The sequence below is a fragment of the Neolamprologus brichardi genome, chromosome 3 (assembly GCF_056152115.1).
Source record: "Neolamprologus brichardi isolate AB-2024 chromosome 3, ASM5615211v1, whole genome shotgun sequence".
Classification (NCBI taxonomy): Eukaryota; Metazoa; Chordata; class Actinopteri; order Cichliformes; family Cichlidae; genus Neolamprologus; species Neolamprologus brichardi.
The window spans coordinates 37572501-37785261 of NC_142106.1; the positions used below are offsets into that span (position 1 = coordinate 37572501).

The 212761-nt window shown below is 40.9% G+C and overlaps 1 protein-coding gene and 1 pseudogene across 1 annotated transcript; one reads left to right on the forward strand and one right to left on the reverse strand.

Annotated features, from left to right (window-relative positions):
- Positions 1–31487: 31487 nt before the first annotated feature.
- On the reverse strand, positions 31488–211512 carry LOC102789175 (phospholipid-transporting ATPase ABCA1). Its single transcript, XM_087838332.1, has 49 exons — positions 211447–211512; positions 202242–202335; positions 201948–202089; positions 201393–201520; positions 199253–199371; positions 198376–198573; positions 194659–194745; positions 194370–194565; positions 175926–176065; positions 175082–175198; positions 170398–170595; positions 167519–167724; positions 164681–164857; positions 151894–152116; positions 151023–151244; positions 147818–148022; positions 147444–147560; positions 146736–146907; positions 144034–144165; positions 143271–143410; positions 142527–142664; positions 135069–135289; positions 134018–134093; positions 129972–130177; positions 127095–127143; positions 124923–125030; positions 124748–124771; positions 124068–124207; positions 119427–119554; positions 114272–114370; positions 113483–113672; positions 101575–101669; positions 98148–98253; positions 93456–93530; positions 90298–90467; positions 84835–85012; positions 83590–83705; positions 80609–80753; positions 75027–75150; positions 71751–71880; positions 71232–71352; positions 60628–60690; positions 59155–59261; positions 55407–55548; positions 54341–54475; positions 52672–52775; positions 50761–50853; positions 39568–39811; positions 31488–33889 (listed from the first exon to the last, which is right to left on the reverse strand). Exons 1-49 carry the CDS (start codon positions 211510–211512, stop codon positions 33761–33763), a joined length of 6735 nt encoding a protein of 2244 aa, XP_087694458.1. The 3' UTR covers positions 31488–33760.
- Positions 183423–184435, forward strand: LOC148104288 (uncharacterized; annotated as a pseudogene).
- Positions 211513–212761: the final 1249 nt, after the last annotated feature.

Below are 212761 nucleotides of genomic sequence, written 5' to 3' on the forward strand. Positions count from 1 at the left end.
TATGTTATGAATTGATGCTATATAAATAAAACTAAATTAAAATCAGGGCAATAGGGGCTGTTTAATTGATTTGCACCTCCAAAGAATACTAGACGCCACTTCTCTGCAGAAACTTTAGGTCATTTATATATTTTTATGCGCTTCTATCATACCTTTGTGGTCAGGAAATTTCTGACAGTGCCTCATAAAGTCATTACCACTAAACAACAGCCCGATTCTTTCTGCATCATTCTTGGTTCATTTGACTCCGCAAATGAGTCTTACTTCAGCTCACATTGTGGAAGATAACTACTGGTGCTTTTCCCAAGCATTAAAATGCTGGATGATGAATTAACAATTACAAAAAATTAGGTTTGCTTTAAGAAAAAAACTCACTCCGCTTGATAGAATTTGGCAGCCTCCCAAGTTACTTTTAGCTTGGAATTACAAATCAATGTATATTTCACAGTCTCGTTATGTTTTTCAGTGTCATCCAAATGTGAAGCAAATTGATCAACGCCAATATGTTTCAACAAAATGTATATTTATGGTTTCCTGAGACAGTATTTCCATGCCGAACTCTAAGGAAAACAATACATTCTGAATAAAAATGGCTGCAAAATCAACCTGATCTTAATTTTTTTTTATATATTTAAGGTTACTTTGGTGTGTATTTACAAGGGTTGTGAATTTTTCCATCTCGTACAACAGGAAGAGGCCATATTACACACAGAGCCATACATTTTTAATAGGGGTGGCCAGACTGACTTATTTTGTAGAGTTTGGGGAGTCTCATTATATCCTTATTATCTAAATTCAACTTTTTTTCGTGGGGGGGGGAGTCACTTATTCTCATTTGGTTATAGATTATTGCTGTGTGGAATAACATCACGAGAACTCATACATAAGCACGACTTTGAAAATCTGTTTATAATTGTTTCATAAAGCACATACGATTTCTTACAGTTGAAGCGTGCGGTTGTGTCTGCAATAAAAACTAAAGAAAAATGGCTCTGCAAAAACAAGTTATGGTAGAAAAATTATTTAAAGTTACAGTATGTAAAAAAAAAAACATGGTAGATATCAGTAGATTGCAGATGGCAGTCAACTGAGGTCTGTTTTTCATACCTATCCCAATTCACATGCATAACCCTGTATTTACTCTGAAACAAGCAGTAAAACTTGCAGTCTGAAAAGCACTGGTTAGTCAGTGAAGCCCACTTCTGTCTGCTGGCAGCTGTACTGAGGTGAATTGTTAAGGATATCTTGAACTTTTCTGTTGCTAAGCGATGCTGTTTTCCTTCTGCTAGCAAGTGTTAGCTGCTGTTAGCCGGCGTTAGCAAAAACTTTTTTACTACCAGACCTTGATTTCTGACTGTTTAAGTGAAATCAAGGTCTGGTTTTCTCACAACTTTCTTAAACTTAATGGAAATAAAACAGAATTAATTTTAATAGGCACCAGATCAAAACTGACTACAGTTCCAACCAGTCTTTCGTTATCCATTGATAACTCTGTAGTCACACCCTCCCCTCAGGTTAAGAGTCTTGGTGTCATCCTCAATAGCACTCTGTCCTTCACAGCACATATAAATAATATCACTCGGTCTTCCTACTTTCATCTCCGTAATATTAACCGTCTTCGTCCCTCACTCACACCACACAGTACCGCCATACTTGTCAATGCTCTTGTCACATCTCGTCTGGATTACTGTAATTCTCTTCTCTATGGTTTACCCCATAAACTGCAGTTGGTTCAAAATACAGCTGCTCGTATTATTTCCAGAACTAGATCCACTGAACATATAACACCTGTTCTTAAACAGCTCCATTGGCTCCCAATTCACCTCCGTGTCAATTTCAAGATCCTGCTTCTCACTTTCAAAGCGCTTCATAACCTTGCTCCTCCATATCTATCCGATCTTCTCCATACATACTCACCCCTTCGTACACTCCGCTCTTCTTCAGCTCCCCTTCTGTCAGTTCCACCTGCTCGCCTGACTACCATTGGACTCAGAGCCTTTAGTTGTTCTGCCCCAAGACTTTGGATGCACTTCCACTTGCTCTACGGACCACACACTGTCTCACCACTTTTAAATCACTACTTAAAACCCATCTGTTTAGAATTGCATACACCTGATCTCTCTTAGGCCATTTTTACCTTGCTCAGTTTTTATATTTGCTTTTATACTTTTATGACTGTTTATGTCTAAATTTTATCTACTATGTTTGCTATATATACATTTTTCTTATGTTTTTTATTTTATGTTTATGTGTTACTGTAAGGTGACCTTGAGATCTGAAAGGCGCCTATAAATAAAATGTATTATTATTATTATTATTATTACTGATGTTTACACTGATGCGAAATAACTCACACAATGTGAGAACGTTTATCAGAGGGAAAGTGTGTTTTTTAGGAAAATTGAACTGGTTCTTATATAGCGCTTTTCTACTCTAGCTGACCAAGCTAGAGTGACAAAACTAACCACATAAAACACTCTCAGCCACTGTATTCAAGATGGCGGGGCAACACAAACTGCATATATTTAGCGCTAAATCACAAGAACAGTCACCTCAAGGCCCCTTTATAAGTAGAATTTTTTTTTATATCAAATAAACTAAAAAACAAATAAACAACTGTTTGTGCTTTTAATGTGATGTATGAATGTATGAATAATGTAAGAGTATACCCTCTTGCTTTATTATCGGTGGTGTGGAGTGGCCAGATTGTAGATGCTAGTGTCAGTGGCCAACCCTTGTGAGGTTTGTTTTAAACTCTGTAACTTTCACCCTTTAAAGTTTGTGAGAGCTTTTGAGTCTAATAGCAAAACATGTTATGTAAATGACACAATTTTTTGTGTGTTTTACCAGCTGTGAATTTTTGCAGGTACATACAGTTGATAAAGAATGAATCACCTTGGCAATAAAAATGGCAGCTTGTGTCTGACAGTTTTTAATTCAGGTCACAAGAAAGCCAATATAAGTCGTTAACTACTGTACCCTATATTACCGCCAGCTATGCAGCTGGGCGTGGCATCACCCCGTTGACACGACGGGCCGCGGCTTTGATGGAGCAACCTGACCTATAGCCCCGTGTCCTACACCGCTTGGCACGACCCGCTCATTAGCAGGTTCAAGGGTCCAAACCTGCCATCTGTCCCCGAGCTAAGGTTCAGAGAGGCCCCCACTGTGCCCCATTGCACTCTCGTAGCCCTCCCAGCAGAGATGCCAACTAACAGAAGGTGACATTCCAACTTTCTGACTCTCTCTCTCGCTCGACTTCAGGTAAGGTTTATTCTAAGAAAGCTTGGATCCAAGTGAGGCGTCACTCTGCCGACAATAACTACAGAAAGAGGTGGGGAGAGTATTGTGCGTTTGTTTACAATGTGAAAACGCAGCAGGGGGAGAGTGTGTCTGTGTGAGAGTCTGAATTTGGCTGCATCTGGCTTTGAACACCTCACCGTGCGCTTGTGTGCATGCTCACACTCCCTGCAAACATTTGCTTATACCCACTGGCAGTCTGACGAGAACGGGCAGAAATAAACAGACTTTTTTTCCTCCCCTCTTTTTTTTTGAGAATACTTTTTTTAAGGGGGGGAAGGAGGGGTACTGATACTTGATAGAGATATGCAATGACAATGTTCACTCCTCTCCTCTAAAAGTCACACCGGTACGAAGAAGGGGAGCGGGATGGGAGGAGGAGGATCAAGACTGGTGGGAGGAAAGAGTGAGGGATGGCAGACAGTGCTGCATCTCTCATGTCAGAGCCTGAAGTCTGACTAGTGCCGACACTCACTGTCACCCAGACTGAAATTAGGATGGGCTTTGACAGCCATAAATCAGGGCCGAAGCAACTGCAACCGATTATAAATGAATTCCACCATTTAATCACTTTTAATCTCTGTTCTCTACAGGTACATTTTTTATCATCCGGTCTTAAACTGAAATGAGATCTAATGAAGGATGTCGGTGTATTTATGAGGACGCTCGTATTAAACAGAGTAGAAAAATCGAGGTCAGGGTATGTAATTCAAAATGCTCTAAAAGATCCATTTTAGACATTTTTTTTTATTCTAGGCTTTTTCTTGATGTCACTATGAGCACAGCTGCCCCGCCCACCTTTTGGCTACGAGGAGCAGCCAATCACCAGACAGTTGGTGTAAATGAAAGGCTGGGAGAGCTAAAACAGTTTATGATAAATAAATTTTACAGTGTTTATTTATCGGATAAAATACGTTAAATGTCACCGTTATTATTGGCTGGCCCGGAAACAGCGGGGGTGTCCAAATTCAGAGGCTGCTTAGGACCGGGCTTTCGCGGTCTAAAGAAAGCCGGGTAGTACGTCACGAGCTCCCTCGGTGGAGTGAAACTCTGCTGTCTGCTCCTTGCTATCTAAAATATAACCGGGCGCTGACTTAAACTCTCGACCGTCTCACACTTCTGTTTAATAATTTTCTGTTTGAAGTTTATTCAGCTGTGTGAAAACCCCGGAGGAACCCTCCCGAGGGATTAATAAAGTTAAATTTAATTTAATCTAATCTAATAACTTTAATCTCAGCCAAACCGATTTACTCACGAACAAATAAAACACTGAAAAAGCCAAACAATAACATTTTTAAGTTATCAAAGTGACTTATATATCATGTTTAACCCGAGTAGCGAAAGACCGCGGAGGTTTGAAGACGATGTATCGATCGGCTCAGATATTTGAAGTTTACACAGCTACATTCTCACCTGAAAATATGTTAAAAGTTTTTTTGCGACCCGGAAAGAGAAATAAGAGTAATATTAAAACGAAGTATCTGGAAACTGGAATTGGCTGCGCCCTATAAATTCTGCGATATGGTTTTTCAATTTTGTTGTCCAAGTGGAAAATCGGGAGAAATTCGGGAGAATGGTGGCTCCAGGAGATTTTCTGGAGGGGCACTGAAATTCGGGATTTTTCCGGAAAAATCGGGAGGGTTGGCATGTATGGTTGTGGCAACATCACTAACCTTGTCAAACACCTCAGAGTAAATCATATCACAGAATATGACGAGTATGTTGAGGTGAACTGAAGAGGAGGACAGGGACAGGTGCTGCTAGGGCGAGACAGACGTCTCTCACGGAGTCCTTTAGTGCTGCAGGCAGGCAACGTGTTCAAATAGGCACAACTTCAGTTTTTTTATTTCTATATGATGAACTCTGCATTATTAAGTGATAAGAACAAGTAATCTGATGTCCTGTAATCATTATGATGCTATAATTTGAGATACAATAAATAAAATAAAGTATCGGTATCGGATCAGTATCGTCGATACCACCCTGAATATTACTTGGTATCTGATCGGAAAGGAAATCAGTGGTATCGCACATCACTACTGTGAATCTTGGAAAGATAATAGATTCCAAAATTAAATATAAATATATAAAATAGAAATATACAGCTGGTCCCCAGGTAAATAGGTGTAAGGTAAATAGCAGCACAATTTTGATTATACTGAATTTACCACCCTGATATTTGCTTTTCATGACTGCAAAGTCATAGATGCATATATTTAACAATACATAGCATAAAAATACAGCTTTTTGTTGTTGTTGTTCTCATTTTTATCTTTTACTAAATTCAGCTGTAAGAATTTTAACTTTTACAGAGAAAGGATAACACCTGTCTTGATCTGACTTTATCGTACAGGTTTTCAGGGAAAAAAAATTAAAGTGATATTTTTGGTGTCTTTAATGCACCTGCATGTGGAGATATCACTCTACATAAACATAATATGTGTCAATAGTAGATTATTATTTATCAGCAGTTTGTCCTATATAAGACCTCTGATTCTGATTGGATATTACAATCACTGGAATCATTGGTCGTGGTCATGTGACCCGTCACAAGTGATTTAAGGTGTCACCCTGCTGTCAGATCAAAATGTATTAATAAGGAAATTCTCCAGTTTACAGACCTGTAATTCTTTTCTATGTTAATTTTATTCTGCCCTGCACCTGCCCCCACATGTTGGTAAGGATGGATTTTTTTCTTGTTTTTAAAGTCCAGGCAATACGAGAAATTACTGATTTGACACATTCTGCCTCAAAGTCAGGCCGTCTGTTCGACGCTTCCTCTCAGTCTCCTCGTTTTGTCTTGAAACCAAACATGTCTGGTTATTCTCTGTCACAGGCTAATGAACAACCAGCACAACCATTTGACTATTTTCAATCAGTTTGGGAAACGAACATGTTTTCCTCTGGTTTTAGTTTTGTCTTGTGCGTCTTTAACTTGTCTCTATACTGTACTGTACTCCACAAACGTGACTCAAGTCATTGTGTTGCTGCAGTCTTACTTCTGACCTGAACCACTAGGGGCCAGTAACAGAACATCTGATCAAGATGTGTGCAGCATTTCGACAATACAATGTCAGTATGTACCTTGACACTTCTCACAGTTGGACAGTTCAACAGAAACATGCTATTTCCATAGTGATTTACTGAAATACACAAAGGCGCCCTGACAGCAAAGAGTGTTTTGTTCACAGGTAATAGGTATAATTCATTGTCAAATCCAGTTCATAATCTCATAATAAAAAATCATAGTGTCTACCTTAATATTTATGATAGACTGTGCTGCAGGGTGAAAACAGCCCTCCTCTCCAGTTTCTGCAGCTAGGCCTGATGATGTGAAGGGATTATTGCGGCGAGGAAGGAAGAGAAGAAATAAACCACGGCATTAATGTTGTGTTGCAAATGACTTCACCTTTGATGCCTCTCCTGTGAGCATTCAACACAGCCACCTCTCTCTCTCTCTCTCCTGCTTTTTCTCTGGTGACAAACTCCAGCCTATATGTGAAGTTTCTATAGCAACCCTGTTGCCAGCATGATTTCATCAGTTAATTTCCCCATAGGCTGTCTGACAAAGTGAGAAAAACAAAAAAGACTTTGGGCATCAGGTTGACTTTGCGGGGGTGAGGTCTGCTTCTCAAGTTCCACTTCTACTCAGTGTTTAATTTGCTAAATGACTGTCACTGCTGAACTGTAACCATTGGGAACCAATCGGAGTGTGAGATAACTGTTTTCGATCAACTTAATGACCAATTCAGAGCGCCGAGGCACGCTGTCACCAGGTGGCACTCTTTTTGTTTTTTTACTTTTCAATATCACAGCAGTGAAAGCAGTCGCAGCAATGGCAGCAAGGCTGGAAAATGTGTGTTAGGACTCCTGAAGGCAGCGATGCCCCGTCCATCACCTCTTCCCAGGAAGCTCACAGACAGAATGTCTTGAACAGTCAACAGGAAAAGCCAGGTGTTTGAGTGAAGAGGACAGAGCACAACCTGCCTTGTTAATGTCTCCCTGACAGTGGGAGATGCCTAATGTGGGTGGAACACACACAGCCTCGGCTTTGATGGGCATTCGAGGGGGCCGCTCACACGGCTGGAAATCCGGCAGCTTTTAGGGTCTCACTGTGGCCCTAGAGGTCTTTGGAAATGTCAATCATGTGCCCTTGGGCCCACATGCTGGGACCGGGGCTTTGCTTTTCACCCGTCCCTGCAATTCTCTTGCAATCAAAAGACCTCAGTGGCCCAGTTCATCGCGTTGGTAATACGAGCTGCCTGGAAAGCCTTCTTCAAGTAATCATAATTTAGAGAATCTTGATGGCTGGTCGCCTTGATGAAGTCTCCTTCCCAGTAAAATTATAGTTAAAAAGAAACATTAACTTTCAGGACTACTACATGCCAATCCTTGTACTTGTAAAAGTTCTGTCTGTGGGGAAATATGCGAATTGCCTTCATGCAGAGCGTGAAATAAGCAGATATCTTTCTGTTAATAAGATAATGCAGTCCTATGATAAACAGCTTGCCATAAAGACTGTAAACAGGTGAAAACTTTGAATAGGCCTCTTAAAAATGAAATACATCTGCCAGCATTCTATGTTATATCATCTTTCTTTTATGCATACAAAGGCCCCACATGCTATAGTTTTATGGGTGGCGATAGGCTGGACTTGAGTATTAAGTTGAGATTTCTTCACCTTTGTAAAAGATCCAAGAAATTCTATTCAATTTTATTTATTTATATAGCGCCAAATCACAACAACAATCGCCTCAAGGTGCTTTATATTGTAAGGTAGACCCTACAATAATACATACAGAGAAAAGCCCAACGATCACATGACCACCTATGAGCAAGCACTTTGGCCACAGTGGGAAGGAAAAACTCAGTTTTAACAGGAAGAAACCTCCGACAGAACTGGGCTCAGGGTTGTGCTACGACACAGTTGGGGTGAGAAAACAAAAGCAAGTGCCCCCATAGAGGTGTCCCTTATTTCTAGTGTTCATGCTAAGCTAAGCTAAATGGATATTTCACACTTAAAATAATTTTTTACACATATAAGCTGATTGATACAGCTGTCTTACCTTTCAATGAGAAGATACAGCAACGTGACCGTCAGCTTACACTGGAAATAGGAGGAAACACTGATTTCTGCCAGCACTCTCTCGGTATCATTCATTTTATATTAGTTTTGTTTCATTCTTAAAAGCTAGAAATTGTTCATTTATGGGGCCTGTATGCTGGACTACTTCTGGACCACGAACAGAAACTTTCTGACTGTTATTATTCATGACTTTATGACTCTAGATAAATAAAACCCAGTAGTGAGAAGTAAACTGTGATTTCCAGTTGTCATCTTGCATCATTACACTATTAGGCTACTAGCCTTCATGCTAACATAAGCCAACTCTTTTCTTTATGCTACTATAAGCTAGCTCTTTACTCTTTAGGTGACTAAAGGAAATCACTGATTAAATATTGCATCTACATAGTTTTAGGCCTGTTGAAAGAAATATCTTTGGGATGTTATATTTTTTGAGATGATGATTACTTATCTTTTCAGAGGAGAATTGTCAGACTGGTTTGGGCTGATAGCAAGGCAAGGGAAACGCAAATAACTACTTGTTACAACCAAAGTATGCAAAACAGAATCTCAGAATGCACAACGCTTTGAAGCAGATGGCCTCCAGCAGCAGAAGACCACACTGCATGCCACTCCTATCGGCAAATAAGAGAAAACTGACGCTACAATTCAAACAGACACGCTAAAACTGGATAGTAGAAGATTGTAAAAATGTTGGCTGGTCAGATGAGTCTGAATTTCTGCTGCAACAACTGGAAAACGACATAATTTAGAAAGTATATATCATCGTGAACATGAAATCATGGATCTATCCTGCCTTGTATCAGCACTTCAGGCTGCTGCTGGCTGGTGGTTTTGCTTGGCACACTCCCGATCTCAATCAAACCCAGCGCCTTTGGGATATGGTGCAACAGAAGATTCACATCATGGATGTGCAGCTGACAAATCTGCAGCAACTGTGTGATGCTATCACATCAATATGGACCAAAATGTCTGAGGATTGTTTCCAGCACCTTGTCTGAGCAACAAAGGATTAAGGCTGCTCTAAAGGAAAAAGGTACTAGAGGCGTGTACGTTATAAAGTGTCTGGCGAGTGCATGCAATAAAATGATCACAGAGATTGTCCACATGCAGCAGAGGAATTAGAAATCCAACAAGCTGATTATAGTGGAGTCCTGACATTGAAACAAATGGTTAATGTTAAGCAACACACAGAAATCCTGCCTTAAATGGCATCTGTGTCCTTGCATATGCAACCATCCTCAGGTTGAAATGTGCCTCACCGATAATAGCATATTGCATTTGAAACCACCTTGGAAATTATTACAGGAGTATTAAGGTACTGGTAAAAAAAAAAAAAAAAAAAGAAACCTCATACACCCACATGCATTTTAAAAGAAAATGCTTTTAAAGCCTCTGTCATAAACTAAACTTACAAACATTGTGATACTTGAGAAAAGTGGCTGCCAGGTTGAAATGCACCAGTAATCCAAATCCAAATGCAGACCAATATTTGTTGCGTTATTGATTTTGCCCTGCTCTTTATTTTTTTTATGAGCTTTCCAATTTTCCTATAAGTTGACAAGAAGAAACATTTATTTGGTTGTGTATAATCACCGAAGCGGCTATTTGTTTCCCCACATATAACCCAAAGTAATCTGATTTATTACAGCTCAATCATTTTATCTACGGCTGGAAACATCAGTCTGGCTCTTGTCACAGCAGATACGACCTAATAAGTTCAGGTAAGAGCAGCCAGACGCTCAGGTAGATATTGATTTGCAGTTCTAATAAAAAGCTAAATGTTTGCCTAAAAGTTACTGCTTGGCACGCTGAAAGCTGGAAATACAAGTATCCAATATTAGAAATGAAATGTTTTAAAAGAATTGAATGTTTAACCAGGGGCATGTTCTGTAAGTAATAAAAAATGTTTTTCAGGTCCTGCCTGAGGAATCTGGACGAGCCAGCTTGCGCAAATGAAACGTGAACTTTTAGCTGGCATTAACAAAGTTTGTTTTTCAGAAGTTTGTTTCATTAGAGACTTTCTTTTCCTTTCTCTAAGCACGATCAATTATACTGAGAGCCACATTTTTAGAGCAGCTAACTTTTTAACAAAAGAAAAGTGAGGAGGAAACTTTAGCAGTCATGCTGTCCATCTGCTGTTTTTTTACCTTTATTTGGGCAAAGATAATTTTTGCCTGTGAGCTGCTGCTGCTGTTTTGTCCTTGAGAATCAGCTGCCAAATTACTTCCTGATGAAAAGTTAGTGATGTTGATTCCTCCTTTTATACACTAACGTCATTTTATCTTTAAAAAAGGATCAAATGTGAAAGAGACTGTGAAGTAAAACTATGCTGCTTTTGAAAGATCTAGCACTGAGGTAGCAGGTTGATATATTTATGCTGTGTATGTCCAGCTGTTTATTAATGTAAGAACGGCCCTTTATAATGCACTAGCTGCTGTCAGAAGCACCAATTAGTAAGAGCTGTACCTCAGAAAGAGGTTAAGCTTGCCATTCATCTTCTGGACTGTTCTCAGTAGGAGCTGTTTCTAGAGTCCAATAAAAGTCTGCTGTATTTCGAGGTATCTGCCTCCCCTGACTGCTTTGCTTGCGAAAGGGCCTAAATATAATCATATCGAGCTGTGACAGCACTCCAAACCGAGCAGAACAGACTGGACTAAAATGGCATCAATAATATTTCAGACAAAAAAAGAGGTGGTGGGGTAGGAAGCAGAAAAGCTCCTTAAACTTTTTAACATAAAAATCCACCACAATTCAATCGTCTTATCCAGATGGGTCGGTCACAGCAGGTGAAAGCTCTGACATTGTCAGCGGCTCATCAGAAGAGAACCTGCGCCCGCGTGCTTTCACCCGTGCGGCCTTGACTCGCTGTCATCTCCGTCTTTTCGAATGCGGATGGACCTGCCACTCAGCGCGCCCCGCCGCGCGTCAATCACTCATTTCAGCCACACATTAATGACCCTCATTATGGAGCGCGACCATATGGCACGGCGCTCTTTGTGTCTGTGGGAGCGCATTTGCCTAACGCAGCCACGCGTCTGCTCCGCCGTTCCTGAAAGCAGATTGCGCCGGGGGATGAGGCCAAGCTCTTGGTCACCTCCCTTAGAATCTCATTGCTGTGTTTACGCTGACAGAGGAAATGTGGCCGTGGAATGGTGGGGGCAACCGTAATGGAGTCTTTGCATCTGCTCCAGAATGTCATCCAAGATGTCCCCTTCTGTCCAGCAACAGCAGGAGAGCGAGGAGTGTGTGTGCATGTGTGAGAGGCTGAAGAAGACCCGCTAGAAGCTTCTGAACAATACCGAGGGTGCAAGTCCATGTGAAGTTGTCACCCGTTGAATATTAAAAGTGTCCGTCTTCATGAATGTCATCTAGGTCTGATGATATTCATGAAGAAGTTGGTTCTGTCGGGAGATAACAGATCAAATTTACACTGCACAGATAGTGATTTGGAGACGGGTCAACACAGAGACCTGTGTATCTTTTGGGTATAGCCACAGTTACCAAGTCTAGCTCGCTAGCGGCAGCTCGCTGTCAATTTCCACTCTAAGAGATCATGGAACATAAAAATAAAGCTTTTGCTGGGAAATAACACAAATAAGTGGTTGTACAAAAACTGCCAGATATCTCCATGGCAGCCCTAATTAAGGGATTGGACAAATGGCTCCAAAAACATGGCTCTTTGCGTTCTTGCAGGAGAGTGCAACGAGCAGATCAATACCACTCTCATGACTGTGCGATTAATATGAAGCAGGTTATAGCAAAAGTTTAAAAGAAAAATGTGTCTGCACGTACCTGTGAGGCTCAGTAATTAACAGGATGTGTGTCCTTTGTGGTTTTCAGGGTGTCACATAGTTTGCAGAGTCTCGACTGGTTGCTTACGAACCAAATGTGACAAAGGTTGAGGAAGTCACTGCAGCCGACAGCCTTTAAGCCAAGCTCCACTAATTGTCTCCAGTGGGCTCCAGTTCAGCACCTACTACAGAAACACCGCGTGGCATCAGTCTACTCGTCTGATTCAAGAAACCAATTCAACATAAAATATCAAACCGTTCCCTCAAAGCCTAAAAAGACTTTGGATTTTGACCATCACAGCAGGATTAGCATTGCAATTCAGACAGTAAAGGCTAAATGATGGCAGGCTTATTCTGAATTTAACCGGTCGTGGCAGATCGCTGACTCTCCCTGAGCCTGGTTCTTTTTAAACGGGAGGTTTTCCTTCCCGCTGTTGCCAAGTGGGTTCATTTAATTGCTTTAGTTGTATTGTTGTAGGGTCTTCAGCACTTAAATTAAAAAAAAAAGTGAAAATAAAAAATGAGCTAAACTTGAACGGCTATTTTTTATGGATTGATATCTTATGTCAGTCTGTTGCGAATAAAGATGGAGCACCCACCATGTTTTTGCTACCACTGAATCTAAAAGCCATGATAACTTCTGAGCACTGTAATTCAAAAGGTCAGAGAGGGAACGAGGCCCTGGCAGCTCCTCGGGGCTTTGGGAAATCTAGCCTATGAAGAGATGCTTTTTAGATCTTTTCAACTGAAAAGCGAAGAAGTCTTTTAAAGTAGTAAGAAGTACTGATCTACTGGGTTAATGGTAGTAGCTTTCAAAAGTGGGGAGAAAGTGAGGTTCAGATACTTTGCAAAACTAAAATACAGCCTTGGCTTGTCAATAATGAAGCACACGCAGGAGAAAGAGTGGCCGGGACCTTGAGTATACCTCAGTCTGTGCGTGTGTGTGTGCGTGTGTGTCTGTGTGTGTGTGTGTACAGACAGTTTCAGAAAGAGAAAATCCACAGCTCACACACTGCAAGGCTCCACTTTTACCTATTTATTGCACCAGGAGAAATGTGATGTTTGGAGCACACCTGCTCTTCCTGAGAGGAAACCGTTTTCCCTGAGGTTGTGAGGGCCTCCCGGAGGCGTGTCTACTTACGGCTCCAGCTGGTTCTCCGGATGGCACACCTGCTTCTCGTCACCAACCGCTCACCTGCAGTATATAAGTAGCGGCTCATCTGCCTACTTTCTCATTTCAAGGTTGGCCTTCCTTCCTTTGCATTTAGTTGCTGGTACTTACCTCCAGCTCTGTTTTTCTTCTGAGCCACCAGTCAGTCATAAGTCAGCTTCACCTCTGGAAACTCACTGGCCGTTCTTTTCACACCACTTTAACGTTGGCCTGCTCTTCTCAGATCGGTCGATGCCTTCGAGTCCATTCTTTGAGTTGATTAAAATTCCTGAACAGAGAATTGGCTGTATGCATTCTGCACTTTCAGGTCTGCCAGTTCTTACTGAAACCCTGACCTTTGGTTTCATATTCTGCTTTTTCTTTTCATCTCCTGAGTTCTGTCTAATGCAGCTTTAAGCGACACGGCATTGAAAGCACCATACAGAGTATCTGATCTGTATTTCTGTACAATGAGAGCGATTATGGAGAACACCATTTCTTGGTTTTGATAATAAATGCAGGCAGGGGAGAAAAAAATGATTTCCTGGTAATGTTTTGCTTTTTTGGTGAATTTCTGCTTCCTTGAACAATCTTGATGTAAAATGGAAAGATGTCTAACGAAGCAGGATTCAGGCCCATTGTGGCCTCACATAATGACTCATTGGTAAGGCCGCTCGCTCTCAAGGAGCTTTTGCTTTGCCATACCTATTTTTCATCTCTGTCTCGTAATGACCCCTATTTGTCTCCTCTTATCCATCTAATGCTGCTTTCTCATGGTGATTTGTGCAAACTGTTGCTCGTTTTTCACTCAAATGTTTAAAAAAGCAAAACAAAAGTACTTCCTTCGACTGTGCGCTCCGATGGTGGTTATTTTAAATTGTTATTTTTCTGAGAAAGACCAGTTGGACAGTTCCAATTCCCTGTCTATTTATAATGAGGCTCTTATTCACCCGTCTTCAAAGACATTTTTAAAATAAAGGAAATATGAGAAATTAACATCCCCACCACCACCACCCCGGTCACATCAGACAGAGCTTATCTGAACCACCTAATGAGAAGTTGGGTTACGATTACTGTTGACTTGCACCTCGCGATGCCACCGGGGTGTTTATTTATAGACACACAGAGCGAATGTTACACATTTCTCTCCTCTCTGTCTCTCTTCACTTGGCCCTATCCTCAGAGACAACTTCGTGCAGAGGAGCATCGCTTCCTCTTCTCCGCTGTCAATGTATTCCAGTGATGTGGGATGCCAAGTGGGCTGGAGCACAGCAATCAAAGCTGGTAGAAACACAAACAGCCAGCTGCAAAGCCGGGACCAAACAAACGCACCCCGCTTTTGCAAACCTCTCTTTCCCTCTGAGCCGAGAGCCATTGTGCACGGTTTCAGGTGATCCGTTTGACAAGCAAAGTGGTTTGATTAACTGTCTAACTAGAGAGGTTAAGATAAGAACATGCACAGGTTGCAGCAGTCGGCGAATGGCTCTAAAAATGTGGTCTGGGTTGATAACGAATAACAGGACTCCAAAAAGCAATTATTGGGGATAATTTGAGAAAAAGCAGTTAGTTGCTGTTGCTGCTTTGCTTCATTTTTTTCCTGCACCGAGTAGAAAAAAGTCTTATGGTTGCAAATAATCATCACAGCAGAATAAGAGATTTGAGATTTGAGATCTTCTTCAGAGGCTTCAGTTGAACTTTTTACTGTCCCATAAGGCGGTGAGGGGATTTTCTCTCTTTCTCTCTCGCTCTCTGCTGCAATCCACCGTACACAAAAACATGAAACATAAACACGATGACGAGACGCAAAGAAAATTGAAGATGTTGTTTTGACAATGCTTTATTTTACCCCAAGAAAGCATGAAAGGCGATACCATCAAAATCCATCACAATCAGGTGGCAGAGCGAGCGTTTACTGCTTCACACTGCTGATGCTGTCGGATCGAAGACATTTTCTTTACTCCTGCTCCTCGAAAGCTGAAAAAGAAACTGAAAACACACATCAGTTAATTTCCTTTTTTACCTACAGGCATATACGAAACCTCTATAAATAAATCAGTCACTCAAGCGTGAGGCGTCAAGAACAAAAACATTAAGCTTGTCACTCCGGTTGATGCTGGGATTTGAGGGCAACGGAGCTGAAGTCAGTCACTTGAGCGTCTTTTTCTTGGGCCTCTTGTTTCTTTGCATCCTTCAGGTGCTTTGAGACAACTCGGAGCGACGAAGAGAGAAGTCATGCTGAATCCCAAAAAGTACACGCTTGCCCAGAGTTGCTGACTTGTGGGCTCTGCAGAAGGGTTAGAGCAGGCTTTTGCCAAAATTCATCTAGTCTGCAGAGTCTCTCAAGCGAATATTTGGTGTGGTGTCTGTGTGGACTTCCACTGAGTCTGCTAGTCTGTACTAGTGAGATTTCTCACAGTTCACTGCTCTGCTGATATGATCATAAAAGACACCAGGTGATAAAGACTTGCTCTTGTCTTTGAAATAAGGTCTGGAACAAGGTCTTCAATCCTTCCTGACAATGGCAGGGAGCTCATCTGGTCGTGAACTCTCTAGATGACAATCAAAATGTCTGGAAGTTGCTGCTAATTCATTTTGACAGCTCTGTATTACAATTTCATTCAAATTTGCTTTCTCTTGAAAGCAAAAGCCCAGACAAGAGAGAAATCCTTTGAGTCATGTATAACCTCTTGAAGATTTGATTATGACCAGAGAGATTATGAGAGAGAAACAGCAGTGAATCCTGAATAGGAATTTATGGAGAACTCTGTACCGCCAAACATGATTTGTCCATGCCTTCAACAGCCAGTCAGCAGCTCAAATGGATAACAATTTTGTTTTTGCACTGATGCTGCTGATAATCACTGTTTTAATTATTCGATGGCAGGAATATCGTATCCTAAACTGAAAGCTAACACACAAAAACATGCATAAACATGCTAATTTATTCCTGATATTATCACAGTTAAACAGCAGATTCAACATGGGACCCTCCTGTCACTGGACAGTTGACTAAACAACAACAGCTGGTTACACGTTCGCTAATGTTAGGCTTAAGTGTCCCAATAATCACACTTTCCCTCTGCTCAACAGTTTGATTCCAATCTCACATCCCATGAGAGGTTATTCGCTAAGCATCCGAGTCCAACAAAAGTACATCCACTTTAAAGACAGTTTCACAGCGGCTAACAGCGACTAACAGATACTAACCGTAGCTAACAGCGGCTAACAGTGGCTAACATAGACTAACAGCAGCTAACAGACGCTAATAAAGAGCTAAGAGTAGCACTTACCAACATTTCAGTGTATCGTCAACAACTCAACTCAGCTAAACATCTTAAGCTAAACAATTTGCATCTGGTCCAAACAGTGGTAGAAACATGCTAGCCAGCCACACTTGTTATGGGGTACACTATAAATTTAATCATTTTGATCTCTGTTGCTGGACTAAAACCTGTTTGTGAACTGGAATGGGGAGGGGTAATAAAGACAGCCGACTACACTCTGCAATCTACTGAAATCTAATGGTGAAACACTGTAACTTTAAACTGCTGGTTTAAAAGAATGAATAAACTTAGGGGCCTCGTATAAACTACATGAGTTTTATTTTGAACTGTGAGTCATGGAAAGTGACTCATCCAAGAACAAAATTATGCAACTGGAAATTAGCATAAGAGGTCTGCTCTTTATAAAATCAAACTAACGGCCCTCTTCGCAGTCATTTAGTAGTGATGTGCGGATCGATCCTGAAATATTGATTCCTCTGATACCAATCATTTATGTTCTAGAATCGATTCTCACATTAAAATATCGATATTTTAGTAATTTAGAGTAAATTTGTAGTTTATCATTAACAGGAACAGAGTGGAAAGAAACTATAACATTCGGATTGTCTACATTCAAAAGGAATTACTTCCTCTTCCGCCTTTCATAGTCATGTGCGAAATACGGCTGTATAAATGTCTCGCAGCCCCTTGGCATGCGCACTCACAACAATGGCTGAGTGTAATTGTGCGGACGTATTTTACCTCCACAAACAGCTGAGACGTGGTTTGTGATACATGTGGCAAAAAAGGGAGATGTTGTGGCTGTACTTGCCAACCTTGAGACCTCAGAATTAGGGAGACATTCAAAAGGGCTGTGTGGGGGGGATAAATACATTTTACAGTGTTTATTTATCGGATAAAATACGTTAAATGTCACCGTTATTATTGGCCGGCCCGGAAACAGCAGGGGAGTCCAAATTCAGAGGCTGCTTCCACCTGAGGACCCGGCCTTCGCAGTCTAAAGAAAGCCGGGTAGTACGTCACGAGCTCCCTCGGTTTTTGGGATTTTCGGGAGGGGCACTGAAATTCGGGATTCTCCCGGAAAAATCGGGAGGGTTGGCATGTATGGTTGTGGCAACATCACTAACCTTGTCAAACACCTCAGAGTAAATCATATCACAGAATATGACGAGCTTATGTTGAGGCGAACTGAAGAGGAGGACAGGGACAGACGTCTCTCACGGAGTCCTTTAGTGCTGCAGGCAGGCAAGGAGTTCAAATAGCGCACAACTTCAGTTTTTTTATTTCTATATGATGAACTCTGCATTATTAAGTGATAAGAACAAGTAATCTGATGTCCTGTAATCATTATGATGCTATAATTTGAGATACAATAAATAAAATACATTTTTGTACAAAGTATCGGTATCGGATCAGTATCGTCGATACCACCCTGAATATTACTTGGTATCAGATCGGAAAGGAAATCAGTGGTATCGCACATCACTATCATTTAGGGCCTGGGTTGTGTTATCCTGAAATAGCTGCTCAGAGGAGTTACAGAGATAGCGGCCAGATGATAAGGCTTCTTTCTAGAACGATTTGTAATGGGTCTGTTTACCCACCTCAACTAAGCAGCCCTGCAAATTTCAGACTTTGTAAGATCATAGTCTACTGGGCTCAGCCAGCATGTCTGAAGTTTGGACTTTACAATTCAGTGATAGAATAACCACGGCACAGAAATCCCGAAGAGCACATAGCAGCAAGTCGAAACGTGCTCTCTGAGTCAAGCTGTTAAGCTCCCGCTGATCGATCGGCCTTTCCTTTTACTGGCGCTGTACACACTCAGACCTACAGATACAGACCTACATGCAAGCACGCACATAATAAAATGATGCAGCAAAATATGGAAGTTTACTAAGACCATACCATCAGGATATTTCCACCGTATTTACTTTCTTCCTCTCTGCATCCTGCGTGCATCACATAATTTATTCCCTGTTTACAGGACAAGAAATGAGTTAGCTATAAGGGCATGGAGTTACTGTTTCAAAAAAAAAAGGAGTGAAAAATGCAGATGAAAGTACAGAGCGATAATTTCAGTTCAGCAAACTACACTTGAATGTTTTGATCTTTTTCTATTAAGATATTAGAGCTGCCTTCTTTCAGATGTTGCCTTTAGTGATCTCAATAAGAAAGCTGGGATTATTTGTACTGCTGCCGCAGCATTTTGAAGGTCAGCCATTTTGCACGTCCTTACTGTTTTTTTCCTGATGCAGCAAAGTATAGTGATGGTAAACATATGTATCTCTTTCCTTTTTAGCCGACTGCGCTTATCAGTGGGAGTGCAGCGTGCTGATACTGTTAGTTTCCAAGCTGTGGCACCCACATTCAGATCTGCCTTTAAACAGTTGGCCCTCTGTCTTGCATACTTTGTATTCCAATGACGGTAAGGTCAAACCTCATTTGATGTAAGAGGGGTGAGAAAATGTGTTGGAGGAAAAGAAACCTTTTGCTGTGGAAACATTTCGGAATTTGTGCTGCCACAAGCCTCGGCAACAGGCCGTCTCTGGAAACAGGCTCGAGACCAAAGGGACGGCTGGGTGGCTCTTCAAGTGCGCCCCTGAATTGCCCCATCAAAATAAAGACCTGGGTGAGTCATCCTGTGCTCAGTCAAGCTTTGCTGATCAGTATGCACCCACAGGCAGATGTGTGTGGTGCATTAATAGGTTCTTTCCCTGCTTTCTTCATAACTAACCCTGCTCTGAATAGCAATCCAGTTTAAATTTGTATTTTATTGTAAGGTCTCAAATGCTACCTGTGGTGTCAGCACCAACAAGAACTGCTCTGTGCTAAAATAAACACAGACCACAACCCCCGACTAACTAGTTTCTTCCTTGCTGTTTACTTACTACAGATATTCATGCTTCCATAGCCATCTACAGTTCGATAACAGTGCCGTAGCTACAGAATCAAGCATCTGCTCGTGCTCCCAGAGCAAGCCCGGGTGTAGCTGCTGGGTCATAAAACCCTGTCAAAGTGAATAATGAGGCGGTCTCCCGGGCTGAGTCTGTGCCAGACCAGGTAGGTGACGTGCTGAGGGCAAAGCATGCTGGGAGCCGCGTGGTTCTGCCGACAGCCCGGGCAGCACTTTGTCATCTGCTGAAGTTGGTTTGTGTGCACACTGAAGGGTTCGGGCTGTCAGCGAATCGGGGGAAGCCGAAACCCTTCGTGATGTCGGATAAACACTGGGAGTGGCGGGGTAGCATGCCCGGCTGCAAAACAGATTGGAAAGCGCTAGGAGGCATTAGGAGGAGAGGGGGGAGGGGGGACAGAAGGGCACGAGAGAGTCTGGGCCGTGAACTCTCCTTCGGTTTTGCTTCCCCCTCTGTTTTTTTACTCCCCCTTCCTTTCCTCCAGCAACCTTGTTGGAAAAAAAAAAACGAGTGTCTTCACCAGCCCATTAGACAGTGAGGTTTTGAAGTGGCGAGAGGCAGTGAGAGCCTGCTCGTTATTTCGCCTCTATTGTCAACGAGAGCACTGCTGCCTTTTCAAGCAAGTGTATCGCTTTTCAGACAAGGTTACAAACAAAGTCACGACCGCTGTTGAGACTTCAAGGCAGTCCTTAATGGACAAGACAACACAATAAAACAAACCGAACACGATGACAGGGGAGGAATCTGGGAGCGAGAACAGAGAGAAATATGTCAAAAAAAATATTCATTCTCAAAATAGTACTCGCATCTACAAGCATGCCTTATTGAAAGGACACGAGTGATCTGTACTACGGCCTGACAAAAACATGATTTAGTTATTTTATCATGTGTTCTGGCCTGCACCTCAGTAACAATTTGCTGTGGGCGCAGCATACAAAAAGTCCAGCATGCATTACTGATGTCACAGGGTTCTGCAATCAGATTTGTTTTGGCTCATCCAACTGCCAAACCCTCCACCCTTTCTGGACCCCGCAGGCTACAGAAACTCCACACAGCAAATTAATCAATCATGAGTTTTGTTGCTGAGTCCTGGTTCAGTTCAACAAACAACAATCACCCCCCATATCTCACATTACCCCCTGATTGTAAAAAGTAAAATAAATGAAGACAATCTAACCTGGACGGATATAAAATATGCTTACATTGTTTACAACAAAGCTATTTTGACAGACAAAGTGAACATGTGAAAAAAATGACACAGGAAAAGTACAGCCTTACTGTTTCCATAGGAATTACTAGGGAATGCAGCAGGTAGGTGCTTATAATCAAATGTCCTTGATTAACTGATCATCAGCGAGCGTGAGCACCTTTATAAAAACAGAGGGTTTGTCAGTTTCATGGTCTGGAGCATTCACCTGTGCACTGCAAAAACTCCCAGGAGGTACAGCTCAGACTCAGACCTCAGTTAGCATGTTGAATGTTAACGTTCATGATGTACAATTAGAAAGATGAAAGTATGGCTTGTTTGGAAGAGCTGCCAGGAGAAAGCCTCTTCTTTCTAAAATGAACATGGTTGGGACCAAAGTGGAGTTTTGGTATAATGAGCAGCACCATGTTTGGTGAAAACCAAAACATATCACCAAAAACACCTTGTGCCAGCTATCGAGCACGGTGGTGGAGAGGTGATGATTTGGTCTTGTTTTCCAGCCACAGGACCTGCACACCTCGAAGTCAAACTCCTCCATATACCAAAGTATTCTGAAGTCAGATGTGAGGACATCTTTCTGACACCTAAACCTTTGCTGAAATTAAATCATGCAACAGGACAATAATCTCATGCACAGCAACAGAATGACTGAAAAAGGGAAAGAAAAATCAAAGTGTTGCAATGATCCAGTCAAAGTCCAGACTCCACCTGAAACTGAAAACACTGTGGCAGAGCTACACATGAACAGATGCCCAAAAACCTCAATAAACTGTAGCAATGTTCATCGACAACAAAGAGACTGACAAAGTCACATAGAAAACTCAAAGGAGGTTCTACAAGCTACCGAATCATGGGTTGTATAAAGTCCTGTGAAAATGTTCTTTTTCACACTATGAATATATATTGTACAATAATCAGCCACAGGATTAAAATCTGTGGTGAGTATTGATCATGTCCTAACAATGCAATGGTCTCCTGAGAAACCTGGCATTCATCTGGATGTTAGTTAGACCTGCATCACCCACAAAAACATTGTTACAGACCAAGCACTCACTCCGGCAACAATAGCCCCCAACAGTAGGACACTGCACCCTGCCACACTCCTAAAGCTATTCACGATTGGCTCAAGGGCACAACAGCAAAAGTGTCACAGGGTGACCAGGACAAATGGATTCCTCGGAGGCCAGTAAAAATCCACTGCCAACACCCACAGGATACTATTATCATGCCCTGTGTCTGTGCCATAACAGGTTAGAGATGCTTTGGCACAAACGCAGGCTGTACAACGAAACAAAGATGGTTTTGATGTTGTGGCTGATCGTTTCATGTATGCCTGAATTATGTGAACATCCCGCTAATAATCTGACAAATCTCAGTATGTCTGTCCACCTGTTCTTCACCTACCCCAACAACTGTTCATCTGATCCACTTCAGACTTGCCAAGTGTTCTGCTGGAGACCCGAGTTTCAGGTGGTTTGGATATATTTCTTGTCATCGGGCTTACAGTTGTTTTCACGGCTTCCGACTGCAATGGACGCTGCCTGAATTTTTTCTAATTCAAGTGTTTAAGAGTTAGTTAATCTCATGAAGTACAGTATCCAGTTGTTAAGTGATGACGTGACGAATCCTACTTCCGGGCCTAAAGTAGTCTGCGTTTAATATGGCTTTTGTGTTGTTAACATGTTTAATGTTTTGTATTTTCTTCTATTTAATCTCAAAAAGCTCCTAAAACAGTCAGTGATCACTGTTGACCTTCCTCGGCTTTTATTACCGCTAATCATTTATTTAAGCTCAGTTTTTAAAACCTTAGGATGTAACTACAGCCCAGCCCATGCAGCAGTATATGAATGACTAACCTCGTATTGTGGATGGATTATCTCAGTTGTTCTCCTGGCTGAAGTTTGGTCCTTTTACAGCATCCTGCCATGCGATTACATTTGTTCCTGACCACCGAGAACACTCACGTTAACTTTTATCGAGTGGAAAAAAAGTTAGCTTGTTTATATTATGCTAACATAGCTGTGTCGCTAGCAGTCACGTAGCACATCATTATATACCAGCTAGCCAAACTTCAGTAACCCTACAAACATCACTGCTGTTTAGTTTTCTGTCTTCATTTATGTTGGAAGTGATAACAGAGCTGTACGTTTTAATTTGTTTCCAAAACCCCGCAGTCAGGACATGCTATATTGTATTTAGATAGAAGCTAGCAAGCTAACTTCCTGCTAATTTCTAACTCCGTTAAATGTCATAAATTCCGTTTTCATGGATGCCTGGATGTTAAACTCAATTGTTACACCTGGTAGAGCAGAACGCTGATCATTTTATTAAAGATGAAAGACTTTAGACAGTTTTTCAACTCTCAGTAATGCCATAGTGATCGTTTGATATATGGACCTGCAGCGGAGTTTAGGCCCAGACACGGCTAGTGACGTCAGACTTAACGACCGGATAGCTCTTGAACAGATGGTTAGATGACGCTTTGAGGTCCGTTATAATTTCATTCAAAAAATGCCGCCTCAAAGCATATTTGTTGTCACAAATTAGCAGCAAATACGCATCATTTTTGTCAGCAGGCAGGTGTTTTTTTGTTGTTTTTTAAATTTGGAACCAACTGGAAAATGCAGAAAACTGACTCACGATAAGTCACGTAACATCCTTGGGTTTAATGAGTAACAGAAAAAAGCTTTAACCATCAGCTGAATGGAATATGTGAGGGCAACAAGTTTTTCCTTGTATAAGTAAAACAGCCTTGGCATTCAGTCACACTTACACTGTAAGAGTGGTGCATTTTCTGTGGGCCTGCAGTGAAACCTGTAGGTTAAAAGCCATAAAATCAACTGTGGAAACATATTTGCTGGGTGTTGCAAAAGAAAAAGAGGGAGATAAAAAAAACGTGCACAAGACAAATGAATTTATGTATCGCATCTGATTGTTTGTCCCTAAAGTGTCTGTGGATGATTAATATTTCATTGATATAATTGTGGAAGTGTACAATCCAATCAACCTCCCCCTTCCTTGGAAAACATAATTTGTATAAACTAAGCAAGTCCAAGGGAGACATGATGTAATGAATTGTGAAGGAAAAGACTTCTTCGCTGATTGCAAAGGTGACTTAAAGAAAGCTAAATTATTAAAATGGCCACAATCAGTCAGCGCAGCCGACAGTTCATTTGAACTCCACCCACCAGTCAGTAAACACGTGCAGCGGTATGGGTGCGGTGGCCGGACAGGGGGGGGAAGGAATAGCTGGAGGGAGGTGAGAAATGTCTCTGACTTTGCGGCCGTGTAGCAGCATTCATCTCTGCAGGAGATCCTAAATGAACACCAATCAAAAAAGAATAGAGGCCTGTAGAGCAAGCTCCAACCCTCATCATCCCCCAGCGTGAAGCCCCAGAGAGGTGTGTGGCTGCTAAAAAAAAGAAGAAGAATAAAAGCATATGGTGTAGCTTGAATAGCCCTTAGACTAAAAGTGCCACAATTTCTGCTGCATTCCTGCCTTGTTAAAGATTCGATTAAACTGAATTCAGCGACAGAGTGCATCATTACAGCATCCCACCCACTGAACCTCAGCACCAGCTGCCACAAGGGTCACACATCGAAGAGACACAACAAAGCTATGCACTTGCTTAGAACAGTCAAAAGCAATGGTCTTTGCAAAAAATCAGTGAGTGCTGCACTTCATGGGGGGCTTGGGGGATTAACGACATAACCCTAACTCAGAAAATCCAGAAATATCCATGACTAACACTCTACTGCAACAACTACTATAAAGACAAATCAGGAAGAAATAATTGAGAAGCTACACCGTATCTTTTTAAAAAAATAAGTTTTTCCACAGTGGATCCCAAGAAAAGTTTGATACTCTGCACCAGCTGCAGACAGGAACAACCTGTGATGGGGTTTACTGTACGGAGAACAAACAGCAGCTAGTCTGGACAGAGAAACACAACGTCCACTGCAGAGGCTTGAGCCAAAGAAATGCCTGCTTCTACTTTTCTTTCAGTGGGATTCTGAAATTTACTTCCACGGCCTTCACAAACCCAGAGCCTTGGATGTGGTGCATGTGAGACTTTTATTCATCTCTTTTGCTGTCAAGTTCAAGTGGTACTTAAAACATTAACAATGTCACAGATGTATTCAGCAGCCATGACAGTGTGGCAGTGCTTCAGGAGAAACAGGGCAAAGACCCTGAAGCAGATTAATCAAATTCAGGTATCATTAAGTGTGTTAAAAGCACTAAATGCTTTTCCTACACGTCCAAATGTCTTCTCTGCAAAAAATGTAAAAGAAATAGTTACCTTCACCATGCTGTAGCTCAGCTTATCAGTCTTGGTCCTTCTTATCAAGCCTTTTCATTCACGGTGGAGAGAAAATGATGGCAGAACGATTGTTTGACTCAATTGTCGGCTGAATTTGCAACACCGCTGGCAGGCAACAGAAAGATTTTTTTTTCAGTCTTTCTGCAAATGTCATGTTTGAAAAACAGACTCCAGTCTACCACGGTGGTACAGAAGATGAGCGGGCCGGTTACACCCTTGCTTAAAAGCTATTTACTTTGACATCGTGGATCCACAAAGTTCTGAATCCGGGGACATTTTTTGAATGTCTAAGTGCAGCTTGGTGGTGTTTGAGCTGATTACTATCAATCTGATTTATGTTTGAAAGGCTGCTTTTTTGTGTTATCACCAAAGAGTGTTGTAGTCAGGACTGCTGTGGTCAAAAGAAGATTGCTGTTTCCATCTGTGGTATTTCTGTTTGCTGGGATGGTTATGCACCGAACAAAGCAGGCATCACTGATGACAGATATGAGTTCGATTTAGTGAAAAAAACACAGAAAGGTGGAAAAGGAGGAGCTGTGGTGGGGGTGGGTTGCAAAGCCACTTGCAGTTGTGCAGCAGCAGGCAGGTAGATGAACTTAAATAGATGCATGTAATGGGCTAATAAGGGACTAATAAAATACTAGAATTTCACTCACAAAAACCTCTCCGATATCCAAGAAATCCAATAAAAATGCTCCAACAGGCTTGAAGAGGTCTCAAGGTTCTGGACTATCAATACCATCAGATGGTGGTCAAGACAAGCAACCATGGCTCTAACTGTATTGAGTGAATGAGGTTGAAAAATACATTTAAAAATCACCCTAATTACATTTATTATGACAACATGGGAGTCTATGGGGAGAGACTCAGTTTTGAACTCCAGTAGCACCTACCGCCCCTTCACTGGTGAGGCCTGCATTTGAGTAGTACTGGGCGCAAAAAATCATTTCTGCTTTTAGGCTGCCATGGCTGTGGGCAATAGCCTCATTCAGTTAATTTCTACCTACAAAATTCAAGCAGAATAATGAAAAACCTTTAAAATCAAATTGATTATGATTTTTAATTTCACCCTGATTCCCATGAAAAAAACCCCACAAAAAACAGAAAAAGAAAGTTTTAAAAAGAAAAAAATTGAGAATTTTTGGACACTGTTAGAGCGCTGACCATTAAATCCATTATTAGCATACCTCCTCTCTGCATGTGGAAGTCTAGACATACTTTCCAACAAAGTTCTTAAAAAATGAATGCATGACTAAAATAATAAAACATCAAACAAACACTTGGAATAAGTTCAAAGTGAAAAGAAATATCAACTCAGAATAATTAGCTTTTAAAATAGTCTTCTGATCACAATAAAGGCTTAAAAGGGCAACTAGTGGTAGCAATTCCCAAATGTCAGCTTTTTGCTTTGATGTACACTGCTTCAGGCAATACATTGTTCTTGCCACAGGCCGTGTATTTTTAATTTGTTAAAATCCAGTTAAAGAAAAATAATAATTTGCGTACTGAAGCCTTCAAAGGTCATTCATCTGAATCCTGCTTTAAAAAACCTGGTGAGCTGCCCAGTGTATTTATCAAAAAATCAGCAAGGTTAATATTAAAATCCACATGTCAGTTGTAAAAACCTCAATTGGCTACAGCGTGAGGCCTGTTTAAACATTATCATCCCACTACTGGCACTCTGGAGTCATTTCAATTATTGAATTTAAGAGATGTTATATCATCTTTTAAATGACTGCACATGCAGCTGACTCAAGGTGTGAGAGTTGTTTTTTCAGAATTTACACTACCTCAAGAGAAACAGTAGCAAAAAATATCACTGCCTAATACTTTTGAGTGAATCTTAAAATACTTACATTGTTGATTTCCAAAAGCACGTTGTGTTACGTAACTGAAAAATAAAAACTTTTTCTTTCCCCTGAAAATCTTCCCATTCCTGGAAATGACGGCTGTTTCATGCAGGAACTTGCACAAAACACAACATGCATTATTTTTCACAGAACAGTGCAAAGTAACAGGAGAAGAACTGAGCATGAACACAAATACAGATTCTGTAGTTCGAGGAAGAAAAAAAACACCTCATAGGTCTTAAACCTGTAGCATCATTAAAGTTTAACCACAAAATATCGCTTTTCTCCCAGAAAAAATGCAGTTCCTGGCTCTAAAAGTAGGTTAGGCCACTGTATTGAAGCTTCCACTGGACGTATCACACTGCCATCAAACTGTCCATTGCGTGTATATTGTAGTTTTAGTATCTGTTTTTATTTGGCTAAGTGACATGCTAGTATTTTATTAGTCCGTTAATTAGCACAAATTAGCAGGTATCTGTGTCTGTGCATTGCAGCTGTAGCACTTGGTAAAGTGTAAAGCTAAAATATGTCTGAAACATAATGCATAAATCTGTTGGTATTTGGGCTATTCAGCTATATGTTTGGGTTTTTGGCTGCTACATGTTTTCCACCAGTAGAGGGCAGTCACGGCAAAAAGAAAAGAAAAAAATGTTCTGTAAAAAAAAAGAGAAGAGAGTATTCTTGGGTTCTGTATGTGAAAGCCACGGTTCTGGAGTACCCAAATAAACTCGGTTTGATGTTTACACCAAGTTGTCCTGGAGTGGTGTAACACAGTGCCGTTTATGGTTGAAGCATGCTAACCAAGCCTGCTAGCATTAGCTGATAATCCAGCTAATTTCATCCATAAGGGGTCTCGTCCATAAAAACCTGCATGCTAGCAACATAAAAGCTAGTACATTCAAAAAAGTGGCGTCAGGATGCCAGTTTATATACTTTATATAGTCTTTCTATACAACAACTCCTGGATGTTTGTCTTTTAGGAAGGATAGAATAAGAGATGTTTTTGTAAATCTTTATCTTTTCCTTTTGTTGTCCAGATTCAAATGTAGTCCACAACTTTTAAAGGTATTGTTGCGTTAGTCTGAAGGAGCAGGCAGGAAAAAACATTCTCATCATGACTGGTGAAACATGATATTGTGCAGTAAGAAGAAAAAAAGAACAACTCCTACCCCGTGATCAAGATTTGACTGTATAAAACCTCCTAATGTCTATAATGTTTTACGTTTGGGTTTTAGCTGCTGTGAGAAACCAAGAAAAAAATGGCAAAAAGTGAGAAGCACAAAAATAGCTCATATTTTTTTAAGTATTCTAGATAGAAAAAAAGTTCTCAGAAGTAGTTTCACTGGAAAAAAAGAAAGAGAATGAACAAAGATATTGTACCAATTTCTAGCTACTCTATGCCGCCTATAAAAGGTACCCTGAAGCAAGAACAGCAAACTCAGAGCACAGAGAATGATTACAGCCTGAAAGAATGGCAGAGGCTTTTATAAAGCTCGCCTGTCGAGCAGATCATTGAATCTCCTCTAACTCCTGTAATCTTCCCGTTCCGACTGACAATGCTTTTTATTGTAATCTTGTACTTGACACAAAGATTGGCCAAATGCTCAGTGATGGCAGAGAATATTTTGTGTACATCGTGACTGATAAAGACCAGCTATGAGGATAATATATGCTTGTTTACAAACTCGTCTTTTAAAGTTAACCGGTTTTACAAAAATTATTTGTTGAGAAAGGAAATACTGGAAGAAGAAACAACGACAAACCCGACGCCTAAAACTTTAAATTAGGAGTGGAGTCTTTGAAATGGAAATTGCTTGTAATGCTTGGGTGTTTTTGCATTCATCATTTCATACCAAATAATAACCTACAAACTACCACAGAGTGGATGTTTTCTTTTAAAATGTGCGGTCACATCAGAGAAGAGATCAAATGTAGCTCTAAATGAAATCTTTGCTTTTTATATTCTTTGCATTAACACATTGACACAACTGCATTTCTGGTCCTTGGCAAACATGTCAGCCAATTTAGGACTGGTACTTATATGATACTTTTCTACTCTAGTTGAGTAGAAACCACTTCTATTTATTCTTTTTTTTTTTACTTCAAACTTCATTTAGTCATTCTTACAAGCCACTAAACACTTTTCCACACATTCACACGGATGCATCAGAGGCAACTCGAGGTTCAGTATCTTGTCCAAGGATACTTTGACTAGAGGAGCTGGGGATCAAACCATCTACCTTCCTATTAGTACGCAATCCGCTCTACTTCCTGAGGCACAATAAGTAGCCTTCGTTAATCGGCCTCAATTGTCTCTTTGCATAGCTACCTTTTGTTGGATTTGGTGTCATTGTTATTAACTTTGGTTTCTTCAGACTGTATGTAAGAGACAGATGTAACTTTAGGGAACCTCAAACTTATGTTCTTTGTTACAGCCAGCAGGGAGTTTCGACTCTTGTTGTAAACCTTTGAGGAAAGTTACCCTACTTGGTGCTCAGTTCATCAATTCTGTAGCTCGTCTCTTCGTTTAAGGTCTTAATTTCTAGTTTCAAGTCTTGACTACAATATGATGTTCATGTTTTAAAGTATAGTCCCCATTAGGACAATAAGGTATGACACACTTTCAGAGAAGCCAGTTATTTCTCATGTCCCGTGGTGTCTCCATCAACCTGGTGACAGTCAGCTCGAGACGTCGAGATGCAACTTCACTAACCCTGTTGAAGTCATGACAGTGCTGTCACAGTACTGTGTACAACCCACCGACCAGGTGTCGTCAGGATGCTTTTCATGCTCCGATCAGAGGTTTTCTTGTTAAAGTCGTCTTTGTATTCTAAGTCAATACAATTCAGTTTTATTTATATAGCAAAAGATCACAACGTAACATCAAAACCCTACAATGACAGAGAAGACTAATACAACCAGATGAGAGAAAGCACTTGGCGACAGTGGGAAGGAAAAACTCTCCTTTAACAGGAAGAAGCCTTTGATAATACCTGGTTGAGGTAGGGGCAGCGTGACTGGTTTGGGTTGATGGGTGGGAGACAAACTGTAGTCCATCTAATGTGTTTGTATCAGACGGTATGTAAAATTAAATATCTTTTACCTAAAGATAATGCTTTTAACACATTTAAGGTATTCTTTCTGTTTAGCCCCAGACAATCAGCTCTCCTGGTCAGTTACTTAATTAACCCCTGCTTAAGAGCATACATATTAAGGTCCCTGTAAAACCAGTGCTGACCTTTATTCTATTCATAACTTTCAGGGAATTATCTACTATCTTTAGGGCTTCTTCATGAGTGATGGAGGGAGCAGGAGACAGACTGGTGTGAAAGTAAAGCTGTCAATTTACCGGTCAATCTACATTCCCACCCCCTGCCTTGTGGGCTGTGACCGAAAGAAGGGGGCGTCCGGGCTCTCCTTTACAGATAGGGTGATGAACTCAGATGAGGAACAGAGGAAGTTGTTCTGACTACATTGGCTCTTGGACACCTCCTATTTGAAGTGATCTGGGTGTGACTGGAAGGAGATCCAAGACCTTCTTAAGGGATATTATCCCTCAGCTGGCTTGGGAACACCTCAGTGTTGGATGGATAGACGGACGGATGGTGACAAGGTGAAACGTGAGAAGTAATCTTACTAAGTAACGATGTGCAGAAGTGTGTCTAAGAACATATCCTAAGAAGAAAAGTACTTGCAAATATGAACACAACATACTCAAGTTAAAAAAAAGTGTTTGTGTGGCCAAAAATGCAAACTTTTAAAGGAATTACTTAACTAAACTGAATTAATGTCTAAACAGAATGATATATTCTATTTAAGTTAGAAACATACTGTATTTTTTATGCAGTGAAATCTGGAGCAGACACTTTCTAAGCCTCTCCACAAACAAAAACAAATACATTAGCACCTGAGCTAGAAAACAGAAAAATGCCTCAATTATCTTCATAAATTGGACAGAAAATTACAGACGATAGTTAAGGAGACAAGTCGAGGGTTTGTCTTGAGAGGGGTGTGGGAAATGTTTTACTAGACACAAATGAGACGTCTTAATCTTGGTAGACACTGTGTCTCAAAAGAAAAACTACATATGCTGTGATTTTTGCGAGAGTGAAATGAAACTGGGAGAAGAATTGGTTTAACTTCAGGTATACTAGCTTTAAATTGATTTGAAAAGAAAAAAAGTACAATAAATAAATTGAAAGCCACGCGCTAAAAGAGTCTGTGTGATAGTCTGACAGCAAAATAAATTCATTCGCAGGCATCTGGCAGACAAAATGTCTGTTCGCCCTTGAGAAGGAGCCACTCTGCTAAATGTGAAATAAAAAGCCTTACCCAGTGTGGTGCGGTTTGAATTCTGGCATCCCATGGACTCGGTTGATGTTACGAATGTATGAGAGACAAAACAAAATATGAGCTTGCAGCTGGCACCTTCGCTCAGAGTGAAAGACGCGAAATAGTGAAAGGAAGGACACAACAATAAGACAGCATGCAGGAAGTTTAACTAGAGAGACTTTCAAACTGTAACTCGGTGATTCGTTGGACAAATACGGCAGTGAACAAACATCGAGTCAAAGTCGCATTACAGTTTGTGCAAATGTTTAATCACTTGTCTTGGCATAGAGCAATATTCAGTGCAAACAGGATTCATTATTTTTGCAACGGGCATGATAGTAATGTGAGGACTTAGCAAAGCATACAAATTATGTCAGGCTCTGAAAGCAAACAAGAAAGCCTGTGAGGAGTGAAGTGTGGACTTATTTACATCTTGAACACAAAAGCGCAACGTAATGCGAGCGCAAGCTGCGCGAGACAGTGACATAACCTCTTGATGTCGCACAGTACATACAGTAAAAGACACAGAACTAAATGTCACTCTCTGTATAAGCATGTAAGTATTGCACATAAAACCTTCCTGAGTTAACTTTTAGTTGAGAAATGGAGTGTAAGGTGTACAGTTTGCCCAAAGTTTACATATGTCGGTACAATTTAATTGTATGTTGTAATAACTTTAAAAAAATACATTAAAAAATATATTTCTGTAGTTTTTACGCATTCTTGATAACATAGGTGGTTGAAAATTTAAGTAACGCAATCAGCTATTTCCCAGACCAAACAAAGGCTTTACATGCTAAAGGAATGAGCAATAACATAGACTGTATTTAGAAGATGGATGTTGCAAATCTCTTCCAGTGACCAGCAGGGGGTGACTCCTCGAGTTGCAAAAAAGGAACAAGTGTACAGAAGTCTAGAAAAGGACAAACGTGATCCTGTTTCTCACTTGAACTCTGTGAAGTCCTGAGTTTATGCTAGTTTTTATGCAAATTTTGGTCCTATATAAAAATAAAAAATCTATCTCAGTTTCCTTTGTGCTTATGCCGTGTCCTACAATAGATGTCTTAGATTCACCCATGTGTCATCACATCTGGTATTTAACTATGGCTAAAACTCTAGCAAGTATGGCAAGTTAGCTTTGAGTAACAAAGCATTGCGTCCGTGGCTAAGAAGGAAGCTAACAAGCTTAGCTAGCTAGGTACCCGTATCTGATCAATGCAACTTAAAGTATAAAAAGAAAACAGGATTATGTGTGATTAAGATTATGACCACATCTTCAGAGGCATAACTACTTATGTAGAAGGTGTACTATGCCAAAGCCAGCATGTCATGTGACAAATTATTACAAGAAAAATAGAGCAGAAGGATCTTAAAATGTAAGGCCTTATAAGCTAACAAAATATAAATACAAATGTGTTTTTGCTCATACATTCATTACTAAATCTCATGAAACATTTGACGTGCGCTCGATTACATTCCTGATGCCTACATATAATAGAGATAAAGCCCTGCAAGCTTTGGCCGGTGCAAACATTTAACACCTTTCTTGCAGGCGCAACATGTTTGACAGCCACTGCTGCAAACTCAGTGCTTGTTATTGAACACCATCTACAGCTAATTGTAGGCTCCTCCAAATACAAAGCCAATACATGTGGCAGAGTAGTTATTTATCACTGGAGTGCCTATCAGCAGCTGGGATGGCAGCCTGAAACAAACTGCTGCTTTAGACTTTTTGAGTTGATTTATCTTTGTTCAATCAGCAGCAAACGTAAACAAATGATAGGAGTCTAAAGCATCAGTCAATCTGAAGGTCAAGGCTGAGGTAGTGCTGTGCAATTTGTGATGCTAGGGGAAGCACAGAGGGAGATGTGGTGGAATGATCTACAATAAATGTGCAAACAAAACCAAAGTGGTGTTATTTCAGTTGTTTAACCTTTGTGAAATACAGCATTTCCTGCACTCGCACCTACAATCTTATTAAGTCATTTTTGTCAGGCTTTGCTCTTAAAGTTGGTTTTTGTCAAATGGAAATCAGCCTGTGTGGTAAAAAAGAAAAAGAATTATTTTATTTTAAATGTAAATTGATTGACTCTGCATGTTGAAGAATTAGGATAATCGAGTTGAATACGTCACGATTTTAGTGCAGTAACCCGCCCTTCTTGTGTCAAACCAGGGAGTTCTAGAAAACTCCACAAACTTTGCAGTAGCATTCACTGTAACCAACTATTTACGGTGTCAGAATGAAAGGAAGGCTACAAAATCAGGCATTTGTAAATGAGTTAAAAAACTGGCTTGGCGAGGGACAGTTATGGAAAACATCATGAATAATTGCAAACTTTGCAAGCCTGCTGATAAACCCTGAAAGCAGGGGCATGCTATATTTAGTAATAATAATTATTTAGTAATTAAAGCTAAATTAGGTTAGGAACTCATTCATTTGCCAGTGCAAATACTGCAGATTCCCTTATTTTAAAGGCATATCGCTGGACGACTGTAGATGCGGTTCTTTTCTCGTGCGCTTTACACCTTTTCTGCTCCTTGGGAGGTCCTCAGATTCCCCAATGGCAGCTCGTCTGAAACGTCCACCGGGTTGCTATAGGCCTCAGAGTCCTCTTCATCGTGCTGCTGCCTCGCAAAATTCACAAAGACCTGGAATACAAATGAGGAGAAGAAAGTACTTAAAAGCAAAGGCAAGATAATAAACTTCTGCTGAAGGGCCCGTGGACACTTCTCGTTTGCGCTCTCTCCCCACCCTCTGCCTTTAAAACAAACAGAAATAGCGGCACGGACGACGGGGTGCATGAGAATGAGATGCCAGTCGAGGGCTACGGAGCATCAAGCAAGCGTCTCGGCTCACACAGTGAATGTCAGTTTGACATCTTTGACCAGCAGAGAAAGAGAATAAAACAATCATTCTTCTCTCTGTGATGCCCATTTAATGTCAGACGAAATCAATCCTATGGCGTTCATAAAAAGCTGTGTGTATTTCATTGTGCTGTAAACATCACAGGCGAGCGGGCGTTTTAGTCTCTTAGCATCGGCGGTAAAGCTACACAAAGACTCTCTGCAGACGGAGAGGGGAAGGGAAAAAAGGCAACAAAGCGGATCATATAAAATGATAAGAGCATTGCTTTTTCATTTAACCATTTTCATTGGCTGTGTGAATATAACAGGACACGCGAATTACTAGATTGCACTTAAAATCTAAATGGAAAATAAATAAAATTGTCCTCCAAGCCAATCCCATCAGCAGCTACTCAGAGGCCCTATCAATTAAACCTTTCTTCACAGATACACACTTGCTAAATCAAATGGCAAATAAGCACATGTAAAAGGCCATGGATGAAGAGAAATAAACATTAGTAGCCTATTCTTCTGGGCTTAAAAACAATCCTCTTTTGTTTTATTGAAGCTCAGACGGGTAATAGAGATCTATCCAGTCAGCCTTTGAGGCTTCTGTTTTTAATTAACCAGTGAATATAATCTGAAACCTTATAATTTAACGGTAATGAAGTCTTTATTAGCATTAGCAACTTCCATCTTTTGAACAAAGGACGTACATTTGCCAATTACTCTGATATATTTACTTTGTCATTACTGACAACATGTCTTCACTAGTGAAAATACGGATGGGAGGCTTTTCTATCGCTAAAGTAATGACCTCATTTTATGTGCTGTTTACATCTAGAGTCTGAGGTTTGAGAAATACAGCAGTTTGCTTTCTTCTCGAGAGTTAGATGAGAATATTGATACCATTAGTTATTCCGTGTTCAGCCTTGAATTGAAGCTAGCAGGTGATCAGTCTATTTTAGCAACAAAGAGGAGCCCAAAAACACCTGCCGGCATTTTTAAAACGTGCCGAGCACACAGACAAAAAAATTAACTACATAACAACTTCTGCTGAAAGCAAAAGCTTCTATCTATCTATGGTTTCACAGTCCATACAGATCAAGAATGACTTGATGTATAATCCACACAAACTCCATGTGTGAGCACAAAGTATGTTTCACTTCCAAAACATATATTTAAATGATTTTGCCTGTTTTGTTTCCATGTTTTAGGTCAAACAAGACACGATGTTGTGTGACAGCAGGTGCTTTTCTCTCCTGCTCGCGGGAACATTAATTAGCCTATCTAGACATTTAAGTAGATCTGTCTTTCATGCAGACATTTATTATGAGAGAATTCTTGGCTCAGTTCAGGACATGAATATGCACAATGTGTTTTTCTGGTTCCTCTGCGATCTAACGTCATGCGCCTAAACAGAATCACGCTGATATCTATTGGCCACAGAGCATGTGAGCAGCTGAAGAGGTGACGTGCGCCACTTTCACCACACAGGGTTAAACTAAAAAGCCATGTTACTCTGATTCAAACAAAGATACTTCCTGTCATAAAGTTTGGAGTTAAAATAATCTGATCTGATCTTCAGGTTTTTGCTATTTATCCTTTCTCTGTCCTCTGGGAGTTTTTTTCTTTCCTGCCATCACAAAGTGCTTTATACCTTAAAGAATAAAATGCATTGAGGAGACTGTTGTGATTTGGCCCTATATAAATAAGCCTGAACTGAATGGAATTACTGTATTTAGAAAACTTTAATAATAACAGTAAAACCACATGAACAGTCATTTTTTACTGAATAGTGTAACTACGTGGATAAAACTTCCTTATAGAGAAGCTGCTAAGTGTAAGGTCATTGAGCTAGTTATGTCATAACATCAGCAGCGTGTATCAAGGTCACTGTTGTCAAGGCATCTTCTCAGCAGAGAATAAATACGAGGATAAGAATGACAACAAATGCACCCTCCGCCCTCCTCTGCTGGCCTCTGACTCACTGGCTTGATGTGCTGAGGCATGCACAGCATTTCATATTCATAGTCAAGGCTGCGTAGTTTGTGCAGCAGAATTGCAAAGTGCTGTTTGTCTTGAACTTTCTGCAAAACTGAGCGTGGGAGCTTTAATGATGCAGCCATTTTTTTGACTGAGACAAGCATGGTTAAATTCCTCCGGTGCGCTGCGGTGTGATTATTTCGTAATGTTCACTTTCTGCATTTAGCCAACCATCCATTCATGACCTGAACGTCATGCACCAGCGCTGCTGAGTGGCATTTTCTTAATAACAGATGGATACAGGCATTAATTACATTATAGGGGTGCGCTGGGGTGTTTATTTGGTACCCACTGAGGCAGAACCCAGGAGGGGAAGGACGCGAATCAGCCAATTAACCTCAGCTATACATCAAAGAAGTCCTTGCAGAATTTAAACTGGCTGTTTTTACATTCGTTACATGTCATTAAAATATTCCTGCTCATCTCAAGATCCCAAACAGAATCTCACAGAATGTCTAAAAGTGGAAGATTTTAATTGTGTGAACAAACCAGTATTTAACGCTTCTGAACAATCATCATAAGTCGCAGCAGTATCAGGGTTATCAGGTGAGTGATGGGTCAGTCACACTAGATTATAAATACTACAGCAGTAGGAAAAAAATCACTGGTTATCCAGCGACTGCGCTGAATCTTTACACTTTTGGCCGCGTGCAGGTACACATTTTCGATGCGCTTCTTTGCAACATGGGACTCGGCTCAATTGGTTACCAGTTATGATGATTATTATTATTAGGGTGTCTAATGCCTTTGCCATTTTGCAAATATATTGTCATCCTGCAGGAACTACATCATGATTTGTGGAGGAATATCTGAATTGGTATTTTTTATTCTTACGCTTTGTTTTTAGTACATGCTAACGCTGCGGCTAAATGCTTCCCTGTTTTCAAATTCCAACTTTGTCTCTCAGATTATTTGACTAAAGCTGGGAGGTCAAAAAATGTTTGATGCTTGAAAAAAAAGTGGACGCTAACTCAAACAACAATGTTGCTTAAAAACATCAAAATATGGAAGGAATATTGTCTGTTTCATTTGTTCACAAGTATCGGTTCACAGGCGCGTTGTGAAATAAAAGAGCATTAAAAAAAAAACTGAAAGAGGGGACCTAAGTAAAGAAACTTTATAATCAACACATGTATACATATCGGATGATATATAGATCGAAAAGGTCGGCTGCTCCATTAGTGCTTCGGTGACGGTGCCAGAAAAAGCCGCAAACGTTTCTTGTTTCCGCAGAAGCCGCTTCTACGAGACCATTGTGAAAGTCACATTTTCCTTTTAAATCCCTGCCCTGCACTGTCCTGGCCATCAGCATTAACGCCTGAGCTCAAGGCCGTGCGGATCAATATTAATTGTAGTGCAAGTTGGGTGTTATACTGTAGGTCAAGGCTCCTCTCTATAAATCACCAGCTGAAAGGTGACTGTCTGGGTCTCCACAGGTTCTCCAGCCCTCCCCTCTTCTGTGTGTTAATACTGTGACCTGCTGGTCCAAGAATGATTTATTTACTGCCTCTGATCTGGTAAATATTGACCAGAGCAGAAAGTGGGGCAAGAAGACATAAATGTTAAAACATATATTATGCAAGGTTCACCGCTGATCTGTGAAGTCCTGTTAAAACGCTTTATGGAAAAAGAAAAAAACCTTGCAGGCTAAATTGAAGCATTGAGCTTTTCATTAAATTTGACACTCCTAAAGGGCAGATTTTACTTAAAAATTCTGCAGAAGATTGATTTATTTTGAATTATGGGTAATCTACAAGTTGATCATCTGTGCAGTGTCCTTTATAAGACGTAATTCGATTTAAATCCAGTCGTTACATTGCACAACTGAACGAACAGACAATTCAACACATCTGTGTCAATTTTGTTGTTTCTCTTTTTTAAGGCTTTTTTTTCACCCGTGGCGGAGTGGAAAGATGACCTTTCTGGACCCCTCAGAGGTTACTCTCACCTCCCACATGGTCATCTGCTGCTGAGCTAATGGTGGGTTTGGAAGACCAGACACACACGTACTTGCCACTCACTGCCTGATTGCATTAGGTCCCTGGGGCTGCTTGGAAAACACAAGGTGAATCCAGTCCGCAACACGCAGCGCTCGGTTTATCTCGCCAATCAGTAAGCTGAGCTAGTGCACTCTGGCTGGAATAAAAAGAAATAAAAGATACTGGCTGCACGAGTTTTATATAATCAGTCCAGATTTGGGATCAATACTGGTAGCTGGCGGCTGAACAATCTTGGCCGTCCAAACTCCGTGCACTCCTCATTGGTCTGTCTGACAGCCTAAATGGCAGAAAACAATGTGTAGACAATGATAGATCTTTAAATCTTATCCGCTACTGGGCAGACCTGCATTAAACAGGAGCACCTAAAATGGTCAATGCATTGATTGATGAGCTAGTGAGCCATTAAAAGGGAGCAGCTACTCCGCAGAATTACAGTAGGCCTGTAGAATTACACTAAATTTAGTTGGTGCATCGCTTTTGAATGCATCGGCCTGCACCACCTAGTGGAAGGCTCAAGCTGTTCTTATATACAGAACATGGGCAGAGTGTTTCCAGCTCAACACAGCAACAACAGTCAGTTTCATCATAATCACATTTCACAGATTTGAGCTGTGACACTTTTCAAAGCTGCCTCTGGATGTTACTTTTGTTTTGACTTTTATGCTTGATCCTTGCCTTCAATTTTCATGTGCTGCTTGAAGGTATCAAAACACTTAAAAATGCATCATTTAACAGTAAACCAAGTTTACGCTCTTACTTATTTCCAAGCAGAGATCTCACATCTCTCATATTACTTATTTTCTTTATTACGGATTAAAGGGGATAATGACTGCCTACTACACAAGAGGAAACCTCCAGAGCTGCAAACACAGAAGAGGTAAAAAGTGCAGTTCATCAAGGTGATACTTAGAGGCTGGCCCCAAAAGGGAGTCCGTATAGGGTAAGATTTTTTTTTCTCCACAGTTTAGAAAAACTCCTCCACAACAGCTAATCAAGTCAAGAACACTCTCGTGGACGTAGGCATATCATTGTCAAAGTCTACAATCAAGAGATGCCTTCATGAATGGACTTACAGAGGGTTTCCAACAAGGTGCAAAGCACTGGTTACACTCAAGGACGGATGAGACTTTGGCAGAAAGAATAATAACCCAAAGTATTCTGCAAAAGTAACTCAGGAGTTTCTTGCTAGAAAATAAACGGCCGAGTCAGTCATCTGATCTCAGAGTTCTAGACTTCAAACAGTCATCGACTGCAAGTGATTTTCATCCAAGTATGAAAAGCAATCCTATGCGTTTGTCCAACTATTGAAATCCATGATGCAGAATTATAATAATGAATTGTGATCGTTTCACTTGATTGAAAATCAAGCCAAAACAACAAAATTGTGTTAGTGCCTAACTGTATATGTTTTCGTTTTTTTCCTTTTTTCCACCTCACCTGATCCAAAGTTGTCTGGGACACCGAGTAGTCCTCCACACGCAGCCTCCGCTGATGCCTGGTGAACTGGCTGAAGATATTGGCCAAAGCTCCCTGTGCGTGTGGGAACTGATACTGCAATGTGTTGTGATGCTTCTCTTTGAGAACGCTGCCCGGAAAGGTCTTCTGGACGAAGTCCTCAACTGGCTTCAGTGCGGGCGGAGAGCCACCGACCCTCACAATCACAGTGTAGCCATCACCAAATCTAAAAAAAGAGAGGTCAGTATGACACATTTAGTGCCAGACAAAAAAGAGAAGAGCTGCAAACAAGCATGTTAGTGCCAAATAATGATCTCTCCTCTCCTGTGGTCATGCCATAGTGCGACAGAGAACAGGGATGTGTACTAGAACAAACAGACGTGCCAGGAAGGAGAAGGAATATAAATGAAGTATTCAAAAAGGTAATTGCGCTCATGTTTCCCCAGACATTTATAGCTTCCTGGATTAAGTAAGCAGGAGGAGCAGGTGAGTCAGACACAGCGAACCGCAAAGCCAGCTCAACTTTAACAAGTATGTTGGTAGCGGATAGAAAAAAATGTATTTTCCAAATTATGTGTGTAACTAATATAAAAGAAAGCATTAATTTGGTTGACAAAGTGCTGCCATGCCATGCTGCCCCCCATAGACTCTTTTAGCATCTTTCTGCTAAATGATTTGATTTCACTGCCTGCCACGTCACTATTTTGGTTCAGTTTCACTGCTCTCAGCAACCTTGCACCAAATGAGAATCTGTTTTCAGCCAGGAAGCTGTGACACATTACCAACCCAGCATCAAGTAGAGAGGGTAAGCCACTAACTGGAGGACAGACTTGAGCATTGAGCGGCTAAAGAGACAGCGATTTCCCTCAGGAAGTTGCTGCAGAACAAAACGGAGGTAAAGGAGATTCATTATGACACTTCTGATGACTCACACGTGTCTTCTGGGCGCTTAAATATCCAGTGAACTGTTTGTATTGTTTGGTAACAATTCTGGATATGGTCTTAATGAGCTTGTTTGTTTTGCTAACTGTAAAATGGCAGTGCGTGAAAATAAATAATTAAATGCTTCTTTAATAATCGGAACATACAAGCTTTGTCTAAAGCATGCTGAGAAAAACAGCAAAATAAGTCATCATACATGAGAGGGTACATTAAAAAAAGTATGCTCCACTGAGCAGTCAGCATGCCATTTTTGAAAATGTGTCAGAATGCAACACCGCTACGAACAATATCCTGGACATAAAGTGTTGGCACAAATGAAAATGGGTCATAGCTAAGCTCTAAAGTTAATTAGCATTCTACATCTTTCCGAATGTGTGCTGTGTCTGGTGAGCACCAAATAAAACTCTGTGCCTTGTTATTCTGTCGTTAGCACTCTGATGACCCATTGTTTTCTGCCTAATTAATTCCCTAATGTTGGATTTACTCATGGAAACGTCCATGGCGGCTAGCGGGAAGCTACATGCAATTAAAGTCAGGGGCTCCCTTAGTGACAATTAGAGATATGGTGAATAAACTACAGGCCTACATGCTCCCAGAGAGACAGGAAGCAAAGTTCTGTGCTAGTTCTGAGAAATGCATCGCACACCCAGGATGGGTTGCAGCACACCTTCAGTTAAATCATTCTCAGTTGAGGAGCCACAGTCCAGGCCTGATGCAACTTTGTATAAATTATTGATGGCAACTCTTATTTAATACTCATTTTCATTAAGAATGCATAAGAGTTTCTAATGCTCCTTTCAAAAGTGGGTCTTATCACAGCAAGGACTCAGTTAAGCCACATACTGCAATGCTATGGCGCATGCTAGCATGTTGTCCGTCCACAATAACAACAACAACAGCCTCCATCCAACCGACCGACCAACAGGGAGGATCTGAGAACTGTGCCTGTGCTGTGATCTCCTCAGGGGCTGCACACCACGGGTGATCAAAAGCATCCCCATGTATCTCTAAAACATATTATGTAGTGCACTGCATGTGGATAGTACAGTGGGTGGCTTACAAGTATCAGCGTGTTACTGCTTGGGCAACCCTTTGACCATTCAAGATGTTACTCCACACTGGATTAATCCCTGCTCTCAGCCCTGCTATGAAATACTTTGCTTTTTCCTTTCATACAAAACTGGCTGTTTCACAGATTAATAGTTTTTAATAGTCAGTCGTGTGAAAACCCAAGTGTACTTATCTTGGCCAAGTGCTGAGCCCAAAGACTAACTGTGAATCTGCTCGCCAAGAGATCCGGTTAAAAATGTGTATGTTTTCATCCCACATTGGCTTTCTGTAAGCTACAGAGGACTCGCGTGCTGTAGTGTGAGTCCTCTGGGTGCTTAGATTATTTGCAGCTTCTAATGTGAAACAAATGTTTTCCTCACAATCCCTGCGTAAGAATAACATAATGTCACCACGCTCTGCTCCTCTAGAGTGTGCACGATCAAGCTGGACAGCATTACAATCCTGTTATTATGGGATTAGTTAATAACCCCACCACCCCACTCCTCCCTCTAAAACCCTCAGTGCTGTTGAAGATTGTAAAGACTAGAATTTACAGTTAAATTTAATTATGGGCTATGTTATTCTGTAAATACAATAGAATAAAATACCATAGTTCTTATGCATATAACTGTCTGTCCTGTCTCCCTCCTCTCACCCTCAAACAGTCAGGATAGATGACCCTGCTCCTCCCTGAGCCTGGTTCTGCCAGAGGTTGCTTCCTGTTAAAAGGGAGTTTTTCCTTCCCACTGTCACCAAGCACTTTTTGGGGGGTTTCTCTGTATTATTGTAGCGTCTTTACCTTATAACATAAAGCACCTTGAATTAAACTATTCTTCAGCATGGTTACTGGTGTCCCCAAGAGAGAAACTAGTATAGCACAACTTGGCTCATTTTTAGAAAAAGTCTGCACATGCATATATAGTATTTCCAAGGATTCTTGGTAACTGAAGTTGCTTTGGTGTCCATTTGTAGTCCAAGTACCATGAGCCTATAACGTTTGACCAGGCTTTCAGGCTCAGCTCATATTGTCAAGTCTGTGACCACAATCTCTGCGTGTTTATTGTATCGAGCAGCCAAGATGCAAAAACATTTTTTTTGCAAAGATCCAACAGGCCAAGAAAGCATTTAGGTGAATAGTTTACAGTAATGACAGAGATAAAAAGCCTTATGAATTATCTCCCCCCCCCCATTCTCACTCTCTTTGTCTTTCCTTCGTTGCAGGAGCAACACAGAAGCTACGGGCAGTACTTTGTATAAAAACCCCACAAAGACCAAACCAGCATTTCTCTGTTTCTGTATTCACATCAAAACAAGCTATTTAATCTCTGATACAATGTCTGTCTCAGCTCTCCTCAATTAAACTCTGGCTGCGTTGGGGGAAAGGTAAGCTCAGCTATCAACAAACAGAGCTTGCACTGCTTGGCGTGGTCATAACAATGGCGCTGCATGTGTGAAACAATAATTAACTTTAAACTGGCGACATAAAGACTAAAAGCGAGATCTGTGCTACTTGGGGTTGAATATAGCTCGCGAGAAAATAATGAAGGGATTATATTTACAGTCATGACTGCACCACTTTGTCACAGCTAATCCTTTCATAATATTTTACATTAGAGATACGATACAGCGGCGCAACACAGCATGGCAGAGCCGCTGTAATGTCTGCGGCGCAGTTCTCGCTTCTTCATTTTCATTATTCTGCCTCGATCCTCTCCTTCGCCCTGGTCCGCTGGAAAGTCGTTCTTCCGTGTAATTTAAAACAAACAACAGCCAGACACAGATAAGGGCATGACAGGCAGGAAATAATTTGGCTGCCTTACTTCATCTGAGGGAGTCTGGAAAGGTCACCCTCACCACTGCCAAACCTTGTATTTGTGTCCGCGGGGTGGGGGTGGGGGGAATGGAGGGCATGAGGTCACGTTATGGCTCGGGTGGTCTGATGCTTTGATCAGGCAGGAAGTCATCCAAAAAAGTTTCTTAGCTCCTGGAGGAGAAGCTAATAGAGCTCGAGGCAGAGGCTCCATTAACAGTGTAAGGACAGAGGGATGCATGGGCAATCTCTGTCCAGTTAAACTGCAGTTTAGGGAGGCATAAAAAAATAGAAGTGACAAAAAATATCGAACCTACTGTAAATTTGAGTCCCCCTTAGTAATTTTCTTTGCCGAAAACAAAACAAACAAAAGTCAAAAGAATAAATCAGCATAATGTGAATATATTACCTTTCTCATAAAATACATTTCAAAGCCTGTATCAAACATGCACTGTTTATATCCGTGTTTGCTTGCTAATATTCTTTTTCAATTTGCAAAGTGTATTTTCCTGTCTGTAGATGTGTATCGTTGCTTGTGTGCTAACAGAGCACATGATGACACTGCAGTATCCTCATGTTTAAAATTAAGACCTGAACGGGAGCTTCTGTTGGCTGTGTGCATGCATGCAGACAAGGAAACTGGGATTTTTAAGTTACTGCTGTAGATGGAATAGTGCGCTGTGGATCTCTTATACGATACTTATATATATACCGAGTATATACACCGATCAGGCTTTAACATTATGGCCTTTTTTAGTGACGTTAATAACACTGATTATGTCTTCATTGTGGCACCTGGATATATTAGAATATTTTGTCCTGAAAGTTGCTGCTATAAGCTGGGAAAATGGCAATCATGAGGATTTAGGCGAGTTGTGATGGCTCAACGACTGAGTCAGAGTATCTCCAAACTGAAGCTCTTGTGAGATTTTCTTCATCTGCTCTGATGAATCATTTTTACTTTTACATCATGTGGATGCATCTCTCACCTGGGGAACACCTGACACCAGGATGCACTATGGGAAGAATGCAAGTAGGTGGAGGCAGTGTGATGCGTTGGGCAATGTGCTACCGGGAAACCTTGGGTCCTGCCATCCATGTGGTTGTTACTTTGACACCACCTACCTAAGCATTGTTGGAGACCATGATCATACACACACCTAAAGAGCCCACTTGTTCAGGAATGGTTTGAGGAGACTACGACGGCTTTGAGGTGTTGACTTGGCCTCCAAATTCCCCAGACCCTAATCGAGCATTTGTGTGATGTACTAGACAAACAGGTCTAGGTCCATGGAGGCTCCACCTCACAACTTACAGGACTTAAAGCAGTGGTGTCCAAACCTAGGCCTCGAGGGCTGGTGTCCTGCAGGTTTTAGATGTGTTCTTGATCCAACACAGCTGATTAACATGGCTAAATTACCTCCACAACATGTCTTGAAGTTCTCCAGAGGCCTGGTAATGAACTAGTCCTTTGATTCAGGTGTGTAGACCCAGGGTGAGATCTAAAACCTGCAGGACACCGGCTCTCGAGGCCTGGAGTTGGCCAAGCCTGACTTAAAGGACCTGTTGCAAACACTTAGTGCAGATACCACAGCACACCTTCAGGGGACTGGTGGAGTCCATGCCTCAGTGGGTCACGGCTGTTTTGGTAGCCAAATGCCAACAAAATACTAGACAGATGGTCATAATGTTATGCCTCATCAGTGTATATTGACTTAAATCAGCTTTAAATAAAACTCAAAGTATGAACGAGTTCAAACTATCACATAGAGTCTTATTAAAAACATCCTCTATCAGTGCTAAGGTGTTATGTATAGGTATATAATAAAAAACTGATCTTAAAATTAAGTAAGGCTGCGCTCAGTGTTTCGCTCTACTTCTGCATTTTGGCTTTGTTTGGTTAAGTAAATAATGACATGACGTAATTGCCCCGTGTTGTTGTTTATCTGAGATTGCATTGACCTGCTGAGCACCAGATTATATGTAAAACCTTAGAATTTAAAGAGAGACTATGTTACTGTTAGACGTGCGCTCATATGAAACTGTTACAAAGTTTCAATTAATGATGTCATGTGTGCCCAAATGTTCTCTATGACAGCGGTCCCCAACCCCCGGGCCTCAGACCGGTACCGGTCCTTGAGTCGTTTGGTACCGGGCCGCAAGAGTTGAGGCTCAGGTGTGAAATGTGTAGTTTTCAGGGTTTTTATCGGTTTTCAGCGTTATTTTGTTATCGTTTTTATCGTTTACTCGGTTTTCCTGGGTCTTTTCACGTGTGTTATGAATAAATGTTCTTTTTTTCGGTACCGGTACTAGTTTTATTTTGTTGTATTTATCCGCGACACCTTAAAGGCCGGTCCATGAAAATATTGTCGGGCATAAACCGGTCCGTGGCGCAAAAAAGCTTGGGGACCGCTGCTCTATGACCTAAAAGACTGGCTTTAGGCTACCAAGAAAAAAAAAAAGATTAATTTTTGTGACGTCACAAGGAACAGTCCTCGACAGCAAAACTGCAGCTTAAAGCAGTTTGTGAGGGGCAGCCAATCGGAGGAAAGTTGCCTCAAAAGGAAGGCCCGAGATAAGATAACTATTGAGTTGTGAATCACTTAAAGTTACTGTAGCCGAGTCTTAGAGTAAATTATGGAACTGTAAATGAACACACAAGGTCACCTTTGGTGTTACTTTAATTTACCTGTGTGATTGCATGGCATAATATATATAAGATGTATTTACAAGGCACTGGCATGGGCTCATATGAAGGCCATCCTGTGGCTTGTAAAAGTTATGACTACTGCATTTTCAATAAGCATGAGCTTCATAAACCGAAATTAATAATATTGATAAAAGCGTCACCTGTGCAATTCACACTTTTGGTTATTTGCTATCAATCCACAATCAAATGTTGCTAATCTTGAACAAATACATATGGATGGGACGTATACTGCACCTCATCTGTGACCGCCAATGTTCTGGCAGGCTAAATTACACCTGCACTGGCGACGCACTGTACACCGTAAAGAGAATTATTTTGTCATTCATCTCTGCGGGTGACATGCACTTAAAAGCCGTAAACTATTTAGTTAATGGCACACCTGCAGAGCTGACACAGAGTGAGTGGGAGGCGAGTTTATTGGACTTCTCTTAACGTCAACTTCGGGTGGAGGGATGGATCCAAACTTTTCTACACGGCTCTTGTAAAAAACTCCTCAACGCTCGAAGCACATTACCTTAATGCATTTAAGTCACTTTGCATCCTACTTTTATTTCATGATGTGCTTTAAGCAAGGAGAAAATCAGACTGGAGGCTGTGGGGTGTGCTTACCGCAGCTACTCGGTGAAGTGGGGATATGAATGATATCAATCAGTGGAAAATCCTGCAAAGGCTAGTGGGTGTCCTTCCTCACTGACAAGATTATAGGGGAGCTTTGAAGCTGCTTTTATTGGTTCCTCCACTTCATTTGGGTTTACTTAACACCTGGGAACCTTCAGACTAGCATGCTGCTAGACTGAAGCCCTATTTACAGCCCCTTGTGCATTTTATACTTGTTTATTTCTCCCCATGCCCATCAGCCTTTCATAAATTTCTAGAAGTGTGATTGATTTGAGCGGCTCAATGCCAGGGCAGGTTAAAAAAAAAAAAACAGGGTGTTTTTAACACCCATGGTGGAAGATAATAGAGAGGCTACTCGAGATGGCTGCCCTATTTCTCTGAAACGCACCACCCTACCGAATCTTCAGCTCCTCTCGCACACTGACTACGTCTCTAGTGGTCTAAAATGGGCCATTTTCGCTCATTTGAGGGTTGACTAATATGCCAAAGGCAGGAGTGGGTGCAGGAAGGGTGGGGGGGTGTTGCTGTTGAAGCAGCAGAAGGGCATCTGTGTGATAAATACACGCGTGCTGTCGAACTAAAGGGGGCAGTGCTAACAAGGACTTGGATGACTGGCCTGAAAGCCTCGCCACCTTTGTAGAGAGTCGGGAATAAATAAGAGTAATAGGGTGAGAGGCTTCTGAAGGAGAAGAGTCAGTCAGGGGAGGTGACGGGTGGGAGCAAGAGTTGAGAATGTGGTAGGGGTGAGCATGTATTACATGAGAGCAACAGGGGGTCAAAATGTGAGTGCTGCCCCCGTGGAGAGAGATCTGCACTCCTCTCGAGGGTTTGTGATGAAAAAGAGATGGGAAAATGGGACAGGGAAGAAGGAGCTCCCTCCACCCCCCAGATTTGCAGGTCATCCGCTCGCGCCGTGTGACAACTGCGTGCACCACCATTATAATGTCCCCACCCCACCCCGTACTTCAACCCCCGCTGGTCTGACTGGCAGCTGCTTGTGCACTTGTGAAAAACAGCCCCTTCATTTCCCCATTAGAGCCAGAATGTGGAGGCATATACAAAATGATGGCTATTCAAGGGTGAGTTGTGTGTGTGTGTGTGTGTGTGTCTCACAACATGACAGCACAAACATGTGGCAGGATAGTGACGAGAAAAGAAAACAGAGAAGACATTCCTTAATTGCCTTTTCAGTCATTAACGGGGTCCCACACCTCATGAAACATTAATTACAGCAAGCGCAGCGGAGATAGGGATGCTTAATTAGAAATTATTCACTGCGTGGCGAGAACTGAGCGATAGCATTTCAGCGGCATGTAAATTGTCCATGTGAGATCTAAAATAAAAGTGCCCCCCCACACCCAATAAAAAAGGCAGACGTCACGCTTATCTGACTTTCCTCTCGTTCGCTTGTCTTGTGAAGTGAGTCCCTTTTACCTGATATCACGTGGAGTTAAGTAGGACACGTGTTAGTCCTCTGTCCTCATCCCTCGTCCATCCCCTCTCCAGACTCCACCCATGCTCTGGAGGCTCTTACCCATCCTATACTTCCTGTGCAGTTCATGCATTATTTACCCCACCCTGCCCGTGCCCCTACCGACAGGATGCAACTGACACGCAGGATCAACGAACATCTGGGCGGGCCTGATTGCTCTCCCTCTCCGGTCCTCTGCCTCTTAGCTCCTATCACCCCCAATTCTCACTCTTTTTTTTAATCACCATGTATAATCTACCTATTCCCTCCCTGATCTAAAAGCCCAGATGTTTTGTATGACATTAACATACTTGATAGGAAATACCCTTGACACCGGTGACCCCTCCTTGCTCCTGCAGGCGTTTCTGCTAATCCCCCGGACAACTTGAAAAATGGTCTGCTCCACCCCTCATCCCAGGTGTATTGATCTTTCCCTGCACCCAGAGATTGCCACGACATATTCCTGTCATGAATGCAGTGCTTGTGTGTGTGTGTTTGTAATGTTCTTCCAGTTACCAGCTTGCACAAAGGAGTGGTAATAATAATGTCACAACACTGTAGCTAAGGTAATGGATTGGCCTCACTGTTACATGCAGGGCTCGGGGCGTACGTGCTGGACTTGGAAAATGTCAGATGAATATCAGAGAGCAGACCTGAGCGCTAAGAGTTAACAGCAGGGGATATCTATGATGGAGAGATGTAAGAAACCCATTAAAAGCCCTGACGAATATCAATTCACGCTGTGAATAAGGACAGAACGACGGAAACAGAATTCATGTGTGAGAAGAGAAACAAACATGAATTTGAGGTAATGGCGAAAGATCTGGAACGGAAATGCCAGCCCTGCATACGTGACTGCGTCTGTTCAGGTGAAATCAATACAGTGCAGCCAATATGGAAAATAAACGTCTGAATATATGAGGTTACAGCTTTCACAGTTACTATGGGTAAATATCATCATAATCATGATCACAGATGTGTATATACTCAGCCATGTTTTCTACACCTATACCTTGTCAGTACCACTTTGGACCCCCTTTGCCTTCATATTAGCCTCAATTCTTCACAGCATGATTTTGGTCCATACTGACATGACAGCATCACACAGGTGCTGCACATCCACGATGTGAATCTCCTCTTCCACTACATGCCAAAGTGCGCTATTGGATGACTGTGAGTACAGTGAACCATTTTGAGATGATCTTAGCTTTGTAACACTGTGCACAGTTATCATGCTGGAAGCAGCCATCAGAAGATGGTACAACATACCATTACGCCAATAACTTTCATGTTTTTTATGCCAAATTCACGGCAGCAGAAATTGAGAATCATCACATCAGGAAACGTTTCTGTAACCTTCTGTTGTCCAATTTTGGTGACATTTGGAGAGGTTAAAATAAGTGTTTATTTGAGAAATTACTTGCTTGATCTCAGCAGTCTGTCCATATTCTTCTGCCGTCTGATATCAAGCGGCAGAACTTCTACTCAGTGAATATGTTCTCATTTTCAGACTCTGTAAACCCTAGAGATGGCTGTGTGGAAATATCCCACGAGATCAGCAGTTTATGAAACACTCAGGACCAACAACTCTCTTCAATCACCATTCTCCTCCATTCTCACGCTCAGGATTAACTTCAGCATCCCGTCTTAACCATGGCTGCATGCCTAAATGCATTAAGTTGCGAGCATGTGGTTGGCTAATTGGATATTTGCACAAGCAACTGAAAGGGTATACCTAAAGAAGTGGCTGATGAGTGCTTATATGGAGAAAATTTAAAAGAGAAAGACTACATCAAGGTATGAAATGAAGGCGATGAGAAGAGAAGGACGTCACCACATGCTGGAACTCTACGGCTATGGGTCGTTTACGGCATTAACATGTGTTTATTTTTACCACAACATTTACCTGCTAATTCAAACATGATTAACTAAGCAAATAAAACATATTACAAATGAGTCATTTCACATTTATGATGGAATGAAAAACAATCACAGTAACAGTATTTCTGTCATATCTATAATCTGTCAGTCAAATCATCCATGACTTGGTGTATTGCGTTTCGTCTTTTTTGGCAAAATTATGATGCATGAAGACAGTGACAGAGTTTGTAGCCTTAACTATACAAACTGCAATCACACACTAATTTTTCAGATTATCATACATTAGATGCATTACAGCTATCAACACTGAAGTTTTAGTATCATCAGTACGGTCAGCCCTGTTAACTAGCAGCACCCTCACGAACATGCTGCCTAACATTTGTAGCATCGCAGCACGAGAGCGAATGTTCATGTTTGTGGCTCTCCTCTTAAGCGCCTTCTTAATGAAACAATCCAAGTATTATAAGCAAGGTTTCTCATTCTTCCTTAAAAACTTAAATCTACTCCTATATTCTTTTTATTATCAATACACACAGTTTTGTGTTATTTATATACACAGTATAAATAACAGAGCGCCTCAGTGGGAGACAGGGATTTCTTTCATCTCAACTCAAGTTACTTCAAAGATTTTTGCGGTTTATTTCTTTCTCCTCTTCTTTGTTTTAGTGGCAAAGAAACACAAAACATCCTTACCTGCTCTTCAGATGCTGGATGCTCCCGAGGCACTTGAAGCGACCATTTACCATGATGGCCATGCGTGTGCACAACGCTTCACACTCCTCCATGCTATTGAAAGAAAGAGAGGAGACTCGTGAAGTAGCAAAAACAAATAATTGTAAAAAATCCAGATGCCTTTGTCTGTCTTTAACTTCTGAAACTCAGGTCAAGATCACACCAAATGTGAAAATCGATGAAAACTTTAGATTAGCCACGATTTTTTTAAGGATCATCTTTAAATTACACAACAATATACGAGGCATTCAGGGTAACGAGCACCAAGTTTGGCTAAACATTTGATCATGACCATCATTGTTAGCACCCAAGTTTAAAAAAAAAATATTGAGAAACCATATTGAGTAATATATCATATGAAAGGGCATGGAGAGAGCTGTACAACATCACAGTGATGTCAGAGATTTTTAAAAAATTACTCACTTCATGAATCAGCCTTAAAATCTCAGGTTTTTACAGCTTATAGAAGCAAAAGATTTCAGCCAACTCTGCTCCAACCATATGGGTGAAGATAAGAAAATAATGATTCAAGGGCACAGGTCAAAGGTCAGGATCACACAAATTAATTAAAAGCTTTAGTTTCTATTTGATCATCTCTAAACTTTAAAGCAATATAATAGTGATTGAAGGACATGAGCACTTTCTTTGTTTGAACTCTTTAAAATGCTATTTTTTAATGCAACATTATACGACTTCACAAAAAGTTTAATATACTACACTAGGTTTCCATTAACAATCCTGACATCAGCACAAATGATTCATGAAAACGATGCAGTTGTCATTATTGGGGATCTCCATATAACCAATGCTGACATCAGCTTAAAACATCAAAGTTTAAGTACAGCCCCTTCCTTTCAGAGGGGGCGGCGCTCTCTGAGTGCTCTTGTTTTGGACCACGTGGACTCACACCTTCACTCACCCACTCATGTTGACTCACAGTTCAAATTTGAGCATCTAAAGCGTACAGCAAATTCAGTAATTAGAGGGAGACGAAGGGCCCATCTGTAGTTCTCACCCTCTAATTTTTTATCTCGCTCGGCGTCGCGAGTGAGCACGAGTCATTTGTATCCGGGGCAGAACCTGCGATGCCTTTCTGAGGAATGACGCAATTAGGATTATGACTTTGTAAAAACCTGGCGAGCGCGCCACTTAACAAAACAAAACCACCTGGTCATGACATGGACGATTGGATGCAGCTCAGCCGGCGTGCCCGGGACGACAAACGCCAAACGCTCCATGAAAGCAGCACGTGTAATAAGAATCATTCATTCCACAGGCGCTGCCTGCCAGCCTCACATACGACTCGGGTTTGGTAAACGGTCAAACAAACAGGCAGCAAATTGTTAAATGTTCCATATCGACTCGGGCCGTCAACGTTGTGGGTTTCCCGGAGAAATATGGCTTTTAATTTTTCAACTTTGCTAAAAGAAAAGACAGGAAAAAACTCCGCCATATCTTAAATTGGTGGACAGCGCTACAGAAGAAATACTTAGTAAACTTAACTTTGCTCCGGGAAGCCTTGGACAATGAAAAGACTCCAGCACTGATATTGACAGTTTCTCTTTTCACAGAGGCGAAAAAAGAAGAAAAAAAAGCGGCAGTCAGTCAATATGCCCTCACGCTTCATGACTGCTTTATAGCAGCCAGTGTGTTTCTGGCAGCCAATATTAACTGCCACACAGGAAACAATACCTTTCAACTAAAGTGTGGCTCCAATCAATTATAATTACAATATTTATAGCTCGCTTTCATTGGTGGACTGTTTGGGTGCTGTGCTTTCCCTGGTGAAGAGTCAAAATATTTTGACTCCATCTTGGTGTGAATGCATCAAATAAATAAAGGAATAAGAATCGATAGATGACGATGTTGCACCTGTGTGATGTGAGAACGACTGAGCGTCCCTCTCTGATGACGCTCAGGATGCAGTCCCACAGGAAGCGTCGGGCTTTGGGGTCCATCCCGGTGGTCGGCTCATCCTGCAATGAACGAAAAGCTTTCAGTCAGTTCCACCCAGGCGCTTCTTTTAAGAATGAGCTGTCAGGCAGTGTATGCAAGCAGGTAAGCTGTGGATCGGTGTGATTTCAGAGAAGTGATGAAATGAAAAGGGGGAGAAAAAAAATCACATGGATTTTTAGGCTCTAGTATCACAAAGCTCTTTCCGATCATCATCATCAAAACATCGCGAGAGGGAATATTTTTGGAGCTGTGGTCAAATCTGTGCCGAAGGCCGCTGAATCTGCTCAGCGCAACCGAGAGCTATATAAGCTCTGCACTACAAAGGCGAATTCTGACCAGACCCATGTTCACATGATGGGAACATAAACATGAAGCACACACCAGCGCAGCACGGCGCACGCTCACACATCTCAGTCACTCGCTGGTTTTTTTTCCTCGGGGCTTGTCTGTCCATGCCTGATTAGACATCGACAGTACTCGGTCCACAGGCTGGCTTCGTTCCGCGCCTGGTTCTATCCTCGCTAGCAGAATCCCACAAATCCCACGGGCATTTCCGTCGCCATGCCCAATGTGTCCCCGTGCAAACTGTATGTGGCGCTGCCTCAAGGCTGCCTGGGCTCATTGGGCTCGCGCGCAGTGGCGAAATTGACACGGGGAGCTGACAACACAGCGTCCCCCGCTGACTTGGAACGGAGGCTAGCCTGGCTCAAGGTTTAGCACAGTGCAGCTTGATAGCTTACAAATTGAGGCAGAAACGTCTGGAAAGATTACTCCTTTACATCTTTAATTTAACATGGATGGAGTCATTACTTAAATAAAATTATTATTAGCACCGTAATCCAATGAACTGCTGCAAATGAAACAAAGTAATGTGTTAATTACAGCTGACGGGCAGCAAATGAAACAGGAATAATGTTGAATAGTTGGAGACATTTTTGGGAGGAAGGAGGGCGAAAACAGGCATTAAAGTGTAGATTTTTACATTTTATTTTGCCATCAAAGCTCAGGAAATCACATCAGACCATGTGATACGCTGACTGAGTTGCAGAAGCTTTGCAAAAATCATAATGAAAGGTTTTTAATTAAGCAAGCCCGTGTGAAGCTCCAAGTGCTTAAGGCCGCTGAAGTTTGTCCCTCATAATGCCACGGCACGACTTCCTAATACACATAAATTGAAAACACGCGGCGCAGCACATTCTGGGTCACTCCTCCATTATTTTTCCATGGGTGAGAAAATGTGTTGGCTCTCGGTTTTAAGATCTGATGAAGAAGGACTTAATATGTGCAAACACAATTCTGTCTGCTCCACATTTTTCCAAAAGGACCGGTGCTTTTTCCCGGAAAATGAAATTGAATTAAAACACGACCACTGAGTGACCTCGGAGATGCACACACTGCTCATCCACAATTAATGTACTTAAAAAATCCTTCAGTAATGGTTTGCAAGTCTGATCAGTATCTTATTCTTTCTTCTTTTACTAGACGTTCTAACCTGTCGTATTCACGCTGCTGCATGTGTGTATTTAAAGAGAAAACAGCTTATGCTGTACACCACATACACAATATCAATAAAGCTGAATCTCACCAGAAAAATCACTGGAGGACAGCCGATCAGGGCTATCGCTGTAGAAAGTTTGCGCTTGTTCCCGCCGCTGTAGGTTCCTGCTGATTTGTTGGAATATTTGGCTAACCCCAACTTCTGGACCCCCCACTCAGCCACCTATGGAGGAGAGAAAACAGAGCAGCCATTGTGGTGTTGAGAGGAGAGTTCACCTGAGCCCCATCACTGGACTCATGATAGCGTGATGGATGATATTTTGACTATTATATGTGAGCTGTGTGGTTTTTCAAGGACAGGGCGTGACAGCTGGTGTCACCATGAGACGTTAATGGCAGGTCTGTGGAGGTACTTTACTGTTTTCAACAACATCTCATCAAACACAAGAAAGCAGGAGCCTGGCCAGAGCTGTGGATGTGCATGCTGCACTAAATGAAGGCTGCAGGACCCAATGAATTCCTTTCATGAACGTGGATGCATTTGTTTATTGATTATGCAAATAAGGCACGGGGACTCTGTTTGGATGAAGACTTGCCATTGCAAAAAATAAAAATAAAAAAAATAAGAATTTGCAGTGAGGAAATTTTTGCAGCGAAGTTAAGAGCTTTGTTAGCCGCACAGAACTGTGCACTGAAGCTAAGGCATCAAAGCCCTGGCACCAGGTCTGAGGCCTATGGTCACCAGCAGCCTTTTCCTCTTTTGATCTGAGTGCTGGAGAAGCGGGCAGTGTGAGGAGTGCGGGGAGGCCGCCTAGGGCGGGCCACACCACTGGGCATTGTGAATAATGCAGAGCCATAACCCACAAACTGCTCCTTTTCTTCTACTGGCCATTTTTCATTATGTATGGCTTCTCTCATAGAGGTTATCTATCACTTTGACATGTACTTCACTTTGCCCTACATGCATTTTAGATGCACTCTGCTCGATGCAGCAAACAAACAAACAAACAAACAAACAAACAAACAAAATAAATATAGTGATGCTGTTTCAATAGCTTTCTATCTAGTCTACACTTGGTACCAGCCAAGGTGCAGATGTGGTGATGCACACCATTAGCCAGGAGTGAAACAAAGGCTTCAATTAAGAAGATTACCATGGCAACCTCGCTTGCCGGTACCCCTCGTAGCCGGGCGTAAAATTCCAGATGCTCTCGTCCAGTCAGCAGCTCATCGAGAGCATCAAACTGGGGGCAATAGCCCATGTTCTGGTGAACGGACCTCATCTCAGTTCGGATGCTGCGGAAGAAACACAAACGCTGGGTGACCTTCATGTTTCTAATAAAATATCTGAAGACTGTATTACATGCAGTCTTCATGAAACACAAAGACATGAAACACAAAGAGACAAAAGCTGTACAGCAAACAGCAACATAACTGAAGTAGACGTCTAGCTGGGTTTTAGAGGAGAAGATTCAAACTGGCGTAGAAAGTAAAGTTGTCAGATATTCACAATAACTTAAAAGAATTAGAGGAACAGAGGTGACCCAGTCAAGGCCTCAGTGAAATTCCTCCAGACTATTATAAAGCAGCAGACGGGTTCATTTCACATCCTGTATTTGCAGTCTTAAGTAAATAACACACATTCTCTGTTTTATCAAATACAAACACAAATACACAGAAAACATTTTCTTATATTAATACTTTCACCATCATCAGCAGCAACAAATGTTTTTCGCAGCATTTTTTTCTCTTATTTTCTTAGTAACATTCAACAAATTTTCACTTGAAATCTCTTTCACCTGCTGCCTGGAGTCTGCTACAGCTCAACAAGGTCGTGTTGTGAACCGAAAACTCCACTAATCTAATTATATGTTGAGTTCTAGCTCTGAATAAAAGTTCACAATAACAGTGAGTAATAGTCCTTTGATAATTAAAACTACAGTGCTACTATTTAAGTCCGTTAACGCTTCAGCGTTTTTTCATGTCAGTCTTAGCCTTTCATATGAACATTAAAGCTTGCAGACCTCCAATCAGAAGCATCCATGAAACAGGCTTAAAACGTACCATCACACCGCATGAGTTAAAGTTTCTTTTTTTTGCAATAACATTTTTAAGAGTGACTGATTCGCTATGAGCTAAACAGCTGCTCCGAGCTAACCACTGTTAGGCTCTGTCGGTGTCAGATTTATCGGATTGAAGCTGTATTTCATTTGTAAAAAGGATCTCTTGGCCCCAAGTTTAAAGACTCTTAAGGCCCTGGTTTCCACTGTATTTCTTTTTTTCAATAGAGAAAATCATATTCACAAAAGTAATAACTAATTAATGATTTCACTTTTGCTTTTCTGTTTCATCTATCATGGATTTGGGACTAAATTTGAACATTATTTTCCATCACGAATAAGGCTGGGAATTTATGTGCAGCATCTGGCCACAAGAGGGGAAGTGTCATAAGCCAGAAAATGCTTTGGAAATACAAATACAATTCCTGATAAAGTTGGAAAAACTGTCAAATGTAAATAAAAACTGAAAACAATTGTTTACAAATCTCATTAATCCATATCTTGTTTACAATAGAGCCAGAGCATGCCCATTCCCGTTACTATGAGACACGTCTCATAGTAACGGGAAAAGTACCTTTCCATGTCGTTATGAAGCGCTACGGGTTCTCAATTAAAATTAATAGAACGCACTCGCGGTGATAATCGACGCTTTGAACTGAGGCTCCAGTCCTCCATTGGAGCCCTAACCATAACCTTAACCCGATCACAGTGTAATCTAAAGCGATTCATGATGAGAAAGTAAAGATTCATTCCATCTGGCTCTCATGCCTCCGAACACATAACATACCGACAATTTGTCACACGTGTCAGTATGATACGTGTTGCCATGAGAACGTGCTGCAGAAAGCATATCAAATGTTATATTTTAAGAAAGATATTTGCTTATTTTAAAGTTAATGGCACCAACACATTTCTAAAACAGTTGCGGCTGTAAGACACATTGTAACACATTGACTACATCACCATGTACAGTACATACTTTTTTTTAAATATCCTAAGAATTTGGAGAAATCTCTGTACGTAAGTGACAGGGTCAAAAATCTCCACTGGCTGCAAATGATCTTTGGACCTGCGGGCACTGCATTAAAAACAGGTATGATTCTGTTACGGAAATCACTGCACGTACTCAAAAGCGCTTCCAGAAATCACTGTGTGCTATCTCAGTTCACCGTGCTATCCACAAATGCAGGTTAAGGCTCTATAATGACATTACAGCTAAAGCTCACTGAATTGGTTGGAGACAAAGTTGAAAACTGTTCTCTCTGGAAAACATGGATGCTGTGTCTGCCAGACTAAAGAGGAGAGGCCCCATCCAGTCTGGCTTGCACATCTGGAAAAACACAGTCAGCGCTGTGTTTTATAAACAGGTCTTAGAGCAACGTGTGCTCCCCTCCAGACAGCATCTTTTTCAAGTAAGGCCTTGCATATTATAGCAGAACAACCTTAAACCACATACTGCAACAACATGACTTTGGAGTAGAAGAGTCCAAGTGCAGAACTGGCCTCCAGTCAGGAGCTTTCACTTTATTTTCTCAGTTTAAACATTTGATATGTTTTCTATTTTGAATAGAATTTTGGCTTATGGGATTTCCAAATCATTGTATTCTGTTGTTATTTACATATTATGCATCATCTCAACAATTTTGGCACTGGGTTTGCACAGACTACACTGCTGTTAGCTTAGTGTAGAGACTAAAACGTCTAAACTCTGGATGATCTTTGAAGACTGAGGATTCCAACAAGAGGGGTTAATTAGCCCAAATATGTACTTATAAATGTGATGATGTGCATTAGCGTCTCTGTGGTAACTGAGGTAATCCACTTCCTTCTTGGCTTTCATCAAATAATGGCAGCTAATGAGCCACCTGCTGCGGTTAGCATGCTAGCTTTTCGTGAACAGTAAAAGCATGCTAAATGTAGGCATTGCTATTTTCTGTGAGCCCACAAATGCAGACAAGAGGGACGACTGCCATGAGAGCATAAACTTCCATTTAAGAGAAGCTGCCTTTTCTCTTCCACTAATCGTTCTTGCCAATGCACAGAAAGCATAATGAGCTGAAAACAGAAGAGTGGGTGTAATCACATCTGTTTTTTCTTTTCTTTTTAGTTTTCGTTCCCCCTAAAGGTCTCGGATTTTTCTCTGATCTCCTTTGTACCTACATTAATCAACATAAACACTGCTGAGCAAAGCGATGCTCTGTTCGCCGCTTGTTTTTCGTTGAACACAAAGTCAATTGCAAGACGTGCGAATGAACAGCCGCGGCTCAACCGCACTCTGCCGTGCCGCCTTAAGAGATGCGCGCCAAGGCAACGGAACACGGTTGTTTGTTCCTAAAAATAAGGAAGAGCAAACTTTCTTTCTCTCAAGTGCTCGAGTGTCAGGGTATTTTTTATTTTTTTGGTTTTTGGCATGTACAAAGATTTCTTATGACTGATATTGCAAGGCTGAGACAAAAAAAAAAACAGAGCAGGGTGCAGGGTGAGGATATGAAAAGGAATGAAATATGTGTAAGCTGTACAAGAGGTAAGGAGGGGAAAAAAGGCGAGAGCCGAGTCTTCAGCATTTCTGAGAATCTCAGAGTAAGGAGAGAAAACCAAAGCTGAAGGAGAGACGAGACAGCCAAATGTATAACAGATAGTGGAACTGCATAGCTGGGAAAAACAAAGACAGTGAGAGTGCTGGAGATGGAAAAATAGAAAGCGGTATTACAGAGAATGAATGTAGCTGTGGAACAGGATGTGAGCTATAAAAAAACTACAGCTCGATCCCCATCTGAGCAGCCTTCCTGGGTGGCTAATTATGATGAGGTACTTGGTGCACTAGTGGGAGTTAGGGCCTCACCTGTATCCATTTAGGAAGGCCTCTCCACTGGAGACTGGGATGTCTCCTGTCAGCATCTTGAACGTGGTGGTTTTTCCAGCTCCGTTGATTCCCAGCAAGCCGAAACACTGGCGGGGACAATGAGCGGAGGCGTCCGTTAGGGAAAACAGTATTTTACGGTGTCATTGAAAAACAGGCAGGGGAAACCGGCCTGGGATGACATTTCCAGTTTTCAGCACGCAGGTTTTTATAATAAATACCACTCATTAACACGTTTAATGAAGTTTACCTATAGACTGTGCAAATACTCGTCTGCTGCGTGTAACTGGGACTGCAGTTTATATTGCATGCTCGACTGCTTCGATGTTTAGCAAAATAACAAATTGATATATTCTGTGTGCAAACAAAACAACAAGACTGTGAATCAACACGGCAGGCGCACAGGAACAAATACTAAAAAAACTAAACAAAAAAACATTCCCAAAAGCATTTCTTCCTCACTCGGTAAATTGCTACAACAAACACCACCCTCTCTCTCTCTGTTTTTTTTTCCCCTGATGCTGCTGATTTTACTTCCCTCTAGAGGGCATGTGGCAGGAAGTTGTCCCCGCAGAGCCCCGCGGTCATGTGACCCGCCTTAGGTGCTCTGGCTCGGACATAAATATTTGATTTCTGTCATTCATTGATCCCTGCTTGTTTGTGACCTGTGCTTGCAAATGCACAGAGAGCTAAGCTTGATGTAAATAATGCATGGAAATGCAGTGTGTGATCAGCAGAGCCCCGTGAATCACAATATTCCACTGGCATTTACATTGGGCTTTGAGTCAACATTGGAAGGGAGGATAGGATACTAACGGAAAGCCCGCCGAGCACGAAAGCCTGTCAGCATTTGAGATTATGTTTAAATCAAGCTTCTAGCGCTACGCTGCGTGTGACAGTGAGTGTGTGTGTGTGATATCCCACATGATATAATGAGTTTTACACAGATAAGTTGTCCAGTTCCCTCCGTGGCGTTGGCCTGTTTGGTTTCCTTCTGCCAAGTGCACAGAACTCAACAATCACTGAGTCCACATGCTGCTGCTACACAACGCCCATTTCTTTCCTGCTTGTATCTTTAGTAGAGACATGCTTAGCGGTAGTATGACTACATAAACAAGCCTGATAAGGAGATCACTGTTCCTACTAATGTCTTCTTTGAGAAGTGTGGAAGATATTTTGATTTGACTCTGAGAAAACACTGAGCCAAACACTCTCAAACTGTCAAGAAATACACTCGCACTGTCAGTGCAATCGCCCAACTCAATGCCCTCGTGCTCTCGTGAGTCAGTACCGTCGGGCAATTCATATCATTCATATTTTATTTTCTGCAGAAACTGATTTTTGCGAAGTAATCAAAAGTACGATTGTTAAAAAAAAAGCCCCACGACACAGAGAAGTGCAAACAGACAATCTACTTGAGAAGGTGCTTGTGTGATACAGCAGCATCTGGCTCACCTCTGCGGCAGGAACGCCCACACATAGCCTGTCCACAGCAGGGGTGCTCTTCCGAGGGTATACCTGCAGGGAGCAGACAATAAAATGAATCAAGCAACCAGCAAGAGGAAGGGAGAGAAAGAAGGCGAGAAGGCGGGAGGCAATGGGAGTGTGGGAAGCAGACAGTGAGAAAGATAGCAAAGAGGATGGCATGAGAAAATATGGAGCGATAGGCCAGAGCAGCAGGGAGGAAGTGAGATGGAAGAAGCAGGTGGAAAAAAGAGAGAGAGAGAGCGTGAGAGAATGCAAAGGAAACAAATTTTAACAAGAAGGGATCATTTGCAACATTTAGAGTGAGCCAGATGGGAAAAGCTATTAAAAAAAAAGTTAGACACTTGCGCAGAGGAGAGAGGGAGAGGACATAAAAATGAGTATTTGTGGCTGCAGTGACAGCATTCATGAGCAAATCTGTCTTGAGTACCACTTTAGCAACCTCAATAACCATCAACACACTGTCACTAGATGACCAGCATTTTATGCACGGACAGCGCATTCGGCCACATTCACTGGCCTCGAAATACAGTGTGACGACCTTGGTGAAAAAGCACGCCATCTTTTCTGTTAAAGAAGTCTTAAACCCAGTTTAATAAGACCGCTCAACACAAATTGTCAATTAAATGTAAGATTAAACGACCTCATCATTTTTGGAGAATGGCTGCTTGCATCAAGGAGTTCTTGGGTTGAATCTTAATTGTGAAATTACATTTAGCTCATACAACACAACATCCTCGATTGAAAAACAAAACTGATGTCAAGGTGTAAAAACCTGCAGTTCTTCAAATGGCCACTTGAGGCTTATTCCCCAAAAATGAAAACTTGAGAGCAAACTAATGATACAGCTTTACAGCAGCTTTACAAAAGAAATACAGATAATTTGCTGGTTAGTAAAAACTGTAGTTGTTCTCAAACTTTCAAAATCTGAAAAAATTCCCAAACCGCAAAATATATTTGAACCAATAATTCACATTAAAAAAAAATACAAATTAAATTTTTGCTAGATAAAGTCAGCAAATTAGCCTTCAGCAAACCCTTTTTGGTTGCTTTCTGTACCTAAAAACAATTTTGCTTAATTTGGTTTCTTTCTCTTTTTTTCAAACAAATTGAGAACATATGGTTGTATTATAACCAGAGGTCTATGAGTAAAGGTAAGGAATAATTAAGAGTGTGAAGAAATAGTGAAACGCTGAATAAGTAGTGACCGCTGATATATTTTTACTGTTTAAATTAATTATTAAGACCTAAAAGTATATTTTCCTTTGGGGGTGGTTAGCTGAGTTACCAGTTAGAGTTACAGGCGGAGACCTTTTTTTCAGGTTCACTAGTTGTAGACAATAAGGAACCTGTTGTTCAGTTTCTAAAGTGAGTATCAGTGTTGCCAACTCCTCAGTAAGGAAAATCGCTATTGGCTGTCCTAAAAGTTGCAAGAAGTCGCTAATTTGCATAATTGGTCATGCTAATATAATTGTAACCTACGTTGTTGGAGAGAGAAATAACATCGTGGAAGAGACATAAAGTGAGTAAAAAACGTCCTAAATGCATTTAGAATTTATTTAGAGCTACAAATTTAATTTATTTTAGCAATTATTGTTTTTTTTATGTCACAATTCCAACCCTGCTCCTTTATCCGGGCTTGGACCGGTAAAAGTGACCCAAAATAGGCACTCTGGTGGAGTTACTTTGTGTCTGTGTGTTTATAAGTAGTTTTAAACCTCGTGATCCACAAAACAGCATAACAGTAAAAGAAGAACTGACTGCGGTACAGTCAGTGCGGGAGCAGCGGCTTCGCTCATGTGCGATTCATTTGCAGTTCGGACGCACAGGTGTGAACATCTTCTGCCCTGATAGCAGCTGGGGGAGGACTATCCTCCGCCCGTGAGCACTTTGGAACAGGCGAGGTGTCCACGGCAGCACCCGTCATAAAGTCGTCATAAATAAGTCTCCAACACCAGAAAAGGTCGCTAGATTTGTCGCTAGTCGCTTTTTTAGAAAAAAAGTCGCTAAGGGGGTCTGAAAACTCGCTAAATATAGCGACAAAGTCGCTAAGTTGGCAACACTGGTGAGTATGTCTTTTAAGCCTGTTTGTGCTAGCCAAATTAGCTTCTCCTTTAGCAAACACTGAAATGCTAACCAAGCTAGCCAGCGGCATCATTAGCTGAAAACTCTCTTCTTGTCTAAATTTGGTCCAGTCAAAAAAACAAACAAACAAACAACCAAACAAATAAGAGCAGAAAACATATTATATTAGAAATTGGCTTCAATGAGTGAAGAGATTATCTCTATACTTCTGTAGTTAAGAAATATTTAAGACAGTGTGTCGAGAGACAGTGGATAGAGAACTGCTAAGTAACTGATTAATATTGATACATTTTTAATATTTAAATTATTAAGACCTAAAAGTATGGCTTGTTTTCAGCCACAGGTGGGAAGCATGTTTTTCAGGGTTTACTGGATCTAGACAAAAAGGAACTTGTCCTTCAATTTTTCAAGTGAGTATATTTCTAAGCCTGTTTATGCTAGCCAAAATTAGTGTCCCACTTAGTATAATACTGAATGGCTAACCAAGCTAGCCAGCAGAATCGTTAGCTTATGATAGCAACAGAAAAGTGTCAAATGTAGACATCAAGATAAACCAGTGGGTAAAGCGATAGATATGAACATCTTAGATAGGCTGTGATCTTACTTTAGTATTATTTTTTGGTGGCATACTTGCTGAAACTAACATATGGTTTAGATATGAACTCTGGCTAGTTAAACCTCCTTTATGCTATGCTGAGGACTCCACCAATACCTAAAGGTAATATATAGTGTTTTAGATATGCATTGTTCTATTATATTTGACATATAATTGCTTTGTTTGTCTGTTAGCTTCACTAAACTAACATATTTTAGCTTTAATTGTAGGTGGAATATTTGATTATAATTGAGTAGGCAGAGGAGACTTTTTTGGCGATATCCTGCTTTAAGATATTGTTGTTGCTGTATGGGGAGGAAAAAAATAACCAGTATATTCAATATATATTTAATATTTAACATCTCATTGCAATCAATGCCTGTCCAAACCAAGGCAGACGAATTGATTGACCACACAAGTTCCAATCAGAACTAGAATCATATCTTCAACAATGCAGAACAAAAAAATTTCTTGTAATTGGATTGTGAGTAAGAATCATGTCAAGGCTGTGCGGTTACACTTTCAATAAAAAGGTGGCTTCCCACAGATTTACTTTCATCTTTTTCCTGACAAACGCAAAATATAGAAACTTCTACTTCAAATGAAAATGTTTTGTTAAATTCGAAACAAAAATCATGAACATCCAACAAAATTAAGCATTTCTTTTGGTGCCCTTCTACTTTGAAGGCTACATATGGGTTGTGTATGCTTTCAGTGTAACTTGGAATCAGTGTTGCTTTGCTCTCATGTGGAAAGACAAGACAAGGCCTTTGTTCTTACTGGAGAGTGTGACAGTTTAAGATATTTAGCATTCAAAATCAAGGACAGCACTGTGCCCTTTTGAGTTAAAATAAGAGTGTCTGTTTTGGTTTCATAAAAGCTGAAAAAAGACTTCTCTGTGAGTGTTGTGCATGGTTATGTTCTCGTATTGGAGAGCTGCACTGGAACAAAAACGTGTTGCTAAATTTTTGTTAGTATGAATCTTACATTTCTTGGTATTTTAAAACTTTGTATCCGAAGTAAATGCAAATTTCAGTCTGCCATTTAAGTCTGACAAACAATGACATTACATTTATTACACAGTTGGCACATCAAAAGCATCTGATAAAAGCAGGAGTAGCACAGATCCATCATTTTTCCAGCACCATCTGGCAGCTGCACTCAGTATTTATCAATCTGGATTACATATACTACCTTTCAGTGATAGTTTTAGGTGCTAAAGCTACATCAAAGCGAGAGATATATGTATGGAGGAAGGCAATTAAAGGATAATTCCCCTCTGGCTCGAGTACCGCTGCAGCTGTCATGATAAGCAGACCGACATCTAATCAGATGAGACGGCTTTGAAAATAGGATGTCGGCACCTAAAAAGCTAAAATACAGATTTAGGTTTTAACATCTCAAGTCTTGAGTTTCAAATGCTGCATTTCTGGCTAAACCATGTACACTTACGGTCCTTTTTCTTTTTTAAACAGTACTGCAGATCATGACTCACAGTGCAAAGGTTCACATTTTTTGACACCTTTTACCTTCACAGCCCTGTTAAAAGAACGTGTACCCTTCGATCTCACCACTCTTCACGTCTTGAACAAGTACAAACTTCTGGAAATGACGTACAGTGAACTCATTATTAAGTTCAAGAAGCCAGTTTGAGATGATTTGAACTTTGGTAAATGGTTTTTATCCTGCTGGAAGCAGCCATCACAAGATGGTACACGCTTGTAAAGGGATGGACATGGTCAGTAGCGGTTTTTGATACGGGCGACACGGGCAGTTGCCCGGGGCGGCAACGTGGTGGGGGGGCGGCATTACGGGCATCGAAAAAAATAAAAAATAAAAAAATTGCTCCTACTCATGCTGCCTTGACGTCGTGCCAGCGCATATTGGGAATGGCATAGGCACCAATCGGTTTTCTATCGCCCGTTTTCTGGGAGTAAGGGCGCCCTCCGTTTGCGAGGTGCGCCTGCTGCTTGCGGCACAGGGAGGAGAGGGCGGGGCGGCGGGGGATTCTCTGGCTGGCTGGAGCAGCATCTAATAACCAACTCTCAAAATAAAACAAAATAAAATCAAACCAAATCAGACCACCAGACATTATGATACAGACTCATAATTTGCACCAATGTTTTTTCGAAATTCTATAAAGTGAGCGCGAGAGCCCTCGGTGCGCCTGCTTGCTGCTGAAGTCAAAGTAAACTTTATTGTCATCTCTGCTACATACAGTCCAGTATGTAGAGAGACGAGACGACGAGGCTCCAGTTACAGCAGTGAAAGTAAACAAACAATAAATATAAGAAGAGTAAGAAAATAAATATACACTTTAGGAGTAGAGGTAAAGGGATCAATAACAATTTAAAATTTACAGTTTGATGATTTAAAGTCTCACACACAACCCGTCGAAAGGGGAGGGCTGCTTCCAAATAGAGCACATTTCATTCATAATGATGTAAATCCAAGCCCATTATGTATTCATGATTTGAATCCTGGGTTGTGTGAAATCCCAGAAATGCACCCTAGACAAAGTCAATCTGTGAACTAAGGTGTAGGTGTGTTAGGTTATGTTGTGGTGATCCTCGTGTTGGGGGATGGGTGTACTGGAGTGCAAAATTAAAACCAATGGAAGATGGACAAGAAAAGTTCAAAGCTCAGTTTAGGAAAAAGAGAAAAGTAGAGGAGGAGAAACGAGAAACGGGGAGCAGCAGAGGGAGTGTTCGCCCAGGGCGCCAAACAGGCTAGGACCGCCACTGGACATGGTCAGCAAGAACACTCAAGTTGGCTGCGACATTTAAACAATGCTTAACTGGTACCAAAAGACCCAAAGCATGCCAAGAAAATATCCCCCAGACCATTACACAACATTTTTCCAATCTCCTATTGTCCAATTTTGGTGAATTGTAGCCTCAGTGCATTTCTTGCCCATTGTCGTGCTCATGTTGAAACTTCAGCTGGTTGTCTTCACCACGTCAACATGCCTAAAGGTACTGAGGGTAATGAGCTTGGTTTGTAAGAGGAGTAAAAGAGGCCTAAAAAGATCCCTTCCCTGCGCCTCAACCTAACATCTTGTGTCAGGTGGTCTCAATAAGTCACATGATAGGGTGAAGTAAGATCTCACCATGGTTTTACTTGAAACAATGATGATAATGACCCACGCCATTTTTCACACCTTGTCTTATGTGAGGCACATGATCAATAGTGGGTCATTGACCCTCCTAACGGACATCTCCCAGTAGGGTTTTTAATACCTGGGACTCTGCACCATTTGGTTTTAGAACTGAAGAAGCTTCTCGGATGAGAGGGGAAATTCTTCAAGTAACTTAAAGAAGTCCAGTCGCTTGTGAGAAATGATCAGGTGTGCTGTGGAAGATTATCTGGTTCTACCTGATTAGTACTCTAAGCGATCAGCGTGAGTAACAGGCTGAATAATGACATTCTCTTCCACTAGAGGGCAGTACAACTACCTGCTCTAATTAAATGGGTTGCCAACTTCCAGTAAAACAGAAGACGAAGAAGAAATTACATAATAGTCATGGTGTGAGTGAGACAACGCAACGATAAATATTTGATAGATAAATATTTGAAAAAATAGTCAATCTGACCTGGGTCTTGGAGAAAATTCCAACCCAGAAGAAGGCCCTAGCATGAGTAGTGGTCAGAAGAAAGCAAAAAAGGTATATTGGGGACAAACCAAACAAATTCTGCTATACCTGGTGCAAGGGGGAAAAATTATCAATATGCTTTTTGTGACAGTTTCTTTGGTGGTGTGCGGTGTGATTTTTCTAATGTGAAATATGTGCCATGGCTCCTAAAACTGTAACTCTATAAACTGTATTTATTATAACCTTATTTAGTATAGTTCCAACAAGCACCCCCCCCCCACTCAATGTGCAATATCACTGATCACACTGCACCTCTCAATGCACCTGCTAGTTAGATGGCATGTATGTGTATGTATATAGATGTAAGCGTGTATGTGGAAATATGTATGTGTATGTATGTACGGATGCATATATGTATGTATGTGCGTGTATGTTTGCAGGTGCATGTATAACTTGTACATATATTTCTTGTGTAAATGTACAATTTGTCTGTTATTGTGTAAATACTTAAGCTATTGTAGACTTCACACACATGGAGAAATGCCAAACTGCCTTTCATTGTTCCTGTAACAGTGACAATAAAAAGCTATTCTATTCTATTCTATTCCAAAGGTTGGGAAACACTGCCTTAGACTACAAAGACCTGGATGACTGAGAACCTACACAGACTTAAAGGCACTGAGTTACTGCCATGCCTGATTAACTGCTGCGAGTCTAAACAATTTAAATTATTAACACGATGCAAATGGAGTCACAAGCAGGCTCTAGTTTGCCTTTTAAGAGGAAATTTAAGAAAAGGAAAACTGCCAGAAAATATACTTTTTGGAAAAAAGCTGAAAAACCTCAAAATCACTTAAGTCGAGTCTGGTAATCACTCAAAAATGGGTAAATAGGTTTTAGGCTAATGAATAGTTGAATCTATGTATAAATGTTTTTGTAGACAAATGTACGCCCTCTCTAAATATAAAACCAAGAGCTCTTGCCAAAAGAGTCTCATTTGAACGACTTAAATGCCCTTAGTACACATTAGCACACTTGTAGTATGCCAAGGTGCCACTCATCACTCATTCTCCTTAATCCAAACAGCTGTCACAAGGTTCCTTGAAACTTTCCCTGTCATCTCAGTGAGTGACTGGAAGGTTAAACTGACAGCACTGGGCCTGGAAAATGCTCACAGACGGACACACTTCCATCGATTATGGTGTCGACGCTAATGCAGCAGCTAAGTGGAGGCTACCAGGTGGGGCGCATAGCAAAACGCTCCTGTTTAGGGCAGCAGGATGAGGAAGGGGAGGAGCAGGTATCTGACAGATGATTGATGGCCTGTCGATCGCTTCAGAGGCATGCTCAGATTTATGACAGGGCCCAGCCTGTGGCACACGGCCACCAAAGCCATGTGCTCATTGATCATTTTATTATCTACACCCCCCAATGGATGGGGCACAGCTGTGGAGGGAGTCAATGAGGGCACTGCAGGAAGAATCCTGATGCCTTCTGCCAATGCTCTGCTGTGTTTGTGTGGCGATGGGCCACTGTGTCTCATCTCGTAGACGTGCTGTCAACTGCGAACGTGCACATGAGTAATAACTGAAGTGCTTGTCGACAGCAGACTATTTCAGCCAAACCGAGTGAATACTTTCGTACTGTTTGAAAGGCACATTTGCAACAAGGATTTTAAGAACTTTAAAGACGTTAGCTCAACAACTCTTAGCTGAAAACTAGCATTCCTACAACCCGGCCCAACTTTTTGCCTTTGAAGATGATTTGTAATACATTACCCATCCAACTGTTTTGTTCAGTAATTACCCGAGGGAGTGTGGCGCACAACTGTGTTTCGTGAGCAACGAGTGAGAGATTAAGTATGGTGAGAATGAGCAGACCGAGGGAGTAAAGGAGCGAAGAGAGGTGGTAAGAAGCAAAAGGCTGTTAGATCGTCCAGCTGTCGGCACTGGAGCTGCAAAGCAGGCTGCTGTGGTGACACTTCCTGCTGCCACGCTGCCCGCAGGGAGGGAACATCTGCCAATGGATGAGACGTTAATCTTGGTGGTGTTGAGGCTCGCACCGCCACAGTATGCTCAGTCTCACACACACCGAGGAAAGGAGGGCCAGCGCTACATAGGAGCGCAGACCCTTTCCACCTCTAAAAGTGTAATCTTGTTTGGTTCTTGTGCCCACTTATGATGTTTGTGATAGCACACAGCTGCAGGCTACCAACCTGTCTTTCCCATTTAGCCTGGAAAAGATTATAGCTCGAGCACATGAAGGGAGTAAAGTTCGCCCACACACACGTCCACATATTCAGGTGAACTAAAGTCTTTACGTACAATGATGCATAATGATTCAGAAATATAGGCATTGAGTGTTGCAAAAAGTATTGTAGGTGGACTACACAATTTTCCACATATAAAAAAGTAAACATTAACATAATCTATAGCAGTAAGTCATAAAATAAGAAGCCGAGGACATACAAAGGGCAGGGTGAATTTATCAGGTTGCAAAAAAAGGTGAGAGGTCACAGGATGAAGGTCCGTCATCAAACCAAATTTCTTCTTTGAGCATTATTAGTTATGTAATTAATGACATATAAGGAGAAAGAGAGATCATTATTATTATTCTGAGAGTTTATTATTCAACATTTCAGTTCATTCACATGTTCTCTATAATGAAAATCTTTGCACTCAATATCCCAAGTACAATCTTCATGGGTACCCTGTTATTGTAAAACCAACCAAGCTCATTTTGACCCCAATATAAAATAACTGAAACACATAACTAGCAGTTACAAGCCTGTAACACCTCACCTAGGAGGTTCCCAGGAGGCATCCTGGTCAAATGGCCAAACCATCTCAACTGGATCCTTTTGATGCAGAGGAGTAGCGGCTCTGCTCTGAATGACCGAGCTCCTGTAAGGTCGAGCCCAGACACCCTCCTGAGGAAACTTGCTTCCGCTGCTGAAATCCACAATCTCATTCATTCGGTAACTACTCAGAGCCCACGGCCACAGGTGAGGGTAGGAATGAAGCTTTATTGGTTGACAGCTTCACCGTCACGGTTAGCTCACTCTTCACCAAAACAGGCCAGTACAATGTCAGCATCACTGCCAAGACGGCACTAGTCTGTCTGCCAATCTCCCACACCACTCTCCCCCCACTCATGAACAAAGCACAAGACAAACTCCATCACTTGGGGCAGCAACTCATTCCTGACCCAAAGCAGCCACTCTAAACTTTTCCAGCTAAGAACCACGGCCCTGAACTTAGAGTTGCTAATTCTCATCCCACCTGCTTCACTCTTGGCTGCAAACAGCCTCAGCTCAGGCTGCTGGAGATCACGGTTCGATGAAGCCAAAAGAAGCACATCATCTGTAAAAAGATACCCAAACTCTTCACCCTCCACCTAGAGTTTCTTGGCTGCACCTAGATATTCTGTCCATAAATATTATGAACAGAATCAGTGGCAGAGGTCAGCTTTCTCAGATACAGTAGATCCAGCTGCATCTCAAATGTGATATTTACTAAACGTTACCTTTACAAACAAAGGCAAGAGAATTTTAGGCAGGTTTAAAGATAAAAGACATTTTAAGACAGTTTGACCTTATTTGACTTTGAAAAAGAGGTCATTGGTCCAAAGTGGTGTGATATTTCCTCATTCCCTGTGTGCCTGCATGTTGTCAATGCAAACAATGGCAGTAAGAAACAGTTTTCAATAGCTCTGTCAAGCATTATTGTCACCGTGACCCTCAAATTAATCTTTTGACCTTGAAGAAAGGGTCACAGGTGACGTGACTTTTGAATCTTTATACATGACTTTCTATAGGTTGAATGAACACAGCACACTTGTAAGACTCATAGTTTCTCATTTTTAAGGCTTTTTGTTCATTTTCAACCAATAAATCGTTAAGTTGACCTTGAAGACATCGGTGGATGTCAGGCAAATTTGAATGGGCTGTTAAAATGACCCCACTCTCCACCCCTACAAAGTTTTATCACAATTCATTCAAAACCTTTCGAGTTATTGTGTTTTCAGGCAGAATAATGACATGCAAACACTGAAAACATAACCTCCATGGCGGGGTAATTTTGTGGGGAACAAACTGACTGACAAAAGTGATGAAATACTGGAACAATTAAAAAAAACAAAACTCAGATATTACAAAAAGAAAAAAATACAGGCCCCAGTTGGGAAGATGAGGGTTAAATACAATTACACTTTTTACAAAGAGGCGATGGAACAAAATTAAATCAAGTAGGAGCAAGAACAGAATGGAAAAAACCTCACTAAAAAGCACCAAAGCTGGATACCTTAGTGAGGTCACAGATCCTCAGAAGGTTGCTCTGGGCTTCGCCTTCATACACCCGCCTTCGTTCCCTGGCAACATCGATATCCTCTTCCTCTGCAGGCAGCCACTTCCCTGAAATAAGTCTAGCGGAGAGAGTCAAACACAGTTGGCATAATACCCTTCATTAAAATTAACATGAACTCGTGTGACAAATTATGTTGGTCAAAGTTTAAGCTCAATGAAACAATCTCTGCAATTTTCATAAATAGATGAAGCCACGGGCATTAGTTCCTATGGCAACCTCGCTTTTAGAGTACAAAACACTACAAAAAAAAGAGTGGAAAAAAGGAAAGGAAGACATAATTGCTTTGAATTTGGTAAAACACATTTGCAGTGCAACAGATGTTTCATATAAAGTCAATATAGAGCGTATTACTAATCCTAACAGCTGCGAACAGGAGAGAATTTGTTTATCTGACAAAACACAAGGAAGAGTTGTTTTTTCTTTTTGTTTTTTTGTTTTAAAGTTTCTTACGGTCACCTTGGTTTGCAGAAGAATTTATACTGGATGAGGATTGTAACAGCAAACATGACAATTCCCTGGATGGACATGGCACAAAGGTTCTTTCCCACCATTTCCCAGCTCAGCGGGTTCTTGAAACGGTCCTCCCCTGATAAGGAAATTAGCAAACGCACACAGGAGAAAGGCAGGTAATTACACAGATTATTTCCACGTGTCACGTCACAGTAACTTCCAACCCTTAACAGCGAGCCCCGAGGATGAGTTAATGGACAAGCTGTCAAAACAGAAGGGAAATAAGCAGATGTGTTTTTGTTCACGGACAGCCAAATGTGTCTTTGTCAGACGCTGGTGTTGCTGAGACGCATTTGTTGGTGAAAGGCGGCAGTTTAAAAAGCCACTTAGCCTTTGCATAATAATAAAAAAAATAAATGCTGTCACCTATGTCATGGGAAGAAACTGCTGACATCCTGTACTTTTCATGTTGAAGCCATATTTTTATTTTTTGGCTAATGAACATGCAAGTAAAGTAAACCGTTGACAGCCCAGCACTCTAACCATTATCATATCTGCTCTCTTTCCCTCTCCCTCACGGCTTCTACAGCCCTTAAGGCCAAGGGTGGGGCGGGGCTGGGGGGTGCAAAGGAGACAAGAAAAACGAAAAGAGCTTTCAGTCTCATTCTCGGGTAAATAGCCCCTTTCCACACTAGCCTTTTTAAGTTGTGATTGCTTTTCTCTTCCTTCTCTCCAACCGCCGCCACAAATGATTCCTCAAACCGCTATTTCCTGCTCCATCTCTCCACAGATAAGACCCCTTTTTCCTCTTGCATGTGCCTCTTTGCTTCTTGATGACCTCCTCAATACCAGCTCCACCTCCACAAGCACCATTACACTGTTTTTTTCCCTATCCTGTCTAAATTTAACTCATGCAGAGTGTGCAGCTGTAGTGGACACTAGGGAGCTGCGTTTCTGGTCAAATATTGGAGAACTAACGCTTAGAACGAAATAGCATCGTATCAGTGGAGAAACGGGTGGAATACGAGACAAGGCGCCATATAAATGCTCCTTTGTGGGCTATTATTATTATATTTTTGGATGGCATGTACATTTCTTGCAATATTTTATGGTATTCCAATAATTTAAATGCTCCAGTCATTTGCCAGTGTAACAGAGAACAGAGCAGTGTGGTGGGCGACTGTGATGCAAAAACCGGTTATGCAAATGTTTCGTTGCAAAGATCCACAGAACATTTATTCTGGCTGTTTTCAGAGCAGCACGTGGTGCAGTTTGTTGTTGTTTACTAAAAGTCAACGGCGAGGTTTGCAAGTAAAATGGAAGAAATCTGCGGCGCGAGTTGCTCTAAATATTTTAAGAGGCACAAAGTATAGGAGAGCAGGATGGAAATTTATACAAGCGGTCCGCTGTGATAAATTAGGTGCTGCAGCTGACTGCTGAGTGAGAGGAAACCGAGTCTGGTAAAATCTGTGGCACTTTGAGGCACCGGGGTGAGATAACCATGTTTTAAAGGGTTTTATAAATATACCAGCGCTCTCTTTTTTCTTCTTCTTTTTTTGCTAATCCGCTTTACACGCTGAGCTAGCTTTCTCTGCCCATGCATTACCTGTACAAGTCACTAACTTGTGTTTTTATTCTGTTTTGGTCTTTTTTCCTCTCCCTGTGCTCCCTCTCCTTCACCTTTCTGCAGATACGGTCTTCGTGTTTCTGATCTGCGGTTATTGGCCCTACCAACCTGCCCAGTGTTTATTGCCTGTTATTTCTCCAACACTCATCTTTTCTCACTCTGCTCTCCTCTCACCCCAACATGTGGAGGCAAGACAGCTGCCCCGACCTGAGTCTGGTTCAGATTTTATCCCGTTAAAAAGGAATGTCTGCCAAGCGTTTCCCAAAGAGGAGACTGATGCTTTTTCTCTCTCTCGCTGAAATGCTGTAAAGTATTGAGCTTACTATGCAAAGTACCCTTAGATGACATCCATTTAGAGCCAAATGAATCTAACTGGATGTAATCTAAGGGTACTTTGCACTAACTTTGACAAAATTTCTGTCATTTTGCCTCCGTACGCCATCACAGTGAATTTTAAATCAAATAAGATATGATTGAAGCGCCGGCTTTCAGCTTTAATTTGGTAGGTTTTACAAAAAATTGATGTTATCTGTCATTTTTAGACATAATCCCCCATTTTCAGAGCCTCAAAATTAATTGTACAAGCTAGCATAATTTCAAATATAAAGATTATTTTTTAATATTTCAATGAAAATGCTTTCCATACTGCCTAAAGTCTCAAACTCATGCTGTGTGTCCTCCCTTGAGAAGCTCTGCTAAGGCCTTTACTGCAGCCGCCTTCAGTTGCTGCTGGTTTGCAGCTCTTGGCTGCATTCTCATTTACCTTCAGTAACTAAAACAGTATGCTCTGTTGGGTTGGGATCCAGTGAATGACTTTTCTACTTAAAAACATCCCATTTGTTCTGTGTGAAACTCTCGGGTTGGTTTTGGTCCATTTGCACTGAGAAGCAGTTTTGCAGCATTTGGCTGAATCTGAGCAGAGAGTACAGCCCTGTGCACTTCAGCCCATGTGTTCCCTCCACGTTTAACAGATGATACAGTATGCTACGGCTCGTGAGCTGCTCTTTCCTCTCTTTATTGTTTTCTCTTCGCATTATCCTCATTCGCATTCATTTTGTTTTCATTTGTCCAAAGGATTTTTTTCCCCCAATTAATCAATCAATTGAGTGTAACCAGTGGTTTGCACCTTGTTGTAAACCCTCTGTATTTACATTAATGAAGACATCTCTTGATTGTAGACTTTGACGATGGCATACCTACCTGTTGAGAGTGGTCTCAACTAAGCTGGATCTTGTGAAGGGAATTTTTTTAACGATGGAAAGATCATCCACTTTCTTCTGTGGTCTTTTCAGGCCTTGTGGTGTTTCTGCTGGATTTTGGGGGTTTTTCAGCCTAATGATGGCCTCCCTTATTTACATCTATGTCCTTTGGACCTCATATTAGAATTCTAGGCAAAAGGTCTCACAAGACAATGAAATTTAAGCCGCTAAAAATCCGGGACTGCATAAAAATATGATTCCCGAACTGTTAATGCAGTACCTTTGCCAAACCCCTTGAATTAAACCTGAACGTCTGGGCTTCAATCACATCTTCATTGACCACTGCGGTGTCACTGTCCAAAGCACATGAACCCATTTAACATCTTAAAATCTAGCACTAATGTGTGAGACAGTTTAGTCCTTTCTGTATTCCATGCTATAATATCATCCTCTCACCAAAGTTGCTGAAGAGTGTGGCCGTTGCCTGGTTCTTGGCCATGTCAATCAGCCCTCTGCCCAGACAGAAGTGTGGGAATATCAGCAGCACCTGCTTCACTATGTTGTTGATATAGGTGATATTCTGTTGAGAAAAATGCACACAGACACACAGGATACACATTAGTGGCACGAGGACGTTTTGGCTATTTAAACCCTGACTGGGAATTGCACAGTTACAAGCTCAATATGTTGACAATTCTAGGCCTGAATCAGCAGAGCCAGAGTGAGAGCTTTGGAAAATAGCTTGAAGCTCCCTGATGCAAGTGCAGATAATTAACAAACATCCTGCGCTGTGCTTGCACGCTGAGCACGGGTGTATTGCGGTGCACCAAATAGCATGCCGAGGGAACTCGGTGCATCAAGGTTCATCTACCTTCTCCATGCTGGAATTTAGGAGACGTCAGGGAACGTACTGTGTGATCTGTGGGGGGGAGCACGTACAGTAGAGCTCAGTATGTGCAAACACAAACAGATGAGTTGATGCTCAGGGAAGCAGATGCTCATCCTTAAAATCATAACTAAAGGTAGAGGAAACACCCAGACACCAAAGAGTCACAGGTGGGAGGAAGAAAAGCACAGGTACTCTGTCTTCTTTTGGTTCTTCTGATAAAGCACCACAACAACAAAAAACACAAACACAAACCCAAAGCACATTGTTTCAGTGTTTCACAAGGCATAGGCAGTAATAAAGTCTTGACAGCGTATTTCCACACAACTTTTTTTTCCTTTCTAAATTTGTACAGTTCCTTTCTCTCCACATTTGACCTGCCGGTGGTTAGAACACTGACAGCTTAATAAAGTACAAAAGCAACAATTAATTAAATTAAGACACAGCGGACCAGGCTGTAACGAACTGGCACAAGCGAGGAAGGAAGTACAGGAGAGGGGGTAAAACAGGAGAAGGCAGAGCAAAAGGGCAACATATTACTGTGGCTTCACAACCGAGTTCATGCATTATGCATAGTGCTCTATTGCTGCATAGTCTTCAAAGCTCTTGCATACATGGATGGAGACTACAAATTCATCATTTCTGTTTTCTGGGCGAGTCTGCGAGATTAGGTGGGGCGGCGGCAGAGGTGCGATTTGTTAAAGCTGTGTGCAAGATTTCCAAATGATGGCCATTATTGTCACAGAATTTATTCATGCATGCGTGTAACAGCTCTGTGAAATTAGTTTCAGTGACTAAGCTTTCAATTGGCAGTTACAATGCGAGTGTGAGGCCTTATGAGTCTGCCAGCCTTAATAAAAAGCCAGATTTAAAGATATTTCAGTCTGCACTTTCACTGGATGTCAGCTTATTGTGTAAATGCAAGAAAAACATGACACTTTTTAAATAAGACAACATACTCTGTCAGATATTAGCAGGTGGGAAGTGAGACCGTGATCGAGGGGGAAAGGCAGACAAAGAAAAAAAAATAAAAATAAAACTGTTGACGACTTTTTTTTTCTCCTAAGGAGGTGTGGGGGCACATTTAGCCTGTGCACATTAAGAATATATATGGTGCTGCTGCTGTATATCTGCCTTGCTTTAGTAACTTACAGGTGTCCTCAAGCTAGCTCCTTCCTGCATTCATACTAAGCTAACCACATGCTGCTTCCATATTCAGCAGACAGATGTATTACTGATCCTATCTAGCTTTTGCACTCTTGCTTTCACTGCCTCTCCTTATCCCTGTGATCATTGGAGCCAGGAACAAATCTGATCACAAAGGGGACAAAGATACTAATGTACAGTAGCTCCAAATATAGCTAAAGATCTGCGGCCATGCTAAAGAGAAAGTACACTCTGTATCAGTTCTAAGGTTTGATTTATCAGAGCTTAAAATCATGCAAATGCAACCTCGGATGAACTACAAAACATGACATATACACAGCCATTCTTCATTTAACAAAAACTCCACCCTCACTGCTTCTATATGAGTTTAGAGGTTTGACTCTCCAATTACTGCTTAATGCAGACTGAGGGGGAATAAACTTGAAAGCACGGTGGTGGAGGGGTGATGATTTGGGCTTGTTTTACAGCCACAGGACTGCAAAACAAATGTCTTCCAAATGTGAGACCATCAGTCTGCAAAAGCTTGACTGAAACTGGATCATTTAGCAGGACAAAGATTCCAATCGAATCTACAACAGAATGGCTGAAAAAGAGTGAAAATGTGTCGCAAAGGATATCTACAACCTTAGAACTCACATAGGTGTACTTTTCTTTTTCCCATGACTATATGGGGATACTTTGTATGAAAGGTCCTTGTCATTGATAAAATAAAATGGAATAGTAATAAAACGCTCTAAGATTTTTACTGTATAATAATTCTCGTAACAGGAAATGTTCCGATATGTGTTTGAGGTCATCTGAATGAGACGAACAACAATCCAACTTACAAACTTACACACTACAATAAGTGTTCGCTGGCCTAGTTCTCTCGGGCAGATTCAAGACCGTGATGAAAAGGTCTCATTGATCACGATGTCGACGCAAACCTTTAGACGTCTTTAGATGTTCAGCAGCAATTCATCATTTCTTTTATCTACACCTATACATTTGCTTGAGGACAGGAGGGTAAGAAGAGCTGCAATAACAATGCATATTCAACAAAAATTGGTGCATCTTGTTACTGGTAACACCAACATTTTTTTTGAACACTTGAACCCTGCTTACTAAGGAGAAAAATGGTTTAATGGTATCATTTAAATCGCTAATTTATATTTGTGTATTAGTATTTTCTCTGTAGCCAATTACTTGATTGCCTTTACTGACAGTATATGGAGGAAAGATATACTTTACTGCAACAATTTGCTGTAGCAGAAAACAAGTTTACCCTCAAAGTTCTTTTCTTGACGTTTGCAAACATATTTTTATCCCCCAGGATGTTCACAATGTATGTAACCACTCGAATGCAAGCATCGGGGAATTTGCTAAAGGCACCTCTATTCTTTAGATTCAACACTAAGCCTAAACAGAGATAAGAAAGTTAAATAAATAAACAACAGCTATGACCTTGGCTGAGAGCAGCCCATCCATCTGGCAGAGGAATGCAAAAAGCAGCGAGACCTAATTTGAGATCGATACATGAAATAACATATCTCCTCCTGACTGGGTGTTCATCAAGGAGATCTAAGAGCTTCTTTGTCGAAGATGATAAAACGCCGGACAATTTCCCCCCTTGTGTTTGCGCTATGGGCCCATACATCATTTTCAAATGGTTTTTAAAGGTGGTATTGTCTGCGCTGTGCTTATCTGACCCATATCCCTACACGTGCTCATTCCCACAGCGTGGCTTCATTCATAATGCTGCGAATCACAATGAAAGGAGACAAACAGAGGATGTATGGCACAAACAGCTGGGGAAGATTTTTTCAAGAGATGATATTCCTGTGGTTTTGAGATACTGTAGGAGTTCTGTCGTGAGCAATCGACTACATTAAACCTTTGCCTGTTTTAAGCACAGCGTCGATAAATTCTTCTGGACTTAAAACAATGTACTCCAATTACACTACATGAGGTAAGCGGTACCTGGCCACGCCACCACACCGATACATTTATCCTGGAAAATCTATGGGTGCCTGCGGTTATCTCTTAGAGGCACGTGGTGGAAGTATTGACTCAGACAGCGCTTCAAGCGTACAAGGCAGGCTGGGATTGATGCAATCCACAGGGAGTTGGACAGTCCTGAGGGAAAGAAAATCTCCCATTGGTCTCAAGACAAAACTAGGGCACCAAGTCTATAACACTGCAGCGCTGCTTTCCCACTCTGCTATAATTTTTTTCCCTTCTTCCCATTTTCTCCCCTGGAAAAATGGTGCTATGCCCAAAAGGGATCTAGATTCACCCAGTGCTTGAAAAGAGAAAACAGACTGAAAGCCGGAAGCTTTACTTTTGAGCGACACTGTTTAAATATCGTCGCCGCCGCCGCCGAGGAGCCTGAAAGTGATGAGGCGCAGCTTTGAAATCGCAGAAGCTGCGAGAGGAGAAGGCTGGATAGAGCTGTCATGTGCAGGATCTGCCGTTTCTGTTGAACTGGAGCACGTCGGGGCACTGTCATATCTGCGCTAGCTAGTTTGTGAAGAGTCTGTTCCGGGGAGATATCAGCTCTGAACTGGGGGAGACATGGAAACCTGGAGAGCTGTAACATGTAAGTTGATTCATATTGACCCATCAGACTCTTATCAGCGGCGAAATTGGGTCAGATTAGCAGAATTATCTCGGACCTCCGTCCCCATCGAGCCTCAGAGAAACACGCTGCTCCTAATGCCTCAATCGAGCGAAGTGGGCAGTAAATCCGTCCCTTTACACCGGCCCGTGGGCAAAGCGCTGTCCATTAAATTATCGGGAATGGCGCCCTTTATGAGTAATACGCTCCGCTAACGTCGCATCAATAAATAAAGAGAATGCAGACACAACAAAATGACCACAGTGACTTTCTTGGAGGAGAGACGCGCTCGTGAAAAATACAAATTGATGATGAATGTCGGCGATAATGAAATCACGATGCAAATGAGGCCGCCTCGTTAGGAGACAGGAAACATCCCATGCCATCACGGAGCGGGCGCCAGAAGATCAAGTCACAGGCAGGCGTGTCGGAGGGGGCAGACTCTTTGAGTCTTTGAGACGACATTACGCTGCGTCTGAAGTGGCAGATCGGGGATGTGGGAGACATTCTGATGAAGCGTCAGATGCAAACGCGGCTCGTCACCGCACCGTGTTCTTGTGTCTGTTGACAAGGGATGACTGATCAGCACGAGGCTAAAAATACGTGGTGGGGTGGGAAAAAAACCAAATGAGAGAGCGGGCGATGCATGGGAATCGTGCAAATAACAATTAAGGCTGCAAATGTGTTTAGACGTATTCAAATCAGAGAACAAACGAGAAAGATGTCAGAAAAGTAGAGAAATTGTTTCAAAAACTTGAGGTTGTGCTGTCTGAGTCCTGGCTGTTTGCACAAATTGCGTATTCAGATATTTTCTTTTTTATGTAATTTATTTAAATTCTAATAAAACAGTACAATGACTGACAGTCTGTCTCTCTCCAAACCGAGCTCTGCATTTCTTATTTAGCTCGTTTTTGGTGTCTATGTCTTTTGATTCCACTGAGACTGGAGCAGCTTGCAGTTAAAATGAACACTTGCTGAAAGATGGATGAGCAAAGTTCTCTGAAGACCCAATTCTCAGCAAACGATTTAACATTAAAAAGAATAGGCAAAATAATTCCTTTGAAAAATCCTTGAGAGGATAAAGGAAATATATTAAAAGTTATACCAGGTGGGCACACACCCCACCCACGCGCGTGGAAGCTTTTGCTTTGGAAAAAAAATGGAAAAACACTGAGCGTTTATCTATGATTCAAGTCAATTAGCCATCCGCAGCTATAGCTTCTGCATAAATATCATTTTTATGGAGTCTGAAAGTCTGCGCCTGCTGTTTCACAGGAAGTGTGTCGCCTGTCGCGTTAAAAATGTGCATGCATGCATGTGTGTCTCCCACTTTTCCGTCCGCACAGACTCTGTATGCGTGTGTGAGCGTGTGGTGAGGATGACACTTACATCATCATTGAAGAGCTCCATGATAAAGGTGGCCACGCTGCTGTTAATACCAATGAAGAGGTTGATGCAGGTCAACACCACGTAAGCTGTGCTGGGCACGCTGAAGATGAAGGAGAACGGGTACATCATGGGCGTGATAGCCCAGCTTAAAAAAAAAAAACACACAAACCAAAGTAAAGCAGTGTTACAAAATTGAAAATATAGAAGTTTAAATAACAAAAGGTGATCTCCAGTGTGATCCATGCTCGTTGAACTCTCCGAGGGCAATTTGTATAATGGCAAATGTCATGCTAGCAGCTACAGAATCCTTGCTATTTTCGATTCACGAATGCGGATTACCAGGTCAGCTGTGCCATTTGATGGCCTCCTCTGATCATTTGCATTTTCAGTAAGTGACCCATGAAAGCACTGCAAACTGAATGCTGCCCACGCTCGGCAGTCAGCGGTTCAAGCTCGGTATCACAAGCAGATCAAGTGAGGCACTGGCGTTGCGGTGCCACGGTGCCAACCCCTGTCATAAAACCAGACCTTTGAATGTAATTTGAAAGTAACACGTTTTGATCTCATTACATTTACTCAAGTGCTGGAGTCTCAGTTTGACCTACTTCAGAGGCGTGTGTGTAACTTTCTGATTCAGTTCTTTTTAGATTAGGAATCTTTGGAAACAGACTGCAGCCTCACTCTGACAAGCACACAGACCTGTTTGTACGAGGTAAGCTATACAGCATGTCTCCTTCACTATAGCTGTATCTGATATCCCTGCGGTGGTGTTCTTCCTGGATCATCAAAACCAATGTTGGTCCAGTTGCAACATTGCAAGTGACCAATCATCAATGTTGCGATGTCATAGGTTTGCAGGGTGGAAAAAGCCGACCGATGTGGTCAGGGTCAGGGTTGGGGATTAGGACGTGATCATAGTTAGGCTTAGGGTTTGGTGTGTGTCACTTCCAATGACTAGTATTACTAACTTATTTGTGTGCACTGGTGCATCTTTCAATGGACGTAGTATAAGTATTACACAAAGTACAAACTATTGTGAAAAATGTACAAAATACGTTATAATAAATGCACTGGATTGAATTGGAGATATGAATTAAAGATTAGTGGCATAAACGTCAGTTCTTCGATTACTCTGGCTTTGTGGGACTTTTTGACACTGTCACAGATAACTATTTACCCCTTGGACACCTAAAAGGAGAAACCCCCCCTTTTCCTGAACTGAATGGTTTCTGTCATACTTCAAATGGCTTTTAGGACAAAATGACTGGTTATGCAACAAAAGGGCAGTCTTTACCTGTACAGCTTACTACCTGCTAGAACCTGTTCAAATGGTCATCATACCACATATTTACTGACATTTTGTGAGGTGTCCAAACTCTTCATTAAGGGTACGGGGGAGGGAAATTTGCCAAATGTCATCTTCATTTGGGAAAGTCTTAATAGTTCAAATTAACAAAGTGCCTGAGGAAGTGTGAGTAGCGTGGAAGTGAGCTAATGCCTCTTAGCTGGTGATTCTGTGGTAGTGCACTTTTAAAGTTCTCCTACAGCGTGGAAAGGACTGAGCTGGTTCAACAATGAATAATAACACAAACTTTGAAGGTAAACTTTAATCAAGTGTTAAAGGTGCACATGTGAGATGAACAGGTCTGTTGCTTCCTTAATTTCTGTGGTTGATCTCTAAAATGTAATATAATGACACGTTTCAGCTGGAAACAGCTTATTTAACCTCAACTGACTGACCGAAGTGAGTAGCTTCTCATTTCTTAAACAACAACGTAAAAAGACACATCCTGTGGTCGTGGAAAAGATGTTCTCTGTTTCAGAAGGGCCAGATTTAATGGTCTGTATCAAGCAAACAATTCAGAATTTTATTCAACACAGTACAAAAGGCTGAAGGGACTCAAAGAAGAAATATGAAAATCATGACTGATCATGATCAGAGGTCAAATTAATAGTTGAACTCACAGCTAAGTAAAAGCATTTATACACACACAATGTAAAGAGAACTCCAGGGATCAGGACTAAACAGTTGTCTGGCCTTAAGAAAACCACTTATCAGTTTGGCTACTTGGGGAAAAAAACAATTCAGTTCACCAGGGATGTTTAAAGGTTGGACTCTGGAGCGATGGAGAACAGTCATGTGGTCTGATGAGTCCAGATTTACCCTGTTCCTGAGTGCTGGCACATCAGGTTAAGAAGAGAGGCGGGTGAAGTGATGCATCATCACGCCTCGTGCTTACAGTAAAAGCCTGATCTCAGGTTGCTTCAGTTGGTCAACATTCAGCAACATTATCTCCTCAAAAACGCAGTCAGCTAACTACCTGAATTTACTGATCGACCAGAGTTTCTCCATTAATGAATTTCTTCTTTTTTCCGACGGCGTGGACATGTTCCAAGATGACAATGCCAGGATTTATCGGGCTCAAATTGTGAAAGATGGGTTCAGTGAAAGTAAAACGTCCTTTTCACAGATGGATCGAACACCACTGTGGAGACCTCACCTTAACCCCACTGAGATCTTAATCCCTTTACTTTGTCACGGCAAACCTCTAACGTGCCGTCATCAGAGCTAAAGGTAGGCCAACAAAATATTACAGTGCGTACTTACATTTCAGCCAATACCTGCACTAGTATGACAGCTTTCTATTGTGGATATCTGAAGTGTTCAGAAGTCAATCAATGAATTTTAAAAGACAGCCCGTCCCAGAAATCTGGGCACGCCATAATTCTCTGAGCTACTCTGAAATATGTCATTTACATAACAAATAAATACATGAGAACTTTGATATGGTGGCGCACTAATGCATTTGACATTTTAATTTTAATATTTATTCAAACACATCATGTAAAGAGACTGTAGATTTCAGTAAGTGCGCAATGAAAAAATGTATAATAAAGTATACGGTACACACATGTGGAGTGAACTACTTTAAATGATTTCATGAATGAATATTGGAAGGATATATTCTTAATTTACTCACCCATAAAAAAAAAGCAAGAGAATCAAAGCCGGCAGGTTAGGAGGGGAAACATAGGCTTTTTGTTGGAAGGCGAGGAAGATCACAATCACGATGAAGCAGGGGACGATGTAGTTACACTGTAAACACAAACACACACGCCAAAATAAAGCACAGGCCAGCACAGGCTTAAAAGTCACTCTTTAGGGCGGTTACGACTCCATTAAAGCGTTGTTGTTTTTTTACGCCAACTGAATGACCGTGTAATTATAATATGTGTAGATGACTTTTTAATTAGCGAATGTATCCGGCTTTAGTTTTCTAATTAATCCAGTGAATAACAAAGCCATCTGATTGTCGTGTGTTTGAAGCAAGCGGTCGCTCAATGACACGCTGAATTGGATGCATGTACAATGGCTCTATAAAATTTTGATCTAAGACTAATATTTATCCAACGATTGTTTAAATCCATTCAACTTCAAATCAAACCAGACAGGACGCTTTTTACTAGACTTTTTTTTTCCCCTACAGAAGTAAACAAACATAACTGATGATGCTATTATTATATAATCACCCTTCGGATTAATATCCCCCCTGGCGAATAAATGGAATACTGCAGATAATAGACATACAATGTATCAGGTTACAATGATACATGTTTATTACAGAAAAAGTTAAGACTGAAATATTAAAGAGCTTTCAGACTGGATTCACCGTAATATCCTTATTGTTGATAGAGCATGCATGGTAATGCGGGGTGCTTCGGGCTAGAATCATTAGACAGGCTCCTTAGGTGCATTTGTCTTCCACCCAGACAGCATTTATCCACCATAATGATGAGTGTCCTGATGCAATTTCTTTACCAAAGGTACCTGATGAAATGTTTACTTCCATTATGCCTCGGGGAAACTGCCGGTAAGCCTGTTGAGCATAACCAGCAGGGGCAGCTGCTGTCGATAATTACGCCTCAGCCAATAACTGTCTCAGGTGAAGCTTTTCCCAGTAGCCAGCAGTGTCAAAGCTACATTGTCAATTACAGTGGATGGATATTTTTACATTTAGCCTTAGGTGGGCAAAAAAAGGCCCAAAGTAGTATATTACAAGGGTAGTATAAAATAAAGCAGGCAAAAACTGCTGGGGTGAATCACATTATAGTATATGTTACACAGTATTTACCTGGCTTTAATGGGTCAGGTAACAGAGCCGAAGCTTCAGAAAGAGAGAATATTTGAGGCGCAGACACAGCTGTCAGATAAAGCTGGTACTTACCATGTCCCAGGCAAAATTGGCCAACCAGTAGACAGCTGGGTTTACTCCACTGACAAATTGCAGATGCTTGGCTTTGTTCACCCTCTCTTGGATTAGGAAGAGGACAAAGCTGGCAGGGATGAAGGACATGGCAAAGATAACGCAGATGGACACCACAACGTCAGTGGAGGTTGTGGCCCTGTGATTGAAGAGGACACAGCATAGAAAAAGTTGACTGGCGAGCTATTAGGGGGTCTATCAGGGCAAAAGAAAGTGGATATTAAACTTTGCCCATGGGGCTAAATATAAAGTTTGATTTTGAGGTGATGTAGACTACGTTGGCTTTGAAAATATATGGAGCACACAAAGAAAATCATTAGAATTTACATTCTGTCTACTATCACAGGCTGTATATAAAAGATGGACACAGCTACCGTGACCCTTTAGTTTTAAACTCTTTTAGATTCATGTTCAAACCCTTGAGCTTAGGATTGATGATCAAGGATCAATCCTAAGCTTAGGATTGATGATCAAGGATTGTGACTGTCACCAGACAGTCACAATCCTTGATCATCAAGTCTCTTTGAAAACACCAAGATGGTTCTTGGTGTTTTCAAAGAGACTTGATGATCTGACTGAGAAACTGAGGGACATAAAATGGGACTGTGTCGGCCTCCGCCTGCACAGGTCCGGAGCCTGACCGTGTGTAAAGCGACAGCGGCGCAGGTGAAGCAGGTCCGGAGACTGACCTCCTGAGTTTATAGACAAGCAATTGGGACCATAAACCTATCAGGAACATATATACAGTCCAAATGGTCGTTTTCTGACAGATTTCTATAGAACCCAAAATGATTTTGCATTGAGAGAAATCGCCCCCTGCTGGCCATTAGAAAGAACGTAGGTGTAATGCTGCAGTCACACTGGGGATAAACAGATGTTGCCGTGCAGCAGAATGTCGCGATCCCTGCTTTTGAAATGTCTGTGACCACTCGCAGTCAGTTGCCATCTTCAAAACAACTTCCACTTATTTGCTAAACTGAGACAGACTGTGACAGTTTGGAGACAAGTTGCCTCCCACCAGGTGACCTGTGTAATCAGTGTTGCTGGCACAACCTCAGGCCATCCCAACTACTTGCAATCTACCCCCGATGGCAACAAAAGTCAGTGTATTCACTGGGCAACCACAAATTTTCCCTAGTCACAAGAAGGTTCCCATCCTATTTTTACTTCAGTGTAACTGAGGTGTTGGGTAGTTTCTGATTCACATCACGTTTTTGCTACGTCCATCTTTTATCAGTCTGTTGCACCTACTAGGTTTCCAAAGCTACGAAGTAAGTCCCCGGGGCCTGTAAGGTGCTTTGGATAAAATCATCCACATGAACTGCAGTATGAGAGATATAACACATATAATAACAGACTTTATGAAATACAGAACTGCAGTCCATGAACCTTCGGCTTTCCATCCTTATGAGGTATTTACTGTATTTTAATGTACTTCTTGGGGAATATGGGCGCACTTGGTTTTCTATTTTCATGAGAACACACTATTTACCACCTCTAATATCATTCACAAGGCCATCACTGCTGTGACATCAATGACAATAAAGAACAGCCGTGGAAGAGTCCGGACTGTCCTGTGGGCGAAATTCAGTCTTTTGTGTGTATAAAACCAGTTTTAAGAGTTTCTGTTAAAAAATCAGCAGGTTTGCTGTTGTTTCTCGCTGTTATCAGGAAATGAGCCCGATGACACTTGAAACAATGTCAAAACAACTTTTGGCTCATTTCCCGTAATTAAGACATAATCAAATTTAACACTAGGCAACGATGCATTTAAACTAATTCCGCTACACCTGCAAAAATAAGTCAGATAACTAATGTTTCAATGTTCTTGTTAGTATTGATGTCTAAATTAGCCTAGCTTTTACAGCACTGACTGATTGCTGTTTGTACCTGATAGAATTTAAAAAAAAGAAGCTTTTAAATGTCACCTGCCTTCTGAAACTACGACACGTTTAGGGCTCCTTTTTGTCTCTTTCCAGCTTGTCCAACAGCACATCCTAAAATCTTAGAAGACTTTTTCATCTGCAACAATATCTGTGTCACACACAAATCTCTCAAATTTCCCCTGCCGTGCGTCTTTATTTATGCCACGCTACCTTTGGAAGTGTCCTTTACTGTGTCTGCTCATTTAGCATTGGATTAAACTGCGATCTGTGACTCTGACCACCCCAGCCACCCCCACAACCCTCCCAAATCTTCACCCCTTGCCTCCTGATAATCTTTCACGAGTCTTCCCGCTGCTTAATTAGCATATGAAATAAGTTACCCTGCGTGGCTACATGTCCATATTTATCATCGCCAACCAGGCGCAATTAGAACACGTAAATATGAAATCATTAACAGCAGTGCGTGCCAGCCCACATTTCTAGCAGTTTTCAAGGGCTGCGTGCTCTGTTTGGGTAGGGAGGTAATGTAGGGGACAAAGCTGTGAATGATCGCAGGCTGAATGCTTGAAGGTGGTTAATTGCTGTGAAAAGAGGACAAGCAATCTGCTAATTAACTACTAATGCAAGTGCAGGGAAGATGTGCAGTGGGAGTAAAGCTTTATAGTTTGTGTTGCTTTCCCTAAGTTTTTATTATTTTTTTTTATTTAGGGTGGCTGCAGGGGATTGTTATGCTGAAAAGATGCTAAAAACACGAGATAACAAATTGGCTGTACAACACTCCGGTCATTATTTCTATTATGAAGCAACATGCAGGTAGAGAGCTCCAGAGACAATCATAGGGTAAGCTGTGTGATGTGCACATTATCAATAGCATACTTTTGCACAGCAGCAAGAACAGAAAGTGTCATAATTCGTTGATTGCAAATAAATTACACATCAAATTCAAAAGCGCAGCAAGATGAGACATTTTTGTCAGTTGCCAAATTGATGTTCCCCAGCAATTAAGAAGCAATGCATATCTCTCAATAATGAAACGGCGCCAACGCTGACATTTCGGGAGGCTCCATTTCTGTGCCGATGCGAGATAAAGCACGGAGACCTTGTGGGAATGAAGTGGTAATTTCTGTGGGTGTAAGCGTCGACTTTCTTTTTACCTGCGCAGCCCTTCACAATTCTGTGGCTCATGACATCGCTTGCATTGAAATAGGCTGTGAAGTACACTAGAGGGGAGTGTCACTTCAAATTAGACGGTGCAGTGAAATACTGGTGTCCAAAAGCTAGCAAGGGAGCAAGTCAATGGGGATGAATTATTATCGAAATTACAGGTTTAGCCACGGTCTCACCATAACATTGTGGAAGTGTCAGTGACAGGGATTCATTTAGGGCCGAGGTTGGTGCATTTCAGAATATTTTGACAGGATGGGCGGGATACTTTTTTTGGCCTTTGGTGACTGTGGCTTTTTTGGCTCGCTGCAATTAACTGGTCTTTCTTCGAGTTTTTCTTTGGACATTGGCTTCTTTTTCACTCATATTCAGTTCTTGTACTTGACCATTTTCAGGGCAGAAAACATTTGTTGTTCAACATTTGTTCACATTTCTGTAGCTGAGATTATGAAAAATTACAAAGATAACACACTTGACAGGCCCAAAATTGTATTTTTGCACCAACGAGGCTATTCCTAAAAAGTGTGGAAATAGGACAAGTGGAGGACAAAAACAGGAAGTGGAAAATCTAAAAACTACTTACAGCAGATATGTAGTATCTAACAGCAATGTCCTTAAGAAGCAGTGAAAAAATATACAGCAAAGACCAGACACAGGACCTAAGGGACGTCAGCTGATTCATCTACTGTTCAACAGAAATGGGCTTGTTGCAAGGAAAGCTGTGAAGAAGTTGTTCGTAAGGAAGGGAAACAGGGAGAAATGTGCTGTATTGCATGTGTAAGAGGGGTGGCTCAAGAGTTTTGCACAGTGCTGTAACTGTAAAGTCTAAACCCCCCTTAAAAACCACTCTGAGTTTAAAAAAAAGAGGTGTGCTTTTGGCTACCAAATGAACATAAGTACAATATTTACTCGCTTCAGTTTGATTTTAATGTGCACAACTCTCTGTCTGCTAGCTTACCGATGCTACATGCTGCCACTTTATAAGATCTGTTTACAGTTTGTAAATATAAAAAAACCCTTTCATATCGCACGCTGCCATCTGATCCATAGTCATAAAATATACATTTCGATAAGTGGAGCTTCAAATTGTGCTTAGTTGGGTGCTCTAGAAGCCATGGCCCTTTCCCCTCCTACAATGTTCGCTCTTATTCAGCGGTGAAGGAGTGTCCGAGGCAATCTGAAAATCTCAGTTCATAAATTGCAGTCTTCACGCTCTGCACGGACTGCTAGAGAGAGCAGAAGAGGCTCATCCTGAACCTACAGGATATCGTAATTATCCCTAACCCCGGCGCTGTCTTCCCCTCTCTAACTCAGGCCTGTCGTCAGCACCTGATCACCACATAAACACCTGACCGAGGGAGAGAGCTGGAGCAGCGGGGGGAAAGTGGAATGGAAATGCAGTTACTGAGCTGTGGTCGTGGCACTGTATGATGATGTGCTGCAGAGGGACGTAATCTAACTACTTTACAGTAGATGTGCCGCTCACACTGAGGGCTGCAAACGGGAAATTGATGACGTTACGGGATACAATCCCGCTCAAAGACACTAGCTGTGAACACAAGACAGAGCCGTACACAGAAAGCAATTATATCCGAATGGTATGAGCCAATATATTATGATTTAGCACGTCATTAATCTCCAGCTCTCATAGAAATCCGCCTTAAGATAAAGCATTCTGGGAGGGAATGGTACACCCTCGCGAGGAACTCCCATGGGCCTCCAAATCTACGCACACTCGAAGCGATCCCTCATTTATCTGTCTGTCTGTTCTCTGCTGTCTACTTTATTGTCTCCCACTCATCTGCTTTCCCTCAGTCTATGCTGTTTTTCTTCCCCCTCACTTCATTCCTCTCTCCCTCTCTCTCTTTGCCTTATCTGTCGCGGTTCCCCGGTCACCATCAGTCTCTTTCCTCTGCATCTCATAATGCAGTGTCAGAAAATTAAAAACCGGCTCTTTCAAACATGAGAAAATGCATCGTCGTAGCTGCGCGCGTCAAAAGGCTGGGAGAAAACTGCAGGCTAGGGGCTTTTCTCCCAGTATACTCGTAGTTGCTTGTGCTTGAAGTCAAACCAAGGCTCAGGCTCACATCCACATCTAAAGGTAATCTGGAGTCACAGTTTTACTCCATGTGCGTGGGTTGTTGGTTTTATTTTTTTGGACTTGAACATGCAAACTCGCAAGTTCAAATGCAGAACATTTTTACTTTTCTTGTGAGGTACTAGCACTACACTACCTTTCTGGACAGTTATACTAACCAAATGATGTACTATTCAGTATTTGAGAAGCCCTGTTCCTAATATGGACCCAAACAAAAACTTAATAAAGAGGTTAAGAAGAAAGCTTTAACCCCTGTTTTTTTGCCCGATGACTCACATGGCCGCACTGGCGAGCTCCTCTTTGCTGAGGTTGAGGGGGTGATTGGTGACGGAGATGCCGTACTGGCGCGGGTCCTGTCCCGCTGGCAGATTTCCTCTCAGGATGCCGTTGTTGGCCACGCTAAAGAAGGACACCACGGCGTGCCGCAGCTGGTTGTAGAACCACACCTGCAGTAGAACAGACAATTGGTACAGAGAACAGCATGTCGAGGGGTTTGCATTTGCTTCCCATGTCTCCTAGCAACTACATCAGGTAAGACTTGTGGACAAATAATAGGAAAAATAAAATAAAACAGGCAGATTATGAAGGGAGAGATAACCGAGAGACGACGTGGAGAGGTGAAGATTCAATTCTAATCTTTACTTTTTTTAAAACTGTGCAACAGGTCAGTGATGAAGGATGTGCCCTCTTAATTCTGAGGTGGCTTTCTTTGGAAAAGGGAGAAATTAACTACCCAATGTGGTAGTGAATAAAAGATCAGGGCAGAATCTGTCTGCTGGGTGTGTTTTAGCAGCAACGTGACACCAACAAAAGTACCAGAAAGCAAACACGGTGTGGACACTTTAGTGTAACAGAAGAAAGGGCAAAATATCACCACTGTAAAGAGTTGTCTGTGTCATTTACGGATTTACTACTATCCGGATCTCATTAGCGGGGCGTCAATTAATGCTGCTTATCCAAGCTGCTGATGCGGCTCGCTTTATGCACAAGGTGCACTTCAAATGTGGAGCCTGGCGCAGCAGGTTGTGGCATTAGTGCACGGTAACGTGCAGAGTTGCTTGTGTGAAACTCTAGAAGCGTGAGTAAAGACAAAAAACGGCTTTTTATTCTTTCAGTCAATAAAAAGAGCAAAACAAAAAGGTCCCAAAGGGATGTGAGTCATAATCTCTGGGCTGACTATCATGAGCTCTGCTACAGCCTCCTAATGCAGCGAGTATAGTGCTGTGCAAATGTTTTTAGCCACCCATCATTTCCTTATATTTTCATAGAAAATTGGAACATTTAGCAGGAAATTTATTGAAATGTGAAAATACACATTGAAAGTCAATATCTGGCATGACTGCCTTTATTCTTTGACACAGTCTGAACTCTCTGAGGCAGCTTTCTTGTCATTTCTTGAAGTAATCTTCAGGAATAGATCTCCGGGCTTTTTGAAGCACATTCAAAGCTCTTCTTTGGATGTTGGCAGGTCTGCTTTTACGGCTTTTACGGCATTAGCACTGTGTGTGTGTGGGATCATGCTATTGTCAAGCCATTTCCAATCAACAACAGATGGTCATTTCCAGATGGTGTTGCATTGCGGATCAAATCTGATGGTACTTTCATATTTCCATCGATTTTGACTAGATCCCCAACATCACTGATTAAAATGCATCCCAGATCATGACAGAGCCTCCACCGTGTTTTACAGATGGCTGTAGACACTCACTGTTTTATCTCTGTATCACTGACTTTCAGCCCAGATCTTGTAAAATTTGTTTGTTCTTTTGCAATTTCTTTCATATATTGGACTAAAGAAATTGAAAGAATATGTTTTTATTACAGGCTTCTAGTAAAAGAGTGTATAAACTGATTCCTCCTTCAGTTAGGTGCATTTTTGATGCTTGAATGATTCATAGGTCAGTGTTAAGTGGCTTAAACCAATAATGGTCAGATAAGACCGGACTTACAATGAGTGGAAAAAGCAGCCAATGTCTAAAAAGAAAAAACCTTCAAAAAGTTGGGAGAACTATTGTTTTAAGAGAACTATAAGAAAGCATTATGGGGTGGCTCAAGACTTTTGCACAGTACTGTAAGTCTCTAGAATAAAGTGGTTACCACTCACCGGCCTGTCAGTGCATCAAAGGACCAAAGGGCACCTTGTGTATGACTCTGGCATCTGAACTCAGTATTCTAATAAGCACATTGATGAGACAGTGTTGGTCCTTCAGATCTTTGTGCAGCACGCATGCACAAAGATCGTGCACACAATACGGTACATTATTGCTACTGATGCACATTCCCATTGTTGTTTCTGAGCGTGCCTTCTGTTTATACTGTAAGTGATTCCCTGAGTTTGAGGCTGCTTGTAGAAGAAAAAGAATGGATGAAAGAGAGTTGGAGTGAGGGAGAGCTCCCTGCTGATAGTGCAACGCTAATTAAGAGTGGATGGTGTTTGAGTGTCAGCCCAACATAGCACCGCATCACAGAGGAGGACATGGAGAAATCTGGAAGTGCGCGCACACACACACACACACACACACACAGACACACACACACACGCACACACACACATCTCTTTCTGTCTGCTTGCTGCTGTGTTCTCCTTTCTTCTTCTTGTATCTCACAAGAGGAGATGGACAAAAATAGATATTATTTTCTGTTTTGTTTTGTTTTTTGTTTTTTTCCTCCCATCCAGCAGTTTCTGAAAGGTCTACAGCTAAAATACCATTTGATGTATGCGAGATAACAGATCGTAAGCTAAGCTTGTCTGCTAAATACATGAGGGTGATAGAGCGAAAAATATGTAAGATATGATGGCAAGCCACATTTCCACTTCTGAAACTACTTTAAGCATCAAAGTGCTTCTGGGGGAGAAGCAAATTTTCTTCCCTCAGAATGAGAAATATAAGTGTGAGACACTTTTATAGGACAGCTTCGGCAGTATTTCAGCATTAAACACAAATGTACTCAACTCGCAGAGCGTGCTTACTTACTTCAAGACTCCTTTTTAATTCATTACCAGATGGAAAATGGAAACACAAATTCATTTATCGCTTTAAGTTTGGGTTAGCAGGTTTTTTTGTGGGTTTTTTATGTTTAGCACAGCAGAACAGAAAGGCTTCAGAATAGCAACAAGTGATCACATTTTTTTGTTTAGTTTAGTTAGAGACTAAATCTCCAGGATGTAGCTGCTAAATTATTTATAGCACTGTCTGCTTTTGATTTAAATTCAGTTATACAGGTCTTAACCCACAATGAGGCTCATTATGCAGTTAAAGCATCACAATTCTATATCAAGCATTTGGCTTGAGTGAGATAGATGAGTTGATGGCCTTGTGTTTGGGTATTCGCCGCCTCTGTAGCCTGTTTTTGCACCGCACGAGGCTGATTTCACCTCTGCGGTCGTTAAACTTTCATCCCGTGTTCGGTGTAATGTACATTCACAACAATACCTTGACGTTGTCCCTGGTTCCCAGGTTCTTGAGCAGCGTCTCAGCGCTTTGGTAGATCTGATCAGTCACGTTATCCTAATGAAGAGGAAAACAAGAAATAAGAAATGAGTTGGGAGACTTAATTGGACACACTCGGAAGACCACCGCTGCTCTTTGAAATGCAAAAACATGAGGGAGAAGGGAGAGAGAGACATGAGAATCAGGATTTGCAGGGAGCCTTTTGGGGGTGTGCTGAACCATTTATTTTCCTCCGACTTGAGGGGTGGCGGTGGAGGGGGTGGGGTTAAGGTTGGGGGTGTCCCCTTGTTATTCTTGTTACTTCCCCCCCTCTTTTTGACATTACTGCTTTATTAAATTATGTAAAATTGTAAAAGATGGGGTGGGCATGACACAAAGATTCACAGTTCACGCAAGCAGCCTAAATAAGAAATGGACCAATCAGTTTTAAGGGGGTGGGAAAGGGTTTAGTCGCAAATAAAACACAAGCACAGGGATGATTTTCGGAGAGTGTCAGCCGGGCTTTGTGGTGAGGTGATGAAAATGGGAGGGAGGGAGAGAGAGAGCGATGGTAGCCCGGACAGGTTGCATTAAAATCTCCTCTGCTGCACTCATGTTTCATGTGAAATGAGCCTTGGGATGAGGGCTCGAGATGACAGGCGTGCCATTCCCAAAGTGTCGTGTTGATACCATGCTGTTCGGCCCCGGCCATAAGACTACTGAGCACATTACATGTGTGATATAAATGCAAATGGACCTCCTGTTGGACTTCTGCCTTCATCAGAGGGGCTGTGGAAGAGGAGGAGGGGCAGCGAACGTGGCACGGAGTGAGGAGGAGAGGTTTACAGAGGCAAAGTGCAGGTGACAACTGGAGAGCGAGGGGCGGGGCGGCGGGGAAAAATAAGAGGAGAAAAATCAAGAAAGACATCCCGAGAATGCAGGAGGGTGCTCAGGTGTGAGTGGCTGTCTGCAGCAAAACAGAGAGAGTGGGAGTGGGAAGGGGGGGAAAAGAGAGAAAAGAGATCTCTCCAGCCGCTCGGCTCAGACGGTTACCTGAGGACAACGGGCCGAGGAGATCATACTGTGCATCTTTTTTTTCTTTCTCTCTCTGTTCAAAACTCATCCAATTGTTTAGCACCTTGTGGCTGGCTTTAGAAACATCTGGAAACATCTGCGCCTAAACACAGTGTTTACACATCATTTCAGCAATGCACCCTGAAATAAGAGGAGAGAGGGGGAAAAACCTCTCATCTATGCTGACAGAAGTATCTGCGTTAAATAACATCCCCCTCTGTTCCAGCTCATTACTTATTCATACTCGAGGCAGAGAACAAGTCTTCTGCTTTCGTCCTAAAGCAGCAGCACGGGCAACCTCGGCCCGTGTTTCCTGTTTTCCCTTCACTCGGGTTTGAGTTGTGCCAAGTGGCTCCAAATAGGAAGCCGTCCTGAGGATTAGCCGTCGCTGAGGACGGGATGAGAAGTGTGCCTGCCAGCGGCTGGCCGCGTCTAATCCTTGACAAACTCTCCCCCGCTCAAGGACAATGACAAGGCTGGTTTGGCCAGAGGACCCCATCGGTGCAATGGCTCACGACGCGGCAATAAAGCCACTCGAGTGTGCGGCGACTTTTTCCAAAATCGGCCCGCGTAGTTCAGCGGTCAAACGGCCTGTGTGGCGAGTGCGTTAATATGTGTGTGTTCGAGGAATCTGCCGGGGAGAAGTTTACAGTTTATTAAATTAAGGGGCTTGTTCCTGTGAATAATTTAAATAATAAAAATGGGTTACGCAAGCATTTCGGGGAGCTGCGTATCATTAACGCTATCTACATGAAACAGTGGCTCCTGTGAGGCGGGGGGAGGATGGGGGTTCTTAATTATACACTTCCCACCACACAGCCTCTCTTGTTCTTTCCATTCCCACCGCCTCCTGCTTCTCAGAGCTCCATTTTCTACCTGCTAGACATAGAAAATGCAATGAAACAGAAATTTCAAAGCCCACTTCCCAGTTGGCGCAGGTGGCTGCGAGTGCAAAAACACGTTACTTCCAGTTAAGAGTCTCACGTCGCAACGCCTGCAGAGCAGCAGCAGGAGCAGCAGAAGAGAAGCAGACATTTCCCAAGGACAGTGTAGCACTTTAATAACAAGGAATGCAGAGCTGGGACGGCTAATGCCCGGCCATTAGAGCTACATCATCGCTGCTGCACAAATTAAAGTCACATTAGCGTCGAGGTTCTGGGGAGACAAGAGGAGAGAGCCTCGGTGAGGGATGAGACCGGAGACCCCCGGGGGCAAAGCGATGGTGTAGTTTGAACGTCCAAAATTTAAAATGTTAACGACAGACTCTGAGGGAGCGAGACAGAGGGAGAGGCACGGGGAGGTGACAAGTGAGTGGGCATGAATTTTAAGAAAACACTACACATTCCTAAGAGTTTGAATCCTGATGCAGGCACTGAGCAGACTGATTGGAAGAAGTTAAAGAATACAGAAAAGAAAACCCTGAAACCAAATGAACTTCATTAATAAGAAGGTTAAGTAATGCGGTACGGGGAGCGGATTTGCCGGATTGTGCGATCTTGTGCACAAGATTTTTCGATTTATTCACAGCGGCGCTCAGACAATAGCAGCTTGTTGCCATGGACACTCAACAAAATGGATCTGAAGGAATTAAACCTCCTCCTTCCTTTTGAATTCGGTCCTCTCTCTCAATTGTTCGAGAAATCAGCGGAGTCCAAAAGTCCACCGCGAGTGACATCACCGGTATCCAAGATACAAAGCTGTCTGAATAAAGAACTCAACGCTCCAATTAGGAGCGGCGCAGTCAAAATAAAAGCGGCGAGCCACAGCCTTGACAGGAGGGAGAGCAGCCTCTTCACTCACAAAACTGCTACACACATTTAGCGCTGGGGTCGTAACACGATGCTGATAATGGCTTGCGGTTTATTTATTTGTCATTTCTATAGATGAATGAGCACCGAAGCAATGTTTATACAAAGATGGCTGTGGCACTTTTTACACTGATAAAGGTTCAAGGAAAACCTGGAAGCAGTGTTGGGAGTAGCTTTGAAGCTTTTTAGTTATAAATCACCCTGCTGGACATGTTAAATATGTATCCTGATTACGACAGTAGATTAAAAAGTAGAAATTTAGAAGAATCTGTCGAGACTTCAGCGGCAATCGGTTTATGTTGAATGTAATAAAACTTGTTTTGAATCAAGCGAAACACAACTAGAATAAAAATGTTCTTTATTAGATGGTAAATAAACACGCTCATATCCTAATTAGCTACCTTACATTTAAATTAAAGCCTAATCAGGGACTATAGTGCACTACCTAGAACAATGTGAGATCCAATTATATGATTATATACTTTATTAGAAATTTAAATGGTGCGCTTGAAGGAAACATATTTAAAGGGTCTTTTATAAGAGGGTCAGTTATTGCTTATAACAAAAAAACTGCACTGTGAACTCAAGTCAGCGCGCAACAGGTCACACAGTTGCAATATCGCAACTCAGAGCCCAGACGGGTTTATTTGGATGGCTTGGGTTGGAGGGTGAGGTGACGTGTCTTAACCTGTATGGGACCGAAGTGTCGCCGATGTATCCAAGAGAAATTTCGCAGGAGTCCAAACAAAATCCAAGTGGGAGAAGAGATAGGGTGGTGTGGTTTGACATACTGTTATATTGGGAAAGTGCGATATATGTTACATACAGTGTCATTACTGTATATGTGACACTGTGTGTAACCAGCTGCTATAAGACCATTTAATGCACAATAATAACAAATTTATCTACGTTTGCACTTGTTAGTTACTGGGTATTTCATTTAGTCATATATCGCAAACTTTATTGGGAATTAATATCGCTTTGCTGTTTGGGATGTGTGGTGCTATGTCTGTGTTGACGCTGCTGTGGAGCTTGAATAAGGTCAATTTCTGTGTGAGGTGTAGTAGACTAGTGTTTTTATGGTGTTTTTTCCAAGTTTGTCTAAATTGATACAAAGTAGGCCACAGCTTGTTGCGCCTCATTAATGTACTACTAAATAAAGTGTGATAGTACAGTTAGAATGTGCTTATATTATATTATAATGTTATGTTATATTATTATATGAGGATTTTCAAAGGCTTCAGGTTTTAATGTCTAGGTACAACGTCTGTGGTAACGCATCCGATGCTGCAGACACTTGGTTTCAAAATACAGAATGTTAACAGGAGTCAGCGGGGGGGGGGGGGGGGGGGTCTACCTGGAAGATTTCATGGCAATGCCTGTAATATTTGGGTGGATAATTGACTCTAGAGCAAAGTTGCAGACCAGACTCACGTGACCTTGAGCCATGCCTGTAATGTTCTTAAAAAGGATCAACAAATAGTGCAACAAATTTCCTCTTTTTCAAAGACATTTCAGGTATCATCACACTGCTGATCTGAGGCAGGTCTTTTCTTGTTCCCATCATTTATATGGACAGTATGTGGTGCAGGAACAGAAAGATGGGGGGTGGGGGGGGTGGGGGGGGTGGGGTGGGGGGGAAACGAATTTCAAGGTTTTGTGTGTCTTTGTAGATGCCCATGGGATATTTTCCAACAGTACAACTTCTGGCTTTGCACTACATTGTACTACTTTTCTACACCATAAAAGAAATTCATATAATGCAGTGGTATCAACAAGTTTGACTTTGTGAATGCCAATATTTATCACATACCTGAGCTGAACTGAATAGGCCTTTTAGATCTCTGAATGTATCCGTGATTGCTGCCTCCGTCAAACGAACTTGAGAGTTGATTGCTCCGACGGAGATCCCTCCGTACCTGCAGTGTCAGGAAAGTAATCAGAAATGCATACACACACACACACACACACACACACACACACACACACACACACACACACACACTCTTTAAAGGCATCTACTTTCATGCCTGTGCAAATAAATCAACAAATCAGCTAAGACCTCATGTGCAGTTATCATGGTAATCACACATGAATTAACTCACACACATATAGGAAAGCCTCAGCACATTCTTCCCCCCCCAACAGTATGATCATCACCCCACCACCCCACCACACACACACTGTAATTACTACATGCGTTTTTTTTCACCCTGAGCTTTCACAACACTATTTCTGTCTCGCTCCTCATTAGATCAGGGGCATAGGAGAAATGTGAAACACTATTATTACTCTGCTCGTGTCACAAGTTATTGCCTAAGAAACATTCATTAGACATACGGGCTTAATACGATCCAATAAAACAGACAACTCGCACCGCTGCTTATAACATTTGTATTAGTTTGTTATAGACGCCTTCATCTGAGAGCAGCGGTGGTGATAGACAGGAAGTGAGGGTGGCGGAGTATGGCTGGAGGGTCCACTCAGCCGGCAGTGAAATCAGGGACGATTTGGTTGCTCGGTTTGCATCCTTACTATTAAGGCTACAGAGGCGCCCCGGAAAATGACTACGTGAAATTACTTTTAAGTGAAACCTTTTCGAGGTCAGCTTGTGATATAACATTGTGATGATAGGACCTGCGGCTGTGGCTCCCCCTCAGAGTCACGCCAATGCTGCTTGCTCATTAGCATGTTACAGGCCATATTAAAGCACTCCAAGCTGCGTTCACAGCTATTTTTTTTCAAGTTCACCGAAGTTTATATGATAAATATTGGTATCAATTCCAATGTGGAATCTGGAAATGAGCTACTATCTCCAACAAATTAAAGGCAAATTGACCGCTTAGATCAGCGATGTCAAACTCATTTGACATCGTTGGCTGGACGAGTGTAAACGCCCTGTCAGTGTAAAGACGTTTAACTCGCATTTATCTAAATATCTAAAGAAGTAGAAACAATAAAGAAGTGCTATTTTAAGAGTTTGTCAACGTGATAAAGAAATGCTGCTGTAGCAAAGGAAAGACATTTGTCAGTGTGACTCTTTGGACTTAAATTCTAAGAAATCTAAGCTTTTCAACTGTGGGACCATTTGGGAAAAAAGCAGATTTCAACAGTAAATCGTAAATTGTAACTATAATTTATTTATTATAATTGCTTACTTAATTCGTTTGGTGTATATGAATGGCCCTAAGGGAGCTCTTTACCAGCAGGAAAACCCTATGAAAACACAGTAAAAAGTCTATAAAAAGTTCCAAATTCATGCCCTCCATCACATTTCCCAAAGCTGTCCAGTGGGCTGGATTGGAATCTTTGTCGGCTAGATTCTGGCCCCCAGGCCTTGTGTTTCACACCCCTGCCTTAGAAGCTCCATCTGGACTCTGTCCATCAAATTTTTCTCTGCCCTGAAGGAAGAGCTTTTTTTATCAGCTTTCCAAAATTGCAGATGAAAATGATGCTTCAATTTATCGTTTTTTCCAGGCTCACAGCAAGTTGACAATTTCAATACACCCCTCACGTTTACACCCCTGGGCACACACACACGTAGATGTGCATTTTTGCGCTCGCGCGCATATGCTATACCAGGGGTCAGCAACTGTTAACACCCAAAGAGCCACTTGGACCCAGTTTCCACGCAAAAGAAAACACTGGGAGCCGCAAATACTTTATACTTTTTGAAATCTAAAATGAAGATAACAATGTATATATTGGTTTTTTTACCTTTATGCTTTGTGTGAACAACTAAAGTAAGTAAAGTTTATTTATTAAGTGCTTTTCACAGACAGGCAGTCACAAAGCGCTGTACACAAATATTAAAATAAACAATACAATCAATAGACATTATACACAATGTAAAAGATCAAATATAAATAATGTAAAGAATATAAAATACGTAGATCAACAAAAGGCTTGTTTGAACAGAAAAGTTTTTAACTGCTTTTTAAACGAATCCACAGAGCAACTGTGTTGCTTATGAAATCCATGAAGTGCTACAGAGAAAATTACATTTTATTTATGTAATTAACACATTTTGAACTCTTAAAGAACTATAACCAAAGGAAAGACACCCAGCTGAACTAAAATGATCCAGCAAACAAAAACTGTTGTGAGCCGCCACCCTTATATTGTCTTTGGGCTTTTAGAGCCTTGACCTGACTTTTAAAAAGTAATTGGAAAAAAGCTCTATGCTGCTAAAAGATGAAAAATAGATATTTGCAAAATTCAGCCTAAATATGTATTTTACCTGGTTAACGTGTGTGGCGGGGCGTGGTCTGCAGCGCCGCTGCATGGGAGTCGGACGCACCTGAGCGGCACCCGCAGCCACGCCTCGCCGCCTTAACGTCTGTGCTCTCTCTGCTGTTGTGTTGTCGGGCTGTGAGCTGAAAAGCTACAGCCGGCTGTATGCGTACAGCAACCGTGTGTGAAAAGTGGTCAATAAAGAGATGCTAAAAAGCAGCGGGTCTGCCGTGGTACAAACTCAGGACTGTAAGCTGTCATCTGTGAGGTGTTTGTTTTTAACATAGTTCACGGTGGAGAACAGCTGCCGACATAATGTAGATCCAAAGATCCATAATTGGCCTACCTGGGGTTGAAAGTCTCGATAAATGCACGGCGTTTCGGCGGGTACACCGGCTTCCGCGAGTGTGACGCTTATTTTGAGCGATGAAAAAATAATAAGATATAATTTTATTTTTATATTTCAAAATCACAATAATCTTCCAATTTAGAACAAGTTAAAAAAAGAACTAAACACAAATAAAATACACTTCAGCTAAATACTTTATTATTATATACTATTTTCCCAAACCACCTGGAGCCGCAAAATAAGGACTAAAGAGCTGCATGTGGCTCTGGAGCCGCAGGTCGCCGACCCCTGTGCTATACATATACAGCATGAGCACACACTGCACACAGGAAATACGTATACATGTCCAACACGCTCTGAAATCGTGATGAAACATGCACAGGGCTGAGCAAACACACCAGCCTAACGCTTACAATTAATCATTCCTCTCACTGACAGTTTGCTCTTTATGGTTTCACGCACTGAGATGACAGGTTAAGGGAAGTGCATCACAGAGCGGCCAAGCAGGATTTGCTCGAACACGATAACTGCATAACGACGAGGATGGGAACGACAGCACGATGTGCAGGACTTCGTCTTTTTGCTCATGTTACCGTTGCTGATCTTCTAAAGATAGACACACCGCCATCACAACAGCAACCACAGTTATAAACGTTACCTTGTTTTACCAGACTTCTCAAAAGTCTTGACCAGGAAGTCCGTCATATTCCGTCCGGTTAAATTCAGCAAGGTGTCTGTCGTGTTCTGTATCCTCTGTGGAAAAAAACAAAAAAAAACAAAACAGTTGAACTGAAGCATTTTTTACAACTATTGGTTTGTTATTTGGGTCAAAATAGTGTTTTCTGGACCACTTGGTGGCACCAAAAACAAGACCGACTCACAACACCTCATAAATATGTTATTGGTACCTCCCCGTACCAATAACATACTGGTTGGTTCGGAGAGGTGCTAGCAAACAGATATATTAAGAGACGTGTTTCTGGCCAGCTGACGAATGTAGCTGCAATAGCTACTCTCCTTTCGACCCTGCTAATAGAAGCTGCTTGCTGATTTGCTGCTGTTTCTGCTGGACAGCTGGGGTGATCGGAGGCCTTTATTTTCACTGAAGGCAACGGCCTCCTGCTGCTAAAAATGAGATTCATCAGAGCGACACGTTAAAGCTGCAGACCATAAAAGCAAAGCGATGAGCTGAAAATGCCCCATGGAACTACTCGGTAATAATCGTCCGCGGGTTTGTCAGCACCACTGAGTCAGGCGATCCATCGTTAATATAGAAACATGGCTTCGAGCAGCTTTGAGTTTAAGATGCAGAAGACTTTTCCCAAACACTGTGTAGCTTTAATAATGCAGAGATGACCTAAAGGCAATGTTTGTTGATGCAGGCTCATGCAAAACAGGTGCAGTGGCTTTTATTTTATTTACTGTCTGAAAGGATATAAAAGCACTTTGCTTTGCCCGCGTGCCGTGGAGCATCCTGAGTGGAAAGGCTGACCACAGACAGACAGGCAGACGCCGGCCGACCCGCCCCGGAAAAAACTCATCCAGTAAAAAACCCCAACAAAGCTAGAGAGCGTTCTGCATGTGGTATCTATCCACTCCACCGTGGAGCACATTCCCCCCAACTCTTATCATAATAGTCAATTAAGCCTAGCTATGGGAAGCCTGGCTGAAATCTACACCCCTGCCAAAGCTGGGGAAAGCTGTTTCTAATGTCAAAGGACCCTAATTAGATACCCTTCTGTGGATAAATGGGTACATTCAAACAACCAATTAAGCGAGGGTGCGACACATTGCTATGAATACACTCCACCTTGTGCAGAGTGATGCACACACACACACACACCGACCCCAAGCTGCTTTAGCCCTGCTTATTTAAAGAGCTAACACTATGCTAATTAGTAGAGTGATCCTTGATAAAGTGCAATTGAGACCCCTGGACTGAAATGCAGTTTACCAACACCACCCACCCCAGCTACACTGGTTATCTGCCCTTGTGTACAAACAGCTTGATGTGTGAGCTTTGGGCAAACATAGTATGTACCTCTATACATATTACACTCATTCTTTCTCACTTGTATTATATGTCAGATTACTTTAAAAGGCTCTGCGTTCATGAATTGCTGTAAAACGCACCAAATCATTAGTTTTTTGATTTTTTGATGATCTGAAGAGAGATTAGAGAAACTGTGAAAAATCAAATGGGAGAGGGAAGCAAAGGAGGAGAATTTTATGGAAGATGGAAAGCTAAATTCAAAATTGGACATGGGAGAAAGAAAAGGAGGCGGAGATCTCAAATTGCAAGGCAAAAAAAAAAAAAAAACAAGCAGAAGGAGAATGTAGAGGAAGAAGAGGACCCATCTGGCTTATGAATCAGAGATAAGGGGGAGGAACAGCACAGCAACCTTGGTTTATCTCTGAACAAACATGCTTTCCTTTCGAAAAAGCCACAGGAACTGAGAAACAAACAAAACCAAGGAAAAAAAAATAAGAGCTTTACACTCCACTGTGTGTACAATGAGTTTATACCCGGGCATACAGTCGGCATGGGTCTAATTATTTTGGCCTTCGTCCATATCCCCCATCAAAAAGACTGAAATGGGGACATTATGCGATTGTGTAATACCTGGGTCTGCATCTCTTGTTCATTACCTGGAAACAGCTTCAGTCTGTTTGGCATTCTGCACGACATCAGTTCTCCAGCTTGATAGCTAGGTAAGCAAGAAGGGGTGAGGGAAATGTAAACTGAGGAGTAATCAAATCTGTTGAATGAGCTGGCATACTCGAGCACTGGAGAGATAAGAGAGCGTGCTGTGTTCATATTAATCTTGCCACCGGTTACATCGTGCTGCTCCTCAAAGGTGAGTTTTATCTGGTGCGCACAAAGAAAAGCAATCTCGGGGAAGAATCTTCCTTGCTTAAATATGTCAAATTGTACAGTCACCTGTTTTGCCACTGAATACTGTGGAGAATGGGGAATAGAGTTAGTCATGCCACAATATCACAATACTCACTATAACAATCAATAGCATTACAATACAGCAGTTCTGCAACATTTAATACTACCGCAAGTGTCAATGCATGATGATACTTGTGTAATGGAAGAAGATAATGATTCAATAATGTTAAAGTCCAGGCTCTGGGGAGGCTAATCCATGACTGAGAGTGTTCAGCTGTATGCTTTTATTTCCAGGTATCCTTTTACCCATTTAATGCTGAAAAAAGAAGCTGTTGCCAATCCGAATCTTTCCAGATGTTTTGTATGGTGGGTCAAAGTCCCACTTCTTTAAGACATGGCGATCTCCAATACCACTGCCTAATATGGAGCCCTAATATGGAGCCCCAAACCATGACAGAGCCTCCACCGTGTTTTAAAGATGGCCGTAGACACTCACCGTATAGCTAACGGCTAATATCTAACACCGCTAACTAACACAGTAAGCGCTAGGTGCCATTTTACAGATGGCTGTAGATACTCACCATATAGCTAATGGCTAATAGCTAACACCGCTAACTAACACAGTTAGCGCCAAGCGCCATTTTACAGATGGCTACAGACACTCAACGTATAGCTAACGGCTAATAGCTAACACCGCTAACTAACACAGTTAGTGCTAACTAACACAGCTAACACCATTAGCTAACGGTGCCGCAATCAATGATTTGATTCAAGAATGTCACATTTGGATTCAGAACTCCATAAAAACTGTAGTCAATGATTTTCAATCAAGCTCCTGTGTAATCTGGCATACTTCAGCCCCTTTTGTCCCTCCACTGAAGAGGACGATGCATCTCTCACATCCTCTGTCAGGTCTTTGCTGGATTTTTCCCCATATTTCTCAAGGACGTGACTTTCAGATAATTTTCATCTGCTGTAGTTATATTTTTTTAAGGCTTGATAGTTCTTCTTTTGTCCTTTCCAATTTCCTCAAGTTTTTAAGGACACATGTCAACTTTTCATTTAATAGCTCTTTGGGAATCACCTTGTTGGTGCAAAAATACAATTTTATATCTGTCAAACTGTGCTCTCTTTGACATTTTTTTGTAGATTCAACGAAATGGGAACAAATGATTTTTTTATTTTTTGCAAGCGGCTGCTCGGAACAAAGTGCCTAAAGATACTATTTAAAATTGATTCTGGTATACCATTGGTCAAATACAAAGACTGGGCTGAACACGAGAGAGAAAGGAAAGAATGTCCGAAGAAAAGCGCTGAAAGATTTTCAGAAAGGCTGAATGACTTTAAAAAAAAAAAATCACAAAAAGGAAAAAAGTCTGGCTTTTGCACAGCACTGCATATTTTAAACTTTTGGTTTACTTTAAATGTATTAATAATCATAACGTCATGGTAGCACAAAGAGAAGCAATATATTGCTGAATCATCATACACACAAACTTCTACATTGTTGTGAGCTCCTTCAGCTCATTATAGCCTGATGTGTTGCTAGTGGCAGGTGGCCAGTTGTATACTCACGTGTACCCGTGTCACAGCACATACTTTGAGCGACGTTTTTCAGCTCAACATGCTCATTGTCCTGCATGATTATGTCGAATAGGATCACATCAGTTTAAACTGTGCTGAACAGGAGCATTAGATAATAGCTAACAGTCCTGGCTTACAAACAGGCACCTACTAACCACAACCAAAAGCCCCTCATGAAAGACTGAGCTGCAAGCATACAAGCCCGGTGAAAGAATTTCATCTAAAATCCCTTTTCCTTCTGTTTAGCTGCAACAAAGGGACTTCCTCACCCTCCGTTTGCCTCGCCTCACGAGTCAATGACCTTTCTGCTTTTGTTTTCGAGCATCTCTCGCTTTCTGCTGAGAAGGAGGCCATGGACAGGTCGTTTTACACCAAAATGAATCTGTGTGCGCTTGGAGTCAAAGTGACAAATCTGCAGGGTCCCGCAGAGAAAGGATGTGCCAGTATGCCGCGTTCGCCATTGGCTGAGGATGACCTGGTGGGGTTTGGAGCTGATCAGCACTTAACTGGATTTATTCCTTCAACAGCTGTTGTCAGAGACAAAACGTGCCCTCATATGTAAGGTTTATAGATTCATTATTGTTTCACTGAACCGCATGAATAAATTACTACATAAGATGCTGCAAATACAGCGGACTCGCCGACCCTCAGTGAACAGACGAGCGAGAAGTCCGGGGTTGTATTATAAATTCAGTTCAACAAACACTTGAAGGCATTTGTTTTTAAGCAAATTCTTAAACCAAGAAGCAAAGTTACACAATACTAGTTGTATTTCCCATGCAGAATTATCCCTTTTTTCCTCCATCCAATGCCCTACTTCAATAGCCTGATAGATGAGGCCAAGGAGAGTAATTTGCAAACAAGCCGTAGTTAGGCCAGCCTCCAAATGATAAAGACATCAATCGTAATACATTGAAAGTGGCGGCTTTATCAATTCCTCCGCACACATGACGGCCTATTCATCTGTGAAGGTTAAATATCACCAGCGAATGAGAGTCAATACCTTAGAATTGATAGAGGGCTTACTGTTGCCTGCCATTACCATGGAAACAATGATTTCACACTACCTCCTGCGGTGCCATGTCCACACTTTTTTCTCTTTTGTATTTTCTGTAGTTTCTCAAGGGCATATTCGGAGGTTCGGCAGGATGAAAGATAAAAAAGAAAAGTACTGTGAAGCCGGCACGCTTTGTCATGATTTATTCAACATGGGAGGCTTTCCGGTCAAAGGGAACACATCCTCACGATGTGTTCGGCTTCCACGGGTGGTCCATGCCTCGGAGTAACATTAAATTAGTGCAACCTGCTACTGTCAACAGGTAAACGATGCAGCGAAGATGTGATATGCAGAAGTTCAATTGTTTATATATGTCCGGATATCTCTGTATCTGTGATGATATTAAAAATCGTCACAGGCGGCAATTCTCCACGTGAAAAATGATGCTCATACCGGATACCACTGTGGAAGGTAACACTAAGAGTGTGGTCACGACCTTATGTACTACACTGTATACCAAACACTACAGCCTATGTTTTGACCCACTGGTAGACTTGCAGTTAACAGCAGGGAGGCTTCAGAGGTAGGAGAACGAAGTGTCGAGGGTTAGGGGTCACAGTTCTATACAAGAGAAGTGGATAAGCACCTGTGCAGGTTTAACAGTGGGATATCGGCTCTTACACAACTAAAAACTCACTAACAATTTACTATATTTGTGTTTACATCATAACGAGCTTTTTCCCCCCTGCAATTCAAACATTTTATTTTTTAAATAATTAATGTGTAACTTTTACCCTCGACCACAGCACTAAATCTTAGGATGGGAGATACGAGGATTGTGCAAATTTCCAGGTAGACAACTGCTTTCTCGTGAAGAGGTTGTGTTGCTATGCCTTTTTTTCTAACGTTCTCTGTGTCTTTCGTCATTCCCGAGCTTCAACGTCCAATTTCCGAGGCATCGGGACCAAAGCATTAGTTTGCTTCTCTTCTCCTGTCTTGATTGTCTGGATTGTTTTCAGCTTCGTCTCATCACCCTCCTCTTTTCAATTACCTGATTACTCTGTCTGTGTGTATATAATAGTGCTGTCTCGCCTTTGTCCTTTGTTGTGTCTGTTCCTGTCTGCTTTTTTGTTTGCTTCTTGGCTTCGTTTTGTTTTATCATCTGCATATGCCTAAATAAAGGTTTGCTTTTAGTTAATTCAGTCTGTCTTCACAGTCTGCATTCTGGCTCCTCAATCTCTGCGTTTCATGATAGCAAAGTCACACGTTTCCCTTTTTTCCTGATTAGAAACTTGTGTACAGTGTCTATGACCTTTTTGCAATCCTGTATAAAAACTAAACTGCAGTGTTTAACAATTAAATGAAGCTATTTTCCCAGCAAAATACCTTCCTAATTTCCAAGAAACTAAAGCTACTATTTAAGCAGTTTTTGCTCACTGTTCACTCACTTCTGTAGAAATCGCTGCTTGGTTGTGTTTAGGAAATATTCCTGGCTTGTCTCTCACAATCTTACTTTAATTCCCTCGTGCCTTATCTAATAATTGATTGCCAGAAACTGAAAGTGGGTGGCAAATGTTTGGTTAAATTCATATTCGTGATGCATCGCAGACAAATGCAATATGAGGAGAATCACGCGTGTCTAAGTGAAGTCTGCAAAGATCGTTGATTGAGTGGGAGCTGCTTTTTCAGGGGGCGAGGCTGATGAATGCACCCCACAGTCTCTGCGCTTGTTTTGCACGCAGCTAGTTATCGCCACACACTGATCTCTGTGATTTACTTCAGGATTTTGCATTTCACTGCGCTAAGTCCTGGCCAGGTGAAAGCATGCGAACCACATCATTGCACTAATTTATCACGGTTTCATCTGGCCAAAGAATGTGCTCCCAATACTAATCAGACTGCTGTTCATGATGTTTAGCGAAGTCTAATCTTCTGTCTGTATACGCCGTGTCCTTCATGCTGTGTGAACTGAAAGTAATTTCACTTTCTGCAGAATGCCCTTATGCCTGAGTGTGAGGTACCTGTTTGTATGTTTTTTAGGATGTCCTTGGTGTCGATTAGTTTGGCCACTGTGATTACTGCTACTGTGGCTTGTTCTACATTTCATGATTTCTCATGTTTGTGACTCTCACAGTCAGATTTTTTTAAACTTCCTCTTGCAATTTCTTTTCCATGACACAGCCATGGCTTGTTTATCCGGTCGTTAAGTGATGACGTAACGAATCCTACTTCTGGGCCTAAAATAGTCTGCGTTTAATATGGCTTTTGTGTTGTTAACATGTTTAATATTTTGTATTTTCTTCTATTTAATCTCAAAAAGCTCCTAAAACAGTCAGTGATCACGGTTGACCTCCCTCAGCTTTTATTACCGCTAATCATTTATTTAAGCTCAGTTTTTAAAACCTTAGGATGTAACTACAGCCCAGCCCATGCAGCAGTATATGAATGACTAACCTCGTATTGTGGATGGATTATCTCAGTTGTTCTCCTGGCTGAAGTTTGGTCCTTTTACAGCATCCTGCCACGCGATTACATTTGTTCCTGACCACCGAGAACACTCACGTTAACTTTTATCGAGTGGAAAAAAGTTAGCTTGTTTATATTATGCTAACATAGCTGTGTCGCTAGCGGTCACGTAGCACATCATTATATACCAGCTAGCCAAACTTCAGTAACCCTACAAACGTCACTGCTGTTTAGTTTTCTGTCTTCATTTATGTTGGAAGTGATAACAGAGCTGTACGTTTGAATTTGTTTCCAAAACCCCGCAGTCAGGACATGCTATATTGTATTTAGATAGAAGCTAGCGAGCTAACTTCCTGCTAACTTCTAACTCCGTTAAATGTCATAAATTCCATTTTCATGGATGCCTGGATGTTAAACTCAATTGTTACACCTGGTAGAGCAGAACGCTGATCATTTTATTAAAGATGAAAGGCTTTAGACAGTTTTTCAACTCTCAGTAATGCCATAGTGATCGTTTGATATATGGACCTGCAGCGGAGTTTAGGCCCAGACACGGCTAGTGACGTCAGACTTAACGACCGGATAAGTATAGTCGTACAATTTGGACATCTGGAAATTACAGGCCTTTGTGTCATTTTTGCCATTGGTGGTGCTACTGTGCTAGAGGGATGCACATCTAATGGGTTTCTCTTTTCTATCGTTCTCCGATTCTCCACTATCTTTACTTCTTCCCCTTCTGCTCTATTCTCATCCTAACTTTAAAATAATTTTAGTGGCAGATTGTAAAATAAAAACTTAAAATCCTCAAGGTTGTTTCCGTGGAAAAAGTAAAGTCCATTTACAGGACCTGGATTGGAACAAATTAGATTTTATAAATAAATGAGAAATGACGCAAGTGGATTTAACAAGATGCAGGCCAAAACTGGCCTTCACAAATGGTCTTTTTACTGTGGCTAAGTGTAATAAAACGACCAGCCACTTACAGTACGACACGATAAAGTAGAAATTCAGTTGAGCACCAAAGTAGGAGCAAGAAAAAGGACAGGGGTTGTTTGAAAATTGAGAAGCACATGGAGATAAGGGAAAAAGAGCAAAAATGAAAAATTAGGCTTGGGAAAGAAAGCCCTTCATAGCTTAGCGGGGCTATCGGGAGGATACAAAGACAAGAATAACGCCTCAACAAATGGGGGACTCCTGACAGTGCTGTCATGAGCTAAGACAGAACATCAGGGATGGGAAAAGGTTACACAAAGGGCACTACTCTTGTTTTACTGTCTCAGCGATCATCCTTTAGCATGATTCGTGGACAGGTGCTCCTTTTAAATGGCCCTGGAGGGCCATGTCGTGGAAAGGAGCACACGGCGAGACTCACAAGTTCAACAAAGAACTACAGATCAATGCAGAGTGTGAAAGTGCGCTGATTGCAGAGTGGTGCTGTATATAGGGGGAGTGAAAGGAATAAGGTAGGGGAATAAATGAGCGGCAAATGAGCCCAGTAGTTTTAGAGAATATCATTTAATGTCGTGCTTGTTGGAGGTTATCGACTTTGCGGTTTTACCCTTTTTTTTTTACTTTTTTCTCTTAGCACTTCCAATATGACATCTCCAAATGCATCAAAGGTTTAAGAGGAAATGTCACAGCAATTATCAAATTAAGCCATTTCAGTTCATGTGCCTCAATTAGTATTGCAATTTTTCTCCTCACTGAACCAAGGCTATAAGTGCTTTGAAAAACTGATATTGCAATTGCTGTTTAAAACCTAACCCACAGAAGTTGACACCTTAAACCTCACTGAGTAAACTTACTGTTTTGTTTCTCTCAGTTCACTTCAATTCAACTAAATGTTATTTATATAGCAACGAATCACAACAAAACTTCCCTAAGTGTTTTATATTGCGTGGTAAAGACTCCATTATCACACAAAGAAAACAGAGAAAACCCCAACAATCAAATAATCTATCAAAACAAGTGCTTTGGTGACAGCGGGAAGGAAAAACTCCCTTTTAACAGGAAGAAATCTGTGAGGCTACCTGAGCTAGCTCACCAACATGAGTTATTTCTGGTGTTTGCGTTAAAGACATTTTGATCAACAGTGTTTGAAAATTGTAGAATAAAAAAATATGATGTCACGATCAACGTGGATGCCATGGGAAGTTGGCATCTGCTGGCTTACCTTCACACTTTCAGGGGAAAAACAGTAATTACTGAGCTGCCCACTCACCAAAGTATTATCCAGCATCCAGAAGTAGCATGTCATTGTCACTGGGCTAACACAAGCCCATGCAAAACTGGGAGAAATTAAAATAATAATAACAATATGCAGACACTCAGCCTTGCAGGACTAATCAGCACAGACCTCCACGTCTAGAAATAAAGATCCAAATGTAAAACTGTGAATTAGCTTCTGTAATTGTAATACTTCAAAGCCAAACCTCAGGCATTAGCAATCAACACTCCCCTGCTCATTTCCACCCTCTATCTAGGGTAAACTACTACAAACAAATTCTCAACCGTCATAAGTCTCCAAGAGGAAGAAAATATTGGCAGATTTAGCCAGGGTTAGCCATGAGCCATTCAAATTCTAATCTCTTAAAATGCAGGCACATGCCACAAAGCCTGAGCAAACAGACAAAGCCATCTCTAATAAAATGACATTGGAGTGCAGTGACAGCTTCTCCAGCCATTCTCTGTCAAGCTTAGATTTCTCATTATCATTGGGAGACAGCAGTGCAAATCATTTAGCTCCAAATGAGACATTGCTTTCACTCTGTGCCGTGATTGGTTCAGTCAGCAGGTGGCAGCTGGTAGACAATGATGCTGTGTCTCTAACTTGTCAATCGATCCCAGCCTGGATCAAACCCCTTCAGGTCAGGTCCATGCAACATTTGCCCCAGCTGCCATGTGTAGTGTTAAAGTTATGGTCCATAGAGTATTGCTATCCGGTCGTAAAGTCTGACGTCACTAGCCATGTCTGGGCCTAAACTCCGCTGCAGGTCCATATATCAAACGATCACTATGGCATTACTGAGAGTTGAAAAACTGTCTAAAGTCTTTCATCTTTAATAAAATGATCAGCGTTCTGCTCTACCAGGTGTAACAATTGAGTTTAACATCCAGGCATCCATGAAAACGAAATTTATGACATTTAACGGAGTTAGAAGTTAGCAGGAAGTTAGCTCGCTACCTTCTATCTAAATACAATATAGCATGTCCTGACTGCGGGGTTTTGGAAACAAATTAAAACGTACAGCTCTGTTATCACTTCCAACATAAATGAAGACAGAAAACTAAACAGCAGTGACGTTTGTAGGGTTACTGAAGTTTGGCTAGCTGCTATATAATGATGTGCTACGTGACCGCTAGCGACACAGCTATGTTAGCATAATATAAACAAGCTAACTTTTTTCCACTCGATAAAAGTTAACGTGAGTGTTCTCGGTGGTCAGGAACAAATGTAATCGCATGGCAGGATGCTGTAAAAGGACCAAACTTCAGCCCAGGAGAACAACTGAGATAATCCATCCACAATACGAGGTTAGTCATTCATATACTGCTGCATGGGCTGGACTGTAGTTACATCCTAAGGTTTTAAAAACTGAGCTTAAATAAATGATTAGCGGTAATAAAAGCCGAGGGAGGTCAACAGTGATCACTGACTGTTTTAGGAGCTTTTTGAGATTAAATAGAAGAAAATACAAAACATTAAACATGTTAACAACACAAAAGCCATATTAAACACAGACTACTTTAGGCCCGGAAGTAGGATTCGTCACGTTATCACTTTTTTTTTTTTTTTTTTTTGCCTGTCCCATTTGGTTCTTTAGCCGTCAGAATTGTTGTCTGAAGGCCACGTCACGTCATCACTTAACGACCGGATTGACGTGTAGAGTCAAAGTGCTCAGGACTTTGGGGTTTGAGCAGAAAAGGTGAGGTCCTTTGCAGATTCTATTCGGGAACTGCATGCTATGAAATGTCCTAAGGGACTCTACAAGGTAGCAAAGTTGGGGTATATCTGAAAGGACACATTATGGGTTTATTTAAAGAGAATTTTAACAGGTGTGTGGAACAAGCTGAATCACTTGCAATGGCCAAGTCGGTATATTTTCAGTAGAATCAATTTTGGCCCCATTTTCATGCATGCTCGCTAGTTCACAAAAAGGGAAGCAGCACAAAAGGCTGATTTACATTTTGCAATGCAATGCAAATTCCTTGTTAGTAAGTACCTTTACGTTCTCAAATCAAAATGATGCTGACTGGGACTTTCAGACTGCAAGCCAAAAGCTTCCATGATAAGCATTTTTATTGTACTGTTGTGTCACTGAGTTATTTTTTATTTTTTTACATTTAGACCACTCCGCTCTCTTACTGCAGTTTATCCCTCCATGACACACATTCAGTAAATGTATGCATTTTACCAAAAAGGGGGAAAGAACGCTACACATCCAGCTGGGTACAGTGGCCCCTGAATAAGCAGCGACTCCATGTCTCGCTCAACAGACCTCAGAGAGATACTGACACATTCACTGTTGCACATGATCGATCTCATAAATCTATAACATACAGTACGGACCGATCCACCCACTGCACCACAGACAGACACGTTTTCTGGAGTCGGACACTAACCTGTGGCGGAGGAAGGCCGCCCGCACCGGGCGGGCAGTCGGGCAACATCATTGTCCGTTTAGGAGTGCTGCACTCGCAGCCGGGGGAGGGGTTAGACATGCTCCAGTTTCCATTCAGAAAGATGTCAGCGACTGACTGATCCACGGAGGGAGTGAACCAATCAGACCCCGTGGAGGAACAAGGTAGATTCCTGCAGGAAAATGAACATGAATATTTCACCGGCAACCGATCACCCCTGTCACCTACATCCATCACTGTATGCCTTATTTCCACTTTTTCTTAAACACTGGTGGTGTTTGGGGGATAAATCATAACAGTAGCAAAGCTTCATCATCGTTTTAATACAGCTTTGTATTTTTAAGACTCCTGGAAAATAACCATTAATTAAAAGATTACAGTTTGTGTTTTAATAATGCATGCACAACAGGCCATTCAGAGCGGCTGCCGTAAACAAGAACTTCCGAGGACTCCGAACGCTTTAATATTTCCATCTCATAGGTTTAAACAGGTATTCATTATTCAGCTTATCCTGATCAAGACTGCGGAGAAAGCTCATTATTTATTGATCAAATTTGTTTTTACAAATTGGTTTTCAAAATCCTGCCAAGCACTTTTTTTTCCTAGCTCCATGCCTGCTGCTGGATTTGTCGGAAACAGGCTCATACACGCATGCATAACAACTCACCAAACATACACAGCTTGCAAAGATTCAGACTCTGTCAGTATCATTTGGTTTTGATGTTTGGCCGGATTCTTAATTTGCGACTCGTGTATACCCAGCCTACTTACGGTATAGGGTCTCCTTTCATGCAGCGTGTCCCAAAGCCAGGCTTGTTCAACAAGCTTTCCACCACCTGGGACACCTCCGTATTTCCTGGCCCATCGTTGCTGTAAAATTCAACATAAAATAATGAAAAATTCCTCATTAAATATTTCAGTTTAATCTCTCACAGAAGGTCCACATAGCAATTTAATCCATGAGCGCCAGCCAGTCTGTCACAATGTCAATAAAACAGACAAACAAGAATTAAATAGGCAATATGAAAGAGAATGAACTTGGACAATGGCCTGTTGTGGCAGAATCGCTGCATAATGGGAAACATGAGAACAGGGTGTCTACGGGTAAAGTAAAATTTAAAGACTGTTTTAATGTCCCTTTTAGGCCAAACTGTGCACAAATCACAACTGAAAATCTGCTCGTTATAAGGAAACACATTCAGAAATAAACAGTGTTTTTGTGACAGGCTGATGGTAAAAAAAAAAAAAGTCCCTAAAGATGCAGTTTAAAATTTGTTCTTTGCTGTTCGGTTCGGCTCTTTTTTTAATGCTTGTGTGATTTCAGCCCGTTCTCACTCCCGAGGCATAACATGCCGACGTTTTGTCACGTCCCACGGCGTTCCTGAGGTACGCGAAAGGAGACCATCGGCGTTCTTATGGTACGTGGCGGGTTATGGCTGAAATCCAGTGCAATGACACTCCTGCAGTAATAGACGTTCCAGCCCTGTATTCCAGCCCTAAACATAACCTTATTCCTGACCTAAACGAGGACTTTGATGACGTTAAATAGCGTGTTTGTAAGCGATTTGAAGAAAAAGCGAACATGTGTAGATTGAGTCCAGACGGTTCTCATATTTCCTCATTTTTCCGAGGTCGTCATTTAGGAACGTGGTGAGTAGCCGAAAACGTAATATGTTGACGATTTGTCAACGAGCGTAAAATGTTACGCTTTGGGAGTAACAACGTGTTGGTGATTTAGAGGTCAGTGACGACAAAATTCTTTTTAAAACCCAACTTTTTGGAAGCAAAATACAAATAATGAAGGATGGGTCAACACTTTTACTCTAGCAGGGGAAGTGTTAATTCATGCCATGTCGGTGTCCATCCATCCATCCTTTTTCTGACTCTTATCTAGTCCAGGTCATGGCGACAGCGGTCTATACCCAAACCACCTCAATTGGCTTCTTTCAGTGTGGAGGAGTAGCGACTCTACTCTGAGACCAAGCTCCTCACTCTATAACTGGCAGTCTAATCGCCGGTTGTGTATTCTCAAGGTATTTCTTGTTAAATGAGCATCTTCCCACTTCCACAGAGTAAAGAGCAGGAAGCAGGGAGTCTTAGCTATCATCATCACACACGTTCCACCAGTGTATTGCCAAAATGAAACCCCCAGACAGTCCCAGGCATCTGGGATTTGTTTTATTTAGGCATGAGATAAAACCATTACATTAGTTTTTGTATGTCATAATTAATAACAATTTATTGTTAATAGTTTTGTGTATGTTTTGGACTGTTCTACCAGTCCAAAACAACATGACTGTTATAAATCTGTTAAATCAAGTGAAACTTCAGAGCTAGTTCAATCAGAAAAAACAGTATCTGAGGTTCTATAGATATTTGTTTTAGAAGTCCTGTCTATCGTCTCCTGCAGCACTTGATTGGGACATTTAGAGTGCTGTCTAATTCATTTTCCATATTGACAAAGAAGAGAAGATTGGAGTGACCATTAATGCCAAACAAATTTTTACATTCAAGAACTCCTGAGAGGAAATGAAACACGCTGCCTCGAGGATTCGATGTGTTGAAACGCTGAATAGCAATGCTCGGTGCTGCTGGAGTTATCTTAACTGAGAATGAGAGAAAAATCTCAGAGTTTACCAACTCTGTTTTTCGGCCAGAGAGTCAAAACTTCTTTGACATCATTTATTTAAACATTATCGACTGTAAAGCGATGATGTCTATAGCCCGAGCTCAGTGCAAGCACGAGCCGATATGACCCTGATCGAGATTCTGTGTACGGGCTCCTCAAAGCCTTTCATAATTATCCCAGTGTCCTGTACATATCTGAGCCCGGCCTCAGTTAAACAGTCTTCACATTCCAGTCCTGTTCTCATTACTAACCACACACACGCTGCCCTTTATCTTAAGGGTACTGTGGGAGTTAAAACACAGTGTTTCATAGAGACCACAGCGATGGCTTCCTGCCAGCTGTAGCCACAGCCCGGCCAACCGTTTGGATTAATACAGTGTTCATTGTCTCATTTAGAGGCGTCTCCGTGAAGGTCACGCGGTCATTTTCTTGGCCACCAGCGAGCGCGATTGAAGTGGTCCGATTGTAAAAATGGATTATGTGCAGCCATCTGTTTTGCTATTAACAATGGCTGGGTTACCATGTTATTAAAGATAATAAAACTATTGGACGGTTGTAAAACGAAGACTTGTGCATACACACAGAAACAGCGGAACTAATGAAGAGTTTATCTAGTCAAAATGACACAGCATAGATGAACTGAAGATAACTGCAGAAAGTCAAATGAAGGCCACGTGACGACACAGAATAGAAAAAAAAAACCTGTTGGTCCACAGAGCAAATGTCCCAACTGTTAAAATTTTAAATGAGCATATATTTAAAAATAAAAAAGTCACTTCACATTTAAATCATGTTTTGTTTTTGTTTTTTATTTTATACAGCATGTTTTGGATTTCAGCACTGTGGAAAGAGACTTGAATGAATTAGCACCACGGACAGAGCGAGACTCACACTTAGGTCTGTTTCAGGACCACGGAGAGAGACAGCACTGCATTTTGGCAAAGGCAAAAAACAAAAAAAAAGAATAAATGGTTCAGTTGCACTTTTTAAATGGCTTTTCGTGTATGTGAGAATCACCTAAAACCTCACTGTACATTTTAAAAGACTTTTTAAATGACTTATTAGCAGCTCTCAGTGCGGTGACAAGTTCTAGGGCTGCTGGTAACAATGCCGTCAGTTTTAAGTTTTAAGAAGACTCTGGTGACTCCATCCATCTATCCACTTGGGGTACATCCTGGACAGGTCACATGAAAACTAGAAAAAGGGTTAGCTGTTTCTCCTCACAGCCCACCAGTCTGCCAGGGCCTTTCCATGTGGAGTTTCCCTGGTCTCCCTGTGCCTGAGTGAAATCACTCCAGGTGCTCCAGCTTCCTCCCACAGTCCACAGATGTGCATGTTGGTTAACAGGCGACATAAAATTGGCTGTAGGTGTGATTGTGAGTGTGTCTTGTGTGTCTCTCTATACAAATTGTTGATCTGTCCAGAGTTTACCCCACCTCATCAGAAATCATCAAAAAAAAATGCCTGTTTATATATTTAACCTGTCCAGCATGTGATGCCAAAACTGAGGTCTAAAGAAAGACGTGCGTCTACTTAATAGCAGCACAAAGCACAAAACGTAGCAGAGTAAACTGATGCAGGAGGGTAAAGTAAGTCATATAAACTGAATCTGCAGGAAGTGTCATTTGTAATTACATAAAGTGTTATGAAAGCAACCATAAAATTCTGCTGCAAAAGAGCATTAAAATGTTTCAGTTAGTGGTGACGGAAATAAAACAGAACTAAAATCTAAAGTTTATGATCTAGATGACTAGAATGCCGTCTCTATATTACATCATATCTTCACTCCGACCAACAGTTTTGTTTCTGTCTTGAACGAGCAACTTTCTCACGAGGCAACACTTATTACCTATTATGCCTCGATATCCTCTGAGCGAATTTCCGCAAAGTGCCTCAGTGGGAAACACCTGTAGGCTGAATAACTAACAAACACCTCTTTGTTACAGGAGCGCGGGATGAATTAAGAGTAGTTCGCTGGCCTTGACAGAAGCTGCAAATGTTGATTAAATTGTTGCAGTTGTTACATCGAAAGGGTCATGTTACAGCAATTTTGACTTTACTGGTGTGAACGTGGAGGTATTTAACTATAAAATCCATACCAGTTCATCACCGCTACCATCATCATCATCCTTGAGGCTCGGTCGGGGGGAAAAGAAAATTGGAGAAATACTTCAGTACGCCTTCAGGCTTTTCTAACAAATCTATTCAAAAGCATGGGTTGTTCCATAATTTAAGTATTACTGTTGCCTAAAACTAACAAAAGAAAAGCTGTAAAGTGGAGAGAATAATAATAATAAAAGACAAAAAATGGTAAATTAAGTCCAAAGGCAACATTTACTTTTCACTTCACCTCACCTGACTTCCAAAAATATTTCTGCAATTATTTTCCATCCTCCTTCCCCAAAGCTGCAAAGCTATGACATCACCGTAGGCGGCTGTGGCTCAGGAGTTATTAGAGGCCATCTAACCCGAGTCACCCGGCTCAGTCCAGGTGCTGGGGCCATAGAGCACCGTATGGATCTGTGTGTGTGTGATTTGGTGAATGGGGCTTGTAATGAAATGTGCTTTGAGAGCTCAATTAGAGGAGAAGCTCTATATAAGCACCAGTCCATTTACACGATCCGCTTACAATGGGCGCTGTGGTAACAACACCAAAACAGCAATATTAGATGGAGTGATTTACAGTGGTGCATATCAGCGCGCCGCACGCGCCTCCTGAAGTGCTTTCAAAGTCCACTGGAGCCGGGCCTTGTCACAAGCTTTTCCATTCATTTGCAATGATGCTGAACGGCAGCCGAGGACGGGCGGTGTCCAGATCGACGTCCTTGGCGAGATCATCTCTCAGAAATAAAACGGCGAGGCCTGTTTCTGTAACATTTTTGTATTTTTTGTGCTTTGATTTTTCCATCTTTGAAATTGAACTTTCCTACACAGTTGCAGTGTCTTGTTTATCTACTCAACCATGTCTGCTATTACAACTACCCACTGCTCCCTTAAATTATTCAGACCCCATCTGCCTCTGATAACAGTACAGATCATTTGTTAGAAGATTCCTTCGCTGTGAAAATCACGTTGGTTCGGTTTCATGAAACGGCAATAACCTTACTGATGTTACTGTTGTATGACATCATTCAGCAGCAGTATCTCCTAAACTTAAAAAAAAAATCTAAAATAAATCACAAGTTGTTGTTAAGGCTCAAATCTAAATTAGAATCTGGGGTGAACTCGATTAAAACGCCATTTTAACTGATACCTGAAGAAAAACCACAAATCATTACTACATCTTAAACACGTTACCTATAGAAGGTGGTTTGAGGCAGGCCATACATCCAGGGCTGGAGCTCCAGGGGTGGAAATTCGGTGAACGGCGGGACGATGAGGGAGAAGATCAGAGACAGGCAGACAAAAAAAGCAGGCAAGACCACCTAGGAGGATGGTGACAAATTTAACAGTCAAAAAAACGACTTTCTTTGTTTTCCTTTTAACAGTTCCTGCTCTGCCCCAGACATTTATCTTACATCTGAAGCTCTTTTGAAGCAAAATGTAACAGAAATCAATTAAAACAGATTTCGCTGAAGTCTAGGGAAATAATTGCAGCAGATAAAAAAAGGAGAAAGTAACGAAACTGAAACAGTTTTACTACTCGTCAAAGTTTCTCGAGCAAAATCAGAAACACAAATCCTTCATGCTTCCTCTTTTTTTTTTAAATTTTAAGCCTTGAAGTTCCATTTAATCATGGATGTGCTGCACAGTTCCTGCACAGATGCAGGAAGCGAGTTGGATTCATTTTATCGCCAATATAACGTCACAGCAGGCAGCGGGTGGACGGAATCGGAGCCACGTTCCTTTTAAACAAATACAAACAATCATTATTATGCATCGTTTTAGGATGCACGTGCGACCCAGGCGAGCGTTTTATGCACTCGGAACGGTCGACGAGAGATCGATTTCACTGCCGCGCCTCCACCGAGCCGCCGCGCTGTTATTACATTCCACGTGGCGCGTGGTCCGGACTGATGCGATCTACAGCGGCGGGGCACCGACGCAATAATGTATGCATATTAATATGCTCCCCGCCAACTTGTTTGGGCACTTCTCCATGCTTTATGAGTTTGATTAAACACTTCCAACACTGCCACCATCATCTGGCCACTCTGATGTAATTAGTTTCTCGCAATTCTCTTGTCTTGAGGGTGTGTGTGTGTGTGTGTGTGTGTGTGTGTGTGTGTGTGTGTGTGTGTGTGTGTGTGTGTGTGTGTGTGTGTCTGTGTTTTTAAAAAAAAAACAGACGCTGCAACAATACTACCCCCCCACCCACCACCCTCCAAATCCTCTTTTCTTCATCATGTAATTTGCTTTTCATTATATTGTTAGAGCTGACGAAAAGGTCTGTGTGGGGGGGAAAAAGTGCGGGATATCTTTACTGTTTAATCATTCATAGGTCGGGGTGCGCTCCGCAGCAAAGGGGAGGTTTGCACACACTTGATTAATTGCGGGGCATGCAATTTGCAAGGCCAATTCAAGATGCTACAATTGAAATCCTGAATTTACTACATGGAGCCATGGCCACGGAAATGTGCTTGGAGGGAAGATAAAGAGCAGCAATGAGACTGAAAAGCTTAATGGCAGACCGCAGAGAGAAGGAACTATTCTTGTTCTGTTGCTCCCTCGCTCTCCCTCCCTCTCTCGGCAGTAATTGCAGGTGACAGCTGGCACTTCTTCCATTGAGAGAAATCGGCAAAAAACAGGGAGAAGTCATTATGCTCACAAAGCCAAAGCACTCACATGAACAATGCATGAGTTTATCGCATTCTCAAGTTTGGAGGGGATTTAAAGTAGAGGATGGGATTATATGCAAAATGGGTAAAAACACAACATGAATAAGATGTGTTGTGTTGTATGTGTGTTTCTTTTTGCAGCAAAGTCAAAAGCCTCATTACAACACAACCATTCGTGTCAATCCAATTACACTGATGAATAATAAATTTAATGCCACAGCTTGCATTAAAGTGGATAATAGCAGCTCATTGAATATTTTTCTGTAGTCTTAAAGACGGATATTATGTTTTTCCTTGTTTTCCATGGTATACAGTAACTTTATTAGGTACACCTTGCTAGTACAGGGTTAGACATTTGGCGAACATTCAACAAGGTGCTGGAAACACTCCTCAGAGATTTTGGTCCACGTTGACATGAAAGCGTCGCACAGTTGCTGCAAATCTGCGATGTCAATCTCACATTTCAGGGCATCCCAAAGGTGCTCTGTTGGAGGGAGAGCTGGCGACTGTGGAGGTCATTTGAGTGCAGTGAACTCATTGTCATGTTTAGGAATCCAGATGGAGATGGTTAGGCTTTACCTGCTGGAAGTATCCGTCAGAAGATCGGCACCTGAACCATTGATACAAGACAGAACGGATCCATGCTTTTGTGTTTATTTATTTATCTCGCAGTGGTAATCAAAAGCAGATAGAGCGTCTTTCCAGCCTTCTATTAACTGTAAACTGTAGCCTCAGTTTTCTGTTCTTAGCTGACATTAGTGTCACCCGTTGTGTGGTCTTCTGTTGCTGTAGCCATCTGCTTAAAGGCTCAGAGATGCTCTTCTGCATACCTTGGTTGTAACAAGCGGCTGTTGCATTGACTGCTCGGTTTAAATCAGTCTGATTTTCTTCTGACCTCCGGCATCAACGAGGCATTTTCTCCCATGGATCCGCAGCTCACTTCTCTTTTTCAGAACATTCTCTGTAAACTCCAGAGATGGTTTTGTGCTCCGCAGTTTCTGAAAGTTTCTGAACTACTCAGACCAGTCCGTTTGGCACCCACGACGACCACGCCACCTTCAAAGTCACTTAAAGCACCTCCTTCTAAAGTTGAGTTTGAACTTCAGAAGGTCGGCTTAAACACGTCTGCATGCCTAAACGTACTGAGTTGCTGCCATGTGATCGGCTTAATATTAATGTTGCATCAACAAGCAGCTGAACAGATACACCTAATAAAGCCAATGAGTCTATATACATATAAACAGTGGTGGATATTCATATTAACACATGGCTGAAGCGTCAGATGATGTAAATCAGTGTATTTACATGTAATCTTTGTGGACTGAAAGCTTTGTGCTGCTGTAAATGTGCAGTTTTAGACTGTTGTTTTTCTACTTTTGTGTCCTACATACTCTTCAAGTCTTCTGTTTTAGAGGGGCTGCGAATCAGAAGAACATTAAATAAAGGGTATGAACTGCACCAAGCTCAAGCCCCAGTATAAGATTAGCACACTAAAGTGCTTGTTATTGCTAATAAAAGTTGATATCCACAACTTTAAACGAAAAGAAAAACACAGTTAAACTGAACAAGTTAATACTTTATCAACTATTTTCCTGTTAGTGCTTAAATGGGGAGTTGCAGTCAGTTCAGTTCAGAGTGAGCCTCAAACACGAGAAGCCTTCAAGTCCTCGGCGCCACAACGTAACCAATAACCGCCTCTGCCCGATCCTGACACTGCCAAGACTCACCCGTCCCCAACTTCCAGCCCCATAAATCACTCCTTTTGTGTTTCTCACCGTAATCTCTTTTGTATTCCCCTAACCATTTGTATTGGAGCAGATTACCTCACTACACAATCATATCTGCTGACAATGGGAGCTGTTGACATGACAGGGCGGGGGTGGGGGGGAAGAAACCCTTTAACCAAATGAATAAAGAGGAAGCGCCGTGAGGTGTGCCCTTGCAGACAATGTGCTCCCTTGTACATCCGCTTTCACACACTTATCCTTCTATTCCTGCTCTGCGTCCCCACTAAAGAGGGACGTCCGAGATTGACAGTGACTAATGGGGGGCTGGTACTGCAGCAAATTACAAGAAGAGCCCGCACCTCGGAAAGGTGAAACACTGCTCGCTCTCCTCCTCTCTCCTCCTTCCTCTCACACAGGAAAGGATGAGCTGCAGGCTTTAGTTTTCAGCTACGGTTAGTTCCTCACAACGGCTGCTGTCACATATGATGCAACGGCACGACGTCTACGTACGCAAGGAGTTTGTGCGCGCGTGTGAGCGCAAGCACACTTTAGGTCAAAACACACTTTTTACAAGTTGAGAAAATAATCAATGAAGTACCTGGAAAACTGCTGTTTACTGAAATTGGTTTTGACTTGTTTAAATTACGTCTGCTTATTGGTTTTGACTTCTGAAATTATGTTTATGAGGAGCAAAATAATATAGACATACACTTAATAAGCTAACGGCAATCTGTCGTCTGTGTAATTGTTATGAGATCGCATTTAATACGTGGCTAATGAAAACACATGATTAGCACGCAGTGGAATGAAGGAAAAACAAATCATGGGTGTCACTTTGGCTTTCTGGTGCCAATCAGGGCGATCAGGTGAAACTGATGGCGCTAAGTGAAGCCAGCACACAAACGGATTCACGGCTTCCTGCCTGCAGACGTGCTGTTCTTTCAAAGTGCGACGCTGAGACTGAAAAATATATACCTGGACTCGGATATTGACTTTTCCAGTTACAGAAACTGACTGATTGGATCCAAACACTCAAACCTCCTCCACAGCACCAATCGCAGCCTGACTTTTGTCCTCTGGGCGTGCTTTTGGTACACCCACGTGTGCCGTCGGGGAGATAGAGATGATCATCGGCCATGCACTTTACTGACACGACGCTACATCATCCTGGACGCCGCCGTTCACATTTTTCAACGCTCATATTCCGCCGTCAGTTTCGATTTCTCTCCCAACATTTTAAACCCCATAACTATTGACTCCATCAAGATGGATGAGTCTTCCATCCAGGTTTTAAATGAGCTCACTCTATCACGTATGCCATTAACTGATTTTGAAAGCTAACATGTATTTTGCGCAATCCTACCTTGATCCTCCCATGCAACCCTACTAGCATAACCCTTCAATCCATCAATATGACAGACTGAGGCCATTACCTGGGCAATGAGTCCTTTGCGGCTCCTTCGGGCGTGGTGGAAGCGCTTAATAAAGAGCGCCAGGAACTGCTGTCTGATCAGCTTCCATCCGGTGATGACCGCGGATCCCCTCCCGCTGTCACTGGGGCTCTTCCTTATGTCTGGAATAGACGTTAACCTTCAGCATTATTTATCATCTATGCCTATGTAAAAGATCTGCTGAGCAGGCTTTTCAGCACCACTAATGGGCTGATCAAATATAACTTAAGTGTTAAACTGGCCAGCAGCACTAGCTCATTCCTCAAAGTGGCAATTTTACTCATTTCATGTATCTGGGCGTGACTCAAAAGGAAAACACAGACAAACACAGGCCGTGGACACCTTTTGTTTTACATATTTTCATTATTAAGAAGCACTTTTCTATTTTTTACAGGATTCACTGTGAAAATTTACAAAAAATCTTGAATCAAAGGCCAGTTTTGTGATGCAAGTCACACATTTAAGGGGTGAAAGACAGGTGAGATAATGTGTAGTGAAAGGGAAGCCTGCTTGAAAGTGAGTTTTTCTTGGTATTATGCTGTCTCACCTGAGGGGAAACAATCAAACTGAAGCCAAACTAAATCAAATTAATAACTGAGGAACAAAGGATGTCGTGTGAAAAAAATAATAGTTGTAAAGATCAAGTATTTACGAGTATTTACCTTCAACTTTACTTGTGAACTTTTCTAGATGAGAAACAAAAAAAAGACCAAGATTTAAACAGGAAGTGCAGTTCATTTAATGAGCTTTTAAAACTCTTAAATTTGAAATATTGCTAATAAATCTATGTTTGCCTAATTTAAAAAAAATAATCTGTGATAAATTTGAAGGACTTGCCACTCTTCCCGGTGGTTTGCTCAGTTTTTGAGTGGACGCTGGCAATGCTGTTCCTCTTGGCTTCGCGGGACCTTCTTTTGCTGTCTCTCACAAACAGCTCCTTTGTCGCTGTGGGAATACAAATAAGATATGTTGTTATGGCCTGACCCAATTTAGGGTTATAAATAACAATAAGAACAGCAACCTGCACTGCAAGACGCCATATTATTCCCTGCAAAAGCACAAACCCAGGTGTTTCAGGAACACGAGGAAATCTGATTTTTTGAGATTAGGCCGATGAGTGAGGTTGCTCGGCAATGGCTGCAAACAAAAATTGTGAAAAGATGGGAACGGGAGATTTACCCATTGAGGTCAATCAGTGACACATGAAAGCAGAGCTGGAAAGCGCCGTGTCTTTTTTTTATTTCAGTCGTCCTTCTCTACTGGAGCAGACGAACCCAAACCAAGGAAAATAACTTCTACCTACATCTGAGTCATCTTTTGCAAGTACTGCTATAAAAGTGACTCGTGGCCTGAGAAGCCAGTGAACGTGCGCTTAGTTCATCGTCATTAATGCAGTCGTGCTGATTTCTGAGACCTGTACACACAGCAATTAAATCCTGCTTTAGGCTGCTTTGTTGGTTCATTTTGATTAATGCATCTAGAGGATGGACACCAAAATCAAATGGCCTTTTTGGAGCCAGGATCTGCTTCAAATGCCAGGTTCTGATTGGCAAACTGCTTTTACAGCTACCTAAATGGGTCTACGTAATTCAACCAAATGGCTAGTTATTAAGCAGCATCGCTAATAAAAGCTAAAGGCAATGCAGACGTGCCTTGTGTGGCAACCATATTCTGCATTTGTATAAGTAAAGCTTGCTGCTTTATATTTGATGAGTTTATTTATTTTCCTGCTGTGTCAGTGTCAAAAACTTCCTTTAGGGATGGCATAAAAATTGTTGTTTCATCAAAAGACGTTAAAAGCTTGAAGTGGAATTACTCTGCAAACGGGCTGATTTGTTTATAACATTCAGGGCTCGTTCTAAGGTGTTCTCATCTCCAGGCATGAAGAACTGCCAGTCCTGTTACATGTTGCTGGTGTAAATGATGCCCCTGGGTGTCGGGGCCTTGACTCCAAGGGTCGTCTTTAAAGTCCACATTTGGAAGTTGAAGATTTGGCTGAGAGCTTTGACATCAAGGAGACTGAGGGTTGTGTCCTTGTTTGGAGTTTGTATATGCTTCGTTTCATTCTCAAATGCTTTTTACCCCGTTAGCCATAAAAGGTCGATGGGGTATTGTCGTCGCTGCCCACTGCAGTGGAGTGGACACCCAAGTTTGTGAATGCGTAACTTGAGAACAAGTCGACGTAGGATTTTCAATTCATACCACACGGGCATCCACGAAAAATCTCATATAAGTTTGAATCTCAGTGACCTCAACCTCACGTAGAAGGTAGAAGGGCAAGTTTTCTGTAAATCTTGTGAATGCGATAACTCAATGAGGTGACCTAGAATGTTCACATTCATACCACAGGTCAAACTACCAGGAGGCTAAAAGGTAGCAGTTGCAGTATTTTTACTCCTCCTTTCACTCACTGGTTCCCTTGCAAGCATCCATACGTGCCAAGTTGGTAGTAAGCGCCATCTCACTATTGCCACAATCTAGTTTGGTATCACAGTCACACCAAAAAACACCTTGTGGGTGTCTGTGAGATGCCACTAGTTTTCAAACAGCAGCCATATTTGATGTATTTGGGACAAGGTGGGTGTACGCATTAACCGCAGCATCACTTCAGGCAACCTGTTTGCAAATCTCATATGAGGCCATTAAAGTTGGGCCTAGAAAGACTGCAGAGCTGCTGCTGCTTCTGCAAGCTGCTTTGCAACCCACTCAGCTCCTCCAGTTTATACTATTCACGCCATTTCCAAAAAGCAATCCCATACACACTGAATGTGACACTTGTGCTCTCCACACCTTCAGGCCTTCCACATTCATGTAGACGAGTGGAGAGGCCCTGAGCAAAGCCACTCTACTAAAAATATATCACTACAGATGGAATAACAATCCCATTTTGACTCAAGCGCCCCTCACAGAAATGTATTTTGTTTATTTGACAGAATGTTTCAATGCATTAACACTGACAATCATACATTTATAGTTTGTTGATGTGTTTAATCTTATTGGTCCACTTACGTGGTATATCTGCATCCACTCCAGTGTCCTCCGCCACTTTAAGGAATATCTGTAAAAAACAGAACATATTAGGCACATTATCTATAAATGCAAAGTTATGATACTGCAGTTGTGGAGCATTAACTGAGCGACTGTGTGGCTATTTTTTTTCTAATAAACAAATCAAAAATATGCTTAACAAATAAACCTCTACATATGTTGTGCTCCATCTAAGGTTTCTGTTCAGAATCAGATCACAGATGTGCATCCAGAGATCACAACCTTTACTTGAACACCTGCCGAGTGGAGTTTCTGAGCGAAGCACCCTCCTTGACTTTATTTATGAATCCAGGTTACACAGCGAAATAAATAACTCTCCCTATTTGTGAGCATTTTTGGGAGTACGAGTTAGGTTACGTTTCATCATTTGACCTCTCAAAAGGCACGCTGCTGGGAGACTGAATGTTATTTGATGTGTTGAATTATTTTATTCAGGGGGTGCCAAATACAAGCTCTGACATCATAAAGCAGTATGAAAAGCTATATTATTTTTATGCGTTACTTTATTAACGTCAATGCCTTGTCAGTTCTTGTTTTATTTTCACACGTACCGAATAACTGCGTGTTTCAGAGCGTTTGGACTTCAAAAGAAAACATGGATGGATGAAATAACCATGGCGTGGCTGAATTGTGGGAATTCAAAAGGAATTATTCACATCGCCCGCAGGCCGTGAGTGTTTAATGCATGTCGGCCTTACATGAAGAGCATTAGGGAAGAGTCACTCGGCTTTATGATGCCTGCGTGGCAAACATGCTGCTTGAGTCATTTGTTTATGGGTCAGTGCTTCTGGGGAACATTGATTTGCAATCTACAATATGACGCTTACATATTAGTTCAAAGAGAAAGTAAAAACGTTCTGCAACTGCAAGTAAAATGATGCTTGAGTCTTTTATTATTTTTTTCTTATATCATGATGGTGAGTCATGGTTTTGAAAAAAGCGTATGACGTGAAAACGAGGAAGGGAGCAGGACAATATGTGAGGAAAATCTAATGGCGATCAAACCGCGCTGGGGAATTTTAGAAAGCAGGCTAGTGTTGGTCTGGTTAAAACCGCATTCATCCAAAATTTATCAATCACTACAAATTTGTTTGCTCTAAAATTAGATATGGTTTTCATCATTAACGGTGTCTTAGTAGAAGAAAGAGAAATCACTAACAGGATCTGAAGGAAAGAGTGAATAATAGACCCACAGCTCAGGTTATTGGCTAAAACGTAAAAAGGTTCGTTTATTATAGTGTTTACTTGTTTTGGGTGAGATTTACAAAATGTCTGCAAATCATTTTTTTCCATTATCACTGAGAAGAAAAAGACAAAAAAAGTTCTACTACAGTACTGTGCAGAAGTCTTGAGCCACCACTCTTTTCTTTATATTTTACTTTCAAGGTTTAAAGTTCCTCTTTGAACACTGGCTGCTATTTCGCTCACTTTCCGTCCAGTCCTTTCCTCTGAACATTTTCAGAGGAATGTTTGGTTTCTTGATCCTCTTAACACTGACCTATGAATCATTCAGGCACAACTCAATGGATGAGCCAGTGCTGTTCCTTTTTTCTGTCACAAAAACATCATTTTCAAAAATTTATTTAGTGCAATCTATGAGAAAATACTAAAGATAACACAGTTTGATGGGGAAACTGTATGTCCTCAAAAACAGAGGACAAAAGAAGCCTTACAAAGTCCATCCATCGGGCGAGAGGCAAGGTACACCCTGGACAGGTAGCCAATCTGTCGCAGGGCTCCTAACAAAAACAAATTCTTAAAAAAATGGCATCTGACCCTTCAGTTGATCCCTCTGAAGCCTCATCAGAAATGGTCTAAGCGGGAGAGTGGATGTTAAGAAGGGAAACGAGAAGAAAAGGCTCGAATACGCCAAATTACAATCAGTCTGACGGAGTGATGAATCGTCTGTGAAGGTTCTCAGTCATCCAGGTCATCGTAGTCAAAGGAGCTTGAAAAGAAAAGCGTCTGGACTTCTTTAAGTTACTTGAAGACGTTTCACCTCTCATCCGAGAAGCTTCTTCAGTTCTAAGGTCAAATGGTGGAGAGTCCCAGATTTAAACCTAGTGGGAGTGTCCCCCCACAGAGGGACAAAAGGACCCCCTGATGATCCTCTAATCGCCTGAGCCAAGGTGTGGAACTGGGTGTGGGTCCCAATCAGCCAGAGTTTCGGGTGAGCTCATTGTGAAACCTGGCCCCACCTTATCAGGCGTTAAGGCGTCTGGGGAGGGATCTCAAAACTGGATTATAGATGGCAGAGAGTTGGTGTCGTAAACCACCGCCTCTGTTCAAAGATGGTCGCTCACAGTGAACATAAATGGCTTCTTTCACTCCTCTTTCAAACCATCTGTCCTCTCTGTCCAAAATGTGAACATTGGCATCCTTGAAAGAGTGACCTTCGTCCTTAAGATGCAGATGGACTGCCGAGTCTTGTCTTGTCCAAATTTTGGAGTGATGAATCCAAAATTTGTACATCGAGGTCAGGTGAGACAACAGTGAGTGACTACACCCGTCTGTAAAACACGGTGGAGGCTCTGTCGTGGTTTGGGGCTGAATTTCAGCCAGTACTTTTCTGAAGACTACTTAAAAAAATGACAATAAAAGCTTGAAATTCTAACAAGCTAAAAAGGTTTGACCACACAGTTTGAACTCTTAGTCAAACTGGTTTTGCTCTGTTTTTCTCTATTTCAGTGCCTGTACCTTCCTAGCAAAATAAAGTCATCATATTTCCAAATTGCTATGAAATTAGTAAGGAGATTTTAAATAGAAACAATATGATGCAAAGTGAATTTATAAAAATGACACATATGCACAAGGCCGTCAGTCCCATGTTTAGATTACCTCCTCCAGGGTGGTGTCCGAGATGCCATAGCTGGTGAGGCCAAGGTCGGCCATGGCTCGGTCGAGCTCTCGGAAGAGCGTGCCAAAGGTCCCATCTTTAGCTCTTCCGTAGGGCAGGATGTAGGTGATCTCCTGACCGATGCTTTCCAGGAAGATTGCCTCAGGGACGTGTGTTTGCACGAGCTGACCCACTGCTGACAAATTTGCTGGATGGAAAGTCACAAAAATTATGCCAAAACAACTTCTAAAGACGGGGAAAGAGCTGAAGCTGAACAGCCGGCACAGAGGGCTGCGGAGACATAATATTTGAAAAACAGCATCTTTCAAACTCAGCGTTCACACAGAGAAACTTCACCAGTGAAATCCTTTAAAAACTGCCGTGCAACATATTGCAATCACAACACACCTGATGAGGTGACATTTAAAAGCACTGTAGCAGATCAGTGGACCTTATTCCCCCATCTCATCCATTCTGAACCCGTGTCTATAGTGAGACTCTATGCAGACAGTGTTGCAGAATGCACCACATCCATTATTGATCCAAAGCCTCTCATATATAATTACTGCAGCTCAACAACCACTGGTCCTTTATGAAGAAGTAATGGCTCTGGTTCACACCAGTCGAAAATATTTGAGAAATTGTAAGTATGTTTCACTCTGTTTGCCTGTGTCTGTCAATAAAGAGAAATGAGCTGTCACTTGAGGAAATGTGATTTTATTTCATGGGATTTTCTGACTTATATCAGCAGTCTTAAATATAATGCTTTTGAAGGAAGCAGCAGGTTTGATTCTGATTTTATTTCCATGCATAATAACCTGGAGCCTGCTCTAGCGTTTGCTTCTGATCATGACTTGCATTGGGCACCTTTTGTTTACGCGATCAAGGCCCGAGAATGATCAAAACAAATCAAATAACCAGCAGAAGATTTGGTTGGGCACTAATCAGCTCTATTTCTGCAGTTTCTCAACATTTCTATATTTAACATAGTCAAAACGTGTGTCAAGCAAATGATAGAATATCCTGTATAAAGCAGAACATTATAAGAAAAATAGCAGCTGGAGAAAACGAACTACATGTGGAGCACGTTCCACGACCCGGCTCAAGAAAATGTTACATCAAAACAGAAACCATGTCCAATTTTAATTTGCCCATTTTTCCCTTCAACATCATCTTCTTGCACATCTCTGTGCTGATTTCAGTGCCGCTGCTATTTATAGGTCCCTACCTAAAAATCCCATTCTGTCCTCTTGTGTTCTTGTGCGTATGCCACACTTCTTCGGGGAAGACGAAAAAATGATAGAGAGGCAATTTGGTGAGTAGGTTGTGCCGTGAGCAATGATTGTGTTGCCAAATATCCGTGCCTTCACGCAGTGGAGCTGGTGTTTGATGAGACCAGATCATTGCCACCAAATGAGACACCCGAGAAGTGTCAGGACCAAGGTTATTATCGTTAACGAAAACTAACGAAATAACGAAAACTAGAAGTGAAAAAACATTTTCGTTAACGGAAATAAAAATAAAAACAAAAAAAGGAAAACTAACTAAAACTATAATGAGTGTTCACAAAACTAACTAAAATTAACTGAATTTATAGCAAAAATGTGTTTAGTTTTCATTGATGTGTGCGTGTCATACAAGAGTCAAGGGTGAAAATGAAGTTTAGTTTCCAGATTTTTTTTTTCTTGCTGTCTAATTATGCCAGCAGGTGGCAGTACGTTAGTCGAGTCTGTGTTGCTGCTCCGTCCACGCGCAGAATCATGTCAGGAAAAGTCGGAAGAAAGCGCCAGAGTCCAATTTGGGATTACTTTGAATATGACTGTGTTTTGGATAAAGCAAGTGTCTTGTAGTGGAAAGAGACAAATTATGAGGGACATTTCTAAAGGGAAAAAAATCCCACAAACCTTAAAGTGCACTTGAAAAGCTCACACAAGAAGGCTAACCTAGCTTACCTTGAGAAGGTAAGGGAGCACACTCAACCCTCATCCCCAGAAAACAGAAGCTAACCCCAGGCAAGGCAGCGTGATGGATCCAGAGACAACAGGACGGGGATATCTACACAACTGTGTGAGTCAATTACCTTCAAAAAGTTTATCTATTCACTTGAACCAAAATTACGAACACCCGGTGCTGCAAGAGTTAATAGTCTCATTGGGGCCAAGATATACATTTTATAGTTGCCTGGTATCAATGGTTGTTCATCTGCCTTTATTTAAAGAACCCATAGGTGGGAATGTGAGTTGTCTGTCTCTGCGTGGTAGCTCCGCGACAGACAGGCGACCTGTCCAGGGTGCAGTATGGTAGCTGGAATAGCAACATACCCAAGGATAAGCAGAAGAGAATGACTGATATGATGAAACTGGGATTTTGTTACACTTAATTATTGCAAACACAACTAAAACTATAACTGAAACTAATCAAAACTAAACTGAAACTAAGGATTTTCAAAAAATAAAAACTAAACTAAACTAGCAAACAATTGGTAAAAACTAATTAAAACTGATATAAAATTGAAAATCTGAAGTCAAAACTAAATAAAAATAAAAACTAATGAAAATTGCAAAACTATTAAAACCCTGGTCAGGACGTTACAGTGGAACTACAGCGACAACCTGACGCCGCGGGGTTGACTGTTATAGATATAAAGTAACAAGAAAATACAAACAGAAAATAAAGCAGTAAAAAGTCACATCGCCAGGAAAAACTTCATATACTGTAAATCTGGGGTGTCAAACATAAGGCTCGGGGGCCAGAATCGACCCAACAAAGACTCTAAACCAGCCCACAGTACATCTTTAGATAATATGAAGGAGTTTATAGATTTTTAACTTTTAAATGTATTTTCATAAGTTTCACAGCTTTTCGTATTGATAAAGCCCCAAGTGCCATTCATACTACACCTAAACTAATGACAAATAATAATAATGGATTCAATTATATAAATATCTCTTTTTTTCCGCCATCAGTTACACATCTATCTGTTTTCTTTTTATGTTTGTAGTTTTTTTTACAGTGAGTCCACAGAAAAAAAAAGACATTTTCTGTGAATTAATGAAAACGTTATATTCACTATTACAGAACAGTCTGGGTAATAAACTAGCAGACTTTCTGTACAGTCAGTCAATATAAATGTATAACTGAAATCGAGGCACACAAAGCCTGTGAAAGTGAAAATCCTGAATCCAGCATGCGCCTCGTCACTCTCGTAGCACAACACATCACCTTCACCTCTTCTCTGTTTGTCGTCTGGGCCTCAGACTCGGCCAGGTCAGATGAGATTGACACCAAAGCAGATTTTTCCTCTTCGCTTAAGTTTAAGCTCAGTAGATCCTCGTGTGCAAACAGAATGGGACTTTCAGGAAGTGAGGAGAATGGGCAAAAATCTAATCGAGTGCTTCTTTAAAATTGAGTTGTGAAACTTTTTAACCACTGCTTGCAGATTAAAACTGAAAAGACCTTAAACACGCAATAAGCGAGGTGAAGAGTGGATCTAAGAGCTAAACAGGCACGTTGGCCCCGCTGCCACTGAACGCTCCAGCTTAACGCTTTACGAGAACAGGTGAGTAATGTGTCACTGGCTGTCGACAATCAGCACTGCTGTGGAGTTCAACTAACAAGACACACAACTCGCTACCGCTGCAAGAGATCAAGATCAGCGTTAAATCACCAGAAACTTCTCACACCATGCAAGACGTTTTAGTCAAAGTACACTTCAGCGTTTCAAAGATTTCTAATCTCTCTTATCCTAAAAATCCTACTTTTCCCACATGAATTCATCACTTTATTTGTGCCCTCTAGCAGCGCATCTCAAAACCATCTTGAGGATATTTTAATGTTTTATCTGTTAGTTTGGCAATGACGAGTTGATTTTATTTTCTCCTGGTTCAGAAAGGATGAACTGGCGTGCGCTCTAATAAACCGCACATTGAAAATTGTGTGTGTTTTTAAAAACTATATAAAGGAACTATATAAAAGTGTTCATGCAACATCTGTTTTACAAGGTAATAATCATAATACATGACAGACAGTAAACGGAGATCGTTGGTACCTGATGGATCAGAGTTGCTCCAGCTTTGGCTGCCAAATCCTTCATCTGGGCTGCTGCTCAGAGGACAGTCTGTCTCCTGTTAATCAGAATTGGATTAGAAAGGCCTTATCAGGCCTTACCTCTTAGAATGATGAACAGTGCCTCGCTGACAACTCCTGTCTTGCATTAATCAAATAACGGGCATCCACAAGTTTCTATTTAATTGCTCTAAATAAAGCCGCATGCATGCGTCAACAGATAATGCTGTCAGCCTGTAATGGAATATGAAGCCACCGTCGTTCAGCCAAAGACATGCGCACGAAAAAAGGTTAAACATTTTTAAAAGGCTGCTTCTCTTTATGGAGTTCAATCACAAGGAAATGAGATCGGGGCAATTAAACTTTTTTTTTTTTTTTTTTTTTTAGCAGTTAAAGGTGTGTAATTGCAAACTCTCCCTATTAATTACCAAAATGACATCCAGGGGACAAGGAGGAGGGCTGAATCGCTACCTCGCCCACGAAGGTGGTTCCACGTTTGTTTATTTCTCTTAAACAAATGACTTCGCTCACCTCGAAGACTGGGCAGACAAATGGTAATCGCTCTCGCCCTGCTGGCACCGGTGGATCTTGTTCATTTGCTCCAATTGATTAAAACTAAGCGTGCGAGGCACCATTGGCGAGCGAAAGCGAGAAGCACCCCTCTCCCCCGCGACAATTAGTCTCATCCAGCACGTAGGCGCATGCCAATTCTCATGCTGGGGCAGACTAAATACAGATCATTATTGGGGGGAGGGTGGTAAAAGGAGAAAGAGAGCACTCTGGAAAGTCAGAGGCTGGTCAATAACAGATGAGAAAGAGGTTACTGCTGTGCCAAAGTGCTTGCTGCTGAAAATCCTTATTTTGGGGGATTTAACATTAAATTAAATAATAAGATTGTAAAGATCTAAAGAGTCCTCTAAGGCCTTAAAAAAGTGGCCTCACTCACTGTGGGAGCAGATTATCACAATTATCAATCAAAACACTGCTAAAGTAAGTTTCCTCTGAGTAAGTTTGAAGACCTAAAGCGCGCTTACTTTCTTTCCCCCTTTGGCCTGACCGATGATGCCGTTACGCTGAGCTGTCATCTTTCCACTCCCGTCTCTGACCAGAGTGAGGTAGTAGCCACTGCCGAAGCATTTCTTCAGGAAGATGGAGGAGCCGCAGCAACGCATCTTGCCGAGGGAGATGATGGCAATGCGATCTCCTAAGATGTCTGCCTCGTCCATGTGGTGCGTGGACAGAATGATGGTGCGGCCTGCAGGGGGAACAGAGAGAGGCTGGGACTAGGGGTGGGTTTTAATAATCGATTCATCGATTAAAATCGATTCTGGCTTGGATAACGTGATATCGATTCATTAAAATCCTGAATCGATTTTTTATATAAATGTATTTTGCTCAAAATTCCAGAATCTCAGGTGAAACGTCACAAAATTTCAACAACCACCAAACATTTAAAACAGTAAATGCGAGCAGGAACACGGCTTCTGCACAAAGACGTAAACACACAGCGCGAACCCGCGGATCAGAATCAGTGAGATGTCGTCTTTCTCACCCGACGGCACGGACACGGTCGGGGCTGAAAGCCGACAGCTCGCTGATTCTGATGTTTCGGCGGGTCAGCGCTTTGTGTTTACGCCCTTTTTGCGCTGATTCTAAAGCTGTTAGTTTTATCTCTCTCCAAACAATACTGACCGAACCAGCAGCAAAAGAAGATCCAAACTATGCTTCACATAAACATCGTCATGGATTCACTCTGACTTTTGCTGTTTTGCTTCCACCACAATAAAATCGTGTCTCTAATAAAAGCGCTGTAACTTCAGAGGTAATGTTCATATGTTGATTAATGTTTTTTTTTTTTTTTCATTTTTGATGTACTGCAGAATATTTTTATAAAATCCCAGGCCAGGAAAATCACCTTCATGTTTTTCTGTGTTTTATCTTCAGCTACTTTGACACAAAGGCATCTGCTGTGATGCTCACACCTTTGATAAAGTCTCGAAAGTGTCAGCTTCCTTTTTATAGATACAAAAATATGTAAATGTACTGATCTGAATTATAATATTTCTGACTGAGGCAAAATTTCCCCGATTCAAATCGAATTGAATCGAATCGTGGATCGAATCGATTCAGGACCTTGTGAATCGGAATCAAATCGATTCTAGAAATCAGTGACGATACCCAGCCCTAGCTGGGACGGCGTCGCCTGAATGGGACGAGCAACGTCGTGCGCGCTCGTGTGTGAAGATGATGTGCAGAAAACAAGTCAAAGCTTTCTTTTTAATTAAAAAAAAAAGCTGTTTGAACCATTTCTTTTTCAGTTTGGACCTTGTTTGTTTCAACAACTGTCATCATTAAGCGTAAGCAGCACAAGAAAGGATTCCACGGATCAAGACTGTTCAAATCAAGCCAACATCCCAATCTGCGTGGTAGTCACTTATCTCCGGATTGTTGATCCCACTGTGTTTTTTTCTTCTTCTCTTTTTTTACTCGTGCTTATCCGCATGGCAACAAAGCAAACTCCAGAAGAGAGCGTGGGCGTGAATCTGGGACAAAATTAAAATGATGATAAAGGCCACCCTAAGCCTACTTTCGAGCGTTTCTATGAGACCACATTTTATTCCAGCCCTTTTGTTCTGCGAGTCCTTTGATTCGAGAGGCGTCAAACTGAGCCCAATTGCACTGACAACTAAAGCATGCATTGCAAGATTATTCACAGGTGTTCTTATCCTTTCATATCATGCTGTATCAGATAACACATATTAATTATCACGTACCCCGGTAATCAGAAGAAAAGGGCTAGATCTATAATGAAGTCACAGCGTGGTCGTGTCTCTGCAGTCTGTATGAAAGCGGTATCACAGAGTACGGGGGTAACTTTTGATCCTGCCATGTTTTAAAGCTGAAAAAAACATTTAACTTGACACGTTTAATATTGTTATGAAAGAAACCTACTTAAAAGTGAGCTGACAGAGTGGTCTGTCTTAATTTCTTTGAACTGCTGAGGCCAAAAGACTCAATAAATGATACTTAATAACAGATTTGTTGCCACGCTAGTGGAAAAGCGCCGTGGATGGCACCGTATCGACTGGTGGATCAATCAAAATTGTCTATCAGGATCAAATAATGGTATAACCATTGAACCCACTGATGTGACATTCAGTGCTGGAGAACGATTCCTACTGGTTGTTATAATCTCTCAACCTTTCCTGTAGTACTGAGGGCTGGTTTACAGTTATTGAATGAATTCTGACAAAGCTTTTTAGGCGTGTAGAGCGGGGTCATGTTAACAATCGGTCAACTTGTGATTTATTGGTCAAAAAGTGCCAAAAAGCCTTATAATTTAGAAACTAAGATTCTTCATATGATACATTTTATAAGTCACATTTGACCTCTGACCTCTCCTTCAAGGTCAACAGAACAAATCTGAAGGTCTAAGTGATAATAATGCCATATAAAGATGCTTAAAATGGCAAAAGGTTTTCCGAGTTGCAAGAACATGTTGGCATGGCAACCTTTTTGTCTATAGTTGACTAATTGTATGGGGACTTTATTATCACATCACAATAACATGTTATAACTGTTTACATACATAATAATTTGAATACATCCACTTTGTTCCTAAGCAAATAACTTTTAATAAATTTTACTGAACAGTGAAGTGAATGCTACTATATGAGAAGTGCATAATGCATCATGGGATTGCAGCCCTAACTATGAGCTTTAATAAAAGGAACATTTTAAGCCCAATCCCACAAATGTTAGAGGTGTATCTGCCTCCTTCCACATTTGGGAACTCCAGTAAGCCTTCGCTCTGAGAATGAAGTGCTCTATAAGCGCTCTATGGTACTATGAAGCAATTAAAATACAGTAACACCTGAACATTTAGGTTTTTGTAAGGGTGTTAGATGAGAGAAACAAAGAGAAGCCAGTTTGGAAGAAACATCTAGTACATAGCACGTCACCTCTTTGCTGAATTTCTGAGCGTTTCGTGGAAAAGGTCAGGCGCCTCTGCTGAGCAGGGCTGTTTTTACACTGAGCTTGTTAAATGTGCGTCTGTATCCTGCACAGGTCACACCATCCCAAAAAACAAGGACACACTCAGAGGTCATCTACCGCACCCGGCATTTTTGCTTGGCCAACTATAACCCCACCTTTTCATCCTCCACCCCCTCCGCCCACTCTGAGCACTGCCACCAGCTGAGCTGCTAAATCCATCCCTTCTCAGTTAAGTATTGCTGCTTTATCCTATGCCAAGCAAGTCTGGATCTCACTCTATATAAACTCCAGCAAAATGCCCGAGTTGAATCAAAGCCCGCAACCCAGTCAATTTAACATACGCAGGAAGAAAGCTACGCTTATGGAGGGGGAGGGCTGAGGAGATTTGAGGTTTATTTTGACTGCGCCAGCTCATTTTGTTTGGGATGCTCAAACTTTCAGATGATTTTCCTGGGGATTTGTTGTGGTTTATAAGGGGAGAGGGAAAAAAAATCAAAAAGCACTGCATCATCTGTGAGTTGGGAGAAAAATAAATGTGTTTGGACTGCAGATGGCCCACATAGGTATTCTGATTTATAGTGTGTTGCGGTGCATTACAGCGCAAAGTGATATATCAAATGGAGTTGGGTGTGCTCAGGTAAATTGCTAGTACTTGCACTGCGCACAGCAAAGTGAGGCTGGAAAATCTGGGTTCTTTTATTTAGCTTCCTTCCCTCTAAATCACGTTGATAGAAATGGATTTCACAGTGGTGGGAAAGGCTGGACAGATATTATGTGCGTCGGCAGTAAGATGAATTACTGGACAAAACCGTATTAACGGCTGTTTGTGGCAATCAATTCAGATCAATAAATTTTGAAATTACCTTCACGCCGTTTACAGCCTGTCCGGGGGAGTTAGAATAACCAGATGCAGCGGTGTTCACTGTCACACAAGCCGTGTGACAGTGAACACCGCTGCATCAAGTTACACCTGCTGAAAGATTCACGGTGCAGTGATTGTGAGGAGCTTGAACCTCAAGAACAACTTGCATGGCATAAAAACACACAAAAACAACCAGTGATATGTTTTTATGCTATATGCACTGCACTACTGCCTTCAACCACGCATTATTGTGTGCTCCTGTCAAAAATGCACTGTATACAGTACTAAAATAAACACCACCGCACTCACAGTCAACAATAAAGGGGGCTGCTGCAAGCATACTTGACATTTGTCAGTAAACATATGCAATAGAAGAAAATTAGACTGCAGACTGACAGGTAAATTATTTTTACACGCTCCTAATAATTATTCATTATTTATTTTCACTTTAGCTGCACGCCATTTTTCTCACATGCCTTGTCAAAATCTATACATCAGTCTCTCTCTCGTGTTACAGAAGTGTGAAAATATTCCATCTCGGTCCTCTGAAACGATGAATGCACATCGCTTCTCACAGTTCTTGCCGTCAGGGAAGGATTAAAGGTAACGCTGTGATGTACTGCTCGTGGCATTTTTGGCATTTCACTCTGCAATCGCTGATTAAACTCTCACTAATGACTTACTTGTATTGTCTATATTTACTACTTTTGCATTACTGCTCATATCAACTGGTAAAAAAAATATGTAAAAATGTGAAATCCTTGGATATATTAGATACATATTATAGAATATATACTAGCTGTTATTAGGTACAGCTTCCTAGTACCAGGCTGGAACTCTTTTTTGCCTTCAGACCTGCCTTAATTATTCATGGGGAACATTCAACAAGGTGCTGGAAACATTCCTCAGAGATCTTTGTCACAATACAGTTGCTGCACATCTATGATTCCAGCCCATCCAAAAGGTGCTCTTGGATATTGTGGAGGTCATTTGAGTAAAGAGAACTCATCATCAAGTTCAAGAAACTAGTTTGAGATGATCTGAGCTTTGTGACATGGTGCGTCATGAAGGGACGGGCTTACTCAATACTCAGGTACTGGCTGTGGTATTGAAACAATGCTATTAGGCACTAAGGGACCCAAAGTGTGCCAAAAAACTATCCGGTCTTTAAGTGATGACGTGATGAATCCTGCTTCTGGGCCCAAACTACTCCGCGTTTAATAAGGCGTTTGTGTTTTTTACATGTTTTAATGCTTTGTATCTTGTTCTATTTAATCTCAACAAGCCCCTAAAAACAGTCAGTGAGTCACCTTACCATGTAACTACAGCCCAGCCCATGCAGCAGTATATTATTGACTAACCTTGTACTATGGATGGATTTTCTCAGCTGTTCTTTTAACTGAAGTTTGGTCCGTTTACAGCATCCTGCTATGCGATTGCATTTGTGCCGAACCTTCGGAAACCCTCAAGTTAACTTTTATTGAGTGGAAAAAAGTTAGCGTTCATCCTCCAGCTTCACAGTTTATATTATGCTAACATAGCTGTGTTGCTAGCGATCACGTAGCACATTGTTATAGGAGCTAGCCAAACTTCAGTAACTCAACTAATGTCACTGCTGTTTAGTTTCCTGTCTTTATTTATGTTGACAGTGATAGCAGAGCTGTACGTCTTAATTTGTTTTGGAAATCCCTCAGTCACAACATGATATATTATATTTAGATGGAAACTAGCGAGCTAACTTCCTGCTAACTTCTAACTCCGTTAGAATTTCATAAATTCTGTTTTCATGGATGCCTGAATGTTAAACTTAATTGTTACACCTGGAAGAGCAGCAACTCTGATCATTTCATTACAGATGAAAGGATTTAGACAGTTTTTAACTCTCAGTAATGCCACAGTGATCGTGTGACTTAGCGAGCTGCAGTGGAGTTTGGGCCCAGGCACGGCTAATGGCGTCAGACTTAAAGACCAGATTGATATAAATCAAGGTGGATCCATGCTTTCATGTTCTTTACACCAAGTTCATACCATCAGAATTTTGCAAGAGAATTGGAGAATAATCTAATATAAAAAGTCAAATAGTCTATTGTTGAACCTGTGTAAACTGTAGCCTCAGTTTTGTGCTCTTAGCTGACAGAAGTGCCACCCCGTGTGGTCTTCTGCTGTAGTAGCCCATCTGCTTCAAGGTTCAGAGATGCTCTTCTGCTTAGCTTGGCTGTAACAAGTGGTTATCTGTATAACTGTTGCCTTGCCTTCACCTTAAAGCAGTCTGGCCATTTTCCCCTGAACTTTGGCATCAACAAGGCATTTACACCTGGAGAACTTCCACTCGAGCCTATCCCGGCTGTCACAAGGCGAACACAAAATGTATAATATCCATTATATTAATATCATCCTCAAGGCCCATTTTACAGCATAATGACCGGGGTAATTTAATAGTAATCAACTTCCTGTAATGGATAATAATTAAAAATTCATAATTTGCTCATTTTTACTTTAAATCGTCACCTTCTGCAGTAATTTTCAAATGAAATATGACAGAACAGCCATTAAAACCCACCTGAAATGCATAAATCGACCAGCTTGTAATTTTAGCTTTTTGATGAATATCCAGTACTTGACTTAAACATGCACTGAGGGTTTAATTTGAGCTGCAGGAGCACGCACACCACATTCGTGTTCCTCTGCATCTTGACAGGTTTTAACAGTTTTCAGCTGCCACTAACCAAATAAGCCCCGAGTAAATTTAACACACACAAAAAAAACACCCCCTTGGAGCATCGCGGTCAACCTGTCTGTGTGTGTGTGTGTGTGTGTGTGTGTGTGTGTGTGTGAGGGGGGAACTGCACACTTAATTAGCTGTAAAGAAGCGCGGCATTAAGTCCAGCATCAGCCTAAAGCTTTTTCACACAAATAGACCGCCTGTAGCCTTTTTTGTTGCTTAATGACAAACCTTAGTAACACTGCGGTGCAAATAAGAGTGGAGAGACACAAAAACATGACTCACTCAACCGGCCCGTATGCAGGGGGTTCTCATTATAACGGAGTTATCGCAGGCTCCCAATTGGAGTGAAGACTTGATTAGAGAGAGAGAGAGAAAAGCTAATGGCATAGAGAGGGCAGGATGTCGCTCAATGCACATTAAACATTTAGACATCTGTTGAGAGAATGTGTTACTATAATGTCCATGTCCTGCTTACAGCCACCAGCAACCACAAAGTATATTATGGACACAGAGTGACAAGCTGACTGGTTTGGCAGACAATTACGGACTCTGTTAAATAGCCATGTCAATTAAAGCTTCTTCTTGGATTTACTTGTCTTCGCTCGCGTTCCAATCTGTTTAAGTACGATTCACAATTTCTCCCCGTCCATGATTGAGTGTCACCCACAGCGAGGCTAAAGAAGAATTACATCGCAGGGAACCGGCCGCTTCATTACCTTAACAGCTCTCGCGCTGGACGTGTTTCAGCCTCGTCAGTTTAAAGTTTACTTTGAGCTGGGCTCAGTTTTGGAAACTTTCTCGTTTTGAGACAAATCAAACATGTGCTCTGCGCATTCTGGTCAATTCTACAAACATAAGGGGGCTTCAAAGCTTTTAGTGGAGCCTCGGTTTTTACCTCTGATCTCATACCTTGTTTGTACTTTAACAGCAGTTCCCAGATACCCCTGCGGGCATAGGGGTCCACTCCTGCTGTAGGTTCATCTAAGATGATGATTTTCGAGCCACCCACGAACGCGATGGCCACGGACAGCTTTCTCTGCATGCCACCTGTAAGACAGCACAGCTTAAAAACACATCACGGCCTGAAGGAATGCACAAGCTAGTGTAAGAGCCGTTCAGCTTGTAACGCGTTGCAAATCCTGCCCGAACATCTGTCACAATAACGTTTCACATGCAAAATGGGCACAATATTGAAGAATGATTACGGAATATACCAAAATCTATCTTTCCATCTTTTAAAGTAATGCCACAAAATGATTGATGGCAGAGAAGTAGATACACCGTCCTAGCATTATTGCAGTCTGTACTCGCTTAGCTCTTCAAAATGCATCCACTGTAGTGCTAATGTAGTGGAAATGTCAGCATAGATCAACCTTGAAAGTCATATTTCAGTGATTTTGCTCACAAGCAATCCATGACTGGGGACAATTTATCAAGTAGGACTTGCTCATGACCCCCAGACAATGAATTACAACCTGTGACACACAGGTACAGTGAATGTGTGGTAGAGGAGCAATATATCCTGAATAGACAGGATAAGCTACGTGTAATATTCCTTCCCAGGGGAAACTAATGCACGGAGGACACGTCAACGGCTAAATTGACATGTGCGCACAATAGGATACAGCAACATACATTAACATATAGACTCACCCGACAGGTTCTTGGCAAGTTCTTTCCGTTTGTGTGGCAAACCGACGTCCTTAATCATCTGATCCATCTCAGTTTTAACCTCTTGGCGACTGCGTCCTTTGAGCCGGGCGTAGAAGTAAATGTGCTCTTCCACTGTCAGCCTGGAAAGGCGGACATGACATCACAACACCTGCTAAACTGACGCCTGACGATATGGAGTATTAATGTATTTTTCGAGACATTTTCCTAATTAAACGTCCGTGAACTAAAACAAAGTCTTACGTAATAAAGTCTTACATGCATCAATGTTTCGTGGCTGCTTCACAGGTGAGGCTGTGATAGGTCGTAATGCCTTCCTCTGTGTTTGCATGAATATTTTAACCCTACTTAATATAGATGCTTTCATTGTCTGGAATTAATATTAATGAAAGTAATTTGCAGGTGCTCAGCCATAATTATGATGTAAGACTTGCGTCTAGTTTCACGTAATCAGTTTGTGGAGTGAGAGAGAAGAAAAGGATGAATCAAAAGTTAAACAGAAAAATAGAATAATGGTCGGGAAAGATGTCATTAGGAGACTTCTGGCTGGGCCAAGGAAAGGAAGGTCATTTTAAATTTTAAAAGGAAAAGGAAAGGGAAGTGTTGATGGGAAACATAAGGCAAACTCTTGTTATGTGATCGATCTGCGGTGTAATACATTTTTAATTTTCATACAGTTGAAACACAATTAAACCAACGGCCAGCACAGGACGTGAATGCACAGCTCTCTGCTAAAGTCACTCACTCATTGAATAAGACATTATGCTGCGGACACATTCCCAAGTACGTCCGGATACTGTCCATGTCAGTGCGAATGTCGTAGCCATTGATGAGAGCCGTTCCCGATGTAGGTGGAAACAGTCCAGTCAGAATAGACCTACAGAAAAAAAAGTGATCCATATTTGTTGCTGTTAACATTATCTCTGTTTAATAAACAGATTTATTGAGCTTCCAGTGCACGAAAATTAAAGCTCTCTGCGGGAAACACAGACTAAAGATACATTTAGCTAACATGATGTTGCCCATTGGTCTGTAGCCTCAAAAACACCTAATGCTCGCAAACATGGTTGCCAAGGTGTATCCATAGACTGCCCCATCAAAGCTGAGCACATAATGACTTGAGAGGCTGTCAGTTTGAAGTATTTTACTATAATACTCAAAATATGTCTGTCAGGGGTGTGTCCAGAAGGGGGGCATTGGGTGGCACCAACCCCCATGAAATATGATTGGCCCCCTGGTCTAGAGTTCTGTTAATCTTGAAATCCCCAACGCCCTCTAATGAGAGCTTAGCAGCAATGCAGCTGATTGGATTTACTTTGGCATGTTTAATGAGGTCTAAAGTACTTGTACTTTAAGTTTTTCTATGTTAGGCAGCTTTCTGCTTTTACCCCTCTATATTTTTAATTCAATTATAGAACTTCATACCATTTACTAATTTTTGAAAGCTTTAGTTACTTATTATAATGCAGATTTATTGCATCATTATAGCTGAAGCTATCAAGCAGTAATTATAGAATAAAATCACGAACAGCTGCAACATTAAAGTGACACACCCATCAATGGATCAATAATTCTGATCCAGTAACATCATGTATATGATTCTAAAACGCTTAATTCCACATGATGGGTGCATTTACATTACTCATTTTAAATATAGTTAGCATATACGCTACATAAGTAGCATTATAACTTTTACTTCAGTAAAAAGTCTAAATACTTTTTGCCACTTTGTAAAACAGTTTTTAAAAAATCGGCAATAGGACAGAGAGCTCCACACGAGGATGGAAATTGTGTTTTCTACACAAGTTTTCTAATCTAATTTTACTTCTTATGAATCTTCTGAATACCTGTGTGTTTCATTCTATTAATATGACAATAACTTCTAGTATTTATACAGGAAACCTGAATGTTATGAAACATATGATATATTATCATGCCATTGCATTGCCTGGCAACTACCCTATACTGGACAAAAATGCCTTTCATACAGTAGAGCTGCACGTGGGACTGGTAAACTAACATGTTGAGAGGTCCAGTTTCAGGTGATTTGGATTTGATTAGTTTGGCACCCATTCAATGTTGAGCCATGGTAATGCTAACTAAAAGCAATATAATCTTTTAAGCATCTGAGTCACCCCTTGTCCAGTTGTCACAAAGTGGAACAAACTACTCTATAAGTCATGCTGTAGACATGTTTACATCTGCTGTAACATTTGGGCCATTTTAACATTTGAGTTACCAGTACATTCCCATGCTACAGAACTGTTTAGTCTGTTCATGGGGTTGCTGAACTGATTTACTTAATCACACAAAAACCAAAAAAATAAATAACTAGATGATAAGTATGAAACTGATTGTGTAAATATATCCCCATGTGTGGGTCTCTGCAGTGCTCACATTCTGCTGTACCAATGTACAGTAAATGCCATTGTAGTGATCTAATTGTAGATATAAATTAGATGTTACTCTCATTAAATCGATTATAAAGCTTTCATGGTGTTATTGGTGGTTCAGTACTAAAATTGGTCATCTTAGCTCCAGGGTAGACAACATGATGACATCATTTCATTACAATGTAGCTTGCCATCACCAGTGTGTGAATGGGTGGATGACTGGTTGTGTAAAGCGCTTTGGGGTCCTTAGGGACTAGTAAAAGTGCTATACAAATACAGGCCATTTACCATATAGAGGCACATGTGCAAAATTAGGCTGCTCTAGTAGGAAGGAGGAGTTCATGAGCAAACAGACATGCGTTATAAATATATAGCATTCTACTCAATAGGACCTATTTATTAAGGATGTTCTAATTTTGTTTCCCTAAAGTATAATATAAGTGCAAATATCAAACAGTGTTTAAAATAATACTGTGTCAGACTATTTAACACTAAGAAAAATGCAGAAATATTAAATTAAAATTTCCAAGCTATAAACAGCTTGGAAATGCTTTTGTGTTTCATTAACTGTACTGTAATACTGCATGTCACTGATAGCTACTGTGCTCTGCAAAAGCCTCAACAAGCTCTTATGTGTGCGACAGAGTCCTTCCACTGTCCTTTCTCTTATTGTGATCTGTTATGTTTCGTTCCAGTCGCTCTGCACGGATGTCTTCCCTCTAGCCCCTTAGTCTTGCATCACTTGCTCTCTCTGTCGCTCATACTTTCTGGCCGAGTGGCTTTCATTTATATCCTGTCGTCCCAAACCCCTTCCAACCTTTTTTTGCTATTTTTTAAACAGCAATTAGATCGCTCCCACTATCAACACAACAGCTGAGTCTCTGTGACAAATGTCCTCACAGAGGAGGCCACTCTTTGAAAGCAGAGACCACTTAAATAATGTGGCTGGAGTACAGTCGGCATTGTGTACACTATAGATCAGCTGAAGCTTGTGAAGTGAAATGAACACTGAGCCAAACAGTGAAACATGTCAGAGTTACATCATTCAGCTCACATTGTGGTTGTTTTTCCAGCTCCATTGTGGCCAAGAAATGATGTGATCTGGTTCTCGTAGAAGTCCACGCTCAGTCCGTCCACGGCGAGCTTCTTTCCAGTCTTGTAGATTTTGACAAGATTCTGGATTGAGACGCCTGCTGTCATATTAGGTGGCGGTTTCTCCATATGCTCTTCAGACAGAAATGCAAACCATTATAAACACACACAAACTTATGAAACACAAAAGCAAAAAAAGCAGGCGAAATGGAATCTCTAATATGAATAAATGTGTTTAAAAGGCACATTAAATCAGCAGCATTAACTGATCATAAATGCTGAATTAAAACATTTAACTGATCATTAAGGCGATTTCATTTGCAAACACAAAATATAAACTCAATGTTATGTGTCAAATAAACTTACAATCTATATAGTAAAGCAGGAAGATGAAACCATAATGTTCAGAACACAACAACCAAACCAAAGTAGCCTCCATGCTAATTAGAAATTGTGTTTTGTTAGTTTTTTAGCAAATTGCTAACTTAAGACTAACAAAGTGAAACTCTGTTGTTGCCGTACATGACAAGTAAGCCACTAATGTTTGAGTCTCTAAACCAACTAACCAGCACATGAACAAACTTGTGAGAATGTCACAAACGCTGCACATAAAAACTTGACATGTTACATACATCACACCGCAAAGGTGAGATATGAAGGTCAGGTTTACCGTTGTGTACGTTGGAGTCTGTCAGCAAACTGGGCTTATCATCAATCACGCGTGCCGTTCCACGCCAATAAGATGCAGTAAAAGGGAAGTACCATGGCTTAGGGATTCCATATTGACCTGGGATCAATTTCCGAGATCATTATTCACATTTTAATATTGGCCTGGCTTAAGGGAATATGGTACTTTCCTCCTGACAGCCTGGCACAAATCCTGAGCTCTTTTAATTACAGTCTCTGAGGAAAGCATAAAGTCTATGCTCCTGGATATTTGAGCACATGTTTTATATCAGCATCATTCTATGTCTTACACAACAACAACCAAAAAAATGTTTTAAAAAGCATCAACAAAATCATTCAACAAAGACAAAAATATACCTGGAAAGACATTTTCAATGTACCAAGTGAGCACCCAGTATAAAAGAGCATCAATAAGCATCATGATGATGGATGTGATGAAGGTGTAGCGTCCCCCATCTTCTGGACTCTTGGCGATGTTGCGCCACTGAATACCGACGCCTTGCTCCTCAAATTTAGAAAAGTTCTCGCAGCCGTATCCAAATGCCACACATGACAATAAACTCTGGGAATGAAGGATATGCCATTGAAATCATTAATAGTTTGCTTATTTTGTTCTCTAAAGAGATTACAAAAAGTTCAAATTAACTAAAAATAACTAAATGGTGTGTAGAGAAGAGCAAGCTAGCTGCTAGTTATTAGCGTTGTGTAAAGAGTTAAACGAGGGCAGCTAGCCTCTCATCGTCTTAACTCTCAGCCCAACACAAATACTGACATTACATACAAAATGCTTAGACACCACACGTTCAGAAAATAGATTAAAAAAAGAGGCAGTGATACATCTTCAACATGATTCCATGATTTTTAAAGTGTCAGTACTCGTTCTTAGGATACAGTATCCTCACAGCACTCGAGCCCTGTCGCGGGGGAAAACCAGAGGAAGGGTTACATGTACAACTTGAAAAAAAGGGAAAATGCTAACCTTTGTGAGCATATCTCAGGACTTTAACTTTAGACAGGATGGACACTAAAACGAGTCTGTGACAAACAAAGATATGTTGGATCTTTCCCACAGTAGAAAACTGCAAATGATGCTTTGCCCGGACGACATCATCTGCCATGGCCTCTCACTCTGCATTGCCATGTTGCCTGCCAGCTGTTTGATCACGCCTCATTTGCTCGCAGCATTTATACTCCGGCAGAAGTGTTTGCTGAGGCTTTAGAGGCGAATCATCATGGAGACGATAAACCTGATGTTACACTACCAGGCAGACAATCTGAAAAGCTCTGCACTGATGCCAAACCGCTAGTCTGGCTGCGACCACTTTCTGTGATGTCCTCTAGTCACCATCCGCCCATCACTCAGTAGATGAGCGCTGACAGGAGGGCTAGTCGGCACCTATCCTTGACCTCTCTATGAATGGCTGACAAAATGACAGGAGCCACTCCTTTGGCTTTGGGGAAAGGGCACGAGTTGGGAGGCAGACAAAAGAAGCCCGTTCTATTGAACACGTGTCAAACGACAGTTTCGGCCATCATTCAGTCGGCTGCAGACAAAAAAAAAAAAAACACTGTTGCAAGGTCACTCTTTCTATGAAGTCTTTCCGGAAGCCACCCTACACAAGTACAGCAGACACAGATGCACTTCCTTTAAAAACTGCACGAGCACAATTCATGAAAATGGCTGCGCACAAAGTTTGTCCACCTGTAAAGTGATGGACAGTGAATGAATTGGAGATCAGCAGGATACTCTGATAGCTGGTTAAGGCGCACAGCACACAGCTGGGTGCTTTTGTTGCGTGGCATTTCTCTTTCTGCTCATTCCGCCTCAATGCTGCCGGCTACTTCACAAATGCAAAACTAAGCCTGTGCCCACCTTGACTGATAATAAAAATAACCCTCAACTGCAGCCCCAGAGGAGGCCCACAGAATACTTAACAATATGCTGAAAATCTGAAGATTCACCACACCACTGTGGACCTGGCTGTATAGGTGAATTTACCGATTCATTCCACAGGAAGATTTTCCAGGACAGGATGATTAATTGAAAAGATCTGCAGATTTCCAGAACATGAAAGAACTTTTGGGCCCTCTCTTGTTTCTACCTCTTAAAAAAAAAACAGAGGTAAGAGAGGATACAGTAGACTGCACCCTGTACTATAGTGGCCCTCTTCTTGATACACTGCCTCCGGCTCTCCTTTGCCACACAGCTCCAATCAAAAACTCTTCATATGAATTCAGGTGATCTTTTGAAATTCGATTACGATTAAGGACTTCATTATCAAGGACAACGTGGGGGAGAATTTGCATGCCCTTGCACGAGGTAGTTTCATCCGACCTGGGAGAAAGAGAGAACCTGCACACACACATAATATACACACACATCTCTGATAAAGTGCGGGGATGAACTGGATAGCGGTTTGGTCAGAGGAACATTGCTCATGCTAATTAGAGGGCTAGAGGGCTATCCATCTAGTTGGAGCAGGGGAGAAAAATCTCAGCGCCAGGGGAGAACCAAGCAATGGCACTTTGTGTAGAGATTAAATAAGGTTTGCTGTGCTTTATATGTAAAATACCTACCTAGCCTGCATGCATTCTGTGAAAAGAAACTGAAGGAAAAGTTTTCTTTCAAAAAAACCCCAACAAAACTACTTCGTTTTGAAGGATCTACTCAAAGACAGGCAATTTCGGGTCGACGTGCTGGAACAGCTTGTTTGCGCAAAAACAAGGTGAGCAAACAGTGTCTGAAGATAAAAGCAGGGGTGACTTCTATCAGCTCCCAGCGTAAGATATTATTGATTGCCGCCATGTCAAAAAATTGATAACTACGATACACAAGACCGGCCACCCACGGCTGGTACCGCATCGCTCGAAGTGACATGAAAGAAAAGGCGGGCCTGATTAAAATTCTGTGAAGACGCACTTGCACACGCTGCAATGAAGATTCAAGATATTGCGTGCCTTTGTCTGCAAAAGACAGCTCGAGGACAAATGATACCAGCGCTACCATAAAGGTCACGCAGAAAGGCTACACTGAAAGTTGAGCAATGGTACACAATTTATCTTTATCCCTCTGAGGATGGGAGAAAAATCAACAACTTCCTCGTCTCTTCTTCCAGGTAAACGTTTCATGTTTCTGTCACTTGAGCATGCCTGTTTTTTTGTTTGTTTTATAAAGAAATCTTCAGTATTGCGCGAAATATGTCAGCCTCAACAAACAGCAAACAATTCACTGTCACATTATGGACAATAAATACAATTTGTAGTAATTTTAATGTCACTGGACCCTTTAATTCATCTTGAAGGCTCACACCTTATTATCGGGAGACGAAAAAAACTTCCTTTCATATCAAGCTGCACCAGTGAAGTCAAAGTTATTTCTTTTTGGATTTAAAAGGCATAAGAACGAGATTTCTTTTAAAAACAAGCAACTCTGACTGACACGGTGTGATTATAGCGGCGAGAAAACACAACCTGGGAATATAACTCAGAGTACAGTCAGCCCTCATGTATGATAACAGCAGGGGGAGATATTAAAAACTGTGTCAGCTAAAGACGGTCTTACCACAGCAACCTTGGCCCCGAAACCCATCACGTCCCTCCAGGCGTAGCAGAGGACGTGCGGCAGGTAGAGGACAAAGTAGATGAGGCCACCGCACGCCGCTGCTAAGTTGGCCTTAGAGAAGAAGACGCTAATGAAGAAGCACTGAGAGATGGTGGCCACGCAGAACACCAGGAGGAAGACAAAGATCACAGAGGGGTCGCTGTATTGGAGGATTTTGCCGTACTGTGTGAAAAGAATTGAGTGGGAGTGGGGGGGAAATAACAGAGGAAAGTAAACATGTAATTTGATATCCAATAACAAACAGGTTTGTGGAGAATCCAGGAGGTTATCATTGCAGAATCAAGCAAGCAGGAGGATTCAGAGTGAAAGCTGTTTGACGATCCTCTGGCATATTTTTTCAGCTGACTGTATATTGTATAACATAATCTAAAAAATCCCTAAACATGTCACTCTTTCACTCTGCCACTTTGAAGGAGGACCCTTGACTAATTTTAGAGAGCTCCTCGCAAATTAACCAGACTCCCTCAGTAAGCAGTGATGCTGATTTCTTCGTCAAAATTTAATTCAAAGAGCCACTTGAACTCTTGGGATAATGGTGCTATTGTAACGAATGCAATTACGATTCACATCTTTACAGAGGACGCCGTTTAAGGGAGTTGTACGATTGTTCATTATAGAGCTTCTACATTTAGACGGCCTACATGAACTTGTGTTAGCATCACAGTAAAATTATCTTCTTTTAGTGCTTAGGTTTCACTCCTGATTAACAACCTTCAGAAGTTCATGATGAGCAAAAAAATTTAAAAAAAACTCTCTAAAAGTAGTTGTGGGTCCTCCTCAGTGAATCATTGTTTAATCATTGTGGAATCACCTTGAGTATAAGGGTAAGGAGGAGAGAGCTGACAGCCAGCAGCAGCACACTGGAAACTGCCCAGCTCAGCCAATAGATGTCGCTTCTCAAGCCCATGATCCTCATTGTCTCCTTAAGCCTGGCTTCTTTCTCTGCGACGATACCCTTAATGATCATGGCGACAGAGTAGATCCAGGCTAAAGTCATGTATAAGGGGAGGGAGCTTCCCAGCGAACGGAGGAACCTGAAAGGTGGAGAGAAGCCAGCCCAGCCCAGATACTTAAATCTGGTGTTAAATCTGCACAGTAACTGGTGATAATATCGCACTTTTTTCATTTTCTTAAATCTGCATACTTTGTGACTTCTACGTAATAGCATTAATTCTTTGAATAATCAATTTTCCTTTCATATTATACACTATATATACACTAATCAGGCAAATATTTTTATGTTTTGCTCATTGTGTGCAAGCAAAATGTCCTTAAAGTGTAAAAAAAATAATTTCTAAATAAGAAAAAGTCAATCTAGTCACTGCGCAAGTCAAATTCTAAGAAGTGGCTGATATAGAAAGGTCAGCGCTGGAAAGTGATAAGTTGTGAGATGTGTGGAAGGGCGGGGTCACGCGAGGGTCGCTGACAAAAATGTCATGCAAGCGTTCACCCATTTATTCTTTGAAGCTTGGACTGAATGTACTGCTCCTCATACTGCGTGTAATAACGGTCCCTTGAAGATTTCCATTACAAGCTCTTGTCATTTCCCTTTTCCAGTGAAGAGGTCACACGTGGCCTTTTGCCAGACATGACTCAACTAGATGAAGAAGGGAAACTAGATGGCTTTTTTGGCTTGTTGGGTGGATTTTTTTTTCTTTCTGAGTTTAATTAGCATCGCTTATCTGGCTGGGGGGCAGTGGAAACAACGACACTGACAATACTACAAACTGTATGCTATAAATTATCCAGGTCTATGAGAAAATCCTATACAGCTCATTTATGACCTTACCGAAAACTCGCGATGTTTTTGAAATAAGTTTAAAGTCTTATATATAGTCTTTTAAATGATGGTGATATTTAGGGTAAAACAAAGGACAAAGCAGGGTATGCTTTGTGATTGGATGTTTTGGCAACACAGGACTGCTTGCGTATCAAAAAAACCAAGATGGCGATGGTCAAAATCTTTAAAAAGACGTTTCAGAAATACAGTCAATAAACCAGTGGGTGACTGTGGGGCGGCTACGTTCCTTATTATATGCAGTCTGTGGACAATCTCAACTTTTAAGTCTATACAGCTAATTTTTTAGTCAACACCGGGTAATTAAAAATTGAACAATGAATGTAAAACCAACATTCAAAAACTAAATCAGTGTTGGTGCTAGAATTTAAGAATACAGGGTTTTATTCTTCTTTTTGCTGAATGCAGCTGCCTGCAGTTATAAATGACTGCATGAAAGCAGCAAGACTGCAAAGCAAACTGCAAGGCATAAAACCAAAACAATGAGCTGAAAGGGGCTAAAACAACAGCTAAAGGCAGTCCTTTTCACACTAAGTACTCATTTTTGTAGATGAAATACATTTGTTACATTTACTCCAGAACCTGAAAAAAAATCACGTTAAAGTGAAAAATTGAACATTGCGAGATGTAAGTCAAAATGCTGCATTTAGTTATATTTAATGTAATAAAATCCTTTTTTGTAGCAGTAATGTATACGTTTGGATGTTTTTCATGTTAATTGCTACTGCTAGTTTATCATATAAAAGCTCTATATGTTTTTAACACAGGTTTTGTATTTAGATTGCTAATCAACAAGGGAACTACATAACGGAGAATGAAATAAAAGTACTTTTAAAACATTTAAGAGTCATGTTTCACCACTCGCACTTTAACAAGTAGTTTTACTTTTTATTTATTTTGTTGTGTGTGCCCGAGTTATTAATCAGATATCAGTGGCCTTTCCGACTGTGAAGGTGGTCTCTGACGTTGTCGTTTGCTCTCTTTTTTTCAGCTCTTCTGCACAACAAATTAATCCAGTTTTAATGACCGAGCGCAAACACACCAAAACATTTTGCAAGGTGATTTCGTGTTATGGGAACAAGAACAATACACTGCTCGGGAGAGTAAATGCGTATTGATTCGCGCTGATCGGTGTTAGTTTTAGTAGCCCAAAATCTCATCAAATAAACAACTTGATTCAGCTGATTTCAGATAAGAGCCAAGTGTGTAAATACATCCATCTGGATGCCAAACGGTAAACGCATTACTTCCTCTGTAATGAAAGAGGAAACAAGTGTAAAATGACAGAGGACTCAGGTGCAGATGACAAAACCGGTTGTTGTCACACCTAATCCAGATACAGCCTTATGATAATTACCATTTGATTTGCTATTATTATTAATGTGCTGAAAATGGCTGTGAAATTATCATTTAGAATGGGCCCGTGATCTGAATACACATCCCGCGTGCAGTTGCTCCTCCAAGGCACTCGACTAACTCAATTTATTGTTATTAATGTTTACAAATTGTTGATGGCTTGCAAACACATTAGGCTGATGGGAAATTACATTTCACCCAGCTGTTCAAATATCACTTTTTATTTACCAGCCACATTTTCCAATTAAACTGCAAAAATTGATTAGGCCAATCTTAAATAACCATCCTTTTTTATTTCATTAACTACGCCTACAAAACAAGGGGCTGTTGAAGAACACGCTCTATCTAAAGGAGACCAACAACGGCGCTGCTGCCATTGTGTGCCATCAAAGGTCCTTTTTTATGATAACACTGATTTCTTGTTATTTCTTAATTGATTTTTTCAAGCTGTGGATGGCTCACACTGATAAGCAACCAGCGAATCTACACGAGATCAATAGATGTGGAGTCAAACAACTATTTTCATTTCTCATATTTAGATATTTGCTAACAAAGAAAGACATAATCGTGCATTCCTATTGCTTCTTTACCCTCTTTGGGAATAATAGCATCTTCTTTTGTTTATGATGTGATGTTACACCTACCTGATGATTAAACTTACAATTCATTATACACCAGGAGCTCTGCAGTGCAGAGGTGCACTACTCGATTGTACTGTTGTTTTCATTTTATTGACCCAGTGTACATTACAAATGTATTAGATGGCTGGCAGAATATCAGATACAGCAAATGTTAATACTGTTAAATAATTAAACTATATAAAGCGGCCCTATCTCTGCTGTTCTTTCAAATTCTATCCGGGGAATGCAGTTTTGTTTAGTAAGCACAGGAGGCCAGCTTTTAGTATTACTTGTTCTAATTTGTCTTAGCTGTCCAGATACAGGGCTGCAAAGAATACTGTGGTCCACACTGGTGCATCAAGTATGTGTCAGGTACTACCCTCACCCTCCCCTTACAGTTAAAATTAAATGTCATGTAAAATTAGCGTGCAACATCCAAGTGGCAAAGAAAGCGTAAATATCCATTTTCTTGGCTACTGAATGATAAAAATGCACTTCTCAGATTAAAAGCAGGCCGCGATTACATCTTGAATTTTAAACACATCTTGCATGATTCTGTTGCGTGCTGATTTCATTAGCAGGAGAGGCCTAATCATCCAAGAATCATCCGTCGTGATTTGATTCTGTGCACGGCAATTGGTTCTGATTAACAACGGCGGGCTTAGCAAAACACAAAGCATAAACAATGCTGTGACCCAAACAACTTGTGACAAAGGACAGTAAGTTTACTGGATGTGTATTTTTTCTTGGTCTGACGTAGCAGCACTGTGAATTTATAGTGTTTTAATGTATCATACATCCTTACATCGTATGCTTTGTGTTTGGCTGCTCACCGAGCGACTCCTTTCTACTGACCTTAACCATGACACTCATGAGCGCACAGGGAACGGCTAGCAGAGCGATGTTCTCTGTGAGCACTGAAAACCAAAGAGCGCCGTTTTGCACACCAACAGCGCGCAGTACTTCCTTGAGCCGGAGTTCCTTCTCCAGCACCAAACCCTTGATGATCATGCACACGGAGTACATGAAGGCCAGTGTCAGGAACATGGGGAGAATGCTTCCAATACTCTGAATGAAGCTGGGTACAGGAGAGAACGAGCAAAGAACATCAGAACAACTACGCTACAAGAAGACTGCACAATGGACATGCTTCACAATTGCTCATTCACGAAACGATGTCCAGATGCTTTTTTACACCATATACATTTTGTTTTATTTATTCTCCACCTACATTTTTTTCAACTTTTAACTTCTGTTACACCCTGGCTCAATACCTTTGAGGTGTTTTCATTTTTACGCTGAGCTAACCTTTTATAAACTTGGTGCATCAGCTCAATTGGGCATTTAGTGCTTCACCTCATGCCAGAGATGATGTATGATTTGATGCTGTTACAACACAATAAGGGGATATTAAACCGGCTCTATAATGCCACCAAAATGCCATGTCAATATCTTCCCCACTGCCAATATAACAAAGTGCTTCCTTTGCTTTATTAGACAGTGAAGGAGAGATATCAAATACATTCTGACAAAGTATAAACTCTACACACCGCTTGTGTTTGCATTCCATAAATATTGAGGGTGTAATGCAAGCAAAGCAGCGCTGAGCACAGATGAACGGATGAAGCACAAAGTGAACGTGCTGTGTTTGAGAGCACAGAGCCGCTTTAGAATAAATATCTCCTGCGAGTCCTGACAAGTTATTTTTAAGACTTGCCAAGTTCGAACACTTACCTCAAACAAGTACTTCACTTAATTGCTAGTTAGCTCTGCATAAGTGCTGTTGAAGAGGTGATTTTGAATATGTTATTTCTGTCTTGCTTTCAATTTTCAAACAGCTGCTAATTGTTTTCTTAAACCTGTGTTTATTTCCTTTTTTTCTATGACGACATTTCACAAACTTGTGTAAAAGTTCTGGACACTTAATAAAAATAAGCGTTTAAACCGCGATGGAAGCTCTGCTACACGAGAGCCTGAATGACAGAGAGAGAGACACGCGCTTGCTTTTTGTGGATGCTCGCTTGCCCTCGCGGGATGGATCACTTTTCAAACGAGGTCTGGAATGCTGCAGGAAAGGATTGGTTGACACAGAGTTTCAAGAGGCTCAGACAACAGAGCAACGAAATCCAAAGTCCTATATAAGATTACATAAATAAAATCTCTTCTTTGAACCCCAAAAATTCCACTTGAGCAGATCACAGAATCAATACACTGAGCAAATTGATACATTAGCACCTTTTCTAGGGAGGTAAGCAGCCTCAAGTAGCGAGTGCATCAAGGTGAATACTAATTCAGGCATTATCTGCTCCCGATTCTACCCTAACATCTCTGTAACAGCTGACAGTCTGCACGAGTTAACTCCTTCTGTGACTTCTCACACCGGAGGCAGAGAAATCAGTCATGCACACTGTGTCTGACTCTGACAACCTTGCCACCAGATGCTTTTGAATTATACATTTGCGGATCGATCAAACTTGCTTAAGTAATAGAACTCCAGGCAGGTCTGTGTTACGGGGCTCCCATTACATTGGCAGGCTGACCTAAATTTAGGAAAGCTAGAAGACTGATTTCTCAGTAAATCGAGAGATAGCAGAGCACAGCCTCCCGGGAGAATAGAGAACTATAGTAGAAAAAAATAAAATAAAAAAATAAAAATAGGTTCTTGTCTCAGTTTCAAAAAAAGATATATTGTTAAATTCATTCAACTGAGAAATTCATTGAAGAAAACGGGTTTATATTTCTACATATGGACTACTTTTAAGCTAACGCAATTTAAAAAAAAACAACCTATCTATGTTCTGACACAAAGAGAATGTAAATGCATGCTGTTTTTCATTTTTAACAGCAAGATCAGACACAGAAAAGCAGAATTGCATTACCAATTTATGTATTAGACTTACAAAACATGCAATTTTAAAATCCGTCTTCTTTTAGAGAAAGACTAAAGTATTAAAGATGATAACAACTGATGGTGATGTGCTGATTTCATAATGCTAAATATAAAATATTTAAAAGAAAAAAGAAAAGAAGAAACTAAGATTTGTAACAAGTAAAAATCAATTTATCAAATAAATAAAATTTAAGGTGGATCATGTTCACAGAGTTCAGGCTAAGTAAAAATGTATTTCTAAGATCATCATTTATTTAGTATTACTCCTCCTTAGTATGCCATTTAATACTATCCTAATCATAATCAAAGTCATAATAATATAATAATATAATTTTTAAATGGCATACTAAGGAGGCGTAATGCTAAATAAATGATGAATTAAGCGTTTCCTAATACCTTAATAATGCTTAATAGTGTGACATTATTTTAAAGTGCTACTGATTCTTTTTTATATTTTATAGTTTTAGATTTTACTTATCCATATTATATTAGTCTGCGGCTTTGCTTCCTTATAATGTGCACTAACTAATGTGTGCTCTGAACCATTGTTCCAGTCTCAGCCTGCATGCCAGAGCAGATGTTCTTTATGTGTCGGTCTGTGTTTAGTTGTAATCACACACGAGACACCACCACAATGGTTCAGTGGAGGGATGGAAGCAGCCAGGTGATGACTTTCCAAGAGGTCAGCACTCATGTAATCTCACCAAAGAATCTTTTTGCGCATGTTCTCAGACAGATTTCACTGTTGGCACACTCGAAGTGGGTCATCGTATGTCCTTGTCTTAAAAGTGCTTTCCAACTAGCTACTACTGCCATAGAGGTCTGATGGAGTGCGGCTGAGATGGTCATAATTCTGGCAGGTCTCCCATCTCTGCAGAGGACTTGTGAAGCACTATTAGAGAGACCACTGGCCTCTTGACCAAGGCCCTTCTTGCTTGCTTACTCACTTTGGCCAAATAGCTAACCCAAGGTGGAGTCTGGATGGTTTCAAACTTCTTTCAGTTCACAATTACTGAAGCCACTGTGCTCCTGGGAACACTACAAGACATAGAAATGGGTTTATATTCTTTCCCTGACCTATCCTTTGCAACAATTTCATCAGACATTTCTACAGAGAGCTCCTGGAAGTTTGTGGCAGTGGGATGATTGAGTGTGAACCACAGGATGTTATATCCAAAGCTGTGTGCCTTTTTAAAAATTTAAAATATAAATTTTAGCTTCTGATTTTAATAATTTTGCAAATTTCCTAAACACACTGAAGAGGAGTATGCACACTTTCAAATGCCTGTATATTTGTATATTTGTGGGAATACATGATTTGCAGCATTCAGGAATGAAATAAAATGCTTTTGGGGGTGGTTCAAACTAATTGCTTCTTCTACTCCCAGTGATTTTTCTAAAACACTGTCAACAAATGTTTGAAAGCTGCAATTTGATTTCCCTAAGTGCTGATTTGTTTGGATGAATGCTTTTAATACAACAAAATAAAGAACAGCAAGGAGCGGTGTTTTAAACAGTGCATAGAGTAAAAATACGTCTTTTTTTTAATTAAAGAGCAGTCTTGAGCTACCCCACATTTTTTATATTTTTCTAGGAAAATAGGAATGGGCGCAGAGATTTATTGAAACAAATACAGTATATGAGGCAAAGGAGTTTGTACAATTTCTAAGCCTAAAAGTCAATATTTGGTGTGACCGCCTTAATTCTTTGACATGGCCTAAATTCTGTTAGTAGCATCTAATTTCTTTAAGTTCTTTAAGGACATTTAAAACGCTTCTTTAGATCTTGGCTTTGATCCTATTCTGCTTCAATAAAGTTGAGGTCCGGGCTCTGGGGAGGCCAATCCATGACTGATGGTGTCCCACTGTGTTTTCTTTTAGTGTCTGTTGGGGATCATCTGATGCTTTTTAGAATTTATTGGTCACCATACGTCAGACCTTTCCTTCTTTCATAATAACATCAATTTTGACAAGATCTTTAACATCGCTGGTTGGAATGGAGCCCCAAACTGTGGGAGAGCCTCCACCATACGCCCTCACACTCTCACTGTTATTGTACCTCCTCTGTACATACTGATGATAGTTTACACCAAAAACTTCACATTTGGATTCATCCGTCTATAATAGCGCTCCCCAACCATTTTTGTGCCACGGACCGATTTATGTCCAACAATATTTTCACGGACCAGCCTTTAAGGATAAATACAACAAAATAACACCAGTACCGGTATCAAAAAAGAGAAGGGAAAAGACCCAGGGAAACGATAAAAACAATAAAAAAATAATGACAAAAACCAATAAAAACCCTGAAAACCATAAATTTCACACCCGAGCCTCAACTCTCACGGCCCGGTACCAAACGACTCACAGACCGGTACCGGTCCGTGGCCCGGGGGTGGGGGCCGCTGCTCTATAAGACTTGCTGTATAATTTTGGCATCAGTTTCCATTCCTTAAGAATTGCTTTTTCACAGCAATTTTTCCACTCAGACCATTCCTAATGAGGCTTCACTGAACAGTAGATTGATCAGCTGAAGCAGCATCCTTCTCTGGGCTTGAGTGTGATGCTGGGCCAACCATATATCTAAACCATTAAGAAAAACTCCAGTTCATCTGGAACTGGAGTATAGTTTTAACCAGTATGTCAATTTCTGCACACTGCACAGAGTTTTTGCAACAAAAAATTAAAGTTCCCCAGTATCCTGCTGTCAGATGTATTTTTTTGTATTTTGTATTAGACACCAAATCAATACATGCACCTTCTGTTCCCCATCCCCTGTAAACAGGGAGAAATGATTTTTGGGAAGCTGGAATTACACTATCCAGCATTAAAAGCTTCTTTTCAGCCGCGGTGACAAAAGGCTCTTTCAGTGTACAGGGAGTCATGCTGGGAATATTTTCTGATATCATTAATACAGCTTGTCGCTGCACAGCACAGAAACACTATAAACATGAAACAAAACATCAATTGCAGATTTTTGCTTGTTACAAGCGTCAGATCTTCTAATTATGCTCGGCTTTTTCAGGCCCTCTCAGTAGTAACGGTGCACACGTCGGGTTAATTAGCCACTGAAGATGGACAAAAGCGTATTCCCCAACACATCCTTGCGTATTTGGCACGTTCAGTGCCGGCCACTATTATCTAACATCAAACCCATGTGAATGTGAAAGACCTATTGATGGGGAGCACAGCCTTAGGATCCAAACAAGGCATGCCTCTGATTCAAGAGCCTGCAATGGCTCAGAGGCCGCTGATAAAGGGTCTGTTTATGTGCTATCAGAGCCCGCAGGGGTCAGGCTTTATCCCGCACTGTCATTGCAGTCCTGTACACACTGTGAATATGAAGACAGTGGGAGCAAATGCAGTTTAGTTATCTCAATTTCAAAATGCCAACAGGGTCAGCTGTGGCTGAAGGAGTCCAGATTGCTCGTTGAGCGCGCCGCTGCCAAAAGCTACGAGGAGGAAATGAGGGGACACGAAAAGGGAATTATTTCCGAGGCAGGTCTGATGATGAGGGTTGGGGGTCAGCGCAGATAATACTGGCTTCTTAGCTGAAGTTTATCAGCGGAGTAGAAATATTGTTTACGTGAGATTAAAAGCAGACCTACAAAGATAATAAAAAAGTGACGATACGGTCTGACAGAAACTAATGATGTCATTGGCAACGGCTTCCTGGGCTGTTGTCATAACATTTCCTGTTGTATTAATATCATATACTCAAACTTAAATGTGCGACTAAACTAACAAAATAAATCACCACCAATGTGAAGAATAAAAAACTAAATACTAAAACATATTATATTTTAACCCTGGAAAACCCATGGGGTCAAATTTGACCCCATGGTTTCCCTAGTAAACCAATGGGGTTGGATCTGACCCCATGGGTTCTCCAGGGTTAAACCTGTGTTTTTTATGCCATGCATTTATACAACACATCTTATGCCTTCTAGGTGGAGAGCACTACTTTCCGAACAGGACATGATTCATCCAAAGACTATGTTCTTTTTAAATAACATTTTAAAATCAGAAATAAGAACTAATAGCCATCTAAATGCGCAGTGTCCTTTCCTTTTTTCTGCCTGGTAACACACAGTTCACGATGAAAACAATTACCAGCAAAGTTCCTCCCCATCATGCCTCTCCGTGTCTAAGCGCATCTGCCTTTGTGTGATTTCACTCTCTATTATTTATAACAGAAAAAGCAGTTTTCGAGTGTTAATAATTCATAGAAATGCCCAAATGTCTCTGCAGAGGAAAGAGTAAATGGTGGAGTGACTGAGGAGGGTACTGCTATGGTTTACGGCTCCTTTTTATCATCTGTAATTATTAATCCTTTGTTTTTAAGGAAGATGTCCGCTGAAGCAAAGAGGCCACTGTGTACCAATAAGCTGCACCATGACTGTCTAATTTAAGATCACAACAAAAAGCTGACCAGAGGGAAATTGTGGCTCTGATTTTGTGGATTAACAGCAAACTTAAAAAATAAAATCTGCTAGCTGTTGTTACTATAGTGATAAAAACAAGTAGAGTCATTTTCCATCTGCAGGTTTTGTATTCTTGGTGCTTCTCGGAGTCGTTTTCAGTGAAAAGTCGGGTTCTGTATCATAAAAGAATGCTGTATATCAAAGATGGAAGCCATTAACTGCATCCAAACATGCTCATTGTGTCCTTTAGTCCCACCCACTTTATGTTTGTGCCAATGGGAGCTCTGAAACACATTACATGGCTTGATAATTATAAAGTTTGAACAGCTTTAGAGTATAAGCTGCTCCAAAGGGCAAAAAAGTACTGTTGGAGTCTAAGGGGAGGGGCCAATAGTGCAAGGACTCATGGGACTGTAGGTTCTGACGCTAATGTTTTATTTACAGTGTTATAAATGGTACTGCAGTTCTGCTGGATCCTCACTGTTATTGTTCATGATGCGAGTTCATGACATGAAATCCAGTGTGTAGTTGTCCTCTTGTTTGAGGGTGGTGTTGAGTGACTAATCAATAATGGTCACTGCACCAGTTTAGAAGGGTTAGTGCTAACAAAGCTGTATTCCAGGGGTTGAACAGTGTATGGAATATAGGAAATGCAAAAAATGATTGGGAATGGGATGTCTTGTGGTTCCTTCTTTTACCTGGGCTTGCCATAGTTCCAGTGATAACAAACATACTCTATGCTAATCGTGTTAGGGCTGTATGGAGGTCCATGGAAAAGTACCAGGCTTCAAGAAAATTTTATAGCCAACTTCTCACTGTCTTTTGGCCCAGTTCCCTCAACAAAAATACAGTGAGATTATTTCACAGTATTTTGTATTATTATTACAAAAACAAACACTTTGTTTAGCAAGATAACCTCATTAAATAATGCTACTTTTAAGATGTTTAATTGAAGTAAAGTCAGGCTCAAGTTTGGCTATAAATGAAACGCACTGTCATCATGGGATTTTAACGTACATATAGTATAACTAAGCTCCTGTGGCCAAAATGACCCCCTATTAACAAAAGCCTTATACAGGCACATACTAGCTTTTAAATTCTGCAACATAATGTATTTTTTTCATGCAATGTGTTGCAGAACAATTATGACAACATGTAGAGCTCCAGACAAAGACGCACCATTCCAGGGCTTGGTTTTAGCATGCGGATCTAGCCAGGACCCTCACTGGATACAGGGTGGGAATTAAACTTGTGATTCAAAGGTGTGGAGTCTTACCACTACACTACACAGATGCATTTCTAAAGGTTGCGTTAACCATGAACCTTAATGCTGTGATGCTTTAGTATGGATAACTTAAAATGACAATACACCTTCTAGATGAACATTTCCACTGGGTTTAGTAGTTTACACTAAATCACCTATCAGCAAAATGTCTCTGTTTTGTTTTGTTTCTCATTTCTCTGAGACAAACACATCACGCAGGGCAATATTCTTCAAAATTGTTCAACAGCAGGCTTGTAGAGATTTGCAGACCACATATGAAGTCATCATTTTCATGTTCCCTGTAACCCCCAGAAGGTTGATTTACTGAAAATTTTGTGCTACCCAAACCACATAATACTTTAAAATTAGATTCCTAATTTCTGGAAATGCATTTGCCCATGGGTCGAGAATAACTTTGCGTGTACTGAAAGTGTGGGTATTGTGTTGTTGGACTTAAATCTCACTGGTAATTATCTTTTCTCTTGATGGCATTGCTGGGTTTTTCCTTTATTAATGGGGATTATAATGTTTTGCGAATAGGAGATTTTTTTTTTCCTGGACTCGGAGGAAATTATGGGCGTAGAAGATTGAGTGTGATACCACGTCGTTTGTGTCCCCAGGTGGATGATCAAACACGATAGAAGCCAGCGATATCAATAAATACATCAAGAACACAGAGGGAAGGCTGCTATCTATCCTTGCATGCAATGGAGCTGTGTTGCACGTGCGCTGCTCTACGCTCACTTTGTTGAAAAGGAAGTACAAAAAAGGAAGGCATTCAAAGTGGTTGCTTAAATAATTCAGCATCCACCAACTATTCAGGAATTTCCTGTGGTTTGACTAAAATCAATAGTTTGGCCTCTCTCTTTTCCACTCGCTAAGTTTCACTCGTTTCCTCCCTCTTGCAGAAAATCAATTCATGACTACATTTACTCTTAGATTTCAGAGTTTCACTATTTACTTTTAACAATGACACAATTAAGGGTGCTCCCCGTCTTAGAGCCTACGTCTGTGATCTGTGACAGCAGAAGGGAAACACATAAAATAAATAAATGGCAAGTTACACAAATAGAACTAAGCAGCTTTCCAAGGGGGAATCTGATAGGTTTAGGCTTAGAGACTGAGGAGAACATGACTTAACTGTGTGGTGGCACAGAGTGGAAAGTCATTGTGTTGCTGTATTTCTCTTCCCTCTTCCTCTATTTACAAGGCTGACAGAAAAGAAAAAAAAATGCTTTTGTACTCACGCGTCATCCACATAGCAAGGATACGGCATTTGCTGGGCAAAAACTCCCAGTGGTTGGGTTTTTGAGGTGTGCGCCCGTATAATGCCATGGTCAATCATATCCTGCAGGTAGGCGAAGCCTCCCCATATATAGCGCAGGTCGTTAAAGGGGTTGTCTCTGGCTCCAGGAGACCATGACCTTATTAAAAGAAGACAGACCATGATGTGTCTTAGCAAAGGGCAAGTAAACTACAACCAGAATGGTCAGAAATACTACCCGAGATTATAAGTTATTTTAGAGGTTATATAGAGCAACAGGAAGTTTTTTTATAAAGACCTCATTGCTTGACAGGACAAGGATCCACTTTTTTTTATATATCTAGCCTTACACCTGACAAATATTTTCAGCTTTCTGCTCATGAGTCTAAGGAGAAGATATATCAGCACTTTTACATAAGCTTTGCAATTTCAGAGAAAACAAGGTGTAATTAATAACACTAATTATGGTCTGGTTCCATTTACATGGTTCGGAGCCCCGGTATTGTGTATGCTCATTGTAATGTACTAAAACACTAAACAGAACTGGATGATAATTAATTTGGTCAGTTACATCTGTGCTACGATGGGTCATAACGTCTGCTGGAGATTGCCTATCACAGCCTATAGCTTTAAACGAAAGCTTGATTAGCATTCAGATTTGAAATGGGGAGAAAATAAAGGCAGGTTCTTTAAAAGGGATCATTAATGGTGAAGTTTAAAGTCAGTTTTCTGTGTCATAAAAGTGGCTCTTGTTGCACTAAATCACTATGGTAACCTGTGCTAGACATATAACCTGGGTAGGAGTGAGCAGGTTATGTTCAGAGTTTTGGTTAAAAATCAGTTTCTTCTTTCATTGACAGCTTAGTTTTTGTTTTATATGTGCTAATTCTCAAGCTGTACCTTACATTATAAATGAAACCCAGCTGTGAAGTTACAGCAGTGCAAACTGTGCACTGATGTATAGATGCAGTATGGAGAGTATCAAGCTCCTAAAGATAGTCTGTTTTAATCTACTGGCATTGCAGCTACTACAGCACAGAAAACTCACCAAGTAGCAACTCAGGCAATAAAATTTGTTTTTCCTTGATCTGCTGACCAAACTATTTCTATATGTCCTTTATTAGGCTATAGGACAGTAACATCTAATGATTAAATGTATGAAGTTTAAAGTTTCAGAGCTCAACTCTGCAGCCATCGCATTAGAAATAAACAGCAGCAAGAAGAGCAGCACTCAGCATTAACTGCAATTAAACTGTTTATTTTATTGCTCTGTGCGCTACATCCTGAGATTAATGACTTTCTGGAGCATTAATATCTCATCTTATTTGCAACAGTGTTGCATTTTACTGTTCCATTTTTCATGTTGTTTATAGATTTTTATCCCCATTTTATCATCATCATCTGATGACGTCTGTGATTGAAGTAGGTGACACTCATAGGGATCATTTTGCACCGAAAAAAAAGTTTTACATGTAAAACGCCACTTAATGTGTGAGCTTGGCTTGATAACCGCTCTCATGACAACTGTTATCTCCTACTGGGATTTAAAATATTTACCCATATATATATATATATATATATATATATATATATATATTTATTAAGGGTGCAACAATACTTGCATCGATATTGAACCGTTCGATACAGTGCTTTCGGTTCGGTACGCATATGTATCGAACAATACAAAAATTTTTATTTATTTTATCAACTTTTCGTCTGACGATGCTGTCTGTGTTGAGCGCTCAGTGGATCTGCGTTCGACTACTCCACCTAGGCTGCACTGTCGAGCACAGATCCACTGAGCGCAGCGCAAGCTAGCAAGACAGAAGCTAAGCTCGTTGCAACATGGCAACTGCCTCAACGCTACCCGAAACTGAACCTCCCCCACCCTCATTCAGATCTGGCGTTTGGAACTATCTCGGTTTTCATGTGAAGTATAACCCTGATGGTAAGCGCGTCATGGACAAAAGTAAAACAGTATGTCAGATGTGCCAGCAATGCTCAATTGGTGGGAACTAGTGCGTTAGCGCAGTTAGCTTGTTAACATGTTGACGTGTTGACACCGCCCAGCCCAACGCACGGGACGATCCGCGGTAACTCGTTAACGGAGATTTGCCGTGTTGTGACGTTAACGTCATTTTAACGAGATTAACGCTGACAGCACTAGTGGGAACACAACGAATATGACTGCACATTTACACCGACATCATCCTAGTGAAGTGGAAGCAGACAAAAACAACAAGCACGCATGCTACAAACTTTACCTGCGTCATTTAGACAGCCGTTAGCACATGATTCTCATTACGGGGACCTGATATGTTTAATATGCTGCTGAGAATATATAGCCCAGAAGAAGCGTATAGTATAGCTTTTATTTTGGAAAGCGCCATTTCTCTGTAATAAACTCTCTTTTCCAAAGATGAGTGATTTCTCGATCAGATAGATTTATTTATTTTTCTATTACTTTGTTATTTCAGCAACATTAAATTTAAAAACTGTATTTTTGACTTAAAATATATATTTATAATTTTAATAAATGACAAATTAAAAAGGCATGAACATTTTTTTGTATCGAAAAAATATCGAACTGTGTCACTAAAGTATCGAACCGAACCGTGAATTTTGTGTATCGTTGCACCCCTAATATATACATATATATACACATATGGCATCAAGTTCTTTAGTCTAGTATAGTCAAAGAACCAAACAGAGACATCAATCAAATGTGAGACAGAAGAAATGGCACAAAAAATATAAAATTAGGTTAAAGTCATTTTGGTATTCAGCAAAAAGAACGGGTTTTTATAACAGTGTTACATACCTTCTCCTTGCTGTCCTGGTACTTTCTACTTCATCAACATCCATGCGGATTTTGTACTTGACATAAGGAGGTGGGAGGCTGGAGTTCAGCTGGAGGTTTTCAAAGACAATCCCGGCCCAGAACGTACCATTTCTCAAAAGATCCAGCGCTCTATTCACCAGTTGGCCTTCAGTGGAGGCCGCCTCAAACTTGTCCAGATCCAAACACTGTCAGCAAACACAGACCCACATAAATGTCTTTCTTTTCTAACATCCTATTATATTTGCAGTAAACCATTCTGTTTTTGCAGTCTTTCAGCAGCCACAAAAGGCAGGCAGGAGCTCACTGGGAGAAAGGCAGATGGATATTTAGCAAAGAAAGTATCATTCAGCTAGTGACTAAACAACACAAAGTGCAGTTCCAAATTATCTGGAGATGCCAGGGGGTGGAAATGTTTTGAGTTTCAGTAGAGACAAGCAAATGAGATCCACCCTTGCTAGCGTTCCCTTGCTCGGTAGCCTTGTCCCCCTGTTTCACGAGACGATAATGAGCTAGCCATCCTGGGAGGCAGTCACACCTGACAGCTGTCCACACATCTCAGTGCTGCAATAGTTTTATCATCTCCCCCCTCAGGAATCTGTATTGTATATCCCGCTATGGTAGGAAAGAAATATCACAAACAACACCATTTGTTCAGCACATACTGGAGGATATTAGAGCAGTGAAGAGCTCCACGGGCCCAAAGTTTGGACAAGTGCTAAATGAAATATAGGGACAAGCTGTACAAGCTGTAGCTAATCCTGGTAACAGCGGCCTCATGCTACCCAACACATCATTTGAGCAAACAATTTATTTTTTTAACAGCGTCTTTATTCAAACCTATTTGTAGGCACAATGTTTTTCATACAGATGTACTCGGTGAACCTGATTCTTCTGCATTTACAAACGTCCTTTGGAGCCTTTCCAATTTATGTTTAATCAGCTATTTGTGCTGCTACAAATCAACTTTATCTGCCCATGTTAATGAGACTTCACAAGTTATAACAGCTCATACAGTCGTGTCATCCTCAAGTGCCCTTAATGTTTAAATAAGATTAGTGCGGCACAACATTCCCAGTAAGCACCAGAGGAGTTTCATCTAAAGCCAGCGATTAAGTTCTGTCCCCAGAGTTATGAAGACATGGCAGCGCTGTTGCCATGAACATTTTCATAATGACCTTTTATGCTATTTATAGGTTTGTTTCTCCTGTCTTAATGTTTTATAAATCTCGGCACTGTTGGATTAAACAGGTTTATGAAAGAAATGACATGCAACTTGTGGCTCTAATTTGCCTCTATTTAAAAAAAAAAATCAGGAAAGATGCAGCCTGAGTCTTTAGTGTTAATGCTGGTGGTGGCAACACAGAGAGAGGAGCCATGCCAATTTGAAAATGAGCACAAATTGTTGGGCTTTAATCTTTAGAAAGTAATTGGCTCACACCAAGAAATCATTTCAAGGATACAAATGACTCATTTGGCGAACACACATTTCTCCTCTAATGTCCTGTGTCTGCACATTGGAAACTTGTTAGCCTCCTCCTGCCCATGTATGCTAAAGCTATCGATTTGCACTAATAAAGGATTGTAGTTGGTTTTGTTGACCAGTGACTGAAAAGTAAGAAAATCAGGTTTAAATAATGTTAGCCATTAGTATTTTCTGTTCAGTTCCCTTGTTGTGTACATAAAGCATCCACCATGTATGAAACTAAATGCACGACTACATTGTCTTAATGACCTTTTAGCTACGCCGCGTCTTTGCAATGCCAATCCTAAAAAATATGTCATTTCCCTAAACGTGTACGCATCCAGACAAGCGATCGCTGCAGTGCAGGCTGTCTGATAAGTGCTCCTTATCCATTCTGAGCAATGCAATTTCCATTAGGGCAGAAAATAGATTGCATTACAGTGGAATTTTATTGTCCATGTACGGCGAATCCCGAGGGACCTAAGCTGTCATTTTACCTGCACTCGGATTGATATTGTGTGTGTATGTGTGTAGGGGGGAGGGCGGGAGTGGGACGAGGTTGGGCTTTGTGCATATATTTGATCGTGCAATTTGGAGAAAGAACAATTTTGCTTTGAAATGTGGAACAATCAATATACAGGATGAATGTTAATTCTGTTTGTCTTCCAATTGGATGATGCCATTACAGGTTCACTAGCCCATAGCAATATTGCTATATGATTATCAGGGAAGGGATGCTGTGGTAGATCTTGCTGTGCATTTGACAGTTCTTTAAGTCAAGGTTCTTCAAGTTTAATGAACACTAGAGGCCTGTTTTCTAATGACTCAAAAGTTGAGTTTGAGAGCAATCATCACACTGATGTCTTGATTTTGGCTTGAACAATAGCAGCGCAAGGATACACAAGAAAAGAGCTCACAAAGCAAAGTCACTGTGCTAAACATGAGCACATGCCTTATGTTTTAGATGCAAAAAACCAGGCTCACACTAATAAAATGACCACAAAGGCACTAAAATACATTGAATTAAAGATACGGGTGGGTAAAGTTAGATTGTGTTTTTTTCAACCCCCCACCCCCACCCCCACCCACCCAAAAAGAAAGCTCTCACTGATTTTACTAAAAAGCAATTTTGCTTGACTACTTCAAAGGTTATAAAGCAACTCCAGCCAAAGAAATCACACAGGTAACATCAGATAAACAAAAATAACTAAAGGAAAGGCAAAGAAAGAATACAGGTGGAAGGGTGAGAATTATGTTTAAAAAAACGTAAATGTCAAAGAACAGCCCACTCTTAGAAAATCTTTCACTTCACTGGAGAAATCGCAAAACCCTGTGGAAGCCGGATGTATGAGGTGTTTCGCATTTACAACAAAGCACAAGCAGATAAATTACATACACGCAAGAAAGTGGAGAGAAGCTTCAGCATTTCCGAGGTGGAGTTGTAGACGTTCCGCCAGTCAGTGGGTGGCATGCCGGGTGGACGATCTTCCGGAGGCCCGTTGTACAGGAAGTTGGCCAGCAGCTCAGGTGTCCACCCTGTGCCATTGAGAGGCGCCTTGAGGGTACCAGCAAACACAGGATTCGACAGCAGAGCCTGATTTTGAAAGCAAGAAGACGGGTTTATTTATAGTTACAATGGCCACCTGTTAGAGGCTTCAAATTAATGTGGTATGAATGCAAATGAATATTTATGAGAATCAAAAGCCTTAAAAAAAAAAGAGAAATAAAGAAAAAAAGAAGGGATGATAAAAAGGATGGGGGAGGGGCAGCTTTACTCTTTGCTGGAGCTGACATTCATTTTTCTGCAGAATTAATTAACAGCATTAAGATAGATGGCAGTGTTGTACTTGCGGCTCTAAGATGCACATCAGCTATTCTCCTCTATGGCCATGAAGTGCTCATTTACAGCACAGGGTGTGTACGTGCACAAATAAATGCATTTGCATGGTACAGATGTATTAGGACCCACAGAGAGAACAAATGCAAATCAAATCTCCTCCCTGGAAATGCACAAACAAGGCCGCGTACGCACCATGAAAGAGATAAAGGCGCAGGTCCTCCCCTTCAATTCCCTTTCACTAACATGGCAGGGAACATGTGTGTGACTTACATTCATCTCGGGTCATAGATCAAGACGCAATTTCCATAATCACGCACCCAATTCATAAAGATAATACGCTGAGAAGCGGAGGAAAACTGAACCTTGCTGCAGCAGTAATGGCCCACTTACATAGAGCACATTACATGAATATGTATTTTGTTTTGTTTAGAGAAAAAACCATTTCTAAGCTTCTTATGCAATAACCCTTTGAGAATAAGGCTATTTGACTCCCATCTATTGGTTTACATGTGTTTGCCCTCAAGTTACAGCACCACAGTCATTCCCCTCCCTCTCTCACGCAGCGTTCCTTCGCTTTCCAGTTGCTCTGATATTAACACCCAAGTATTAATCTGACACCGTTCCTGTAATGACAGTTTTACATCAAAGTAAAATTAAAACACTGATAAGAAGAATGGGGAAAATTCACTTCAAACCCACAATGAAATCACCCATTTTATATCGTTTTTTTAAAATGTGACCCGCGTGTGGTGACCATTTCAAAGTGGACGATGCGGAGCCTGACTTTTGGTCAGCAAAGGGCGCTGCGCGTCAATTGAACAAAGTGGTCTCTACAGTGTGATATTCAGAGTTAAAGATTCAGATATATTCTGCCCACTGTGCTCAGTGGCATTTCAGTGTCAACACTTTTGATCATATTCTGCTTAACCTAAGGACAAAGTGTCAAATTAAGTAATCTCTGCGCTGCGTGTGACCTTTTAAAAAAATCAGTACATCTATCATTGTGGTCGCAACGTTAAGGACACGATCCATCAAAATTGTCTTTTGAGGAAATAAAAAAATCGGAGCCATTCTGAAAGTGCAGTAAGAGAGAGTTATGCTGGCAAATTGACCGTAACTTTTTATCTGGTTCAGTAGTTCATCTCTTCATCCGGCTACTGCTGCATGCGCTTAAACGTGTAGTCCGGTGCTTAATGTTTAGTGGCATTTTAAACCACACAGATGTGCCCTTTAACCTTGTTGGTCATGTGGTGAAGTGAAGAATTGAACTGTAAAGGTAAGGTGAAATATCAGGTCCATGGAGAGAACTTAATCCAGATTCTGTATGTTTGTTTGTTAGCAGGCTAGCGTCCACAGTTTTCAATATATCATGTTAAATTTTATTTTATTTTATAACAATTTAACATAAACCAGTGACACACTCCGGGGCCTGATCAACCCTGGCAGGGCCTCCTTGGATGAGGGTGTCTAGTGATAATGGCCGAAACACCCAATGAATCCAAGGTCCACTACTGATGATGTGTCCCAAATTTTAATATGATAATGTAGATCAGATCTCTAATTCCCAAACCTAACCAAGGAAAAAAATGGCAGATTAGCTCAAGTAAAAGACTGAAAGTTAAAGCACACAACGATGTGTGCCGCTGGTAAAGTTTCTGGGTTGCCTTTCCTCATAACAGCCATCCCAACAGCCAGGGTTAGGTTTTGGGCGACCGTGGTTCAGGAGGTTGGGAAGTTCATCTTGTAACCAGAAGGTTGCCATTTCGATCCCCAGCTCTGTCTGTCTCGGTCGTTGTGTCCTTGGGCAAGATACTTCACCTACCGCCTACTGGTGATGGCCAGAGGGGCCGATGGCGCGATATGGCAGCCTTGCTTCTGTTAGTCTGCCCCAGGGCAGCTGTGGCTACAACTGCAGCTGCCTTCACCAGTGTGTGAATGTGAGAGTGAATGAATAGTGGAATTGCAAAGCGCTTTGAGGGTCTCAAAAAGCGTTATATAAATGCAATCCATTATTATTATCCCTCAAGATTTTCTCCGTTTAAAGCAATGCCTTATCAGGGATTGTAACATCTAGTCCCTTTACTGAATATTTTATTGTTTTTTCTTAATTTTTGTTGCTCTCTACTTTGTACTGTCCACTTTCTGCCGTGACCAAGCAAATTTCCCACCTGTGGGACTAATAAAGCTTTATCTTATCTTATCTTATCTTACATGAGTACCTAGGTTAGCTAAGACCTTCATCTGAAGGTCAAAGTTGCCCTTTGTGGCCGTTGTGTTCTCTGCATGCTCTTGTAATACATTTGTAAGCGGATAATTGAGTACGGGAAGAGTAACATCCATAATGTGACAGTAAGTGGCCCTTGGTCAGAGGCATGGGCTTTAAGATTTTCTGTTGTGCCTCTGTTAAAGGGGCTGCTGTTTACATGCACTATCAAACAGCACTTATTCAAGCAGTACCTACAGGTGTCACTGAAGCAACCAGAACTGTAATCCTGCAGATTATAACTATGTAAAGGCAAAAAGTATTCCCAAATACTCTTATGTCTAAGCTGTCTTGTGCTCGGTATTTCCTTTTATTCACCTTAACACCCTAAATCACCCAACTCAGATGTAGTTGTGGTGGCGACAGCAATCGGTCCATCAAACTAAAGCTTCTCCGTGACCTTGAATGACCTCTGAAGATGACAAACCTCGGAAGCCACCGGCTTCGGAACGAGAGGTGGACAGAGGGAGAGAAAGGGAGAGGGCTGGGTGGGGAGAAAATGAAGACAAAGGAGGATTGCTGGTCCATTTGTGTAAAGGTTAGGGCTAGGGTAATGAATACCCTAGCTATATGGAGCTCCCAATGTCTGCTTCCCTCCAGCTGCCTATAAGCTCATTTGGAGTGACACTGGAGTAATGTCAGTGTCAAGGAAATACGGCGAGAGGCAAAATAGAGGGAGGAGAGGAGAGGGTGGAAGAGAGAGAAGTCCGTGTCCTTTACTTCTATAGATAATCCTTTCTGCTAGGATGAAAATTATCCTGCACTTATCCATAATTACTTTCCTCTCTCACTCTCCACATTTAACAGAAGGTGTGAATAAATGATGTACACAGCATGTACGTTCTCACCTGCAGCAGATGTGAGGCTCATCTTTCAAAGAGAAAAAAATACACTGCAGTAATTATAAAAGACACTAATGTATGTTTACTGTTTTCTTCATTTAGCTCTACTGCAAAAAAGAAAGTGAAGGAGGTCGTTTTGCATTTTTTTGTATTTTTCTGAATTTTTTATTTTCAGTAAATCTCATCACCAAGTTTGCTGGTGACTTTTTATGTGGAGCTATCTTGGGGAGATGATCCACTCCACTTAAGATCAAAGTAGGCTGTATTAAGCAGTTTCTTGCGCGACAGCAATTTGAAACAGTAATCCATGCCTTTGTAACCGTTCGGCTGGATTACTGTAATTCTCTTTATTTAGGGGAGAGTCGATCTTCTGTTTTTCCACTGCAGCTAGTTCAGAATGCTGCTGGAAGTCTTTTAACTGGCACTCGTAGATGCGAGCATATCACCCCAGTTTTATATTCACTTCATTGGCTGCCCGTGCATTTTAGGATCCATTTTAAGCTGCTTTTATTTGTTTTTAAATGTTTGTCCAATGCTGCCCCTCTGTATCTCTCTGAGCTTCTTCATCCATACATACCTTCCCGGTCCCTCAGGTCGGCAGACCAGCTCCTCCTGAGCGTGCCCAGGACAAATTGTAAGCTCAGAGGGGATCGGGCGCTTGCTGCGGCAGCACCAAAATTGTGGAATGAGTTGCTTTTACATGTTAGACAGGCACCTTCCTTATCTGTTTTTAAATCACGTCTTAAAACACATTTATTTACCTTGGCTTTCAGCACAGCAGGACTTGTTGATGTCTCTTAATTAGTTTCTTATTAATTATATTATTTTGAATTTTAAGATATTCTATATGTAATTTAAACTGTTTTCTCTTTGCTTTATATTTGTAGCACTTTGGCCAACATTGTTGGATGTAAAGTGCTTTATAAATAAAGAAACTATGCTATGTTATGTGTCCCACAGTGTACATGGGTGTGACATCCCTGCTCTATGATGTCACAAATCCAAGAGTAGTAAAAAAACAAAAAACCCAGCAATGTAAAGTTCAGATACTTTGACCATGTTTAACATACTGTATAAACCAACCATTGTAATGTGTGCAACATTACATAAAATAAACAACCATCGAGAGTCTCACCCGTATTGTATTGACTTGTGAGCTATTTTGCAGAAAATCCCAAACACGCGGTCCGAGTTCATCCCAAGAGTCAGCCAGCTCCCTTAACATAGCCAAGGCGTTAAAGGTCCTATTTGCCTGAAACACAGAAAACAATAATCTATTATTTTACACATTTGTCTCACCTTCACACCGAAAACATACTCGCTGCGCCAATACAAACATGAAAGCACTCCACAACTGCACTTTCAGCTAATCTCCCTAGGAACTCATCACACTGTAACACTGCCATCCCCCCTGTGGTGTTGAATGTAAATGGGGTTATTTACCCCTGAACATTCACTTGTAAACACCCCGACTATGTCTGGAGCGAAGACGGCCTCCTGTGCCAACACCGGGCCGCTCGCTGTGAAGTCGACAGGTTTTCCTCATGCTCGTTATGTATTTTCAATGCAAAATTCTCACAGCATGTCTGTTGTTTGTTTTGGTTACGCAGCTATCAAAACGATGCAAATCTCATGCACAAATGTCATGTCTTTGAAAACAATATATACTTATTGCGTTGCATGAACAAGCCCTCTGATTAAATGTTTTATTTTCCAGCTCTGCACTAATGCGTGACATCCTCCTTTTTTGTTTTCATAGACAGATTGCAGGCACCTTCTACCAGTAATTAGTCTGGTCCTATGTATGCAAGATTTACATATATTTGCATGCTAACTCTTTAGAAAAGAATATATAAATACAGATATAGTGGCTTGAACCTTTCATTGCAAACTTAAACTGACCAGAGCAATATATTCTTTTCAAGTTCACAAAAAGTCAGCATACATATAGAAACCTTTCTTTTTCCCTCTAGACCTACTTCTTTCACCAGGAGACGAGCAGCAGGTGTATCAGGTGTGTAGAGGACTTTCCCCTGCAATAATGGCTTGAAGGTGCTCCAAATGTAGCGCAGACCAGGTGTGCTCTCCAGGGTGTCGACAAGAGTCTGACAAAAAGCATCTACGGTACAGAGGAGGTGAGGGGAGAAGACAGGGAAAGTCATGGCAAGACCACGAAAACAACTCTAAATCTCAAACTCCTCTGTGCATACTGGATTCATGCTCTTTCATGGGACTGGGGGAAAGAGGAGAGACAAGTTATTTGATCTGTGCAAAAATCACAGAATTGAAGCGCCCGAGAAGCAAACATGATAAATATTGTACACGAGGTTAAAATTCAAACGTGGCTACGAAAACAGACCTCTCGGTACTTGTTCTCAGCAGAGTTTGAACAAATATGAACATGAGAGAGGTTTCAGAAAATTTTCCTGGCCTTTTCAGCTGTTGTATTCATTAATACTTATAGTACTAAGAACAGTTTGATTACACATTTATGTAGTTTAAAAAGTTCACTGCTGTTAAAGAGGAGAAGAAAAGTTTTGAAGGTGGATATAATGATTTTCACTGATGCAACAAGAGCAGACTGATTTATATTGATACTGTAAAACACATAGATGGTAAAGAATGTGAAAAACTGTACATTACTGTATTCAGCGTGCCAAATGATTGCATTTGCACCATATAGGCAGTATTGATGCAATCACTGTCTTTCAGTACAGAACTGATACTAATGATTCCTTAATGTAGTCTTGATTAAAGATGAGCTAGGTAACATGTGTTTAATTCCTTTGAACAAAAAACCTTTCTGCTCCCTTCCCACTTCCAGGACTGGAAAACCTAGCCCCTGCTTTGGCTAGTTGTGCATTTTTGCCACTTCCAACCAGATCAAAAGTGTAATGTACAGTATAGGAAACAACAAACAACACAGAGCATACACTGCACGACCAAAAGTACTGTTTTCATGTACAAGAGCTGCTCAGCCACTGAGCCTAATTCAATTAAATTGTATTGACGGTCCCAGCACACAACTTTTGTGCTGATGTTAATGCCAGATGATGTTTGGATCCCTGCAGTTACTGAGGTACTAACCCCGCTCTGTAACTTTATCTGGTCTGACATTACATCGCTGGATGAGTTGCTGTGGTTGCTAAATGCTTCTACTTTCCAATAATACCCGTCACATTTGATTGCGGAATATCTAGTCGGGAAGATATTTTATGACCAGTCAGTGAGTGGCATCCCATTACAGTACTATACTTCAATCCAGTGAGCTAGCTGTCTTAATGTTATATGCCTGTAGCAATGGGACTGAAAATACTTGAATTTAAAGATTAAGAGGTGTGGTCTATGCTCGTCTGATTGGCCAGTACTTAAAACATAGATAGTGGACAGCAATATCGCTCATTGCTTACTGTAGACACTGCAAAACCTCCCACTGTGTCACGGCTGCGCAGCCAGTATGTTTGCGGAGCTGATCCAACAGACACGGGAGAGTAAACTCAGTATAACCAAAGGCGAGCCATTTATTTGGCTAAAGATACATGAACATAAATTAAAACTAAAAGCTAAACTGGGAACAAACTAAGATTAACTATGAAAACTGTGACAAGAAAGAATGACCATGAAGATGAATCTAAAAGGTGGATGCGGAACTATGGCGTGAAAAAAAAAACAACACATGACAAACAACCTGAAACCTGGAGAGACGTGATGCAAGACAAACAGACGACCCGACCCTGAACAGAGGAAGACAGAGGACTTAAATACACAGAAGGGTAATGAGGGGAAAAGAAACATCTGGGAAACACAGCTGACACAAATGAACCTGACACCACAGGGGAAGCAAAACTAAACACACTGAACATGGAAACTTTCAAAATAAAGCATGAAACATGGACAAATGTAAACATGACAACACAAGCTTGACAACATAAAACACGCAGACAATAACTACACAGAACACAGGGACATAACTAAACGTTAAACAATGAGGACACGGCAGGCTATCACAGAAGACAGGAAAAGACACAAACACGGAAACATAAGTGAAACATAACCTAAACTAAAACTCAACTAAACCCTAACTAAGTAATACCACAAGAACTTAACGTTATCTAACCTGAGAAAATAAACACTGAACATTTTGGTATTTTGAAAGTGGACATGACGAATGTGAGTCTGAGAAACTGAGGGACACTACATGCTAATAATGGTAGCACCTAAGGGCTGTTTTATCGTGGACTTCTACGTAATCAGACCTCCTTAAGCAACCAGAGTTGTCGCCTCCTGCTGGCCGTTACAAAGAATGCTTCAGATTTAATATCCAGTCTTTAGGTTTGACAGTGAGATGTCTGTTAAAACGTTATATTCCAGCCTGCTGCAGATTTAAGGATTCATGTTTGACCGTTCCACTGACTCACTCAAGAGGATAAAGTGAGTCTTAAATCTGTTTCCTGACCTTATTTCACAGAATTCTTTACAAGAATGTTGACCCTACAGATCTCACTGTAGTTTGCACAATATAAAAGCAATATTTCAGCACACTGTTGGAAGAGGCTCGTAAATACCAGTTTTATAAGGGTCATGCGCACCGACAGAGTGCAAATGATGTGTGTCAGAGTTCGTCGTTTGCTTTTTTCCTACTCCTTTCTGTAACATGCGTCACAAGAAAGCTTCAGCGATGGTTTATTCTTGTTTTATCTTACTTTACATCTACATAAACCCATCTCAACGGCGTAATCTATCAATATTTAACCAAAGAGCTGAACTGTAAAGGAATAACACACAACGTGAGCAGTTATTGCAACGATTGTGAAACGATGGTTGTTTGCTTTCTAATCTATGAGATGTTAGCGAGTATATTTCCTGGAAATGCCCTGCGCTGTCCTATCAAAGGAAAACCTTTAAGTAATTGATATTGATTTAGTCACGGCAAAGTATTTATGAGGAAAAAAAGCATCAATTATTACTTAAAATCACAAAGAGGGAGAAAAAAACACGCAGACCTGAGGACATAAGAAAAAGCTTCTAGAGGAAAAAAGTCAATATGCTCAGCAGCAGTAGGATCATTACTTATTTAACATATCTGCCAACATGAATATTGCCAGGTTGGTAGAGTCTTGAATAAGTTACATGAGGACCTGCGCTGCAAGCAAGAGAACCTGCAGGGGTTAGACAGCTTGTTTTTAGGCTGTGTCGGGATTGTTCTGACTGAAAACGTGTTATTCCCGGAGTTTGGCACTCCGTCAAACGGCTGATCACTTTAGTGTGTCATCTGCCAGTCAATATAGCTCTCTGCCTCTATTGCTAACTGTGCCTTTTGTCCTGACACCTGTCATTACATCAGTGCTTTTTCCAGTCCTCTCTCATTTTTCCCTTGTCAAGACTGCAACACACCCCCTTTTCTCCTCTCATCTCACCGGGGCAACTATTTCCCCCACCGGGGACATTTTAGCGGCCATTTTCAGTGCAATTAAACGTTAGCCTTTCTGCCTGCTGGCCGTCTCTTCCAGGTGCTCCTGTGAGGTCAGTGCGCTAAGAGCTAATGGCCACCCCTTAGTCTGGGTCTGACCAGCTGTTCCTGCCACACAGTGCACGCGCAGATGCCACCTCCTGCAATCGCAACGCTTGAAAGACGGGGCATATGTGTGGCGCATAGCTCGGTAGCTCTGTTCAATAGGCTGTTAGTTGTCTCCGGGGGGGAAAAAAGTGACTACAAATTGGAAGATTTTTCTGCATTTAAGAAAAATATGCAGTTCGGTGCTTGTAAGATGAAAGGGCTTGCAGTGGATTTTCCGTAGAAGGAGACACCACTGTCATCTGCAGATAACAGCCGAACAGACTGATACAGCAACTCACGGGGATTGAAATAGAGGACAGAGAAGCCTGATCGTCTCCCAGCCCAACTAAAATCATATGAAGCATTCCTATCCAGTACGGAATAACCTAATTGTGCTTTGGATGTATTGTTAATAGTTTTAATCGTTTAAAAAGACCAAAAATGTAGCTATGTTTCTAGATAATAATCCATAGTTTATAGGATAAGAGACTACACAAATATGTGCAGGAAGTGTATGAGTGTCATGCTATGTGTTGCCATATTGGCATTTGTAGGTTTATATATGTGGTTTGTAATAAAGTAGAGCTGCTATGAGTTATAGTCAGTGAATCATTGACAACAGTAGCGTCTTTCTCCTGGTGACTGTTTCACCCTCTTGTGTTCATGACGGTGCCGGCTGGATTTAACAGGTGGGGCCAGAACATATAGAGAGCTTTTCTACTCTAACTAAGCCCTCAACACATTTTAACTGGAAAGTCTCAATCACCTACACATATACAGTGCTTTTTACTTTTAAGGGAACAGTATTGTGTTTTGTATATATTCATTTTGTTTTCTTTCTTCTTTTTAAATGTACTTTACTAAGTTTATAGTGCAGTAAAAATCAGTGTAGCATGACCGATGTGTACTTTGATTACACAGACATTATCTGAGACTAGGTAATGGATATAGGCATTGATTTGTAAGTAACGGCACATGAATAATTGAAGGTTATTATATAATATTATACTCCAATATAGTTGTAACTAACTAAGCAGCTCATTCTCTTTCTCTTTCTTTAAAGACAAACACATTTTGGGGTCAACTTGAATATAAAAAGGAAGATGTAAAATGTAAAACTAAAGTCAGAGGTCAAATGTTACGTGATGTATGGATGCAAACTGTAAAGTGTCCCCATATATCATCCCCTATATGTCTACTTGTTGTCAATACAGAGAATAAGAGATGTGGTTTAAAAGATCTCTATATAGCATTATTATCTGTGACCTTCAGCTCAATCTATTGATCTTAAAGGAGAGGTCAGAGGTCATATGTGATATGATATCTTACATTTTATACACTTTCTACATATATACTATATATAATATACTTTCTATATTTTGACAATGCACAGCACACTTTAAAGAACATATATGGATTTTGTCAGTTTTCAACCAATAAATCGTTAGGTTGACCTTGGAGACTTTGGTGGATAAAAGCCAAATTTTAATGGATTATTAACATGACCCCACTCTGCACCACTACAATTCACCACATCAGAATTAACTTAAAACCTTTCCAGATACCATGTTTGTAGGCAGACTGCAGTGTTATCCTGCAAGTGTAACTTTGCACTAATGATTCCAAGCATATACAGTACATGTGGTGTCTAATACTGACCATGATTACTATTATAATAACACATAATGAGCAGGAGTTCTGCTTCACAATGATAGGAAGAGCCAACATTAAAGGGGCAAAACTCGATGTCACTATTTTGACTTTCCCGACACCACCTGCTTAAACCCCGAAAGTCAGAAGGATTGAGAGGCCTCTCTTTCACAGCCAGTATACTGAAAATCAAGATCAAACAAGCTTTTGCTCTTCAGCTCCACCGAAGGTTTCTGTCCTCCCTGAGCACGCCTTAGGACACTTGCAGGCGCATTTAGACGACAAGACAAAATATCTTAATTCCATGCTATGATTTTAAAAGCTATGTTTCCTGTTGACGAACAGGGTTTTCCTGCAGAGAAAAAAATGATACCCACCAAACAGGTTCTGAAGTCCATAACTAGGACTGTCATTTTATTTTAGGTTGCTTTAAAATTCTCTTGCAAGCTGGAAATACACTTTTAAGTACCGTATTTTCCACACTATAAGGCGCACTTAAAATCCTTTAATTTTCTCAAAAATTGGCAGTGCGCCTTATAATCTGGTGTGCCTTATCTATGAATTCTGGCTGTGTTTACTGACCTTGAACCAATTTTATGTGGTACACGGTGCTCAAAAATCTGTCAAAAAATGTTTTAGTAGGACTTTGCTAATCTACGAAGCCGCACCGCTTGATGGATTGTCTGAGTGTTATGGCTACCATAGTCAGGAGCAGAGATGGGCAATAACGCGTTACTTGTAACGTCACTTGTTACTTGTAACGTTACTTGTTACTTGTAACGCGTTACTGTAATCTGATTACTTTTTTCAAGTAACGAGTAAAGTAAGGGATTACTATTGCAAAAACGGTAATTAGATTACCGTTACTTTGCCGTAGGAACGCTGCGTTACTGCGTTACTACGTTACTAAAACCATGATTTTTTTGCGAGAATGTCTCATGACAGTGACGTAAGCGAGTGCGACGGCTGTGGTAGCACGTCTGTAAATCAACAATAGAAAACATGGAGCGAGGGATAGAGTACGATCGTGCAGCATTTAATACTTGGAAATACCGACATTACTTCGAATTTGACTCTTTAAAAAGCGACAAAAACATAAGCGTACGTTGTACACTCTGCATCGGAAGAAAACTTCTTTCTACGTCGAAAAATTCCACTTCCATCCTGAGCAAGCACCTAGCACGCTGCCACAAGAATGTTAAATTGACAGAAAACCCCAAGGATCCCCCCACTGACATGACCGCTGTGGCTACCACATCTACTTCCACCGGGCAAACCTCAGATGGACCCACTCCTGCTAAACAGGTTAAACTAGACGTAAGAGCGACAGGACTTAGTGCCCTGAACTGAAGAAGCTTGTCGCTGCCTATATTGTCGAGGACATGTTGCCGATTTCCACTGTAGACTCTGAATCATTCCGACACATCGTAGAAAAAATACCAACTAAAAGTGGTGTCAAGCTGCCCCAGAGAAAGTCATTTGTAGGATACCTTGAGAGAGAATATGACAAAATGAACTCTAACTTGAAGGCTACACTCGAAGAGGCAGAGTTTGTTTTCACCACTGCTGACATCTGGACGGTAAAAAATAAAAGTTTTATGGGTGTAACAGTTCACTGGATTAATTCCACATTACAACGCAACAAGGCCGCCCTAGCATGCAAGAGAATTAGAGGCAGCCATACCTATGATGTAATTGAAGCAGAGATTGAAGAAATCCATTCATCATATGGACTACAAGGCAAAGTTATTGCCACTGTAACGGATGTAACGGATCCAATTTTGCCAAAGCATTCAGAGTATGTCAGCCCTGTCATTTGAAGTCTGAATCTGAAAATAAAGAAGGTGATGACGAGGAACCGACCTTTACTGATGTCATAGAAGCTCTTTCAACCACATCTGGTGATGCACAGTTTAGCCTCCCTCCACACTACAGATGTGCATCGCACACAATTAACTTGATTTCAACAACCGATGTTGACAAACATCTAAATTCCTGTGCAGACACCAAGGCTATATATAGGAGTAGCATTGCGAAATGTTCTGCTCTGTGGACTAAAGCAAGTCGATCAACATTAGCCTCTGAACAGGTGGAAGTCAGCCGGAGGAAACTAATGGTACCAACATCCACAAGGTGGAATTCCCTGCATGAGGCCATTTCTAGAATCATCACAATTCCCTTGAATGAACTTAATCCCCTGTGGGTAAAACTGGGAATCAAGTGCCTTAATGAAAGGGAGTACCAGTTCTTGAAAGAGTACTGTACTGTGATGAAGCCCCTGACAGTGGCTCTGGACATCTTACAAGGGGATGAGTGCACCTATGGTGTCAAAGACGCTTGCCCTGAAAGATGACCTCTCTAGAATGACAGCCAGCCTCCCAGATGTCATTGTAAAGGTAAGATTATTATTAATTGCTTTGGGTGGATTTGTTAAATGTATTATACCATTCACAGTGGGTGGATGTTATACTTTGTTTTAAGCAGCATGTATAATTATTAAAATGATAGAATAAAAGACCAAGTATTCACCCCTTGTTAAATATCAGGGATATTGATCATCATTAATCATGAATATTAGTCATAATATCAACAAAAGCCTCAACCAAAATTAAATCTCATACAGTATTGATAATAGAAAATATAGATGGTTTAGAGCTGTAAAGCCCACAAAATAATGACAATAGGTAATTATATAGTAAAATTATTTTATTCTTAGATGCATCATATTGTATGTTACAGGCCATCAAGACTCGTTTTGATGCTGTTCTGGATAGCCAAGAAGGACTTCTCGCAATGGCCACTTGTCCCAAGTTTAAACTTCGTTGGCTGAGAGATGAGCATAGGAGAGAGTATGTGAAGCAGCTCCTGATAACAGAGTGTTGTAAAGCTGCTCCTGCAACTGAGAACACTAATGTGTCCCAAATGCCAGCCAGCCCAGCCAAAATGGACTTTTTTGAATTTCAGAATCAGCCCACAGAAAGCTTCTCAGCAGAAAAAGAAGTAACTGACTTTTTAAGGTCAGGCTATGAGCTTGAGATTCTGAATCAGTTCCCAAATCTCAAAAAGATGTACATGAAATACAGCAGTCCAACTCCATCCAGTGCACCAGTGGAACGGCTGTTCAGTTTAGGTGGATTGGTGCTTTCCCCAAAAAGCAACAGAATGTCTGACAGAAGGTTTGAGAAGCTTCTGCTGATGCGATATAACCACTGTTTAAGTCCAAAAGAAAACAATAACTTTTTCAGGGTTTTTCAGGGTTGCAACAAAATGAGACTGGATTAACAGCCTAAATGTAGCATGCAATAGCCTTTTCTGTTTTGGTAATCTCAATATTATGCCTCTCTGCACTTTACCAACTGTTAAAATATGTTATTGTTAATTTTATTTATTTCTTTTTTGCTGTATTTATATGAAAGGATGTGTGTGTATACACAAAAATAATTTATGTTATATGCTGGAGTATGCAGAAATACAGTTTAAGCCTTTATTTTCTTAAAATATGGTGTAATGTGCAGAAATATGTTTAAATGTTAAACAAATTTATTAAAGTCAAAGACTGTTGAATTTAATTTAATTTTTGTTTGATGCAGTGTTTATGAAGTTAAGATTAAAAGTAATAAACAATTTTTTAAAAAGACACTTTTCCATGTGATTCACTTTTATATGATGGATTATGCAGCAAAAATAGAATTGGCCCAAAAGGTCTATTGCTTTATCACGCATTCAGGTAGTGTATCATGTTTTTGAAAAGTAACTAAGTAACTAATTACTTTTGAAAATAAGTAATCAGTAAAGTAACGGGATTACTTTTTGGAGAAGTAATCAGTAATCAGTAACTAATTACTTTTTCAAGTAACTTGACCAACACTGGTCAGGAGCCTCCCGGCTCATAGTAATCTGGGTCCAAAACTCCGTCCGCGTCAGGTCCCAAAGTTAGAAGTTAACAGGAAGTTAGCTCGCTGGTTTCGCTAGTTACCTAAACATAATATACCATGTTCTGACTGAGAGATTTCTGAAAAAAAATAAAGCGTACAACTCTGCTATCACTTCCAACATGAATGAAGACAGAAAACTAAACAGCAGTGACGTTTGTAGGGTTACTGAAGTTGGGCTAGATGGTATATAATGCTGTGCTAGTGATCGCTAGCGACACAGCTATGTTAGCATACCAAAGCATAACACAGTAAACCTGGAGAATGAACGCTAACTTTTTTCCACTTGATTAAAGTTCCTGATGTTTTTTTGACAAATGCAATCGCATGGAAAATTGCTGTAAAGGGACCAAACTTCAGTAGCAGAGAACAACTGAGATAATCCAGCCACAATATGAGGTTAGTCATTCTTGTAAGATAAGATAACCTTTATTAGTACCACACGTGAGAAATTTGTTTTGTTACAGCAGAAAGTGGAAAGTGCAAAGTTGCATAGTAAAAATTAGAACATATACTGTTGTTCCAGTGTTTACAGAGCAGCTACCAGAGAATTCAACATTAATGAATGAATGGTACAGAAGTGGAGGAAGCAAGAGGAATGAGCTAAGTAAAGTTTGACTTATCTGACTGTTTTGTTTCATGTAATGCACTTTATAATCCGGTGCGCCTTGTGTATGAAAACAGACCTGTTGTCGACAGTGCGCCTTATAATCCCGCGCGCCTCATGGTCCGAAAAATACGGTAGTGTACCTATAAATGACCAACAATAATGCAGAGGTTTCCGTTAAATTATATCCCCCAAAAAAGCCAAAGAGTCGGGTCTATTTCCACCTGTCTTTGTGTTCATATTCCATGATGTGATTTAGCTAATGTGTTTTTTTTCCCTCTTCAAACTCAGTGGTTCTCATTCTGAGTCATAACCACCTGCTCCGTCTGTGACACAGCTGCTGTAACAACCTGAAAAGGAAAAATTATTTCTGTCACAAGTGACAAATGTGTCATTTTAAAAGGGCCAAAGGCCAATAATGTTAGGAAACTACCTTTAAGAGGCAGCGGCCTTTCACCGGATGGGATGCGGTGAAGTCATGCAGCTGTGAGTCACTCCAATCCGCTTCATCACTCAGTCATGCAGACTTTCCACTGGTGCTCAGAGAATATCCTCCACTAACAGCAATATATGCATCCCTATACCCAGCACTAATATTCACAGAGTGTCTCTAACATGTAGATTTTATTTAAATCTCTGGAAACCTTATTTCATAAATACAGACATAAATACATCTGATAATGAAAGGGGTTATAACATGATATGAGCAGACAGCTTCACTCAGCAATATAACGTGATTAGAGATGGCAGTGACAAATGCATATAGCTCTTTGTCTAATGCGATATATCAGGTTAAGATATATCAGTTAGATATTCTGTGGGCTACAGGGAGCATCGGATTACATAGGTTAGGTATTCTCCAGGGCTGTGTACTCCTTTTTTCTTTCTTTTTTTTTGATAACAGAACTTTGCTTTATTACAAAACAGCAGCCTGAAAGAACAAGAAAATCTGTTCTTGACACCAGGTTTAGCCACAGTCAAATAATTGCTTGGAGCCTCAAGTCAACCCCTCAACTTACCTGGCAAATTTAATCAATTTGAGTTGCACCCTGGAGATGGGCTCAATTCTGCACAACAGTGAGACAGCGCTGTCGAAGCACCACGAATGCCCGTGATACACACACGCGTGCGCGCACACAAACACAGTCTTGCACATGCTGTTGTATTATCTTCTGAGCATGCATTACTCATATTTTATGCATTTCATGAAAGGAAGAACCTGAAGCAGACACACACACTGGGTGCACAGATCCATACAGGTACAGCACACACATACACCAAATATGTCAGTCATAAGTGAACTACCCCCCTGCATCAATAAAACAGCACTTATTTCTTACAAGCAGTACAAATAGTGCTGTGTTGCTGCATTTCAGCAGAGACTCAAATAAGCTTGAGTAAATCTTATTGATGCACGCTCTCATATCAGACACAGAGAGGCCTCTTTTGACTTTCAGCAGCACAACGAGAGCCACTCTCACTCTGTCACCATGGATCTGGATTTTCTCTTCACCGGCTACAGCAAAATAGATGTGGTTAAACTAGAACTAAAGGCTGCCAATTATTCAAAGAGATATATCGATGGGAAAATACTCAGAGGACTGTAAGTGCAAGTCTCAAGACAATCAGTAAATGTCAAATCCCCACTGCCAAAATCAGGACCGTGACAATGACGGGGTTATTTTGATAAATCAAGAGAAGACTGTTTGTGCATCACAGATTGTTCACTTTTGCGTAAAGAGGCCGATCAGCTTCTGTTTGCAGAGGAGAGGGATTACTTGAGATAACATCCACTTTAATAATTAAAAAACTTGAACATGAGCATGAAAAAAACCCCAACATCTGACAAATCTCCCTACATAATGCATAACGTCAGTACATGATTTGCAGAGACACCTTTGTACTTCACAAACTGAAACAACCTTCAATTCCCTTTCGCTGTTACGTAAGAACAGCTACCGCACCAACTCTTCCTCATATCGCCGCAGAAGTCACCATCAACAATTAATTGAGAAAGGGACATTACAGAGCTGTTAACAAAACCTCAGCGCTGGCCTTTATTGTTGCTATTTCACTGTTCCTTTGAGTGTACTTTTACATTTACAAAGGAGTTGTAATTGGCCATTACGCAGACACACTGCATATTCCAGATCCATTTAGCTGTACATACCCAACACAAAGAAATAGCACAGCAAATGCAAAACAGCCATTAGCATGCTAACAGAGATGTTACTGCCTACCACATAAGGAAGAGCCGATGTTTCTGCTAATTTGCACCGACACTAGCATGCAATCCCACTTAACAGTGTAACTTTTTTCCCAGGGAATAGAGGCTTCTTATTAAAATCTCATTTTGTGCAGTTTTCTCCAAAGAAAAGACATTTAATGAAACAGCGCTGCACGGTCTCTAATGAGCGTGCGGCTGTAGGAAGTTACACTAAAGCTCTCGTTCGAGGATTTTATGGAAGAAACATGTTTGGAGTTTTATTAAAGATAGCATCACCTAGTAGTGATTTTCTCTGAGCCGTCATTTGTGCTGGGGGCAGTGTTACATTAAAAAATAACAAGTAATGTAATCTAGAACCATCCAACTGACTTAAATGCATTAAAACAGAATAACGCACTGCAGCTTTATAAATTATATATTTATGCACTTACATAGACAGCAGTTACACTATGGGCGCAAAGTACTACACGCTCACCATGGACCGATTGCAGAGAAGTAATTCATTGAAATCACACTTGATTCCTTCGGTTTCCTTTATCTAAATTATGTCTCTGTGTCTGTATTAAAATCAAGAAAGATGTTTTATTCAAGAAATGTATTCGTTATTTTCAAATTAACTATCGAATTAACATTTTTATACCCACAATCAGTCAGAAATTCATTATTCAACCACTAAAACTAATGTCAGGAATGAAGGTAAATAGCTGTGATTTGGCATTTTAATTTTAAAAATATTAATACGCTTTACTAATTTCTTCTGCTTTTTTTCTAAAACTGCAAATTTCACAAATTACACGATAAAAACAATAATTATATTTGGGCTTAAAACATCATTTTGAGTAAAGAGCGCGTGCATACTGGTGGATCAAGAAATATAAAAAGGATTTTGGTAATCACCTTACACTGGGCGATGGCCTAATAATAAATTTGTTTACCACTGTATATAATTGCACCTATATGGATTCACTCATACATATACATACACATATTTTTATATTTATAGAATTAGTCCAAAACTTTAAACTTTTACAACTGTGGTACTTTTATCCAGCTAAAACATGTTTATCCCCATGTGGTTAAAGCTACCATCCTTTAAATATATAAAAATAGATTCAGGTGCACTTAAGCAGGTGCAAATGATTAAAAAAAAGAGTCTGTTAGTCTTAATGGATCCACCCATAAATCAAGAGCAGACACATGGTCTGGCCAGGTCTTCTTTTAAACATCCAGGTGTTTGGTTATCCATAACAGTCGCCGTCCTGCTGTGAGCAAAACACACAAAATTTTTGGACTGTTGCCAGGTAGACTGTGACAGTTCAAATAACTCTAATCCACCTGCTAATCCGAGAATGCTTCAACAAGCAATAGAAACTAAATGATGTACTGCCACTTCTTTCCACAGTTAATGAGAAAATACATGAGCCAAGTTGCAAAAACATGGCCTACTTGGGAGACAAGATAAAAAAAACAAGCCAACAACCTGGTAAAGAGCCACACTGTGACACCACTGCTTCGACGCGACATTCATTTTCTTAGCCGTGTGGCTGGAACCTATCCCAGCTGACACTGGGTAAGACGCGGGGCAAGCTTTGGACAGTTCTTGAGCTAACACAGAGAGTCAGACAATTTTCACTTACATCCACAGCCGTGGCCAGTTTAGAATAACCAGTTAACCCAGGAATCATCATCGTCTTTGGGATGTGTGAGGGCGAGGGAGCACCAGGAGGAGACTCACACAGGGACAAGGAGAAAAAGCAAACAACACAGACACACAACACAAAGCCTTCTAGCTGTGAGAGCGAACAACTGAGCAACAGGAGAGGAAATCCATTAAGTGACTCAGGAACAATTTCTTTAAAAGTCAATAAACCCAGATTGAAAATTCTGCCATGCAAATGAATAACATAACATAAGATAGAGGAGAAGGATGCTTCTGCCAGCCTCGTGGCATGATCTCATTTGGGATAGACTGTCCTGCCATCTGATCAATCTCTCCTTCACACACACACAAACGCACACAGCATGTGGAGAGGAACTAACAACAGACAGATGAAGTGAAATAATGTTAATGGAGCTGGCAACAACAAGCGCTATGTTACGGTAAGTGCAGTAAAAGCTTCCAAACAAGTGCTACACCGAGCACAACGACAGCGAACAAGCAAGAAGGAGAGACGGAGAGAGCGTCATCGCCGTCAGAGCTTTTCAGTCATCAAAACAGAATCAGTGTGTTGCGATCGCTCGAGTTTAAATGCCTCCAAACTGCTGTCGGTTTGCTTTTTAGCTTCTTCTATGCTACGTTAGCTCTCTAACTTCAAACTATAAAAAAATAAACAGCTGAACTGACTGGATCAGTCCACAGAGCGCCTCGTTGTCAACAACATCTGGACCTGGATGATCGAAATACGGGATCAGTCCATTCTCAGTCTGTGATGATGTATTAGTGCTTATAGTTTGAAGCAACACGTGCTACCATAAAGTTAATGTCTTTGGGAACTATTGTTTATTTCAGCAAGACAATGGTGAACCACATCCTGCACACTACTCTACCTTCGGCCTACTAAAAACATACGCTGCAGTATGAAACAATAACAGGGTGCCTGCTTACAGAAAATATCCCGTGAATTTTGTTGGGGCATGTTTCATGTTGCATCATTTATAGAATACATTTATCAGTTTCTACAGTAGCTATTTGCATTTTGCAGTTGTATATCTGTTTCACTCGCATTTTGCAGAGGAGCCCATCCACACAGTCACCTGCTGACGCACGCTGAAGGTGGGCGAGGTGCAGAGTTTTAAAGCTGAGTGAAGATACATCACTTTCTTCCAATGTGGCTACTTGGAGTAACTCCTTAATAAGGAGCACACTGCTGCAAGGTACGCATATCTGGCTGTCAAGACTACTATGAACCATGTTACCATGTTTATACACTACTCAGTATGGATGAGGTATGAGAAAGAATGGTGCACTAGCCATAGCACTTCTAGCTATGTAGGAAAATCTCTACAAATTTCTACAGTTTGCTTTTTTCGATCAAAATAAATCACCAAGCTGTCAACAAACCACTGCTTTCAGATGATTTCTGTTGATTTGGCAAAAACTGAAGAATTGAGCTAGATGGTTTTAAGTTGGTCCAAGTTTACTTAAACTGGGGAGGGTAGCTTTTTGTGACTTTAACTTCAACTACAAACTCACTACAAACAACTACAACTGCAGCCAAATCCAAAACAGCACAGGAGAATTTGAGCACAAATGCTGACAATATGGCTGCCATGCTTGTCTTCCCTTTCTAAATATTACAAAAAATATATAAATAAACAAACTGGCTCAGATCTCCCCAAAAAAGTGCTAGTGACACCATCTGTCCTCTGTGGGAAGTTAAGACTGCCATATGTTCATTTTTAAGATGTCATATATTTGCGCCTCGTGCCAAAGCGCCACCCAGGCAACAACATAAGCTTCCACATGGGAGAAGCTGGTCTGGATTTTCATTCCCATTAAGAAAACATCGTCACGTCGGTGCAGGGAGTACGCGGCTTCTAAACGGACTGAGAAAAGCTGGTTTGATTAGCTACGGCTGTGACCGGCCTCTGACACATGCATTCCTAATCAAACCCAGTTTAGCTCTGATGCCAACTGTGCCACAGGTGCCTTTTCTTGGATCTGCACAATTGGTCACATCCTGTGCACAGCTGACTGCACTGTGCTTGCACCACTAATTCAAAAAATTTTTCCCACCTGCACCGACATTTCCACTACAGGAAGTACTGGTTCTTACCTTCTGTAGTTCTGCACTGTGTGACTCATCGGATGTACAGCAGTTATTTAAATGATGCATGTGTGCTGCATTTTTATGCCAAATATCAAAATCCCTACAGAACAAGTAGCTCAATGTTTCTTGGTGGAGTCTGTGAGAGTGACATTGTAGAAGTGGTGAGTAAATTCAAGAGTAAAAAAATCCATGGATTGTGACGACCTTGACATGTCGCTAATTAAAGAAGTTCTTCATAGTGTCCTTCAACCATTAACATATATTTGTAACAAATCATTTCAAACTAGAATTTTTCCAGATAAAATGAAAATTGCCAAAGTGATCCCACTATATAAAACTGGTGATAAACAGATTGTGTCAAACTATAGACCGGTATCTTTACTGCCTCAGTTTTCAAAGATTCTTGAAAAACTATTTGCAAACAAACTAGATTCTTTTATTGATAAATATGATTTATTGAATGATCATCAGTATGGGTTCAGAAGAAATCGCTCAACATCTCTAGCTGTGATGGAATTTATTGAAAATATTGCAACGGCTGTGGTTGAAAAACAGTTTGGAATAGGTGTGTTTATTGATTTACGTAAAGCCTTTGATACGATAGATCATTCTTTACTTTTACAGAAGTGTGAGCATGGTTTAAGAGGTGTTGTACAATTTTGGTTAAATAGTTACTTGAATAATAGGTTCCAATATGTGAGTATTAATAACATGAAATCTAAACTTAGAAAAGTAACTTGTGGAGTTCCGCAAGGATCTGTTTTGGGACCTAAGTTAGAGTATATGAGACAAAATTTTTAGGAGTAATTATTGATGATAAACTTTGTTGGAAGCCCCATATAGAACATGTGAAATGGAAATTATCCAAATCTATTTCTATTCTTTATAAAACAAGAGATTTTTTGGATAAGAACTGCCTTTATTTATTGTATACTTCCCTTGTTTGCCTTATATGACCTACTGTACAGAAATTTGGGGGAACACATACAAAACATATTTGGATTCAATATTTAAATTAGGAATGGGGATACAATTTGAGGGGGGAATTAAATTTAAAACATCCTCGTATCCGTACAACATTAAAACGTTTTTGCATCTCTGTGTGTGGAGTGAAGCTGTGGAACAGACTAAGTAAAGATATAAAGCAATGTCCGAGCATGGCGCAGTTTAAAAAGCGGTTTAAGGAGATGGTTTTTACAGGGTACAGAGAAGAGGTAGAGATTTGATAGGGTGTTCTTGTCTAATATTTTCATGTGTGTGCGGGTGCACGGGTATGTTGGTATGGGTATATATATATTTGTAGGTTGTGTATCCTTTGAGGTGTTAATGGGGTTATTGAAAATGTGTATATGTGCGTATGTGTATATACATATGTATGGATAGATAGAAACATATATGTATATGTATATATATATATATATATATATATATATATATATATATATATATATATTTTAAAAAAAGAATAATAAAAAAAAATACACATGACATATAATGTAATTGCAAGGAGGTATTTCTGTAGTCTATTGATTACTAGATAGTGGAAAAGGGGTGGGATTAAATAAGCTTATGCTTCTTCCTGCTCCTTTTTGAACATGAAAGTTATTTGTAGTTGTGGTTGCTCGTTTACTTTTTGTTTTGCTTTGTTTATTTGTCTCTTTTAATTCTATGTTGTTGTACTTTTTTAACATGTTCAAAATAAAGATTCAATCAATCAATCAAATTGCAAAAAAGAGCCATTAGAATAATAAATAAAGTTGGATATAGGGAGTCCACCAACCAGTTTTTTGTAGGATCATCTATGTTAAAATTCATGGACATTATATATTCTAAAACTTTAGAAATGATATATCATGTGATGAAAAAGAATGTTCCAATTTGTAGTTTAAGTATGTTTCAACTAAGAGATGGAAAATGTGATTTGAGGGGGTCTTATAAGTTTGAAATGCCTAAAGTGAGAACCAATGTTAAGTATAGATGTGTGTCAGTTTTGGGAGTGAAATTATGGAATGGACTTAATGATGAACTGAAGATGTGTTTTTCTTTGTCATTCTTCAGGAAGATTTTAAAAATTAGTATTATACAAGGTTATAGAAATTTGGTTTGTTAAAAAATTTTTGTGTTGCTTTAATTTCTTGATTTATCATTGATTTCTTTTCAAACTGTTATACAACTTATTTATCAATGCTATTTATTTTCTTGGTTAAGGATTTGATTATTTCTATGGGGGTAAGGGATAGGATAAGTATAAGCCATAAGGCTTCAGCCTATTCCTTTTTCGGTTACTGTTTGAGTACTTTTATGTAAAATTATAATCTGTTGTTGTTGTTGTTGACTGAAATAAAAATTTCAATTCAATTCAAAATTCAAAACAAAAAGAAAACTTAATTTGACTGATCAGACATCCTGTGCACATACTGATCGAGCTCAACTCTCAGCTCTTTCTCATTTTTCAAACACTACACAGCCACACAGTATGTCCGCGGCAGCAAAATTACAGCAAATCAATCGCAGTGTCCCGTGATGCTGCACATTATACGCCACTGCCTTGTGAATATTCTCCATTTCCCAGCTACCATGACCACCTACTGTGCTGTCGAGCTAAAATGCAGATAAATGATTAGGACAAAAGTCCTGTGTGACAGCTTTGCTTTATAAAGGAGCTTGCTGCAGCACTTACCTGAACTGTTGCCCGTAATGGAAATTGACGTCTTGTTAGCCATCTGTCTAGGTGAGAGTAAACCGAGGGTCATATTGGTGGAATTGGAGTCAGGCTGCTTTCCACACAGAAACCTATTGATACTGCCAATCAGGTCGCCTTGGAAATTCAGTGAACTAGCAGCCTTAAAGGCCGTGGAGTTCTGCAACCTGGCCACCTGGAAATATCAAAGTATGGGCGAATCATTTTTAAGCAAAAGAAACACAAAAAACAACCAGTCATTTCGCGTGTACGTGATACAAGCACTAACCTCCTCAATCAGCGGTAAAGCATTTGCAGTGGTTTTTCTTATCAGCGTCGCCGCATCTGCTGCATTCAGGTTCAAAGCTGCTGGAAGCTTAAAAAGGACCAAACAAAACAATAAATATAAATATGTGCTGGGAATAATATTGAGCACTACTTTTTAAAAAAGTGTACTTTTAGAAGTCCTCCAACTATCGTGGGCATGATTTGTACACCCCGACTCTTAAGTGAAATCCACATTTTAGCTAAAAACACCAATTCAGAATCAACCCTTTTAATTTAAGTGCCATTATATTGGGAACACGCGCCATTTCTTTCCATTTTGACATGTAAGTTGAATCCGAGCATCACCATCTTAGCGCAAGCTAATAAAAGTTACATTAAAATGACAAGTGCTACTGTGCGTTTCAGTGACATTATGAAGGTGTCCAGTGTGAGCCTAATTAGAAGAGTTAAATGGCATGCCCTTTCAACCACTGCCATTTTCATGCATCAAGGCGCAACGCTGCGGCTCAGTTTCTAAATAAAACTCAAATGCTAAAAAAGAAGTGGTCTGAAGCTCACCGTCAGCAGCAGCCTGCCTACTCATCGATTCTCGAGTGCTTCGCCGAGGATCACTTTTACTGTTAGTGACTGAGTGGAGGACGAGGCACGGAGACGAGACAGAGACTGTTTTATGGCAAAAACGTCTGAAAATCCCCCTCTCAGTGATGGTAGAGGGAGAGGGAGAGATTACAGCAGTGTCACATTAAGGTGAGCCATAGCAACAAAACAGATTTGTCAAGCTCTCTGTCTTTCTGAATTCTCAGATGGTGAGTTGACTCTAAAAACAAGAGGCTCCAGCCCTACCCCACTGACCCTGAATTGGATAAGGGTAAGAAAATACATGGATAGATGGTCCATCCAACCATCCATCGGAGAAACCACACGTAATCGGATTGAATCAAAACACCAAGACAAAAATGACTTTGACATTTCAATGACCCCTCGCCGAGCTACTCGTTTCTTGAGGAATGCTTTTCATTCACTGTCGTTCACGCACATTACATCCTGATATTATTTCCAAAAAATCCACCCTCAAACTTGTAAAAAGAAAACATCCAAATTACCCCTGGGCAATCACTACCTCAGTGATAAACTCTGACTTCTTCACTCGTCCTTTCCCTTATGTTACTGTTGTTATCGCAATCAATCAGCAACGTCGAGCCTTAAGTGCGAAGGCCCGATGCTCTTTCCCATCCATCTGCTTGAGGCGCTAAAGAGCTTTTCCACCGTATCTTGTCCGGCCTCTTCTTTTCTCTGCGTCTGAAAGTGCCTGTGGGCTTAAATTGTTCAAATGCTCTCTCCTAAGAACTTCCTGCCTTATCACTTATTTATTGGATTTGCTGTCCCATATACAGGATTTTCTCTCAAAGATAAAGTCAAAGAAAAGTGCACACTTTCATCACCTCAAAAGGGAACAGAAAGATTTAATAGAATTCAGGTAAACATTGTTTCAAACAAAGTCTCTTCTGTTCACATTTGTTCCAGTGAAATTGCTGGAAAACGCAACAGTTTTCAAAGGCAGTGGCGAACGGAGAAGTAATCCTAACATAATGAGGAACTTACTGAGTCACTACTTAGCATGTAAAACGAATGTATTTCATAATGAAAAAGTAGCTCATTGTCTAAGTTCATAGCTAAATCTAAAATAATCATTATCATCATCATTAATCGTAATAATCATCACCTTATGAGTCATTAATCTACTGGCTGGATCTCAAACAAATAATCTACTATTATCCACTGTAGTCCAGTTTAGATGTTATTAGGGATGTGCTTATGAGTGACATGTTAATTACTAGATTGTGCTTTTGTAACTAACTATTAATTGTTACATGTACCAATTTCACCAGTTATCTCTGCCTCAGAATGTAAGGCATGAAACTACATTTGGCATTGAAGGAATTATTAGCGAGATTTAAATTTTCTTCATCTTTCAAAGTCACAGAGTCGGAGAAACCTAACATTTAACTTTTAAATTAACCCAGCTGGCTGACACAGAATATATTTGTCTTTATTTCAATTTCACAGTAATTAAAGTAAACTCAAATAAGACATACAGAAAGAATATCCATAAATATTATCTTGTCCTTCAACGTTTGCTTTTTATTACTTAGGTCTCAATTTAGGTTCAACTCCCACACGGAAAATGTAAAAAGAAGAATTTCATTTTTGCTTAGGCATGAACTTCACAACATCACAGCCAATAATTAATGACCATAACCATCAATTACACCAACACAGGCGGACAGTATAGCCTCGTGGATTAGAAAGATTAACTCAGCGGTGGGGGGTTGGTAGGCAAACCTTTCTTTCCCACCTTCTACAAATAAACTGTAGAGTTTGTAAAACAGCAGCTTGGTGCATAAATGTCCAACTTTACTTGAGAAGTTGCTAATAATAAATATGTAACATAAGGTCAAGTATTTTATATTCATTTTATTTTGCTACGGCTATACGCAACTGATCTTCGGTATGAGTGACGTCTGGCTCTAACTGACAATGTCAGCATGATGTCCCAGTGAGTGGGCATTAAATTAAACTTGGATGTAACCTGTTAGCCATCACAACATCTGGACATACTAAAAGGAGAAAAACTATAACTAGCTACACCAATCAATAGCCATAGCCTATGCAGCCTAGAAGGTGATTGCATGGCAATCTCCAGTTGCTAAAGAACAATGTGTATTCCCTGGTGAGTGGGCATTGACTGCTAGGGGTGCAGATTACTGTGGTCACTTATAGTGCGCATGGACAACACCAACTCCTTGTCCAGTTGTATTGAAACTTGATAAAGTGTGACACCAACCAGGAACTGAGTCCTACAAAGCTGTGCCTTCCTGCAGCAAACATGCTGTTTGTGGCTGAAACTATCACATTTATATCAGTTTTCATTTGGCAACACACTTGTTTGACTGCTGCTCAGAGAGCAGCTAGTGTGTGTCTGTAGACAAGTTGATGTCTACTATGCAAAATACATGTGGCTGCTAGCAACCAAAGCAATTGCAAAGACTGCAGGAGTGCATTTTTTGTGACCAGTAACACGTAGGAATACACGTTTTTCCCTAGCAACATGTGGCTGTCAGGTCTGTGTGACTGGGGCAAACAATGATCCATTGGAGTAACTAGTCTTTTAAAGGGACAAGTATTCTGAGAATGAAGGGCTACAATATTCTCCCGTTGATGTGGTGCATCATGAGTGTTTGTGTTACATCAGAAATAAACAGCAAAAAGTTCTTAAATGCCAATTTTGACTGATGGACACTGTTCCTGTCCCAAAATACTTGTTTATAAATGTAACGTATTTATAACAGATGCAGGATCAGACATGTGTTAATATTTCCTTATATAAAGGTGAGCACACTGAGGTCAAAATACATCATCCGAAATTGTGTTTCAAGTGCACCAGCAGTGGCTGACACATTACAAAAGCTTCATTTTAAATTTTTAATGGCACCTTCATTAGAGCAGACAGCATAATTTGTAAGACTGCTAGATGTAGGTGACCTTGCAAAGAAGGAATTAGGGCTTTTTAAATGCCCAATCAGTGTAAATACTTTTCCAACAATGCACTATCCCTTCAGTTGTTGCTAATTGGGTCCAACTTCCTATGCAAAAACTTCTTCAAGTCCCATCAAACAGAAATTTAAAAAGTTGTGAGATCTGTGGGGGGACGGCTCACCTCAAAGAGCACTTTCCTTGCATCCAGGTTTTGCAGGAGTACTTGCTGGGTGTTAATCAGCTGCTGTGGAGTCAGGAAGCAGCTGACATTCTGAAAAGCCTTCTTTTCAGCTTGGCTTCTAAATTGGACATACTGATCCAGATCTGTCCCCTCACACAGGATGCTCCTCAGGCTGTCTGGCCTCGGGATGCCCATCATCTGAAAAATACACAACAGCCTCGGCAAAAGTTGGCAAACAGAAGAACTTTGGATCTGACCATATTTTATTTAATTATGTGTCGTATACTTTGGGTTGCTGTGCAAACAGATGGTATGCTAAATCGCTTTTCGGAACAGGAGCTAAAATACTGCTTTGATTTTAAATGTGTTTTTAAATCCACAGATATTTATACAAAAAAAACAGAACTTCGTGCACCACAGTGGCAAAAGCAAAAAGTGTGATAGACACAAACAATAGCATCCCCTCACAGATAACTATGGACATAGAAAACAGACAAACACACGTAAACTTCTGTAAGATCTTCATCTTCCTGTCCACACTGTATTCAGGTGCTACCAGAGCCCACTTCATCTTATTTGATAAGACTTGCTATCAGACGAAGAACATTTGCAGACAACTGTGATTTCTACTGCAGCCGGCTTTAAATTACATTTTGTCAAACAAAAACTTCAGAACACTTTGATTACGATGTCAGAAGGAGCGCCACCTGCTGGTTCACCCTCATCTTTCCGAGTGCAGCACTTGCAGCACATTTGCTGTTTTGAACTTTTTTTGTAAAATTTAAATTCCTCTATTTACACAAAAAAGCTGTTTTCCCATATTCCTAATTAGCTGGGATTCTTAACACACTACCACCGTGCTGGTAGCGATACTTACTGGATTGACCTGAATCCGGGCATTCATGAGGCTTTCAGCCACTGCTGTTGGCACCGATAAATTTTGTTTCAGATGTGTGGAGAAAGTTTCATTGTCTCGTAGAATATTCCTCAGGATGACTGGATGAGTTTAAAGAGAAATATAGAGTTAGTGTTACTTTTTTAAAAAGCTGCTGTTTTATATGCATCAACATTTGATTGGCTCCTTTTTGACACAAGCCTTGTTTTGATAGCTTTGGCTATGAGTCCTCCTCGCTCACCATCTGCACTGCAGATATTCTGCAGCCAACAGGCTGTATGTCTCTGCCTCCGTTCTGTGTTTGGTTTCTATACTACTCTAAACAAATGGGAATGCATGCAGAAATCTGTGCACCGAGTGTGCCGTTTGCCCTAATGGACACCAATGCCAAACATGAAGGAGAGCCAAACCTAACAGAGTAGCAACCCTTTCACCACAGAAGGTCAGTCCACACAAAGCACCAGAGGATTTATTCTGTTGTTGAAAGGACAAGGTTAAAGCTTAAGTCTCTGTCTTCAAAATCACTGCAGTGCAGCCAGTGAGCAAAATGTTACACTACAACATTAAATCTATAAAAAAACCTCCTGTGTATCTCTATGTGTGCAGGTCTCAGAACAAAGTGGAAAAGCAGGAGCGAAGACTCTGATTTGGTTTTGTCATGCCTGTTGCTTTGAGTGGCATTACAGCCTGATAAATTTCAGTTTAAATGAGATGACAGTTGCAATTAAATCCTTCACTGGCACAAGTAGGGGGTGAACACTTGAGCTGCACGAGTATGTGAGGGGAGAAAATTTGTTGCTAAACATGTACCAGATTGTTAACCAGCCATTTCCTCCTGATTAGCAGCCAACAGATAGCATTTAAAAAGAGGACGTTTCTAAACCAGTCCTCGCCGCACACTGACAGTCACCGTAGCAGGGATCCTACTAACAACACCATACTATTCAGCATGCACTCTGCTTGCTGGGCCTCCAACATTTGCGACCGACGCGGAGGGCCGGGGGTGGAGGGGGGGGTGAGGGAGGGGGACATAATGTAATTAAATGATCACTTTTGTATTTGTACTACAAGCAAGTCAGTCAATTATCTGGATGGGGGAGGAAAGGGAGGAAGTCACTTGTGCCGGGCTATTCAGGGCTCAATTAGTATGAATGTTTGGTGAAAATAACTGGAAATAATTACACACTTTGATACACTAAGCTAACCTTATACAAGGCCTCGCGACTCCCGCTGAGCACATATTATTATGCTCCCCGTCACTACAGGGGCATCAGGAGGGACTGACAGGGTTAGATTGCGAGGAAGCAGAACATGCTCCGCGCTCTTCCCGAACACCGTTGGCTTTCTGATTGAGGAGACCACCGGAGTGTTTTTAATCAACCCGTGGATTAAAAAAAAAAGAAAGAAACAAAGAGGAGGACAACACAATCACCTTTGCTAGTGTAGTGTTTTGATAGTACTCCATTCCCCATTCTTGTTAGTCACCTTTTGTGCTCCCGCCTCAGACAGCGAGTCCCATTAATTACACCCCGGCTTAGATCTCTGATGGATTTAATCTTGTATATTACAAGCCAGCGACCCCTAAATGCAAATGGCCCACGAGCCATTTGTTGAACAGCAGAAACCTCCCTCCCCCCCTCACCCGCCCACCCCCGCTTTGCCTTTTTGCAAATTAGGTGCTGTATGAAAATCTGAATATCATCAGGCTAAATGAGCCTAATGCAAAGCAGCAACTTATCAAGACAAACGATCTGTCAGTCTGGATGGCAAATTGCATCATAAATAATCACACGCCATTGTTTTTGAGGGATAAAGGGGAATAACAAATCCTCCAACTTGTCATCCTCATGAAGGGGATACTTTTCTTGATGGAGAGTACTTAACAAAGGCAAAGCAGAGTGATTGTTGCTGATGCTGATTATTTATTATATCAATTATATTTTGAAGCATTAGTCAGTACCAGCAAAACTCTGATGCCTAAAAAGAAAAATGCACCCCTTGACCTTGTCGCTCGTCACCAGTTTCTGCAGTATTTCTTGATAATGGCTTCAAAATAGGTTTTTGATATAGCTCATCAAGATTTCAATAATCAAATGACCATTAGCGGTACCACTGAACTTACCATTAGCGGAGTTAGGCTGTGACAAAATTGAAGCCCACTGGTCAACACCATTTGCTAGCAGCTGGGCCCTGCTGAGAATAGATTTGTCCACCAGGGAAGTTTGCAGCTCTATCAACATCCCAGAAATTCTGGTGAATTAAAAAAAAAAAAAAACATTTACTCTAAATGTTCTTAAAAATATCAATATCAACAGTTTCTAATCTAAGCGCAGTGCATCACGCTAAGAGACATTAAGAATGCACATCATTTTTTGACCTCTACGTGGTAGTGTCTTGTGAAATTGTCCCCCAGGATGTTACGGTAAAACTGCGACATATGCTAGTATGCTAACGTGTGCAAATTCAAAATGTGGGACATTTACGGAGTGATTGAATTATCTAAAAAATAGTTGCTGTGCAGAAAACTGTCCAGAGGTGCGTGAGAAGATGATCTTGAACAGAATATCATCCAAATCAGCTGAGCTTTTCGATTTTTAGTGGCCCATTCCCAAAACTTCGTAATCATGCCTCATTTATAAATTCCTAAAAGACAGAAAAAGAACATCCTAGTACATACATGGAGTTGTCGAAGTTATTCACTTGGCCTGGTGTCTCTCCTGGAGTTGGATAAGGCAAACAGGGATTTTCAAGGTTGCACACCATACCCTGAATCCAGGGAATCACACCAGCTGATGGCATGGCTTTATTAGGGTAGTGACCTTTGAAAGGAATAGAGATGAATACTTATTAATCTAACCATGTTCATGACATTTCTTTTTTCTTGTCCAAAATCTGCAAAAAGTTGACGAGTTAAAAGTTGTTAATGGATTCACAAAACAAAATTTATTATTGCAACTAGTCTTGTACTTACATTGGCCTTTGTAAATTGGTTGCGTAGTGGTCCGCACCCCCACCAGTATGAAGAAGAGAAACAGAGGCCACAGTATTTCAATGACCAGTCGCACCTACACAAAGGAAAAGGTATTTTCATTTGATTAATTTGCTGTGAATGATAGCGTGTCTAAATCTACTGATTTCTTTGCCTGCTTAGCAAGTATATTAGCTTACCTATAGCAGGTTAGCTTAGCTTAGCAAGTATATTAGCTTACCTATAGCAGATAAGCTTAGCTTAGCAAGTATATTAGCTTACCTGTAGCAGGTTAGCTTAGCTTAGCAAGTATATTAGCTTACCTATAGCAGGTTAGCTTAGCTTAGCAAGTATATTAGCTTACCTATAGCAGGTTAGCTTAGCTTAGCAAGACAATAAAGCTTAAAATACAAACTTTTTTTTACCTTTGGTTTGGTATAGATTAAATTAATGAGATACCAGCTTATTTTATTACCTCTGGACAGAATCAGGGTAGCTGTTAAATATTAGGTCTCTCTATTAAATATTAGGTCTCTCTCCTCCAAGTCTCTGTTAGTACACGACTTAATAATTGATCAACAAATCAATTTACTCTGCCTTACAGAAACCTGGTTGCGGCAGGATGATTATGTTAGTTTAAATGAATCAACACCCCCGAGTCATTCTAACTACCAGAAATCTCGAAGCACAGGCCGAGGGGGCGGTGTGGCAGCAATTTTTCACACCAGTCTATTAATTAATGAAAGACCAAGACAGACTTTTAATTCATTTGAAAGCCTGATGCTTAACATTGTCCACCCCAGCTGTAAAACTCAGAAACCAGTCTTACTTGTTATCATCTATCGTCCACCTGGGCCTTACACAGAGTTTCTGTTTTAGTTCTCAGCTCAGATAAAATAATTATTGTGGGTGATTTTAACATCCATGTAGATGCTAAAAATGACAGCCTCAACACAGCATTTAATCTGCTATTAGACTCAGTTGGCTTTTCTCAAAATGTAAAAGAATCCACCCACCACTTTAATCACACTCTAGATCTTGTTTTAACATATGGCATAGAAACTGAACATTTAACAGTGTTTCCTGAAAACCCTGTCCTGTCTGATCATTTCCTGATAACATTTACATTTACAATAATTGATTACACAGCAGTGGAGAGTAGACTTTATCACACTAGATGTCGTTCTGAAAGCGCTGTAACTAAGTTTAAGAATATAATCCACCCCCTGTTATCATCTTCAATGCCCTGTACCAACATAGAGCAGAGTATGGGGCGCCGTTTGTAAAGTGAAACATGCTGAAATTAATGGCAACATTTTTCCACATTTAGCTCAAAACCTTACAAAAACATGTTTTTTCGAGTAATTTTTTACAACATTTAGTAAAATATTTGTAACTTTTCATCAAATGTTAAATATTAAATCTAAATGTTAAATATTAAATCTAAATGTTAAATGTTAAATCTAAATGTTAAATATTAAATTTAAATATTATATTTAAATCTAAATGTTAAATGTTAAATCTAAATATTATATTTAAATCTAAATGTTAAATCTAAATGTTAAATGTTAAATCTAAATGTTACAGAAAACTAAATATTTAGGCTAACATGCAAATTTATTGTACGGATCAACGGAAATACCAAAATAAAAGCTTCCCGAAAACCTCCGGTGCAAAATTGTGTCTGCTCTCCCCCTCACTTCTCCCCGCCATGTGCTGCTTCACTTCTTGCCTACGAGCATGTCCAGCGATTTTGCTGGACATGTGCTGCAGCGATTGTGAAGTGGAGACTGCAGCTGCTAAGAGTGCACTACTGCTGAACCTTTGGATGGCCGACAAAACGGATCTTCCGATGTTTTCAGCTAAATCGCCGAACGTGCTTTCTCATGGTCCGCGCCGGGTTATGGCTGAATTCCAGTGGAATGACGGTCCCGCCTTAATAGACGTTCCAGCCATGTGTTCCAGCCCCAAACCTAACCTTATCCCTAACCATAACCTTATTCCTAACCTTTACTAGCAGTTAAATGACGTAAAATAGTGTTTTCCAAAGCGATTTTTAGAAAATGAACGAACGTGTAGATTGAGTCCAAACGGTTCTCATGTGCTCTCCTTTTTCCGATGCCGTCATTCAACGTGTTGGGTACCTGAAAGCATAAAATGTTGACAATTTGTCACCTACCGAAAATTGTTATGCTTAGGGAGTGAGAACGTATCTGACCACTACCGACACACTTTTGCACCGGAGGTTTTCGGAAAGCTTTTATTTTGGTATTTCCGCTGATCCGTGCAATAAATTTGCATGTTAGCCTAAACATTTAGATTTAACATTTAACATTTAGCATTTAGATTTAACATTTAGATTTAGATTTAAATATAATATTTAGATTTAACATTTAGCATTTAGATTTAAATATAATATATAGATTTAACATTTAACATTTAGATTTAGATTTAAATATAATATTTAGATTTAACATTTAGATTTAAATATAATATTTAGATTTAACATTTAACATTTAGATTGAATATTTAACATTTAGATTTAACATTTAAAATTCTGTTTTAAATATGAAAAGTTACAAATATTTTACTAAATGTTGTACAAAAGGACTTGTTTTGAGCTAAATGTGGAAAAATGTTGCCGTTAATTTCAGCATGTTTCACTTTACAAACGGCGCCCCATAGCAGAGCAGCTATCTGAACGCTACTCCAACAGAGGTCAATTATCTTGTTAATAATTTCACCTCCTCACTATGTACGACTCTGGATACTGTAGCTCCTGTGAAAACTAAGGTCTCTAATCAGAGATTACTTACTCCGTGGTATAATTCTCAAACACGTAGCCTAAAGCAGATGACTCGTAAGCTGGAGAGGAAATGGCGTGTCACAAATTTAGAGGATCATCATTTAGCCTGGAGAAATAGTTTGTTGCTTTATAAGAAAGCCCTCCGCAAAGCCAGAACATCTTACTATTCATCACTGATTGAAGAAAATAAGAACAACCCCAGGTTTCTCTTCAGCACTGTAGCCAGGCTGAAAAAAGTCAGAGCTCTTTTGAGCCAACCATCCCTTTAACGTTAACTAGTAATGACTTCATGAACTTCTTCACAAATAAAATTTTTATCATTAGAGAAAAAATTACCAATAATCATCCCACAGATGTAATATTATCTACAGCTACTATTAGTACCATTGATGTTAAGTTAGACTCTTTTTCTCCAATTGATCTTTCTGAGTTAACTTCAATAATTACTTCCTCCAAACCATCAACGTGTCTTTTAGACCCCATTCCTACAAAACTGCTCAAAGAAGTCCTGCCATTAATTAATTCTTTGATCTTAAATACAATCAACTTATCTCTAATAATCGGCTATGTGCCACAGGCCTTCAAGCTGGCTGTAGTTAAACCTTTACTCAAAAAGCCATCTCTAGACCCAGCAGTCTTAGCTAATTATAGGCCAATCTCCAACCTTCCTTTCATATCAAAAATCCTTGAAAGAGTAGTTGTCAAACAGCTAACAGACCATCTGCAGAGGAATGATTTATTTGAAGAGTTTCAGTCAGGTTTCAGAGTTCATCACAGCACAGAAACAGCTTTAGTGAAGGTTACAAATGATCTTCTTATGGCCTCTGACAGTGGACTCATCTCTGTGCTTGTCCTGCTAGACCTTAGTGCAGCATTCGATACTGTTGACCATAATATCCTATTAGAACGATTAGAACATGCTGTAGGTATTACAGGTACTGCACTGCAGTGGTTTGTATCATATCTATCTAATAGACTCCAATTTGTGCATGTAAATGGAGAGTCCTCTTCACACATTGAGGTTAATTATGGAGTTCCACAGGGTTCAGTGCTAGGACCAATTCTGTTTACATTATACATGCTTCCCTTAGGCAGCATCATTAGAAGACATAGCATACATTTTCACTGCTATGCAGATGACACCCAGCTCTATCTATCCATGAAGCCAGATAATACACACCAATTAGTTAAACTGCAGGAATGTCTTAAAGACATAAAGACCTGGATGGCCGCTAACTTTCTGCTTCTTAATTCAGATAAAACTGAGGTTATTGTACTCTGCCCTGAAAAGCTTAGAAATATGGTATCTAAGCATATTCTTACTCTGGGTGGCATTACCTTGGCCTCCAGTAACGCTGTGAGGAACCTTGAAGTCATTTTTGACCAGGATATGTCCTTCAACGCACATATTAAACAAATATGTAAGACTGCGTTCTTCCATTTGCGCAACTTCTCTAAAATTAGAAATATCCTGTCTCAGAGTGACGCTGAAAAACTAGTTCATGCATTTAATTTAATACTTCCAGGCTGGACTACTGCAATTCATTATTATCAGGATGTCCAAAAAACTCACTGACAAGCCTTCAGCTAATCCAAAATGCTGCAGCAAGAGTACTGACAGGGACTAGAAAGAGAGAGCATATTTCTCCTGTTTTGGCTTCCCTTCATTGGCTTCCTGTTAAATCCAGAATTGAATTCAAAATCCTGCTCCTCACATACAAGGTCTTAAATAATCAGGCCCCGTCTTATCTTAATGACCTTGTAGTACCATATCACCCTATTAGAGCACTTCGCTCTCGCACTGCAGGCCTACTTGTTGTTCCTAGAGTATTTAAAAGTAGAATGGGAGGGAGAGCCTTCAGTTTTCAGGCCCCTCTTCTGTGGAACCAGCTTCCAGTTTGGATTCGGGAGACAGACACTATCTCTACTTTCAAGATTAGGCTTAAAACTTTCCTTTTTGCTAAAGCACATAGTTAGGGCTGGACCAGGTGACCCTGGGTCCTCCCTTAGTTATGCTGCAATAGACGTAGGCTGCCGGGATTCCCATGATGCATTGAGTTTTTCCTTTCCAGTCACCTTTCTCACTCACTATGTGTTAACAGACCTCTCTGCATTGAATCATATCTGTTATTAACCTCTGTCTGTCTTCCACAGCATGTCTTTTATCCTGTCTTCCTTCTCTCACCACAACCAGTCGCAGCAGATGGCCGCCCCTCCCTGAGCCTGGTTCTGCCGGAGGTTTCTTCCTGTTAAAAGGGAGTTTTTCCTTCCCACTGTCGCCAAAGTGCTTGCTCATAGGGGGTCATATGATTGTTGGGTTTTTCTCTGTATCATGAAGCGCCTTGAGGTGACTTTTGTTGTGATTTGGCGCTATATAAATAAATTTGAATTGAATTGAATTGTTTCTCTATTTCCAATCTGTATGTCAAGCTTAGCTAATTGGAGTCTGAGCTTTAGACTAAGGGCACCAGCTGTCTAATTCAATCATAAAAACACTCTAATGTCAGTGACTAGCAGCAGGTGTTGGCGGTGTTCTGCAGAAAAAACACTGGGTATATTCATTAAAACAGAAAATAACTTCATGCCCTGTATATGTGAGACTTTTCATCTCCCTGTATATTTACAATGTAGATACTAAACATAAGATTGAGAGAGCAGTCTCTGCTTGTGACTCCCCAAGCTGAAGCTATCACTCACTCCTTATCATCGCCTTGCCCACTCAATCCTCTCCTGGATGAAGAATGTCAACCACTTTCTTACTTTAATACAACCACTTTATGCCCGCTAGCAGGAAAGTGCCCCATGTGACACGACAGCTTTTCATTTTAACTTAGTATAATACATACACCAGTCGGCCACAACATTAAAACCATCATGACCTAATGTTTTTCAGCAGAAAACTGACTGCACTGAACTGCATTGCCTCTGCTAGCAGCCACTCGCCAACCCCTCCCTGCTTAAAAAACATGCCTGCTTCCATTGCACTCCATTGTAGCTACTATCAGAAGTGTTTACACGGACATGCATATGTGTCTGTGTTTTCTGACATGGCTCCATCATAGCCAGCTTTAAGGTTTGTGCTATAGTAGCTGCACAGCACAGCCTTTGCTCCCTACATGCATCAATAAACCCTCATGGGTTTGCTGGTTGTTCATTGCACCTCTTTTTGTACGCACTAACCAGAGAACCAAGAAGCTGTTTTAGTGTTTTACAGATGATTCAACCACCTGTTTCTGCTTCTAACGCATAAACTTCAAAAACAAGAACAATACAGCCCACCCTTTCACAGGTGCCACTGGAACAAGATAATCAGTGTCATTCATTTCACTTTTCAGTGGTTTTAATATTGTGCCTGATCAGTACCTAGTCTATTTTTATTATAGTTATTACAGGTTCAAGCTTACACCTTTACCAAACTCACCTACACGGTAACTCTTACAGTGCTGTCAATGTGAACGTTTCTTTACGTGTCAAGTGAGGGTAACACACGCTGTAACAAAAAGTCAATTCCAGCCTGCTATGAAGTGGTTTCAGCAGAGTTATGTGCTTTCCCACAAATAATTATACAGCATATATAAAAATTGAACTGTTAAAACTTCAGCTCATTCTTCCTTGACTTGTAAGTGCCAACTTCCTGCCAGCTGGGGTTTGCATGGCCCTTGTTACATTCATCACTCACCAACTCCTAATCTTCATGCACTCCCAGCGTTTCTGTTAAAGTAACCAGCTTAGAGCAAACGGCTGGAGAGCCTCAGTCAGCAAACTCCCCCTATTAGCGCTTCTGCAAAATGTTCGGACTTTGTATTTGACAGCACATCCAGATAATAAGTGAAGACATCCGTTATTATCTTCATGATTAAAGCGCAGAGCAGCCAGAGGTGAAGAAAATGCAATAATATATATTGCTTGCTTTGCCGTGGCACCATGGAGACCTTATAAGTGAGTCTGAGCACATTTCATTTAGTTCACTAGGCATTTAGGGATATAGTGAATCTTCAGTTGTAGAATTTGTCAATGAATAAAACTGCAGAAAATCACGTTGTATATATTTCAAAGAAACTAGACAGAATTTAAAATGTAGTCCTTTAATTCCTTCTAGTCTATGTGCCAGTGAGGATGTAGCTCTGCTGAGAGGGTGAATTATCATAATGTATGCCAAAGAAAAGGCCTGGAGAGGGAACACAGATCATGGGGGACTTTCTCAATGTCTGGCTCCCCAGGCATTTGCCATCGGACACTAGAGTCTTTGTGAATAGATAATCTTCTCCTATGAAATTATGTGGAATACTGGACCATAAAATCAGTTTCATGCCTGTTATAAAATCTTAAAATGCTTGGTGAGGCATTCATATAATTGGTCATTAACCTCCACAAGCCCTCCAGAAGCACCATTGTCCTTGCTAACTCCCACTGGTTTTGTCTAATAACAATATTTCATGTTGACATTGGCCAAATATCCTACATCCCATGCACAAAACCACTGCTGTCCTCTTACATATTATTGAGGAAAAGCAGTTGCATATTTCTCCCTGTTACAAAAAGAGCCCACACTGTTCTTTCTGCTGGTCGGTAAAATTAACAAGGGAGGAACGTTTCCCAGAAATAAAGTTGTAAAATTGCAAATGACTTTGCCTTGAGTTATTCCAAGAAAGTACAAACTTTGATGAAATGTCTGAAGATGTCGTTTGTTCTGCTCAGGTAGCAGGCACACTGCTGCGCTCGAACCCCCAACAAAACAAGTGGGCGGATGCGACTGCGAGGGTATAAATCAAACACATTGCAGCTTTCTACAGCAGCAATATCTGCCTCTAACAAGGCTTACAAGATTCCTTGACAACCGGTCGAGGCCCTTGGAATGCCGCTGCAACTGTTATCTTCCCGCAGCATGTGAACTGCTGGTCAGTGCGGGTGATACGGCAGGCAATTATGTCTGCCCACGTACGTGAGCAAGGGACAATTGTTTGAAAAAGTTTTCTGAATGAAATACATCTACTAGGCTCGCATTCATATGAAAAGAATTCTGATATTGTTTCTTATAAATCTAAAGCTAGAAATGCTTCAAGAGAAGTGTGCACAATTTTCAAGAAGAAAAATTCAGCTGCTAACTCTTGAAATGGATAAAGTGTCTTGTGTGGTAAGTGGCAAAACAAAACAGATATATAAGATGAGCCAGATAGGGGTAGGAAACAGCATTTGCGTCCTCCTTGTCCCTTTCAAACAAGAAATGGTCAATATTTTGTTGTTCGTCTTTGACTTGGCATTTATGTGGGGTTTTTTTTAATGTGTACTAGCACTTGTTACATAAATGTTTGAAATAAAGATTTGATTGATTGACTGAGTTGTTTCAATGAGAGAAGATCCTGTAACTTTACAGTTTAAGTCCTGTAACAGTTAAAGTTTAAGTTTCATAACTTATTTTATTTTGAAAAGAATATTTAGCATTTAAGAAAAGTTGATTTTGCTTTGTTATAGCGGCAAATTCTTATTGGCATGGCACACTTGGAAAATAATTGGAAATTGGAATTGGTCAAAAGAACTGTCTCTATAGTGACATTACAGCTGGCCACACTTGTTGTTATCATAACTTGATAACAAGCTTGAAGTGCTGACTTAAAATAAGAAGCAAAAGCAGGTGAAATCAGACGAGGTGTAATTGCTGAAAACATCTGATGTTAAGTTGAGTCCCTTTATGAGCACTTAAAGAGCTGAAAATGCTCATGAATGCACAACACCTAAAAAACCTAACAGCTTAAGGTGAAGCGGTGGACGTGTCTGTCAGTGAAGGAATGAAAACAGCTAAAATGTCAGCTGAACTGTAGTCAGTGATAGTAGTTCCCTTCTGTACTTAAATCCGAGGGCAGCAGAGATATGAGAAGGAAAATTTGGCGTATTGCTTGAAAAGTGAAAATGAATAACCTTTAATTGTGTGGTCATGTTTTTGTAAACTGTAATGACACTATTCTTTATGGGTAACAGTGGTCAGGTCATTCGTTGGAGAACAGAAAGAAAATTTGCCCTTCAAACAAAGCGTTTAACATTTGTCACTCCCTATCCATTTCCACTGGGCCAAAGACTGGCTTTGTTAGAAGTAAAATCCAGCCAATGTGACATAACATGCACAGGAGATGGATCACCAAAAATTGAAGGTGACACTTTGAATTGGTCGGCATTAAGGTAAGATTGTTCTTGTTCTCTAAGGGGAGAGTTAAAGGGGCTTACTTCTATAGTAGACAATTTTCCTAGTAAATCCCTCCTATTACCTTTCCCTCCCATGAATAACTTAGTCGCCCTTGATAACACAACCCTGGGACCACATCCTCATTTTCTCTCCATTGCTGACCAATTTTAGCAGATATAGGTTGATTTGCAAAGGGGTGGTGGTGTTAGTGCACAGAAGTGTACCTTTTGTCTCTTCCGTAGAGTGAAGTTCTTCCACAGGAGCAGAGTGAACTGCGTCAGGAGACCCATTACGGCTTATCCTGGCAATATCCTGCCAAAGCGTCGCTATGGCAACTGGCCCACTTAATAAACCCTGGAGGGAATAAAAGGCAGAGTTTGGTTTTAATACAGAAGAGCGATGCATCTTGGGGGAGTGCCACTAATCATTCACTTCCCCAGGCCTTGGGGCTTATGGTGCAGCACCTGTTCTAAGAATTATTATCACCTACACTCAGCACATCTCAGGACGGGGGCTCAGCTCGTGGAGGTTACGCAGTTCGGGTCTAGCAGTCAAAGAGTTTTTATTAAGGACCGTGCGGGTGTTTTATATATACTGCTTATTAAACAAGTATATAAGCAAAATCTCTTTTTTTGCTGTTGTTTTGCCTTTAAAGGAGGAACGTAGACTCTAGTCTTTGCCTCATTGACTACACTTGTGCAAATTCCCTGTCTATTAATCAGTCTCTTTAGTGACCAGAGAACAATAAAAGTCAGGGGGGAAAAATACATGGGCAACTGCATCACTTTTCATGTGGACCAAAGACTGCCATAAAATATTTATTACATATTTTACTATCTACTCACCCCTGATTACACAGATAATAAACAAATAGGTCTGCTGTGTCATTTTTACACTGCTACATCAAGTATGACCTTTATTAAAAACTCCACAGCTGACAGTCCTCCCACTGACTACGGTTAATTTATCTGCTCGTCGTGGCATCCGAATCAGTCCGCTGAGCATTTTGGTCCGAGTGCTATTAGTTTCATGCGTTTAAAGAAAAGGCACATGCTCAGGTGTAACATATGCCTACGGATTCCTACGTACGGGCATTAGCCTGCGTTTCTACATCAATTTACAGTTTTTATGCGAGCAATTAATGTAAGAATGGTCAATTTGACTGCACATATAACCGCAGCAGCTGGGCACGCACACATTTAACATAAACATTTATAACATATTAAAAGAAAACAGTGGAGGACTCACACATACATGATTTCTGTTAGAGAGCACACTGCAAAGTGTGACAACTTTACTGATGAAGTCATCATCTGTAAACATTTACAAACAATACATGAAATAAACATGTAACATTTTTCCATAATATATTAATAATTTATTTATTCTGCATTTTCTAAAATGCAAACATATTTAATACTTATACACCTACAGTGTCATAGTTACAAAAGGTAAGGGCCCATATGCAAAACTTGCTGTCTGGCAGGTGTTGATGACAAACTTGTTCCATCACGCTGGTGTGACAAAAGTCTACAGACT

What these genes read in the sequence shown, in the direction of transcription:
- LOC102789175 (XM_087838332.1), bottom strand. Translation starts at nt 211,512, where the DNA reads ATGGGTCTCCTGACGCAGTTCACTCTGCTCCTGTGGAAGAACTTCACT. An exon ending in CATTACGGGCAACAGTTCAG is followed by an intron (nt 176,066 to 194,369) that starts GTAAGTGCTGCA and finishes TCTGTACCGTAG; the next exon opens with ATGCTTTTTGTCAGACTCTT. An exon ending in ACCAGGACAGCAAGGAGAAG is followed by an intron (nt 164,858 to 167,518) that starts GTATGTAACACT and finishes TCTTTTAATAAG; the next exon opens with GTCATGGTCTCCTGGAGCCA.